This window comes from Cyanistes caeruleus, chromosome 2 (genome assembly GCF_971803275.1).
Source record: "Cyanistes caeruleus chromosome 2, bCyaCae1.hap1.1, whole genome shotgun sequence".
Lineage (NCBI taxonomy): Eukaryota > Metazoa > Chordata > Aves > Passeriformes > Paridae > Cyanistes > Cyanistes caeruleus.
In genome coordinates this window covers 7,040,707-7,269,815 of record NC_141702.1, presented here as the reverse complement: position 1 = coordinate 7,269,815, position 229,109 = coordinate 7,040,707, and the positions used below count along the sequence as shown (strand labels likewise).

The window sequence follows — 229,109 nt, the reverse complement described above, 5'->3', positions numbered from 1 at the left end:
TAACAAGAGTAATTTCCTAGTTTGTGATCTCGTGCTTGGCTTCTCAGCTGTGCTTTAGGAGACGATAAGCTGTGTAAAAGGCAAGTCACAGTTTTTCTGTGATCTGCGATTGAGTTAATAAGCAGGACATGGATGGGACAGAAGAGGGCACTCTGATCCTGAAAATACAAAACAATCGTCACCAGCACTGACCACACCACTCCTCAGGTTTAATCTATTTTAATGTTCTTATCCCTTATGTAAGCACTATTAAAAAGGTAGAATGATATTTTTCAGAGGGTGAGGAATTATCATGTAGGGCTAATTCCAATAAATTAATGATGATCGAGGAGATAATAAAATAGCTGTAAGGAGATGTGTGGGCTATGACTTGGAAAACTGCAGATTTGTAGCTCACAACTGTCTTTAAAGAAGAGAATTGGATGTTTCAGTGTCAGGGAGCCACTTTTAACTCTCTGACTGACCACTTTTGATTTCAGGCTAACAAAACCATTTTGATGGGCTGGAACTGCCCTGAGCTCAGGGTTCAAGAGAACCGTATTTCCCTTGAGGTGCCCTACAGGGCCCAGAAACTTGCCCCTGTGTATTTCCCAGTTCCTGTGGGTTCTTGAAGCACCCTGTCATCAAGACACTGGACCATGTGTTGTTTGGTCTTTTTTTCAGGAACAGCTTTCTTGAGTTTGAAATACAGTGGCAAGACACTCACCTTGAGTTTCTTCATCCTGTCTCATCAGACAGAGTAGGAGAAGGGCTGCCTCCCTGCTCTTCTTGCCTATATATCAAAATCTATGCAAACAGGGATCGCTTTACAATCACTGGAATAGGGTGAGGTTCATAAATGAAAAGCATCACTGTTCTCTGGTGGCTTAACAAAGGAGGGCAACAAAGATAGTGAAGGGCCTTGGGGAGAAGCCATATGAGGAGTGGCTGAGGGCACTTGTCTTGTGCAGCCTGGAAGAGACTGAGGGGAGACCTCATTGCAGTTACAGCATCCTGGTGAGGAGAGAGGAGAGGCAGACTTGGGTATCTTCTCTGTGGTGACCAGTGATAAGACCTGAGGGAATGGCCTGAAGTTGTGTCAGGGAAGTTTTAGGTTGGATTTGAGAAAAAGGTGTTTCACCCAGAGAGTGGCTGGGCACTGGAACAGGCTCCCCAGGGAAGTGGTCACAGCAGCAGCCTGACAGAGTTCAAGAAGTGTTTGGGCAATGCTCTCAGGCACATCTCAGACTTGATGATCCCTGAGGGTCCCTTCCAACTCAGCTTATTCTGTGAATAAACAGACTTTAGTACTTCTCTGAATTAATTCTGAGCTGAGCATATTTCTAGTCCCTCCCGTCCAATCCTGGGGAAGCTCACTTATGGTTCCTTACTACTCAAATCTGAGTTTCTTTGGGAAGAAAAGCAGGACAGGTAGAAAATAGTGCTTAGCCTGATCCTCTCATCTGTGGGAGTAGGATGGGGCCAAGGTATTCCATTAAATGTCATCCTTCATATTAGTGTCTTTGATGTCTCCTCCCTTATTTTAACACCCTTCTTGAGGAATTTGTTTCAAAACTGAACTTGGCAGCAATGTTCATAGTCACCCCAAACACCCTCAGTTATCCAGCTGGACAAACTGCCACCTCCAGCCTATTTCAAACCCAAATCTCTTTTGACATCAGCATTTCAGTGTTTTCCTCCCTTGATGTGTCCTTGCAGAGGTATCAATAATGTCAACAGATTCTCCCTCAGGTCAGAAGTAAAACTAATCCCTCTTTCACTTCCTTGCTAAAGATTTCACTGAACAATGGTCCTGCTCATTAGAGGAAAAAAGGCCAATGTTTAAGGAGGAAGGAGACCTTGTGTTTTGCTCCTTGCTTTCTCTGTCACTCTGAGCCATTCATTTTTGATTTCTGTGCTTTAACTCAGCTTTGTTGAAACAAAGCCTGAAGAATAGACCTTCTCGGACCATGGCTGCATTTGGAAGGTAAGGAAGGGGTGCACATTTCTGGTGTGGAGATGTACTGGCCTGGGCTGACCTGCTTACCTGGATTTAACCTGCTCATGTCCCCAGGAATGCAGTGCCTCAGACCCAGCACCAGCAGGACCAGGGCTGTCAGTATCACCTTCCGAAACAGTCTGTGTTGCAGTCTGAAATCCCAGAGATTGCTTCTGAGCACCTGAAGCCACGTTGCAGCAGCCCCAACACAGCTTTCTGTGGCATGCCAGAGGGTGTGAAGAAGGGAGTGAATTTTGCCCAAGGGAATATGGATTTTTTTTAATAGGAAACACAGAAAAAAGTGGTAACATCTGCTGTTATTATTACTGTGTCTCTAAACAAAAAGAGATATCTGTGAGAGGCTAAGCTGCTCTGGAGATATGGTTTGTTGCCCACTAGGGGTTGAGAAGAGGCAGATGGATGTCCCCATATTACAGAAGTAACGGGACTGGCTCTCAGAGGGCCTCTCTACCTCCTCTTATAGCTGAATTGTGCCTTTTTCAGAACACCTGTCAAGCTATTCATAGCTGCTGTAGCCCTAGAAGTGGCTGGTGGAGCTGACATAGCTCCTTCCAGAGTGTCCAGAGGTATCTGAATCCTTCAGACTCTCTTGCAAGCCTGTGTCAGCAGAGACACAAGGCTATGCCTGGATTCCTCTGTGTCCTGTTTATCCCAGGTACCAAAGCAGCTCTAAAAACTACTCTGGAAAGGTTTTATTAGAACCTTTAAACAATCTGATGTCAGTTCTAGTCTTTCTGGAAGCTTCCCTTCAATGAGACATGAGTTGTTCAACTTAAGGTGAGTTGACCTAGCTGAAAATAATCAGAGAAATCCCAAAATGTTTCTTAAAATGACCTCAGGTTCCAGACCCTTCTGGATAGAGCAGCTGATCATTAAGGTGGCTATCAAGCATCCACAATTACATTTTTTACCTTACTGTAGAGCAAGCAAAGAGGAGAGAGAGAGCTGTTCTTCAGATACAGCGTCCCAGCACTGAGCTCAGGAAAGCGATGGACTGGAAAATCTTCCTCTTGTTCTGTCAAAACAGCCCCGGGTCTCAGTTGTTTTGGAGTGTGCATCCTGCTGGAGCCACACGCAGTTAACCCTGCCAGGCCAGGGCATGTTCTCCCCTCTGTGCAGTGCTGGGAAAGTGGTCACATCTGCTCCTCTGAGCCTGGGGCTTCCAGAGGGCCTCTGGCAGTGGACATGGCTTCCGTGGCACATCACTGCTGTGTTCATGCACACCTATGCTCTTCCATTTCCTTTTCCCTTTGTTGTGTTCCAGCCCTGGAGGGTAAATTGTTACTATATAACCTGTATGGGAGAATAAAAAAACCATGTGCGAATGATTTCTGTCAGGGTGCAGGGGATATATGAAAGGTGAACTGGTCTGTTGGTGGCTTTGATGGTGCCTCAGTAGATTCTGGCTCTATGTTCAGAGTCAGAAGTGTCTTTAAATTCCTCTTGGAATTTGTGATGTTTTCAGATCATTGAGAATTTGACTTCATGGCTTTGTAGTTTTTCTTGGGTCTTTTGCTCTTGATAATGTCTCTCCACTCCTCTTGATTATGACCCCACTCAAAATTCAGTCTCCTCTGAGATGTGTGGCATCTTTACAGGTTACAGAAGGGACAACACTGGCTGATCTCAGTATTTATAAAACATTTGATTCTCCTAATTTTCTGATTTAGTAAGAAATTTTAAAGAGGAATTGTGTCTAATATGGATACCAATGTTAAAATCAATCCAATAATATGTGTAGAAGACAAGTATATAATTGCTTTAGAGGTTAAAAGAATGAGATGTTATGAGTTTGGAGAGTTATGAGGAGTGTGTAACAAAGATTAAGTTCAGCAAATGATGCCAAAGGTCTTTTCCTTAGGCAGTAAATTCTTCTTGAGTCCTGTATGGGTCTAGATGCCAAGGGGTGTCCTTGCCTCTGAGCTTCTATAGTCTGAGTGATTGAGGCTGAGTTCAGGAGCCATTTTACAAGAAGCTGCCTCAGAAACACCATTAAATAGATAACTCATTGACTAATCCAGGCAGCTCCTTCAGTACTTAAACTGACAGACATATCTTGGGTTGGGAGCATCTACCTCATTCCAGAAATTGGAGGTCTTGTGCTTCAGAAACAGTCTGGAACGCCCTGAGAGCCTAAAGAGACCACTGATGTCCCCCTCCTGTTTCCTGAGATGCTAAAAAAAGCTCCAATTGAAATTGATTATAAAAAAAATCCCATTAATCTTGAAAAGCAAGTGTAATCTAAAGACTGATGGGTGAACTCCCAGGTACCTTTACATTTCATAGAGTCAATATTTGTTCTTTCTCCATTTATAACCCCATTACTCTCTCTAGGTGGGCAGGAGATTTCAAGGGGGACCATTTGTTTTACTTGATTAATGCATTAATCCTGGTGGTTTGTCACAGTAAATTATATCTACTATCTCAACCTCCATATGCAGGAGGAAAAGCAAGTAAAAATTTATGATCAAATTGCTCGAAGTCATGGCTTCTCATTATTTTTAACAAAACCAATCAACTTCTTTTCTTTATTATTGTGTGACTAGTGACTAACCTGAAGAGAAAATGTCTCTTATATCTTTTGTTGTAAAAGCCCTTTAGAAATCATAACATCATAACCCTTTAGAAATCATTCCAGTGCACTGGGTAGGTTGTGTGAAGTACTATTGTGTGAAAATAGGTTGGAGAGAGAAACTGCTGCTTTGTGTTATGTCTCACTTTGCTTCCCTCTGGACCCACAGAAAGGCTTTCACCTGAGAACTGGTCTTTACAAGCTTCGAGTCTCTGCCTCTTCCACCACAGAAGCAGCAGCAGCAGCAGCTCTGGACACTGGCTCCCTAAGACAGCTGAAGAAGCTCTCAGCCCTCCTTTTTATTCACAGCACCATTTGTGGCAATCTTCTTTGGGTGAAAACCAAACTGCCTCAAATCAGACTCCTTTTCATGGATAAAGCTGCTTTTCCTCTACTGTCAGAAGGTACATTTTGCAGAAGGAACATTAGGTGGAGATGAGCTGGTGTGCTGGCTCAGGATAGATTCAGTGAACTGAAAAAAAGTTGTTTTACCTTTCACTGTGGGAAGGAGGAGGGAATTTGGCTACTTACGCATGTCCAAGATGGACAGTGAAAGCAAGTGAGGCAAGAAATTACCAGCAGTGTAGTAACAAATAGAAGAGATTCTCCATGGACAACAATACCTGAGATTGAGAATGAGCAGGGAAGGGCTGTGCATGAAACAGCACCCAGGGGATAAGTGCAGGGCAGGGCAGAGCACAGAACCAGTGTTGGGCAGGGAAAGGCTGGGAGGGTGGTGCTGGCTTCTCAGTCTTCACAAAGGGATAGTCCAGCAAAAATTGGGAAGGTTTTGGAATCCAAGTGGGTTCTCTTTCTGCCTCTGCTGAGGTGTTTCTGAGGCAAGTTACTTGTGTTAGAGAAGCCATTTTTTATACTTATTTTATGTAGTCTCTGGATGCATGCAACCACTAAGCTATGCCCATACCCACACAGCTCTGTACATAACACTGCTGTCAGACCAGGCAATGCCCAGCCTGAAGAACTCTGACATTTGCAAATTTCTTGTGTGATCCAGGTTCCCAGAGACAATGACTGCAGCCAAATTTCAGTATGAGCTTTCTGCAGTGGGAAGCATCTCTTGCCCTAGAGGCAAGTTAACTAGAGTTCCCTAATGATAGTGTTGTGGCTACAGAGTGTGGAGATTTGACTGTCTTGGAATTCAGTGCACTTATAAATTCCTTGGGTTGTTTTAGATGACATAGTCCAGTGCTGTCTGCACTGCTGAGCACACCTGGACTTTCTCACTGGATAGTCTTTTGGGACCACTGTGAAAAAAAATACCTGGTGATATTATTGGCCTGAGTACTAAAATGCATGTGAAAGCATATGGTTACTCTTGAAACAGCCCTCTCAAATGGAAAAGATTTAAAAGAGGAAAGGAAAATGTATGTTTAAGTACATGTGAAAGGAGAACACAAATCTGTTCTTGCAAATGGTAGATGTTGTCCACTGTTGAATTTGCACTAATGTCAGAGAAATGACACTTGGGATTAATTTTCCCCATTCAGCAGAAAAGTATTTCCTCTGACTCCCTTTGATTTTTTACCAGTTTGTGATCTGTGAGCCAAAGGTTTTTTGTATAATTTTCTGTCTGTACAAAATCAAGGGAAATACCCTCTGCTCCAAGGCAATGATGAATCTGAGGTGAAAGCTGATCTGTCCGAGTGATGTTGGAACCAGGGAAGCCAATAAGGTTTTTTCATTGACTTCTCCAGATCAAACTTAAGCACAGACTATGCTGAATGCTCCTGAAGGAATGGCCTGTCCTACTGATCACTGTAAGTAGGAACACAAACACAAACCACCTGGGCTGTAGCTGTGCTGGAGTCTGGAGACTGCAGGATGTCCTGTCATTCCGGGCAGCTCTGATCGGGCTTGCCAGGGTAGCAGAAGGAGGAGATGCTGTAGCACTGGCAGGCAGTCTGCTCTGGGCTTATTTTTTCAGTTCTCAGCCCATGCTGAGAACTGTCTATCTGTGTCTTCACCAAGGATATTACAAACTCCTGAAACACTCTTGGGTCTCTTAGAACACATCATCTAGTTGTGGTCATGCTATCAAACTCCAAACCATGATTCCCTCCTGCCTATCGGGAATGGCCAAAGTTCCTGCCAACTCCCAAGCCATGCTCTGAAATATTCTGGATGCTGGGTGGCCTGGATCAAAAGTGAATCAAGGACTAGTCCAGAATGTGAGAGGCAGTTCCTGTGTTCAGACCCTTATGTGGTTTGGCCTATTACTGTAGAGGTGGATTTTATGAAAAGGCTTTGTGACAATGCCTGGAAAAAATCCTTTTTATGGAAAAGGTCTCTGGCAAAAAAAATGGCTTTTGCAGTGTAAGTTACAACGGTAATTTCTGTAAGGATGGGCTGTGTGTAGAGGATGTGTGCCCATGAGGAACAGAAGAACCTGGGGAAATGCTGAAGGACTCTCTTGTTGTCCTGCTTGCTACTGCCTTTGCATGACCTCAGAGGTTTGAGATAGGCCCAAATTCAGGTGTCAAATTCAGCCTCTCATCTAAGAAGCACTCCCAGAGAGCTATTGAATATACTAATGGAAAGATAGTGGTGGAAAATACTAAAGCCAGTATCTACCATCATCCAATTAATGGAGAAATCTACTCAAAAAAGCTGCTAGAAGAGGACTTATGTGTCAGGTCAGGTGCAGAACAGTTTCACTTTACAGATATCAGAAGATAGTGCGGGTCCTGAAGGTCTCAGTAAACTTGTCTCTTTAAACCTTTATGTATTGCAGTGTAGTACAAAGATCAAGATGATTCCAAATTCCACTGTAGTTCTAATACAGTGATTAACACTGTATATGTATACATGTATTATGTATATAACACATGAGAACATCCTGTGCACAAGGTACCGACTAAACCCAACTGGATATTCCAATCCCAGAAAAATCACCAGGTTGCACAGTATTTTCTAACCCGGAACATGGAACCATTATAATAAAGAGAATGCCAACTGAGGGAGTTTCCAACACCAGTTACTTGGTGAGACATGAGGAGAAAGTTTTCAGCTTTGTTGTGGATCACTTTGTAGTCTCCAAATATTTTACTTCTGACATTTTCATGCATTGGAGGATTTTGCACCACTTTGTTCAGTGCTTCCCGATGTTTCAGTGGGATAAGTGCGTCACCAGGGGCTTTTACTCTACACAGAATTTGGTTGAAGCACTACCCCCACTTGAAAGCTGTCCCAGTTTGGAGTAAATCCTCCAGGTTTTCTGTTCGTTTTGTAAACTGAAGTGATTGAGTGACACAAAATGTGGAAACTTCAAAGGCTTTTCAGTTCGAATATTCTGCACAGCTGTTGTTTAGCATTGAATATGGAGAGGAGGATTTTACTTGTGAGATACTTGGTGTTGTATTGCAAAACTGCATTATGTGAAGTCCTCTGCCTTCAAATTGATGAAAGCAAACAGTGCTTACTTCCATGAGTAACCCCATCTGTTTCCATATGACACTGTTAGGGGAAAGATTAAAAAAAAGGAAACAAAGAGCTGTACTCTCTTGGGAAACTTTGCTATTTTATATTGAAGCTCTGACCACCCAGTTTACATATATTTTTGTAGGTATATATGCACATATACTTTGTTACTAATTTACATTCATTTAGAAGGAATGTGGCCAGGTGGAAAGAGCTCTGTCTGGACTTAAAAAGTATTTAATACTTTCTTATCTCTGTCATTTTCTCCTCGCTGACATTGAAAGAGTAGTGACCTCAAAATTATGACTGCTTTTTGTCCATGTGTGAAGTGGCAGAATGCAACAGGGCCTTTTGGAGAGTGCTTTGAGACCTTATGGAAAAAACAGAAGTGAATAATGTTGCTAGAGTTAGAAAGAAAGACTAGTCTTGGAAAATTTTTACTAATAAATCCACTTGTGACTGTGTAAACAAGTATGGTTTCAATCCTACAACTGGTTTTCTAGCTGAGAGTTATTCCTGGTCCAGCTCTTCTAGTGACCAGTCTTTGGCTGTTGAGGACTTAATCAGCAAGGAAGAGGTTAATGGTGCCAGGTCAGTAAAAAATAGGAAAGCATTACCAAAAATCAGTCCTGGAAGGAAGCAAGATTAACAGAGCATTAAACTGGGAATCATCCTTACTGGGTCCACTCCTGATTACCATTTATGAACTGGGTAATGTTGGGGTCACAAAATTGAATGACAAATTACTTCCTTTCTCAGTGCCTCAGTTTCCCCAGTTGCAGTGTACTTAACTGTATTTAGGAATTTGCATGGATGTTTCAGATATTATAGTTTTATGTGCAGCAGGAGGAGAGAATCTGAAAGAGAGGGGTGTGGGAGAAGAGAAAAATGCACTTAAGTGCACTGTCAAAGGGGAAGACTCAAGTACAGTTGTTAAGCACCTTAGATGTAGTGAGACTTCTCCACAGTTAATCAGTGGAGGGAAAGAGAGCAAATATCACTCCTCCAAACTAAGATGTGGTGCTGGACTGTGTCAGTACTGGCCTATTCCCACTTCTGGGTGGCTTTGGGGACAAGGGATCCAAAAGAATGTGTATCATTATATGTGTTATTACCTATCCCCAGAGATGTATTTAAAGGCATGGATGATTTCAAGGGCTGTTACTCCTAAAAATAAAGTTCCATATTGGTGTTGCCTTGATTCATGTTTACCCCATGAGACTGTGCATGACAGACATGCTTTATCTGTGCTGCGCTGGGACAGGTGGCCTCTTTGCCTTCCAAACACAGCTGATGTTCCCACAGGCCCCAGGGAATAAGAGCATTATGGAGATGGGCTTTAACTGAATTGTCTGTTTCTCAAAGGCAAATTTTTCTTTTCTTTTCTTTTCTTTTCTTTTCTTTTCTTTTCTTTTCTTTTCTTTTCTTTTCTTTTCTTTTCTTTTCTTTTCTTTTCTTTTCTTTTCTTTTCTTTTCTTTTCTTTTCTTTTCTTTTCTTTTCTTTTCTTTTCTTTTCTTTTCTTTTCTTTTCTTTTCTTTTCTTTTCTTCTTTCCTTTTGGAAGGCATCTGTACAGACTTACTTAAAAACAACGGCCTCAGAGGACAGGACACTGATGTAGACTTCCTCCCTTTTGGTTTGACTTTATTCACAATATACTAAAGGACTGCTCAAGCACGCTGCCCATGTTTAGCCTTAAACCCTTTGTCACCAGAACTTTTTTTTTTCCTTCCTCATATACTGAGTCGGCCAAACCTAATTACCCTTTAATCAGTAAAATCAACACCTGCTAACAGGGTGGGCTCTTTTCAGCAAATAGTGCTTCCCTTTTCCAGAGGCTGATAAATTTCCAGGGGTCCTATTGTTTCTTTGTCCTGCTGATAAGGAGCTTTGACTGATAATCTGGTAATGGGTATGGTTATCTCATGCCTGTAAGACAGCAGTGGTGAATCCTCCTCTTGGCAAGGGCAGCAGAACTAGGTGAGAGAAGAATTATATATAGATGCCAGGAGTCAAATCTCCTGGTATTTTCTCTTTAAAACTTTGGTCAACCTTGGTTCTGAGAGGTTTGGCAGGTGGGATTAAAGTATCAGGTGAAATAAAGAGCAAGACAGCCTTTAGAAGTTCCTGGACTTCTATCTTGCTTAAGCAGTCCTCTGCAAAGAAAGTAAGGGGGCAGAATTGTCTGCAGAGAGGAGGGACTGGGGCGGGATTGTACAGAGCCTGTTGGACCTCAGGCTGTGTCTGTGCTCTTAGGGCAGCCCAGAGTCACCACTGTCCTTGAGGAGACTCATCTGCAGCTTCACTGGAGACCCTCAGTGTGTGAAGAGATGTGGTGGGAAGGAAGTGCTTAGGTACAGGTCAGGCCAGAACAGCTCGTGGTCATGAACAGCATTTGAGCCCAAACTCCAGATTTACCACACTGCTCTCATTCTCTGTGTGGCTGTTTGGAACTTGAGCAAGTGGCCCTATGGGCAGAAGGCAACCAGGGCCATGGGACTTACACCTCCCATTGGGGTCTGCTTCTAGTACACAGACCATCCCAGGATAGACTTCTGGTGGAAAAAATTACTCTGGTATTCATGGCAGCACTCTTGAAAATGTCTTTCACATATAATCAGGCAGCCAGTCTGATATTCATCTGAGAACAGCTGAAACACTGTTGGAAATTTCAGAATAAGAAACTTTTTACAAGTTCACTCAATTCTGAAAAAAAACCCGGAGCCCTTTGGGCTGAAGTTTCTTACACTTGTTTTTAGCTCTAAGATCAATGTTTTTGGAGAGTTTCACTTAATTCCATGTGGATGAACAGGACAGAAGCATAAAAACCACTTGTGGTATTCCCTGTATGTTTCCACTGAGATTATTTTTTCTGGATAGGAGCTGCAACTTTGTTCAGCAGATGTGTGTGAGCCTGGCCCCATCTCCCCTTGGCAGCCCCACAAAGTGCAGCTCCATAGGTTTGAATATATGGATACACAGTCTGCTAAATGTCTGCTAAATGCTGGCTTTTCCTGTGAAATACATCCTCCTCACTCTGCACTAGCACTCAGCTTCTGCCCTAGACTGAATATATGGGGTATGTCCATTATTTACATGCAAACACATGTCTGAGCTGCAGCTAAGGCTGGTGACCAAAGCCCTGTACCCAGGGACAACAGAGTTCACCCATCTATCTGTGTCCCCAGTTCTCAGCCCTTTCAGATTAACATGACTGGCTTGATGCTGCCAGGATATGGATGAAAATCAGGCAGGATCAAATACTGGATGTGCTTCCATGTGAGCTGGAGCTTTCCTTTAACTCTGCAGGGTGAGCAGTGCTCAGTGAGCATCTAGGGCCATGCTAGCTGGAGGTTAAAGTAATTGCTGTGGAAGGATCCACGACTCCTGGGTCTCAAAGCCAGGCTGGATGGGGCTTGGAGCAACCTGGTCTAGTGGAAGGTGTCCCTGCCTGTGGCAGGGAGGCTGGAGTTAGATAATCCATAAAGTCCCTTTCAACTCAAACCATTCCATGATTCCATGAAAACCATAGGTCTGGATCTGCTGAAAAACCCTCTGTTGAGTTTGGTGGAGGCTAGAGGGGTCCAGTGGGCCAGAGGGAGCCTGGCATGGCTCTCTGTTGTCAAAAGAAAGGAGGGTTTTGGATATGTGGCTGATACCAGTCCCAGTCCTGCAATGAGATCCAGGAGGGTTTGGTCCCTGGGCCTGTGCAAAGTGTCCTCCACTGTAGGATCACTCTCAACAGAGGGGACACAGAATTGTCCTGTCACCAGTCTGGCAGGACACTGCTGCTCTCACTCTTTTTCAGCAGCAGCTACAAATACCCATCATACCAGAAATCCGTGTGAATTCAGGTGCTTTGTTTTGGGCTCCCTCCTTTGAAAACTCTGCTCATCCTTCTGTCTGTCTGCACCAGAGAGACAAAAGCCCTGCATATCTAATCCAACAATAGCTGGACTCCATCAACCCAGCCCCCCGGGGCACCCCTTTCCCCGACTGCCCCCAGCAGCTCGCAGTGCCACAGCTGGACAGCTGCACACCAACGGTCTGCAGCAAATTTGGGCAAAGAGGTGGCTTTTAGGACCCTGGGAACTCCGCCAAGGCTCAGGTAGGTCTGTCTCATTCGTCAGCCGGGATTGATTCACTCCCGGGGATGTGTGTGTGTGTGTGTGTGTGTGTGTGTGTGTGTGTGTGTGTGTGTGCCGAGTGCTTTTCCTTCCCCGCCGCTGGCTGCGAGCCTTCCGAGCAATGGGACTAAAGCTGTTCTCCGGGCAATGAGGAGCGCTGGGCAGGGGCAGAAACCGCTTTCCTTTCCTCTGGAAGAAAGCAAGCCGTGAGAACACCTAAGGATGTGCTGCCCAGATGTGTTTCCCACCTCCACCTTCCTCCTAGGACTCATGTGCTTGACAGCTTTCAGCAACTTTGCCAAGACTTCTGCGGACTTCTCAGGTAGGGAGAAGCGCCGATCCTTTCGTGTGCTGCTCCTGCGTGGGGGCTCTTATTCCAGTGCTCAGGAGCAGCTCAGGGAAACCGGGTGTGAGCAGATCTGGGACAGCTATGTGGGGAGTAATTTTAATCTTTTAAAAATAAGCTAAAGATAAAAAGTGTCTTCTGTAAGAGGATTCTGAGGTTCTTAAAAGCCTTTCTCAATAATTAGCAAAACTATTTCAAAAGAGTTAGTCTGACTGACTTTGGGACAAGAAAAAGAATTGTGTGAAACTTGTGGAAGTTTGTAGCAGGAATGGTATTAACCTGTGCAAGTTTAGGGCAGGTTTTGTGCTGTGTTTCTCACAGGAGTGAAAATAGGTGGATTAGGAGACTGGGAGAGTTTAGGATGTAAATTAAAGCTACCATAGAAAGCTTAAATTATTTTGTAGTGGGCCAGCTTCTGTTCGCTTAACATACAGCTCCTGGTTGTTGCAAAAGCCCCCTGAACTGAGATAAAGGAGGTGCATGCACAGAACAAATTGTATTCTGAGCCTGTGTTTTCTTAAGATAAAAGAAAAAGTGTCTCATTTATTAATATTTTCTGAATTTAAAAATGTTGATAGCACTTGTTTGGAGTTGTGCATAGCAGGAAAATACCCAGCACTTTGAAAGTCTGGAGTCCCATGTAAGTTTTATAACTCTATAGCTGCATTAGTCACTTTAGAATTATGTTTCTGCTTCTGTTCTTTCTGGATGTGCATATGGATCTGAGAAAACAAAACAGATTTCATTTTGCAACTTCAGCAGAGCAGATCAGTTTGCTTGGTAGTGTTCAGTGAGGGCCACTTTTAGGATATTGGTTCTAATTTTGGGTCTTAGTGTGAAGAACTAGCCTGACATACTCTTTAGGGGTGTTTTGTAAAACTCTTGTAGTGGATAAGAGCTGCCAATTGTAGTTTGCTGATGAAAAAGTGTCATTTGCAAGGGTTGAACCTCACTGGACTTGAGTTTCAACACATCCCAGCACTGCTGCTCACTGCCTGGGAGTACAAGTGTCTGTGTGCTGTGAGAAATTTGTGTTAGAGAGGAGGAGCTTGTGGTGGAGGACGGGGGAAAGAATATATACAGTAGCTGGAAGTCTTAATGTGAACTGGAGGGGGCTGGTTTGCCTGTGATTCAGTCTCTTTTGGGGGTACATCAGTCCTGGGGGCTCCCAGTCAAGGCAGATCTGCCTCTGAATGGAAAGGACTGAAGCATTTCCCTGTTTCTAGTGTGCTTTTATCCTTTTTTTGGCACTGAGCTTTCTCTGTGCTCATGCTTGCAAGCAAGTTGATGCAGAAGGGGTGCATGGAGTGGGCATGATGGGAGCAAAAGCTGCAATAGGAAAAGGAGTTGTCTTTCTGAAATGTAGATAAAATTTTCCCAGCTAGGCCAAATTGCCAAGCGTTAAAATGTGTACAGGTGTCCCAAGGGCAAAGGTGCTTTACATTGTGTTTGTACAACATAGCTGGAACAGGGGAAGGAAATTTGATAGGCTTCAGTGGTGCTGGCAGGGGGAACAGATGCTGTTCTTTTAAAAAATGGAAAAGAAGGTTGCTGATAACAAAATAATGTTTTCTCTAGCATCCAATTGAACTGTCATGCTTTGGGAGAAGAGGGGTGGTTTACATCCCTGTGATGTGTGTGGCAAGACTGTACTCTGCAGCAGGGTCTGTAATCCCAACAGCACAACCTCCCATTAACTTCCATAACTGTTGAAACCTTCTGCCAGGTCCAACCTGTGTTTTCTGATAGCAGGCTTGGCGAATGTCCCCAGTCTTGTTGGACTGACTGTACCTTGCAGAACAGGAAACATGATTTGCTGCAGGAAAGGGCTGTACCCAGTGTGTAACAGCTCAAATATAGTTTTGTAAGCTCAAGAGCTGAGAAACCACAAGATGAAAGGGGGTAGGAAAAGGCCCAGCATTTCCCAAATCACACCTAATGCTTTCCCAGCACATTTTGCACTGACCCCATTCACCTCCTTCCAATGCATGAGGGTTTGCACCATGTGCCTCTCTGAAGGAGCAGCAGCCCAGGTAACTCTTCCTACCTGATGGAGGATCTTGTTTGTCACTGTTATTTCTATAAGTGAATTGTCAGCTGGTTTAAGGAACAAAGAGTGAAACATTTTAATGTTATTTGTCTGTAATTGTTTCTGGCCTGTTATACATTTTTCTATACTTCAGCATGTTCTGAATTCTTCTCTGGCATGACTAGAGTTGAGCAGGTGAACATCTTTGGGGAAGACTTACAGCTTTACTGTATGCCATCCCACCTAGAAGTGGTGCATCCAAAATGTAAATTGTCTGCACCCCAGGGAGATAAGTGGATTTGTATTGGGTATTACTGCTGAGGAATGCAAGGCTTGCTGTGATCCCACAGAGGTTTCTGCAGCAGTTGGTGCTGCAGGGAGATGACACAATTCTTTAGGATGTAAAGGCTTTTCCAGCTTGCAAATGAATAGCAGTACTGTCCAGAGACAGCAGCTGATGCTCTTTGGGGAAGAATGGGGATTTAAAATTCAGTCTGTAGACCTTGTATAGCAGCAAAACCTCTCTGACTTTTTAGCTTGGTTCAACTCAGCATTACCAAGGAGGTGCTGCTGTTTGTAATAGGTCATGGCTGTGCAGCGGTGGCCAGAGTGTGTGGATCCAGCCCTGGAAGGAAAGCTCAGGCACAACCAGTCTTGAGCTCTAAGCAGGTCTTAAGTCAGCAGCACTGACATGACTCTCATGCTGCAGCTCTGCAATAAGCTGGGTAAAAGACTTACCAAGAACTTCAGACCCAATCACATCCCACTGCTCTCAGTACTCTCCCACTGGCTGGGTCTTCAAGGGATGTGTCAGCTGCAGGAAGATTTAATTTTTATGTAGGTCATGGCAAGGCACACCCTGAGAAGGTGCCCAGAGATGTGGTTAACTGAGTCTCAGCTGTCACAAGAGAGCACAAGCAGGGTTGGTGGGGATTTCTAACCTTTGAGCACACAGTCTCACGCTGGGGCTCCGTCCCTCCTGTTTGAACAGCTCAAACGCCACAACGTGAACATGAGCAGTGCGTGTCCTGCTGGGGACTGGTGCAATCTGAGATGTAAGAATTCAAATTCCTTTTAAGTGAAGTATTTGAACTATGTGAAGAGTTTTGAAGTTGTTTTCTTTCATAGTCCTTTAAACATTGTGGGGGTAGGAAGCAGATCCTGAGGGAGAGAGTAGAGTTATCAGGCACTTTGCAGCCACTTCTTAAGAAGATCTGGACTTCTTCTCTGTGGCTGCTTGTAGAATGGACTCTTGGTTTAATCTCATTCTGTGATCTATTCTTGTGCTCAGGACTGTTTGAAGGCTTAGAACCTGCTGTCTCGATGTGTCCCTTACCCCTTATTTCAAGGTGATACTTGAGGACTGTGATGGGGCGTGGAGTAAGAAACTGACCTTTTGAATCTCTGTACATTAACCATAAACCTCTAGTCCTAGTCTCAGTAACAGCATTGAATTCTCCAAAATCCTTGCTGTTTGATAAAACTTTACCTTTGCTTTAGACCCTTTCTAATTTTGGTGAGAGTCCAAGACAGCAATGCCCTTGCCCTGCCAGGGGAAGCTATGCCGTAGGCAGTGATCTGTGTGCAATGCACAGGCCTTGCTCCTCAGAGGGACTAGGTTAATGAAAATAGGGCCAAAAGTAGGCTTTGGTGCTAACTTTAAACGCAGGCATTAAAAGCTTAGTCAATAGCTATTGCTCATATCCTGTGTGTTCTCTCTGCTCAGCCAAGATGTTCCTGTCTCTGGAGCTAAATCATGCAAACACATGTTGAATTTTGCTCTGCCCACTGCTGCCAAGGTGACCATTTAACTTCCAGCTGCATACCTGCAAGGAATTAAACTTATGCTGTTATCATGCCTGCTCCAGTTCTCCTCAAGTATTTTCCCATTCATTAGCTGGTTTCAGGCATGTTGGGCAGAATGGTAGTGGCATCAGATCTATGTGATTGCCATGAGTTTCATGTTAATGGAGACAGGTCCCTCCACTCCTGCAGAAAGGGTTGTGAACTCAAGCATTTACAGACATCAGAGAACCCACTGCAAGGACCTAAGCCAAAAACTTAGTTTTCTAGGCATGGAAACAGCTTGGCTGGGAGCTTATGCCTTTTCTGACACAGGAGAACCCAGCTGAAAGAAAAACCAGCCCTGGTGGTGCTGCTCCCCTTGGGCCTGCTTTAATGTTTATGTTCTTTGCACTAGATTTTGGCAGGATGGAAGCTGGATGTGAGCAGCACCTTACTTAAGGGAGCTGATCTGGCATCCATCCAGATGAATACTGATAACTCCCATCCACACCCTGCAGGTGAGCCCTGGGTAGCTTTGGGAACCTTTCCCTGGAGGCACATCTTGGTTCTGAAAGCACTAAGATTTTTTTTTGGTTGTTTTTATTATTGTTGTTGGTGGTTGGTTGGTTCTTTTTTTTCATTTTCCTCAAGAATATCAGGTTTCAAGTGAAAGCTGCTTTTGCCACTTCCCTGCTAATTGGCTCAGTGTGTTTGTTTGAGTGATGAGGGCTGGAGTTGGGGAAGGGAAAGGCACCTCTCCCTGATTGCATTTAATCAGTCCATAATAAAGGCAATTTGTTTGACAACTCCATTCACCAAATTATCACCAAAATCTACATGCTAACAGCTTCTGAATGCCTAATAGCCCTGTCTGGGTCCATGGTGTCAAGGGGATCCAGGATTTCCATGTGTTGAAGGTTTCAGGCTGTAAAAGAAGGCATTTTCAAGAGAAAGGCAGACACACCACCACACTGGAAAAGAAATTTTAATTCAGTAATGAGGGTTGAGTTTTTGACCCCGGGGCAAACAGACATGCTTTAGACTTTGGTTAAAGATTAAATCCAAATTCAGTGGCCAAATCCAGGCCACCTCCATACCTTGTCTTGGGGGAGGGCTCTGAGTGATGAGGTAGGATGGACCTCAGGTTGCTGCTTAGAGAGGTCCCTGCCCCAGGTGATCTTTCCCTCCTCAGCTGGAGGCTGTATGTGCTACCCCATCCATCACAGCTGCCTGGGCTGCAGGCTGGCTTACTGAGGGCAACCTGCCTGTGCCAGGGTAGAGACATTCTCCTTTGCAGAGCTGACAAAATCCAAAACCTCATCAAAGGTGGTTTAAAAGCACTTGGCCTCTTCTGATAATGTTCTGGAGTTGTGGCTGCAAGGGATGGGAGCTGAAGGGGTTGCTGTGTCTGGGAGCCATGGCTGAAGGGTCCTCACAGGGGGAAGCTGCAACTGGGGTCTGTGTCACATATATCTGTTTGCCAGTGGAAAGGAGTCTAAATCCCTCAGAGAGCTGGGAGGTGTTGGAGGAGGAAATCAGTAGGAGTTTGGGTGGGTATCAAGTGCCAGATCTGCTGCTCTTGGGAGAGCAAGAAAAGAATCAGCTCAGAGATTGGGGCTATTTTGGTGCCTGAGAGAGTTGTTCTCATTTATCAGTGGGGATGAAGCTTTATGGTATCAACAAAACCATATTACCAAGACCAAATACCATGTTAAGCAAAGATACAGGTTTCTGTCCAGCTCTGGAAGCATGCTTCAGAAAACACTGTGGATTTCCCAACAGTTGTGATGAAAATGCTGTCAGGAAGGACTCTGTGCCTGTTGACTGTAAAATATTCAGCATTTACTTTTACTGACAGCTGAGGGGACCAAATTGAGCTGCAGGATGACAAGCACGTGTTTCTAATTCCTTGTGTTTGTGGTCCTGGGCAGTGACTGGGGAAATGCAGTTACTGCTGCAAAAAAGGCAGCTGTTGGTTGGTGTTTGTGGAACCAAGGAAAGGAGACACAGTCTGGGAGGGAGGGATGGGGCTGCTGTGGGTGCTAGGATGCCTCATGAGGGGTCTGTGTGAAACCTCATGTAGGCAATGACTTCAAGCTCAGGAGCCATATGTGTGCATCTGGCTCCTGTCAGATGGAAATCCAGTGGTTTAGCCATCACAGCTGCCAGCAAGAGCCAAGGGACTTCAGGGATCCCAATGTCTGTGTGATGACTGGCAATATTTGTATTGTATCTCCTAATTGCAGGGGCCCAAAAGTGATGAAGACTTTTGTAAGTACCAGGAACATTTTATTTTATTAGTAGTTTTAACAAAAAAAAGGAAAAAAAATCAACTGTGGTAATTTTAATAACTTCAAACTATCCCACTAGATGCAGAGAGAATTTGAGCAAATAGTCCTTGCAGCATTCTTCCTATGTTTGTGTGTTACCAGGGATAGAAATGCTGCAGAATTAAAGAAATCAACCGTTTATATCTTAAGGTAAATTTTTTCCCTGACTTAAGGCACTGTGAAAACAGATTTTATATGTCACAAATAGTTTTGTCATTTAAAAAAAAAAAAAGAAAAAGTGAGAATTTTGATGTATCCTTTTTTCAACTGAGATACTTAGAAGCTAACTCAGAATTTAATCTGCAGAGTGGGGAAAATAAACTTAGTCTCTGCAGGAGGAGAAAAACTGTGTATTTACTTGGCTCTCATGCTGATCCTTTTGTTGATGCTAATTTAAACATGGCCTGATCTCCCAAAGTGCTCGGTGTTCAGAGCTGGAGATTGGCCTGTGCTGTGTTTAGGTGGGTGTGCAGTGATTTATTTGGCCAACACCAGGGCTGTTTACATGTCTTATTTGAGACTGGCTGCTTATGCTTGGCATGTTTGTGCAGGTATAGATTGAATTTTCTATTTTCTGTTCTAAAATAGTAATCCCAATCCCTGGTGGGTGGGAAGGGGGACAGGGACCATTTAAAGCAACCACCCATTTTGTTTTGGATTTTTGTGTTCTTGTAGTATCATTATACAGATACCCAAGACTTTCACAGATTGTGTCCCTTGAAAGATGTGTGACTGTAGGAACAGACCCAAAGTGCTCCTCAAAGTGGTTGAGAGGATTTTTGGTCAGGTTGGTTTGGTACAATACTACAAGGCCCCTTGTGTCCTTGCCAGTGCTGTGCCTCACTGATCCAGCACTGATGTTGTCTGGGATTTTTGTGCTCTTTCCAAAAGACAGCCATGGGCCAAAATCTGCTCAGCTGAGAGGCAGCTGTGCTGATTTGCCAAAAGCTGTGCAGAATGAGCAGAAGCACAGAAGTTAATCCCAACTCATCTTCTTGCAGGTTAAAGCTAGTGTAGGAGGAATAATTTGGAACATGTTTAAGAGAGCTGCTTGGGTTGCATGTTATTATTTATTACTTAGCTGCTCCTTTTGCCTGAGGATGGATAGTGAGCTGTGACTCTTTCAGCCTGGGTTTGGGCTAATCCCAATGTTCCTGGCTCAGCTCGCTAACTGAGGGTATGAACTCATTTGTAGTAATTAAAACGATGAATGTCTCCTCTTTCAGTGTGTGCAATGCCTGGCTGCCTGGAGCCCAGTGTGTCTTCTCATGTCAGAGAGACAATGATAAGTTGGTAGTTCTGGGTTGCACAGGAAAATAAATCTTGGCTGAGTCTTTTCAGATATACTCTGTGCTCTTGAACTGTGTTGGAAGATGCTGTGGTGTCAGTGTTGATGGGGCTCCTTTGGATGCTGAGGCTTGATGTTCAAAAATCACTCTGGGATCCATTTGATCCATCTGGAATCTGTGGATTCTTGGATGAAGATGGAGCAGAGTGTGTGTGACCTGCAGTTTGGGAAAAGCCTTTGAGTGCTCAGGTGTCAGAAGTGTGTTTGAATGAGCAGATGGATGTAGGTGATCCTGAAGAATTTGCAGTAGCTGTTGTCCAAGCACTTCAGTTGTGGTGGGAAGGGGAGCTCACATCCAGCTGTTGGCAAAGTATCCCATCCTTAATAAGGAGGAAGAAAGATTCAAAAAATATATTTCCTTTTTTTAATGTTGCATTTAGAGAAGGCCTAGAGATCCAGAGGAGATTCATCAGCCATTTACAATCAAAAACCTTCACTGTGTACTTTTGTGCACCAACTTTTGACCTGATATCAATACACTATTTGCCAGGAGAGAGATTTTTCACTCCTCCAGCAGCCCATAAAAGAATCAGAATCCTCAGGGTGTGAGAGGGAGCTGACTTCAGGTGAGATACACAAAATTCTTGACAAACTGGGTACTTAATGGTGCTGCTTGTCAAAAAGGGGCCATTTAGACCACCTACTCTGAGACCCCCTCTGTGATGGTGTTACTTTATTTTCATCTGCTATCAGATGCCTGTGGTTTTGCTGCTATGATATTATCAACATGTGTTGTATCAGCCTCAAGGGTTTAAAGTGGGCTTTTACTCCCACTAGTAAGTATGATAACAAACACAGCAGTGTGGGGATTTTCTGCTAATGTTTCCTCTGTGATTTCTGTATCACACTGTGGGTTGGTGTTGATATTAAATGTGCTCTACAGCAGGTGCAATTCATGACATTAATTTCCCATGTTTGTTGTATTTTGCAAAGGCTTTTGGCTCACATGTTTTTTCTAAAAGTTGTGTTGGGCCAAGAGTGTAGACACCTAGTGCAATTAAAGTGATAGGTGGTAATTTGAGTTCCTATGGCTGGGTTATGGATTATTGTTTTGGGCCTCAGTCTTTGGGAAATCTCTTCCCTCTGTGGCCTGTGTGGGGCCTGTACATGCATTGCTGCTGTGACCCTGGCCATGTCCATAGGATGCTATTGAACAAAATTCTGCAGCTCAGTTTCGAAAAAAATTAGCTTCTGTGTGAAACATTCAAATAACAATATTATTATTCAAATCAAACACTTGGAACTTAAGAAATGTTAAAATTAAAGTAGTTTTAACTGCATGAGTTAAACACCGTTTGGGTGTTTAAACACCCTTTTGGTTACTCTTTAATGAGAACATTCTTTTTCTCTACTTCCTTGGGGATTCCTATTTGTTCAGGGCACAGAACAGTGGCCTTAAAATTGTTTTCTTCATTCTTTTGTTCTTTATGGCCCTTGGACCTTATTTCCTGTATGTTTAATGGTGTTTAAATCCTATTATGTTATTTAAACCCTATTCTGCTTGTTGTGAGGGATGCACTTACAGGGGTGTAGTTATCCTTCTGGAAGGAGTCTGGAATGTTACCTACATTGCACAGATAAGGATCCAAGGCCGAGAGATTGGCATCAGGAGCTCTAACTGCCCAATATTTCAGAGTTTGTTCAGTATCTACCTTTTTCTTCAGGAGCAGCCCCTTATCTATTCTCTTTAGCTGTGATAAGTAGGAAGAAATGTGTGGTACTTAGTACACAGTTCCTTCTCCAATATTCTAATATCTATGTGCCAATGGACTGCACAGGTTAAAATGAACATTTCAGTTGCAAAATCAAGTGCTTATAACTGAGTGTTGTAGGTTAACACCTGTAGGCAGCCAAACACTATCCAGCTGCTTGCTTGCCTCCACTTCCTACCTCCAAGTAGGATAGGGGAAGAGGGAGGGAAGGGTAAAAGCAAGAAAACTCATGGAATGACATAAAAATAGTGAAAGAGAAGTGGAAGAAATAAAAAAGAAAGCAAAATATGTGATGCAAAGGCAATCATCCGCTGCCTCCCACAGGCAGACTGATGCTCAGTCAGTTCCCAATCTGACTTGCCCCACTCCACTCTGTTTTGTTGCTGAACATGACACTTCATGGCATGGGATATCTCTTTGCTTTGCTGGGGTCACCTCCTTGGCTATATCCCTCTCAAAATCTTGCACACCCTACAATCTATTCACTGGGAGGGCAGAGTGAGGGACAGACAAAGTGCTGATGCAGTGCAAAAGCTGTTCAGTATTAGCTAAAATATTAATGTATTATCAGTACTGTTTTGGTTGTGGATCCAAAGCAAAGCACTATACAAACTGCTCCCAAAAAAGTAACTGCATCACAGCCAGACACAGTACACTGAGGAAAGGGCAACATTACACCTGTATTTTATGTGTAATATGAGCTAGAGGTTGATATCATAGGAAACCTTCAGCTGGCAGATATGATCTGAGGCATAAGGTGAAGTTGTGAGAAGGGTATTGTTTTGCCTAGTTTTTGTTGTGGTTTCAATTTTCTTTTTATTTTTTTTTTTTGTCTTTCTAGAGCAGTCATGCTCCGAGGGTTACTTTATTTGGGATGAGATAACAATTCTTAAAATTGAGTTACAAACTTGGGGTCAGTCCTTGAAACACATTTTAAGAGATCTTTTGAAATGAGTTTTGAAGACATTTCCCCATCCAAATGTTTTTTTGCTTGCTTCTGTCCCTCCATAAAAGAAGAAAAAGGAGTATGTGTGTCTATTCAAAGGCACAAATAAAGATCCTGCAGTGCAAGTGATACTGCTAAAAATAGATCCTCTGGGACTTGTTCAGTTTATTTCCCTCTGGATTTTCATTGTGTGGGTAACCCCTTGGAAACCGAGGTTGTTGATGTGACCGTTTCCAAAGCATGTCCGTCTCTTCGCGTATCCTTTGTACAGGGGCCACTTCTGTTGTGTTAACACTCTTTGCTTCCTGGTTTGTGTGCTCATCTGAATTCCAGCTCAAAGAGGTTAAACCTTGTAAAAGTGAGTCGGGCGAGGAAGTGGCTCCACAGTTGATGCAGGAGTGTGCACATCTGTGACCCACGCTGTGCTCACATGTTAGTTTATTGTTGGCCTCACAATAAAGGATAGCGCTGGGGTTTTGTTCGGCTAAGCAACTTTGATGGAATGAATTGTATAGAAAAAAGAATAGATGAAGCCTGGCTGTTATTTGCCATAATGTTCTTTGTTTTAGCTGCAGTGTGGGGGATGCAGAACACCCAGAAGAGGATGGCCTCTATAGCAGCCAAGGGGAGCTGATGGGCTGGAGAGGGATGCAGAGAGATGCTCAGCAAGAAAGGGTGAAAAAATTTTCTGATTTGGATTTGCTTGTCTTTAGCTTGTGGCCCCAGACTTTCACTCTGGCTTTACTACAGGAGCAGAGATTCTGCTGTACAAATAAGTTGCACTATAAATGTGTTTGGTTCCATTTACCCTGGGTTTGGTCCAGAGTTAATGTGCACAGATAGTAGTTAGTGCATTTGGTGATGGTACAGCTGAGTGGCTGGATTGTAAAGGTCTATCAGCAGCTGCAGGAAACTGAATGCTTGATGTCAGACAATCCATTTTTCTTTCTGGATAAATGAAAATCTCTTTATCTCTCTTTTCATAAACATTGTCCATATAATTGGAGGGCAAGGTTCAAGTTCAAATTGATAAGATTATTTTGCTTCCCTAAGCTATGTGACAATGGTCCCCTTGCCAAATTAAACCATGGATCTCCTTTTGCAGTAATGGGAACCAATCTCATTAGAAACAGAGCTGGATTAGTGATGAGTCCAGCCTCCCATACAGATACACATTCTGACCCCAGCAGGCCTGAAGTGCCTTTTGTTCCTCAGCCTACTCTGCATTTTCCCAGCGCTCCTACATCTGTGTGATGGAGCTGGGGGTGATTATTTCTGCTCAAGCAAAGCCTGCTAAGGAGTGAAAAACAAGCTGATTGGTCAGCATGGTATCAAAATAGGAATGATAAGGTGTTTTGGAAAGGTTTATCTTGATTTAAGTCATTGGAGTACAAGACTGATTAAGCTGCCTGTTACAGGGTATTGAAAAGTAAGGGCAAATTGTCACTGCTTTGACCTGTGAGGAAGGTGATCCTTTTCTGCCTCTAAGCACTGCTGTCATCTATCGATCAGAAAATCTGAATCTATTCACACCAACCTCCCCAACATCTGAACACAGGAAACTTTTGGGGACAAAGAAAGACAAACCTTTTCACCTGTGACCTGTGTTTGTTCTGTCTGTCCTTCTTCATGCCAGTTTTGGCTCCTGTGGGGTTGTTTGCAGCCATGTCCAAGCTGCTTTATCAAGCAGGTGGGACTGAGAGTCCTGAGCTGGCTCTGTGGACACCAGTGTCCACAGACACAGAGCAAGCAGCTGTGCCTACAGCATGCTCCTGGGCAGATGTGGCTCAGGAGCTGTGCTGAGCAGTGGGGGTGCTTGTTGGGATCCACTCTATCTGTCTGACTGTCTGTCTATCTATCTATCCTTCTATCTATCTATCTATCTATCTATCTATCTATCTATCTATCTATCTATCTATCTATCTAATCTATTTGTATTATCAGCACTTTTTCCTCTTGCTGAGGGTCCTTAGCTCTTGGAGATTAGAGGTGCATCCCTGGCTCATTCCAGCTGCTCCCATGATATGGAGCCTTGCTAAGGAAGCTAAGAGGGATAAACCCCACAGCTTCCTGGGTTAAAAGCCATTTCCTGATCCTCAAGGAAATCCTCGTGCCCTTGCATCTCTTGTATGTCCTGCTTGTCTATCTTGAAGGTATTGCCAGGAGCTTGACTCATGGATGGAAGTTTGTGCTTGAAGCAATCTGTCAGGGAGGACAGACTGTGGGTGTGATATTTGAAAGTGGCATCAATGGGAAAATGAGCCTGGTCTGTTATTGTAGTAGCTAGTTGCTATTGATTAGCCTGGGGGCTGATGCTGAAGTGGTGAGGAGTCCTGACTTGGTGAGTAATTCATTAAAAATCAGTGGGGCTATTCATGTGAAGGGAAGTTGGCTTCTTTATATACCCACTCCTGATGGGTACAAAGCATTTTTTAAAATTTTTATTGAATGCTATTATCAAGAACATGGGTTAACCAGGGTAACTAGCACTGCTAAGCTGTAGTCTGTGTCTCACCAGCCAGAGTGCAAATGGGCAGCCAAAGAAACAGATGTATTTTCTGTTCTTGTTACATTTCTGGAAATATTTTAAGGTTTCTCAGAAAGATCAGAACAATGAAACACCCTTTGACAATAGCAATCTCTTTTCTTCATGGTGCAGCCTGAGGAAGCATTCAGACCCTTTCCTTCTGGGATTGCTCATTTCCTCTTTTTTTTTTCCCCTCCTGAAGCAAAAACAATACTCTCCCGAAAGCACAACTTCTGCAGTGCTCTGGCAGAGCCAGCCTCTGTCACTCCATCAGGCAGGCATCAGATGGGACATTGTCTTCTGTCTCCCCCTCTAAGCTGCAACTCAGGGAAACAAATCACAGCAAGAAAACCCCACCAAAAACAAAACAACAAAAAAAACCCCAAAAACCCAACCCCCTTTTCATATATTGTTTTAGTACTGTCAAAAATAGTAACTAATGCCCACCCTGAATTTCTCTCAGTCTTTTTGCCAAGGTTTCCATCCTTTATGTGCACAGAGGGGAATGAGGCATGTGGGAAAGCAATTACATGCAGTGAAAAGAAATATCACCAAGTCAATTGGAGCCACAGTCCTTGGGTGTCCTGAAGTCTAAGGCTGTAGCCCTAAGCCTGATTCAAGTGTGAGAGGAGCCTGCAATTAAAGAGACTATCAGAAAACTCCTGTCCCTGCCTATACAGCCCTGAAGCTCACTGTGAGAGCTTGAGATCGGCTCTGCCTCTGTTTTCATGCCTGTCTCTTTTCATTGCACGATTCCTGATTGTCTCCATATGTCTTTTGCTGTAGCTTGAGTCCTTGCTGGTTTTCTTGGAGCCCAGATTCCACAGTTACCTGAATTGTGGTGACTTCTAAACAGTTTGGGGGCTGAGAAGTTGAAGGATGTGTGTACTCCCCCATGAATACTGCTGCCTCTCTGAAAACTTTCTGATGCAGAAAGGTCTCCCAAAGTAGACAGATAACTCTGAGCAGATGGTTTGATAGATAGTCCCTATCTGTCTTCTGCTTTCGAGTAAGTGATCCTGTCTGTGACTAGTTTGATAAAGTTTCTCCTGGAAAGGATGCCTTTATTTGCACTGTTGCAGTTCCAAACATTGGAGTAGGCTCAAAAGCAGCATTCAGAGGGTTGAATCTCCACATGTGTAAAGTTTTCTTGCAATGCTTTTAATAAGACATGGCTGCAGCAAATGTTGCCAGACTCTAAGACTGATGGTGGCTGCCTGCCTCTATAAGGCAGATGTGGCTGGTGGGGGCATTTTCTTTGTCAGCTTTCCCTGATGATGGGCTGTGTTACCTTTTCTATTGTCTCCAGGCCTTTCTGGTGGAGGTGGTAGAGAATTAAACACTTCTACTAGTTTTTTTCACTTCTGCAGCTGTGGTCCACCCTCTTCTGCTCCCCCAGTGCAGTATCAGAATTATCTTGGTCCAAACTTTATTTTTGTCTTATTAAGGACCAAATCAACCTGACCCACCTTAATCCCCAGGGGAGACCTTGTCACAACCTTTCAGCACATGAAAGAGACTTAAAGACAGGGTGAGACTTTTTGCCAAGGCCTGCAGTGACAGGATAGGAGGTAATGGCTTTAAATCAAAATATTTAGACTAGGCACAAGAGAGAGTTTTTTTTTATGATCAATGTAGTGAAACATTGGAACAGGTTGCCCAGAGAAGCTGTGAGTGCCATGTCCCTCTTCAAGGTTATGATGGAGAGGGCTTTAGGCAACCTGATCTGGTGAAAACTGTTTGGGGGAGTTTGACTGGGTGATCTTTGAAGATCCCTTTGAACCCAAACTATTCAGAGATTCTAAGATTTCAAAATTCTATTTGAGCTCAAGACTTGTTCCTTTTTTGCTAAACTTTTCTGTTGGTTGAAAACTACTTTTCTTCTGTAGGGTTAGAGAGGGCTGGAGGATGCTGTTAGTACCCTGAGTGAAAAGGTGTTACCCTTGTATCCATGCCTGTTGGATGTGTTGGATGTGCCTTATAAAGCCCTCCTCAGCCTTGTCAATATTGGTGAATTAGTGAAGAGCTGCATTTCTGTATCTGCTGGCCAAATCAGCCCAAGCTGGAGAGTGCTGCATGGGGAGGGAGGCTGGCCAGATGCCTGGTCCCTTGTTTCAGGGCCTTTCTGGCCCATTTCCTGGTGTAGTTTTCTGAAGAACGTCAGAGCTGCCTCCATCCCAGCTGTATGTCATCGGCATTACAGCAGCACTGATGGATGGGGAGAGAGATCAGGCCTTTTCCTGAACCCTTGGCCTGGTGGTAGTGGAGAAAGAGTGAAGTCAACACCCTCTGCTGCTCTGAAGGAGTGGCTATCAAGGGACAATCACTTCATTTAGGGTTTTTTCCCACTGGGGACAATGGGCCTGATTTGCACAGTGGGGAAGCTGACATGTAGAAAGTGTCTGGCTCATTTGATAAGAGAACTCAGCTGTGCTCCAGCCCCTGTGTGATGTGCAATGAGGGCAAGAAGTTTTCTTGGACATTAGGCATGGAGAAGGAACACTTATCACAGAAATGTGGTGGGAAGATGTAGGGAAGTATCTGTCTGATGGTGTGTTAAAACAGAGGCTGAGCATGCACAAAAATGGTGGACAGAGGTGAAAATTTACACTCCCAGACTAGTCTCCATCTTAATCTTGCCTGGCTATGTGAGGGGAGGACCCAGCCTTCCCAAAGCTCAGGCACAAGCAAAGCTTGCTGTGTTTTCACTACGCTGAGGAAGGCTGTTTTATTCTCAGTCTGATGGCTTGATCATGCTAGTAGTTCATGGATAAATAATTATTGGTTTCTAATGAGGATTTTAGGATTGCTCTGGAAACTTTGAAACTTGCAGAAATAAAAGGCAAAGCTGAAAATTAAACACCTGAGGGACTTGGTGTGCCTTCAAGGCAAGATAGGCCAGGTGCTTTTTGTTTGTGACTTTACTAAATGTTCTAGCTTTACTTCAAAGTTGTAGGTTTTCTTCCTACTTCTTCCTCTAGTCCTGAATTTCTAGCAGATCTCCAGCTAATGTGTTCAAGAACATTCAATAAATCTATGAAGAGGAGCTCACAGTTAGAGGTCATTGATCATCCATGAAGAATGAATGCAAAGAATAAATACCTATAGCACTATTTTGCAGATGAAGAAACTGAGGCACAGATTGTAGCATTGGCAGTGGAATTCTGTTTTCCTTGACTGTTCCAGAGACCTTCATCTCTGGAATGAAATCTTTGATTTTCTAGGGGATGCATCACCTGACTTGCATTGCAGCTACTTCTAGAGATCACTGGCATCCCATTCATGGTTGCTGGTTCCTTCTGACTGTCTTTTTAGGGCATATTTTTTTCAGGAAACTTCCTAAAAACTTCCTATGAGAGGTGTGAGGTGTGAAGCTGGAATACCACCCTCTGTCAGTGTCCTTACAAGGAATATCTGTGCTGGATTAGCCTTGCAGTTGCTCCCTTACCCTGAGTAACACCTGTTAAAACTCCCTGTACTACTTTGAGGGAGCTAAACAAGCCCAAGGAACCACTCTGGCCTCAGTGGTTTGAGATGAGTGCATTTGGGTTTTCTATTTTTCACTTTCCATCCTAAGGATTTTACTTGTTTTGATGTATGTGCTATCCCCTATTATTAGAAATGCTGTGCTTGTTTAAAGAACAGAATGACATTCATTCACTCACTCTGAAACAACATGGGTATTTGTTTTCTTGGGTGTTGTAAAGCAGACAAGGTGTAGCTGCTGCAATTAGGAGGTAATGGGCTAATCTCATTAGTCAGTGGGAGAAAACACTGGGGTCAGTGGGTTGGATAACAAAATGTGAAGATGAATTTTGATGTGCCAGATGGCCTGGCATAGCAGTTCCACTAATTTGGGAGGAAGGAGAGCCAATAGTAGCTTTGAAGTACAAAAGCTGTAGCAAGAGTCTGCATGTGATTTCTCTGAGAAAAAGCCCCCTGTGATTTCTCAGCTGAGTGGGGATTTGTGGGATCTGTCCAGGCCTGTTGTATTTTTTTCTTTTTTCTTTTTTTTCTTTTTTGACCAGTTTTGGGCAGTAAGAGACAGTCCTCCAGCAAAAGTTAATGAGGCATTGGCATTATATGGATGTGCTTGGGTGATTAGTGGCTGAGCAAGAAGAAATAATCCTGACATCTCATTGTTTTAGAAGAGGTTTATAATTTAAATATCACTGTGGGGAAAGTTGTGTTTATGGTGTCCCCTTACCCACAAATATGTAAAATTTTAGATTCAGAAATACTAATACTTGTTTTGAGGATGAGATTGTAGGCTCTTTCAACACAATGCTTTGGGCTCACCCTTCATTTTCTGAGATTGATCTTTTCATCCTTATGGAAGTAAGAAAGAGACAGAGGTTTGGGGGATGAAAGAATAGAGAAAAAAACTTGTAGTTTTCAAGAGTGACCTCTGAGACAGGAACATCTCTGCTTTGGCTTGGTCCAACCTGAGATACTGACACCAGATTTTGCTTTCACAAAGGACCCGATGGCTCCTTTAATTTCCACTCATTGCACACACTGATGCATCAGCACATGCTGAGGCACTTTCTGTCCTGAGTCTCTCTGCGGGGCCGTGGCTCAAGAGATACCCACAGGTAAGTGGGAAGAAGTTGGATGGAGTCCTTCTCCTTTCCACTTTGCTCCATGCTCGACACAAACACTCATTCCTTACCTCTCTTACCTACCGTCACCAATATTTTTCCAGGAAAAAACCCAATAATCAGTCTTTGCCAAGCTTGGCTGTATTGCCTAAAACAAAAGCTGAGGAAATCCAATTGCACACTCTGGCCACTTCACCTGGCAACAGTCCAGTGCTATTTTCTTTTAGTGAACATCCAGCGCAGGAAAAACTTGTTCTGGGCTCTGGGCCATTACTGTTCTCAGTTCTACTGAGGAATGTCCAAGCTTGGAACAGTCTGATAAGAGCTCTTAGTCTCTAAAGCAATGGCCAGGCTTCATCTGGCCGTGAAATAATGAAAAGTATATTTATGATAAGAAGCCCTATTGAAAAATGTACTTGTGACTGGCATACAGCCAGTCAGCACCTGTATTTCCTGGCAGAAAGGAAAGGAGGAACTTGTTCATGGTGGATTAGTGCGTTTGGTATTATGAGAGTTCTAGGGGCTGGATCTTCAGCAAGTGGACAGCCATGTGGGTCTGATGGCAGCAATGCTGCAGTGATAATGCTTTGTGTACAACCTGAGAGTGCTTCAGGTTAAACACAGCTACATCTTTTCCATCCCCAAAGAGCAATAAGGGCTGTAGTTTCTTAGCCCCCATCTTGAGTCCTATTTACATTATCATAAAAAAATCAACACATATTTTATACGTATAGATGCCATGCACACAGCAGCACTTTGACACAATACATACAGCTTAGCCATTTCCATCCTAATGCTTTCCTGAGGACAGGCCATGTAGAATTTAATGTGGAAAATGTTAATCTGGCTAGAGACTTCTTCCTTTTGCAAAGGGTGTGGGTCCTGCTGTTGTAAGGGTACATGACTGCCAGGCACTCCAGTGAGCAGCAGTGTTAGGGAAAGTCCCCATGAAGATGCAGCCATGGGGAGGGCTGCTGTAAATCAGAGTGGCCCCAGATGTCCTACAGGGCAGAGGGGAGATTGATGGGGTGGGTGGGGAAGCTGAGGCAAGAAAAGTTCAAGCATCACCCTGACCCTGGAGAAGGGAAAATAGCCCCAACCCTCTGCAAGGTTTGATTGAAGCCTGCTGTTCCCCCAAAGGGGAAAGGTCAGGCTCAGCTCTGTCAGGCACCCTCAAACAAAAATCCTGTTTATACAGGACCCGCCCCTGTACCTTGTGAGGTGGAGGGTAAATGGGCTTGGGGACATTCAGTGCTCCTCTCTCTGGTAATGCTTGTGTCAATGAGCAGTGGAAATTCAGACTGGGCTGGTAGTAAAAGCCTGGAAGGAAGTGATCAGGTTAAACCCACATAAACATTAACTGGAGGGAGCCCCCATGAGCGCTCTATTGGTGATCCTGGGATGATGCTGTTCAGCACTGTGGGTCCCTCACAGAAGGGGGTTGGGGTGTTTGGGGTGGTGGTGGTTGCCAACATGTGCCTGAAGCAGCTCATCTCCGTGCCCAGCCCTGTGCCCTCTCAGCCTGAGCATGGAGCAGCGTGATGCTCACACGGGCAGAGGAGGGTTCCCATGCTTCTCTGCCAGCCCAGTGATCTGGAGCAAAGCTTTGCCAGCCCCAGTGGTTTAGCTGGAAGGGAGATGTAAATATATTGTGTCTGGGGACCTGTGGTCAGGAGGGCAGACATTTAGATGTGTCCTGAATTTCCTGCGGTGCCGGTCTCTGCCAGGAAAATTGACCTCCTCTGCTCCCAGACATCATCTTCCCTGAATCCACTAAACTGTCCTGTGTGGACAGGGAATAGCTTTTGTCCACCTGAACTAATATTGTAACCTGTGGCAGTCTTATAGAGGGACTCTTGATCCCTTGCCACCTGATGGGCACTTGTCCAAGTGTCATTTGATACAAAATGCTTCTATCACTCGTATATACAGGACACAAATGTGGATATTGGGATTCAGATATGATTTTCATGTCCTGTCCTGCATCTGGTTTGTGTTCACACTGCAAATAAAGCTGTTTGGAATAAGCAGCCTGTTTGACTTGTCCTAGCCAAAGGTTGGGCACCTCTTCAACTAAACACAGTAAGAACTGGCAATTTGTGGACTGAATTGGGTGTTTCCATGATAGGAGAAGAAGCAGGAAAATAACTTAAACCATCTGATTTTAATGTACTACTGTACCTCTCCTGGAGCCCTCCCAGCTGCTTTCCAACCTCTCCTCTTCCTTTCTACACTTGGAAGGAGCAGAAACAAGTACAGCCCAGCCAAGCATGGGCAGTCTGGCACCTCTGCTCTGGTTTGTATGGCTTTTATCTGTTTGAAAGTTACTGGTATAGAATACATTGATTAATGGCCCAGTAAATTAATTGGCAGCCTCTGTAGCTTGATTTGCAGCTGATGGCTTGCAGAGAGCTGTTGGAGTGGAAAAACATAACAAAGTGCCAACTTACCAGGCCGTGGCAGTGCCCACTGTATGGCAGGCGTTTTCCTCACAGGAAGGAAAACAAAGGCATTTCTCTGAGGAATGTTGCAGGCAGAAACTGACTCATAAGTAGGGTGAAGGAGAAGAGTTTTAAAAAGTCTAAAACCAGGGGGAACACCTTAAACATGTAGTTCAAACACAAAGTTGGCACTTTACAGATACTGGAGTTTTTGCCACTTCAGGATTGTAGCTGAAAACTGACCTGGATTTATTATTTATGGAGTTTGATTCTATGGTGTTTCATGTGTTGAAGGAAAGATCAAATTCTGCCCAGATCTGAGGTAGTGAAGTTTTCCCTCCTGCTCTTTCTTTCCAAGGCAGCAGAGATGTAACTAAAGAGGGAAGTACAGGTTGTATCTCTGCCTGATCTCAGCTCCTGCTGAGGCACTGGCTTTGCCAAGCTCTTCAGAGTCACTTTCTGATCAGTAGGCAGAGCAGGGACTGGGAAATATAGCCTTAGAATACTGTCCATGTGATCCAAATTAACTGCTAATATTAAATATCAAAATGTTTCTGTTTTCTTGTAACAAATTGATATTCCAATCCGTGTTGGGAGCAAAAGGTACGACCAAGAAAGAAAAAAACAAGACTTGTCCACAACAAATTAAATAAAACGTATTATATAGTTTAAAAAATGTTGTGGAGAACATCCTTTTGTCTGCCTCATGCATTCATTCAGCTCTTTAATGTGAGTCCCATTGCTTTGTTTCTTCAATTTTGTATAAAAATCTATTGAGGCTTATTTGAGTTGCCTAGGTATTACAGGAAATGAAGCAAAATTGCCTTGCTCTACATTGGTCTGAGGTGGTTTCTTGTGTGAAAATACTGCTCTGCAATGATGCCTCCTTACCTGGGGGGGGCTGGACTTTCTCTTCTTCCATGTTCTGTTTTGTTATTTTTGCTTTAATGGACAACAAGGAGTGAGATGCAGCTCCAGAAACCAGTTCCTCCAAAGAGACTTTGAAGAACTGAGACTTAAGCTGGATCTTAACCAAGCAGCATCTTAGCTCCTGCTTAAACTCCTGGCTTCTTGGTTGTGTTTTGGTGGGAAGTAAGGATTCCAAGCAGGATGGGAGAGCCAAATATTGTATTGAATCTGGGTCTTAAAGTCACGGGATAGTTTGGCTTTGGAATAAGGAATGGAACAAAACTTTGCTGTGGGAGTCTAATCTTACCAAAAAGGAAATCTGAGTTTTATGGCTTTTGTGATTCAAAATGCTGAGCATTGTAATACAAGAACTTCCTCTGTGTGTTCCAAGTTGTTAAAAGTGAGTTTGATGGGTTTAATTTTATATTAATTCAGAAGTGTGGCCGTGTTCTGCAGTTGGGATAAGAGAAATGTGTATAGGACTTGTGGAAGGGATCACAGTAAAGAGCAGATTTCCAGCTGTTTCCTGGCCTCACATTTTTTTTCCCCACTATTTGGCTTGCTGTCCCTCTGCCTGCCATGTGCAAGGAGATGTAAGAATAGTCTGACCAAAATAAAATGGAGCACATGATTTGGAGATAAGAGCTAGAGATAGCAGGGCAAGTCTGTTTATGTGGAATGGGTTCCTCAAAGAATGGTGAAAGACCAGGAATACTTTGCCTGAAAGACCCTGCTGTGACTTTCTGCACACATTGTACATCCAAGGTGGTTGATCAATAGGGTTCATTATAGGAAATTAATGCCTCAGCCAGCAGATCTTTATTTAAACACAGTTGTGCCTCACACCAGTTTATATGGAGACAGACTGGCAGCCCTTGTGTTTTGCCTTGTCTTTGCATAATGAGACACCGAGATATTGCTTGTCTTGGCTAAACAACAGAAACAGGCTCTGATGAACTGCATTTATGCCTGTTCCTGGTTGTTTTAAGGTGCCTATTTCAGGTGGCCAGAAAGAAAGATGAGTGTTTACATTTCCTTTGAATGCTGACACAGGCTGTTTGCCCCTGAGTATTTCAGATTAACGCATAGCCAAGGGTTCTGGCACAGGGCCACAAGGATAGATTATTCACTGTACTTTGAAAGGGTGTTGGGTTTCTCCATCTGACCTTTTGGGTGGATAAATGGGAGGATTAGCTGCTAAGGAAGCAATTATCCACTCTCTATAATTAATATCTCCTTCTTATTCTCTGGTGTTACTTGACCTGGAACTCTGAGAACCTGTTGGTGTTGCCAGTTTTGTGTAATTACCACCTTTAGCATGAGGGCTGGAGTCCCGACCTTTCCAAGTCAATGCGATGGAAGTGGAGAGTAGGAACACAGGGGTGAAGTTATTGAATCCAGCTCCAGTGACCAAGACAATGGAGATCAGGATGATTAAAAGCTATAGTTTTGTTCCTGAGGTAACTCTCTACCCTTTAATGCCACTGTGTCTTTTGACATGAAAATGAAATATGCCTGCTATTCATCTGAAACAAAGCCCGCCCTGTCAATAAAGCAAACAGGTGCCTAATGCCTCTGCACATGCCTTTGGGAAGGTTGCCTTTCCCATCAATCCCGCCGTGTTTTCAGCTGTCACTGCTGAAAATGCTGTCTTGATCAAGTGCAGCTAGGGATTGTCATTCTGCACTGTCATTTCCCATTTGCAGATGTAGCCAGAGGCTGATACCATCTGACAGTTCTAGGAGGAGGATACGTTCTTTTTACTCTACTTTTAAAAGCAATCCTGGATTCCTCACTTGTCCCTCTCTGTTTTGAGATATTTATGCTGTCCATTGCCATTGTAATGGAGATTGAGACTCAAATAATATTTAACAATTCTCTGGAAATCTATTGATGTGTATCTGGGTTTAAAAAAATTATATGCATTTATTATATATAAATAATAAATATAATTACATATATTATAGCTAAATAATTTATATAATTTTACAAAATCAGAGCAGTGGTTCAGCCAAACCAAATTGGAACTTCCTATTTGAAAATACTACTTGTTTTCACAAAAATCCCTTTTGAAACAAAAAGCCAAAGGAGCATAAACTTTTAAAACATAATATATATAATGTTAATATTTAACTTATTTTTCAACTTCTAAAACGATTAACTGGTGCTTTTAAAATGTGCTTGTATATTAGAGATTTATGGAAGACTCTTATTTGATGCCATTGCTGAAGCAGCAGCATAAATGGAAATTATTTATTTTTCCCCTGCAGTGTATTTTGAGATAAAGAGAAATCAGAGTTAATAAATTAAATACAATTAAACTTTTCATAGATATGTGATACCTGAATACCAAGGGTTATCAAGAGGATTTCAGCTGGGTGAAGACTCAGTGGGGCAATGTTTCTGGTAATGATGAGGCTTGAGCAGGTAAGGTGTGACTTTGTACAGCTCAGAGGTAAACGGGAAAATCACATAAATACATGGTGAGATTATGTACCACATCCCAGCAGGATTATCTTCTGCCTGCCACACACACTGGAAGCAAATACAAGCAAAAGGGGTGAAGTATTTACAGAAAATCAGCATTTACTCAGAAGAGACCTCCAATGTTGTCTCCTGGGGACCACATCTAAGGAAGAGCTAATCTGTCAAATGGTCTTCTGCAGAGCTCTAATTCAGGAAATAATCTGTTTACCAAGCCTTGAGTGAATAGAATTTTTTTTTAATAGTCAAAAATAATGCAGAAATTTGCTATATATGAACTAAGATTTTTCTTCTACTGGGCAGGGGAGGCTGAATTCCCAGATAAAGCACCCTCCATGCTTACTGCAGACACTAGAAAATGTCACTTTCTTGAGAGAAGAGGGTGTCAACTGCTACTAATAGTGCAGAGTCATTCTCAGAGTAGAGGGCTCCCCCCTGCCTGGGGTGAACTGTTTGTGTGAGCTCAGCGAGAGGCTGATTGAATTGGCCTGACTTAACCCTGTGCATCAAGGGGACCCGAGGATTGCTATATTACCCTTCAGGCAAATTGAACTGGGAGACAAACATTGACAGTGCAGATTCAGAAGAAGAAAAACATGTCAGGAATGTGAAAGCTGAACATCCTGTATGCTCTTGCAGATTACTTGGTGCTGCCTTTTATTAAACCATGGAGATCACCCTGTGTTGTAAAAGATGTTTGTCTTGGTTTTCAGAATCCACATGGACCAGCCTGTATGGAAGCTTCAATCAGATCTCTGTTGTCTTCTGTTAAACTTACTAGTTCAAATCAAATAATAAATTCAAATAATATAGTAACACAAATCCTTTTCAGTTAGTGAATCATCATTAAGTAGAAGCAACAATAGTTTATAGTAGTCATCATTTCTTGTTTGCTGTGTAGAACTTGCATGTCTGTGCCAACACTTGCTTTTTAATATCAGGACTTTTTAATATGCAGGATGTGCATCTACCTTGACCTGCTCAGGTCAGGAGCATGCTGACTTTTCTGTGTCTCAGCTGATATTGCACAGAGCTACAGAATCACAGAATAGTTTGGGTGGGAAGGGACCTTAAAAATCATTTAGTTCCAAGCCCTCTGTCAAGGGCAGGGACACCTTCCACTAGATGAGGTTGCTCAGAGTCTCTTCCAGCCTGGCCCTGAGCACTGTCAGGGATGAGGTATCCACAGCTTTTCTGGGCAACCTGTGCCAGGGTCTCAACACCCCCACATAGAAGAATTTTTGTAGGTCTTCTTGGCTAGAGAAGATTTCCTTTGGCAAAGCAGTGTTTGGACATTTGCAGTGATGAGAGTTGATTCTTGATCTCCCAGAGCTACCAGCAGTACTGATGTGAGCTCCCTTGGTGCCTGTGTCATTCCTAACAGTGGTGACTGTCCAAGCCTCAACACTCACCTCCTTTATTCTCAGCCCCAGAAGAAGGGCTTGTTGGTTCTTTTGATATTTTCAGCCTTTACTTGTCTTGGGGATAACTACAGATTCCCTCCCTCCAAACATTCAACAACAGCAAATCTTGACATCTGCTATAGCAATAATAACTACTTTATTGAAAAATAAGTAAAGTTAGAATTAATTCAATCTGTTTGTGGTTGTACCCGTATATCTGCTGGGGTTACTCAAAGTACATCTAGATTTTTCCACAGTGTCTAAATTGTACTTTGAAAGTAAGTAAAATAAGAGTTCTCCCATAATCACCTGTCTCCAGGAGATGGAGCTCCAAGAAAAACACCAATTACCGCTGGGTTTGTAATTTAAATTATGAAAGTTAGCAACACTAATTCTATGTCCCTGGCTGGGAGGACTTGTCAACAGCTCAATTACCATGAGTGGATCTCATTTTGTATTCCAGAAGTGTAGGGAAAAGGACTGAGAGGAGAAAAATACACTTATTTACCTCAGCTACAGAGTGGCTGGGCCTGCATCCAGTTGTGAGTAATGCTCACTGGAAACAAGACATGAGCATTTAACAAGGAGGGTAATTAACTGTTAGTGTAGCTTATGAAGATATGCCACAGATTTTTTGCTTGTTTGGAGCTTTTCAATCTGAAGCACAAGGGTTTGCTTAGTGAATGCTTCTTTTTGAAGTTATTGAGCTTCAGTGAAAGGTTTGTCGTGTGAACACCTCAGGCCTGTGTTATGGTGGAGGTCTGGCTAAACGGCCTTAATGGCACTGCTTGGCTTTGAAACCTCCGTAATTGGGTTGCACACAGTGCTAAGATTTGCTCTTTACTGATTAAAAATGCTTATGCCAAAGAGACCCTCTGCATTTGGAGCTTGAATAGGCCACTCTCTTTTGGCTGTGACAGCTTTCAAAGGAAAGTCCTGAAAGAGGGGAACTGCCAGACCCATGGGCAGCAGAGCTCTTGTGCTCCTGCTGTTCCCTGTCCCAGCTGCTTCTCCTCCCTCCTTCCCCGCCTGGCCTGGATGTGCTTTGGTCTTTGGGAGAGCAGGGCTTTGCCTGGAAAGGCAAAGAGAGGGAGAGCTGGCTGTACACAAATGCAGCTCAGCAGATCCTGGGCAGAGGTTTGATGGAAAGAAGTCCAGCCTGTTCAGTGCTGGACTTTGCAAATGGGTTAATGGAAAATTTTGCTTCTTGCAGGGGACTATGACTTCACCTCAGCCTTAACAGACCAGCCAAATAGTTCAAAGCTGTTTAGCAAATGACTGCTCACAAATGTCAATTATTATTGTGGTGGAAAAACATCTCACTGTAAAACATAATGCCAAGGAACACAGTTTTTATTTTAAATAAAAAGGAAAACAGGTTCTACGAGTTTGTTTTTTTTTTCTACAGTTTTTTTCCCATCCCAGTTTTTGAATCTGAAAATTTTGAATAAGGTGACAAATTTAAATGAAGAAAACAAACCAAAAAACTTTTTCTCAAAAAGCTTTTTTTTTTTTAAAAAAGGAAAAGTGATAAGAAAAGAAAAATCAATAATGAAGTGCACAGTCACAGATTTTAATTTCTTTTTATTTTTAATAATCTAAGACAGATAGAGGCCTTTGGTCACAATGAATTTTTAGGTGCTTCAGGAGATTTTTAAGCAACACTAAAATCAATAATTAAGATTATAAAAAATGGGAGTTCAGCCTGAAAAATAGCTGCTGCTTGTGCAGGCAGAACTGTTCACATATATCCATCTGGAGCCCTGAATATGTTTTTATGAGTTCAGACCAAACATCTACCCCAATAATAGTCTATCCAGGGGATGAAATCAAATTAACTGACAGCTTCATGCTGTTGGAAATGTTCACAGCCATTTTTCTGAAGATGAATAATACAGAAATTAAGATGTGCCTTCAGACAATGGAACCTGCTTTTGTGAGTGCAATATCACTGTTCTTTAATGTTATTTTCTGACAATGTGGGAATGCTTCAGTGTGGACATGATATTTTGAAGTGCTGAGTTCTGTCTTTATAAGCCGTAATTCTCCCTGGATTTTATTGTTTGCCATAGACTGTGGGGATTGATATCCTCCAGCCACTTTTAGACTCTGCACAAAGTACAGTAACAACTGAAGTGTTCCTGAGAAGTTCCTGCTAAGCCATCATTTTGGTATTGGCTATATCCTCTCTCTGGCTTGTTTTCCCTTGTGATTTATAGATGAAATCATGGATTGTGACCATAGTGCCAAGGTGTTTTGATAGTCTCTCATACTGTCAGACAGGTCTCTTGGCACTTTCCTAAACAGTTTGAGTCCAGTTTCTGGAGTTAAGGATGAGCACGTAGGCTCAGAGGGCTGCTCTGAAGGTTACAAAGGTTTAACCACATACCCAAGGCCAGGCCATGCCAGTTGTCTCAGGGCAAGAGAATGGCATTCACCACTAATAATTTTTGAGGCTGTACAAGAAAAATAGGAGATTAGGACATCCTTTCTTGTCATATTGCAAATATGTGAAGCCTAAAGAGGGTGCTAAATCACCTGGGTCAGCTGAAGATTATGGAGTCTCTGGTGGGGCCCATGTGTATCCATGGTGTGCCAGCTGGAGGTGTTTCTGTGGAGGGTGTGCTGCAGTCACAGTAACTGTGGATCTCTCCAGCTCTTGCAGGAGGCTGTGAGAGCTCCCTTTTAGGAAGATCTCCAGACAACATCAATGTTACAGCATTATAGCAAAGGTGAATGGGATGGATGGGCAGAAGTGAAAACCTGTGAGATAAGCAAGGACTTGAGCGCAACTTAAAATTTAGAACATTCTTGGGGCTGCCTCTAACATCACCAGCTCCACTGATGCTGCCATTGCAGAGGGTGAAGTTCTGTGGACAGCCTCAAACAGAGCACCAAGGCTGCCCTTGGGTAAGAGAGTGCACACAGATAATACCATGTTAACAATCACTCACGTTCTCTTCAGGAACTCAGGGATTGGGCTAACTTTACACGGCCTTCAGCCCTGATGTGATTGCCCTTTCTGGTAGGAGGAACAGTTCCTCTGGTATTTGTCTCATGACCTAAGGGCAGCTTGGGGAGGAAATGTCCCAAGTGTCACATATTCATGAAGCCAGACTACTTAAGAAATAACTCGGTGTCACACAAAAGCTCAGACAAGTGTTTCCAGAGAATCAGCTGCCATTCCTAGTTGCATGGAATGTTTACAAGTACCAGCTTTACTTCAGCTGTTTTAATGGTTGGTAAGAAGTTGGTTTGCTTTGGCCCTTCTAGAGTAATAAAATTGCTAGAGGTTGGACAAGACCATTCAGATCATCAAGTCCAGCCTTCAACGCAGCAGCACCATCGTGTTCACCACTAAGCCATGTCCCCAGGTGCCACGTCCACACATTTTTTTGAATGCTTTCAGGGATGGATGGTGACTCCAGCACTTCCCTGGGCAGCCTGTTCCAATACTTTACAGCCTGTTTTGTGAAAGAAATTTTTCTAATATCCAATCTAAGCCTCCTCTGGAATAACTTGAAGCTATCCATTTCCTCTCATCCTGTCACTTGTTACCTGGTGGGACAGACCAACCCCTAACACAGCAAAAGCTCCTTCCAGGAAGGTGTACAGAGCAATAAGGACCCTCCTGAACCTCCTTTTTTTCCAGGCTGAGCCCCCAGCTCCCTCCTTATGCTGCTCCTCATAAGACTTGTAATTTAGGTGCTAGTGCTTGGCTCCTTGTGAATCACTGATCCACATTGTTTATCACTGGGGAGGGCTGTCAAAGGCTTGGAGGTCTGGAAAAGCAGTTGAAGTACATTGCCTTTCTCCCTGATTTTCCATGGCAAATTCTAGAGAAGGTCCCTCCCTGCTTGTCATTGTAGAGTCATGAACTGGGCTTTCTATGAACCCAGTGTTTCTTGGCAGCCTCCTCACATGGGCTGACTTGTCTGAGGAAATAGGAGATGTTGCTGCATGCAGATTTCCCCAGGATATTTCAGGGGTGATTCAAGGAATGATGGAGGGGTTTCATTCCTCTCCCCACCAGATCCTCTCCCCCACTTCTCCCACCAAAGCAGCGGAGCTGCCACTAATTGGCCTGACAAGTGGAACAGCTCCTTTCTGAGGGGACCCCACACTCCTTTGTTGAGAGGAATTTGCTTTGAAGTCTTCTCCCTGCCCTGTACTGTCTACACACCTTGCTTTGTGTGAGTGTGATAAATGGAAATCAAACAGTCCAGATCAAGGAAACAAGCACCAAGTCCTGCCTGTCATTCCAAAACATTTACTGTGTTTATTATAAAGCTGTCAGGATTGCACTGAGCAGCCAAATTCAAAGCAGCCAAAACTCTGGGTTGCCAAATACTCCTCTCCTCTTTTAGACTCATTTTTTGGTGTAAGAACACATCAAAGGTGATGGAAGTAGGCTGAAGTGAGTTTGTTATTACTCATGTCCGTGTGTAACACAGTGCCAGAAACACTGTGACCTGGCACAGCTACACTGTTGCAGTAAGAAGCCCAAATCAAAGTGTTATAAATGCAAAGGCAATTTCGGGTTATATAAAAGAGAAAATTTATTATCAAACAATAATAAATTCGAACAAAGAGAAAAAACCACAATAAAATAAGCAGCGCAGCGCTGGGTGGACAGGGTCTATACGCAAGGTATAGATGCTCCCAAATCCACGCCTGAGAGTCCTTTGGCCTGGGTTTTTATAGGAAGTTTGTGTCCCGAGGCCAAATTCCAAGCAGGCACCCTTTGCTAAGAGGTTCTTGATTGTTCGAAGAATAGATTTCCTGGCACTGGAGAATAGAGTCAATAGACGTTGGGCAGAGGCTCCTCATATGTAAAGAGGTCCAGGATGTCTTTTTGATATCATTTTGGTCCGGGCCTTTAGGGTGGAGTGGTGGCACCCATCCTGGAGCCGATGGCTATCTCGGCTGGCTCCTCTTCCTTTGTCTAGTTTCTCCATTTCTCTAGCACAGGTGGTCAGGGCGGAGATGCTCGGTTCGGCGATATCTCGTCCGGGCCCGTTCTTTTGTTCGTTTGATGGCCCGTGTCCTGCCCATTCTTTCTGGGCTGATGTGCCTGCTTGCGATTGTTATCTGGGTGCTTGGCTGCAATCTGTTGCTTTGGAAGAGAAATCCTGCCTCGACTTGGAGGAGGATTTCTCATTCCATATTTTCATCATTTACAATCACATATACTTTATTTAAACCTTTTCTTTCGAATTTTTATTCATCCAATTCTTTATTACAGTCCCCCACCTAATAATTTGACTACATTAAAAATTCGTATTATTTTATTCAATCTTACAGAGGGATGAGTGTGAGATTAACCACATTCACTTTTCTCTCAGTCTGATATTTTGCTTTTAGGATTTAACTCGTCTTCATCTCTGGAGAAACAGAATACTTGGTCAAATTGTAAACATACCCGGTTAACTTCACTTTTTAACAAATCTAAAATTATTGGTTCATTATTGAAGGAAGCTTTTGTTTCATGTTTTAAATTTCTATCTTCTTAATACATTTTTCCACTTATAGTACACGTTTTCAAGTTCGCTTTATTGTAACATAGGATTGATTTTGAAATATGCTACAAAGGTGGATTGTCTTTTTCTTCTGATCTAGATGGTCTTATTACATTGACTATAAATTGAAATCGGAGGAATCCCTCCCACTTCTCTCTTGTACCTGAAGTGGGTAGTTTTGATCTTTTGTCTTTCAGGAGTTTGAAACTGCCCGTCTTTAAAACTTGCCTCTGAGTGGTAACATCAGACCTCCCCCTTTAATTTACAGATCTTATACTGAGTGCTGTTGGAAAAACACATCCCCTTTTGCAGTTCTGGAGGACAGTCAATCTTTCGTCCGGTTTCTGTGGCAGTCTGACACTGCTCACACTTCTCCAGGGACTCTCCCCCTGGAGGTACCTCGGGACTCATTCCCTCGGCCAAGCACACGGCTAGACTCAGGACTATCAGGATTCCCCACCATTGCATCCCTCTGCCTTGCCCTTCGCCCGTATAGGAACATACGGCGGGGATTATCATCTTCTCGGCAGCAGGGACTGTCTTCAGGGGCCCTGGTAGTCCTTAAGGCGTGCCCTTTTTTTTTTTTTTTTTTTTGAAAGTAGCTCACCGAGACGATTTAGTTGGGTCTGTCCTACACAGTACTTTAAACTTTAATTGTTTTTCGGCCCTCGATTTCTAAAGCCTTGGCTTTGGAATCTAACTGGCCTCTTAACCCCTTTTGGAACAATAGGAACCACTCAGGAGAGTTTAGTTCCAAGGACCCCGCCCGGGTGGCAAGTGTTAAGAAACGGCTAGTCTCCTCCTGTTCTTTCTCTAGACACTTTGTGCACAATCCTTTAGGTTTGTACCCTCTTAAACAGTGGGCTACCCAAATCTGTTTACAATAAGCACACTCGAAGTGGATAAATGGAAAACAATTACAATCAGGATTAATACAACTTATCTGGTCGTCACTTGTCATTTGTGATGACGCCGGCGTTTGATTTTCAGCTCTCTCGGAGGTGTGGTGACTTTCCACTCGGAGGAGTTGTAATCTGTTACTTTTTTTCACTCGAGGTGAGTGTGTCCAGCCCCTTTCTGCAGTCCGGACAGCTGTGTCTGTGGTCAGGAGGACGAGAAACGGTCCTTCCTAGTGAGGGTTGAGGGGGAGCTCTTTCTAAGCTTTGATCAGGACTTTATCCCCAGGCTGCATTTGGTGTATGGCAAATCCCAGTGTTGTGCTTTGGGGAATCAGTCCTTTTTTCTGCAGATTGGTTAACAAAGCCGCTCGTTTTGCCTTTTTGTCTGCCAGGTTGTTACCTCGGGTGTGGAACTGCCATCCCGTTTGGTGTCCTTTTACATGGACAACTGATATTTCTTTTGGTTCTCTGACAGCCTGTAGAATTTGTCGAATGATTTCCCTATGGATTAACTCTTTTCTTTTCGTATTTATCAGACTTCTTTTTCTCAAATTTTCTTAAAAGTATGTACTACTTTAAAAGCATACCGCGAATTTGTATAGATGATCCCCCTCTTTCCTTTTAACCCCTGGAGGGCTCTCAGGAGAGCATAAAGCTCGCAAGCTTGTGCAGACCAGCTTGCTTTCAGGGGGCCTGATTTCACAATGCTTCCTGATATGCCATTCACTATAGCATATCCTGACTTTCTTTTTCTCTCAACAACTTTTGAGGATCCATCTATAAACTACTTTTCTCTTCTTTCTAACTCCTGATTTTCTAAATCTGGTCTAACTTTAGTTTGCAATTACACAGTTTCAATGCAATTGTGTAATAGTTTCTCTGTTGGTTCTCCAAACAGGAACTGCGCAGGATTCTGCACAGTAGTGGTTCTTAATTCTAAACCAGGCGAGCTGATTAAGATGGCTTTATATTTCAGAAGCCTCAAATCAGTCAACCACTTTTCTGCTTTTTGTTGTAAGATATTTCTTACATCATGTAGACTATCAAGGGAGCTCCGAAAGTTACCCTTTTTTTTTTTTTTTTTTTTTTTTTTTTTTTTTTTTTTTTTTTTTTTCTTACTAATAAATCCACTGTCACAATTGCTTGCAAACAAGTAGGCCAACCCCAACTAACCGGGTCTAAAAATTTTGAGAGAAACCTTATGGGCTTCTTTTTTCTGCCCACTCTTGGGTCAGAACTCTTTGTGCTGCTTGTCTATTCACATCTACGAATAATTGAAATTCTTATTGGTATCCGGTAAAGTTAGTACGGGGGCAGTTATGAGTGCATCCTTTAATTTCTGAAAATTAAATTCATTTTGCTCAGTCTATTTCAACTTATCAGTGTTTAACCTTTCATACAGAAATTTTACTTTTTCACTAAATCCTTCAATTCATTGTTTGCAATATCCCAGGAGCCCCAAAAATTGTCTTATCTGTCTTTTTTGTTTTTGGGGCAGGGAGTGCAAGAATCCCTGCTACTCTCTCAGGGTCTAATTTCTTTTTCCCTTGAGATATCCAATGACCAAGGTATTTTACTTCGGGCTCTGTGAATTGCAATTTGGATTTAGATACTTTTAACCCCTTCTGTCTCAAGAAATTCAGTAAAGAAATCGTGCTTTTCTTCACCTTTTCTTCCGTCGTTCCGGCAATTAACAAGTCATCTACATATTGTAACAATTTTGTCCCCTCCTCTGGAATGAATTGGGTGAGTAGTTGTTCCAGAGCCTGTCCGAACAGATTTGGGGATTCTACAAACCCCTGCGGGAGGACCGTCCATCTCAGCTGTTGCTTTCGGTTTGTGTCCGGGTCCTCCCACTGAAAGGCGAAGAAATTTCTACTCTTTTCATCTACAGGGCAAGTTCAAAAGCATCTTTTAAATCGATTACACTATACCATACATCTTTAGGTGAGAGCCTGTTCAGTAAAGTGTAAGGACTGGCCACCACCAGGAATCTGGTTCGGGTTCTAACATTTACAGCTCTGAGGTCCTGAACCAATCATAAACTGCTATCTGTTTTTCTTACAGCCAGGATGGGGGTGTTATGCTGAGACATACAGGGTTTCAGGGTACCCTCTTTAAGGAGGTCGTCAATTACTTGTTTTAATCCCCTTCTCCCTCCCATCGGGATGGGATATTGTTTGATCCTTATAGGGTCTTCAGGGTCCTCGTTTTCTATTTTAATAGGCTTGATATCTAATTTCCCTATTTCTCCTTTTGAGTGCCACACTCTAGGGTTAATTTCTTCTTCGTCTTTGGGAGTCAGTTTGAATATTTTTACTACTAATTCAGAGTTTTTAACAACGATATTAATTCTTAATGCAACAATCATGTCTCTTCTTAATAAATTATAATCTGCTTTTTCTACAAGCAATAAATTTCTTAAACAAATTTTATTTTCCGATTCTATTCTTACATCTCTATTACAGATACTTTGAAAGGATCCCCCTTGATTCTAATTACAAAAACTTTTTCCTTGCTTGTCACACACCCCTCTGGCAATTTCTGCAGAGTACCTCTCTCTGTTCCAGTGTCCACTAAAAAGCTTACTTCCTGCCATTGGGGACTCACTTTTAATTTTATCAAGGGCTCCTTGGATGTTCTTGTCCCCAAATTAAAGAGCCTCTGACAGCCCTAATCTTCTTGAAAAATCTTTTCATTTTTTTTTTTTTTTTTCTTTGCCTGCAATCCTGCTAAATGTGTCTTACTTTCTTACAGTAGTAACATTCGGGGAGCTCTCTCCGTGGGGTAGGGGCTGCCTTGTGAGTGCTTTTCTGTTTTCTAGGTAGTGTTTTAAACTTACCTTGTGTTTGTTCTTGCTTTTGGACCTCTTTGACCGCAGCTACTAAAACCTTAGCTTACAGTCTCTGTTTTTCATCCTCCCTTCTCATATATACTTTTTGAGCTTCCCTCAGAAGCTCTTGGAGGCTTTTATCTTGTTACCTGTCAATATTTTCTAATTTCCTCCTAATGTCTTCCCAGGATTTGGCAACAAATTGTGTTTTTAGTAAGACCTCCCCCACGGGAGAGTTCGGGTCAGTTCCAGAGTAGATCTGAAAACTTCGCCGTAACCTCTTTACCCATTCCGTGGGCGATTCCTCCTTCCCTTGGCATTCCCCGAACACTTATACTAATGTTTTGACCTCGGGGAACTGCCTCTCTTATTCTCTGAACAATCATGTTTCTTAAATCCATCATGCTCTGCCTGCCCTCCTCCCTGGGCATTCCAGCTCGGGCTCACGCTAGGCTATTTCTGGTCACCTGGTGTCCCCTGTGGATTGCATCGGTCCCAGTCTCTGATACCGGCTTGTTTAATCATTTCTCTTTCCTCTTGATTAAACAGGCGATCTCAGGATGGCCATAAGATCATCGTATGTGTAAATACTACTTCTTAAAAAGTTATCCAGCTTTTCAGCCACACTAAAGGATCGTCTAACAATCGCCCCATCTCCTTTTTAAACGCTCGCACATCCCCGGAGTTAAGGGGAACATTCACAAATCCAATCACTCCCGGGGCTGTCGGTACTTCCCTGAGAGGGAACAACCGGTGCTCATTCTCACTACTCTCTCCCCCCTCCTTGCCCATCATTTTTGCTTTCAAACGAGTTCTACTTGCAGGAGGGGAACTGAGGTTTGTGGGGGTTTTTCCTTTTGTTGATTGTGGGAACTCCCCTGCCACCCGGTTACCGGTAGGGACCCCTTCAGTTAAGTGTGAGGGTCCCGGCTGTGGCGGCCGGACCGGCAAGGACGGATAGAGCTGTCCCCAGCCTTGTGCCGGAGAAACCTCTGAAGAGGCTCCTGTGGCTACGGTGCTTGCAGGCGGGGAAAGGGGAAGGGCTGCCGGCCTCGCTGCCGGCACCGAGTCTCCCGCTTGAGACACATGCATCTCAGTGGGTTGGTCTCGGGGGCCCGAAGGTGCTGAAGGCACCACTTGATCTGGGGACGACGGCCCAGCCAGTCCATGGTACGGGGGAGGTAAGTGGTCAAGGGGTTCCCAAGATTCAGTTTTCGACTCACGTTTTTCTTTTTGTTTCATTGGGAACAGCTCTACCCTGGCGTTTAACCAGAGCTTAGCATATTCCTTCTCCTCGGGGTCCGAGGGGTCCTTGTTCTCCACATAGGAGAACAACTTATTACAGGTCTATTTTTTCAGATGTGCCTAACACTGGCTAAGTAAGGTGACTTCTCAACTCCTGTCTTCCCCAAACTTCTATACAATAATGTATTAATTTTTCTTTCGATTTCCCTTTCCTCAGGGGACAATCTTCCCAGTGTTTTAACATTTACTTCAAGGGACTTTCCAGCGGGATGTCTGGTGATCTCTCCTCCGGATTGGAGGGATTTTTCCCTGTGCTCTTCCTTTGTAGCTTACTTTTTCTCTGCTCTATACTTCGCAAATATACTCGTTACACGTCCACCTTTCAAATGTGCCCACCACAGGCTAAGTGAGGTGGTTTCTCAGTTCTTGCCCTCCCCAGACCTCGGCACAATACCAGATCTTTTTTGCCTTAGATTTCTTTTTTTCTCTCAGGGCAATTTTCCCAATATTTTAACATCCATCCCAAGGGACTTTCCGGTGGGATGTCTAGTGATCCCTTCTCTCTCTCAGAGGGACCCTTTTCATTACCCTTTTTCTGCATCTTACTTTTTCTTTGTCTCATATTGAAAAATATCTTACCTTTCTTGCGTTGTGTTCGTTCCGCCTTTACCAGATGAATCAAAGTCTTTGCTAATACTCACCTCGCAGTTAGCTGTACTGGAGTCTCTTGTATTCAGCACTTCGATTCTCTCTTGGACCTTTGCCTAGGCCCGCTGACTGAAAGGGTTTACTAATTCCCGAGCTCGACAGGACGTCCTCTTCCCCTTTCAGCCTCCTGTGATCGGTCCCCCAGGACCTCCTTCGTCCCAGGTTTTTACAATCGTGTAAAGAGAGACCTTTCTCACACCGAATCGCTTCCTTCTTGGCCGGCCAATTCCCTCGCGGGAGGATGGAACCGCGACCTTGAAGTCCGCACTCGCTTCGTGATCAGATCACGTCTCACACAATCGCCCAATCACCAGCTCAACCTCACAATACTTACAGCTATTTTCCTGCGAGGGTGTCTTCGTGCACAGATGACTTTTTACGAGCTACCAAGCCGCGGCTTTCTCGAAGGCTCCTTGCCTTCCCGAGCTCTCTGGATCCTTTCTCCCTTTTTATTGTGGTTTTTCCTTAGCCTAAATTTGGTTCGGATATAGGAATGTGCTGCGGAGGTTCTCGGCTCACCAGGCCGCTAAAATCAGCGGGGGTACCCGTCCTGGGTAGCGAGATTCTCCTGCAATTTCTCTTATCCGAGTCACGGCACCAATCTGTTATAAATGCAAAGGCAATTTCGGGTTATATAAAAGAGAAAATTTATTATCAAACAATAATAAATTCGAACAAAGAGAAAAAACCACAATAAAATAAGCAGCGCAGCGCTGGGTGGACAGGGTCTATACGCAAGGTATAGATGCTCCCAAATCCACGCCTGAGAGTCCTTTGGCCTGGGTTTTTATAGGAAGTTTGTGTCCCGAGGCCAAATTCCAAGCAGGCACCCTTTGCTAAGAGGTTCTTGATTGTTCGAAGAATAGATTTCCTGGCACTGGAGAATAGAGTCAATAGACGTTGGGCAGAGGCTCCTCATATGTAAAGAGGTCCAGGATGTCTTTTTGATATCATTTTGGTCCGGGCCTTTAGGGTGGAGTGGTGGCACCCATCCTGGAGCCGATGGCTATCTCGGCTGGCTCCTCTTCCTTTGTCTAGTTTCTCCATTTCTCTAGCACAGGTGGTCAGGGCGGAGATGCTCGGTTCGGCGATATCTCGTCCGGGCCCGTTCTTTTGTTCGTTTGATGGCCCGTGTCCTGCCCATTCTTTCTGGGCTGATGTGCCTGCTTGCGATTGTTATCTGGGTGCTTGGCTGCAATCTGTTGCTTTGGAAGAGAAATCCTGCCTCGACTTGGAGGAGGATTTCTCATTCCATATTTTCATCATTTACAATCACATATACTTTATTTAAACCTTTTCTTTCGAATTTTTATTCATCCAATTCTTTATTACAAAAGTTGTAATTAGGATACTCAAATGGATTATTCCTATTATTACTGCCAAGAGCCGTCAAACTCTTCTCAGCCATGAAAAAATGGAGATTTCATGGTCTAATGGTTCGATGAGTAGAGCAGTATCAGGAGGGCACTGGGCTGGGCTTCTGTTCCCTGTTACTTTCACTGAATTGCAATGTGAACTCCCTTGGTCATTTAATCTCTGTGTCTCTCCTCTTCCTCTCTGACTCTATTGTCTGTTCTGAATCAGATGGTAAGACTGAATTAACCCTGCACTTATAGGGATAATAAATTCCTCAATTTTCTTTATTTAATGTATCTGGACATGGAAAAGGAGGCAACTTTCCTTAAGAAAATAGAAGGAGAAAACTCTCATAAAAAGGGTTTTCAGCTGCTGCTCATAAGAGCTGAAGTGCCTCTGTGGTTTGAGAGGGAGCCTGGGACAGAAGGGGGAATTCACCATTTTTCAAAAGATGAGGCTTCACTACAGGCAAATTATGCATCACAAATTTGGTGACCCTCTGTGGTGGGGTTACAGCAGAGGTGGACAAGGGAAGCACAACAGATGTAATGTACCTGGTCTTGTGCAAAGCACTGAGCACTGTCCATCCTTGTGTCTAGCTGGAAAGACATGGATTTGATAGATGCACCACTGAAGGGATAAAAAATAGTCTGTATGGTCACACTCAAAGAGTTGTGGGAAATGGCTGAATATCTGAGTGGAGACCAGTGATGAGTGTGATTCCTCAGGGGTTGGTATTGGGATTGCCACTTTTTAACATTTTGTCAATGACCTGAACAGTGGTTCTGAGGCACCCTCAGCAGGTGTGCTGGTGACACTGAGCTGTGTGAGGTGCAGGTGACACGCTGGATGGAGGGGATGCCATCCTGACGGGCCTGGACAGGCTTTAGAGGTGAGCACATGTGAACCACATGAATTTCAACAGGGCCAAGTGCAAGGTCCTGCTCCTGGATCAGGGCAATCCCAAGGACAAATTCAAGCTGGGCAGTGAAGGGATTGAGAGCAGCTTTGGGGACAAGGATTTTGAATTCTGGTGGATGAAAAGCTCAAATGTGACCTGCCAAAGTGCACTCGCAGTCCAGAAAGCCAAATGTGTCCTTGGCTGCATCAGAAGCAGGGTGGGCAGCAGGTCAAGAAAGAGGTTTTTCACCCTCTGCTCTGCTCTTGTGACACTCCATGAGCAGTGCTGCTTCCAGCTCTGGGGCCACCAACACAGGAAGGATGTGGACCTGTTGGAATGAGTCCAGAGGAGGCCATGAGGGATCAGAGGGAGCAGTTCTGCTGTGGAGGCAGGCTGAGTGAGTTGGGTCTGTTGAGCATGATGGAGAGAAAGCTCAGAGGAGACCTTGTAACAGCTTTCAGTACTTAAAGGAGCTACAAAAGAGCTGGAGAGGGACTTTTGACAAGGGCATGTAGTGATTGGATGAGGTGGAATGGCCTATTGGCTCAGCAGAAATTTAGTTTCTCACCTAAGATATTTCTCTTTCCCAAAGGTGTAAACTGTACAGGGGGGAAAGTATGTGGCTGTTCAGCCTGTCCTGTCACTCTGGAAGTGTGGAAGAGGATCTCTACCAGCTGAAGAGCTGAGCTGTGTGGGGTGCAGTGGCATTGAATGCCAGCAATTCTGTAACCCAGACTTTTTGTTTCCTGAATAACCCAGTTTCTGGGCACAACTGGGCTTCAGTGATGTGGGAGGAATCTTATTAGGAGGTTCCAATGAGGGAAGACTGGCTTTTGTAAGAGGTAAATGAAGTAGTTATAAAAAAGGAATGACAAAGCTACCAAAAGCCTCATTCATGTTACAGGTTCAGACATGGGACAGAAGAGAAATCCACAAAAATCTGCCTTTCAGCTTTTTCTATTGCCTGTGTTTGAATGGGAAATTGGATATGCCAGGATCCTGGGAGACAGCACACATGAAAACAGCACTGAATTCCTTCTGAGGGATGTGAGGAGGAAGTGACATCTGTTTTGCATCCAAACATTACTTGAAGTCTAGATAAAACTCTTGTTGTGACAGGGAGGTGAAAAAACGCAGAGAAAATCCCCCTTCCCTTATGGTTGGGAATCAGTGCAGCCAGGCAGGGGGAATACTAATGGAGGTCTCTGATCTTTTTTACACTTAAAAATCAACACTGTACCATTTTAAAAGAAGCCACTTAGCCATGATCAAGTCTTCAGTAAATGTGGAACAACTTGTTAGTGATAGATGGGATCATTCATGTTGGGCTAACTTGGGCTCTCTGTATGACACAGAGAAGGGTATTAATCTAAGCAGGTATTTATTTGCTGTTCTTCAGTTAATTATCTTGACTTAATCTGATGTATGGAAAACAGTGGCTCATGTAAATTAATGCTGGTATGTCAATGGCAACATGGGGATTTGGGATGTTGAGACCTCTTGGATAGGGAGGGACAGAGAACAAATCTGCATGCCATGAAATATTTTGAGGCTTTTGGCTTTGAAGATCCTTTAACTTTTTCAGAATCAGAGATGCTAACTCTTTCCCTTTACACTTTTTCTAGAATGAACATTCTTTTTGGATGCTTGCCTTGAAGCTGGAAGTGCCATATACAAGTGCCTGAAGGCCAAATTTATAAAGTCACTTTATTTTTGAATCCCCCATTTGAAGCTCTTCTATCCTGTGAAATATTCCTTTGGTATATGAGATATTACCTGATCTTCACCATGTTCAAGGAATGACCTGGACATGGCACTTAGAGCTATGGTCTATTCGACGAGGTGGTGATTGGTCAAAGGTTGGACTTGATGGTATTGGAGGTCTTTTCCAATATAAATGACTCTGTGATAAGACTGTAGTAGTTATGGCAGTTGCCCAAGATAGAGAATTCATGGACAAGAACCTGTCCCAGTTCAGCCCAGGGACTTCCATGTCAGCTGTCCTAAGGTTGTAGCTGCCCCAGCACCTTGCTTTGGGAGTCAGGAAACATCCTCATCAAAATGAAGTAATAGTGAAAACAAGTTTAGAAGTGTGGAAATACTACATTTTTCTTTGGATCCTTACCCACAGAAATAATTTTGGTTGTTTTTTTTTTTTTTAAATGGGTTCTAATTCCTTCAGCCCACAGCTATGCAGGTAGGCACACCTAAATTCAAAATATCCCCACATTTTGCATATGTCCTCCACTCAACTGCTGTGGTGCCCACGTGGAAGGCTGTGGTGAAATGAGAAAGATGAAGGCTGCATGTGAGTGCCTCCCTCAGATCCTCTGTTTTGGGGAGGTTAGGGCAGCGCATCTCTTGCCCTGCTTGCCAGAGGCCTTTGAGCTGCTGCTTTCTGAACCAAGATGCCTCTAAGCACCTAAATCAGGCTGAAAGCTGAATTATTTCTTTTTGTTAAGCAGAAGGATCAAGCAGGCAAGTTTGGGCTAAAGATTGCTTTGCTTTATGAGACCACACAGCCAATCTCACCTGCTCTCTGCTAGACAAAACACAGAGCCTGGAGGTAGGAACAAATGCTCAAAGAGGCCAGCCTGAGGAGGGACTGATGATACTCAGTCAGGAGGATTTACCTGTGTGGTATGATAAGCAAGACAGCTGTGCTGGCTCTCCTCTTCATACATGGAAATGAATGATCAGCATATTAGCTGTCTGGCATTCTCCCTATTTCATATCCCAGTTTGGACTACACTTCTAATTAACAGAAACAACCTCATGCTCACTCTAAGTCTAATCATGGGAGCAGGGGCTTAGGATGATTTGTGGATTTGTCTGATAAAATCCTACTTTCTCCCTTCTTCCTCATTCTTGACACAGTTCCACAGTCTCCCCAGGCAGGCTTGAACTCCTCTCTGTGGAAAGCAGAGAGGGAAGATGAAACACCAGAGGTATCCTGGCATGTGTGAGATTGAGTGCCATCAGACAGATGATGTTAGTATGAAATCTGCAAGAAGATGCTGCAGTGCAGTTATATTTGGCTATGGAAAATTGCCAAAGAGCAGCTTCTGGAGCTGAGCTCCTAATCTTTGTTGCTGATGTTGTAAAATTATGAATAGTATTAGCATGAAGGAGATGATCAGAAGATTAGGCCTTTGTGTGGTGTGGGGAGCTAGTTTGACTCTTGTGGAATTAAAGTGCATGGCCTTTCTTGGACTGACACAGGTAGCAGGTACATCTGCACAGACCCCTCTTTGGGTAGCAGAAACAGAAGAGTTCACCATGCTCAGCATGGCAGAGATGGTGATTTAATGTCTCAGATCTGCATAGACCAAGGCCCTGGTCTACCAAGACATGAGTGAGTGCATGCTCACTTTTTCAAAAGCAGTTTATCTTGCCTGAGTTGACATAAAATATTTACCTAGATTTAGACCTAAATGACCTAATAGCACTAAGTTCTGGCTGAAATAGTGTCCAATGTCAAGAATTATGCCAGTTCTTGAAAATAACACTTGATCAAGCTCTGACTACTCCAGCAATCAGTATTTATAAGGCTCTGGAATGAATAATTCTGTTAAATTTTAGTTCCTCAAACTGCTCTGCTGTGGTTTTGTTGTCCCAGGGTGACTCAGGAGGCCTGATGTACTCCAGTGGCTGCTCTTGCAAAGAGCTGGATTATAAAAGTCTCTTGATTTTTCCCTTGTTAGAGGCTTGTGGTTTATGAGGCTAGAAACCTTCCTGGCTTAAGCTTTCACTTTATCATGATAAGCTGTTTTACATGAGTTGAAGTTAATTTCTCTTTGGTTAATTTCAACTAAATAGGTCCTTTTCACTGTACCTACAGCAGAAGAGTCCATCCTTGGGATTTTGAAATAAAGTCTTGCAGGTGAGAAAGTCAAAGACAAACAGTGGGCAGCAGTTAAACTTCCCCTGCACAGAAAAGCAGGGAAAGCTTATTGAAACCAGGTGACTTTTTTTTTTTTTTTTTTTTTATAACTTCAAAATTTAAATTTGAATTGACCTTCAAATTTATTTTTTTCCATTACCATGACACCTTTGCACAGAAGGCAATGTCTGACACAACCCTCCTGCAAAGAATGGATGGATTGTGAGAGACTGGATCTCTCTATGTGACTCCCTTAGCTCATGTATTATCCAAAACCTGCCTAACAGTTTTCAGAATCTAAGTGTTAGTCTTCATGGGTGTGTGTGTTCTTCATGCTGCATTCTGTAAAAGCAACTGCAGCAGAGAGTGGATTCGACAATTATTAATGTTGGTGCTGAGGTATTGGTACTCCAATCCTGGGGGCAAAACAGGACCTGTAGGAGCACCTGGTGAGACTTTCAGAGACAAAATCTGGGCCATAATGGGAGAGGACAGAATGGGAAGTTACATGAAATGAAGGAAAACTTCCAGAACATGACAAAATATTTCAGTGACATGGCCAGAGCCCCAGAAACCCAGTCTATCCCTTTATCCATTAGACAGTGGCCCATTCTTGGCACATTTTGTTTTATTAAGGTTGCATCCTCCCATTTCACTTAGCACAGCAGCAATATGTGTGATGTGGCGTGGAGTGAGCTGTGTCACAAGTGAACCTCGGACAGTGTCCCTTGTGCTCTCATGGTCTCTGTAATGACCATGTTTAAGGAACCCTGTTCAAAGAGAAGTGATGGAGGCTGATCTTCACTTCTCCCTCAAAGTGTTCGTGCCCTGGGAGTGACCCTGCCCCTTGGAATTCTTGCCTAGAGGGCTACATGGGGACATTCTCTGAGGGTTTCTTTTTCCCATCACATTATGTTCATTCAGGCAGTGTGTGGCCCTGTTGACTGCAGAAGGTCTAGCTTCCTTTCTTTGTCTCCCTAGCATGCTCTAATGTTTGGTAGTAAAAGATACAAGCAAAAGAAAGCCAAATAATTAGCTGTCCCAGCCCTAATTCCCTGGGCAGAAGTTCACTTTTCAGTAACTGATACTGTCTTAATCCTAATCCCCTGCAAATCCTCCTTCCTAAGAGTATTTAGGAGTATTGACTTTAATAACTAATAATTAATAATTAATAATTAACAATTAATTTAATAATTTATTAATGATTAAAAATAGTATTTAGAGTATTATTTTAAAGTGGGCTCCCTTATTGGTAAGAGCTTCCAGAAAGACCAGTGCTGCTTTTAGGCTGATTTTTTTTTTAAAGCCTGTAAATATTGTACCTGACATGATGTAGTACAAGGACAGTGGATTTCTGCAGCCACAAACCCCTTACTGTACGAGTAGGGTTATTAATGTAAAAAACAAACTGGAGGAAGAGCTCTGTTGTTGCAGGCACAAATCTTCTCCCCTCTGTTATTGCTATAAACCTTGTTGCTTGTCTCTCTTGCAAGCTGGCCATTTTCTAGATGATCTCTGAAATAACTCCCATTGCCTCTTCTGCTTTGTTGACTGACAGTGGTGGATATGAGGGGATGCTCTGGGATAATTTGTCATTGCTGCTTTCTTTAGCAGTAAAGAAAATTACCCATAACTGATACATTTGGCACTTGTTTCTGATCACCTGAGTGATCAGCTCTGCTTCTCTGTGTTGTCTGTGCAAGGAACCAGAGCCTGAGTGCCCAGATCAGCTCTTTGTGTTCTTGATGACCCACGAGTTAGGGCACTGAGCTGGCCTGTCTGAGTTGTAATTCATGGGCTGCGTATCTCAGGCATGTATGGGAGTTAAAAAAGGTGGAAATCTCAGCAAGGAATCCTCCTTCATCTTCACAGAGAGGAGGGGAGAGAGAGATCTGAGGGAAAATTAGATGTTCCTGTCCTTTGCCTGGAGTGGATAGTAGTTTGCTCATTGCTGATGAAACCTACATTTTTCTTTTTGCGAGCAAATGGGTCAGATTTCCGTGTCTTTTCACATCCTTCTTTTACCTCTTAGTTCTCACCTCTGCTGTTCCAGTTTTCAGTCCTGGGAAAGGACTGGATGAAAGACTCTGAATTGTACAGGTGCTGCCCACACTGCCTCTACCTTCTCCTTTCTCTGCTACAGGGATCAGGTGGGGCACACCTGGACCGAGGGGAAAAGGACAATTATTTATCATGACAACCTGATAGGTGAGCACCTTTCTTTGAATAGATATGATTGTTAAAGGCAGTGTGCTAATTACGTTTTTCTGCATTGTAACCAAGAACTCTAAGAAACTTGCTGGTCTCGGCAATAAAATGGAGAGAGGTTGGTTCTGGGAAATTTATAGTCTATTGCTGAGGGAAACTTCCCTTGTTATCTCTAGAGATTTAAGGAGTAGTCTCTTTCTGCTATCCACTTTACTTATTTCCTTCATAAACCTTAGGACTAATTAACTTGTATGACTTTTCTCCTGGAAAAGGATTAAGACTGAGAGTTAGGAGATAGATGAACATTGAATGCATTTTGACAGTGTTTCTGGTATTCTTCCCTCCCCCCACCCTTTTTCTTTTAAAATCCCAAACTGCTTTCATCTCCTTTTCACTGTGCACTTCTGATGAAGTGTCAGGGGTCTGACATAATTCTGAAGCTTTATCCAGGCCTTGTGGCAGAGTTGTTTGGTAATTGTTTCTCCTCCTCTATGAGCTTAACTCTCTCCCCTGTTCAGCACATACAGCTCTGAGGATGGTGGCTAGTCCTGAGCTAAGTCCTAGATCAGCCCTAGATCCAGCTGCTTAGGAACACTTGGGTGGGATTTAAAACAGTCATGGCTCAGATTTGTGGAGCTGTTACTCAGACATGAAAAAGATGATGTTTCCTGTCTTTAGATGAATTCACACCTGTCAAAGTTTAAACAGCACTGGCAGAAGTAACTTGCTCACTCCTATATTTAAAGACAATGTTTGTGTTAGGAATGTGTTCTGGGCATACCCTGGGATCTGTGGAGGGACAAGAGGCCAACTTGAACCCCAGGCTGGCTGAAATGCCCTGCTGAGGTGCCCTTCCATCTCCACAGATGGCAGAGGGACCCTGGGGTGATGGTACTCCTACATAGCTCAGTAGATTGGCAATATTAGATAGGTTTCCCTGAACACTGCTATGGCCTGACCAGGACTGCAGTGCTGGTTTTAGAGATGCTTTACAAATGCCTAAAAAAATGCTTCTCCCTAACCTAAAGTGAGCATGAAGTCCTAGATTTGCAATGTGTCCAGTGCAGTGCCAAGTACATTCCCCCACCTTGCTTGCAGAGGAAAAGTAATTTTCAGGCTATTTTCAGGGATAGCCACTGACACCCCTTGTTGCTGAGCTGCCTCATGGTCAATGAGTGAGCCTTATGTGTCCAGAGTCTGAACTAATCCAAATAACTCAGCTGAGGGAGAAGACAGGCACCCAAGTGACACTGGCTCAGTTATCCTAAGGACTTTCTATTTTACTGGCTTTTGCTGCTTTATCTAAATCTACCAGCCCTTACCCTTCTGCAGAGTGTGCATTGGTAGAAGTTGTTAGCTCTAAGGTGAGGGAGTCCTGGCTTTAATATGGGACCTGATTTGAATGTATTGATGTGCAAACAAAGGCTTTGTGAGAAGACCTGTGCTCCTGAATCTAATTCTGTGTGCTTCACTGCTCCAGAGACTCACTTGTCTGGAACTGGGTGAGTTGCATATTGTTCTGCTTAATTTTAGGAGCTGTCTAGGAAATGACCTTCCCAGCCTCCAGGGTGAATAGGACTTACACCAGCCTCCCCTTGTGTCCATGGGTCATTTACATTTTATGTTGAGGGATAGCATAGCTCAGCTCATAGTGCTTTTCAGAGAAAGGTGATAGTTCCACTATCAGCTGAGATTTAATACTTCCACAGCAGGCAAAACCTGTCGTATCAATTTGTTGTTCTGGCCCATTCCCAGGAAACATGCCATTCCCTGGTACAAAAGCTCCTATTGTTGCTATTGGGCTGGTTCCTAGCATACTCAATGCTTCCTCCCTCACAGAAGTTCAATGTGCAGTATGAAATACAATTTTAAGTCTTGTAGATTATAACTAATTCTCAGCAGTCCAACAGAGCAGACAGTGATAATTATGGAAATCTTAGGAGCTGCCTGAAGATGAACAGGAAATGGAGACATTAGTCTGCTATTACAAACTTTAATTCTTCCAATTATTCAAAACACATTTAATAAAACATTCTATCTTTTGGCAAGAGAAACTTTGATTAAATTTTCTGGGGAAAGAGGAGATAAAGGGACAGCCCCCTGACTCAGGAAATCATACCTGTCCTGTGGAGCTCTGCTGTACCATGTGGTTATGCCTGTATGAGAGAATTAAACACTTTTAAGGGACTGGAATTCAGAGAATAATCAATGGATTTAGGGACCATTGGTGGTCTTGTAGTTCAAGTCCCCACTTAAAGCAAGGTGGACCTCAAAGTTGTGTTAGTGTGGTGTGATCTTGCCCAATGTACCCTGAAAATATCCCAAGGATGTAGCTTCCACAGGCTCTCTGGGCAACCTGTTCCAGGACTTACCCACTCTGGTGATGAAAAATTTAGTTTGGTTAGGTTTTCCCTTGTTGCAACTTCTGACCTCTACATCTTGTCCTCTGTCTGTGCACTTCTGGGAAGGATCTGGCTTTCTCTTCCATAACCAACCGCATTAGGAAGTGCAAGTCTGCAGTCAGGTCCTGCCCTTAATCTTTCCCAGACTAAACAAACATACTTTCATTACCCTTCTGTGTTATGTGCTCCAGCCCTCTAATCATCTTGGTGGTCCTGCTGGTGAACTCTCTTCAGTTTTTCAGCATCTCTGTCTGACTGGGATTTCTGTGAGTGCTGGAGAGATAGGAATCATCAGTGCCTTGGCTGCTGAAGTGAGGAGGATTTCAGCACATGCTTAGAGTGTCTCTAAGTGCTTTCCTGGAGCTGGAACAAAGCTGTAACCACAGAGGTTTTGAAGTTGCTCAGGGTCTTGTTCAGCAGGGTTTTGAGCAACGCTAAGAATAGAGATTACATGATTTCATGGTAAAAAGTCTGGGACAGCTCACAAATTGTCCTTGTGAGTGACTGTTTTTCATTGTTGACTTTATAGAGATGCAAATATTGATAGTTCAGATTTTGCTGTAAACTTAAATGCCCTATTATGAGGTTAATGCCCTATTATGAGGTTAATGCCTGCAAGATAAGTCCTTGTGCACTCAGTCTCAGCTTCGATCTGCTTCTGTAGGGGTGGGTGGCGAGTCAGGTGTGAGTGCAGGTTTGCTCATTGGTGTAGGAGTTTGGGTTTGAATGAGGATGTTGTATGGGTATTGTGGTGGTAAATATGTTCAGTATTCCAAATAGGGAACTCAGAAGTGGGTAAACTTTGTATCACCCACATTAGAACTGGGTAAATTCCCATTTTCTGTGTTTACTCTGGAGAACACCAGTTTTCAGATGAGTGGATGTTTCATCTGGTGACTGAAACATTCTCAGACATGATTTTGAAGAGTGTGATGTGGTGCTATAATATGGGGATTTTTGTATTTTTTAAAGCTTCAAGTCACTTGAAAACATCAAACTGGGTTTGAGTCAATATTATCTGTCTTGGTGATGGGAATATTAGTTAAGCCCAGCTCACACAAGCATTCCCTCTACCTTTGGACGGATTGCCATGGATCAGCTACCTCCAGCTCTTTCTGGGAAGACTGTGCCCTTCAATCTTCCTTTGATATTTTGATTGAGAAGTAGGTGGAAGGTTGGAGTGACCATGAGAACCTGATGGCAGCAGTCCTGTCACATGAGCTATGCTGAAAACTGCTCCAGATATTAATGATCCTGTCCGCCTCTGTCTCATCTGAAAAACCTCTTGATACCCAGGCTGGGTCAAGCCTGAATAAAGAATAATTCCATTGCACTCTTGTTAGGTCTAGTGGCTTAGCAGAAAGAAACAGACTTTAAAACTTTTCCAATCAGCCCTCCTGCCTGGGTTGGACAGGTTGCTGAAAGGCTCTTTGTATTACTGTTGGTTTTGGAAATCCCTGGATCACAGAGCTGTATGTGGGGCAGATCAGTCTCTTTTAGCTATTGTTCCCAAATGGGAAGTATCCCAGGAGCCTATGATTTTTTCCTTTTCCTGTAGGGAATAAGAGTTTTTGTGAGGAATTATTTCAGTCTTATGAGATCTTAGAGTCATTAAGCTCTGAAAGCTGCTTTTTGGAGTTGTTAATTTGTTTTTGGTAGTTATTCCTTGCTGTCCTATTCTTTGCTGTCCTGAGGAAGTTTCCATCCCACCTAAATGCTCTATTTTGTTTTGGAGAATAATTCTGCTTGACCCCTATGACTTAAAAAACAATATATAGAAGGTTTTTTGTGCTTTTCCCCACAGCTGAGTCAAGATATGACAGTTCTGTTGTTCCTCAATGCACAGAAAGTAATGTCTACACTGAAATTGTATCCAAGAAGTTTCTCTCCTTGTTATGGTGGGTGTTGTGGAAACCCAAGATTTGTGCCCTTGGTTTATCCTCTGGGAGGGACAGTTCTGCTCCACAGAACCCGAGGCATTTTGCCAATTCCCCACTGCTGTTTTCATCTCCTGACCTTTCTCCTGGCTTACCCCCCTTCCATCTCAAGGGTGAGAGGCAGTGGAAGGAAGATGGAGTTACAGCTTCCTAGACATTTGGCTGTTTTTCTTTTGTACATCACTTTGTGGCTGACAGGACGTTTTTTTTTTTCTTCAGAAAATGCCTTGCATGCTAATCTCTGTGCATTAACTGATCACAACATAAATGCTTGTCCATTAATCCAGTGCCTTCCTGTGTCTTTCATCTCCATGCTTTCCAGAGTTCTCCTGTTTCACTTTTTCCCCTCTTTTGTCTTTAACTCTCCTTAATACAATCCACCTCAGTACCACAACTCCAGGCTACAGAAACAGGGACAGATACTGTAATCAGATTGATGGACTCAGTTAATAAAGCTACCACCTGATTCTGAAGTGCTCTGCAAAGTCCAGTCTTCATAGGACTGTGACAATGATATCCCTTTCCACTGTTTCTTTATCTGCTAATAAGAGGCCTGTTGACTTTCTTCTGTACTAACATGTCAACTAATATGCTCCAGCTTATTTCCAGAGAATTCAGCTATTATTATTACTATTACTATTACTATTACTATTACTATTACTATTACTATTACTATTACTATTACTATTACTATTATTATTTACTTTCTGATATTTTGAATACCTTGAGAGCAAAACTCAGTGCAAAGTAGGCTCGGGACTTCTCTGTCCTAACTTCTTCTGAGTCTACCATGCAGATTTCTATATTTGAGATCCTGGGCTCTCTGTGTAGGCACTGCAGAGATGTATGCACTCTAAACATCATGCAAGAGCAGCTGTACAGCTTGAGCCAAAGAACCATCATAACCACACTGGACAACCTGTTCGAGTGTCTGACCAGCCTCACAGCTCAAGAACTTTTAAATCAAGAGCTGTATATGAGTTCATTGGTTCTTGATGGATTTTTCTTCCATTCGTGAATGTTGTGGTGTTTTTGGTCTGCATGAATGTTTGAGACCTGCAGAAGTGCATTGGCCACAATTGCCACAGTTCAACTTTGCAGGCAAAAATCCTCCCTTGTGTTTCACCAACCTTTTTTATCTTAATTGAAAGAAACAGCACTTTTAATCTCTCCATCTCCCTTCCTCACCTCCACCTTCTGGTGGTCTCTTTCACCTCCCAGTTGCCTGTCTTCCAGGTAGAAGAGGGTTAGCTGCAATTTAACACCTTTCTCTTAATTGTCTCTGAGTTCTCTGCATGATTTCTGAGTGGGGAGAGAAGTGGGAGGTGGATCTAGTAATGTAGACACTCTTCTGGGTATGAATATTGAATGATTATACAGGGACACCATGGTGATATCTGCATAGTCTTCTATTCCTTCCTAACAATTCCTAGGTTTTTTTCCTGATTATCAGTGGGTATTGGTTTTTACATTTTCACAGAACTTCTACTGTTCCAAGAATCTTATCATGTGTTACTTTGTTTTGCTTACATTATCTTTTATTTGGGATTCTTGACCAAACTTCAGTACCTGCAGTAAACTTGGCAGAACTTTCACTGTGTGACACTTCAGACCTGGGCTGAGTGTGTGCTTTAGCATAAGACATTACAGGAATGCCTTCTTGATCTTTCTCCTTTTTGCTGAGAGATTGCTTGTGTTGATCCAGGAAGGCATTTGTTGAGATTTGGACAGAACTTCAGAAGGAGTAGTCAAGCAGGCTACAAGGGAATGCTGTTGGTTGTGAAACATCTGGACACTAAGTCATTATGTAAAATTCATAACAAATTTTTCAGATTTCGTTATCTACAACTCTGTTCCTCTAGCACTCTCCATGTTTGCATCAGAGTAAATCTAATTAGTAAACACAGAAGCGAAGACTAAACAAATCCTGAAAGGTGATATTGCAGTGCTTACTCAGCAGTCAGAGTGCCAAATGCCATTTCCATTGTCTGGAACAGCAGTTTGCTTGAATGATAACACTGTTTATAAAGGTCAGTGATGCTGCTTGTGCAGATGTACCTGGGAGGGGCTCTTCTTGCTTCCCTGAACTCTGTTGCAGGACAATTCAAGTATAATTAATAGGCATCTCTGTGTATGCAGAGCTGAGATGATGCTGAAATGCACCTGGGGAATTTCTGCTCTGAATAAAGTTTGGATTTTGTTTTTTTGTTTTGTATTTTTTTTTCCTAAGATATTTTAAAGGAGACTGGGGCTTGTCAATGCATCCTGAGAAGTGATTATATCACAGAATGACTGAGGCTGAAAAAATCACAGAATCATAAAATAATTTAGTTAAAAAAGGCCTCTAAGATCATCTTGTCCAGCCTATCTGCATAGAGCAGGGTCACCTACAGCAGTTGTTCAGGGCTCTGTCTCTTGGATTTTGAATATCTGGAAGGTTGGGGACTCCACAATGTCTGGGCAACCCACTCTGGAGTTTGATCTCTCTCACAGTTACACACACATGTTTAAATGGAATATCCTGTGCTTGATTTTGTTCCCATTGCTTCTTCTTCATTCACTGTGTACCAATGAGAAGAGTCTGGTCCTGTGTTCTTTACTCTCTGTCCCATCAGTTATTTATGCACATTGCCAAGATTCCCCTGAACCTTCTCTCATCCAGCCTAAGCAGTCCCAGCTTTCTCAGCCTCTCATTATGCAACAGATGCTCCATCCCTTGAGCTTTGTGGCTCTTTGATGGACTCATACCAGAGTCTCAGTTTCTTTTTGGCACAGGGGAAATTCAGAACTGGACACAACACTCAGCTGGGTCTCACCAGTGCTGAGGGCCAGGCTCTCCTCTTCTGAGCTGCTGCTGATGTCCCTACCAAAGGCTGGCTTTGCTGTGAGGCTGTGTGGCACATGGTCACCTTGGCATCTGCCAGGACACCCTGGTTCTTTTCTGCCAAGCTGCTTTTCAACCTGTTGTTTTCCAACATGGTGCACAGGGATATTTCTCCTTATGAGCAGTCTTGGCATTTTCTTTTAGTTAAAAATTATGAGATTCCTGTTTGCTCATTTCTACAGACTGTCAGGATTCCCTCTGAATGATGGAACAATCATCTGGTCTATCAACTGCTCCTTCCTGTTCTGTGTCATCTGCAGGCATGCAGATGCCATGCACAGCTTCAGAGGTGTTCCTTAGAGCTAGAAAACAGAACATTAGCCTCAACAGCAGAAAACCGGGGTGCAGGTCCCTGTCCTGACCCAAACCAGCGTAATGTAGGAGGGAATATTCTTCAATCTAAGGTGTATGAAGAGGAAAAAACCAACCAAAAACCAAAAACCAAATCCTCTTTTCTGGGGAGGGATGGTGTGTCTGAATCCAGCACGGAGTTGGGATACTGCTGGGACATGCATTCAGATGCAGCAACTCAGAAATGCTCCCAAGTCTTGCAGTTTAATCACAGCCTTTAGCTGTAACACTGTCCATATATGAGCACAATCCTCACTGACTTTTCCAGCGGCTGCCCCTGAAGCTGTTTGGGCCTGTGGCATGTTTCAGCCTGGAATGCAATAGGTACGAGGAAAACGTGCACGGTGGATGTAGCTGCTGTTACAGCTGTGAGGCAAAGAGCCCTTCAAAGTGTTACTCTGCTAAAGAAATCCCTTTCTCTAACCTATTAGTCAAAACAACTGCTCTGTGTCAAAGCAGCACAAATAGCTTTTAGCCAAAAAGCTTTTCTAGCTGCTGCTTCGCTGGGGCCTGTCTGCCCTGCCCGACTTCTGTCCCCATACAAGGGGTGAGTGCAGTACCCGGCTTCATAAATTCCACTGTCGGCTTTCTATTGTCCCTTTGTTCTTCGTTGCCAAGGAAGCCAAATATTATTTCTGTCCTTGAAAGAGGTTGCAAATATGGGGAATGGCTTCAGTGAGAGGTGGGGAGAAATACCTTTTGTGTTCTCTCTTATTGCCTTTATAGAGCTGATTTGGGTGATGTGGTAGAATGGGGCTGTTCTGTCTCTTCTCTACTAGTCAGATGTCTTTATTATTATTATTAACTTATATTCCAGACTAAGCAGTTCTCTCTCTTTGTGTATCCTTTCATCCCCTTTGTCACATCCTGAAGTGCTACTGAGTGGTCCTGAATAAAAATCAGTCTGCATTTATATCTCTTTATCCCCAGGCTTTTTGTGACCTCTGCTACTTCACATTCTCAGGCCCTTAATTTTTTTCCTGGTTTTCCCATGGATATAGATGTAGGACCATCCTCAGCTGATATTTGGAAAACTGAGGTGCAGGTGAAACTGATACCAGATGAAGTGTACTGGGAGCTCTATCTGGCCCTGTGGTTTCCAGCCAGAGGTGACCATTCTTGATCACAGAATCAGAGAATGGTTTGGGTTAAAAAGAACCTTAAAGACCATCTCATTCCACCCCCCTGCCACCAGCACAGACACCTTCCACTGGACCAGATTGCTCAAAGCTTTCCACTCGAGCACCAGGAAGCTATAGCACGTTTAGCAGGCAGAAAGGAAACTCCTGCATTAATACTTGATCTTCAGCCCAAGGTACAGAGACGGTCCCACCTTTACTCCCAAGTGCTAATTTCCTGTCTTTTCCAGGAGGAACATGTGGTAACTTGCGGTTAGGTGACTTCAGGCTGCCTGGGCAATGTTACAGCTTGGACTGGTGATGCTCAAGATGACTGTCTATTGATAGTATTGTTTATATCAAACAGTAAAAGAGCAATTTACCTGTGAAATCATTGTTCCTGCTATCCTGACAACATTTATCATGGCTTAAAGTTGTCTAGTTGCTGGTGAATAATAAATTCCCTCTTGGCTAAAGTCAATGGCTTAAACAGCAGATGCTGATCTGGCAGTTTTGCCTGGTTGTGGCAGATGCAACACACTGCATGTTCTGTTAAGACAATACTTGAGGTTTGTAGCCAGGTCATCAGAGATAGAGCACATCAGATATTAGGAGAGATTTATGAAAACCTACTTTTTGAAGTTCTTTTATTTTTACCCCCCTCTTTTTACAGCCTCTCTGAGCTCCCATTTTTTCCTGGATTTTTTTTTTCTTTTTCCTTTTTGCAAGCAGGTATAATTTGGAAATAATATATCACATGAAGACATGGATAGTCTTGCTCAAAATCTTTATATTTTCTTTTTTTTACTATTTTATGGCTGCTCTCTGTTCCTCCAGTTTCAAGTTACCCAGTCTACACAATCCTTCCAGCTGATTCTTGCTGTCAGGATAAGCTCCTGAGACCACACTTCTAATTGACAAATGAGAAAGCAATTTTTCTTTTTATACGTCTACTCTAAACTGTGTCTTCTTTTGTTTTCTCTTTTTAATTTCCTTATTTTTCCCTTACTCTGCTTTATCCTTTCACAATTTAGCCTTTTCTATCTTGTCTCAGTCTCTACTCATTTTCTTTCCTCTCTTGGGGTTCATAAAGCTGCCAAGGCCTGGCCAAAGCAAAGAGAAATATGCACTTCACAGGCGAAGGTCATGCAGAGGGCAGCATCACAGCTCTTACTGCAGGTCCTGGGGAAAAGGATGCAAGTTTGTTTCAGAGCTGTTGCTTTCATTAAATTTGACAAATCTACCCTCAATAAGAATAAATAAATAAAATTTGGAATGTAAAGCAGAAGGAAAAGGGAGAAGTGAAAATCCCAGTGCTGGAAGCAAGATTTTACCTAACTTTTGGACTGTCTTGGTAGGTGAGCTCTGGGAGTATTAAGCTCGAGGTCTGTAGTCTGGAGGGAAATCACAAATGTGGGCTCTCTGCAGTGTCTCAGCAGAGCTCATGCTGTATGTGAGAAGTAGCTGCCCTTCCCAACACTGTGATTTGTCATTTTCCCCCAAAATTTTCTGCTTTTTCACTGGAAAAATTGCCAGGTGGGAAAGAAATCCAGTGATTTGACCTCCTTGAGCGTGGATATTGCCAACTCTACCTATCATTGCACAGCACCAAATGAGACAGGCCTTGAATTTTAGTTTGCAAGGACAAAAATATTCTAGTAAAAATAATCATTGTCGTGCTGAACTGCTCTTTAAAATCAGTGGGGGGGGGGGGGGGGGGGGAACTACAACCTGATTAGGAAGAATTTTCCTGTAGGAAAACGCTTCCCTGCCAAGTTGGTATTTGCACATGGAAGTCACACTGCATTATTTCATGCAAGGTAACAGGATTTCAGATTTGCTCTCTGGGATCACAAGAATTGTTCAACATTTTCACCTGCCAGTTGAAATCTACATTTTCCAGGGATGTGTGGTCACTCTGAGAGCCCCTGAGCTGGCTCCTGGCACTGTGTGCAAAGCACTCACATCTGCATGTGATGGCTTTAGCAGCAGCTCCCGTGGGGTTATGCACTTTTGCCTTCCCTCCTGCCATTTGCCCCAGTCTAAATAAATCTGCCATTGCTCTGTACTCACAGTCTTGTCGGAATAATTTCTTCTGAATGGGCAGAAACCTGTTTATTCAATGTTGGAGTTTCTTAGCCCTTGTTAGGTTGTTATGGCTTAGTTCTTGATTTGCTTAAAGGATTGGTCAGTGTGCATAAAGTCTTTGTTATTTGTGTGGTCAAATAACTACTTTCTTTGTCCCAGTGTGATATTCTGTGCAAAAGTTTTCTTTTAATTTGGGTGGTGGCAGGATACTTCCCTGTCACATAAAAGGCTGATTTTAGGCACATCTTCTGCTGCAGCTCTGCTGAGGCTCACAGTTACAGAATGGCTGATTTCTAGTTGCCTTGCTGTATGTTCTGGTACAAAAACATGCACTCTGTGTTTGCAATGGTGAAAGCCTGGGTTTTGGTCAAATTGGACCATTCCCAAACTTCCCAAGTTGCAGCTCTGTCCCTCACCATCATGCTGGATGGGGACATGAAGGAGCTCTTACAGACCTTACCAGAGATAAACATAATCTGCTTTCATGAGAGATGCCAAATATTTCCTATTTCCAGAGAAGATTTGGGACTGAATTTTCTTTGATAGGGGGTGAACTGGTAAGTTCCAGGCTTTCTAAATGCTGGGGATAAAATAAAGGTGCATTGACTGGGTGTAAGAGTGCATCAGGAGGCTGCTGGCAGACACTTGCCAGCATTGACTTCTGATAAGCTGAGGGCCCAAGAAGGGATTTGATGGAGATGGAGGTGCCAAATGACACAAATTTGATTTCAGAGATTTTAGTGTCTGGACCAGAAGGTGCAGAACAGTTATCAGTCTCTTGCCCTAAGACATAGTGATGCTTCTAAGACAGGCTGAGTGTGGGGACAGATCCTATTTCAGCTCTTATACCTGGCTGCAGGAAGACACCAAACTTAGGAATTGTTTTTTTCTTAGCTAGGCTCTTTGCATTTTGATTTTCTAATGATGTTGATTTTCAAGGTTGAATTTTTCATAAGAATTTATCACCTGAAGGGGTGGGATCAAAAGGACTTTATTGTGAAAATGCAAGTCCAAATGAATACCAGTGCGATTTTTATACATGAGGAAAGGTGCACTGGTAGTATCATGAAGTGTTATACGGATATAATTATGGCAGACTACTTATATCAGTGTAGTTTTGCTGTTAAAAATCTTTTGTATATAAACCACCTAGATAAAACTGTCCTTTGAATAAAATAAATCTGTTGAAACTTAATTTAGAAGAGCTGCATGGCCACAGTTGTGTAAGTTCTTTATTGCTACTTAGAATTCAATGGCAAGGCCAGAGTGAGCAGTGCTGTGATTTATGTGTGGGATGACTCTGTTTTGGAAAGGACTTGGTTGAGAGCCAAGGAGAAAGAGCCAGCTGAAGCTGCTCAGGAAGTGTCACCCATGCAGTTCCCTCAGCTGTAAAGTGATGACCTTAAGCTTTACTGCAGCTGTATCTCTGGGATGAAATAGTGCCCAGCCTGTCACAGCGCATGGAACTGACCTTTGGGGCCTGTTGGAAGTATAGTCTAAATCTCTCTCAAAATCACAGCTCTCATTCTCTGAGTAATGAACAAACCCCACAAGGCTTCCCAGGACGAGCTGGTTATGCTACAAGATGTATTTTACAAATTTGATCGCACTATGTGCAATATACTTCATGTATTTGACACATAATACATACTACTGCAAGTTTTCCTTTTTTCAATTCAACTCACTTTCAATTAAAGCAAGACATTAATATTTATAATGCTGTAACACTACCATATTACTTATATAATATATTAATATTTATGAAGTTGTGACACTATTCTAACAAAGCATTCTAAGAAATTTAGTACCACAAAAAAATGAACTCCTCAGCTGTAGCAGGGTTCAGGTTCTCCTGCAATTTAAGGTTGGTAAAATATTCTGCAAAGTTGCCTGATTTTTTTAATACATGTGTATGTATATGCCTACATATAAATGTATTTTTTATATATACACACACATATGCACACACATGGAATTTTTAGTGGAAAGGGTTAGGAGTTGCCAAATCTGGCAGCCTGATAGAGGCAGAGAAAGAACAGCCTTGTGCCCCCAGGTGCAGGCAGCTGTGGTGCTGAGCAGGGATTCCTGACAGAGCGTGGCTGGGTCAGGCCACTCGGATCACAGGCAGAAACACTCGGTTTCCACACAAACACAAACAGCACCAGTGGCCTCATCGTGTTCCCCTCTCCAGCTGAGCAGGATGAAAGCCTGTTAGTAGGAACTATGCACATCCATTCAATGTGGATCCTCTGAAAACTGGCCCAGAGAATCTGTGTGGCACTGGGGTCTGTGATCCCCACTCACCCCACACAGATGGGCCATGCAGAGGGGTTTTGTTGGCTCCTGGTCTTCCCATAGCTGTCCTAGACCTCCTGTAACAACTCAAAGCCTCTCTGGTCTCAGCAGTATTTGTCTTGTGGCTGCCTCCCAAAACTTTTATTCTGCTTGCCAGACAGCCCAGCTTGATAGTCAGTAGTGGTCACAGATGTACCTGCACACTGAGCACGTCATCTCTTGCTCCAGTGGCTGGCAGGACACATCCATGGATACTCTGACCTGTGCTCCAGCTATGGTTGCTGTCACCTCCATACATCACATGCACACAAATCACTGGAAGAGGCTTAGATCTGAAACAGGGGAGGAGGAATAACTAGCAGGAAAGAGGGTTGCGAGCTGGAGAAGTCCTGGTACAGCTCCTTCCAACCAAATTCTCTCTACTGTCAATTTTCTTGCAAAATGGTGGCTGTCTGCAACCATACAGCTAGGCAAAAAAGAGGTTTTTTTAGAAATTCCTGAAATCCAAAGGAAGTGGATGGTAAACACCTTGAATCACTGGTCATGATACTGGTGCACAAGAAACACTGTGCAAACTGGAGGGAGTCCAGTGGAAGGCCAGGAGGATAACTTGAACCTGAAGCACCTGGCATAGGAGGGATGGTGGAGAAGAGAAAGAAACATTAGCTGTGACAGACGAAATGATGAGCACTTATTTGAGGAGGCCCTTCCTGGACAAATATTCCCTGATTCAAGCATTAAAAAAAAAATAAAATAAAAAATTAAATTTTTAGACTCTGTCCATCTGTCTTTTCAAAATGTGGGCTATCAGAAAAAGTAAATCTTCATAGCTGTAAAAAAAGTGAGCTTTTTTTTAAAAAAAGTGAGCTCTCAAGAAACTGGACTTATGAGACAGTCAAAGAAAATCATCTAAGATGATATTCAAACAGTAAAAAAGATTTTTTGTATTGAAGTTTTCAACCAATTGTTTAAAGTTCTAGTCCAAAAATACTTGCAGTTGGAGTTGTTTTTTTAATTCTCCAAAGTAATTCCAACTGTCTGTGGAAAAGCCGTAGAGTTTTATTAAATTTTGTAGGAGTTTATAGTTAGGGAATTTAAGGGAATAATTAACAATAATCCTCAATACTATCTGTATAATATTCAAGCTTGCAGAATTGAAAATGACAGTGTTCCTATTCCTGTCACCCTTAGCCCTCACCAATCTAATTTCCAGTACTTTCTCATCCCTACACAAACCTGGGAGACCTATGAAATACTGATCAGCATTTACAAAACCTTACCTTGTTTAGCCTTGAAATGCTGGCACTCAGCTGCAGTTCTAAATTCACTCTTCATTCAAAACCATTTTTCTGAGTTAACACTGGATGCTGCTTGGAGCTGTAGTTGAGGTTCAGAGGATCAGATAGTGGGCAGGGAACTGTTGACTTAAAATAAAAATATTTTCCTAAATGTGCTTACAAGATGTTCAGGTTTGTTCAGAGCTTTATGGTGTCTGAAAGGTGAAAAGCTTGGGGAGTAGCTGAACTGAAAGCAAATCTCTCTGTAGAAGGATTGTAATAGCACATTTCAATCTCCAGCATTAATAACAAAGCAAAACAAACCACACTTGTCTGTACTGGGTTGCTTTGTGATTTGAGAGAGATGCTTTTACTGCTACAAACACAGGATTATCAGTAATGCCTGGTATGAAATGCATTCATTGAGTTCCCTGCGCTGGCTTCGAGCTTTGCCTGGGGTCACCTTTCAGCCCTCTTGGCTCATCCTTGTGGCTGTCACTCGACTCCACTGGCTCTGCCCTGTTTCTGTGAGATGCTACGAGTATCAGTGCTCTGCCCATAAAGAAAACGCTGAAATTCTCCAGTCCACAGCCTACCTGAGAATCAGTGTGGTTTAGGGTTTGTCTGAACTCCAGAAAAGTATTCCATTAAGGTATCTCCTGGAAAAAAGTTCTGTTTCACATTCAGTGTCTGTATAAGGTCTGCAAGGAAGGTGAGGAAATTAGAAGAAAATGGCAGCAGATACTGGAAAAACAATATGGATTTGGAAAATAAGAGGATTAAAAATAAAAAAATCTGTGTCAACCAGCAACAAGGGAATACTTAATTCACTAGCAGTTAATTGCAGAGACTCCATGTGTTTCAGATACTGGAAAATCACTTATTTCTAAGTATAAAGTCCTTTTTTTTATGAAGTTGATTTGTCTCTATGATGTGTATGTACGTCTGTATTTGTAACCACAAGAGCTCAAAATAGGATATTTTAAGAAGACATTACAATAGCTTGGATATAGCTCCATGCAGATGTTTATGAAGCTCTGGCCTTAATTATATGTAGTAGTTCATTAACCATTAGAATCCTTTGAATTTTCTTGTAATTTATTAGAAGTTTTGGATCACATCCAAACTGTTAAAAGAGTTAGTTCTATTGTGATTGTCTCTATTCTTCCAGCACATTCCTACAGAGATATTCCCTGGTGAAAGATAAAATCTGTGTTCAGAGGATTGGCGAGCTGGTGCATTGTTGTGTGCCTTGTCAAGCAAAACTAGAACTGGTTTTAGCGGAAGCAGGAGAAGAAAAATTGCTGGTTTTAGACAGCCATGGTTAAATGGGATATAGGAATGAATGTTTGTGTGCTCTACTGTTACCATAGAATAGTCACAGGCTCCAAGACTCATGGGATCATAGAACAGTTTGGGTTGGAAGGAATCTTTAAGACCATCTCATTCCAATCCCCTGCCATGGGCAGAGACACCTTCCACTATCCCAGATTACTCCAAGCTCTGTCCAGCCTGGGCTTGGACACTTCCAGGGATGGGGCAGCTTCTCTGGGCAACCTGTGCCAGGGCTTCACCACCCTCACAGTAAAGAATTTCTTTCTAAGAGGAGACTTTTCTAGTTTAAAGCCATTCTATCTTGTCCTATCACTTTGTTGCCCCTTGAAAAGCCCTTCTCTGGACTTGTTGTAAAGCCCCTTTATGTTCTGAAGGCTGTATTTTCCTACTTCTGGATAGTGTGGAAGCTCTTATGCCATCTGTGCTTTTGTGAACTTCTCCATCAGCTGCTTTGGTTTCAAAAAGGAAGGGCTGTAGCTCCATGAGAGTAATAAAGGAGGACATTTAGATTTACAGTTCCCGTAAAAGGATGATGTTCTGTATGAAGCTGTTATGTTTCTCTTTCCTCCATATGTGTTAGGATTTAGAACTGACTGTTGGATGGGAAATGATCAACAGTTTCCTGGAGAGGCAATGGTTCAAATGATTCTTGGGAGCTGACATTGCTGGGAGGGATAAAGTTACAGTCAGCATTAAGCATTGTGTTTGGTGACTAGTGTAGAATAATTGCTGATGACTGATAGCAGGCAAACCCCACACTTTGGAAAAATAAATTGCAAGTAGTGTTTGAAGGGAAAATGTCCTTCTTTTTTGAGGGAAAAATGATCTATCATTTTTGTGATGCATTTCTTTTGGTTATTTATGCTGTCTCTAGAGTATAAATCCCTGCTTTGGCGATGACACTATTTTTTTGAATTAAGGAGACGCTTAACTCTGGAGTTCTACACATTGATTTAATTTGGGAGTATGAAAGCCCACCATCAGAGATTCCACGTCCTCGACACAATCCTTAAGAAAAGAGAAGTGCTAACCCCAAAACATTTTAAGATTGCTTTTGTTATCCCAGGTTTTCAAAACATGAAGCATTTCAAAAAGTTTTGATGGGCTTAATTCTTTAGATTTCTTTGTTGCTTTTAACATGCTTTCAATTGAAATACATGCTTTTAAAGAAAAGCTCAAATTACCATCTGCTCTAACATTGTCTTATCCTGATATAAAAGTGCCATTAAAGTCCTCAAACACCTGCCATGGGTGGAATGTTTAAGTATTTATTCAGCAAAGAGAATCCCAGTAGTTCCCTCCCTGGTACTGCATGTAAGGTATAAAAGGTTACGTGGAGACTTATTACCAAAAATTCAACAAACATCCTGAAAATAATTTAGATTTTGGGTTACTGAACCATGAATCAATGGGTAATGAAATGCCAACACTTTCAAAAGAACTACCAGTGAAATAGTCCAAATCTGCCACACTAAGGAGGAGGAGAAAAAACCCATCACAACTATAATTCTCTACAGCCACTTCCTTTTGCACTTTGAAGAACATAATCTCCTCTGTGAGCATGCCCATGCCTAATCCAGTATCTTCTCTCTGACAGTAGTCAGTGCCAGATGTTTCAGACATTGTGCTTTGTTTATTATGAGTCAGTCACCATCAAAGCATTCAATCCCTTCAATATCTTGAGCTTGAGCGAACTCAAGTTATTTTGAGATTGCTGATGGAAGATGAGAGGAGGGAGCTGTTTCAACAAGTGATCTGCACTAATTGCAGGGGCTGAAGCCTTCCCTGATCCTGAGCTGGCAACATGAAAGGCATGCTGTAGGAGGCTGTTCTGACAGAGTAGCTGAATATTCAGAGGAGACAATAGAGTCTTGACTACACTTTGGTTGTATTTCTCTGTCTCCTTAATAGGGCAGCCTCAGGGAAAAGTCCTAATGCACTGCAGTAACAGCGTGGAAAGTGCATTTCAGTATTTTGTGTTGTATTCTGATTCCATTTGTGGTTTGCTTGCCCTGATGGCTATCCTGCATAGTGTAGTGCCTTACTTTTGAGGGAGTAAGCTGAACTAATTCCAGGACTAGGTGTGCAGCACCCCCAGGGCATGTATTCTACTGACAGGGAAAGGAGGTCCACCCCAGTAGTTCATTTTGTCCCAGAGTGCTTCCTTGAACAAGTGAGATAAGGGCACCAAATCAAATAATGCTTTTTCCTGATCTGATGCAGCCCTGTCACTCACTCTGATTACTGGGGCTCAGCTTTTTCTTATGAGCAAATGCTGCCCTGGGGACTTGGAAATTAGTATGCTGATTTGACCAGATATTTATTTGGCACACACCTCGAGGCACTGCAGCAACAGAACTTTTAAGTAAGAACTACAGGCTAAAATTCAGAGAAGTCAGAGAATCCAGCCCCCACAGTGGCAGCTTGAATGGTGAAGCTAAATTACTGTGGGTTGGTTTTTTCTAAGAACAGTAATTGTGGTTATTTTGCACACCTTGAAATTTGTTGAGACTGGTGGTCTTTCACAGCACTCCTGAGCTAGGTTTTGGCATGGAAAAAGAGCTATTCCCAGTAAAAGGTCTGGATATGGGTCATCTAGAAGTAAAAAATTAGGAAAGTGGGATCTAATTACTGTTTTAAGGTACCTAAAGGCATAGACAAAATGTCTTCTCTTGGAAAGGCTTCACTGTGACAGTTCAGCTTTGGCACAGGCTGCTCAGAGAGTTTGTGGAGGCTCCACCTTGGGGATGCTCAGAACTGAGAAAGCTGGACTAAGTTGGCCCTGCTTTGAACAGAAGGCTGGACTAGATGACTTGCAAAGGTAGCAACCTAAGTCATTCTGTGATTATGGGTCACTGAGAGAATAGTCATAATTTCTGAAAAACAAGTTCCCTTTTAGGAATTTGTCCAGGGACTGTTTATTTTAAATGCTTTGTCTTTTTTCTCTATTCTATCTCTTAAGAGTATAGCAGCAACCATCCCACCATGCCCTCTCTGTCTTCCTCCACAGAGGAAGAGGAAGATAGGGACAGACATTGTGGGGTGGCTGCCTGGGGCTTGTGTTGGTGGGAAGGGGACTTTCAAACCCATTGCAGAGAGGAGATCTGTGGGGTTGAATGGAACCTTGGCTGACACTGATGTGGGATGTGCTGTAGAGTTCCCTGTATGGATGTCTCTGTATCAGCAACAGGGAGGCTTCCCTGAGTGTGGCAAAGTCAGGATTGTTTGGGAGTTCCCATGGCAACCTGGCTGTAATCAGCCCTTTTGACTCAGGGTAATTTTAATGGGACTTTGTCCCCCTGCTTTATTCTTGTCAACAACTTCATTATGGTGGATAACATAATCCTCTAAGAAACAAGGAGAGATTTTGTGCAGTGTTTTTCTTCTAAAAAGATTGTGACTGTGCAGAATTAGAGAGAAAGCAAAGCTCTGAGGAAGTGTCAAAGGCCTAGAAGAGAAGGTGCAGCCAGAAGAATTAAAATGGTATAATGTGAAAAGAGATCAAAGAGGTGACTGGTGTGCCAAGAAGGAATAGGACCTCATACAACCAATTGTACCCCAGCTTTCCCCTTAGTGACTCTGCATTTGGGCCTTTTTTGCCCATGATGATTAGTTTACAGGAAAAGTGAGGTTGGAAGGGATTTCTGGTCTCTAATCTAACCTACCGCTCTAGAATGTCAGACCAGGGGCCTCAGGGATTTATCCAGTAATGTCCTGAAAACTACCAATAATGTAAACCACACAACTTCTCTGGGCAAGCTGCTCCACTGCTTGACTGCTCTCTGAAGGCGTTGCTTCACGTATCTGGTCTAAAACCCTCTTGTTTCTTATTGTGCCTGTTATTTCTCATTCTCCTGCTGTGAAGAGCCTGGCTCCATCTTTTTGTTAACCTCATAGTAGATACTGGCAGGCTGCTGCGATTTTTCCCTCAAACATGTCTCTTCTCCAGGCTGAAGAAGACACTTCTTACAGGGAAAGTGCTCCAGCTTTGAGACTTTTTGGTGGCTTTCATTATTCACATCAGTTTATTGAAATCTGTCTTGTATTGGGGGGCAAAAATTGCATGTAGCATCCAGATTGAGTCTAAATGATTAGTCTGGCTCAGCTGCTTTTCCTGTAAACTTGACAGATATGCTGATGTAAATAAGTTGTATGATTTGAGTAAGAATTTAGAGCACTCAAATGTTGATTCCACTAAGAATATGAAACACGGCTGAAGGTCAAATCACCAAGTGTCCCTAATCTCCCTGTCATCATGTCTCTCCTTTGCACCTTTGTGAGATGAGTAATAATATCTGCATCACTCATTGCCTGTTATTTTGTATTTGTTGGCTACACTTCTGTAAATTACCTAAATGTTAACTACTTTTCACTAAGGATGATTTTTGTTGTTGTTTTTGCAGGTTACTTATCACAGGTACTAAAGAATTACACTGACCATGCATGTGATGGAGAATATGTGTCCCTGAGATGTCCCCACAGAACCACCATCAGCATCCAGTCTTCTTTTTATGGACGAATTGTACCAAGTCATCAGCTGTGTCCTTCTCGCTATCCCCACTCCTATGCAACTTTAATTAAAGAAGATGTTGCCTGTTCAGTTGGCACTTCTCTTCAGGTATTGTTGAAATGCATTTCTTAATTTTGAGCTTCACCTTTCCTTGGCCAGGCAGCAGCTCTCAGTGTTGGTGCTGCACAGACCTGTCTTAAGAAGGGTTACCCAGCACAGGAACTCTGACATCTCACACAGCCCAGTGGAGGATTCATCCTTGTAGTTTAGACAGGACTGAATTAGATTTTGATGGTGAATTTCCTAGTTTTCCTGCAGCTTTAGTCAGTAACAGTTCAGGAATGTGTTTGAAGGAGAATTACACTTCAGGACTGCATTATGTTTGACTGGGTTTGAAGAGTATTATTTTTATAGTTTTCCTTCCCAATTATTAGCTTTTTCAACACATTCAGAAATTGCTGTAGCATTCTTTTTGCTTTAGATCCTATTTCAAGAGGCTTTTACTTTGGTAACTTGAAACCCAGAGAGAATCCTTGGCTTTAATTCTTGTGACTCATTTGGCTCTTAGGCCACTGTAAGTGGTCATACATCACTTAAACTCGGAACATCCCCCAGTAGTTAATCAGCTCTGACCACTTGTGTAGGGAGAGTTGTCTCTGTGTATTGTCCCAAGAGCACATGTGACGTCAGAAAATGAAAGGATTATTTGGAAGGTGCCAAAGTTACTCAACCATCAGTAGGAACAACTAAAATTAGAAATATGAGTTGGCTGATGTTGTTGAGATGAATAGGGTCTGCTCCTGGGTGTTGAAGCAGGCACAATTTTTTCCAAGTGCTGAATTTGGGACTGTGAAAACTTTTGGGCAAAGCTCTCAGTCATCCAGTGTGTTTATGGCTTAGAATCAATAATAACTCATAATAAAAATTTATAGCAGACTAGATTAATGAACCTACAGGCTTAGTGAGTAATTTCTTTTATAATTTGGCTAAAGGCTAGAATTTTCCACATCACTTCTCGCTCTCGCATCCAGGGTTTTTAAGAGACATTTACAGCATTTTTTAAAGAGTTGATATGAGTGCTTTGGCTTCCAAATGCCAGTGTAAGTTCTCAAGAATTTGCTCAAGGTTGGTGTATGGCTGTAGTGTAACCCTTATGCTGACAGATTTGAAGTTGCCCTCATGACACTTCCACTGCACAGCAAAGGACTCAGCTGTAATATGAGAGGAAAGTTTTTCCAGATATGATAACAAAAGTTCATAGTGAAACAGATGAGAGATAGTTGTGTTGTTTAGGGTGGGAGAACATGGAGAGAAAGCTTTGGCATAGACTACCCTTCTTTTATTGATTTACTGAAAAATTTACTTGCAACCTTTCATTTACCAAGGTGATTGATAGCTATGAGCATTGCCCCAACCCTTGTGGGTGAGTTGGCATACTAAAGGCGTCTGGAAGAAATTGAGAAGAGGGAAGATATGACCCTAGGCTTTCCATTTCATGGTTTTATGTGTAGATTGAAAAGAAATCCTTACCTGCCTCTCTTAGCTTTTTATGTCCTCAGACCTGCTCCTAAAGTATTAGCTTTGCCTTCAGTACTTGGGTGGCTTGTAATTCTCAATCCCTGTTTATCAGAGTGAGAATTGTGTTTCCTGTAGGTAGATACAGGATATCCTGCAGCAGATCCCTCGTGCAATAAATTTGTTACATGACTAAGACTAAAACACTATTACTAACCCATTTTTGAGGATGCAGACGTGCTGGGAAAGAAGCTGACATTCCCTCTTTGCCACAAATTTCTTGGGACACCTTTGGCAACTTCCTGAGTCTTTTTGGAGGAGAATCACAGCCTCTTTGGTGCCCCCAGATGTGGCTTTGATCCCTCCATGCGTTGTGGTTGCCCAGTGCAGGATGAGTCCGACTGCCAGAGATGAATCTCATCTTCTCTCTCAGCTCTGGAAGGGGTGAGGCCACTCTGAGAGGTAAGCCAGGAACTCCACAGGCTGAATGGCAAGCTGCCTGCAGCTGGCTGGTAGGAAATGCATGTGTGTAGGAAAATTGGAAAGCTGTAGACAAGGAAATTGTGTGTATTTTTGTGGTTTTGCAACTCAGATATATGGCTGCTACAGGCAGGACCAATTGTGTGTGTATTCTGGTTGTCAGTAATTGAAAAAGTCAGCCAAACCAAACCCTTCAAAACTAAGTATATAAAATCACTGTGTCTAATCAAACCCATGACTGTATAAATTTGCTGCTTCTCTGGAGAGTGGCCTGGAGGGAGTGTGAAGTGCATTTATTAACTCTGTTGCCTGCAAACACTAGCTGTGATTGTAAACTCCCATTTAGAATCTCTCTCCACTGTAAATGTCCAGTTCAAACATTGTTTCTATGTTAAAAAGGTAAAAGAAAGAGTTGATTACACTGAGACAACCACTACTAATTCAGCTTTATGTGATTGGCTGCTAGGATTCCTTGCTTTAGTCACTTGTTTTTGTTTGAAATGAAATACAGACCACCTGGGAGAGTATGTATGAGGCATTGAGGCAGTGACCCAGTGACCCCAGACTAGACTTTTCTATTATTCTAACACTGTAATGTCAGATTCAATGGGAGCTTTCCAAAAGCACAAAGAATTTGGACATTCGTGGAATCATCACAGATTCATAGAATGGTTTGGGTAGGAAGAGACCTTAAAGGTCATCTTGTTCCAACCCCCTGCCATGGGCAGGGACATCATCCACTAGATCAGGTTGCCCAAAGCCTCATCCAACCTGGCCTTGAGCACTTCCAGGGATGGGACAGCCAGAACTGGGCAGTCTGTTCCAGTGCCTCACCACGCTCTGAGTGAAAAACTTCTTCCTAATATCTAATCTAAACTTACCCTTCTTCACCTCAAGGACTTTCCCCCTTGTTGTATGACTGTACACCCTTCTTGTAAGCTCCCTTTATGTACTGGAAGGCTGAATTCTGAGTCAGTGTTTCTGATGCCACTTCTTTTCAGCAGTGAACCACTCTAGGACTGTATGGAAGAATGTCTAATGATTGGCCAAAATGATTGTTTATAACCAGAAAACTACATTACACTTTACTGCTGATTACCTGCAATTTTCTTATTTTGATAAATTGGCAGAAAATAAAACCACAGCTTATTTGTAAGGAAAACAGAAAGCCCTGGAGAGCCACTTAATTTATTGTGCTTCTTCCCCCTGAAATTTATCAAAGACACCAAGGGCGAACTTCTCCCTTCATATGAACAGGTACTGAAATCAGCAGATAGATTCTCTTTCAAGGGCAATATTTTACTGTATAACTTGTTTCCCCAAGATGAGCTGTGCTTAGATGGTGCTCTGGAGCTGAATTCTGACTCTCCTTAGAAAGATTAGCTGATCTGGGGTGGGCCTGTGCATGGCCTGTGCCCTGGGTCTCTTTCAACACTCTCCAGGACAACCAGTGCTTGGTGACAAGAATCACAAGTGCTGCTGATGTGGTATTTCCTTTTGTCCTTTGGGTGAGAGACAGAACACCTCTGCTGCCACCATCTCCCCTCCAGCAGCCCTACAAAAGGGAGCAGATTGCTTGGATGCTGACCACAAGACTCCCTGAACAGTTCCTCTCCTTTTTTTTTTATTTTCACCCACCAGGAAGTTTCTGTGAAACAAACAAACAAAAAAAAGAAAAAAAAAAAAAAGAAAAAAAAAGAAAAAAAAAAGAAAAGAAAAAAAAAAGAAGCAAAAGGGAGCTGACTCCTTTGCTGATGGAAAGATGAGATAAACTTTCCAGAAATGTCACAAAAGCACAGGCCAGCTGTTGATTGCAAAAAGTGAGGGCTGGTGTTGCTCTTTCCAAAGTGGATTTTGTTTTCCTCATTTATTCTGGATTAAAAGTAAAATATCAAGTAGAAGGAAACATTCCCAACTGCTCCAGTTTTCTTGGCAGGCCAAGGACAATGGCTCCTGACATGTCCAGTCACCAGGTGGTCCCACTGATGTCACAGCCCTAAGTGGCCTCACCAGAAATGAGAAAGGGCCCTTTCTCATGACTCTGAACACCTATAAGATGATGATGGTCAAGGGGAAAGAAGGAAGAAATTGGTAGAAATTGGTAGAAATTGGTAGAAATTGGTAGAAAGGAAGAATAATGGTGATCAGTACCACTGGGAGGTGGTTATATTGCATATTAGAACTCCACAGTTTCTAGGCAGTTTGAACAAGGAAGGTTTCAGTCTCAAAAATGTCCGTGAACTAAAGAGCAGTGTGGACAACTCTTTTTCAGACCATATTAATTACTTTGCAGAGGATGGTGAGCAGTGAGCTCAGGGTCCAGAAGAGGTTCCTGCACTGCCAGAGTTGTTGTTATATGTCACAGAACCATTTCTGTTTCATTCATGAATTTTCCCCAGGCTGAAATAGAACTCTCAGGCAAGTGGCTCCCCCAGCTAACTATTTGCAAGTAGAACTGTTGGATGCAGAGGTCACAGACAATCTCCAAATTGCTGTGTCTTTGAAATCTTTGGCTTGACTGAAATAGCTCATCAGAGCAGAGGGATTATGTCCTGCAGGAGAAGAGGCACTGGAGGCAGAGGTGGCCAGTGCAGCCTGTCTCCCTGATGAGGCAGGACTGCTCCCCAGGGTGTAAGCCTCCTAATGCTTTGTTTACTCTAAATTTAAACTTTCCAAGTCATGGGGCTTCCATCATTGCCACTAAGACCCTGCCTGACAGTGTAATGGTTTGCTCCCAGGGATTTCTTTCCACTTTTGTGTTTTAAGCTTTCCCTTTCTTTAATCCTATGACTTTTGGTTATGCATCCTTTTGTATTTCTTCAGTTTAGACCTCCTCTTCCTTTGAAGTTGACCCTGCATACAGATTAAGTTTCCTACTGTTAGGAAATGTAGGTAATGTTAATTAGGTGATATTTGTAATGCAGCTTTTATCAGGTCCTTCTGTTTGGTGAACATGTTGCTGCTCTTTGTGAATTGCTGCTTCTGGGCTCTTTCAAGGTCCTGCCAGAGGAGCACTGGTGGATCCTGCTGGTGTTTTAACATCTGCTGTCTGCTCTACTGTCCTGCTGGCATTTATTACTCCCGTAGCAGAGCTGGTGACAGGGAATGCATGCCCAGTTTTTAGTTCTTTATTTCAGTCTGGTATGTTTATGTGAATCACCAAATACATGGGCATAGCTCCCTCCTGCTGACTCTGCTGTGAGCACTGCAAGGTGCATGGGAGAGTTATAAGAGATAGCAGAGCATTAAAACCTGTTATAGATCAGGATTCAGGACCTTTGATCTCTTCTCCAAGGGATGCACAGATGGAATACAGTAATTTGGGCAAAGCTGAACTAGTTTCTAGTTGAGCAGGCTGTGAAGGTATCTTGATGAAGCCATAGGCAGGTCATCTGTACCTCATCAGCATGGATTTCACTTCCTCATGTAGACTGTGCTTCTTGTTGCTGATTCTTGGAAAATCTTCTTGCTCCATGGATTTCAGTAATTTGCATGAATAAATAGAGATGGATGTTCAGTATCCAGAAACAGGAACTGTAAATAAATTTTCTACTTGAAAGCACTAAGTTTATAGCATGTTTTAAAGTATTACCAGTGTTCAAGGGTACATAAAAGAATACCAAAATTCAAATGAGATGTGACATGAAGCCATTATGAATGCACTGTGCTGTAGGGAGGCTTCCTGCTGCCTTTTTTGTTGTATTTCCCAGTACAGAAACTCTCAAGGTGAACCAATATAAGTGTTGGTGTAACTCCACCATAGTGGCCATGCCTGGACTGAATTTGACCTAAAAATGCTTAAAATTACTGATATCTTCTTGAATAAAGTTCTTAGTACAAATCTCTGTCCATCTTCATTTGACTGCACATGGCTGTGATACATTCATGCAACTTGCTCTGTGAGTTACCCTCCCCAGCAACACACAATTTGGCAATTATTTAGTAGGGCTCCTCTGTGTAATTTCATGCATGACTGACATGCCCTGCAGTCATCCTTATGGTCCTTTGAAGATGGAGGCTGTACAGGCAGCAGCCCCTTGGCAAAGTCCTCTTTTCCTTTGAGTTTCACCATTGGCTTCTATGGGTCCAAAGTTTCACCCTAAGCGTGTTGAATCTATGAACTGCTCCAAGGGACCAAGAACTGAGATAAGTTTAATTGCCTTGGGTGTTAAGCTCAGTTGTGGTTTATTTTAAACGTGCAGGGGAAACACTTCTTGAAGAGTGATTTGAAGAGACAGGCTAAAAACGAGCACACCCTTGGGAATGGCTGGGGATGGCCTCCTTGCAGAGCTCACATCCAGCTCCTCATTTAAAAGGTTGTTGTCTAATGAGCACAAGCAATTACTTAGCTAATGAGCACAACAAAATGAGCACAAGAAATGTGTTTCATCTGCAGTGGCCACTGGAAAGACATGATTTTGAGCTTGAGGCTGCCCTTGCTTTAAAACCCGGGTTACCGCAGGGAGATTAATCCAGGGCACAATTCACAGGGGTTAGATTAGTGTTTGTTTTACTTGAATTCACTTTTCTTTCCCTCTTATCTCATCTAAATTTTGCAACTTCTTATTCATGAACCAGGCAATGGAATGGGTTTAAACAGCTGCAGCTTCCCTCCTGATCACTGGCTGTCAGCCCTCAGGCCTGATTTACCACTGTAACGCAATTATAAAATGGCACAGTGCAATTAATGTGTCTTCCCTCCCCTTTCATGCCAGACAGGAATTCCTGAATTCCTCCTCCACCTTCCTCAGCTGGAATGATTTTTATAATACAATCTAAACCGAGGTGACTATATTTGGCTTTAGTCAGGGATCTACCAGACTTGGAGACACAAGGAACTGATTGTACATCCCAGTTAGGGATGTTTCTATGGGCCTATTGCTATTCCTGTGCAAGTCCAGATTGTTTGTGGGCCTCTTTCTGGTTGGTTTTGTGGTTGTGTTTTCCCACCTTTTCAGCTGACAGTGACAACCAGAACAACAAGGAAAACATAGAATGAATTGCCTACATTTTTCCATCCATTGAACAAAAACCATGTGAGCTCAAGACTTTCCCTCACTACCAAGTGAACTCCCAGCTTTCCTGGTGTCAGTCTAGCTGATCATCTGCAAATACTTCAGAAAAAAAATCTGACATCTGCCAGAGCTCTGATACTGCCTAGATGTATGATTTTTGAGAGTAAGGCCAGCAAGCCAAGGTCTTGGCTTCTTTTAAACACCAGAACCCCTGGACCTGTAGGGAACTGTACCTTTGGGGGATCATCTGGTCACACATGTCCTGCACAGTGTTTAAGAAGGTGCTGGTACATACTGATGAAAGCAGTGGGAAAGAAAATTTCTGTGCATGTAAGGATAGGTAAAAATTATATGTGCAAGTTTTTAAGTTAACATTAAAACTGGTGTAACAATTTTTTTTTTTATTTTTAATCAAGACAATACACCATCAACTACAGCTAATATTCTTTGCATTTTTTCTTGATGTATTTCACTGAGGATTGAACAGATTTTTTTATTTTACTCTTTATAGATATATTTCATTATGCATAAGACATTACTCAAACATTGTACAGGAAATCAGAAATCTTAATGATTTTTGTTTTAGATTTTCAGAAAAAATGTTGCCCTTTGGGGGAGGTAAAATGGAGTTACATGAATGAAAAGGAAATACTGATTTCTTTCCCCCCCCATGAAACTTCTCAGAGTCATGGCTATTGTCAAATTAAATTGGAACTGTAGCTAAACACTATAACAAATTAGTAAATGGCATATTGAGCCCCAAGAACACTTCATGTTTTCTTCTGTGGTCTCATAATGCAGGGATGACTTTTGCTCCTTAATTTAGTTACAAATTTCTCCCTAAGGCTTTGTATTTCGCTGCCCTGTTCCGCCCTTTGCATACCACAGGAAGTAAACTCAGGAGGTTTCACTTATGTGGAATACAAAGAATAAGCAAGAGCTGTCAAAAGTTAGAGCAGAGCCAAGACAAAGTGGCACTACCTGAAGGCTGCCCATGTCCACGGCTCTCTGAGGTCAGTGAGCTGTTGTCTTCGCTCCTGATGCTGAGCCTAAGGACAGATGAGCAAGTGCTGCTGAGATATCTCATCTGAGGTTTACAAAGTTGTTTTCTTGTTGGTCTAACTCAATCTCTGCTGAAACACAGGGAGGTTTCCCAGCTGGTTTTAACAGCACCCATGACACAACACTGAAGGTTCTTAAAATGCCCACCCGTCTGCTCTGAACAGGTTTGTAAATCAAAAACCCAAGTCTACTGCCTTTGAGGGGAGAAAGCTTCCCTAGAGGAAAAAGAAACATTTGGAGTCCTTTTTCTCTTCCTTTGCTCAATATTTTTAGTTCTAGTTGTGTGTAAGCATGGCTGTCCAGTACCAGAAAATCCTTTCAGGTGCACAATGATTTGGAGAGAATTTCTCCCCATATGTGTAGCCCTGAAGAGTTGTTTCAGTTATTCTTTGCTTTTTTGATATGAAAAGAGATATCTGTTCTGGATCCTCACTCAAATTCCTTTGCAACTCATTGGATTTTGCATTAAATTAAATTTCACATGCTGAGTGAGCAGCCAACCCTTATGAGCCTAGAGGAAAGAATATGCTGTTTCTCTGCATTTTAACGTGACGGTCAAGCTGGGGCTAATGCTCCCAGGCACCTCCTTCAGTGTTCACCTCTCAGCCTTTCCATCCTAAATCCTGTATTTTTAAACGAGATGCCTGCATTTTATTACCTTTGTAAGTGGAAAACAACAGCATATGTTTTCTGCCTGCTAGAAAAGGCCTGGATTGTTTTGGTTTGAACTTTAAAATAAAGGTCAGACTTGAGGCAGGCATGAATTCTTGCATGTGTCAGCCCAAAAGGTGAAAGCTTTAGGAAGTTATGAGCAACCGCAAATGAGGCAGCTTCAAATTGCACTTGAAACTGGAACAGCTGTTGTTCAGAGCGTGACATTCAGAGTTACAATGCTAAAGATTCTATATATTACATTCAGGGAGAACTCAAAAATAGAAAGCAGTCACTGAAGCAGAGAGAAAATTGGTTTGGGTGGCACACGGTAGAGTAGGAACAGCCTTTATGTTAATGGCACAGGGAGAAGATTGTGGGAAAGCCCAAATATCGAGGTGGGTGTAAGAAAAGTGAACAGAGAGAAGACAAAAGAGACCAGGGGAGTCTAGGGGAATTTCTGAGGAAGGATTTTCCAGTGCCTCCTTGCAAGTGAAAATTAATTGTTTTGGGGCTGGAATTCACAGCTCTGTATCACAGGGACTTAACGAGGCTGGTGGATTACCTCTCTCTGTGGTCTCAAAATGCTCTGACAGGTTCATGTGTGTCAGGCAAACATTATGGTAATTTTAGCACTTTAGGGGCTCTACAGGAGTACATAAATACCACCCTAGCCATCCAGCTGAATTTAAAACTTAATTACTGCCCCACTCAATAATATTCTCCCCCCAACCACTGCTTTAGAGGTTCAGAAGGTTAAAAGAAATCATTAATCTTCCTTAATGAAGCTATTTTCTAGCAGGAGACAGAATGTCTTGCCCCTGTGGATTCTGAGATGGAGTTTTTGTGAGTGTTATGAATGGGGGAGTGGGGAGCAAATGCTAGAGGAAAAGCAGAAAAAGGGGTAGGACTCAAAATGCCAGTAGTGAGAGAACCCCCTGACTCACGGCCCTTTCCTGAGTTTAGCTAAAAGAATGTAATAATCATGGGGGAAGAGGAATGAACCCTATTAAAGACTAAGTTGACTGTATAACAGTGTTCCCACCATAACCACTAATTATTGGAATATCAGTGATTTATATATATATATTTATATCAGATATATATATATATATATCTTTTATATAACTGAGACAAGAACTGTCTTGAAATGTGTATCTCCAGAGAAATCTAGAGCAGATTGGTGGTGGCAGAGTTTGAGTCTTTACTTTTAACTGTCAAGGTGGATCCATGTCCTTAAAGCTGCTTTTCCTGGGGTTGTACTGTCTTATATTATGATTTAATGGCATGCAAGTGTTTCAAAATGTCTGTGACCATCCCAGTACAAATCCTTCCTTTTGCACCCATGCAAGGGGTTGAAAATCTGCTCCTTAAAACAGTCTGTGGCTGCTGTGGTACCCACTGTGTTGAGCACCATCACCTGCCTCCTGCTGGGCTGGTTGTAGAGGCAAGGATGGCCTGTCCTTCCTGCAGTTTGTCTCTGTTTGACGTTTCCTTTAGTGGGGACACTCAAGTGTTTTTGTTTTTCTGTTTCTTGTGTGCATCCCTGGCTGCAGAAGATGCTGGATGAGTGCCAGGACAGGCGGAGCTGCCAGTTCCTCGTCAACAGCCGGCTGTTTGGGACGGATCCGTGCCCTGGGACCGGCAAGTACCTCCTTGTGTGGTACAAGTGCAGGCCAAGTAAGTATTTCTCTATCAAATCTGCTTGCTCTGTTGAGACCAAAGCATTTTCATACTTAATACTCACCAGAGAGGCCTTCTAGGATTTCTTGTCCCCTTCCTCTATTTTCAGTGTAAGATAACACCTGATCCCACCTGCAGCCATCCTCCTGTCCTGGTGGGGTAGAGATTTGTCCCCTCTCTGCCAGCCCCTCCAGGGGCAGCAGGAGCTCTTTGCCTGGACAAAATCTTCATTCAGAGCAAGGTGCCTCAGGCAGGCCCTGGTAATGGTGTGACAGGAACCTCACCTGCCCATGCCATGCCAGAAGCCAGCTTTTAATTGCTCCCAGATCAGCCTGGAAGATCTTATTAGCTGTGTTTAAATTAAATGGGGCTGGATACTGGGGGTGCAGTCACGTGTGCAGAGGAGTGAGCCCAGTGCAGCTTTGGCTCAGGATGACCAATATGCTCTTGGCCAATTCCTGGCCCCAGCACGGGAGTTAGCACAACCTGGACACCATTCTCCATCAGGGCTTTGGAAGCAGATATGTTAGTTTGGAGACAGATCGTGTTTGATGTGGACAAACTCTGCCCACTGATGTCAGCTGGAGAACAGGACCTGTTTCTATTTGAGCACAGGTCTGATGAGGAGCATCTAAGAGAGCTGGAGGTGTTTAACCCGGAGAAAAGGAGGCTCAGGGGGGATTTTATCACTCTACAACCACCTGAAAGAAGGTGGTACCAAGGTGGGAGTCAGTCTCTTCTTCCAAGTAACAAATGATATGACAAGAGAAAACAGCCTCAGGATGTATTAGGGGAGGTTTAGTTAGGATTTAAAAACTGGAAAAATCTCTACTGAAAGGATGGTCAAGCTGCCTTGTTCTGCCCTTCCAAAGGAAGTGGTAGAATCACTGTGGTTGGAAGTATTCAAAAATGTGTAGATGTGGTGGTGCTCAGGGCCATGGTTTAGCAGTGGACTTGGCAGTGCTGGGTTAATGGTTGTACTCAGTAATCTTAGAGAACTTTTACAACCTCAGTGATTCTATGAATTAACTGGACATGGCAATTAGTCTGAACATGGCATTTCAGACCAGCCCCAATATTTTTAAATGACATAACTAATGTGGCCCTAGCATCACATCAGCAATAATTTTGGGGAAGAAACAGAAAAAAAAAGGGGAAAGTTTTCACAGGAGACAAAACCAGATCTGACTTCAGAAAAGGTTTAAAACAAAAGCAGAAACATTCAGACTCTGCCAGCAGCAGCACAGAAGAAGACTTTTTTTCACAGCAGGCGGAGACCTGTGCTAATGAAGTGAGGTCTGGCCAGATCTGTGTGGAATTCAAATCAGAAGTAGGTAATGAAGCACCTGCATTTGTTGTGGGATTTTCACGAGTGATTGTAACATCCCTTGTTGGGTGAGAAATGCATCTCTTCCAGAGGGGTGATTAGCAGGGTGTTCTGACAAGTCCTCCTGGACCTTCAGGATTTGTATCAAAGCTCAAAAATCTGACTATTGAGGCCTGTGCTGAACTTCTGAAGGTGCTTCAGGACCCACCTATTAATTAATATTTATGGTTTGGCATTCTGTGCTAATTACAGATATGGTAGAAATGAAGGAGTTTGTCAGTGTGCAGGGTAGGTGATTTTCCTGAAAGAGAGCAGGGGAAGATGCTTGAAAACATTTCCCCTGCACTTTTCAGGCAGCTCAAAATTTGCAGAGTGAAACAGGATAATCTGACAGAAATTACTGTATCTTAGTGCTTGGGCAAACTTTTAATCAGAACCCACTAGGTTACTAACAATATTTGAAATATGTGAAAATTAGCTTTGCCCAGAGATACCAGGTCACAGTCAGCCTTTCCTTGATAATTCAAACTATTAATTTTGAGTCTCACAAACAGTGGCCTTTTTTTGGGTTATTGACTATTTGAGTATTGTTTATGGGCTGTAAGTGAATATATGCTGAAGAGCTGAACCCCAAGACTGTGGTCTTATGACGTGTTGAGCTGTTCCAGTGTGAGTGAGCACACAGAATTGTAATCAGAGTCCTCGTGAAGAGCTCACTGCTTGGCACAGGATTTGATTCATAACTTTATCAAAAGACAAATACAGTATCTTGGGTTTTATTTCTGAATTTGTCTTTCTTAACAGAAATACTTTGATAAGAAGCTATTCAAGGTCTGAATTGTCTTGAATTGACAGAGGTATCTTTTTGTTGCTTATTGAGGGAGCCTGTTATGATCATGTCACTGAAGTAGGTGTTTTGGTTAAGCACCTACATAGGTAAGATGAATGTGATTTTATTTTGCATACAGGCATTAGGGCCACTTTGGAAGGTGGCCTGCAGAGTTTGAACAAGACATCTTGAATATAAAATAAGGATACCCAAGCTCTTCCATTGTCAGAGTCATGCTGAAGCCTCAAAAGGCCCCTGAACAATAGTAGTTATCCAAAAAGAAAGACTTCCTTGAAAGAAAACAAAACTGAAGTTAGTGGCATTTGCTTGTACCTTTGCTGAAGAATAACGAGATGGTGCAGTCATCCCCTCCAGCCACTGTCACTGCAGTTATGTCTCCCTGACATTCCCCTGCATTTGAAATCGAGTGGTTTCGATGCTCGCTTGCTGAGTGGGGGTCATGCACAAGGCAGGGTGCTATTTTGGTTTCTCGTGGGCAGAATTTCAAGAAGATGGAGAACAATAAATCATGCTGAAACTCAAAGACAAAGATTTTTCAGATGGTGGGGCTCTGGGGAGCAGGGCAATGAGGGGATGTCTCCTGTACTCATCCCTCAGAGACTGTTCTTGCTTGAAGCAGGGAAAACTTGTGCAGAGGTGTTGCAGCTCACCTCCTCTAGAAATTAAAATAAATAGTTCAGGGAAGTGCATGCATAACTAGAAGCAGTGAGAAATGAATTTGCTTGTGTGTTTTTTGGAAAACCTTGTGCTGCTCATGGTCTCCTTGATCCAATAGATGGATCTGGGATCTAATGGACACTCATCTTGCATGTACAGGGTTCAGATATGTGCATGGAACTGCTTTTAAGTGTCAGGAGATTGGCAGTTCTGTGAATTTTTTTCCCTGTAAATAAATAAATACGCTATATGCTTTTAATTTTTAAATCTAGGGTGTTTAAGGATATCAGAAATGATCAATAAAATGCTCTGTTCTGTCTCAGTTTGGGGCAAGGGAGATTTACTTACAACTACCAAGTGACTTGAGGGCCAAGGTTCATCAAAGTGTACAGAAGGTCAGATTTTATTTTTAGTTGACCTGGTGGTGTTCAATCAAAGTTTGGACTTGGATGATCTTCGTCTCTTCCACCCTCAATGATTCTATGGTTTATTTTATTTTTCTATACCATGTGTGCCTTAGTTTCTAATGTGCACCACCCTTTGTGGGGCTGGTCAAAGGCACAGCACAGGCCTCAGCAGAGCACAGCTTGTGCTTCTTACCTTTGAGGTGCCTCTGCAAATCCTCCTGCTGTCCTCAGCCTCAGCAGGCTCCCTGCAGCTCAAGGTGGGGATGTGCTCCTGCAGCACTGGAGCCTGGAGCTGTTCTCTCCTAGTGTAGATGTAGTTTGGCATTTAGCACTGGTCAGAGATGGTTTCCAGTGGGAAGTCTGAGTATGGCCACCTTGTTTTAGAAGCTAAAAAAGTTGATGAAAATGGTGGTCCCACACCAGAGGGCCTCGGTGCCAGGGAATGGGCACATTATCTTTATCAGGGCCAGTGTATCCTGAGATCCACACCCAAAGCACACTGGAGCCTAGGATCAAGCCCTGAACACACAGGGGACTTAAACCTCCAGGGTGCCTTTCAGGATCATTAAAAAATTGCACATAAATCCAATTATTTCCCAGGTAACATGCTGATTTGATTTAGACCCATTAAGTGTAATTACCGGGTGGTCTGCAGGAACAGATAATTAGAGGGAATTGACATACTATTTAATTGGTCTAACATGAATTCCCTCTAACTGAAATCTGGATTCACCAATATTATTCAAACAATTCAGTGTTTGTTCATCCCACTCACTTCAGAGACAGAGAACCGTGTAAGATCCTGTGTTATTGTAAGCTAGGAAATATTTGCTCCATGTGCCAGACTTTCTGGAGGGGCTGTGTGATCTAATCCTGGCTGGGAACAGGATCTGTGGGGCTGCCCAAGTCATGCTGAAGAAATAACTTCACCTCTCTGCACCCCAGCAATACCACTGCAGCTGATTTTATTGGGTTTGGTCACTGCTTGGGGCTATTGCACCAGCAGGGATCCATCTGCCCCTGCACAGCAGCTCTTTGCCCGTTGTGGCTTTTTGGTTGTTTGATTATTTTTTTGTCTTTGTTGCTTCAAAAGTGTCAATGCTCCTGAACAAAATGGGGACATAAATATTTGCCCTGCTCTGCAGAGAGAATACTTAGGATGAGATGTGTTGTCTGAATGGCCATTTCCAGGCAGTGCTGTCGAGAAAGGAGATGGCTCCTACTTTATTTATTTTACTTACTCCATGAGACCCCCCATAGTGCCTTTCTTTCATGTCCTCCTTTGCCAGTGCCACACTGTCCTGGAAGCACTGATTCCTTCTCAGCTCTGAGGAGCCAAAAGCTGCAACTTCCCATAAAATGCTATAGTGATATTTTCCCACTTTTTTCTTGAGCAGTTGCTGGTTTAGCTTATGACTTCAAGGACTCTGGGAGGGATGATCTACATCCAATTTTTTTTTAAACAATTATTAATATTTTTATTTAATTTTAAAATGCAGAGTGAGGCAGCTGGATGTGATAATTGAAGGATGGTGAATATGTAGTCCCTCTGTACTAATCATCCCAGAGATGTAACAAAGTATAAATCCAAACTTTGCTGCTCTACCTTCTATTCACAAATATAAGTCTGAAGCCTTTGAAGTTTCAGAAAACCTGGATTGTGACCTGGGCTCCAATTTCAGCTCAAATCTCTCTATAACAATACAAAAGCTTATTTGGGAAGGGAACATCAAGGCTCTGAGAAATATATCTGGGAAGGAAACATTTGCTGGCTAAGGGTGAAGTGCCAAAAGTTTGCAAGGAATTAGGAGGAAAAAAAGGGGTGAGGAAGGTCCCTTTGTACTAGTTTGGAGCCAGTAGCTTTGATTTACTGGAAAACCTTTGGGCTGAGAATGGACTGACACATGTTTGGAGGAGAACAGGCTTTCATTCTCTCCACCATCAATTTGATAAAATGTAGGATAAAAATGTAAGAAGTCCAGTTAATTCTTGTGAAAAGTCAATGACTTTTTTCAAATGTGGGAATGACCATCCTGATGTCCTTACTGAAATCTTACTCAGTTAGCTTCATTTTTCTTAACAGCCCTAGGCAGCTTTAACTAGAAAGCAACTGAATTTAAAAATAAATTAGGAATTAATTCCAATTTGACCACCTTCAAATCTCTCCTTCTGTCATACAGTGTTAGCACTGTCATGCTGTGTCCCTGGAGTGTCTGCCTTTTGGTGAGGATGTGTAATTTATTTTTTTTTTGCTAGAGGTACTTCAAAACCTGTGCAAACAGCAGAAAACCATTAGTGCTGCCAGAACTATTCCAGCTAACAAAGAACGGTGAAGAGTCCTGCTCCACGTTGTGATTTCATGGCTTTTTGTGAAATGGTCAGGCCTGCTCATCAGATTTCAGCTAAATTGGCTGAAAAATATAGAAAAGACATTTTGGAAGGACCACCTAGGCTTGCAGTGAGTGCCTCTTGTTCAACTTTTAATCTTCCTACAACCCATTCCTTCAGTATTGAATCCTGTGTGGGCTTTGCCGCTGGCTTTGCTTGGCTGGGGATTGCATCTTCTCTGTCAAATTCAGAGAACACGGCCTGGAAAGCCACATCTCATCACACATCCTCAAGGCTTGCATTCCCCAGACAGAATCTGTAAAATGCTGTGAGCAGGAGCAGAGGGCTATACAAAGTAGAGAGCTTTTGTGGAAGTTTGAGATGAGAGCAAAGAAAGACCTAAATGTATTCCTGGTCGCTTTAATGCTGGTGATTGATTTTAGTGCTGGGATAGATCGGTAATTCAGTAGTCATCAAGCCTTTCAGAAAAGCATTAATCTCCTTCATCAGACAGGTTTATTGGTGGCAAGAGAAGTTCACTGTATTGTTTGCTGCATTGCTTTTTGGTGGGACAGGCTTCCCAAAGCAGAGAGATGGAGTTGGGGATGTTTAATGGGCACATCCCCCTGGCCCAGCCACTGAGGCAACAGAACGAGCCTTTTGCCTCCTGCATTCATCAGCATCAGCTCTCTCTTGCTTATCTGTATTATTTCAAAACTCTTAAGGTGGTGCAGGGAAGTGGAAATTTATAAGGGCAATAAAACCTCAGGCAGCAACTGCTGTGGTGATGAAAAGGTGTAAATAAAAGAACATTGTAAATAACAGAGGACAGATCTATCAGCCCACAATTGGGGCCAGAGAAATGCAAATGCTAATGATTAATATTGTTTTAAGCTGTTGATGCGCAGAGATTTTCAGAAGCGGTCAAATAGCCCTATCTCTGTAGCACATTAATCACTTGTCTGCCAGGAGGAAGGTTAACAGGAACATGTGATTCCAGTATCAGCAAATGCAGAGATTGTTGTCAGTTTAATTATAAATATGATTGCAATATTAATACAATGTGTTAGCTAATGTAATAAATGGAAATATATTATAGCTAATGTAATTATATTACACTGTTTTTAATGTAATCATAATTTCCTGCCCCTGCAGAGAAAAAAAATGCTGCTGGACCCTGGAGAGTTAAAAAAAAAATAAAAAAATCCCATTTTTCTTTCAAACATAATCAGTCCATCCTTATTGACATAATTAGGAGTCAGTGAAAACCATGGTGTTTCCTACTATGCTATATATACTATATAGATATAAAGATTCATTTTACTGGATCAGGTCTCCAGTATCCAGATGTGAACTGCTAAAAAAGACAAATTCTGAAATCTGCCTAAATTGTATAAATGCTGGAGCTGTGACTTTTACAGACCCTCTTTGTCCATTGTCATTTAAGTTTTCTGTGGGATTGGAAAAAAGCCCCCAATGAACCAGGGATAGCAATACCCATTTTTAAGCCATGTATTTTAAGTGAAGAACAAGGAAGGATTGGACCATGGTCTTTCAGCACTGGGACAGGTGAGTCAACAGCAGTGCCAGGAGGAGCTCCCCGTGTTCCTCAGGAGATCCAGCCCATCCTTGGGCACTGGGGCACCTGTGGTGCCTTTCTGTGCTGATGGCAGAGGCTGTGTGGTGGCTGCTCCTTCGGGTGTCAGAAATGCTCTGGCTGCTGGCAGAGGGAAAATGATCTGGGAGTCTTCTGAGAAGAGCAAGGAGCGTCCTTGGAGCAATTAACCGGAACACAAGGAAACCAAGCTGTGAAAAATGGAGCCCATAAGTCTAAATCCCAGCACAGTGCTACTATGGTAGAGGTTTGCGAGCTCTGAACGACAGATTTCAAGATTTTCTGGTGTACTGCTGAAGAACTGAGATGAGAAGTGTGTCCCAGAAACCATATTTTTAAAAGCAAATTGAGACGCTGCAAAGGTTAACTTGTGTGGAAGTTTGGATCTATTGTATTGACTCCACAGATTAAACTGTGAGCACAGTGCTCACAGAACAGAGAAGTAAATTTGTACAGCACTTCTGCAGAAGGTCCTATATATGGACTTATTCAAGACCAAAAATATAGACCATTTGTTCTCAAATCAAAGTCTTTTAGGGAAAGAAGAAAAAAAAAAAAAAGAAAAAAAATAGAGAGAGAAATAATAAATCTTCTCTGGGGTATTGTCATGGTAATAAACTCTTTCCATTACTGTGCATTTCCTCATTATTTTTTCAATATCTGTCCTACACTTGGTTTGCAAATTAACGACACATTTTTAAAAGAGGTATCTCCTGATATTTTCAGTGTTTTATCATACTAATGGTGTATCAAGCTCTTCTTACACACTGATTTTTCTGACTACATCAAAGGCACTGTAGGCTGTCACCTATTCATGTCTCTGCCATGGGACTGGGACTTCTAAAGCATCCATGATGAATTTTGGAAATTTGGTTACTATATTTCTCCCAGCTACATTTTTTTTTCTTCTTAGGCAAAGCCATTGAAGAAATACTGTGTATTTAATTATTTAGGACAGTAGTGAACTAGTTTTTAATCTAGTAGACCTATTTTCCCATATTGTATGCTCTAGGCAACCCAGTGGGTTATATGTAAAAATATCAATCAGCTATCCTTTTAATGTTCCTGTATCAGAATTATTATCACCATTATTTTAATGTCTGGAGAAGACTATTTAAATGATATAAGACTAAGTTCTCCCTTTCAGCTGTTTTAATAATAACTTTAGCAACATTACTCCAGATTTATGCAATCACTGGAAGAGCAGAACAAAACTGCTGTGAGCATGGTGCTAATGAAATCTTTTGCCTTACATATCTTTAAGCTACTTTTCCTTAGTGCATCTCTCCCATCTTTTCACTGGAGTACAAAAGTTTTGGCTGTGCTTCCCATGTTGCATCCTATGGTGTAGCTAGTCCAGATTTAAGTCCATGATAGCTAGCCAAGTTTACAGTTTGCAGTTTATTAGTTGGCTGCTCTACAGGTCATAAATCCATGCTGGTTGACTGGTGGGACAGTGCAACGATTACAACCAGCTTTGGCACTGGTTTGACTGCCTTCTGAAATTGGCTACCAGTTCCTAAAAAATGTACGGGGACTTCACTACATTTGTCATCTGGATGTTTCTGTCAAATTTCACTGAACTTCATCCAGCAGATCTTTGGAAGCAGGATTAAGAAATGGAGAGGGAGAGGTTTAGGCAGCAAAGTACCGGTAAGTCAAAGCTGCTTCAGAAAATCAGCCCAATTTCATTAATGGAAGAAATAGGAAGAGAATTAAATTTGTCCTGGGCTCACAGGTATTATTTTTAACTCCTATCTCATAGTCTAGGGCACATATTTTGATTTTTTCCTTTTTTTTTACTCCTTAGGTAACCATATACCTCTCTTTATCCATTAGAAAAGTGCAACTAGGTGCATCTGAACTCTACTTTGGAAATGAAATGTAGCAGTTAATTTGCAGTACTGCCAGCCTTTTCACAGTAGAATATAAAAGGACAACTACTTCATACTAATGAAAGTGACAGTGGGGAGAGGTGCCTTTTAAACACTGCAAATTGGATGGGTGCATCAGGAGTGTAATTTTAAAGGAATCTGACAAGGTCGTTTGCAAAAAACAATCTTCTTACTTGTCAAAAGGGTTTCAGACCTCCAAAACTTGGCACTCTTGAGTTTTCAGGGTACTTGTGAAGTTGGCAGACTGCCTTTTTAATGTGATTCTGGGCTGTCATCTGAATTGTATCTTTCAGGGTTTCAGATTATCTCCTGTAGAAGTAAGCAGCACATGCCAGGCTGCCAAGGGTGGCAAACTTCAGCTCTTAAAAATTAAATGAGACCATCTTCACAAAAGTTTTCTCAAGGGAAAATGGAACTGAAATAATGTTAAAAGATACTTCCATGCAAATGTATGAAATGTTAACACTCTTTTTTTTTTTTTTTAATGCTCCAAATTAAAGGTAAAATCCTTTTTAAATTCCTTTGAAATTAGGGAGTTACCAGGTAGCCCACAGTAAAATGCTTGTGGGGGAGTGATAGTGAGGGCTGTACTCGAGAGCTCTGGAGACCTTTGCTGTCCTGGAACAGTTTCCTCCACCCAACCCTCCCTAAGGAAATGCTGACTAGATTGATGTGAATCTATTCAAATCCTGATATGAACAGAAAATTCTCATTAGTAGCAGGTTCACATGGATAAGGAGGAAGCTCTGGAACTCAGGATATAAAGTGCATGTCATAAGTAAAATTACAAGAAAACAGAAAAGAAAGGAGCCATAGCAATGTGAACTGGTCTAAATAGTAGGTTTTTGTCATTGAGAGAAACTTCTGATCTTTGTTGACTTGTCCCCTGATAGGATGAGGGGTAATGGCTTTAAACCACATACCTAACCTAAATCTACTCTATAAAAAAGGATTTATTCAGCCCAGATATTAGGAAAAAAATCTTTCACACTGAGTGTGTTTAGGCCCTAGCACAGGCTGCCCAGAGAAGCTGTCCCATCCCTGGAAGTGTCCAAGGCCAGGTTGGATGGGGTTGTGAGGAGCTTGGGATAGTGGAAGGTGACATGACAGGAGTTTTGAATGGGAGGACCGTTAAGATCCCTTCCAAGCCCAACCATTTTAGAAATCTATGAATCTATGATTTACATTCAGGGACTTGAAGGCCAGAACTTGCTTATATCTTTCAAAGCACAAAAGAGGATAAAATACTGAAATAACAAACACATGCTTGAAATGAAAAATTAGTAAATAGGATATTTATTAGGATATAGGAAATATTCGTAAATAACAGGAATAGAAGCATGGGGAAAAGCTTTGAAGTGGTGCATCAACTGGAAAATAATCTTTAATACAATTGTTTTCTTCTCTGCAGGCTGTAGTAGCAGTGAATGCTGTCCAAGGCACCTTTCCTCTCACTGCTTTGAGATGCACTCCCTTATTTTAATTTTGTGATGCACTTAGTTCTACTTAACCAGAAAAATATTTTCTATATTTTACAGAAGTTCCTGGAAATTAGCTGATTGTGGAGAAAAAGAAAATATAAACCAGGGGTCACAGGTTGCTGGGAAGGGTACTGGATGGATATCTCCAAGATGAGCTGCTCAAGGCCAGTGCTATGCACAGCACTCTTATTCAAGGATGCTGCTTAGAGGTGTCTGACCTAGTGTTTAATAGGTTTTCTGTCTTGGAAACTCATTTTCCCAGTTCTCACAGAAGAGATGAAAACAGGTACTCACTATACTCATCTCTCACATGACTAACAGGATGGCTAAAACAACTTGCCCAAGGAAGTTGTGAAGTCTCAATCCTTGCAGGTGTTAAAAACTTGAAAGAATATGGCCCTCAGCCACCTGTTGACTGTGGTCTGAACATGGGGATTGGCCCAGACATTCTCCAGAGGTGCTTTCTGTCCTCAGTGACTCAGTGAATTATGGTCTGGAGTGACTACATCCACAGTAAAAAGTTCAGATTTCCATGGTTAACCCTTAATTTGGCTTCTCTCTTTAGACAGACACAAAAAATTGCCATGTGGTGGCTTTTGCAATGTAAGTATTCTGCCATGTGCTGAAATCACCAAAATCTCACCACACGCATTATCACCATCTTTATTATTTGGGGCTGGCTTTCCAGTGTCCATAAAAGTTTGTTGGATTTTAACTGGTGGTTAAAAGGTTGTGTGTTCCACTTGTGTATTTCAGCTGTTGCACTTTACAATCAGTCCATGTCTGACAGGTGCAGGAGGAGCTGGAGCAGGGAAGAGTGACACGAAGCACTGGAGGTGTAGGTTAGGTGTAACCCTAACCCCATTACTTGGGGAGAAAGTGACTGGAAGAGAGTTCTCCTTATGCTCTTTTCCACAGACCAGCACAAACCACCACCCATTAATTAAATATAGCCATTTGTCAGCTGAAGGGAATTAGGTGATGGTAGAATGGGTGGATATAATGAAGAGTTATGAGTTTCAAGGCAAGAAATGTTCTTTGTTTCGGATGGCATGAAGAGGAACATATAACAAAGCTGGGATGAATCTGAGCAAGGCAAAAATTGGGTTAAAGAGAAATTACTGACGAAGGTGGTGTCCAGTTTGGTTCTGAAGTAGCACCTTAGGTGCAGTCATCTTAATTTAACAATTATAACCTAGATAAGAAAGTCTTCTATGGGAAACTTGATAAAGAATTAGGCAAAAGCATCTCTGTTTCCTACAAATTCACTTTCTTTTCTCAGATCCTCAATTCTAAGATTTAAATCCTTTAGGATTTTGTGGAGAAAACAGATTTCTCTTTACATGTATTTCCAGCTCTTTGATCTGGAAAATGGGGTCAGCTATTATGCACTGATTTAGTGAAGTATGAAATTTCGATTAGCAAATTCCATAATTTTTTCCACAAGTTCTGTTCAAAAATATCATTTTAGGCAAGGTGAACCTCTGGCATTAATACATTTCATCATTTTGTTAGAAACAAAATATCTTTAGGGGCTTTTATGTCTAAGGTCTTGCAGAGATTGAGGCAATTGACATTTAGTTTTGATCTTCCAAATCATGATCATTCAGAAAATTCTTGTGAGCCATAAGTGAAAATGTTCTTAAGATACTGGATAAATGTAATTACTATTGGTCATACAGGTTAATATTATTGTAGACATCCAATAATTACTAAAGGTCTTCTTATTGACTTTATTGTTTGAGAGAGACCATTTTTCTATTAGAAACATTTATAATTGTTTTGCTGTAATTGTCCGAGCTAAGTTACAATTGTGTCACATAATGACCTTTAAAAATGTGTCTAGAAAAGCCTGCAGCTGTTTCTTCCTTGGGTTCTCTCTACTGAGTTATATTTAAGCCAGTGTCTCTGAAACCAGGCAGTAATAAAAGGGATATTATCCTTAGCAAATATCTTAATCATGGTAAATCTCTGTTGCCCTACAAATGACTGCATGGGGGATTAGAGTGGAGTAAGCCATTTGCTGAATATCACTGCCACCTTTCCGAGGCCATTTAAGCGTGTTTAATTTTTCAGGGTGAAACATGAAACCTACTAATACAAATGTTTGCATTTGGCCTGAATTATATCCAGACTGTAACAGTTAGAGCAGGCTTAGGACCAGATTGTGAGTGATCTGTAGGAGGCCAGTTCTGCTTGGGAGAGTGAGAGAGAAAAATGCATTTTTGTTCCCAGTCCCAGCTCTCTGATGTCACTTACGCTGCCTCGCTTCTTTTCAATATTTATGTAAGGCTATCATGGGGTGAAGTACCAGTAAATATATGGATGATGCTTAGCTCTGTATTTTTTATTATCAGTCACAGTCCTTACTGTCATCCAGTGCCTGGGGCTGTGAGTGTCTGGCTCAGGTTCATCCTGGCTAAAAAGGAAGTGACAATGCTATGGAGTACAAATTCTTTCAGTGGCTTGTGTCCTCCATAGCATCATTAGCTATCTGTTTGTTCATGCAGATTTTATTTATCAGGTTGCCCAGGAACACTGAGACTCCTTTTTTTCCAGTGGTCAAGCTTAAGAGAATGTTTTGGGAGACTGAAGTATTACAGTGCATTTCATGCTTTCTTTTTTCCTTTCTTTTAACAAAGCAGTGTCTTGTCTCTGTTCCTGCCCAGGAAACTTCAGCCATAGCCAGTTTGGACTCAGCCAGAGCCTTGGGAACTGGCAGCTCCAGGAGGTGCTTCCTGGGGCAGAATCCAGTGACTGTGAGGTGACACCTGTTTCAGGTGGCACAACCCTCTTACTCCACACTGCAGTGTGCCAGGAACACATCACCCACAAGCTCCCCTTGCTCCCGAGGAATGTGTACTCAGGTTCACCTCCCCAGCTCGATTTCTTGAGCTTTCCATCAGGCAGCTTTCCCCATAAGCCCTGAACATGACTTCCCAGAGCAGCTACGAGGGTAAGAACTGTGAGTGTGAGAGGCAGTGTTTTGTTGTTCATAGGATCATGGAATAATAAAACAGTTTGGGTTGGAAAGGACTTTAAAGACCATCTCATTCCAACCCACTTGCTATGGTCAGGGACACCTTCCACTATCCCAGGCTGCTCACAGCTCTATCCAACCTGGCCTTGAACACTTCCAGGGGTGGGGCAGCCACAGCTTCTCAGTTCCAGTCCCTCGCTACCCTCATAGTAATAATGCAATAATTTCTTCCTATCACCTAACATAAACCTGCCTTCCTCCAGCCATTCCCCCCTGTCCTTTCACTACATGTCCTTGTGAAAAGTCCCTCTCCAACTCTCTTGTAATCCCTTTTGGAGCTGGAGCAAGTTGTTGTTGATTGCCTCATTTGCATCTTCAGTGAAGGTGTGGATGTCTGTCCATCCCAGTGTTCACTGTGCTCAGTGCAATATTCTCTGTGTTTAAATCCCACACAAGTTTCCAGATGACAAGCCCTGACTTTGAATGGTCAGCAGAATTTAATATGTATTCTAAGGACCTTAAATGAGACCATAGGATGTGTGGTTAAGCAGTTATACTTGTTAATTGGGAGATGTAGCTAATAATAACCAAATTTAAAGAGGAAATTGAGTTAGTGCCTGTAAGAAATGAGACATTCACAGTGGACCCTCTCATTAGAGACTTAAAAACTATTATTTTTCTAAACTTAATCACCTATTTCATTTTTCAACCACTTCAGCCAGGCACAAGCATTCTTTTCTGTGACAGTGATTTAACATAAATTATGTGTGTAGCTTGTCCGATTGGAGAGTTTGTATCTTTGTGCTTTTAGCTTGAATGTGTGGTTTTTCCCTAAGGAAAATGTAAATTCTGTTAAGTGGATAAGGTTTTATTATACTCTGTTTTCTAGTGTATAGACAGGTTAAAGCTTTGATTTAATTTCCCTCACAGAAGAAACAAAATTCCTATGGGAGACAATTATAGGTGAAGATGAAACCCCTTGGTGTGTTCAGTGTATCTTTCAGATACTTTCATGGTGATTTTGAGTGAAATACCTACATAGATAAAATGGATAGAATAACAGAACTATTTGGATTAGAAAAGCCTTCTAAAATCATTAAGTGCAACAATTAACCTGACGTTATCAAGTCCACCATTTAGTCTTCACAGGTATACAAGGTTTCTTTCTTTTTACTTACTCTGAAGGTGTGAAGAGCTTCTATTTTCTGATTCCAGCCACTGTTTCATACACTCAGTGTTTGTGGGTTTATCCCTGTGGCTACTGCTGAGGAATGGCAGCTCTTTGCAGAGTCTCCCATGAAAGTGAGGCCTTAATTGTGTCTTCACCTAGAGAGGTGGATCAGAAAGTGTTTTCATGTTCACTAAATATTTTAGAAGGTTTTAAAGTTTCTCTGCAGCAGGATAAAAACTAGAAACATTCAGAGATTTTTGTAAAAAGGCTGCAGAATGAGAAGGAAAATGATGTACTGGAATAGGGTCCAAGGTTAAGCTTCTCAGCTGGACTGAAGGTTCAGACCAGGGTTTTCACATTCCATTTGATGCTCTCATCACCAGATAATTGCCTGTTTTGAGGAAGCTGGTTTTTTGGCTTCAAAAAATTACTGGAAATTCAAGTAGGAATTTCCAGGTTGAGTGTGAAAAGTCATTTTGTTCTCATGCTTTTAAATCAGCATGCCCCTGTTTTGGTGTAATACATGTTTTCTCCATGAAGATTCTCCTGAGAAAATCTAATCTAAGGTAGAAATTAGCCCTTCTTTGAACATGGATTAAACCAGATGACCTCCTGAGAAGTCTTCCAATCTAAATTCTTCTATGATTCAGCTTGGAAAGTTCACCCTCAATCTCTAATAAGGAAAAATGATTCTTGAACCTAGAGTTAATGTACAGTAAAAAATGTCACAATGAGTGCTGAATGCCATGGTCTAAAGACTTATGTATTATCTTATAAACTAATTGTTAGCTAGTGTTCTCAGTTGCTGAGTAGTTTTATGCATATGGACTTATTCTAAGGATATAGATATAGATTAGATATAGATATAGATATAGATATAGATGATATAGATACAGATGATATAGATATAGATATAGATATAGATATAGATATAGATATAGATATAGATATAGATATAGATATAGATATAGATAGATATATATGTGTGGTTTTGTGTGTGATATTAGGCACAGAGAACTGTGTAAGGGAAGGACAAAAATCATGTCTATGCCAGTAAGTGACACAGGGCCAGGGACAGCTCCAGGCACTGGATGACGCTCGTGTGCTCTATGGCACCACTTTGACCTGGTACAAGCAGAAGCATTCAAGAGGAAATGACTGATTGTGCTTGCAATTTTACCATGGGTCACAAACCCTTCCCATTTAGCTATCTGGATGCTGTTGTGGCTGCATTTCAAATGATAAATAACATAAGGATGTGGAAGGTCATTCTACAGGGGCCAGGGAGGTTGAGGTTGTATTCCTGGCTGTGCCCTGAGTTGCCTGGGGTGTCCACAGACATGCCACTTCAGTCTTTTTTGTCTCTTTATGCCACTTCCATTTTCTTAGTGTCTTTCTTTCACATGTGTAAATGGCTTGCTGTAAAAACTCAGCTTTTCAAAGTAGTTTTTGTTTTCTGTGGTATGTTGGCAAGCACATATGGGAAGGGCCTATTCTAGGCTGGGACCTCTAGAGGTTCCCATAATCCAAATAATAATGGTAAAGACAAGGGAGTGACATGTGATTTCTTATGAAATGACCATCCAGTCTCCTTGAGAGATGTAAGCTGAGCGATTGTTCTGTGTGTACCAGCTTTACAAGAACTAGAGTGCCCATTTCAAGAAGGATTTGGGGACAGGGTTCTGCATATCTGTGCTTGCAACAGGCAGGAGCAGCTTCCATAATTATTAAACTTAGTATAACTTCTATTGGATCTGCCATGGAAGAACTGCTGTGAAAGAAAAGCCATGGAACATGATTCTGTTTGCATTTGAGCTGCTGTGATATAGAGTAAATGCCCGACACATGAAGGACTCCTTCATGGATGAGATAGGTTCCTAAAGATGGGCTTTCACCCTCCCTTGCCATATTACCATGTAGATAAAAATAAAATACCATGCCTCCTCACTTATCTGTCTGCCAAATGAAATCTTAGGCTATTTAACAAAGCTGACGTGTGCTTGGTTAGAACACATTAATTAAATGTGTTGGTAATGCCACAGAGGGAATGTGTAATGGGAGAGATCAGTGCTCCTGTAGCAAATGCAGTGCTAAGGCTGGGGTTGTGCTGGGAGCTGAGGTGCACCCTGGGCCCAGAATCGCTGCTGCCTCTGCTGAGCTCACCCCATGGGGAGGTGGGAGGGTCCTGCCCTGCTGGGAGCCCACCTGTGGATCAGCTGAGTAATTAAGTGTTTGTTTGCTTCCAGATGAATACAAGAGTAAAGTAGCCTGTGAAGATGACAAGCTGAGGCTGAGCTGTAAGAAGAGCATGGTGATAGCCATTTACTCTGCTATCTTTGGGAGGACACAAGGAGGCAGCCTGGAGTGCCCATACCAAAACCTAGGGATGCCCATGATTGGTAAGCTGAGGAATATCTTGATGACACACTGATGTGGGCAGGGTGATTTCATTTACTGTCATCACAGCAGAGCTGGCACAGATCCTGGTCAGAAAAGCAGGACTGGGACATGTAATCTGCCATGGTGGTGCTCCTGATGTGTGGTACCTTGTCAACCAGGGATGAGCTTCAGCATGAGCAGCAAACTGAGGTGCAGCTGTATGTCCTAGCTGAGTTCCCAGGCCACAGGCTTTTCACAGATTCATCTGATTATATGATTGAAGGTGCTTGAATTTCTTGTTCAATTCTCTGTCTTCGTGGTGGTTCACCCACTGAGCCTCTGCCTGTAAAATGGAGGAACATATTATCTGGGGATGTCATGTACGTCTGCAGCACCTGAAGCCTTGACATTGCACTTAAACTTTCAGTGAAGTTAAAGCAAAGGAGCAAAGCAAGCTTAAAAAAGCAAGCTGTTAAAGTTCATCATGTTATGGCTGGCTTACAGTACCTTCAAGTATCTTCCTTACTCTCAGACTATCAGAGTCTCTTACAGTCATGAGTTAAAGATAAATAATTGAAAAACATTCACTGGAACTGTCTGTTCTTGAGCTGATGTGAAATGACTTTGAATATTTTAGGCTGTGGCAGAGAAAGCAACAGTCACAGTACAAAATCAGGTGCTCAGCATTTGTCATAATTCTCTTCAGAGCTGAGAGGGAGTTAAGTGGTTTCCCCAAAGGAATTGCCTCCAGAGAGGGAAAGGATTCAGAGGACACCTCACAAGGAACCTTTATCTGGTGCTATTGTCTGTGCTGGGACCTGCTCAGCTGTATCTGAGGATCTTTGGCTTCACAGCTGCTGATCCAGTGCCCTTAAGGAGCTAAATGCTATTAAAATGGAAGCATGTCAAGTGAGTGCTTGGAAATATGACACTCAGATGATGGGTGTCAGTAGAAACCCACAGGTGGAATGAGGCCAGTCAGGTTATTTGTGCAGCGTGGCGAGTGGCTTCTATAGCTGTGCAAATCTGAGCATTTAGAGCACAGCTGAGTTGTGCAGGGTCTTCTGAGGTGACCAGTGTTCTTGGATGTGCTCCTGGTGTCCCCCAGTTGCCAGGTAGCAGAGGCCAAAACAGACGTGTGTGGCAGGTTAGCCTTGGTGTGGTGTTTGGGATGGGCTGAGTGTGTGCACTGGGTGCTGAGGTGAGAACTTGCCAAGTCAGTGAAACAGGATGGGTTTCTGGAGCAGACATGAGCACCCCACTCTGTTGTCCTTGCTGACAGAGCAGGAGCTGGCACTTGCCAGTGACAAGGTATCAGCACAGGGACCCGCTCTTCAATGTCAGCATGAAGCAAAACTGTGAAGCCACAAAGGGTAAAGTTTTACCCTTCTTTGCCCAGCTGCAAAGTCATGAAACTTGTACTGGCTGAGAGCATGGACCAGAAAATGGGACAGGAGGCACAAATAGGGAGAACAAGCAATGGGCTCTGACAGCAGGGCTGCATGTGCCATAGGATATCCAGCACCTCTGTTCTCAAACTGGCCTTGTGAGCTCTACAAATTCGGATGTTTGCCCAAGGAAATGAGGTGTCAGATCCTAGAGTGCAGCACACAGTCTGCTGCTGGGATGAGGCAGGGCCTTGCTCAAGTGTCAGCTCCTAAATGAAACTACTTACAGGACCAGGCTCAGTATAAGACAGTGTACTGCCAAGTCAGGAGTGGGAATGCAGGGAAAACTATGCTAAAATCCAGCTCAAGGTTTTAAACTGTGAGCTGATGCTAAAAATGACTGAGTTGTTGGACAGGAGCAAATATCCACATGTTTGGAATTTCTGGGGTCTAAAAAAAATGAAGATTATCTGAAGTCAGAGTGGTGCTCCTGGGGTGCCGTGGGAGTGGGTGTGTGCAGCCTGCATAAGAGCAAAGGGAGGGTGGGAAGGGTGTCTGGAACATCTGCTGGCTGCATGCCCTGCAGGGCTGGGGAGATGTGAGGAACTGCTCCGTGGAGCAGTGATTTCCTCAGGCTTCCCCAGCCATTTGGGCACTGTGTGTGTAGGGTGAAAGACAGATTACAGCTGTTGATGTTTCCTTGCACGTTGAAATCCTGAGCGAAATGTGGGAGCGGGGGTGAGCTTACCTAAAAGAAAACTGGGGGTGAGCAGATGGTCATTGCCAATTCACCATGCTCTTAAATCCCCACTGTGTTTGGGAGGGGTTGTTCAGATGTCTTCAGGTACAGCTCACTGATCCCCTTGGCATAAGGCAGTCTCTGCTTCTCCCTTCTCTGCCAGTGTGAGCTGCCCCAGTGGGGCAGTGCTGCAGGAATGGGGAGGTGAGTTGCGGCTGAAGTTCTTCTCTTGGCTCCACAGAAGAAACTGGAGTAGGATCCTCCTCCAACACAAATCAGCAAAAAAAGCACATTCACACTGTGCTTCCCCATGGCACCCTGCAAACCTCCCACTCCTGTCTCCAGTGACAAGAGCAGGTTGTGCTCCCAGCTTCACGAGTGGTTGTGGGAGCAGCACTCGGTGCCCCAGCCCGCTTCACAAACTGCTCTTCTCACGGGCCTGCCTAGCCCAGCAGGCAGCTCTGTTCCTTCAGGAGCAGGTGGAAACATCACAATTTATAAATCAAAGTTACTGCTAGCTGGAGAACATTTCCCTGCACGTTTCCACAGCCCTGCAATGTGGGGAGGGCTCCTCTGTGGCAGCCTTTGATCCCAGACATTCACAAGCTGATCTTACAAACATGACCGTATGAGTCAGACTTTGCAGCAACATCCAGTTCCTGCAAGGCAGAACCCAGCTATGTTCTGTACATGGGAGATTTATTCTGTTTGAATTTCATGGGACTGATGATTTGTGTCAAGTCTGAGCCTTGGCAAAGGGCATTTTGCTGGGAAGTAGGCCCTGCACAAGTTCGCAGTGATTATTTATATCCATGCAGCCTGAGCTACTTGATGAGTGAAGAAGTCATACTTGCCCCAAAAGCGGTGAAGATTATCTTTTCTTCCTTTTCTAATGAAAAACAGTTCAGAAAATTTTATTTCATTTTTCTTTCTGTGGACAAAATGCACATTTGGATTGAATTTAGAGATATACAGCTTCTACAGGTGAGACTTTTAAAGAACTGAGGTCTAAGATGGGCAGGACAGGTGGCCTAATAGAACATTGAATATGTAAGGTAAATCAGTTCAATTTGTGTTGTTTCTGCCTTGAAAAACAAGACCTTGTACTCCTGTAAAAATGTTAAGGAGATAAAGCTCACTATCACTGAATTTCCTGGATTCTACTTTAGGATATCAGCTGGTTTCAGAGGTATCCTGGTGCTGCAGTCCTTTTAACCCAGATACTGCTGTGCTGCTTTTGGGTGATGAAAGATCCCAAGTCATCCTTCATGTGCCATGCCATGCCATGCCAGATACATGCTTTCTCTTTGTGCAATGTCTATGTGAACGTGTTTAGCATCTGTGAAGAGAAAGTTATGGTGGAGAACTTCATCCTGTCATTGTCATGTTAAAGTGAAAATCTGTCAGGATCCTCCTTTAACTGGAAACATGCTGAAACTTATGTCTCTGACCGTAATGGGAAACCCCTGCAAACAGCTGGAGCCTTCCTTGAATGCCTTGGGAACTCTGAAAAGCTCCTAAAAGAATTTGACCTTATTTGTAACTCTCTTAATAAAGCCTCCACTTTGCTGCCAGCATGTGCAGAGAGCATACACAGAGCATGGGGAGGTCTCTGGGGAAAGGGCTATTTACAAGCAATGAACCATTAATATCCCTCAGCCAAGTGAGCCCTTTGCCCCCTTTTTCTGCTGTTTACAGCTGCCTTTGCCTGCATCTCCCCCTGTCTTGTTTATTCCAAGAGAAGTAGTTTAAAAAATGGCCTTTTTCTATATGTGTCTGAGTGCAAGGTAACGATCTAATTAGGAGACTGAGGAGGAAGATCTTGGACATAAAATGATTACCCTGTTTATTGCTTAGTGGAGCAATATCTTTGGTCATATTCAGGACACCTGAGTTGTTTATATTATTCATTTTTACAGTAGCTCCCCCCCTGAACCACAGAGGGTGAGATGGACATGTTCAGCTGACCTCTAACGTAGGATCCAGGACTCCTTCCCAAGGACTCTGTCTTTTTCTGTCATGTATACAAAAAGCCCAAAGCAATTTAATTGCTCATCCTGGGTAGAAGGAATCTGGGCTTGGTTTTGGAGCTGGTGCAAGATCGTGGGAACCCTGGCTCCTCAGCCTTGCTCTGGGTCCTGGGGTGTGGATTAAGCTGAGTACTCTGCTGGGACTGAAATGTCCTTGTCACTTAACATACAAGTTGTCTCCTGTGCCTCTGTAAAGGGGAGAAATGAATGTGTTTACAAAGCCCTGAGGAAACTCATATGGTCAGTGGCACTCTCTGACTCATGGGATCTGATAATGGAAGAGCAGAGGAAGGAATTCAGCAGAGCCCATGCTTTAGGTGCTTATTCCCTGGCATTTTCATTCTAATGTAGGGACAGAAGGTGATCCAACCCAGTCTGTTTGGATTTCCCCCTCTTAATGCAGATGTATATAAGACTTAAAGCAGAGTCCTCATATAAATATTTATTATACCATATAAATAATGGACCCTTCTGATTTGTTTATCTGTGACCAGATCTAGCATGTGCATGAATATGAAATACATGCATTAAAAAACCCATTTTATTCCAGGGTACATGTTCCTGCCAGCACAAGAGCTGCCTTTAAGAAACTGCTGCCCCTCCAGCTGTGCATTTCTGGCTCTCTTCTGCTTCACCATCTATGACTGTTTTCCACCCTGTTTCTATCAGGACAAGGTTGTGGCTGTGCTCTAATTTTAGTCTTAAATAAAATGCTTAAAAATAAAAAGGTGTTTAAAGTGTGGAGCTGGACCAATGAGGAGTAGTAACCCCTGGCCCTGAAGGGGGAAGCAGGGGGTGGCTGGGGCTGCAGGAAGGGATGGGATATCCACAGAAATCTGTGCTGGTCAGACAATGCCATGTAGCACAGCTGACCTCTGTCAGATCCAAGTGGCTGAAAGACTCTTGTGCTTCATCCTGGTTTCTCTGTCTGGCCTTTAAAGCAGCTGCAGTGTTGGGTCTGTGGGATGAGCAGCAGTTGTGGGGGTCAGACCCTGTCATTCCTCTCCCCAGAGCACACCAGGTTTCCAAAGCACCCCTCCTGTAGGTGTGACTGTGTATGCTTCATTTACTTTCAGGACAAAAACTACTTTATTATGTGTATAGCTCATGATTAAGAACATGTTTTTAGAGGCAAATCTGTTTGTATGCAATAAACCCCACAAGTATCCAAATCTGAAGGATAAATAAATATCAGTTGCTGTTTAAATCATATATCATACCTTATTAAATTTAAATTGAAATGCAGTTCCCATTTAGAATGCTGAGTTAAAGTGGGACAAAGCCTGCTTTCAGAAACTTGTTCTTCAATTTTAGATACTTTATATGTTTCACTTTTTGTCTCAAAACACCAGGAGGTAATTAAAATCACTTTACAGCTGTTTCTAGAAAACTCCAACTATTGTTGGATTCCATAGAGCCATAAAAATGCTTTATATGAAATTGTTTTTATATGCACACAATAGCTATTAAAAAAATAATTAAAAAGTCCATTCAAATGTGAGTCTGGACAAGATCTTTCTTTAAACCAAGGTTCAAGTTGGTTTTGAAATGCTGTTTACAGTGGAGTATGACCCCACACAGTGATTGTAATTAAAAATTCTGAAACTAGTAATTTAAATGGGACTAGCCTGCTCTGTGATGTTATTGGTGTGATATTTGAAAAAGTAAAGTATTTGTATTAGTAGTATCACCTTCTTTAGTGGCTGATCTTATAAAAGATGCCTACTACCCATCTATTAGGGAAAAGCAGCCCCAAAATACAATCCTAACAATAAAAGGGCAAAGTTTAAGAGATTTAAATGTAGCATCTCAGTTTGTTTCCATGGAGTTGCTTTGAATGAAAACGAGCGTAACTTGTTCAAAACTGATAAAATTCCTCTTAAACTAATTCAGATGTCACTCAAGAATATTGCAAAATTGCCATGATGAGAGCCTGAGAAACAAAGGTAATGTGAAACCTGTGTTTGCAGGCACGCCATGCTTTATTTTAGGAACCAAGGGCAAGAAGTGACTTGCAGGCTGTGTCAGCTGGGTAATCTCTTTAGAAAATTGGTCAGTCCTGCAGCTTGTGAAGTTCAGAGCTTGCTTCAGCCTAGCTCTAGGCACATGTTGAGTATCCCCACGTTCAGGAGAAGACTTTTTTGGGCTGTAATGAATAGGAAGGAGAAATGAACTCAAGGATTTCACAGAGAAGTAGATATATTGAAAGCACTATCCCTGTCTTCTACTGAGTGATGCTAAAGCTGTTACCTTCTTTGCTTCTTTTCTTGAAACAGCCCACAAGCCACTCTGCTGCAAATTAAATAGTAAAATTTAACTGTCATTGTCACACCAAATATTTTTTATTCTTTGAGACTTCTTGGAGCCATGTTTGAAGCTGTCCTTGGATTCTCACTTCAGCCCCCAAACCCGAGAAATGTTATTAATTTGCTTAACTTTGCACACTCTGATTCAGTTCCTGCAAAACTGGAGGCTCATATATTTTATATGAGTTCTGGTTCCAGATACAAGGGTGATAAGATGATTTAAGTTCACATTAATAAACCAAGTGTTTCCAAATGTAACTATAGGATCTGTAATTAAACCTGTAATTGATCCTTCAGTTGCAGTCTCTAAATGTGATTGGCTTATTTCAAGATAATTTTCTCTTTTCTGGCCTACTGCTGAAGTTTCCAAAGTTTTATGGACTGTGTGGTGACTAATTTTTCTCTCACTTTCTGTAAAACATACTTTTTTAATGTAAATCTGGCCTTCTCTGCACATCCTTCTAATGTTCAGATACAGATTTCCTTTCTAGCCATTTATTTTCAGTGACATTGTGCAATAGATATGTTCTATATACAGCTGTATCAGTGTGAAATTCTCTGCTGCTATTTGTAATATGATGTTGACCATTTATCATTTTACAAATACCAGCAGGGATCTTCACCATTTAATTGTTTTGGGTTCCTGCTCCTGAGCTTCTTCTGTGTATGTAAATACACTTCTGTTTCTGTATCTTTTTTGTTTAAGGGCAGTCTTTGGTTTCTATTGGCTGAACTTCACACTGGTTAGTCTTAAGGATACTTAAGTGTTTGTAGTTTGGTTTTCTCCCTCTTGCCTTGTGGATCTAGATCCAACTCACTTCTTTTGTCCTCTCTCTAGGCTTGTGTGCCATGGCAGGGAAGAGAAATCCAGTGTATTTCAGTTGCCCCCAAATGAAACTGTGTGACAACTATATACTGATAAAGAAATTACCTCCCCAGGCTGCTGAATGAGAGAGAAAGTGGACAAAATCCATCTTTATTAACAGTCTTCTGCACTGGCTTTTAAAGACAACATCAAACTTAATGGGCATGGGCTAAGTTGAAAACGCCTGGTGTTTGATGTACTGCACAGCATGCAGACTGATTCATTGAAATTCTGTGAAGACATCCTTTACAGGCTGCTAGATGGCTAATTTTGTCTGAAGCTGAGGCTTAGACACCTCTAGCAGCTGCCCCTGTATGAAGGAACTGGTGTTTGTATCCACCACAGCTAATGGAACATCTTTAAAATATATGAGAAACTGCCCAAAACCAGGAGAGCTTCCTTCCCTCCTGCTTATGACAGAGGTTCTTTTTCAGATTGAAGCAGTCACTCCTAGGTAAAACATGAAGGAATTTAGGCAGTTGCCTCACCTGAAAGGTTGGAGTTACTTCCTGTTTGTGTCCTTTTTACCATTCCATTGAAATTTTGCTTTCTCTTTTGGCTGACAAGTGGATAACCACAGCACTGATTCAGACATCTGTCATCTTTCTTTGCAGGAGCCAAATTTCTCTCTTCTTAGTTAGTTGACTCCTTCCATCTTTCATTCTGTCCACTTGGATTCATAGCTCCCAGCAAGTAACTTTCCCTCTTTTGTTCTTGAGTGGGAAATCAGGCTGCGTGTTTTAGAGAAAAATCCTGTTCTGTGCTTGGGAGGAGTGTCCTCCTCAAGCTGTCAGTTGTTTGTAAATTACTTCCTTTAAGGGAAAACTTAAATTGATCCTTTCACCTGCTCCTCAAAAGATAGCAAGGAAAGCTAGGATTATGCTGATTTTTTTTTTGAGATTTGGGTCTACTCCTGATGCATTTACATGAGCCAAGGCATCCCACAGAATTTGTCTCTTGATCAGGTACCACCAGTCCTGTTCCAGCTCCTAAATGCTTACTTTGTATGTACTGCTGGAAATAGTATTTTAGGCAGTGATCCCCTTTCTGAAGGCTTTAATTGTGGCCAATCACTTGGTCCTTTTGACACCTCAAGGCTTTATATTTTCGTTGTGGAAAAAAGTAGAGTGTAAATGAGTAAATGAGTGTCCCATTTTACTTGAAAATTCACAGACTCAGTCTGACTCATCCTCCTTTGAGTGGGTGGAGTTTTTTCTCAGGTACCAGTTTTCTTTCTTTTTAAAGCGCATGCATGTTGGGTTGAGCACCATGTCCTGCTGCCTCTCCAGATCTGTGGAAAATGGACACCCTGTGGAAAACTCCTACCTGGCAGCTTCAGAGCACGCTAATCTACTCAGCTGACCAGCTGTGTGTGGTTCTGCTTGCTCTGGATAGCTGGTCTCATTTGTGCAGGAACCCACCTTTGCAGGTTCAGTATGGGTGTGCCAGGTGAGTCTGATCATGAGCAGATAAACAGATGGACAGCTGTTCTTGAACATCTGCAATATGCCCAACTTCACTGTGGGATTAGTCACCCTTCTCAAAACTCGGGGTTTAGATCTGTTTGTGGATCCATCTGTGATGGCTGCTGCCTTGGAAGAGGCTCCAATCTCCAAGAGATCATCTAAAAGCATCTAAAAGTTACCAGAGCATCTAAAATGCAAAAATTAAAGAGTTTGGAAGCATTCTTTCAAACCCAGATAGGTTTTGCAATCAAAAACAGCAATGCATGGCTCAGATTTCAGATTTGGATGTGTCACCCTTACTGGAGAAAAACAAGTAACACTGAGTAACCAAAATTAAGGATATGATTAATAGGCATTGGCTCCAGTTTCTTTTATTTTTTTTTTTCACCAGGAAGAGGTAATAAAGAAATAGTCATGCTGGGAAGCAGCCTTAGACTGACTAAAATCCATTCATTGTGGTGAGATTGATGATATGGACATTACATCACCGAGACCAATTCCAGTTTTAAAGCCAACGCGGTCTGCAAGCTGCAGCTGGTAAAATCCTCCATCATGGCTTTGTTGCCCTGGTTTGGGTTTTCATCCTGACAGAGGCTGGGCTGATGGAGTAGATCAAGGAGTCATATACTAAATGCAACTGGTTAGGTGAATTACCCACTGAGGACTTAGATTGAGGGCTGTGAATTCCAGCTTGCCAGTGGTTTGCATTTGTGATGTGATCCTGGGAAAGGGAATTCACCTTGCACCAGGAGCAAGGCTGGAGGGACATGCAACTCCTCGAAAGTGGGGCCAGAGGTAAAGAGAATAAAGTGAACTGATCCTACTCCCCCACAGCCCCTCTTTAGCTGAAAATGCCATATTTGAAAAGCACAGATGATACCTTTAAACACTTTCACATGTGAAAGTTTCACCATAGCCAGGATTCGTATATGCTCTCTGGCAGTGTACTGAAGCAATCCAATACTAATGAAAGCCAAGGGTAACTCTGGCCCAACCCCTCCAAGAGGGCTCTCTATCATCTATGAGGTCTTAAAGCAGTTTTTATTGCTGTATCATGGGATTTGAGCTTTGTGGGCTTTAAGAGGTTCTCGGCAGGGGCCTGGCTCAGCTTAGCAGTACTTACCTCAGACTTAGTGATACGGTGTTGGCATTTGTGAACATCCTTCCCACATCTCTGACACATGAGGTCACTTGTTTGTTACTGGTGCTAGGGTGGTATCTCATAAAACATTTGAAATTTACATTTAGCAAGCAAACAGGCAGCAGAAGAAAGGAGATTGTAGAATATAAAATCATTAAGGTTGGAAAAGACCTCCAAGATCATCTCCAACTGTAAAGTTGCTGTGAATGAGCATGACATCTGGTACACTTAGTGCAAGGTCTAGTCTCCCACTTCTGAAGACCTGGAAAAAAATGAATTTGGCCAGCTGAAGGGGACCACAGCCCAACTCTGCTGCACCACTTTGCTGGGCTTGGCTTCCCTGCATCTTTTTGGCAGGATAATTGCATATTTTATGGATAAAACCCCTCTGTTTTCTTGCCTCTCTGAGCTCTGAGGATGGGCACCTGGAGGTGAAGACTTCTGACCTGGAATCACCTTCTGAAGAGCCACTAATATAATTTGAGCTCTCACTTCAGTGAGCTCCCCAAGAACTTATTTACATTTGGAAGTTAAATTACCTATTTGCACTTCATAACATCCAACTGGAGTGAATTCAGTGTTTTTATAAGTCTGAGACACAGGGGTAAAATACCATATTGTTCCTTCTAGAACTCCAAATGAGACAGTGGTGGCTGTGATTTATGAAGGTGCTGTGGTCTCATCAATCACTCAGCCACCTCTCAGATGTACTATTGACATCTTCAGTGCTCGTTAGTGAGGGTATAAAGATGTTTGAATATGACATTTTGGCACCCAGCTAAATGAACTCCTTATCAGAAACCCTTTGAAGTGTCTTAGGAAGATGGTCCCATTTGGAGGTTTTGACTGCTCTTGCATTTTTCCAGTTCAATGTGTTATGTGGAGGATGAACATGTTGACAGACCAAGAAATCCAAGATGAGATACAAAGCTAATTTCAGTGTTGGTGTAGTCCTCCCTCAAAACACTGCAGGCTGCTTGCCCTGACCTTCATGGGAATGTACAAGGCACTTTTGCTTAGAAATTGTGTGGAGGCAAAATCAAGGAAAATTCCCTGTTGTGAGCAAAAGGAAGTCTTTGAAGTGAACACTTGGCCAGAATTTGTGCCTAGACTCCATTTCTTTTTTTTTCAGGGCTAGAAAAATATGATTGTTTCCAAGAGAATGGCTCAGGTCATACCATGGGGAAAATGAGAAGAGTATTTGGATTTACCATGTGGGAGACTGTTGTCAGTAGGATTTAGATGGATCTTGTAACATGGTTACCTCAGATGACTTTCTGCCACTCCTGCATTCACCAGATTCTGGTGTTCATTAGGGTCTAGAGGTCAGGGAACACAGTAAGGCTTGTAAGGTAAGAAACCTTCACTGTGTTATATTGAAGTCACTGTAGCAGCCACTTATAAGCAGCCAGAGATTGCTTGAAATCTTCAGTAATGATCTGGGACAGAGTTTGTAGGTGGTACCGAATTGGGCAGGACACTTGTTACAGCTTAACTAAAACACTGAAGCGTCCAGTTTGGGGTTCTCCAGGTAAAGAGAGATGTTGGAAGACTGGAGCAAGTCCAGTGAAGCTCTACCAAGCTGGTCAGGGGCCTGGAGAATACAGCATATGGGGGAATACTGAGGGACACAGGGCTGTTCAGTTTCCACACAAGAAAGCTCTGGGTGGGATCTTAGTTTATGTTTTTTACTAAGGAATAGGTAGTTCTACAGAAGGCTGTTTTTGGAAACACACAGAAGGAAACAGCAGATGAACACCAAAAGCAATAAACATGAGTTGCAGCAATAGAAACCTGATTACATACAAGGAAAAAATTCTTCACCTGGAGAGAGGCTTAGCTGAGGATCAAATGTCCAAGGAGTTTGGGAAATATTTCTCTGTGGAGATTTTCAAAACCTGCCTGGGCTAATTCCTGAGCAACCTGATGGTAACATCATAGCTGGCTGTTCTTTGGGCAGGAGGTTGGAGTGGATAGACTCCAGATATTGTTTTCAGCTAAATTATGGGATGGTTTATGTGCTGCAGTCCCAGCAGGCAATATTTCCCCATGGATATATTTTTTCATCCTATAGTTTGCAAAAAGTCGATGTAAAAGAGGCTTTTAAAATCTTGATGTCCTACTTTCTATGTGAGGGCCTTTCATCTTCACCTGTAATTGAAGCATAAAGAGTTCCTTCTTCTCTTCTGCTCACTTTGGCTGATGCAGGGTGAGCTGGAGCAGCAGTTGGAGAATTGAGGACTTCACTACAGCTGTTTGTGACTGTGGTGGCCTGGTCTGTGCCCAAAGAAGTTTGGTGTCTGGCCTTACAGGTATACTGGTAATTGAGTAGTATCAGGGGCACAGGTACTGGAAATAGATCTGCTCTGTGAAACTGTAGCATGGTCCATGGTGTCATGGAGTTACTTTACCTTTAAGGGAGTTGGAGTTGCTGGGAAGTGCTTGGAGTCTTTTCTCCTGACCAATTATCGGTCATTGCTGGGAATTGACAGCAGTTTAAGCCATTGAAAAGTGGGATCAACTTGTGAACCCTACCTTAAAATGTAAAAGCAGAGCTCTCTGGGCTCTCTTTGTTTTCTGGCTGTGAAGGGTGGCAGAGCTCCAGGCCTCCCGTTCCCTGCCCAGGCCATGCGGCCAGGCGGGGATGGGGCCGGGCCTGCCCCGTCTCCCGGCCGGGAGATGGGGGGGCCTGGGGAAGGTTTTCCCCGGGCCCGGGCCGAGCCGATCTCTGGCTCGGCTGCAGGTTTTGCTGTAACTAATTCACTAGAAACTGCCCAGTGAAGAAAGAGAGAAGCCCTGGACTTGCAGCGGGTTGGAGCAGAGACTACACGCTCCAGAGCAGCCATGAGGAACCTTCCGTGGCAGACGGCTCCAGCTCCTGTTCGGCAGAGATCCCCAAACCATCTACAAAAGCCTGGGCAAGATTTTAACTCTTTCATTACCCAGATGAGACTTGCGGATTAATCTTTTTATCCAGAGAGAGAGAAAGAAAGATTAACATGAAAAGAGACTTTATAAACTACCAGTGACAAGAAAGAAAAGAAGCTTCAAGAAAGGTAGAGAATTAAGAAGATGCTTTAATTAAGCTGAAATATCTCCCTGTTAAAACTATGGAGATGGACAATAAAGTCCTGAAAAGAACTCCTTTAATTCATGATATAGGATCTAGAGAAGAATAGTGTTCAAAGTGTAAATTTGAGTAAAGAGTAATTATAGTATAGTGAAGTACTAAGAGATTAAAAGCCTTGAGAGGCCATGAGAAAACTGTTGAGAGATTTGAAGCCCTGAGAGGCCATGAGAAAACTGTTTTCTAGTGAAGCTCACAGAAACAGATGAAGAAGACTTTTTTTTGCCTTTGAATAACTTATCCTTAAAAATGTTATCTCTAGACACATGGCCCATACTTACTTCAGAGTGATGTGAAAATGGGAGGAGTGAACTCTAATAATAGCAGCTCTGAGCAGCTAACATTAAGGCAATAGAAAACTATAACAAAAATAGTTTTCTTGTGAGAAACTCCATAAATTAACAGGAAGAAACTTCTGTTTCTCTATAAAGACTGGTGAACATACTAGCAAGAATTAGGACTGTTTTAACCATCAGAGTTCCAGAGTTTTTGTCTCTGTTGTCATGTGAACAAGAGAATAGTGGGTGGATAAGAGATGGAAAGGTTTTTCTGGAAGTTTATTCTGGTGTTCTTATTATTGTGGTTTGTCAATAAACTTTCTTTTTTTTCCCTTTTAAGTTGTATGCCTGTTTTGCTCTTATTCTAATCCATATCTTACAGCAAGAAGTAAATAATTTTCTTAGTTAGTAGTTTAAAACCACGACACATGGCATGTTGTCTCAGCCCAGATAACTCTCCTAGGCAGTCTGGGAGATCACAGAGTTCTGGAATGGTTTGTGTTGGAACGGTCCTTAAAGATCATCTTGTTCCAATCCCCCTACCATGGACTGGAACACCTGCCAGGTTGCTCAAAGCCCCAAAGATACAGTGGGGACCTTCTATAAAATGACTATTAGGACTAGCCCTGTTATATATCAGGCTGTATTTCCTGTTTGGAGTAATGCTAGCTGGCAAAATCATTCTGAGGTACAGGGTATCACTTAAACAAAGTGATATTAAAAAAATAGCACCCTTTGGTTTCCTGATACAAATGCTGGTGCTAAAGCAAATTTGTGTGGAGACTGTGGCCTGCTCAGAACTGTGTGGGAGGAAGGAGGCCATCAGTACCAGGCCATGACTAGTGATGGCTAGAGAAGCTGTCAGTGTGAGGGTATATGACAAACAGAACCCCAAGAAGCATTTGATGAATCTACAGATTTGGCATCTGAAGAGTGAATTCAATCTGCTAAGGTGGAGAGCAGAGTCTGTAGTTTGTTAGTGTGTACATATTCCTAAATGAGGAGTGTCCCAAAGGCTGCCCATCTCTGGGGATGTGGGATGCAAAAGCCTTGTTGTGCCTCTCACAGGACCAGCAATGTGTAATTCCCCACAATCCCATGGATACAGTACACGCCTGTGCCAGAGGGCAAGGCTCCTAAGTGGACAGCTGTGGGATCTTCTCTGTTCTGTGTGAGAACAATAACACAAAAAAAGAATAGGCACCCTCTATGAAATCCTCTGCAGCATTTGGATTTGCTGAGTTTCTCTAACTGGACATTTGCAAAAAGACAATGAATCAGGATTGCTGCATGCCAGATGTTTCCACTGAGACCTCTGACACTCATTGGATCAGAAATCCCCTTAGGAAGTTTGGGTCATTCAGTAAAGAAATGTTTGCATGGAGCCTTCTTCTTTTGTCATTTGCAGCATGTGAAATAAAATGCTGTCTTTGATTTCAGAAAAAAGACATGTTACCCTCTAGGCTAGGTTTTCTGTGGCTTTCTCATGTCTCTCATAGCTTTTACTGTTATGCTGGTTCTAGCACTCAGTACCTTTTGAGGTCCATTTTCCCCTTTTCCTTCCTCCTAATTAGTGACCAAAAGGGGTTTGTATTCCATTCTCTAGTTGTCCTATTCCTTTTAGGAACAATTTGTTGTTGAAGAAATGTCTCCTTGTGAGTTTCTCCCTGAGCTTAGTCCTGGCTGGACAATGAAAGCAAACTGTCAGTCTTGCACTTAAAAGCTCAAGACTTTGTCTGTGCAAATTGTTCTCACCTTAGGTAAGAAAACAGGCAAAACCACCTGGTAGAGAAAAATACTTGGGAAAACACTTTTGGAACTTCCCATATTCTAAATTTCTAATATGAAATGTTTCTACTTGCATGGAATGAATGTGATTAATGTGATAATGTGATTAAAACAACTTTTCTACTTATATGGTAGATGATAATAATATAATTATTACACCTCATAGTAATTTTCATTAGATTTAGAAATATAACATCTAAGAGCAGACAGAGACACTAATCACCCTTGTCTTCAACAGTGGCCAGAGAGGGGTGTTTGAGACACCTCTTGTGATTGTGGCAAAGATGAAAGGTCTTTTGTTCTCAGCCTTCTTAGTATGGATGTGTGGGGGCTTCTGATTCTTCAGCGTTCTTTCAATGTATTAGAGTTGTGCTGGAGTCAGATACACCTTCTCATGTAAACACAAAGACCTTTAAATATGAGAATCTGGTATGTATTCTCACAGTCTGCAACTGGTAAATTATTTTTAGGCAGTTTCTTTTGTGAATGGACAAATATTCACAGATGGCATTGTTTTTCCCTTTTAGAATGTCAGTCAGCTACGGCTCTCCAGCTCATGATCAAGCGCTGTCATGGGAAAAGAAGCTGCAGCATATATGCCAGCACCTATGAGTTTGGAGATCCTTGTTACCCAGGCATCCAAAAGCATCTTAATGTCATCTACACCTGTGGTAAGTTACAAAATCCTCTAACTCTCACTGGTGTCTACGTTTGTTGAACAGTGGTGTGTGGAGAATAAGATCCAAAAAGTTGTTGAACTTCTAGTTGGCTCATGGTGATTCTTATTTGGTCAACCAGGGAAAGCTTTGGATCATCAGAGTATTTTAATTCTGTCACTCTTTGTACTCATTGTCTCTATAGAAAAAGCAAAAAATGTGGAAATGATATTTATTAACCCATTCATCTTCTTCAAGGCAGAAAAATCTGACAGTGAAGTCAATCTGCTCAGTGGACATTTACACACTGAAAGTTGGCATCCTGAAGCAAAGCTGTGGTTGTCAGTAGGATCCTTATTACTTTATTCTGTATTTATTTCATTTTGTACCATAGAATCAGGTGATTTACCAAACCATACTCATCCACCGCGTTAGTAGAAAATAGCTCCCAAAATCTTCAGGTAAACATTGCAATAATTTTTTTCCAACAAAATGCTATTATTAAAAAAAAAATAAACAGTTGGTGCTCTCAGTTGGGAGCTTAAGTCATAGCATTGAGCAGACACTGTGCTCTTACCTAACTAGTCATCTTATTTTGCAACAGAGAAATATTGTTCCTGTCTGAGCCCTGAAGTATAAAAACAACATCTGTCTTCTTACTGTGACAACATTTTGGTCATTTGTAGCTGACATATTTGAAAATATTTCCTTCAGGGTTTTGCTTGCATAGTTGTTGCTAGGATCAGCTCAGTCTACCTCTCTGTGTTCCCTTCTGCATCCGTCTGGAAGCGCAAATGTTGGTGCTGTACTGAGTGTGCTGAGCAGACAGTGGGACATGCAGACATGCAGACAATGGGTCTGTGGGTCACTCTGTGTGTAACTGCAGCATGCTGAGTGAGACAGAGAGCATCTGAGATGGAGTCACTATAACATTTTGTGTAGTGGCTACAGCATGGTGGATGTGCAGCACCCCGAGGAGCAGAAGCATTGATGCAGGAGCATCAGGCTCTCAGCTCGTCTGGCTGTTGTTTCATTTGGCAGGAGTGGCAGGAAGGTTGGGTTTTGTTTGAAGTTGATGCGGCAAGAAGTAGTAAGACTATCCATGCAAAGCCCTGTGAATTTTCTAGTCAGGAAGGTGATGTTTTTGTATCACTTTTCTCATAAAAAGACTGGGGAGAAGTTTATCCTCGTGGGGATTTGACAGAAATGAAGGCAGTGCAGAAGGAAAAACAGGAGCTCCATCCCTCAAAAATCCAGGGAAAACAAACAGAGCCCCATGATGTATTTCCAAGGGGATTTCTCCATCAAAGGCCTCCAGGGCCTTATTCTAGAATTGTGGCCCTAGTCTCAAAGTCCACTACAAAAGGCACTAATGATCTCTTAATCTGGCCTTAACTCTCTAGTCCAAGCCTAACTGCATCAGGAAATGAGTCACGCTTGAGAGCACAAAATGGCATGTTTTGCTTTTCTGTGGGTAAAATCTGCCTCATCCTTTGAAGGTGGCCATGGCTCCTTTTCAAAACCATGATCTCAGACATGTCTCTGAACTGGATTTTGTGATCAACAGACACATATTTCTCTCCTCAAATAGCAAAGTCCTTCAACATGTGAAAATGAAATAAACAAGAAATCAAATTCCAGTTCCATGTACTTCTGCCAGACAGAACTAAATCCTGGAATTCTTTTAGAAGAAATGATAAAACCAAACAATTTGGTATTCTTATGACCTAGAGAATGATACCAGTGTAGAAAACCTCCTGCTGGCTGTCTCTTTGTTTCAGGTTTCCATAAAGCTGTACACATTATAGCACTCTCCTACTTTCACCAAAACTGTGGGAGTGAAAGGGGACAGTCTGGGACAAATGTGCATGACTGCACTTCCCTATTGCCTGTATCTCTGTACATATCCCTGTTTCACAACTCTTGCACTTGGAAACCCTTTTTCTCTTGCTTCTGTATCCTGGAGATCAGTGACAGATGCAGTGACCCTGGCACAGCTTAGGAAATGTGATGGGTTTACAAATGGGTTTCTCTGAGCATCGCTTCAACCCTTGTTGTTGCTGCTTCAAGTACGTGACCCCATCACTCTCTGTGATCAGTCAGTGCAGTCAGTCTGCTCCTCTCTGTCACTCCCTGCCTGCCAGACTGTGGCAGAAATGCCCTGCCATGTGTCACTTGTCCTACTTGTGGGAAGACTGCCATGTGTCCTTGGCCAGTGCTACTGACCTGCTGTGCTGCTTCAGAAGAGGTGGCAGGAGCAAGAACAGTGATGGACGTGGCTGTGGGAGGGAGAGTCTTCATGCAGACATTTCCGTAGTGAGGAACTTCAGTGACTGGGGACAGTAAAAGGGACAGAGGAGCAGAGCTCTGCTTCTGGTGCTAAAGCATGGGAAGGACTGGAAAGAGTCCTTCTGTCTTCTTCTGATAGCAGCTCATGAAAAAAAGTCTGCTGAGTAAGTAATTTATGAGGTGACAAAAGGTAATATTAACTAAAAGCTCATGAGCTGTTGGGAGAAATCACAGCTGAGATGGACCCTGTGACAGATTGGTAGTGTTTATGTAGACCAAGGCCTAGTGAAGAGCTGGTGAGGTGTCTTATCTCCCAGTCCTGGCAGGAGAACATCTGCAAGGTCTCTCACATCATCATGTCCACACTGTTCTCTAGCCTGAAAGCAGGACCTGGGCCCTATTCCAGATCTCCAAGAGGTGCATGGATGAGGCAACAGCTTTGCTTTCTTTAAGCCATATCCATATTTCTTGAGGGTTAATTCCTCTAGTTTCCATGTTTTATTGGACATTAGAATTCCTGCCAGACACACACAGTTTTGCTGGTGAATCTGTTCCTAAACTAAGGTGTCATCTAACTTTTTGCCCAATATTTTTAAAATATTGGTTGTAATTACTCCAGCCAGTGGGAATGTCTCAAGTCAGCAGTTCTCCATATCAAATTATACCCCTTTGCAGCGTGGGTTCAGGGCCTGCTGGCATCACTCAGCTGAGAGGGAAATGCCACCAATTCATGTGTATGTACGAGATGATTGAAAGGAAAAAGTACCCAGCAGCCTGGTGTGATAGAGATCTCTCATGTGCATTAGCATCCCATTAGTCCAGCCAAGGAAACAGATGAAAAATCCTCCAACGTAAAAACATTCCAAACCTGAACCTTGGCAGGAGCTGAAATACAAAAATTTGGCCCAAAGCCAGACTTAGCTAATGGAATGGTATGGAAAGTGGGATTTTCCCATATGTGGGTCCCATTACTGCACTAATAAATGCATTAATTATTTTTCAAAAGGAAAAGGCAAGTTCATTCTGGGAAGCTCATAAGGCATGGTGAGGTTGAGTTCTGAGTGTGGCAGCTGCAATAGAGTCAGATATAAAAATTTTAGCTCTGCCTTTTCTTTAAAATACCCTGAAAGTCTTAGAGAAGAAAAGAAAATAAAAAAGCATTAATGCAACTGAGAAAAAGAATGCAATAAAGACTTACTAGAAATCTTTCTCTCCTTGTTTCCTCTTCCCCCAGGCATCTTCCTTTGTCTTTGTCTTTCTCTGGTATAAAACATTGTATTTTTTTGTAATATTTGTGAGTCGCTTGATGGTGGTTTTGTACGTACTGATAAAACTTACTGTGCTCACAATCTTTTCATTTTCTTAATTGTCCAGTTATTAACTTCAAAGGTTCCCTTTAATTATCTATATCTCTTTCCTCTCTAGTTTGCAAGATTAGCTTTTTTGGCCTGTGATGAAGTCTTAACTGAGCACTGCATTAAAACCTGTGGAATTTTTTTACACACACAGTGCCACTTGGACTCAAGGAAGCGTTGAAGTGTGTGCTTTATTTTAAGACCTCTGGATAATTACCATGAAAGTTAAATATTTTCTCAAAGCCTTCCTTGAGTGAGGATGAGAGGGCTTGTCTGTGTGTAAAGTGAAACCTTTTTCTGAGCACTGAAAGTCAAGGGAGACATTCAGAGTGTCCCCACTGCCAGACCTGCCCCCCTGTGCAGTCCATGCAATCCCTCTGCTAAGGACCTGCTGTTCTTTAAATGCAGGCATCCATCAGAAATGCCTCGATAAGAATAAAAGAAAAATAAAAGGGAGATTGTAATTTTCTTTGTGTCTAGATGTGTTTCAGTGGGCTGGTTATCAGTCCTGATAACTGGTGACTTTTTAGTGCTGTGGTTGGACGTGTGCTGAACAAAATGGAGGAAATATGGTCTCAGTTGTGTTTTTGATGTGGATATCTGTCATACATTTAGATGTGTGCGTGCCTCCTGCTTGATTTATGCTCGTCAGGAAGGGGTCATTGGGCTGAGAGCTAATGAACTGCCATGGCAACTCATAAATTGCTTGGAAAACCCTGCAGTTCTGCCACATTAATAATCCTGCCATCCTGCTTTACGAGGCAATAAGCTGAGTCCCAGGGGCAAGTGCTTCACGTCCCAACGAGAGAACTGTGCAGGTAAAGAACAAAGCCTGAGCACAGGGACAGCAGCTACTGTTGCTTTGGGGGTCTGGTGCTGCTGGGAGACCAAATGGGTCAAGGAGAGGTGGTTGAGGTGCTCTGGGGTGATGGGGGTGTGCTGACTTCTGCTTTCTCTGAGTGCTTGGGAAAGCAGCCTGGCATTCTCTAAAATGTGTTTAAAGAAATGTTCTTTCAAGTTGGACTAGAGGCAGAGTCTGTGTTGAACAGGGCAGCTCTGAGGTGGTTGCCCTCATGATGATGATGAGGAGGGAGGCAAAAAAGCTGCACAAATTCTCTCCTGTCATCTCAAAGGGACTGTGCTCTGGTCCATTAGCTCCTCTGCAGTAAATCTATCAATGCCTCAGGCTGGATGAATGTAATGGTTCCTTTTGCTCTTAAAATTTATGAATTCATGAATGTAGAAAATATATTTTTATCACTGCAAAAGCGCTTTCTGTTGCTATAAAACTCAATTCCAAGACCTGCATAAAATAGAAAAGGAGAAATTTCAGAATTCCAAGAAAAAACAAAAGCCTTTGGAGCAGGGCAATGCAGGCAGGGTGAGAAAGACAGACACAGAATATTTAATGCAAACTTTCTTTCTTCAAAAGTTGAAATAAAATTTCTGTTTACAAACAAATAAACATGTTAGGCAATCTAGCTCTAGGGATGTTCCACTGAATGTATAATGTCTGATAATGTTTATTTAACTGGGATTCTTGTATAATGCTGTGAAACAGAACTTACAGGCATGTAGATTTGAAATTCATGGCTACGTGGGTTTGACCTACCAAATAAATAAACAGAATAATGATATGATATCATTCCATGTAGTTACTTTCATTGTCAAGACACTGAGTTCAGAGATAGTTTAGGATATCTTTTCAAATCCTTTGTCTTATTTTCCTAAGTTAGTAGAAATTTGTCCAGTAATTTTTGTACCAAGCCTATGCTTCTTTTCAAAGTACAGAGTATTTTTTTTAAAAAAGCAATCCAGTGCTCATGTAATGACTACAAATATTGAAAAATTCATGAAGTGGGATTCATCTGACCAAGTGTAGACATATAAGCCATAGAGATTTATAGTGTAGACATTCCCACTTGAGAAAAATTCCTTTTGCAGGTAATGTGGAGAAGCAGCTGCTTTTGAGGCACAAATCATTTCATCCTAAAGTAAGTGCCTGAAAGAGATGAACTGCATATTTGAAGTGACAGTTCTCCTGTACTGACTGTAAAGAGGTCTTCTGGTGCTTAGCTGACTTATTGTTATCTACATGTAGAGCCTCTACAATGCAGATATTTACATTTACATCCACCCATCCCTGGAAGTGTTCAAGGCCAGGTTGGTGTGGCTTTCAGCAACCTGCTCTAGGTGTCCCTGCCTGTCCCTGTGCCTGCTGAGGGTGGCTTGGGACTGGAACTTTAAGGCCCCTTCCTACCCAAACCATTCTGTGATTCCATGGTTCTATGATCTGGTTAGATGCTTTCAACGACCCTGTTCTTATGAGAATGTTTATTTTGGTCCAAATTATAATTTCTACATAATGATATCAGTGTTTTTTCTTTATATTTATTGGTTTCTGCTCCCACTGTTTGACAGATCTCCAACTCTTAAAGATTTATCCAGGTAAGAGAGGAATATAATGTTTATTTAAGTTCTTGAGAATTTACCTCTAGGCTTGAGTGTTAATACCGAAAAAGTTCTCAAATGGCAGCTTGGTGTCTTGCACCACAGCTCAAGGTTATATCAATCTCTATACTTGGGTTTGGAGGGGGGATTTCCTATTAATTGATTTTGAATGGGATTGAGGTCCATTTTCTGTATTTCATATTTATTAATCCCCTAAATGTTTCCAGGACCTAGGAAGGGGTCAATATATTTGCTGACTTCTTTGACCAACTGGTTGTTCTTTTTGACTTTTGTTCTTAAGGTTAGATTTGTTCTAAACTGTCAAGGGCTGCATCTGGTGGTATGGGAGAGGGGGCAGAGTAGATTTTCACTGGTGATGTAATGTCTGTTACCAGTTTCTGCAAGCAGGTGGACTTGTTGAACCTCCTTCCAGACTTCTGCATGTTTCCATCCAGGTGAAGAAAAAGCAAAAACCTAGACCTCACATTCAGAATTAGTTATACTTCAACAGAACCTGTTAAAAAAAATGTGGCAGTATAACTAAAAGCTGCACCAGAGATCTCAAGGCTGATGTCTTCTGACTTCTGAGGCTGTGATTTTATCGCCTTGGATGATGACTTTACAATTTTTGTGGACGCAGTTTCCTGCATCTCAGAGAGAAGGACAGAGGAAGCCCCTCAGTCAGTGCGACCCATAATGTGGATTCATGGCATGGATCTGTTGGAGTTGTTGGATTACCTGAGGGTAAAGGCAAGATGCCATCTCTTTTGCTGGCCAGTGCTGAAATGAGTGAGGCACATGCTTGTTTAGTGGGCTTATATATATACCTTATATATAGCTGCTATAAATATACAGGGTATAGCAGCTCTGCCATCCTGCGCCAAGGAGGAACATGCTACGGGGACAAAGAGCTGTTTATGTTTGACATTAGTGGTTGCACTGGGATGTCAAACGGGACACAAACAGCCTCATTAATTTTAAGATGAAGGTTGGTAAATCAGGTAATTGAAAACTGTCATTGTGCTGCTGCTGTCTGTCTTTGCTTACTGTACAGCTTGCTATAGCTTGATAGGAGTGAACTCAGGAGAGTCTGAACATGCCTGGCTTGGCTGGGCCAGACACAGCAACTCTTCATTACCAGGGCAGAATGAGCCTGTGTCTGGTACAGGTTAGGGTAAATAAATATTCTGAGGAAGCAAAGCTCTGCATCTCAAGTGGAGGAGGAACAGGTAATGCTGTCACCTCAAGGGAAAGGCTTGAAATCCCTTTGATTCCTGCAGAGAAAAAATAGAGGCTTGGAGATAAAAATCATTGCCTAGAGGATGGAGAGGAAAGAAAAAGGGGCTGGAGGAAGCAGAGACGGTGTTCAAAGGACACTTTTTATGATGATCCTAAGCAGAATGAGCTGTAAGACAAGTGCTACCTTACAATTAGGCAGCAGCCTGCTGCTGCGGTCCTTTACTCTGGGAGAGCTTCTGCTATGGAAAGAGTCCCATGAAGAATTAGCTAAAGTACTCTGCAACCCCTGACTTCCACTGTTCATAAGGTGTGTGCACCTGAGACCTCTAATCCTTTTATATCTATGTTTTGTATGTTTTTTTTGGTTTAATTTGGTAAGGACTGTGGCCTAAAAGTCACTGGGGAAGACTGCAGGGAAGATTGGTCAGTCTGTTTTAGTGGAGTGGTGATAGGAAGGAGGCAGGTGAGACTTTTGTTTTTCATTCCGGTATTATTCATATATTTTATAAATTTAGAAATATAAGAAATGTTTTATAATGGACCTGTAGTTTCTACTGTAATAATTGTAATGCTTAACTCTAATGTAACCAAGATTTGATGGTGGCTGACACAACTTTGAGGTTACTAAATAGATTTTCTCACTGAATGATTTCCTCTGGCATAAATATGCCCAAGTCCTTGAGGCTGAACAACAATCTGCCACCCACAGATTTCAGGATTTCAGGCCTGGGGTGGATCTGGAGGGCTCTGCCTGGCCGTCCTGAGACCTCCAAGCTTGAGTAGGAGTGGTTCAGTCTCAAAATCACTCATGATCCATCCATGATTTCACCCCAGAAAAGCAGATCTACCTGAGAGTGATTGTGCAGGATGACATTTGAATGTCATATGTCTAAATGAAGCTTTTCAGGAGCTCTGGAGAGAGAGAAATGGAGCAGAATCAAAATTACATGGGTTATCTCTGTAGCGATTTTTTTTTCCCTGTAAGCTTAACCCTGCTGTACAGACTTTCCATTCTTTGTCATATCGATGCCTTCAATGATGCTTTAAAAATTATGACCATGAGTAAGTGGTAGATATTTATAATTTCAATACCACAGGTTATTTTTTTACCTGGGAACCTCATTGAATAGCCTCATAAATAGGATTACTGTTGTGTCTCCATGCCTGTTAAGACCTGTGCAGATTTCAAATATAGTAATTAACAGTAATGTTGGCAGGTATGAGACTTCTTTACTGGTGAGGAGGTTGGCAGCCAGTCTGCCAGCCCTTTTCAAGCAGGAGACTGCAGGCTGCAGCTGGAGGAATGTCTCAGCAATGAGTGCTGACCCTTGATTCAGCATCACCCTAACTCCTCCTAATTGAGGTTAATGCCAGAAGCATTGACACCTTGATGCTCCGCTCATTAGTGCCTGGAGGCTACTGGAGATTGCTGACAGCTCAGTGAAACACACATTAGATTAAATTTAAAGGGAGGGTTTGACACCATGTCCAATTAAGATATTTTTGCATTAATATGTATTTGCCTTCCCTTTTTAAAAACATATCAAGACAATGGCATTTCCTTGCACCCTTTACAGAAGGATTCACGGCCCTTCTGCCAGCACACTCACATTTCTTTGCTGTGCACCTCTCACTGCCCTGCTGGTTTCTACTGCCCTCTCTCCACTTTAATGTGAAACAAATAGGAAATCCTCTGGGATCTGGAAAAATTGTTCCTGACCATGAAAAGAGAATTATAAGTCCGGGACAAAGAGAAGAAAACAAAAGTAGCAATTTTTTGAAAGTCACCAGTGCTGCAAATATACATGACCTCTTGGTACAGGTGAGGTTTTTGAGCCATTGCTGTAATAGAAAATCAGTATAATAGGCACTCAGGGGTGTCTATAGACCATTGATGAGAGCTACATGGACATGGGTATGTGGTTTACTGGTGAACTTGTCTGGGTTAATGGCTGAACTCAATCTTAGAGTCATTTCCAACCTAAATGATTCTGCGACTCTATGATCAAATGTGTAATTTAATTGCTGGGAAGTGCACTAATGAATGTTACCACACCTACAGGCATCAGCAAGGATTGTTGTGCAATGCACTCACTTGCTAAGAAGTGTTTCTTGCTATGAGTGATGTTACATAGGCAGGGGCAGCCAAACTTTGGGAGAAAATGTTGGTCTCATTTTGGGTGTGGAGACAACATTTACACAGGAGTTTGTGTCATGGCAGCTGAACCGAAGAGCTATCAATTCTCTTATCAATGAATATTCTATGCAATGTATTTTCATTATTGCATGAGTAGATATGGAATTCTCACCATGCAGTATTTCCTGCCCAGTCTTTGATTATATGAAATGAAAAGAAAGCAGTAGGATATGGCAAGTTAATTTCTAATTTACTGCTGTTTTGAACCTGAGGTGTGGCTCTCCATGGTCAAACCACTAGTCCTGTGTGGACTAGGCAGGGAGGAGGGTACTGTGCCTAATGTGAGTTATGTGATTTATAACAGCTGAATTATGACCAACCTGGGTCTCTTTAGTGTTACTAAAAAATAATTTCTCTTATTCCAGTTCAAGTTCTTGTTTGGGAGAGGCCAAAAGTAATGGCAGAGTGTAGAGGCTGGCTTTTATGTGTCTTCTCACTGCCTATGAACAAACCCAGTCCTACATCATCCTTCAGTTCTATAAGAGAATTCCAGGGAATCGATTTCCCCTCACTTTGGACATTTCCTTGCATTTCTGCTTGATCTCTGAGGCCCAAGGCATGGACATTTTATCTTCTGTTTGTATGGAAATTTTGGAATGGGCTTTTATTGTCATGCTGTCTGGCTGTCCCTGCCCTGGTGCTTAGAGATGGAGATGCCACTGAGGCATTTAAGAGAGACACCTCCCAGAAGTTCCTTAAGTCACGTCTATGCAGCACAGTTTTGGAGGGCACCCCACCTTACTGGGGGGAGGAGATTGCCATGGAAGTCTTGTTCTTTGGTTATCTTTCCTTAACATTCATCTGGCACTTGCATTTCCAACCTCCTTTTCAAGACCTCCATTTATTCAAAATATCCACACCCAAACAGTTAATGCCCCTTCAGACAGACACTTCAAATACTGTTGACAGTGGCTACTTTTCATGTCCTGTTTTAGTCACTGTTTAGCCAAGCCATTCATGTTCAGCTCCTTTAATCTTTCCTCATAAATCAACCTGCCCAGCCACTCAATTGTCTTTTTGTTGCTCTTTTCCACAATTACCTGTATCTTTTAACAAACACTGAGCAGGCTTATGATTATTTTTCCCCTGGGGGCCAAGACTTGAATCTGTAAGCAGAAACTTACAATCTCTTTGCCATAGACTAGCCATGAGTGTTTCAGCATTGGGCAGCAGCAGCACCATTACCCAGGAAAAAAAAATTACTTTCTCTCTGGAGTTTCAGTCCCAAGTATCCTGCTGCTCAGTATTTCACTTATTAACCCTCATTTAGGTGAACTGAACCAAAAAATGTAGGAACTTCTGAATGTCAGAGTAGGGCAGCATTTCTGTATGGGGAGAACAGGATCATGGGGAGCAGTATCAGGATCCTTTGCTGGCTGGATGTGTTTCCAGCTTTACTGACACACAGGCCAGGGGTCTTAAGGATGACTGGTACTGCATAAACAATGAAGAAAATCCTACTAGATCCCTTCCAAAGAGATGTTTAACTAAATTCCTAACCCATGAGCCCACCCTGGGCTATCTCTTATCTTTGAAAGCCATCTCACAGCTGCCTGCAAAGACTCTGGAGGCTGGTTAATCCCAGCAGATGGACCTTGGTGTCCCTGCCTCAAGGGGAAGCAGCAAGGGAGGGAGGGCAGAGTCTTGGAGGTCTCTTTGTTAATGGTGTCACTCCATTTAGGTTCAAGCCAAAGCCTCAGGGAGAGGCAGAAGACTGGTATGCAGCTTCATCTGGAGTCCAACAAACCTGTTTTGGGTCAAAAGTTGCCCCAGCCTGGATGTGCTCATAGCTTGCAGGGACCTAGGGAGTCTGTATCAAGGACCAGCCTGTAAATGGGGATGGTGCTATTTAGTCCCTGGATCATTTGTATTTGCCTCAAGCTTTGATGAAATTCTCAAAGTGTTTTCTTTAGAAGAAAAAAATACCTCTTGGAATGGAGAAGAAGTGCCTTTTTAAAAAGGGTCCATGGAAAATTAGAAAGAAAATAACAGCTTACAAAAGGGCAACCCCCTACTACACCTCTTCCCCAGGCATGGTAGTCAGCATGGCCCAGTGGAGGGGCACTGCCCTAAAGGCAAGAGGTTTTCTGCTTAACCCTGATCAATCATCAGCTCTCTGGGCAGTCACTGTGCTTCCTCCTGCCTGGCTGGTTGGACCCTGGGGCTGTTTGCTCAGCATCTGGCAGGAGAGAGCAGCAGCCTCCCCTCCTCCCTGGGGTTTTGGTTTATACATCGAGTGCAGACATGATCACACAGATGTGAGGAGTCTCTGCTTTCAGTGCCTACAGAACTTTATTGACATGAAGCTTCAGAATGATCAGGTATTAAGCTCCTGCCTGACATGTCCATTTCTGTCATGATAATTCACTCAGGCGTGAATTCAATGACAATCTCACATTTATCTTACTTTTTTGTTGTTGTTTCTTCTTATTATAATTTTTATTACTATGAAAAATAACCAATATTAAATTCCCTTCCTCTCTACTTTCACCCCAGTGGAAAAAAATATAATCACTAGGGATATAGCTCAGGATTACATACTAACACATGTTTTTTAACATGCTGCATGTTGATCAAAGGGTCTGACTTCTGCTGTGTGAAAACTGTATCTGATTCCCACAGGGAGGAAAGGCAAATTTTCTTCTCTGTGCTATTAGAGATGATCAAAACCTTCTGCAGATGCCTTGGGTATCAATGAAGAATGAAGTAGAGGATGTTGGTGTGATGTTGTGGCTCTCTTTTGTGAGGATTGAACCACCTAGTAAATTTAGGTTGGAACACGCGTAATGTAAATTTTCTGTCAGATATTTCTTAGCTTGTTACAGAACTAACAAACAAATGGATTTTCTTTCTTTTTTCACCTCATAATTCTTTGTCCTTTAAGTTGTGCTGATTTAGATATGAGGGTACCTCTGACAGTACAGAAAATTAAATGGGGAAGGCACAGATACTGGTTTGTACTTTCTGTTTTTCTTTACTTCCTGTTCCCATTCAGCATTGTCAGGGTAGTGATTTTCTCTTAAGCAACACTTAGGCCTATGCATATGTTTGTATTTAATTTCCAGATGGGGAGGCAGGCCTCTAATAACAGTGTGAGCTGCTGCTTTATGGATCTGGCTGGCTGAGTGACTTACCTTCCTTTTGCAGCTGGCCAAGAAACAGAGCCCCACACCCGGGATGCCGACACACTCCTGGCTGAGCCAGCCTTTTGGACTATCAAGCCAGACTGGTGCAAAAAATGATTTACCTGTCCCAGGCTGTGAAAAGGTTCACCAGCTCTTTACATACATGGGGCTCTTGAACCCAGGATCATAGAAAGTGCTTTACTTCTGTCATGACCAGTCTTTGTAAATGTGTTTTCTGAAGTCTTGGGCAGATTTTATTCAAGGAAATGTATTTAACCATTAGCATTGATATTTTGGTTATGGCAAAAATATTTTCCTATGTAAAGGGACTTGAAATGATCCCTCTGTTTCTCTGCAAGTGCTTCTCTGCAGACTTCCTGAAGGGATTTCTGTGTCTCTATGTCTCAGGGGTCTCATCCTGGCTTGGAGAGTTGTGTTTTCCTGAGAGACCTTACTGAGCAAATTGTAGGTCTCAGTGTAGCTGGATCCAACCCACTTTGAAGTTCAAGACTAAAGGTTTGGACTAGAGACCTGGAGTATAAGTAGAAGGTTGGAGTACTGAGTGCACAGACATATTGATCTGGAGAGTAATGCATTTGCAAATAGATGTGTTATTAAACATGCTCTAATGCTGACCAGATGTAGCTGTCTATGGTATAATCAGCTACATATGGACTAGATACTTTGGCCTCCCTTTGTAGTCAGTATATGAAAAGAAAAAGGCATTTCTGTGTTGCAGTTCATCTCATTTTCAAGCAGGTATCTCAGGTACCCCTTACAAGTGCTTGCTTCTCTCTTTCATTTTTAAAGGAACCCGTTGTGACTGGACCAGATGCGAATATCTGCATTGTCAACATCTGAATATCAAGATAGGCCAGATAGTTCTTATCTTCAATATGTTTTCTAGAAAATTATCTATTTTCAATAATTATGTTCCTAAGTCTTCAAACCTCATCACGTCTAAATTAACTTCAAGCACATTGTTGATTACAATTCTACTAAATTGCTTGAAATAATTTCTTTTTTAAAAAACATATTAATCTTTGACAGCTTCATGTCTTATTACCAGAAATGTAGAAAATTAATACATTGTTAAATAGTATCTGCTTTGTGTAAATAACACCTCTTGTGAAGAGTTCTCAGCCTTCAGTGGGTTTGAACCCTGTTTTGCAGGGTAGGATTTAGGTTTTGATTCTGATTCTGAATATAATTGTGCAGAGGTTTCACAGCTCTTGCTGTAGCCAAGGAGATTTGTTTTTGTACTGACAAGGTATGTAGAGCTCAGTAGCCCATATATACAAATAAAGTGATATTTTAGATAATTTGGTTTATTTATAGATTCTGCCTAATATTTGCACAATCTGTCTTTGATGTTTCAGCCTAGGGCCTTTCAAAAGTCATATTTAACTGGATCATGGGTATTTGACCAGCTGAATTATTCTTGGGTCAGTGCTGACAATAATGGGTTCTCACACATGGAATGCCCATGTGGACAGTTACATGTTGACTTCCCAGCTTCTTGTCACTGTGCAAAGATGAAACCTTGGGAAGGGTTTATCTTTGTCTGAGGGATGCAGTGGTCTTAATATAGTTTCCTTGCTGTGGCAGCTGTTCCTGTGGAGGATACAAGAATGCGGGAGAGAGGCGTGTTGCTATTTATTTCTTGTTTTTACCCATCTTTGAAAACAGCAGATCCCAAAAATTGACATGGCAATGATGTCCTTCTTACAGCACAGAAAAGCAAAGATTCTTTTCTCTATTTTGAGACATCAAAGGATTCCAAGTCCTTCTGGAGCGCACTTCCTTTTCCCAGTTAGTGAAAACAGAAAACCTTTCCCAATCTTTTGTTTCAGTGGAAGCTTACCCAACTCAGAAGCAGGGGTTTACTGTTAGGGCTAGAGTTTGTAACATTGAAAACACAACAATTCTCAACCACAAATGCCTTGAACCAACACAAGAATAACAGCATGTCCCATAGTCAAAGCTCCTGGTGGTTATGTACCTTATCAGGCAGAATGCTCCTGCAGATCCAGTTTCACAGCTCTGTGGGGTGTTTGTCCATGTGGAAGCAGCTGGGGTGTCACCAGCAGATCCATGAGCACCTCCACAATCCTCCTGCTTTCTCACTGCCCAGCCATCCTGTGTGCCCAGCTTTGCAGGGGAGGTTCTGCCTGGTTTGAAGGACATGCTGCAGCCAAGCCTGCAGGAGCTGCTTGCTTGGACCACCTGAAGAGGGGACCAGGCCCCTCCAGTGAAATGAACACCTCCAGAAACACAGGGAAACTCTCCATTTTAAGCAGAACATTAAGTGCATGCAGCTTCCAACCAGGTCCTGTGGTTTGTGAGGCTCTACCAGGAACTACCCCACCCTGATCTTGGCAAAAGCCAGCACAGCCTAATTAGAGCCTTTTCCAGCTGACCCCAAACCCATCAGCACCATCAGCCAGCCTTGCAGCAGGCCATGCTTGGCCACTCCACTGTCCCTGCCCCATGGAGGTGTCCTGGGAGTTACTAGTGCTGGTTTGGTGCCTACTGGTGGGAAATCCCTGTGCCAGGGTGAGTCCCCCCAGCTTGCAGCCCCCAACATCTTCCGTGCACTTGGAGTCTCCCAAGCAGCAGAGGGGGCAGGGAACGAGTCTGAATACATCAAGGAGGCAGCTATGATCTACCAGGCTTCCCTTTTACTGGGCAGCCAGATTGGGGATTTAACTGTGTTTTGGAGAGAGTCCCCATGGGCTACACTTGTGCAGTAAAAATGTTCCCTGGCCCTAAGGGCAAGTGGCAAGGCATGGCTCACATCTGAATAGAAGAAATCTCTATATCCAAACTAGCTGCGGTGAAAAGTCCCTGTTCTGTCCCCTGGGCCATGCCAGGGTGGAGAACAGACCAAAATATCTCTGGAAATTTTATAAATTACAATCTGTGTACAATTCCAAGCCAGTGCTTGAGCCCTTTAGTTTATTAATATAGATACATCCCACATGTGAAGTTCAAATCAAGGATTTTTATTGATCATTATTCTTCTGGTCCCTCTTTATTTGTTCTTCAGTCTTTCTGAGATAACAGGCTATGGCATTCATGAGCCTAGTATGCTAAAAAACATCCCTGCTCCAGATCAACACAGCTTTACTGTCAGAAAGGGCTATGGAGCTGAAAAAAAATATGGGGGAAGCCATATGGCCCCTGTGAGTTAGAGAATGAGTCTGGCATTGGCCAGGGAATGGCCAGTGAACCCTGAACTTGGTTCCCATCATAGTGAGAGAGCAAGAGAACATAGGTGAGGGGTATGCCCTGCCACTGCAGAGGAATCTGCCACATTTTTTGTTCTTAGGCTGTTCTCAAATATTTTTGTCCAGTTCTTTCTCTCATTTTTGTTGCTGTAAGGTTGGCAAAGCAAAACCAGCTAATGCCAGTCATTCCCTCTGTCCACAGGACATGGCCACTTGTCTGCTCAAGATTCCTCCTCTCCTTTTGCTGCTCTCTCCCTCTGAGAAAGGAGCAGCCGTTCCATGCACCTCTGTCTGGGACATTCAGAGCAGAGAATGTCTCTTCTCTCAAACTAATGACCTTGGCTGTGATATCTCAGCCTACTTGGAAGGAAAAGAGATTGGACAACATCTGTCATTATTTAGATTGGCAGTGGAAACCAAACTGGGCTAATTTGATAACTTTGAAAAATACTAACTGCTCAGATAAGTGTTTCCTTTGGACATGTACATTTAATTTATTTCTTTAATTACCCCTCCAAATCTTTATTAAATATTAACAGTTCAGTCTGAACTTTCGTTTGCTTTGAAGGTTCTTGGGATCAGATCCTATTGCCAAGAGAAGCTGGAGAATTTCTAGTCATTAACCAAGAGTGACTCTGAAAGGGGTTTTGGGATCAGAAATATGGAGATATTGAAGTAACCTTTCTAGTCTAAGTTTGAATCCCTTCTTAGATAACAGCTCTTGCTGGGAGAAAGTCCAAACTCCCTAAACACAGTGGGCAGAAAAAGTCAGTCAGAGATGATGTCTTGTCCAAGTGGCCCCTAGGATCTGCTGCAAAATTTCAAGGGAGTCAACAGGTTTTGAGTCAGGTCTCAGGTGACTCTGCTCTTCCATAAACAGAGAAGGGTAGCAGTAATTGTAGACCACGGTGCTCATTTTGGTCACCATGATATTATTAGAACAGATTTCCAGTCCACAAACACACCCTTTCCTTTGCTAGCCCAGCAGATCCCGTGAACCAAACGTGCTGTTGAAAGACAGTTGCAGATAATGTGGTTTCCCTGAGCCTTTCAAGCATGTTATAAAACCAAAGGAGCTGCAGTAATTGTCATTATTAGTAAGCAGACTTGGAGCCTGAGTCTGAATCTGCTCTGAGTATAAACAACCTGTGCTCTTGTGCATCCTCCCTGCCTTTGGTGATGAGTGTTTCACTGTGACATTAGGGGTTGAAGGCTCTGAGATAATGATTTCAGCTGTGTGCCTCTTAGTGCTGTAAAGCCCATAGAATATCAGAAAATTTATTGCCGTGACTTAGTTGCAAACTCCCTGGAGCAGACAAGGGTTGTGGACCCCATGATAAATAGCACATGCTAATATTTAGCAAATGATAATGCAGACCACAGAAAAGTGGGAATAGAGGAAAATATATTCCCAAGGCTGACAACTAATGCAAGGAGCCAAGAAATAGTTTGTGGTGGGAGGGAATTTCCCCAGCTTCCCTCCTCTATGCATAAGTCACTGCATTACGGATGTGTTGCACAGGGCCCAACATTGATCCCTCCAGCACCAAAGTTACTCCTGGCAGGAGTTCAGAACATACAAACTCACAAAGCCCTGCAGGCAGAGCAGACCTGATGTTTTCCAGCCCCAGCTGGAAGGTGGTAGAGCCCATATTTGAAGCAGATGAAAGGCTTGTGACTAAAGCTTAACCAGTTGTTTATAGGGCTTGTCTGATGCGTCTGTGCCATCTGCTTCGTGTGCAGGGCAGGTATCTCACCAGACCACTTCTCTGTCAGCCCTTCCCAGTTAGACCCTTTCCAGAGGGCTAAAAAATCCTCTGTCTTCTTCCACCCAACTGACAAGGACATATTTGTGCTGGAAATCTCCCTCTGCCTGGGATGTGCCCTCCTGGAATAGTGACATTCCTTGACAGTAAACAGAAATGTGTCATTTCAGGGGATGAGACACATACAACATGATGTCAGAGGGTGGTGGCTGAGCCCTTCTGGGATCAGGATCCCTTGGTGAGGTATTGTACATGCATGTGTACAGACAGCCCTGTTCTTGTGAGAGCAGTGCCAAATTATGTCAGTCCTTGGGACAGGAGGGTTTGTACAGCTGGTAAAGGGTTGGGGTAAGCTGGGGGCTGGGATGACCCACGGCCCCTTGTCCTTTTTATGGCCTTTAAAAGAGGCAGTTGGAAGGTGGGTGATGCCAACCAGCTGTGCCTGCCACTTCCAGTCTGGCTTGGGGAAGGGGATGGGCATGGTGAATTCCTGGTGAATGAGTAGAAAGGAAGAAGAGGGAGGAATGAGAGGGGCAAGTCACAGTCTTGAGACATGACAGGTCTGCAGTGGATGAGGCAGCTTCCCCTTGATGCCTGCAGGAAATCTGGGTCATTAGAGGGTGATGGATGCCTTAGCAGAGCTGTCTGGCCTGTGGTGATGGAAACTGTCCACCTCATGCAGCACCACTGTGCTTAGTCCACAGCTGAAATGAGCAGACTCAGAGGCAGAGGGTGGCAATTAAATTAAAACCTAAGGGCTTTAAATGTTACTTTAGGGTAGAAGGTAAAAAATTATGCAGGTAAACAGCTGATTGTGAGAGGTAAGGCTTTTATTGCAATTGAATTTGATTTTTCCTTCATTTGTGGGAAATACAGACTGTCAGTAATCAGACATTCAGTCATGACACTTCTGAGAGACAAGGATTAGATCTGCAGACTTGGGCTCATAAGATGAGAATTTAAGTTTCCTGTGTGATTATATGGAAACTGCAGTAAAACACACATAAAACCAAATTGCAAGTCATGTGTTTCAGATGCTGGAAAGGGAGGAATGATGGATAGCCTGTGGCAAAATCCAATGTATGTACGTGTGACTGCAAAAGATCAGAAGAAGGCATAAGCATCTGATTTAGAATACTTGTAGTGCAGAGGCAGATTCGTAGCATATGTCGAGAGCTTATAGGGAACAGACCATGCAATATGTGATACCACACGCAGAGAGCCAGCACTCTGGAAACTTCCTTCTCCTGGGAAAAAGATCATGGAGCAACATTTATTTTTTAAGAGGCACCCTCATGTTTTATATATTTGTGCTTTCTGTCATGATATTTGATAACATTGCATTTCATCACTTGGAGACATGCTGCTTGGGAAGGCAGGCCTGGAGAGTACCTGTGCTGTGCTCAATCCCCTTTCCCGTGGCTGCATGCCACACTAGTCCCTTTATTTGGCCATTGTATGTTCTGAGAGCAAATTGTGTGTAGTTGGGTTGAACTAATGAAGTATATCCTGGAAGAGATGCGCTGGAGGAGGGAGGACACCATGGATTAATAGACCCAAGGAGAGATCAGCGAGATGCTCACAAATAGCAAGTCCAGGCCTTCCTCCTGAGTTCAAAAATGACTTAACATGAAACCAGTACACTTTCAAATCCCTGTGTTCTCAAATCAAAGCAGCAATGCCCTAATTAAAGCCACTTCTAACCCTGATTCTTTACGCACAGCACAGGAGAGCTGGCTGTCCTGCCTGTGCCCTCCCTCTGCCCACCCTGACAGCCCTTTTTATGAGCAGACTGGAGCACAGTGCATTCACCTCTGGCTGTGGGCAAGTAGGAGCCTCTGATAGTGTCCTATCTCTTGCTGGAGTGGAGGTGACAGGTGGAGGCACATCTCTACCATCCAAAAGTCTCTTATCTGTGATGACACAAACTCTTTTGTCAACATCTCCTTCATGCTGGATGAAATATCATTTGGTTGAGGCCAGGGGGAGCAACCTTCCTCTTTCAGATCTGTTTTCCAGCTAGTAGGGGCTGCTTTCAGGTATTGAACAGGCAGCCAAGACCTCTTACTGCTCTTTGCTGACACCATCACTCAGCATCCTCCTGCAGCATAGCTGGGGGGAGTGGGGGGCCCTCTGGCTATTTTCCAGCCACCAACAGCTGCATGTTCGTCTCCAGAGAAATGACCCTGATCCCAGGAAGATGGCCCAATACAATGGCATTTGGAAAGACCTGCAGCAAAGCAGCAGAACTGGGAAGAAGGCATAATTGCTGGGATAAGAATGGTGGAAAAGAGTACAGGAAGGAAAATGGCAATGAGAGATGTGGTTTGCAATGGGAGAGAAGTGTGAGTGATGGAAAAGGAATGAAAGAGAAAACTCTGAGAGGAGCAGTTCAAACACTTTGTAGATAATACAGGATACTTGAGCCAGGATTTCAATTTTTTGGTTTCTTTTTATATTCCAGTTCTGATCTGAGTTACTGCAGAAGAATTGTTTTATTGTTTTGTGCCTGACTTTCCCCATTTATGAACCAGATAATGGCCATTAGCAAACCTATAGCAGGTGAGGGCATCTTCAGATCCAGCCCTGGAAGTGTTGACACTTGAGCATTATTGATAGACATGTGGAGACAGGCTGTCTCTGTGAATACTTCTGCAAAAATCTTCTTGAGTTTCTTTAAATTTGGCAGCTCCTAGAGCACATGCACCAAACCTGAAGCACCTTCACAAGGTCTGACACTGGTACTTATGCCCTTAACTGTTCTGCCAGCTCATGACAGGTTTTGCAGTGTCTGGTGTCATGAGGGGAAGGAGCAGCAGAGCTCCAAGCACAGCTTTAAGGACCAGTCACACATAAGATTTGTCTGCAGTTCCAAAACTGCAAGTAAAGTTTCTGTCTGACCCAGTCCTGGAAGCCTGGGCAGACCTGTGTGACCTTAGACAGGTCAATTATTCCCTCTATTTTTCACCTCTGCATTTAAAAAATGAAATATGAAGATACTTTGCAGAAGAGTGATGAAAGTAAGTAAGGTAAAGACTAGGATGTGATGAGGTGTATTGAGAATCCATGGAAGTGCTCAGATGAAAGTTCTCCGTGAAGGTGGATGCTGTTATCTGCTGTTATCTTCACACAGAGACTTGAAGTGATTTCAATAAATTGTGTGAGATGTGCTGCTTCTCATTTCAGTAGGTCTTAGGCAAGACAACAGAAGAAAGTAATGCAGTGTCACAATGCTGATAGCAAGCGAGTCACAGATGCTGATATCAAGAGACTTATTTAGTCCATTTTGATATTTTTTGTCCTGCTTTTCTCATCTCATCAAGCAAGCGTTGCTGGACTCTCTCTGAGATCCTTCCTTAGGATCCACAGCCCAAGCTTGAAGCTTCTCAAAGGGCTGCCCATTTTGAAGATCTTCACTGTGTCTTCAGCTTTGTTCACATGTCTTTTCAGAACCTGAGTAAGTGATGAGGTTTTCAGATAGCAGTATGACAGACACAGTTGTGACTGTTGTATTTGAGGTAGGCTGCTGCTTGTGCTTCACTGGCCTGTGTGTGCAGCAGACACGTGGAGCTGGTGGTACACAGTAGGGAGCCAGGAAAGTTCAATAGTCTGGTGTTCAGTTACTTGAAAGTTTCACATCTTCTGTGTGGATGCTAAATGCAAGCAGCAGGCAGGGAGCACAGTATCTGTGGAAAAGCAAGTCTCAGACTAGCCTGGGAAATCATAAGGAGGAATCAAAATAATCCTCAGAAATAGAAGACAGCCTTGCAGGTGTTTTTTGTCAATTTCTTGTTTTCTTGCAAGAGAAGGTCGAGGGGTGGTGTACCCCACTGACCAATGATAGCAATGTGTTAGTTCACTGACCAATAAGGGTTTTACCTTTCTGGACTTTCATGTACTTGTCTATAAAAGAAGATCTGGGGTAATAAATCTTGCTCTCCTGCTCAACTCACTAGAGAGTCCGTGTTGTTACTACCTCAGTGTTCCCAATACAGCGTGACACTTCTGAACCATGGCAGTATTTGGTCTTTATTTTCTCCCCACTTTGCTGTCCCAGAACTGTCCTGGCCAGTAACTTATGCCAGTCTGAGTCACACAACAGCTGGAACAAGCTTCTCTCTGCTTTAGTTTTTGGAAATGTTTGTGCTTTGAAAGGGTAGGGCCCATGCAGAGGACACTTAATTTTCTCCAATTTACATAATTTTGCTGCTCAGATGTTTGGTTGTTTCTTGGGGTGTGTATGTCTCCAAACTTCCAGAACTCTGTTGAAACAGCTATTCATGACTGGTGATGGAAATTTGTGTTTATGTGTAGTGGAATGACACAAAGAAATAAAGAGTTCTTTCTTCATGACCATGTTTCCCCCCACCTCCCCCCTTTAAATCAGAAAAAGTTGATGATTCAGAATGAAACTGATCCAGAATCCTGTTCTTGTACCAGGATGACCCCATATCCATGGTGGAAAAAGAGTTCTGATCTGTGCAAAGGGTGTCTGTAGGCACTAGAGACAGAAACTTTTTCACATGGCAATATACCTTAGTGCACTTCCTGTGGGTTAGCTGACTTTCACCAAGTTGGGAAGCATCCATAGAGCGCCGTGAGTGGAAGTGACATATTTACCTCGCCTTGTCTCCTTTCATCCCATTTTAGACCTCAAACTGTCTAACAGCATTAGGAGGCCCCACAGGATGAGAACTTGAAGTCAGTACTGCTGGATTTACTGAATTTCTGTGCTATCTCTTGACAATGACATTAACTGAATACATCAGGAATGGGGTGAATTTTTAGGGATATGGGAAACAGGAAAATCTTAGAAAGGAAACTTGGGAAACCAAATCTGCCTGCTATGTTTATCATGCAACTAGTTAAGGAGCTGCCTCACATAGTTGTCTCTGAAAACCAGAAGAATTAAATGAGAAACAGAGGACAGAGGAAAATATGTTGTATTGATCTTTACAAATGAGCAGGAGTCATTAAGAGTTAGTAACTATCTAATAAATTTGGCTTCCGTGTCTAGTGAAGGAGTATAAATAAGGGAGGAAGAAGAATTTGCTGTGCCATGCATTCACATGGAGCCATATGTATATTAGCTTACCCTCAGGAGAGTTGCCAAAATGGAATGTAAATGATGGAAAAAGGAAGGGGTGAATTTTGTTGTCATGGAATACTGGAGAAAAGACTAAACAAAGTAAATCTGTAAGCAGTTAAAACAAACCTCATCCCCGGTGAAGAAGAGTTTATTGAATTTTCTGTGTGACTCAGAGCACACTTTAGTTATTAGTTTGATTCCTTTAGTGGCATGTAGGAAGTATGCAGCCCCTCTACACATGCTGACTTCACCTTTGAAAAGGAACATGGATGACACACACATAGATTTGTAGGAAGGAAATCCAGACAAAACTTAATCACTTAGTTTGATCCAACTGCAGGCCAAGTAGATGAAAAAAATATGGTCATTTAATCTGTGTAAATAAGATGTTTATTCATGTACTGAGGCAATTATTATATTGTTTCATGAAGACTGAGCTGAAAATTTAATTTAAATTGACTAGAGATGAGGATTATAAAGCAGACTGAAAACAGGCTGGAGGCACCAGAAACACATAGTGATGAATAAATGCCAAGACTTGGTGGAAGATACCTCAGGGGAACAGAAGGGAACAATGTTAGACTGTTTTTGTTTAAGATCTTTATTAATGGTTTGGAAGGAGGGTTGTCTATGGTAGGTCATTGTGAGATGGTGCTCATCTTGGGAGGGATCACGCTTTCTGAAGCACTAGTACTAATAGCTTTTGATCTGGAAAACTTTGAATTAATCAAAATCACAGCAAATGGTACCAAAAACATTTCAGTCTGGGCACCTTACCCAGAGTCCCTGTGAATGTACCTGTCTGTAGATGCTTTCTACAGAAATCTCAGTCCATGTGGTTCATCATTTAGAGCAAACAAATTCTCTTAGTTTCCATTGGGGTTCAGCCTCTCACACTGATTTATCTAATGTTTGTCTGACTTTGCCTGCATTGGATTCTTCATACCAGAGCCTCCTGGCTGACCCCATGGACATGCTGTTTTGCTGTCCTGGTATTTGAACACATATTGTGATTCTAGCAAGAATTTTGATACTACTAAATATTTCAGCCAGAGGGCTGGTGAAGCAATAGGGACATCTAGGATCTCTGTTTCCTTACTAAATTTACTGTTCTCCAGCCTGATTCCAGAGGCCTGGAATTGCTCAGTGAAGGCTGAACTTCAGGACTGTCCTTTGGGGAATATCACCAGTGCTTTGAGATGGAGATTCAGTCCCTGGAGTCACCAGGTCACTGTTACCCCTGATTGTGGGTTGATTGTTGAGCTGAGGGGAGGAGGACATGGTGCTGGCTGAGAAAAGAGATGGGCAATGCAGCTGGCCTTGATGTGCACATCTGGACAAAGGAACTGGACAGCTAACCCTGTTCCATATCTGGAAAGAAGTGCAGGGAGGGAGTGCAGAGCAAATTTTCCTTCATTTTGCAATTCATTGGCTGGCACTGTCCAGCACTAGCTGTAAGGTTCAGTTTTTATTCATTCATAAGACACTATCTGTGCTGCCCCAGAAGTCCTACACCCCTGTTTGTGTCTTCTGCAAGGCTCAGGAAGAAATGTGGTGAGGTTGTCTTGCTGGACCAGTTCTGCAGGGCTGGTTTATATTCCAGTTCCATGCTTTGAACTCCCTGGGGCAGGAGAAGTCATAATGGGTTTCATTTACAGAGAAGGGCTGCTCAGGCAGGGGGTATAGCTCAGTGGCAGAGCATTTGACTGCAGATCAAGAGGTCCCTGGTTCAACTCCAGGTGCCCCCTCAGGTGCTGCTTTTTTTTGGTCAGATATTAGAAAAACAATTCTTTATTGTGAGGGTGGTGAGGAACTGGAACAGGTTCTCCAGAGCAGCTGTGGCTGCCCCATCTCTGGAAGTGTTCAAGGCCAAGCTGGATGGGACTGGAAGCAGCCTGGGATAGTGGAAGGTGTCCCTGCCCATGGCAGGGGGTTGGAATGAGAGGATCTTTAGGGTCTTTTCCAACCCAGACAATTCTATGATTTTTGGGGTTCTAAGGAAACATACACAGTGCTTAGACACTGAGTAGCAGGATTCAGATTATGAAGGAAATTAAAACATGAGCAACCAAAGTGACAAGTCACAGCCAAAAAACAAGTGAAGATGGAGAGAAGGAGTGAGTGTTAACCATAGGAGTACATTTATTTCAGCCCCTGCAACAATCTCCATTTTCTCTGCATAGTCTTCTGGTTTGGGTACAGATACCACAAACTGTGGCAATCTTAGGGTCACAAATGCCAAACTTCTCTCTTTTGCTCCAGTGCTTGGCTGAAGGAAACATTCCTCACATATTCCTGTGCTTAAGTGAACACTGGTTTGGGTCTTGAGTGGGAGGGATGACTAAGAACTAAGAATTAATTGCTTGATTCATTCTCTGATTATTCTATACAGGTATTAGAAAGGTGTTATTATCTGCTGAAAGATCATTATTTTAATTGTGCTTTGATGAGAAGTGAAAACAAGGGAATCAGTTACTCAGTGTGATCCATTAGTAGTGAGTGCATTAAAGGCAAATGCAGAATCCTATGGAATTTTTCCCAAAGATGACGTTTATTAGGTTGTAAAATAACCTCCCACAGAAGCATTTGAAGCCCTGTCACTTAACAGATAAATTACTGAGGCCAAGAGGTCATAAGACCTCCCTAAATTAATTGCTGTTTGAACTGGAATGGAACTTAAAAAAAGTTGGTTTGAAGATTCCCAGTGACTATAAGTATCCCAAAACCCTTGCAAAATTGCCAGAGAAATCAGATTTATATCTGCTCTGAATGTCTAGATTTAACTTCTACCTACTGGCCACTGTCAGATCTTTTAAGATTGAAGAAACTTTGTTAGGTAATTCCAGTTCTCTCTCACTGAACTTGAACACTTATAATATGTGATTAAGAAACCTCTCATCCTTTTCTTTGTAAAATTAAAGAGGTAAATCTTCTCATGTCTTTCTTCAGAACGAGGTTTCCCAATTCTTTATTCATTCTTGTGTCCTTTCCCTCAATTATTTTTAGTTCTTCAGTATCTGCAGTCTCTAGAAGAGGCTCTGAATACCAGCAGCAGTTGCACCAATGCCAGGCTGGGTTGTTATAAAATTTCTTTGCTTCTTCTACTTGGTATTAATCTCTAGTATGCATTATGCTGCTGAAGATGTCTGTGTTACACCACTTAGATTCCATCACTTTCTAGGCTTTTCCCAGTTTTCTCTGGCCTCCTTTCTCATGCCTGAGAAGCAAGTTCTCCACTGTTAAATCTTACATTCAGGACTTTACTGAAATTCATACTGTTGGCTTGTGTGCAGTTTACTGAATTCCTCTTGGGATTGTTTTGCTTCATTGTCCTCTCTATTCCATGCTGCTTCCCAAAATTCCATGAACTTACTAAACAATAGTTTAACCTTTTCTTCTGTATCAGCAATAAAAACATTAAATAGCAACTGGTAAACCAACATCTATAGGGGGTTGAAACTTCCCTTGCTGAGTGAACATTTGCCATTTACTATTTAATTTGGAAAGCTATCAGCTGGTCTCCAATTAATCTACACTGTACTGTGTTTATTTTAAACCAGCCAAGTATATTACTCAATAGTTCAAATTTGGTGCTTTTCAAAAGCCCATTACCTCAACACTATTATCAACCTCATTTGTAGACTCATCAAAATGCAAGACTGGATTAATTAATAAGACTCCCTTTCCATTACACATTGTTAATGTATATTAATTATTTATTTGTTGAGCCCTGTCACAGACGTTCTGTGACTTTGCCCGTGATTGATGTGCTGCAGACAAGCCCATGATGCCAGGCCTAATTACCCCTTTTTAATGTGTGTGGTGAAAGGAGAGCATCCACTTACTTACCTCCTCCTAAAATCTTCCTCGAGTTTCAGGAAAGCATTGCATTGCAGTGAGTTGGACACATGCGTAACAAGCAGCTACTGGATTTAATTTTTAATACTATTCTAAATGTGTCTGTTGGTTTTTATTATTGTATCATGCTCCCCTCTGAGTAGCTGTTTGCATACACAATCTCTTGGGTATGTGCTTCTTGAGAAAAGAGACAGGAGCAATCTTTGGGAAGATCACCTCACCTGGTCTGAACTCAACTATGTTATTTTCCATTCTTTTCCTGCACCCATCAAATGAGCATGGGAACATCTTCTGGTAGTGCATTAGGCAAAATAATCATGCATCTTTCAACTATTGTTTTTATAACTTCTCCTCTGGGGAAGTGTTTGAAGTGCAGCATATTATTTTCTTACACCAATTTGACTTTTGTGAAATGTGTATCCTCTTACATATTTTAGAATCACAGCATCATTAAGTTTGGAAAAGACCTTTCAGATCATTAAGTCCAGCCATTAACCCAGCACTGCCAAGCCCACCACAAAACCATGTCCCTCAAAGCCACATCTACACATCCTCTAAATATCTCCAGGGATGGAGACTCCACCGCTGCCCTGGGCAGACAATTCCAGTGCTTGACAACCCTGTCAGTGAAGACATTTTTCCTTATAGTCAGTCTAAACCTCCACTGGTGCATCTTGAACCCATTTCCTCCTGTTCTATCACTTATTACCTGGGAGAAGAGACTTATCCCCAGCCTGCAACAACCTCCTTGCAAGAACCTCTGCCTTTTCCTCACTCTTTGTCATTATGTTCTCCTGTGCTTCCAGTACAGGATGGAGATTCTCCATCCTTCTTTGGTTTGTAATATATTTATAGAAACATTTTTTATCATTCTTTACAATGCTTTTATTTCACATAACAGATGAAAGAGAATTGAGCCATGCACCTTTAGTGAAAGGGAATGGGATTTGAAGTCTGCAGTTCCTAAAGGAATGTGTTCCACCATTTTGATGAGACCATTTTTTCTTTTCCCATTGATCCAGAGGATCATAGTGGCTAACCATTGTCTTCTTCTGGCCCTTGACTATGCTTGGAGATGTTCTAAGAGCAGACAGCAAAGATACGGGCACAGAATTCCTGAGTTCTTCAGGAAGCTGAAATAGACAGTGGAGGAAATTTGCTGTGACGGGATGTTCTCAGATGAGTTTCTTGTATTAAATATCTCTGTACCCATACCTGTCCCATAGTTATATCCACCTCTCCAGCCTGACATGACAGACATTACTCAAAAGTAGCAGAGAGTGGGAGCTTAGCATCAGCATTCCCTGTCAGCTCTGCTGCTGCCTGTTGGAAGGAAACCTTCCTTCTCTGAAGCACTGGGGATTTCAGGTTGAAATGTTACAGTGGCATAAAGCAGGAATGGGGAATATTTGATTCAGGATTCTTAGCTCAGAGTCTGGAACATGCTGGAAAAGCTGAGTTCTGGGTATGCAGATGGGCCAAAGATTAATGGCAAAAACCCAAGAAGAGCTGCATTATAAATAGAGAGATTTGTGTTATTTATCACAGAATATGACTGTGCTTCTTTGCAATGGCCAGTTTTGATACTCACTGGAGTTACTAAGGAGGGTTTGCCATCTTGTAACAAGCTGGGGCAAAATTTATAGGCTTCAGGTGGGTCAGACAGGTTTTATTTTATTTGTCCTGGTGTGTTTTTTTTCTTTTTTTTTCTTTTTCATTTCTGACAGCTTGCTTACATCGTAAGCCCCTTGCTCAAATTCATCACCTTCCTGATGGTAAAAATGCAACTCTGAGATATGGAAACCAATTAAAAGTAAACATGACGTGATTATAGGCATCTAACTAAACTCCATAAGATCAGCAATTCCCAAAGTTTCCTATTTTTTAAACCATTTTTGAGACCACAGTACAGTTTTCCTTTGCACATCCAGGTCTAAGATTATTTCCAGCTCAGGACTTGGGATACATCTTGGTTTAGGAACCCCCGTTCCTGTCCTGTGGGGAATAAACACTGTTCTTGCTGAGCCCCTTGGGTCACAGTCTGCAATTTCATGGGATTCTCCGTTTCTCTGTGCTCTATAACCTCTATTAAAAATGAGAAAGCATCAGCAGTGCAATGCAAGAGAGAGGAAGGATTTAATCACTCCTCTGTCTATTCCTACCTTTTCAGTTTTCAAGGACAGGATCCTTGATCTCCTGTTTTCTTCTGTAGCACATGTGACACACTCATGGCTAAGTATTTACTGGATGGATTTGGATTTGGGAACAGATCTTTGGAATCAAGAAAATGGAGAATTTTTCAGGTTCCCCAGTGAGTTTTGCACCTTGATTTAAATAATTGTTCATTGAAAATTTATGTCACTTTCATCAACTTAGTGCAGCAAAGATGATGTTGGTATATGCTGTACAAACTGATTGAAAATCCATCCTGCTATTAATAAATGGTGTCTGCAAACACTGGCATTTTACTGTTATTAAAAATTTGCCTGCTTTTGGCTGTGCTGTGGAAAAATAATGCCTGCTGGAGTGTTTCTGCCTCTGCCTGTCTTCTGATTGTGACCTGACATGAACTTGTTTATGTAATGCTCCCTAGCAGCAGTGCTGCTGCTGGAGACAGGGCTGTTCCTGTGAGCAGAGGTAGCTCCATACCCGGTTTTAAAGGTTTTCTGAGCTATTCAATTTAACAAATGCCATGCCGGGAAGGAGAAGGTTTCTCCCTGGTCATATCACTGGCTCTGGAAGCCAGAAATGTTTTATCTCCAACTCCTGTGACAGGTGAGCTTGCTGAGAAGGGCTGTGTTTGTTCATCTTGTTCTCAGTTGCCAAAGACTCCTCATTTTCTTGTGTTTCAGTTTCTCCTCTCTAGCAGATAAGGGTGATAATATTGCAGTGACTCCTGTTTGATAGGTGTCACCATGTGGATTGAGAAGATGTGATGCCTTAGCTCAGGATGGTGGAGTTTCAATCAGTTGCCTTCACAGGAACATTGCTACAGCAGTGCAAGGCTCTGCAGCTGATGTTTCATGGCTTTGGTGACATCATCTCTGCAGGAGTCAGTCTCAGTGTGACAAAATAAACAACAATATTTAGTTTCAGGCCAGGAATTTTCTTCATCATTTATGATGTTTGTGGAAGTCATGATTTCTTCCATGGTGCACAAATCTAACAAGTACAAGGAGTAGACACCCTCCAGATGTGCTTTCAGGCCTAAATCCAGGTCTAGAAATCCATAGCATGCTTCATTCAAGAACAACAGAAGGAGGGACTGAATATCACTTTATTTCTTTGAGCTGCCTCCATATTTCAAGAGCAGAGGCTTTGCAGTATGAAACTGTAATTTAAGGATATTCCTTTGCTGATCTCAAGCACTCAGTTCTTTGAATTTTAAGAATTAAGTGTTCTCAGGGTGGAAGTGATGTGTCTCAGCTGAAGTCTATTTTTAAATAATTTGCTGGTGATCAGCAGTCTATGACCAGACATCTGGCAAGAATCATGTGGCAAGAATCAGATCTGTAAGTCCAGCATACCCCCCTGAGAGGAGCTAAACTGCTCCAGTGGAGTGTGTTCCCTGGGACAGCAATTCTGACTCATTTCCATGCCACAGGCTTAAGCATCCATTCACAGCAGACCTCAGACTGCAGCACCAGGTATTCTGCTTGGTTATTCTCAGATGCTAAAGCTTATTTATAGGTCTTTCCACCCCTCTCTCTTTCCTCATTGTCTTTTGTTCTTAATTTTCTCTCTTCTCCACTCCACTTTCTATTTCGGTAAAATGACACATCTCAGCTTAGAATTTGTGTTCACGTGTACTTGTCTCGGGTTCATGCTCATGACGGCTTAGAAAGCCTGGAGGGATATTCTGTAATTTGGTGTCCATTCATGTGTGTTTTCAGTACTTCCCATTAAACAGCAACATACAGAAATGTTGGCAAGAGCAGAGATAACAGAATTGCTGTCCTCACTATTCCATGGAGTACAAAGCAGGCATTACAGGGATAAGTTTGCCTTATTTTTTTCAGGGATATCCAATCACTTCAAAGGCTGTCCCCTTGACTGCCCAGTTTTCTGTCTCCCTGTGAGCTGCTGCAACTTGGAATTGGGAGTGTTTGGGCAGATGGTGCCAGAGACACCTCAGCTGTCATCCCAGTCAGGGAAGCTCTGAGAAGTGCCATGAAACTCAACTATATCCCTATTTTATATTCCTAGAGAATGCAGAATACAGTATGGTATGGACATGTTTGGTCTGGCTCCACACAGAGTAAGACTCACACCCATGGAACCTCCAAGCTGAAATGCCTCTGGATGGGGCCCCTCAGTTCAACAATGTCCCTGGCATAATTTCACTGGACCAAGCTGGACCAGCATCTCCCTGCCAAGTGCTGTCCTGCAGCATGACTTAGCAAAGCTTGGTTGGGCATCAGCTTGGAGATCTCTCCGTGTTGTGGCACAAACAAAAAAAAAGCTACAGCACAGCATCCAAATTTGTTTTTAATTTGGGAGCATCCTCAAAGGCATCCAGTGTACTTCTGTCCTTTCTTTCCTAGGTGTCTCTTATACCTCTGGCTCTCAAGGCTTAAGGCAAATTTTGCCTTATCAGCAAGTTACCTCATTTTAATAACCTTTTATTTTGAATTTACAGTACATAAGCATGGCTTTGGTTTGCTTCAGATGGCCAGGTCTGTATTCTGCAGCATAAAAACCACTGGTAGAAAGCAGGGAATGGAACTGATTTGTCAGTAATAGCATCTCAAATGCATTTATTTATTTCCTAAGTGTTCTGAGAAATGCTTTCCTTGAAAACCACAAATTGTGACACCTGTGGATTGATGAATGGGTGGTTTTTGCTGAATATAGAAACCAACAACTCTCTATCTAGAGTGATTGGAGGCATGGAGACCTTGCTGACACCTCTGTGACATAGGATCATTTAAGCAGGATAAGGTCATACCAGAAAACTTGCTGGAATCTCAAGCAGGATCTGACAAACCTTGCAAGATCAAAACCATCAGTGTTCTGCATATATTCTCCTTTCCAGCCTCTGGAGCCTACTTCCTCAAAGAGAGGTTAAAGGAAGAAAGGTACTTTAAAGTTCCTCTTTGTAAATGAAATCATAATTGATGGAAAATTAAAGCAATTGATGTAATATAAACCTCCTGGTAACTGGAGAAGGTGCTACAGAGGCTTCCCAGCAGTTATACATCAAGAAACATTCTTAATCTCCTAGATAATGTGGAAAAGGAATGACATTTATTATCTACAAGTCCTCACAAGCTGAGGATGCAGTTTATAAAACTGTATTTGGCTCCCCCTCCTTTTCCTCCTTTATTGTAATCCTTCACTATGGATCATTTTACATCCAAACTCACCTTCATCTGTTATCATACTTCGATGATTTATCGGCATTACAAAGTTCCGATTAATAAGGCTAGAAGGACATCCATCAGAAGAACTAAGAATGTGTGATCATTTCCTCTCAGGCTCTCATTAGCTGTGGCTGTCCTTCTGGGAGTTTTATCTTTGTCTTTCTATTTCCAGACTAAAGCACATGGGGCTTAAAAATAATATCCTATGAATAATCTTTTGTTTCTCTCAGCTTTTAAAACCTTTGGTCAAGATGGAATATGATCTCCATGTTGTCAGCTGAAATAAGGAGAAACAACCCAAAAGGTACAAATGCACTCTTAATGAATGAGCAGGTAAGTCAGAATAATAGATGGCTTGATTCATCCTCCTTCATTCAAGATAGAAACTAAAAAGCTCTACAAATAATCCTATGATCATATAAAATATTTGTGGGGTAGATAGGAATTCCACTCAACAGTGCCTCTTCCAAAAGAGCTTCCTTTTTCTTTACATTGTTTTGGTTTAAAATTAAACGAGTGGTGGTGAAACACCTCTCTGGTATTTTCAGGTTGCTGTGCTAAGTGAAGGTGAAAAGGTTTTGTTTTAGAGTTTCTATACTAAGCTCTCTTTTTAATGAGACACTCCTAGGTTAAAAATACCTCCTGAAAGCAACTTCCCACGTCTTTCCTACATTAGTGACAGATTAGAGAAGAAAACCTGGAGTACGCCTGCAAGTGATAAGTTGAGGTTAGAGGTCTAGCCAAAGTCAAGTGCTAGGGAGTTTCAGCTGTAGAGAGCTGATGCTTTGAATTATAATCAAGTGATTAATGTTTCTAATGTAAGTGGGTTTGGGAATTACGAGGACTTGCAGCAACAGCTTGGATAAGAATGGTGAAACCTGCTTTTAGAGTTATTTTATTTATAGCATATTCATTAGGTTGGGCAAAATGAACAACATGTGCTTATGTGGTTAATGATAAATCCATATGAGGACTAAACTAGTCTGCTGAGTTATGAGAAAGCCATTTGTAGGTCAGATTTTTCTGGAGAGAGAGAGAGACTTGAGAGACAATTCCTATCTATTTGGGGGCAGGGGGGAGCAGGGATAGGGGAGAAGAAACTAGCTTTTCTCCTTCTGTAAAATACATAGGATGTAAATATTACAGATCTTTGTTAATTTTTAAAGGTCATTTGCCCCTGAAATTTCTGCAGCTGCCTTCATAAATATCAAAAATAGAATGGGGAGGAGCAGACATGTATGGACAGGTATACAAAATTTTTTTGTAAAATAGCAGATAATCCAATGTTAGCGTATGAAAACTGTGAAAACCAGAAAATAATACATCTCTGAGGCATTACAGTTTTTCTTGTGGGATTCAGACAACCTATGAATGAAATTTCAGAATGAAATGGAAGGTACTGAAGGAAAAAATAAAAGCAAGACTATTCCTTCTGTTTGAATTCACCACACCTTAATCCTGCTGCTGTAAGCAGTTTAAGCTACTCTTTCAAACAGAAATGGTTTATCCAGGTGAGAGTATAGTTAATAAACCCAGTATTTTGGCACATGCTTCATGCTGTGGTTTTAGTTATAGATCTGCCAAAAGGATAAAAAAAAAGATTGGTTCCCCTCCTCTATCCTTAACCAGGGTTCTGCAGGTCTCTCAGCCACAGGTCCCTCTGGTTTCCACCAGAGACCAGGATGCCATTTGGACTGTAAAATAATAAAAAAAAAAAAGTTAAAGAAAGACAAACAAGTAAAAGAAAACTCTCATAAATTCCCTTTCTATAGCAGCCAAATGCATGTGTGTTATGTCACCCTAGAATCTCAATAGTTGCATGTTGCACATCCTCACAAATAAAAAGGCAAAATCTGTCCATTTGCAAAAAGCCATTTCCCTTCTTATACTCTAATTTCTAGGTAGGAATGGGAATGTGATGTTCATTTTCTAGGCAGGAAGCTGCCAAGTGAATACTTTCAAATGTGTTCCCCTACCTCTACTGGGTGTTGCTGCGGGTGCTGTTTGTGAATGAGCTCAGATTATCAGAACACACTTTAGAAAAGCTGACTGATTATAGTGAGTATTTTTAGCAAGAGAAAATGGCACACAGTGCAGAGATATTAAATTATATATATATGTATGTACAACAAAAACAAGTTCAGGAAGCTCTTTCAGATTAATTGCCTTTGAAAAGACATTTATCACTCTCAGGATTGTCAGTTAATAAAAGATATGGTGGCTTTCCCCCTCCCTTGAGACCCTTGACACATCCAGAGTTAATCCCTGCTAGGAAGATGTACTTTAGTAGCCACCCAGCATCTTGGGCTCCAGTGGTAACTGCATGAAAACTTAATGGCCTAATCAGAGTTTATCTCATTTAGAGGCTACACAAGATGACTTGTTCCTGACATCAAAAGTCATGAAAACATTATTATAATATATATTTTATAGATATGAAATAATCTGTGTTTAGCTCTGAGAGGTAAACACATACCTTATTTTTGTCCCCTTGTTAGACATGGAAAATTAGGTGCAGAGATTGAAATTAGCAAGGTTTATAATCCCTGGAGCAGGAGACTCAACTCAAGAGGGGATTCATCTCACCTGTGTTAAACTGTGTTTGGATAAAACAAATTATCCTCCACAAGGTCCAGTCTCTATTAACTAGAGAGGGACAGTGCAGATATTTAATTCAGATCTACCCCTGAGGTGGCTAAGCAGAGTGTAGATACATCCCACCCCAGGGATTAAAACACTTGTTTTTTGAGTGACAAGCGAGGGCTAAGATCTAGGAATATATGTGCCCCTCACCTTAGAGAGTTTACAGATAAAAAACAGTGTCTGAAGTGCAAGAAATAAGGAAATAGAAAAAAAAAAGAAATAAAAGCTGTGTGGAAAAGCTTAAGACTCACAGGACAAGCCTGTATCTACCCAAGGCTTCAGGATGAAGGAAAAGTCTTGTGGGTGTTTTGGGTAACTTATCATTCTGAAATTAACTATATTTACTTTATTGGTTAAATTAATTAAACAGCACTGGGACCCTGCCACTGGAAAACTTTTATGGTGTTCAATGTTATCATGGTCCCTGCTTATTCCAGGGTGGGGTGCCAAGTCTCTGGCATGGCTTGACCAGTAGCATGACCAGAGATTGCTCCTGATAAATGGTCTGCAAGGGGTCATTCTCTTTTAGGGGTTAAGGACATTTAGCCCCCACTGTGCATGGGGCTGTGCCTGCTGGCCCTGGCCATGTTTAGTTAATCTCTTTCTCTTCTCATTTTATTATTTGACCTCTTCACGATCAGAGCCATGGGGAAGCAGCTATGGTGTGCTGGGCTTGATACAGGGCTAGCCTTACTTTGAAATAATATGGTGCTATCTAATTCCCTTCTGCTGTTCTCTCTAATCTGTAAAGACCTCACAAATCTGATTTTGGCCTGGTTACCCTAATCTGCATCATGGGCTGCCCAATTCACTGACTTCAATGGGCCACACTCGACTGTGTCAGGATTTGGAGCTGATACTTGGTTTTTTTGAGCTGGGTGAGCAAACAGATCTGCAAGATCTCTTCTTGACAGTGCACTAGCTCTGATCTGAAAGGAGACACAGCTTTAGACATCTGTTTTAAGGACAGAACTATTCTGAGCTTATTTAAACTTGATACAAGGCTCTGTTTATATTTCTTTGATTAATTGAAAATAACCTCTCATTAAGGAAGTGACAACCGATACCATACGATTGTGCTCAAGTCATTCACAGGAGCAAAAAAAATACACCAAAGGTTAGGCAGGTCAAAACCCTTGTTTGGATCAAAGCATATGTTGAACACTGTATAAATGCCAAATCTGAAAGTGTTTTGTGTTTAAGGTTGAAGTTTGGAGTAAAATGATACTATAACAATAAATCCCTAATTCAGCTTGTTAGGTCGCTACTGCATTCACAAAGGCACAGCAAAGAGAGGGATGCATCTGATGGAGCAGCTGGATAGGAGTCCAAGTCTGTTAAAAATTTACAGTATAGCTGAGGTAATACCACATCCAGTTCTGGTAGGCACATTTGAAAAAGAACTTTAATGCAATGGAAATGGATCTTGAAAGAGTGACAAGCACGGTTTGTGGTTTGTCCATAAATCTGCCTTACCGTGAGAGACTAAAAAAGCTCAGCTATTTTTATTTATTCAGGACAAGGTTACAAGATGACTTGTCTGTGGTTTTGTAAAGTTGAGCTTGCATGGCGAGGCAGCAGCAGGCTCCAGTTTCCACTCAGAACTGCATGGCCTCTCTGCTTTCAACCAAAATATTGGAGTGTCCCCAGCTATGCCTGGGCTTGAAATATTCCTGCTATTCTGGGGGTAAACTGAGGAGGGGCTGTACCTTGGTGGGCTGCAGCCTTCTCTGCCCATGCCTGATCTGCAGCTTCCTGGAGAGACTGATGAGTGATGGCCAGGGTTGAGGGTGGAGAATGAGGCCAGACAAATGCAGATCAGAAAGGCAGTCCTTCTTCTTGATGGGGTGATAGCCACTGAAATCACTTATCTGGGGTGGATTGTCCTTCCCTCAAAGCCTCTGATTCAGGGGGGGGATGTGTCCTTGCATGATGTACTGTAATTTGTAATGATTCAGGTGTTGTTTTGGGACAGCATTCTGTAGCTTCATCTGTGCAAGTGATCAGGCCAGGTGATGGAAATTATCAAATGAGTGATCTCACCTGGCCTTAAAACATTCCTATTAGATAGGAATATTTTAAAATTCTTGTTTTAGTGGAAATATGATATACCTATAAAACTGATTGGTAAATGGAAAGGTCTCAGTGAAGCCATCTTTAGCCTAAGAAAGGTCAGTTTTCAGGAAAAAAATGACCACTTTCATATTTGTGGACAGCATGGGTAAGTTTATATTTTCTTTCCAGGAAAATCTGAGCTTAGACCTGGATTCTGACTGTCCCTACAGTTTACTGTATCTGATAGGACATCTTTCAGTAGTATGAGGAGTCATACAGCTTCTTCCAAACAACATTTGACCTTCTGTTCAATCTACAGTGACTTTATTGTGTGGTCATCTCATCCACCTTTCAGCTGTGGTGTTGGAACCAAATCAGGAGAATGAGAGGACACCATAGAAAGTCCTATGGACTCCTGTCAGAAGAGTATATGGCACTGCCTTCTGCAAGCACAGGTGGGATTTGCAGAGAGCCTAAAGTCAGGCTAGGTCTGGGCTGCCTGTGAAGGACACATTTTAAGTGTTAGGTCTAAAGGATGCTTTAAAAACTGCCACCAAGCTGGGCAGCTGTTGTGCCCTTGCACCCAGCATTAGAGAGGTGTTCAGAGGGTTTGCCTTGCTGGAAGGTTAGAGTGAATATTAGGAAAATAATCCAAATAGATTATGAATAATGCTATTAGAAAATCCATCAGATTGGATATCAGGAAATATTTCTTCACTGGAGACTGGTCAGGCACTGGAGCAGGTTGCTCAGGGACACGGTGGAGTCACTATCCTTGGAAGTGTTCCAAAAATGTGTAGGTGTGATAGTCGGGGATATGGTTTAGTGGTGAGCATGTTGTTGTTAGTTGGGCTAAGTGACGTTTGAAGTATTTTACAACTTTAATGATTTTATGACTATATGATTCTGAACTATCCATCCAACTTTATTCGATAAAGGCAGTTTCTTGCATCCGTCCAAGCAAAGGTTTGACTACACACTCAAGTGTGATTTTCTGCTTCTGTGAGTGGTGCCATTGTCACGTCCTGCGGGTGCCTGGGCTGCCACCTGCCCTGTCCCCGAGGTGTGCGGGGCCGTGTGCTCCTCTCCGTGCTGGCCACAGCACCCAGGGACTGTGTGCTCCTCTCCAGGCTGGCCACAGCACCCAGGGGCCGTGTGCTCCTCTCCAGGCTGGCCACAGCACCCAGGGACTGTGTGCTCCTCTCCAGGCTGGCCACAGCACCCAGGGACTGTGTGCTCCTCTCCAGGCTGGCCACAGCACCCAGGGACTGTGTGCTCCGGTCCAGGCTGGCCACAGCACCCAGGGACTGTGTGCTCCTCTCCGTGCTGGCCACAGCACCCAGGGACTGTGTGCTCCCTTCCAGGCTGGCCACAGCACCCAGGGACTGTGTGCCCCTCTCCAGGCTGGCCACAGCACCCAGGGACTGTGTGCTCCTCTCCGTGCTGGCCACAGCACCCAGGGACTGTGTGCTCCTCTCCGTGCTGGCCACAGCACCCAGGGGCCGTGTTCTCCTCTCCAGGCTGGCCACAGCACCCAGGGGCCGTGTTCTCCTCTCCAGGCTGGCCACAGCACCCAGGGACTGTGTGCCCCTCTCCAGGCTGGCCACAGCACCCAGGGACTGTGTGCTCCTCTCCAGGCTGGCCACAGCACCCAAGGACTGTGTGCCCCTCTCCAGGCTGGCCACAGCACCCAGGGACTGTGTGCTCCTCTCCAGGCTGGCCACAGCACCCAGGGACTGTGTGCTCCTCTCCAGGCTGGCCACAGCACCCAGGGGCCGTGTTCTCCTCTCCAGGCTGGCCACAGCACCCAGGGACTGTGTGCTCCTCTCCAGGCTGGCCACAGCACCCAGGGACTGTGTGCCCCTCTCCAGGCTGGCCACAGCACCCAGGAGCCCCGGCCATCCCCTCTGCTCCGGGAGCATTTGGGAGCGCCTGCCCCGGCAGAGCTGCCTGTGCTCCTGGGAGCAGCTGCCGCTCAGGATGCAGGAGGGACCTCGCCCCTGCCCGCTGCCCTCAGGCACACACTGGAGCATTCGAGAGCTTAGAAAAGCCAGGAAACTGCTGAAAATGCCATTTTGCTCTTAGTGTCTAACATCATCGCCCGCTCCTGCTCAAACAAATAAACTCTGATGGGAATCCCGCCCCTACCCCCCTTCGTTCCTTGCTTTAATAAAACTTGTCACAGTGATGTTTTCGGGTTTTTTTTTTTTTTTCAGTCAGCAGATTTTTACTCTGGTTAATGAGGAGGAAAAATTTCTCTTCCCCCCCAGCCGCCCCCAATTGCCTCCCCTCTCTTTCATGTCAGGGGCCAAGTTTGGATTGGAGCCTGGTGAAGTTTCTGTGTCATTTCCTGTTGCTGCCCTCCCCGGCTCTCGCTCCAGCCCTCCCGCAGCCGCGCGGGGCGTGCGCCCTCCCGGCCGCGGCTTTCGGCAGCGGTGACAGCGCTGGGTGCACCTCGCTCTGCCTCCTGCCACTCCGCATTCCTGTCCTGCTGTCCCCACGGGCTCGGCTCACAGCCCGCTGCCAGGAGCGCCAGGAAGCCGAACGCTACAACAACTTTCTTCTCTCCGCTCGGCTCTCCGAACGTCCCAGGCTGCTGGAACCTGAGGCGGTGAGAGCAAAGCCATCCCTCTGTCGCAGCCTCGGCCGCCGTGGTGCTGCTGGCCGTGCAGGTGGTCGGGAGCGGGGGATGCCGCTGCGGGGCGGGCGGGGGGCTGCGGGCACCGGGAGGGGACGGGAGCCAGGTGTGCCCCTCGCTCCGTGGGACAGCTCAGCTGCGAGGGCTGGCGTGGGAGCCGGGGGCTGGATGTGAGTGACGGAAAAAAGGGCTGGTTAACAGAGCGGACAGCAGCGCGGGGATGTTCGGAACCGGGCAGGCAGTGAGCGGAGGTGAGGCAAAGAGCAGGGGCTGCTCGGTTTTCTCTTACGCGTTTGTCTTTCAGCTTCGGTTTAGTGTTCACAGGTTTTTCTCAGGGCTGGCTTGCAGCAGCGTTCAGGGGGTTTGTGAGTGTGTCCAGTCCCGGGGATTGCTTTCCTGGGCAGAAAGAGCTGGTACATGTGGAAATCTTCTGCTACCCTCGCTTGGAGCAGCGGGCACAACTCAGCTGGCATCTGTAAAATCCTGCCCGTGTTGCCTTTCCTCTGCCATTGCCTTATTTGCTCGCCGAATGCACATATATTTGGTAGGAAAACGACACAAATGCTTGTGCTTTAAAGTGGAGCAACTGTGACTTCATGTACTATTTCTGTCATTCCTGACTCGTTCAGTCTTGACTGTTTCTTGGACAAACAAGGCGTAACAAACTGACGGATAAATCCTGAAGCATGTGCTGGAGCCGGTTCCCGGAGCTTCCAGAGTTAAAAGGCTTTCTTGAACTCACTGACACAGGGCAGTAAATCTCAATGTGTCAATAAGTGAGGGAAAAAAGCGCTTGCAGAGCATTACACGCCGGCAGATAAAGTCGGTGCTGTACAACTCTGGGTCTTCACAGGCAGGATTAGCTCCCAACACCTCCAGCTACCCAGCAGCATTTAGAAAGGTCAACTATATGTACAATATTTACCAGATAATTATAAGTGGGGCAATAAAAGTCTTGGAGTTGGCCCCAGTAAAAATGATCCCAAGGCATTGTGTACTGTATGTTTACCTCCTAGTCACTGCTTGATTCATGTTGCTTCTTCAACTCCCTCTCGTTTTATGCTGGTTTGGCAGTAGAGTTCTCTCTGTCCCCCCTTCCCTAACGAGAAAGTGGTGGGAAAAGGTAGAAGATGGGTATGTAGGAAAGGGGCTTTGGGCTCACCCTGAGCACTTCAGTCCCTCTCCCCCGCCTCCAGCCAAGGTACATCTCCTCCCATGGCTGGGGAAAGTTCAAGCTCCCTGTCCAGCCTTGGCACCCCTTGTCTTGCTGCCATAAGCAATAGGGGACCCAGGAGACATTTCCTGACAGCTTTGCCTGGAGCCAGTTTCTAGGTAAAAGCTCAAAGTTTGTTTCACAGCTCCTCTATGAAAAGCGCATTTTTTTTAAATCAAGTTCAGTGGGAAATACTTTTTCGGGTCTTACGGTCTCCCAACCTCTTTCTGAGTGTTGTGCTACTGAAGGATTTATCAAAAAGTATTCACTTTCAGTATTCTCACAGCTTGCTTACACACTACAAGTGAGCTGGTTTCAACCTCTGTGCTACCACACACTGCCTGATCTGAGACAACTTCTGGGTGTTGCTGGAGTTCAGGAAGGGCCAGGACACTCCAAAGGCAGTTTGGATGTAGTCACCTTGTTTCAGAGTGTAACAGAGTTTAGTAATATGTAGGCGTCAGGCTGTGCCAATTGGCTTCAGGGCTAAAGAATGGGCTCTGGCGGGGCTTAGTTTACTAGCAGAGACACAGCCAAGAGAGTAAGGAGCTCATGTAACAGAGGGAGGAGAGAAATTGTAGCAGAAGTTACTCCCAGCACCTCCTTGGAGCCTAAGAAACAGCATTTACCTGGAGCTGTGCTCTGTATGCTCGATGTGAAAGGGAATGGGGTGACAGACTGGCACTTTCACAGGGGTTCAGCAGGCAAGGCAGCTCGGAGGTGAATGGAATTACTGCCTGTGCAAAGTGACTGGGGGGCTAACTGAGCTTCAGGGGCTGCTTTGGGTGCTTGAAGGGGGGATAGGACCTCCAGTCCTTTGGAAATCCAGTCATATATACAGATATTGAGAGATGAACATCTATCTCAACTGCACGTTTTTGGGAGTCGGTTTCTAAACTATCTCAAAACTTGTGTGCTAGCTGGGAGGTGAACATAATTTTATCCTTAGTTTTTTTGGATTTAAATGTGAACCTACTTCATTTTAAGCTGAGATCACCCTGCTAATATCAGTGATGTTATTCTTGATTTACAGCAGTGGAAGGCAGGTAAGAAACAGTCCCTTAATATCTGCTTTTTACTGACACTTGCAAAGGAGAAAGCAAAACAAGAGAAACTCACTCAGGGTCTAAAGTACCACCAAGACCTTTCTGGCTTTTTTTTTTCTTTTTTTTTTTCTTTTTTTTTTTCTTTTTTTTCTTTTTATTCTTTCTTACTTGCCCTATATCTCAGCTTTTTCTTCTGTCAATAGAAATTTGTTCTGTGTATAAGCAAATTCTGGGTTACTGTTTTTACACAGAACTGCTGTAACAGCAGCAAGCCTGGGGTCTCTGTCCTGTCTTTCTCCTTGTGGAGCGTGTTCTCCACACCACACAGTGCTCCTGTAGCCTTGACAGATGAGCCAAGGGATGGCCATTCCAGTTCTGCTGCTTACCTTGGGAAAGTGCTCTGCAGCCCAACAGACTTCGCTGTCTGGAAATATTTCCTGTTGCACAACATAAATTGTCTCTTTCAGTTTAATCCTGTTGTCTTAGATTACCTCACTGAAGTGGTGCCTTGAGTAAAGCCTCTCTCGGCAGCCACTCCACTGCAGTGGGGGCACCAGCATTCTGAGAGGCCACAGGTTGTGAACGCTGCAAGGAGGTGGGGTGAGCACGTGTTTCCCTTCCCCCTTTCTCATCTTGCACAAGGGCAGGGCAAACAAGTTCTGATTTTTAACAGCAGGTCTCTGCTACTTCTCATCCCTGAGCCAGACCCCTGTGCAGCACCACAAACCCATGATGGCCACTGAGAGCCCCAGGAGGGATCTCCCATCACTCCTGGCTTCTCAGGGTGCTGGGGATCCTTTTCTCTGAGCTGCTTTTTCCTGCTTCAGTGCTTGAGCTTGGTGTGGTGCTCCCTGTCCTGCCCAGGGCTGCCATCTGCTTTAGTTTCTCACAGGCTTCTCTTGGGGAACAGCAGCAGCATTTGGGATAGCCTTGGCCCAGTTTGTGGGTGCTTCCCAGCTCCCTGTGCTTCCCCATCTCCTCAGGCTGAATCAGACACTCTGTGTTCAGCTGCTTTGCTCTTGCTTAGCTCCAGCTCCAGTTCTTGTCGTATTTAAATGCTGATGCACAAATTTAGGTAATATTTATACGCTCTAGTGAGTCTTCAGCTCGCCTGCACAAATTTCTTGTTTTTCTTCTTCTAATGCAGTGCCACTACCTGAGGACAGTGCTGCCTTGCTCCAGGGAGCTGCTGAACCCTGCTCTGTTTATGGGACATTGCCATAGCAATGAGGATGTGTAGTGGAAATGGTCAGGATTAACCAAACCATATCCCTGCTGCCGGCCAAACATAGCCAAAAAGGTGCTTGCCTCCTTCCCTCCCCAGACAGGATCCTGTTTGCTTTGGCTATTTTTAAACATATGGATTATTGTGGAGATGGGAAGGGCAGTTTGTGTTCTGTCCACTGGCTTGGGGCTGCCTGACATGATGGTGGTTGTGGGAGTCACTTGATTCCCAGCTAAAGGCAACAAATTTCTCAAAGTCAGAGGCTTTCTCTCCTTCCTCCTGCCTTCCAGACTCAAACTGGTGAGAAGGAGGTGAGAGGCCTCTGTATCCCATCAACAATTCCCTCAATTATCTTCTCCCTCCCTGGAAGTGTTATTTTTGGTTAATTCCTACAAGTTTGGGCCTCCTTGGTCTATCCTGTGGGAGGAAGCTCCAGGCTGGAATTTTGTAATAAAAGCCAGATTCTTCTCTGTAGGCAGAACGGAGGAGGCCACTCCTGTTGCTCCTCCAGTTCTTGTTAGTTCTTGATCAGCTTAATCTAGCAACTGTGAGAGGTTTCCTTTCTCTGCTGAGAATAAATTTGGTCTCTGAGGAAGGTCAGTGTTGTGGTGTTCACTCTGAGACACCCGATTTCCACAGAGCCACTGGTGGAAATCACAGCTGAAGCTGTTTGGACCTCATCCTCCTGATGGAAGTTCCCAGCAGTTCACTGGAGATGAGACTCTGAGGGCATCACAGGCCATAACAAGGAGTTTCCCTCCAGTGCCCTTGGCCAGAGTTAGTTTGCTCTTAACCTTAGGAGCACGGGGCAGTCTGTCCCCTCCCACACCAGCAGAGGCTGGTTTTCACTGGAGCGAATACATCTGTGCACCTGCACTTGGGAGAGTTCTCAGAGGTGTTCTGTGGTTATGAAAAGAACACAGATCTGGCCTCTGATTTCCTCTGTGACTATGATAATTCAGTGTTCTCCTCCTTCACTGACTACTGGGGATGGAAAGACCACTAATCCCTGCTCTTCTCTTCTCTTTGCCTGTCCTTGAAGGGGGCGGGGGGGAATGTTTCCATAGGGGCTGGTGCAGTGAAAAGCTGAGAACATCTGAAGCTGTCATAATTAAAATATGCAGGCCCTATCTTAAATATACCCAGGGAGCTTGCTAAGTAAAAATGAGTTTTCTTCTTGGTCATCAGACCCAGTACCAAGGATGAAGACAGCAGAAGAAGCTGTCCTATGATGCTCACTGGTACTTCTCACACTACCCATAATACAGGAACTCCTGGAGTTTCCCACCAAGACTTATTTCACTAACTTAATATAATCTACCTTGTGCTCCTTTTATTTAACTAGTCACTGTGATTTCCCTCTGACATAGCCTAAATTATGCTTAGACTACTTTTTTCCCCCTTCTTTTTTATTAATGTATCCATGGACTGTATAGTCTTCAGAGATTTATTTTTCTTTAATGAAATCAGCCTAATTTTCCTGGTTAGTGTACTGCATGAATGTCACATTTAAATATGTGCTTTCAAGTCCAGTCCTTTCCCTCAGATATATTACTTTACACTACATTTGTCTGTGTTAAACTGCAGTGTTGATTTACTACATCAGTGACCATGAAAGCCTCCAATTCCTCTGACTCGTGTTTTGTTGTTTCTCACTGTTTATTATCCACAATGATCTGATTTTTGGAATAGTTGGCACATTGTACGCTGAAGTTTCTTAATTCTTTTCCTCTGCTTGATACAATGGTTACAATTAGATTAATGTGTATTTAGTGGATTTGGATTGCAGAGCAAGTACAAAAAGCTCTCCTGGGAGCCATGAATGTCACAGCAATGTGTGGTGCCAGGTGAGCGCAGGAATGAAGGGGTAAAGATGTGCCCAAAGTGTAGGGAAGATCCCTTACCTCTCTCCCACAAGCAGAAGGTGGAAGCAGAAAGTGATCAGCTATTGGTAGCTAGTCCTTTTTTTCCTGAAGGCCTTCCTTTTTTTCTTGAGCAGCTCTGTAAGTGTTTTCTTCCTCTGCTACAATTCAGAAGTCAGAAGGGTGCTCTTCAGCCTGCTAAGGAGGCTTGAACAGCACTAAGCCTGCAAGATCTGAGATTTGGTCAGCAGGATTCTAAATAGTTTTCAGTCTTACTATTTAAACATGCAAAATTGGGAATTCCCTTCGTTCCCTTTGTTTCCTTATTTGAAGAAGCCCAAGCTAGGCAAACCTGCCAGGCATGCTAATGCTTCCTGACAAGCTGCTTCAAAACACGAGTTTCACGTAAGGACAACAGCAATGCAGCAGAAATCCTTCCCAGAGAGACAGAAATTCACCTTGGTCCTATTTAAGTCAACTTCCACCTTTGGGTTGTGCTTCCCTGCATGGGTCTGCATCACCTGTCCTTCAGGAGGATGCTGTGCCAGGTGGTGAATATCTCATGCACTACTTGTAAGAAATTCCAGCTATACAGGAAAGGCTTCTGTGCCATGTCAGCCAGCTTCTGAGAGGAGCAAGCTGGAGGCAGGTGCCTGTTCAGATACATCCCTGTGTTTCCAGCTGGCTGTCTCTCAGCAGCTCCTCACTGGACACACAAGGGAACACCTAATTGCCCTTCCCAGACACCCTGTCTCCTTGGACCCTACATGTACAGTACGGGTTCTGAGTCACTCCTGAGAAATTCAGTGCCCCTGACTCCTTTTGACTCTGCTGAATGCCTCAATGCTTAAAATAGCTCCAGGTCACGCTGCTGGTGGGATGGCTGCAGGTTCACTATTGTGACACGTGGGTAAGGCTTTTATTAAATGTGGCCTCAAGTCAACTTTCCATAACTCAGGTTTTGCAGGTGCATAGGACAGGCTACAATGTGGGGAAGTACTCTCGACCCTAATCATTATTTGCAGAGCAGTGTGTGAGGCACTGCCTGTTGTTACCGAGAGAAATGATGCATGTTGGAAGGGGATCATATGGCTATCAGGCCTTGCAATTTGGCTTGATTTTCTAACAACACTAAATACTTGCTGATTCTGTCCTGACCTTGCTTGTAGTTTTCTAGAGTTGTCTCTGAGGCAGGAGTTTTCTTGCAAGAAAGAAAAAAGTATGCATCAGGGCCGTCGTTTGCTCTCTGCACAGCTTTGACTGCGCAGCTGGCTGCCAAGCATCACACAGCAAGGCTGAGCAATGCTTGTGAATCACCATGGAACAACATCAGACAAGACAAACAGACCCATGTGATTTTAGGCAGGGCTCAAGAATTTTGTTCCTTTAGCTTCAACCCAGGGGGCAAATTTGTTCATTTTCCTGGCACTGAAACAATGATGAAGTCTCTGCACCCATTTGCCCTGAACCGGTATGGTTTGTTCTCTGAAACATTTGCTGTTCCCATTTTGTGTGATAATAGCAGTTACAGAATAGGTGGAGATTTTGTGGGACCAATTCTCAGGTACATTAAGCTGCTTTCACCCCCTCCTGAGTATATAAAATGTCTTTAAAGCAAGTGTAAATTGTCAAAGTAGTCCAAGTGGACTCCAGAATCAGACAAATAGGTTCCCAGTTCTGAAGTGAGCATGTGTTGCAAACTTTTGTGGGGAGCTGAATAACTAAATTGTCATCTCTCACTCTCAGACAGGTGCTTAGGGCAAAGTGCTGATGTCTGGTGGCCACAATGGAAGTTGGTGGAAAATTTTAGGAAGGTTGAAACACCTGTGTCTGAAGATATTGAGTGCTCCAGTGGTTCATGCACTTGACACATGCAGGTTCCTGAGCCTTATTTGCTGACTACCCTTAGGCTTGGACTAAAATCACAGAATCATGGAAATATTAGGGTTGGGAAAGACCTCTAGTTTCAAGTCCAACCATTAACCCAATACCACTGTGTTCACCACTCACCTATGCCCCTTAGTACCTCATCTATGCACTTTTTGAATACTTCCAGGGACTGGCTATTCCACCAATTCCCTCAGCAACCTGTTCTAATATTCAAGCACAAATCTTGTGAGAGAGATGTGTAATAGCATAGATAGTAAAGTTCCAGAACCTGAAATGTTCATTACTACAGAACTCACTGCTACATAAAAACTACTAGAGCTTTCTTGACCTTTGATTTTTTCCCCTCATGAAGAGATCACATAGTGTGAATCAGCTCAGAGATGAAAGCATACAGCAGCCAGCAAAAGAAAACTTGACCTAGGAAGAAGGAGGGTATTTTTTGTGAAATACAGGAAAGCAGGCAAAGATATGAGGAAAACCACCTACTAAAGAGAAGCAAGCTTGTGAAGTGGACATAAAACCTTCTATGTTGCCTATGTCTCCTGCCTACAGTTATTTCAAAAAAGCACAGCATGACCCAAGCACCCCAAGTTATATCCCTGTCTCAGGGGCTTCTTGGGATCTAATGTGCCCTACAGGACCACTGTGGATCTGAGGAGGAGACCAAGTGCAGCTGGAAGAGCAAGGAGGCTGTGAGCTCCTCTAGTCCAACATCTATGACACGAGGAAGGTCAATTTATCCAACTGCAAAGTGGAGGTGCTACCTGAAAGCCTCTGTCAGAGGCTTCATTCCCTCTTGCTTATGGTGTGCTGGAAAATTGAAAAGCTCCATGTGATTGTGTTAATTAGGAGGAAAAGGTGGGAAAAACCCCCGTGATTTTTTGTTGCATATTTTGCTTGAGAAAACACTTGCTGTCTGCAGTGAGACCTCACAGCATGCTAATTCTTAAAGTATATATGCAAATGTTTGAAACTGGAGGCTTTGTTGACCCTGGAAGAAAAAGCAGATTCCAAACAGAAGCTCAGGAAAAAAAAAATCTGCTGTTCCATCTGTATTTGCTTTTGCTTTACTGATAAATGGATGCAGCTTGCCTGTGTCATGGTTTTGTCCTGCTTATCTTCTGAATCTGCATAAACTTTATTTCTGGGCAATCATAATTTCAAGACCTGGTTGCAAGATAGGCAGCTGAGGAGCTGCATCAGTTCTTGCATCCTCTCTTTCACTAAATTCCTTAGCTTTGGGTCTTGCTTTTGAGCAGAAATTTTGTGATGGAGACTGTAGGGATTAAATGGCTACATGGAAAATGTGAACTTCCACAAGGGTTTGGACTTTGGTCTACAGAAAACAACCTGATGATTTCAATCTGCAAAGGGCCATAAGGACATTCAGATTAAAAACAGTATGGGAAAACTTAAAATAAAATCTCCATGGCTTTTAAGGGAATTAGTTCTGCCTTCATCTTTCCATTGGACTACTTGAGGCTATCCGTGGTGTTGTTTCCCCCTGGTCCATGGCTGGCTCGTTGATTCAGCTGTGGCACTGCTGTGGTGCAACACACAGTGACAAGTCATTCCTGTGAGGTTCAAAGAGGAAGCAGAGAAAGTCAGTGCTAAGGCAGGCTGCAGTGTTTGTGGGGAAACACCTGTGATCCATCATTAGTTCTTCTAAGTGTTTAATCTGTTACATCATCATGTAGAGTCTGGTCCTGTAGGATGAGATGGAATTGTTCTGTTTGACTTCAGCTTTTTTTGGCTCCTTCAGTCTGAACGTAGGCTCTTCACGGCTGCAGTTTACCAGGAGGCACTGTAGAAATGTTCTAGCATGCATTTATTTAAATAACATCTGATACATTCTGGAGGAGAAATGGTATGGAGCAGCTACAGTGCTGTTTCCAAAGACCGTTCTTGGCAGGAAAACATAGAGGAAGGAAAGATCCGTTACGTGTGCCTGTGTATCGCCCCTAGAACAGGATCAAAGTTATGAAAAGAAACTCTGGTTTTGTTTCTCCACAGTTGTTGAAGTTCACAGGCTTCCCAGGATCTACATTTCAAGGCTATCATCAACCGAATGTTGTACATTTACATTTGTTCAAAATAGTTTCCAGGCAGTGGGTAATTAGTGGTTAGAAATGGCTTGCAGTTTGGTGAAAATTTGATTAAGTGAAATCCTTAGGAAAATGAGCACTCCGAGTCTTTTGTGTTTCCCTGCTTCAACTGTGGACCACAGCTTCTTCCCCACCCAGTCTCACAGGAGGCATCTCCTTTATCTCCTGCTTTTCTGTAAGAACTAGATGGATCCTAGTCAGAAAAGACAGGAGGATGCCTCCAGCCAGAATGAGCAGCAGGAAAAAACATTAACTCCAAAAAAATGCCATTTTAACATTCTTCCCGGAGAACTTCAAATGCAGTAATTACATCCCTCTCCCCAAGAACTCCATGTACTCTGTTCTTTTGAACTAATTAATCCCTAAGTCTGAAGCATTCTGCAAACAAATGAAGAAGACCCATGCCTGTACATTTCTGTTCTGGCCAGTGAGCTAGTGAAGAAAAGGGGAGAAATAAAAATAAAGAGGGAAATATTCAAAGTTATGTATAAATAAAATAAAATAAAATAATAAAGAAAGTAAATAAATAAAATAATAAATAATAAAAAAATTTCAAATGTTATGCAAGGTGGGATATGGATTTTTAAAATAAGACAGTGAAGTGTATATAAGATTATAATTTGACCTGTCAGTCCTTGTTAATAAAAGGCCCATTTTGTGTCCTGCTCCTTCATTCAGAAGTGGGAACAGTGGAAGGGAGAGTTAAGTACTTAAGTAGGTTCTTTCATAAAAATCTTTGTTTTTCTCATTTACGCCAGGAAACTTTGATTAAAAATATTGATTTAAAAAAGGATGACGTCTTTACGCCTTCCTGTATAACTGGAGCTTTGTCAGATAGTCACTGACTCATGTATTCCCAGTTGGTGGGAATGGATTTACAAATGTTTGGACCTAGAAACCCAAAAGGATTTACAAACAGTTGCTTGAAGTGGTTTTGCAGATCTTGTTGTGACAGTGACATATCGTTCATTCTTCCAAACCATAGGCTTAGTACCAATGCAGTGCTAGCTCAGGTGGCAGAAGGAGAGAAACAGTCTCACTTTCCTGGCTCTCTACAGCTCCCTGAAAGGAGGTTGGAACCAGGTGGGGGTTGATCTCTTCTCCCAAGAAACAAGTGACAGAACAAGAGGAAAAGACCTCAAGTTGCACAAAGGGCAGTTTAGATTGGATATTAGGAAGAATTTCTTCACAGAAAGAGATGTCAATCATTGGATCAGGCTGCCCAGGGCAGTGGTAGGGTCACCATCCCTGAAGAGATTTAATAGATATGTAGATGTGGCTCTCAGAGATGTGGTTTAGTGGTAGGCTTGGCAGTGCTGGGTTAATGGACTTGATGCTCTTGGAGGTCTTTTTCAATGGTTATATGATTCCTTGCATCCTGGAGAATTTTCCAGCACGGTCCAGGGTGTAGCACCCATCACTGGCCACCATCTCACATCCTTCTGCACACTGTCTCACAAAGTAGGCAAACCCAGCTGTTTAGGTACTTAAGTAAAAGCTCAAAAAGGACTAGTGAGACCATTCAGCCAATCTTCCTGGATAACAGCAACCACAGACTTAGCTTGCTTAAATCCCATGGCAGCTACAGCAGGCATCCCACCCCTAGCTTTCAAGTGGTACCATCCTTGGCAGTGGTATTTCCAGCACTGCCAGCAGCTGACCTGGGTCAAGCTGTTACTGTCTCTCCTCCTGGCTCTGTTTTCCTCTGAAGCAGCACATGTGACATCAGTAGTCCCTGTATCTGAGCTGTAGTAGTTTCTCCCAAGGACTCCATCCAACTTCATTTGCTGGACCCAGGTATGCAGAAAACATGAGATCCCTCAGGAAGATTTTCAGTCTGAACCCATTTAAAACTTTATATGGAAAAAGAAAAGTCTGAAAGTCCACGCTCAGCAATATTGTATGCATGAGGCTCGGTTAATTCACCTTGAAAGAGGCCTTTAGGAGGACTTGCACATTCCTGGTGCATTTGGGACAGGACATGGGTGAGTGCCCAAGAGCAGCACCAGATAAACAGAAAACATTACAGCAGCCTGGCGAGGGGGTCATGGGATCTGCAGGGCTGGCGGCACTGCCAAAGCGCTGCAGCCGCTTTTTCTCACAGATGGGATAAAAATAAGATAGATTAAGTATATCCCAGAAAAAATAGTTATGCAAAGGCTTGAGAAAGCTGCCAATGTCAGCAAAGGGAGGCAGTAATGTAAGCAAACTTCAGAGGAGGGGAGCTGCAGAGCATCCTGCTGGAGCGAGCTGAGGGGACTGGCTCTGAGTGTCGGCTGGATGTGGGGTGAGGGGTTGGGCAGGCAATTTGGTTGACTTGTGTCTTCTGTGTTTACCAAGGCAAATCCCAGTGGAGAGGGAGGTTTTTCTTTTAGCTGATAAATGTGCTTGCCTGTGATTAAAGTGCTTTTCCCCCCTTCTGTGGTTCTTTGAGTCAACTTCTTCCTGGTTGAGTCACTTAGGCTGACAGGTAAGTGCTGAAGTCCCTGCTGGAACCTGAAGCTCCCTGTCAGTGCTTTTGATGTCCATTCTGCTTCTCTGGGGTTAGAGATACATTTGGGTTTGATCTTGCACCCAGCTTTCCATCAGATCTTTGGGAATGGCCAGTTCAGGCAAGGTGAGGAACTGCTGCCACAAACTGGATCTTGTATCAGTGAGCAGCAACACCTCGGCTGTCAGGGCTGTAGGATGGTCCCCAGTGAGCACAAAGCTCAGTGTGGATGGCTAATGGAGCAGAAGCAGATGGAATATCAGGGCTTTGAAGGGCTCAGACAAGCAATAGTTGTTGCTTCTCTGTGGCTCTGTAGTAACTGGCTGTGAGCTTGGTCTCAGGCAATGGCAGATTAATCTGCCTCTGTCAGCTGTGAACCTGGCTTCTTGTAGATTGCTGGATTTCTGATTTCTTCTTTTCCTTTTTTGTGTTTTTGGACAATCACTACAACTGGGTCAAGGCTCATGGTGTTAGGGTCTCCATACACTAAGTCTTCAGAGGGGCTGAGGCATAGAAAAACCTCTAACCTGGCACTAAGAAGGAAAGACTTGTAAGTGCATATAAGTATATGAAGGAAGGGTGTCAGATGATGAAACCAAACACTGCTTGGTGGTGAGAAGCAATAGACAAGAAGCAGAAGCTGATGCCCAGGAAGTTCCACCTGAATGTGAGGAAGAACTTTTCTGTGCAGTAACCAAGTATTGGAATAGATTGTCCAGAGACAGTGTGAAGTCTCCCTCACTCACTGGAGATATTCCAGACCCACCTGGACACAATCCTGTGCCCTGTGCTATGGGATGACCCTGATTATGCAGGGAGGTTGGACCAGATGAATCACTGTGGTCCCTTTGAGCCTGACTCATTCTGTGATTCTGTGATTCTGTGACCAAGTCTGAAGTGGTGCTTCTCTAATTTGTCAACATTTACTCTGCTCTGGGGAGGTGTAAACAGTGAGAGGCATGACCAGAAGGAACGAAGTCCACAAGATATCATTCTCCACTAAGGAACAGTTATTTGTTGGCCTCTGGAGTAATTATTTCAGACAGGTTTTTAAATGCACTTAATTTAGACAAGAAATAATCTCGGTGAAAGGGGGTTGAGAACATGTAGGGAACATTCTGGGGATAAACATCTGTCTCTTTCTGGTTAACAACCATATTTATTACATTAAAACAAATACCTCTATCTGACCCAGAGAGCTTGTGGAAGGAGGCCAGAAAATAAACTGTTGCTACTGATGAGATAATGGGTCAGAAAAAAAAAATTAAAAAAATTGTAGTGCTAAAAAAAATACTCAGAATCTGTTTCTCATTTCTTTTTACATTCCTCTGAAAATTAAGACAAGTGTAATTTTTCAGCTTGGCTTCACTTTGTAGTTGGTGGGTTTCACACTTGGCCAAAGAGAGCTACAACTTGTCTTTCCCACATTGTTTGAGAACCACAGCAGAAACGTGTCAGCAGCAAAGTTTGCTCCCCCCATGCATTAGGGCTGGGGAATTGATGTGCTGTACATAAGGAAGAGTAACCAGATACAAAGATTGTGTCAGGACTCTTAGATGGCCAGGAGGGAGCTGGATCTAGGCATTCCCTCTTCTCTAGAGCTGTCTGTCTGTGTCTGTGCAAGCAGTGTCACTGATGCCAACGCCATCATCCCTCGGTCTGCCTGGCCAGCCACACTGGTCTCCCATCTGGGGATGATGCAATTTCCTTTGCTGCTTTATTGGGAGATGAAAGGAGCTGCTTCTTCTCCCTCTTTCTTGTAGATAATTTATCAGCTTTGGATTTAATAACTTTTCATATTTTAAGGATTCCTGCAGATGGATTAGGAGGCAATGCAAGCAGTGTAATGACAGCATTGTCAAAGCAAGTATCTACAGTGTAGGCTATCTGTTCCCTGATCCTCCTGTTGTGTACATTGAGATTCATGTGTACATCCTGTCTGTCACTTCAAAGACAACTTTGGCTATTGGACATTGTTTATGGTAAGAAAGTTAAAAGGCAAATTGTCCTACATGTCTTTCTGGTAGCTGTTGGTAAGTTCAGTAGTGACTTCACCTGCCTGGAAGGAGGTTGTAGACAGGTGGGAGTCAGTCTCTTCTCCCATGTAATGAGGAAATGGCCTCAGGTTGCACCAGATAAGGTTTAGATTGAATATTAGGGGAAGTGTCTTCACTAAAAGTGTGGTCAGGCTGCTCAGGGAAGTGATGGAATCACTCTCTGGAAGTGTTCAAACATGTGTAGATGTGTCACTTGAGGACTGATTTAGTGGGGGGCTTGGCAGTGCTGGGTTAATTGTTGGACTCAATGATCTTGGAGGTCTTTTCCAACCTAAATGATTCTATGATTAATAATGGCTTCAAAAATTTCAGAATTCTCCTCTTGGTGTTTGGCTCATTGGTAATATATGTTCTTTTGAAACAGTCAGACATCATTCATAATCACCAAATTTTCTATCAAGGGGACCCTCCCACCAGGAGCTTCTGTTGCCTCTCTTGTGAGCAGCAAATGGCACCTGCCATAAGGAGTTAGGAGAGTTAAGCTGGGATTTGCATTCATAGGACATTGAGCTGGAGATTTGGCTGGAGGTGTTAGCTCCAGCCCACCTGCTGTAGGGGCCAGATGTAAATCCATGAGGTGCTGCAGGGGTGTGCTATCCTAGCACATGCCATCCCACCCCTGCAGCTGTGAGTGGGGCTCTGCTGAGCTGCCTGTGAGCAGGCTGGCTCTGCTGAAGCCGCTCTGTCACCGCAGCCCAGCACCAGCTCTGCCTGTGGGACTGAAAAGGACTGCTTGTTCTTCAGCCCAAGGGGTGAAGCTGTGCCCTTTTGGGTTCTCTGGAGCCCACTTTTAGTCCTGACACCTTGGGGGACTTGCCACATGATGTGACTGTTTTTTCAGGATGCAGATAACGACAGCTATGGATTTATTTTGTTGTTGAGCACAGGAGGAGCACAAGGGAATACTGATGTCTCTCACCTTTGCAGCAAGTTGCAGAGACCCCTTTGTGGCAAGCTTGGGTTGCTTCCTAATTCCAGTTGTCTCATTTTCTTTGATGTAGAAGACTCACATGAGTCTGAAATTCCTTTAGGTTTCCAAGGTCTGATTCTTTCTGCAGCAGTTCTTTGGATGTTTGCCTTTTTCCTAAGCAAAAATCTGAATGGGAATGCTGAATATATGAAGGGTTTGCAAAGGTCTTTCCTTTGAATGCATGAGCACTTTCCCCTGTGGTAGGGCAGATCAATCCTGATATGCAGGATTTAGCTCACAATAAGCCTTCATCTGGGGTGGGAAGACACTTGGACCATGTCACAGATGATTTTAGGGGGTCCCTCTGGTAGAAAGGTGGATCCATCTCTAGTGGCTGTTCACAGCCCTGCAATGAGCACATCCTTTGTAATGACACTTTTTTCTTCCTCCTCAAATACAGGAGCTGCTTTGTTTAACTTGATTTACAACTCTATTAATATATTTTCCCAGTACAGACAAAGGTAGCCTCTGATAAAAGGAAATTTCTTTCTGCATGTAGTTTAACTCTATTTCTTAGAAGGAGAGATTGAGTTGCTCTGTTTGCATTGCCCTGTCAGCTGTTTCTTCACACATCTCATGGACAAAGTGTTACTGGCAAAATATTTATGTACAGAAGGAGTCAATGTCACGTACCTTCCCAGTCCCTCTCACCCACCTTTTACTAAAAGCTTTATAGAGAGAGCTGCTGGTGGTAGATGCAGCAGAGAACAGGAGTCAAATGCCAAGTTTTGCTGCATTTTCCTCATCAGGACCATGATAAGTGGAAACACAAACTGAATAAAGGGGTCTGATGATGCTGGACTGTGAGCAGGTTTTAAACCCCCAATCTTCCCAGCACACCAGCATTTACCCCTCAGTCTCCCGAGTTACACAACATTACACAACCCTCTTAAATAGGCCAATTATTTCTCTATGCTAGAATGACTCAGAGAGATTTTCTTGCCTATTGCATATGAAATATGTATTTAATTTTCTCCAAGAAAACCCATTTTTATTTGCAATTCAAGTGAAATCAATATTCCAAAATGGCATTTCAATAAAATCAAAGTTATAAAGTAAACAAGGTAATGGGAAGAAAAGCACTGTAAATAGATTTTCAAATGTCAGACAGTTGATATATATTTTCAAAAATATAACTTGATTTCATAGTGATGAATATGGGAAAAGAGAGAAGGTGAACAAGAACTATGAAAAGAGAGAAATTATGTGAAGGTGCCTGTTTTCCCCTTAGCTGTGGCAACCTGCAGGTGTGTGGGACACCCCTGGGTGGGAGAGAACAGGTATTGCTTCTGTAACAGATTCACAGAATTATAGGATAGTTTGGATTGAAAGGGAACTTAAAGGTCACGATGTCCAAGCTCCCTGCAATAAGCAGGGACATCTTCAGCTAGACCAGGTTGTTCAGAGTCCTGTCCAACCTGATCTTGAATGTTTCTGGGTATGGGGCATCTACCACGTCTGTGGGCAACCTGTGCCAGTGTTTTACCACTCTTATATATTAAAAAAAAAAAGGCTGAAAAAAGGCAATTTGCACTCGGAGCCTCTATTGTTTCAGCAAGGCAGCTCCTGCATTTTTGTCTCAGCAGAGGAATTCATAGGGGTTAAAGAAGGAAGAGAGCATTAAGGAATAGCTGTGGGGTTCATTGCAGCAGTCAGTACTGCACTGATGCCCAAGCTGATGGTGCTGGAGCAACCATCTCTTATTCACCTGTAAATCCCCCAGCTTTCCCTAATGTTTCACATGCTGCACAAACGACACTCCCTCTTGCTTTTCCCAGGAAGGCACAGGCTGGTTGTGCTCTGCTGAGCAGTGGCCACGTCCCAAGCAGCAGCAGCTTGTCTTGTACTGGGACAGGACTTGCATAGCTCAAATTGTCACTTGTGGTCACCCACAGCAAAACCCTTGTGTTAGAAACTTGTGAGGACATCTCTGCAGCTTGAAAAACAGGTTTATCTTTCTGGGGAGAAAAACAACTGGAAGACTGAAGAAGTTTTACATCCCCAGATGTGAAAGTTGATGCAAAGAAGACATGTGGAAAAGCCACATAGTCCCAAAATGCTTTTGAGGTGCTAGAAGAATAGCAAATAATGTTACACATATTTTGTGCTTTCTTACTCACAATAGCCCTCCCTAAAATGCGATTCAGATTTACCAAATGTATTGTGAAGTCAAAGCTGGTTGGCTTGCAGGTCAGAGAGGTGTGAATGGACCTTAGTCACCTACAAATCAAGATTTCTAAATTGATTGCTGTTATTTTGATTAGAAAGTTTGGGAACTTAAAGGTTCACTTTAACATGAATGAAAGAAACAAGAAAGTAATTGAACTAATAATCTGTTTGAAGGGAGAATTGGGACATGATTTCAAATTGTTTAAAAAAAGACAAGACATGGAGACTGAGAATTAATACAACCAGTATCTCCCATCCTTGCAGAGCTGATAAGCAGGAACGGGACTTCTGGTGGAAGAAAGGACTGCTTTGGGACTGGAGTTCTCCATCCTGGTGCATTTTTCAAGCTTTTCAGGTCACAACCTGAACAGGTATTTCTGGGAGCAGGGAGTTTCCCCTCCATGGGTGAATGATTTGGGGGTTTGGTGTGTCTGTGCTGTGATGTCCAGCAATGGTCTGAGCTTGGCTGAGCTGCCACTTGTCACCCCACTGGTTTCATCTGTGTGCTCTGGAGTTCTGAGCAGTGGTGTGGTGCTGTTCACATCGCCCTAAAAGTGGGCTTGGGCATTATCTTTGATGTGGGAAGCAGATGTGGTACTGTCACACTTTGCTGCCAGGAGTCCAAGATAAGACAGACCTCCCAAGATTTCCTGTTGTTTTGTTTTAATCCAGGAAATTCTGCTGGCATCTTTCTTATTCCTGCTGGTTAGAGAGATTTAGAGCTTTCATTAGATGCTGGATCTTGATCCTTGCTAATGAAAAGCAGAGCAAAATCACACTCACAGTCTGGCAGGGAGTTTGAATACTTGTGCAATAGGAAAGGTCCTCTCAGGTGCAGTTTGCCCTGTCAGTGCTGAGGTTTACTGTTGCTCATAGAATTCCTTTACTATGACTTTTTTTTTTCTTTTCTGTTTTGCTTTGTAGAATTTGATCTCTGCTTTAAATTATTTCACTGGTAACGTGTGTGCTTTGATTATTGCAATGGGCCTTGCTGGATAGGGATCATTCCCTTCCTCAGTCTCAATTTGCTTCACCTTCACTTCTAACTTTACTTTCTGGAGAAAGGAAAGGGTTGTTTTCCTTTGGGATTGCCAGAGATGATGGTCTTTGATTCCTGTGTCCATGGCCTGAAATTGTTCTCAAATCCATCCTGTCATATTGAAATGATTTACTTCTTTCATTGTTTGAATCTCCCCATTATTCCTGCCAATTCTGTGTGTGAGAATGTTCATTCCTGCATTTACCAGGGTTTTCTGCATCTGACTGGACTGGCAGGTTCACATCTGTCTTTCATAAGGAGGGTTTTACAGACAAGAACTCCCTGGAAAGGGATTAAGCCTTTTGGCTATTGTTGTTATTGTTGCTGTTCCTGAGTTTGTCACTGCTGAGAGGATGATGAATGCTGTGCACCAGACCCACCATGAGGAGCTCGTGTCCCTGCTAGGGGATGGATGCCGTTGTCTCTTTGCCCGTCATCACCTGGATTACAATTTTTGTTAATGAAAAGCCAGCAAGTGCTCACAGTGAAACAACCTGGGCAGAGCAGAGCAGCTCTAAGGCTGTGGCTGAAGGCTGCTCAGTGATTCTGAGGCAGCATCCAAAATGGATAAAGCAGGGAGGGACTGCATAGCAATATTTTCCCCGTCTTAAGCCCATTTATTTACTAATTCCCTATGGATCAGGTATCTCCTGCTAATGGTGGATGAGAACTATCACTCTGTGCACTGAACTAGCTGTTATATTTCTGGAGGTGGGTGTAGATAATTTTTTTTAACAGATAAAATGGTAGATAGATGGAGTTTTTAATATCCAAATCTCTTCACCTGGCATGGCTGGAGTGCGTAAGCCCAGAATTCCAAGTAGTTGCCATCATTATGTGGTATCTGCAGGTAAAGTTGTGTCTGAACATCTTGAAGGGGTTTGCTGAAAGCCCTCAGAAGCAGAGAAGTCCTGTTCTCACACCTGTGACCACACATGCAGCGTGGGCAGGGTGAGGAAGCAGCTTTGCTGGCTTTTTACTCTAACACAGATTTGCCTTGGTGGCCACGGGCAAGTAAATTAAGTCCCATGGTTCAGCTTTCTAATGTGTGAGGGGTAAATGCTTTGCTGGTTTTAGAACACTGATGGTGTTTTTGAGAATTAATTAGTTGGTGTTTGAGGCACAATAGTTTTCCATAGGGGTTATTCACTGAGTTCTTGGTCCCTTTGCTCTGGAGGGTGTTAATTGCTGGATGCTTTTGGCCCTAATGAGATGAGAGTAAAGGTATATGGAGGTGAGTGTGTGATTAACAAAACAAGCCTGGGGTAGAACAGATTTCCCTAGGTGAGAAATTGAGTTGCTATTGGCCTCTGGCTTTCCTTTTGGCATGTATTCCTGAAAAGGCCCCAGTACAGAGAGCATCCCATGATAAATTCCACTGCTCATCTGTCTTGGGGCTCTCAGGGCTGCCCCTTTGCTTTCAGAAATGCTCAGCCACACAAGGGCAAGAAGGATCTGAAATTGCCTCCTCCTATCTGTGTGGCCAGGTGAGGAAGTGAGGAATGTAATTTCATGCACCATAAATACTAATAATTCCAAGTACTTAGGACTCGAGCATGCACATTACTGTGGTGTGAGCTCTCTCCCCTGGCTGCAGCTGGAGTAATCACACTTAGGACCTGTTTGTCTTGGCAGAGCTGCCCTTAGGAATGAGGTAACTTTGGAAAAGACATTCCTACACTCATGGCAAATGGATAAAAATATCTGAACTTCCACAGGCCTGGGGAGGAGAGCAGCATTCAGGGTAAAGCACAGAGCACAGACCTCTGGAGCAAGGGCTGCATGTCCCCCACACCTTGCCACAACACCTCTGCTGGACCAGGCACTACCACATGGTGTGTCATGGGCCTCAAAATGTGTTGTTCAGTTTGGCCACTCAGAGCATGCAAGCTACAGCAAATGACCTCTGTCCTTGCTAAAAATCCTGTTTTGCAGCTCAGTGGCTTACATATTGAATGTACAAGGGTGATATAGGAGCTGCTGCTCTGCCAGTATCTGTGAGAGTATCTTGGACTGTGCTTTGGGACAGAGTACACACCACTGTTGTTAACCAAAGGTGGGCTGAACATGAATGTGCTTTTCCTCCTTTAAAATAAAATTAGGCAGCCTTTCTCTTCTATGACAGAAAAGATGCTGGTAAAGGCTTAAAGTTAGGGATGTTGAACTATTTGGACGTGCAGGAATGACATAGTGTGAACTGACCAAAGGCTGATAGTTGCCCTTCTTGTGTGTGTGTGTGTGCCTTTGTATAAAAGGAGCTTTTCAGAATGAAACAAAAAAGACATAATTTCACAGCTTGAAGGAAGGTAATGAAGTGCTGCACTTATGCCTCTCCCTGAAGATCTGTCCCCAAGCCTTCACAGGCAAAGCAAAGGGCTTGCTCAGGTAGTTTATTATGCAGTGAGAGTTCCTGCTTCCGCTTTTCCTGTGCAGCTGGAACCCCAGCCCTGAGTGTTTTTATGTGTGATGCATGTGCTTACTTAAGAGACACTTCATAAATCACATTTGAAAAGTGACTTTTGTGTGTGTGTGTTTTGCTTAGTTTTGTTTTGGAATTTGGCAATAAACAACCCAACTAAAAGAAAAATCAAGCTTGGGATTGGCTCAGTCAGCAGCTCTGGGGGAAGGGGGGCTCTGGAGATCAGCATTTATATTTATAAGAGTGCAGCAGTTGGATTGGGTGTATCGGCTACTTTTTTGGCAAGACTGACATTGCTTGATTATTAAAAATGATTCTGTATTATTTATGTGATCCATCTGAGGTTGCTCTATCTTTGCAGATGTGCCCTAAAGCAGGGAAGCAGAGCACAGGCAGTGCAGCCAGACTGCTTAACTTTTATTGGAAAGCACTGCTTTCATTGTAAGAACAGCTTTTTACAGCCAGGCAGCTCCATCTGTCCTTGTTTTCCTTCCAGGAATGCAAGAGGCTGGGGGGGATGAGAAGCAGAGAAATGCAACTTTGATTGAAGCTCTGGGGGACCATGAAAAAGAACAGAAAGGAAAGCAGGAAAACCATAGAAACACTGTAGTTGGGGCCAGTGAAAGCATGACACAGTCCTGAGAGCACGATGGGGCTGTAGGAGCTGTAGCTCCCCTTTCCTCAGGATGCTTTTGGTTTCTTGCTATAAAAACTCCTCCAGCTAGAAACCTTCACTAAGGAGGCTGGAGAGCACATGGACATGGTTTAACTTATTTCCCCTTGTAGTGCTTGCAATGGGAAAGGCTTTACCTGTGTGTGAGAGCAATGTACAGGTCCCACTCAGTGTCCCTGGAACACTTGATGTCAGCCCTCAGTGCTCCACAGAGGTGCTGAATGCAGGGCTGAGGCCAGGAGAGGTGTAAATCCTGACCTGCGTGAGCTCTTAGGTGCTTGTGAGCACGAGCCAGGAATCAGGACCACACACCCGTTCTCCCAGTCCCATCTTGAAGGCTGCAGGAGCCAAATTCCGTGCTGCCAGCAATTTTTCTGCCTCCCTGATCAAGGCCCACTGGAGGCACCCAGTAGGTGTCTGCCTTGTGTGGCTGATGTTGGAAACAAGGAACAATACCTCATCTTTACCTCAATGGGATGACTGGGATGGCCTGGCTCTCGTTACTGATGCTCCTGAGAGAAGAGCAGCACTGTGGACCATCTGCTGCTGTCAGGGACACAGCCCTTCCTCACTGGGGCTGCCAAAATCAAATCCACCCATGCGGTGATGAAGCTTCACAGCAAGGCTCTGCCCTGTGCCTTTTGGGCTCAGGCCTGTGTAGGGCTGAGCCTCCTCAGGAGGAGAAGGCAACTCCTTCAGCAGGGCTCTCTGGTCCCTTCAGGATGTGGAAAAGCTGAGGCTGAGGTGAGGTTTGGAAGTGCAGCCCTTGTTCCCTGAGCTCCACTGCCAGTGTTGCAGAAGGTGGCTTTTGTGTGCACTTGTTTGATGGAGAGCGGCTGTGACTGCTGGGCTTTGCTCCGAGGCCAGGGCTGTCACTGTGACAAGATCCTGTTGGAGAAGATGAGTCCTTCAGGAGAGATTATCTGAGCCAGTGGCATTCCCAGGCATGTGCAGAGGATGCCAGCCTTAGATGTCAAAGTAAGTCTAGGTGTGAAGGAATTTAGTGAGGTGCCTGGGCAGGAAATCAGTATTTTTTTTGTGACTCATTTTGTTAGTGTTAAGCATTTACCTTCTCCCTGAAGTGAAATTCATGTGCCTGATTGCTGTGTCACGAATCCTACCTCCAGTGGTACTCCCAGGGTGAGAAATAAAATGAGGGTAAAGAAAAAGCAGGCAGAGCCCAAACTTAGGGCTTTGTCTTTGCTGGGGCTGACGTGTAACACCAACAAAATCCTTTTTGCCAGTGATCATGGCTCTGGAGCTCTCTTCTGCCTGTTGTGGTATCTGCAGAGAAAGGCCACCTTGTCTGCTTCTCTTCTTTTTCTCCTTGCTTTGCCAGGATGATGTATTTATTTGGGTTAGGTGTCAAGCAACATCCTCTGCTGGAACAACACTGCTGGCTGCCAGAATCAGGTCACTGCTGGTCACTCGCCTAATGCTCGGTTATTTCAGGCTTTGGCTCTCTGCAACACCTAGATGATGATTTTAGAGACACTGCTTTGTGGAAGTTCCCAGCCAAATCATGCTTTGGGAAGAGCTCCCAGTCAGCTGGGAACATGATGCCTCAGTGACTTACTACAGACCTCAGCACTGCCACCTGAAACTGAGGTAACCAAAACTCAGTTGTCACATCCAGCTAAAGGGATTTGATGTTCAAGCAAACAACTTTGACTGAATTAGTCTGGATTAAGTCTGGAAGGCTCTGGAGATCTGGGGGAAGTGACTGGGAAACCAAGAATGATTTTAATAGCACTGTGTCTATGACCAGCAGACAATTAAAGGCTGCTGATGCAGGTGGGCTTTGTCAGCATCTTCTAGTTCATGTGGAGAGGAAACTGCTCACTCCTGACTCATGCAACTGTGAACTCCTCTTAGAAGCTTATTAGTGACCAGGCAGGGTGGACACTGACCACTTCTGACAGACATTCAATTAGGGGAGACTCTTCTGGCACTGCACTCCAATGCTCTGCTTTCCTTTCTATTAGAAGTGTTTTCCTAGTGTCTAATCAAGGTTTTCCTGATCTAACTTCTTAGCCTGTGACTCGTCACATGTCCAAATAAGTACAGAAAACAGATTTTTTTTCTTTCTGCTGTCTAGCAACCTCTGTATTTTTGAAGGCTGTTTTCATGTCTCCCAGGTTCCTCCTCAGTCTCCTGCTGTTATAGTGACAGTATCAGTGCTGTCTAAAATTTGTGATCATTCTTTCTCTTTCCTCTGATCTCTCAAGGAGCTCCATGATTCACTTGCATTCCAAAGCACCAGACCAGGCAGAGGACTCCAGCTGAGATATTACTACTGCTGAGCAAAAGGAAAGGGTTTAGATCTTGTGATCTGAGGTCCATCAGCCACTTGACATCACTGGCTGATGTTCACTGATCTGCAGGGCTGCTATGCAGAAAGCTGATTTTCATCCTGTATCTGCCTTGTGGAACATTCCTGGCTGATTTTGGTATCTTGGACTTGCCTGTATCTCCAGTCTCTCAAGGTCATGTTTGAATTCTCTCCCTCTCATTTTACTGGAGTCCTTCTTAGTGTGGTATCATCTGCAAATGTAATAGACATTATCTATATTCCAGCATCCTGGTCATCATCCAGGTACTCTGCGCTCAGGAAAATGAAAATGTTTTCATTAGAACCAGATCTAGGACTGACCTCTGCAAAACCTTGCTTGATGTATCCTTTCACTGTGAAAAATGAATCCTTGATAACTACATACTAAACAGTTTTCCAGCTAGTTTGGTTCCTGCCTTAAGAATACACCGTGCTTCTGTAGTTTGATTATGAGAAGGTCCTGAGAGACACTGTTCCCTCCAGAACACTGCTGGTGTGGAGCCTCTGAATAGGGAAGGCTCAGATTAGCAGTAAATTAATCCTCTGGTGAAGGCAGACCATAAATGAAATGCTAGAACACACAGTGGCCACACTGAAGGCTACTGCTCATTTTTTTCCCCTCATTTTCTGAGCAGCAGCACAGACCACACAGCATTTGATGCTACAAGGCAAACAGTACATCTTTCAGAACATTTCACTGACTCTCCTACTAGAGGCACATGAATTTTTCCCTCTCCAAAACACCTTTCCCAAGACAGGGAAATACTGTCTAGAATGAGTGTTGGTGTTCCCACACTTTTCTGAAGAGCTGCGCAGTTGGAAGTCAGCAGCCAGCTTTTGCCTGGAAAAAAAAGATTTTATTTGCAAAATTGGCAAGTCCTGGTTTGCAAAGACATTTTTCTAGATTAAAATGTAAGAATCAGATACTTACCAACAACGATAAATGAGATCCAGCCAGGAAGAATATATTATGAATTCCACCCTGGAGTACTGCATCTAGGTCTAGGGTGCTTAGCAAAGAAACAGGTGGATCTGTTAGGTTGGGTCCAGAAAAGGGACACAAAGATATCACCTTCCCTATGAAGACAGGCTGAGAGATGAACATTTTGGGGAAAATTCATTGCCCTAAAACTCATTGCCTTCCAGTACCCTGTAAAGGGGGTGAAAAAGGAAAAGGAGGGAGAGGGACTTTTTATACAGGCAGACAGTGACAGGACAAAGGATAATGGTTTCAAACTGAAAGAGGGCAGGTTTAGATTAAGTGTCAGGAAGAAATTCTGTACCCATAACACAGTGAGACATTGGAACAGGATGCCCAGAGAGGCTGTGGATGCCACATCCCTGGAACTGTTCAAGTCTAGGTTTGAAGGAGCCCTGAGTGACCTGGTCTAGTGAATGGCACCTCTGCCCATGGAAAGGAGATTGGAATGAGATTAACTTTATGGTCCCTTCCAACCTAAACCATTCCATGATTCTGCAGTTCTATGACACTGCATATAAATAGGTGCTCAGTAGGAATTTGCTGTTAGGATTTTGTTATAGTGCAGGTGCATTAGCTGGAAGAGGTGAAAAAATTAATTTTCTTTCTACACATTTTTCATCACAGATTCTGACTTTAGCTCACCTTTGATCAAGCTGTTAATTTAAAATATACAGACACAGACCTTTTGCCTGTGTTTCTGACACCCTCACTGGCTGCATGCAAACTACACAGGTCCAAGGTGTGGGTTCAAGCACCATCCAATGGTTTAATTGTTTCCCTGCTCTTTGCCCTGGCTTTGCCCCCTTTCATCCACACATGGTTTGGGAGCCAGCATAGCTCTTCCCAGAGAGCAGTAAGAAGAAAGCCACACCATGTGGAGGGTGCAAGGGAGAAAGTTTAGCCATATGGACACAATCTGTGCTGTGCCTGTTGCCCTGGGGGTCAGAGAATGAGCCTTGACCTGTCTCATTTATAAGCAGAGACACAGAGGCTGCAGAACTCCTGCTTTGTAGGAAAAGGTACAGAATACTTCAATAACATTTTCATTTATTTGCAAGGTCTCCTTCCCCTTGTGCTTCTGCCAGGTTTGTTTTTAAGTCCAGATGCTAATACTTGCACACAGGTGAGTTTCAAGACCATTCACATGAATTTGTTTGGACAAAGGTTCTTTTGTGATCGAGGCTTAGCACTTTGTGAGCCATGGGTTTGTCTTCAAAATAGCTCTTTTTTGCATTGGTATCCAATTTATGGTGTGGAGGAAGAGAAAGACAAGTTTGTTGTTTGGATTTTTGACTCATTACATTTATTCTGTGAGCAGCTGAGTGTACAAGGATGCTTACACATGTGCTTCATGGCATGGCTCGAGCTAATTACAAACTCGAACACAAAAGCCAGGACAAACCTGGCTGATTGCTCCTGCCAATGGTTTGCTAAATTGGCTCATTCTATTCACTGAAATGGCAGAAAATTAAAAAGGCAAAAGAGTGACTGCTTGGATTTGCAAGTAAAACCAGCTTGCTTTCGAGTGGGCAGGGGAAGAGAACAAGTGTAGGTGTGGGGATGGCCAGAAGTAGGGAATCAGGAGAGAAAAGCAGGAAAGAGATGGGGGTAAATTAAACTTCCCCTTTCTGGCAGCAACAGACTCTTCATTGGCTTAAATCTTTTGGTGAGCACTTACTTTTCTAGGTGATGGAGAAGGGTAGGTGACTTCAAAGAATAAGTCAGTCCAAGGATCAATAGCACCTATTGCAGGATGGGCTGAATTACCTTGGGAAGGTGAATTGCCTCTATCTGTTAGTGACATAGGGGATTTCATCATCTAGTTTAAACTAATCTTTTAAATTTTAGACTGATATTGGATGAAGCCTGATATTGGACCAGTTCACATGTAATTATTATTAAAAAGTCAAGACAAAGATGAAGCCTGACATTTCTGTATGCTTACTCTTAACCCAGGTTTCTCTCTCTTCTGTAGTGGAGCTATTCAGTACTTTGAATGATGCAAATACGGATTAGCAGAAACATTTCCTGGTGCTAAAATCCATTGGTCACCACACAGTCCCACACCAGACACGTTGGATATTGTGCCTGGTTTTTGCCAGGCAGTGGATGACACCAAGATGATCAATGCAGCTGATGAGCTTGAGGGAAGGGGTGCCATCCAGAGGGACCTTGGCAGCCTCCATCAAGTTCAACAAGTGCCAGGTCCTGCACCTGGGTAATCTCCAGTATCATTACTGACTAGAGGGTGAAGGGATTGAGAGCAGCCCTGTGGAGAAGGACATAGGGATGAAAACTGGATGTGATTCAGCATTGTGAACTTGCAGCCTGAAAAACAGAGAGAGAGAGAGAGAGAAAGTTTTTTCCAAGACCCATGGACAGGACAAAGGAAATTGGTTTTAAGATGAAAGAGGGTAGATGGGGTTAGGTATAAAGAAAAATAAGAATCTCTTTATGAGGGTTAAACACTGGACCTGGTTGCCCAGAGAAGATGTGGATGCCCCATCACTGGAAGTGTTCAAGTTAAGGTTGGATAGAGCTGTGAGCAACCTGACCTCAGCCCCCATGACAGAGGGGTTGGATTTAGGTGGTCTTTAAACCATTACGTGATTCTATGATTTGGACTCTTGTTAACATACCATGAGAGATTTTCTGTTTGTTTTATACATCAGATTTCTTTGCAGTTCTCTTTTGTAGATATCACAGAATCACAGGATCAAGTAGGAAGGGACCTCAGTGGTTCATGTGCTTGAGCAGAATTACCCAGAGCACAAAGCACAAGACTGTGTCCAGATGGGTGTGGAATATCTCCAGTGAGGGAGACTCCACACTCTTTCTGAGCAACCTGTTCCAGTGCTTGGTCACTGCACAGGAAAGAAATTCTTCATATCCATGTGAAACTTCCTGGGCATCACTTTCTGCCCAGTTTCTTGCTTCTTGTTCTATTGCTTGGATTTCAGGCTTGTTGCTCTGCAGTGTATCTCTTAGGTCAGGAAGGTGGTCTGGGAAAGCATTCAAAGTCAAAATATGAAAGGGAGAATAACTCTCCCTGAGCTACAAAGGATACCTCAGTGGGAAACATTTCATCAGAGTCGTTTCTGTTTGGAGTTGAGGAGTGTTAAAGTTAATGTTAAACCCCAGTCACTGGCCTGCTGTTGTACTGGGGCTGTCAGCATTGTCTGTCTGTCCTTGCCTTGAGAGGCCATTTCAGGTCTCCAGACTAGGGGTGACACTGCTTTTCTTCTGCATTTGTGCAATAATGATCCTGAAATGGGCCCATGAACCAGCACCTGCTCTATCACAGCACCTTTAATGAGGCATGTGAACTACCATGGGAATTACATCATGGAACAGGGTGGAAGTGTATTGGGATATTTGGATTTTTCCAGATGATACTTCTAAAAGTCCACAGGCAGGTCTCTCTTAAGACCTCACTTTGATCATTGCCTATTAAAAAAACTGAAATGGTCTTAGCAGGTCCAACAGGAACTGGTCCACCCTCAAGGTTTACCAGCTCCATGGTGTCAATTAAGGGTTGATTTTTTCACACTCCTGATTGACTGGCAATTATGAGGTCTGTTTGTTACAGGTTTCCAGCACAGAATCAGTGATTATTTTTCCCTGTTAAAGATGTTATGAGCCGAGCTCTGAGCCTCTGGCAATTCTCTGAATTGCTCATCATCATCTTGAATTTAGATTTCACGATAATTAGGATGTCTGAGTTGGACAGTGCAAATGGGGATTGTGATCTAACCCTCTACCATGTAAGCTGTTATTTTCCAAGCCATCTGCATGCTGTGAAAGCAGACTGGGAAGCTCCTCAAATTTTTAAAGGTGAAGAGGATAAAAATAAGTTTTCCTTAACAAGACATTTCTGAGTGCTTTGCAAACCACATCTTAGGTGTCCACAGGACATCGAGGAGAGTCTGGTAATATAAAGCTGTAAACAAGAATTAAACAGACTGTGTTTCGTAGATGCACATTGCTGAATGTTGCTCCCCACTTGCTTTTGGGAAGACTCAAACCCTGTCCCAGCAGCGTGGGGTGATTTTCCCCTTCTCTCATCGCTGGTTCTCAGTGCTCTCAGAAAAGGAAGAGGAAGGAGGCCAGAATGGGGCACCAGTCAGAGCCAGATGTTGGGCTGCCTCTGTGCCAGGAAGTGGTGGGTGATAAATCCCAGGCAGCCCCGGGCTGGGGGGAGACGACTCCCCTCGCACATGTGATTGCCATTAACCATTCTTTGAGAGAGGGAAGGGAACAGCAGGGCTGTGAACAAGGAGGGCTCTGGGTCCACGGGACAGCTTTCACAACTGGCAGGGTGAGACTGACTTACACACTGTCTCCAAGGGACAGATGCAAGTGCAGGAGGGTTTTAAGTAGCCTTCAGGAGTCAGGAATGTGAGAAATGAGCACCAACATGAAATAAACATATGCAAAATGCATTTATTTAGGTTAGAGGGTTTTATTAGCTCATATTGGAGAGACAACTATGCATAAGAGTCTGTTGCCTACTTTAAATACTATGCCTGTTCAGGTAGACCTTCCAGCCTTTTTGCTCATTTATTTTTCCTCCCCCAAGCATGTGATCCACAGTGTTGGAACAGAAACATACCCAGAGCCAAACAGGTAAAATAAACCCTGATTCTTGCAAGTGGCTGCAGGCAGAATTCCATCACAAGCAGGCAATGAAATAGGATCATAGAATCATTTGCCATATGGTAATTCAGGTTGGGAGGGAGCCCTGAAGGGCTCAGGTCCTACCTCCTGCTCAAAGTTGGATCAGCTACAGGGAATACTGGGTTGTTCAGGGATTTGCAGCAGGTAGCACATAAGATGTTGGGAAACAGGACAAATTCTGAAATGGTTATATAGCCTTTCTCTCTGCATAGTGAAAATCTCAGCCTTTAGCTTTGGCCCAATTTGGTTTTAAATTAGATGTTTTTGTTTGAACCGCAATTAAAGAGCTTTGAACTAAAGCCTTTTACCCTACAGTCATACTCAGCTAACACTGTACACATGGACATGGATACAGGACAACTGGTGCAAAATGCCCTAAATTGTCTGTCTGGGAGGTCTGGGGTGGGAAAAGAGAGATGATTAAAAGCTAAGGAGGGGTCATCCCTAAGTGTACTGGGAGAAAGATGGTTCCTGCAGAACCGGCCCAAAGCAAGACAGAGAGTTTAAGACGTGATGTCTAATTTGGGGAATTCCTTAGAGACAGCAGGGTGGAACAGCAAGGGGGATGCCAGTTCAGGGGAACAGGAGAAGGAAGAGTCTTGGCTTCATGAGTACGTGGGGAAAAGCTGGGAGGGAACCAGACAATTCTGGCAGAAAAGGAAGGAGGACTCTGCTGGTGCTGAGATCACAGGAAGCACTACCTCTGTGTGCACATAAATAGTAACAGTAATGCAGGAGCTGAGAGTATGGGAGTATAGTTCATGTTTGGGAAAACATGAGGTTAAATGATGTTAGAAGCAGAGTTGAAGATGCATGCTTTAGCATAATGGGAAACTCATTATGCATACATTTAAATATCTTCTCCAGTACATCCAGTGCGTTATAAAGGTCATGGGCTCATTCATGGAGTTTAAAAGCCAGAAGAGATGATAGGATCATCCAACATGATGTAATACATACAAATCTAATTATATCTTATCCATGTACCTTTATACTAAGCTCAGTACAATAAACACATCCCATTTTGGGGTTTAGACCTTGTCTGGAGAACCCATAAGAAGGACAAGACACCTGGCAATGATAGTAAAGATTAGTGATCCTGGCTGTTTAAGACCTGCAGTGTTTCTATAATTTGGATAGTGTGCTATGACTGATACATTCTCTGGAAGCTGGCAGTTTCCTTCTCTTCATACATCAAGGCATCTTTCACAGTCTTCATGTCAATAAAGTAAACAGCATTCTCTTTCCATTTTTCAGCATAAAGCATTTTTTCAGGTCTTGAATCACACTGATGCCTTGGAGTGGCTATCTAGAACAGAGGCTAGACAAAGTTAAGAGAATAAAGTGGGTATTTATTAAAGGCCTTCAATAGATACACCTTGAGCAGTCAAAAGCCTTGCAGAGACTACACCCAAAATGGATGATGATCTTGAGTTTTTCAGACAGATGTAAGTTCGGTCTATTTGCATATCAAGGGTTAATTCTCTAATTACAGCTTCAGGTTATGAAGTCAAATCCCCCCTTTGTGAGTTTTCTCCTCCCCAATTCACTTTTGTTTATGCTTTTTGGGGCCTGAGGTTGTAGGATGTCCTTGGGTTCCAGGTCCAGAGGAATTGTTTTGTCTGACCAGTACTTAACACTTTATATGAAGTTTAGAGTTATGTGCTAATGCAGCATAGGATTTGAAAAATATAAAGGCTAAAATCTTAAGGCATCAACATGACAAACTCACCTCTGTGTCTTCATTCATCTTTTTTCAAGTTAAAGCAAAAGGACTGCAAGAATCATAAAATCCTTGAAATTGGGAAAGACCCCTGAGATCTCTTAACCCAGCACCACTGTGTTCACCACTAAACCATCTCCCTGAGTGCCATTTCCACACCTTTTTTAACACTTCCAGGAATGATTTTACCATCTCCATGGGTAGCCTGGCCACCCTTTCAGTGGGGCAAAACTCCATCCTTTAGATAGGATTTGGTTCTGCTGCTGTTCTGCTGCCTGGTGGTTTGTGCCGTAGCTGTGTGGGCACGAGCAGACTGAGGTCATCAACCCAAGCACGCCCTGTGGCCAATGACCAGCAACAGATTTTCTATTTGGATATTTCATATCTGAACAAGTCAAGATTTATTGCTTTCCCTGAGGTTCTTTTAGGAACAGATTTTTTCAAGTTGTTTGTCTAACTCCATCCTCACATGCAACTTCCTACCCTGCAAAATCAACTATGTGGTGTTTATATTTATTTAGAAGCATCCTGTTCCCTGTTTTTTTTGTTTTTGTTACTGGTTTGCTTTTTTTTGTTGTTGTTGTTCATTAGTATTAACTTTACATTTATTATAATACATTCAGAGTCTAATAAATTCTAATATTGCAGTTCTCCAGATTGGCATGTGGATATGCTGGAATTATGCTTGCCTCTCCTGTGAGTTATTTGAATTTAAAACCATAGCATTGAAGGGCATGTAAAATGTTGCTAAAGCATAAAATTGCAACAAGCAGGGAATTTATGTGTGTGCTAATGTCAAAAAAAAAAAATTAAAATGCTGAGTGATTGCTCAGTGAAGCAGATGGATGATAAGGAATGCACATACAAACTCTGAAGGCCTTTTCAGAAAATCCTAAATTTTACCATTCAGACAATTATTAATGGTTGTGTCTGAAGGAAATTTGTGTGTACAGTAAATTTGATATGCAGAATCCTTTCAACTTGTATTCATTGTTAGGGTTTGCCTTGCATGTAAGTGTGTCAGGCAAGTAATGATCATTTTGTCTCCAGCTCCTGTAGAAAAAATGTGATCTTTGGAGAGCTTTGAAAAATGCCATTAATCATCTGTGCTTCCCCCACAAGGAAGAATGGTTTTGAGATTAGGGCTTTGGAGGGGCACTTGGAGGATCTGGTTTGTGTTTCCCAGATCTGTTATGAACATTCATACATCTTCAGGTTGTAATTCAGAATAGTTTATCTAGAAGCTCAGTAGAGGCAGAAATAACCCCATTTTCAAATGCAATAATTTGGTTAGGTATTAAGCCCTCTGTAAACTCCTTTGCAGCTATGGGAGTTCTTGAAAAGACCAAACACGTGTCTCTCTGTACCAAGTTCCTACCTTTAAAATAAGAATAATAGATTTATTTGACTTTTTTACTTTCATCTTCCCTTGATTTTCTGTGTTGATTATAAACATTTTGGAGCAGGAACCCTCTTAAACGGTGTTTATGTGTTTCCAGGGAGGACATCAGCCTTAGTTTTTGCCTTTGGGTGCATTTATGAAATGAATCCTAATTTGCAGTCATTTAGCCTAAAATTAGAAGTCTGGAAAGAGAGTAGGTTAGGAGTTTTCAGACACATAAAGGCTGTGGCAGAGATGTGGATATTGCCTATTGATCACCTTGCATGAGAGGTGAAGAGCATAAATTGCAGTAAAGGAGTTAGATCTTTATATTCAGAAAAATGTTATAGAGCTGAAAGGAGAGATGTTCTGGAAAAGTCTGAATGATTATCACTGGGTCTGCATCATTGGGGGTCTTTAAAAGCAAGCTAGATGGGATCCTGCTATGGGTCTAGAAGGGTGGACTAGATGACCCAGCAAACTCATTTCCAGCCCTGCTTCTCTGTGGCACTCAGCTCTAATTTGCAATTGCCTCAGGCTGAACTAGTGACTTGCCTAAACCCACGTAGTGTGTTGTTCTGAGGGCCAGCATTTGCTGTGCTTCTCTGACTGCTTGCCAGTCCAGCTCCCCGTGGACTTCTCCTCAGCAGTGCCAAAGCTAATGCTGCTCTTTCACTTTGGGATGTTTTTTCCTGAAGCACAAAACTCTGCCTTGAAATATGAGTTTTCCAACCGTGAAGGCGGACGTTTCTTTTCACACAGAACTTGAGGCAGGACAGGAGAAGGTGTTTGGATTTCAGTGACGCTACCCACATGTGATTTTTGGCTGGGTACACAGAGTGTGGAGTGGAAAGCCTTACGTTCCAGCTGGCTTCACTCTACAGCACAGGAGTCCCTGCCAGATTTCTCAGGACAATTTAAATCAGCTCAGACTCTGGTGTGCTCTCTCTTGTGCAAATGGGAAGGTATGAGCATCTGTGCTGGGGGTCTTACTCCTTACCAAAACTCGTCAAGTCAGGTGTTAATGAATGGTGATGAATGGACACTGCTCAGAGAACAGGGACTGCACTTGTTCTGTGAAATAAAACGTAGCAAAGCTTCTCTTGTCCTAGGGATGAGTGGCACAGCAGAACTTGCATCTAGCCAGATGTTTTTCCTTCAAAACAGGGCAGTCACACGTATCCCAACTACCCGAGGGCAGCGATCCAGTCTACGGCCGGCTGTGACTGGGGAGAGCACTAGCTGGCATGGGCCAAGTTGCTGTCGAGCACTGTTTGAACATTTAAAGAGTACAAATGATCATTTGCTAGTGCTTGGACCAATGCCCTGGGCCTCCTCAGTTTGCAAGGAGGACCTACAGCAGCCGTGCCAGCACACCAGGGAGCTCCGTGCTGGGAGCTCTGAGCTCTGTAGGATGCGCTGGAGTTCCATCCTGCTGAAACAGCATGTCACTCAGCTGAAGCCTGTACTGATGCAGCAATGAGTGATTCACACCAGAAACTCGGTGTTTAAACCTTCTTCTAAACTCCTGACAAAGCTCTGTGCTGTGTTCCTGGTGCTTTGGCCAGGCATCCAGATGCTCAGCTGGGAGCACCCAGACAGGTGGGGTGCCAGCTCTAACCCCATCTTTTGTGTTTGCTCTGAGAACTGACAGCACTTGTGGTGTGAGCCAGTGCACCTCGAAGACCTGGTGGCTGGGGGGAACATGCCTGTAGACTCAGTGTACCATGTATTTGGGAGATGTTTTGGTTGGGTTAATTTCTGAGGAGAAAAGTTGGTAATTGTCAGCTATGGACCAAGACTGTCTGAAGACTTTAAAAGGAAATGTTTTCTTCTTGATAAAGGATACATTCAGTCAGATTTGGTGGTAGCACACATATGGCACTAGAATGAATCTTCTAATCTAATATGCAAATCAAATTTACCTTGGTTTTTTTTGGTCACTGTCTTGTATTCTTTGCTACAGTCTCTGGGTCTGTTGTATGCAGACACACAGGACCAATTTAGAACATTCAGCATTTGACTTACAAATGGGGACTAGTGAAGGCTGTGGAGCTGACAGTCCTGTAGCCTGGGGTGGATATGCACTGGTTGTCAGCAGAAATCACACAATCTCAGCTTCATACATCACCTCCCTGTCACAAGCTTGTTTTGGAAGGACCATGTCTGGATTTGAGAGCCATGCTGTCCCAGGGGAGATGGGACATTCATTAGGTGTTTGGCATTCAAACCATGACAGCCAACAAGTCTTCCTTTTAGAGTTGTTGGTAATTGTGATTTTTCCTGCTGACTGCTGAAACAAGGATAGCACATTCATTTCACTTAATTCACCACTCAGACGTAAACTTTTGTCTTTTTGACATATTTTTTGACTGACATCTGTGTAGTGCTTGGATCCTAATCTGTTGATGCCTGACTGGTTGTGTCCACCTGGGGAAAAGAGCAATTCCTGTATCCAGACATTCCTTCCAAGAGACCAGGATGTGGTCTAGCTCACTCTGGCCTGGTGATGCCTTTCCTGGTCTTAGAAAATTGAGAGGCAGACACAGTTAAGGGATAAGGGGTTTTTAGCTTGGTATTTTAATAAGGATCATTATTAAGTGGTGCACCACTTCACCAAGGTGAGATGTGCCATGATAGATCACCTGTACAATTTATAGACCTTACAAATTAACATATCTAACAAGGATGCCCCAATGGGAGGCCTGGATGAATGGTGTTCTATTCCCCATAGGTGGAATTCCCCCCTGGATGGGCCATTTATCTAGTTTACAGGATATGTTCTAGAGAGGACCTTGCTTTCCCAAGATAGGGTAGCGTTTTCCAGCCTCGACTACGAGGCCTTTAGGAGGTTTGGTCTCCTGGCCTAACAAAATACTGGGGCTATGCTAAGTTATCAGAATTAAGGAATTACAAGTATGCATGCTAAGAATACTGAGGATACATAGAAGTTATGTAAAAGAAAAGGCAAAAATTCATCTTGGCATCACAGGCAGTCAGAAACCTCAGCAAAGTCTGTTCAAATTCCACAGTGGTCACTTCCACCCTATGGATGTAGAAAGGCTCAACTGTTTTGAATTTTCCCTGTATTTGTTAAAAACAAAATGATTCCTAATCAAATAATTAAAAGTGTTTTGTTTGATTAAGACTCACATTTATCAGAAGCGTTTTTACAGTTCTTTGCTGCCATTAGTGCTACGGCTGGAGCACAGAACAGAGGAGATAGAAGGCTGGGTCAGGACTAATGGCATGGCCAGCTTTTAACCCCTCTCCTGACAGTCCATCTTTCATGGTGGCTTGTGTCCATCTGCCAACAGTAGCAGAAGCCAGTGTAAGAGATCCTACTGAGCTCTTTGTAAAGGTGTCTTGGGGCAAGTCTTCCATTAATAATTATTTCTAAGAGGAGTTTATGCTCTCCAGCGTTGGAGCCAGGCCTGGGAGCACAGCCATGGTAAACTGTACCTGTATTTAGCTTGGGTGGAAGGTTTCTGTCTCAGGAGAGCTGCAGTTCTTGTAATCTCTGCCTGTTTTGGAAGTAAGAGGATGCAGTTTGTTGTGTCTGTGTGTGATCACCTTGCTCACACACACAGAGATACAGGAGCTGTATCTCTGCTCCACATGCTCAGTACTGATGGGGACTATTTTTTTCAAGGACTGTTTCCTATCTTGTTTTTTATTGAGAGTACAAATAGGGTCTTCTGTGCTGAAAAACACCTGATGAATACCAGTAAAAGCACAAGAAAATAAATAAATGTGAAACATACCTATAAGAGATCAAAGCATCATAGAGCCCCAGAGCAGTTTGTATTGGAAGAATCCTTAAAGATCATTTTGTTCCAAACCCCTGCCATGGGCAGGGACAACTTCCACTATCCCAGGTTGCTCCAAACCCTGTCCAACCTGGCCTTGAACACTTCCAGGGATAGGGCATCAAAACCTTCTCAGGGCAACCTGAGCCAGGACTTCATTACCCTCAGAGTCAAGAATTTCTTCCTAGTATCCAATCTAAATCTACTCTCTTTAGGTAGGGCACTCTTCTTTCAAGAGCTGGAGGTGCTGGCCTCAGGGAGCTCCATCAGAAAATAGACTTTTGTTTTCACTCAGTCAAGCTGAGAGTGAAAAGGATTTTTAATATCTGACTATAACATCATATTTTTGCAAAAATGCAGTCATGGTTAATTGTGTCCAAGTGTGGCTCTGAAGCCTTGTCTAGATGTAAATATTTGTGGGCTGAGAGTATGAACATAGGAAGTTATATTTTATCTCTACAGCTGGTTCTTTCACAGGAAAAAACACTGATGGGAAGAAATCTTTGCTCATTAAATCAAATCATTGATACAAGCATGGCTTAAGAGTAAGTTCTACTGTAGTTTTAAGGAGTGGTTGCAGTGGCATTTGCAAGAAAAATCTTGGGAACCCAAGAACATGGGGGAGGTTTAGCTGTGCATCTATCATATATTTTAGTTCTCTGTCATTTGCATCATTTAAATGAAACATGGAAAGATTAAAAGTCAAAGACTTCCCTTTGACATAAAAAGGAACAACATTTATGACTTGAATTTGACCCAAGAGACTATTTTATCCCACCGTCTCTCCCTTAAACCCTGCTGGTGTCCTTGATGGATGAGGTGTCCAGTATGAAATCCTTTCACAATCACATGAACCTGCTGGACTCTCTAACACAACCTTTGTGTTCCCTGTGTTTGACAGGACAAGAGGACATTAGGGAAAGATGTGCTAATGCATTTCCTTCCTGTTTCTGGACAGTGGCAGCTCTATGCTGAGCTAATAAAGTAGTTTGATAAAACTTTGATGAAACTCTTTGATAAGAGTGCTCAGCTTGGGTTGCCTGAGTTCAATCCTTTCATCCTCAGAGGAGGCTGAGAGCTGCTCTCCATGGAGCTCTGACAAGTTGAAGGGATGTGTCCTGCTCCATGAGGGCAGGTGGTGCAGCACAGATGGGCTGTTGGAGCAGGTACCTCTGTATACAATCAGTATTTTTGCCACAGACGTGGCTGGAACATGTGCAGGGACAGTTCAGAGGAATCCAGGCAAATTTTTTCAGCCATCTTCTTTGCCTGTGGAGCATTTTAACATTCAGTGTTTCTAAAGGACTGTCCATTTGGATAACACACAGCTGATAATGTCCTGAGCTGAATATATGTCATGGCCTTGTGTCTGGGTACAGTCCCACAGGGCTTTCTTTGCTCTGGACAGGCAGAAAATTCAGCTCTTTGCTTGGCCTGACACATCTCCAGGTCATCACTGGGTTCTCTGTCTGTTGTGCTGCCACAGACCTGTGATGTGATGTCCCATATGCTCTGAGCCCTGAGGAGCAGCAGTGACCTTCTAAGCTCGAACAGCTGCTTAGTTTTAGTGTTTAACCTCTGGATTTCACTGAGCACTTCTGTACTGTTGTGCAAAATAGTGCCAAAGCCCAGCTCTTGACACCTTGGCCAGGCTGGTGGTGCCCTGGGCAACCTGATCTAATGGGTGGCATCCCTGCCATGGCAGTGGGCTTGGAACTAGGTGATCTTTAGGGTTTGTTTCAGCCCAAGCCGTTTATGATTCCATAATTCTATGACCCATGACACTGGAACTCCGTGGACCATCCGCTAAATTGCAGAGGATGACGTTTTATGTTGCATGGTCTGAACATGGCTTAGAAGTCAGCCTGGACCACATGGTATTCCCAGCAGGAATTTTAGATGGACACACCTTGTTTTGAGTGTGAAGAGAGTTTAACAACACAAAGGTCGTGCTGTACCAGGTGAATGGTATGTTTAATTTTCTTGCATCACAGCAACCACAGTTTACTTCTTCCAGAACATGTGAGAGTGGAGGTTAATGCTCTTTGTGTCATTGTAAACAGTTTCAAGGATCAGGTGATCTTTATTTTATCTATCACAAAATCTTCACAGGTCTAAACAGAACACTGGAAGGACCACACACATTTTCCTTCCCAGGTTTCCTCATTGTTTATGGCGATGAAACTGGTGAAGGGTATAGAAAATGTCTTATGAGGAGCTGCTGAAGGAGATGGGGGTGTTTAGTGTGAAGGCTCAGGGTGGACCTCACTGCTCTCTACAACTCCCTGAAAGGAGGCTGTAGCCAGGTGAGAGACAATCTTTTCTGCCATGTCTCATGTGAAAGAACGAGAAAAAAATGGCCTTCAGTTGCACCAGGGGAGGCTCAGACTAGATATTAGAAAAAAAAAATAAATTCACTGAAAGACCAGTTGGGCATTGGAATAAGTTGCCCAGGGAGGTGGTGGAATCACTCTCTGGAAGTGTTCAAGAGGTGTCTGGATGTGGATATGTTTTAGGGGTGATTATGATGGGGCTGGGTTGATGGTTGGACTAACTGATCTCCAAAGTCTCTTCCAATCTTGATGCTTTTGTGATTGTGGGATGATTTCAGGCACCTTTTGCTTGAAGGTCAGGGTCTGCTGATGCAGTCAGCAGGGTCATCCATTCCTATGTGTAGGCTCCTTTTCAGATCACAGCATCCCTCTTCCTCCTCAGCCAGGTGCTTGATGAGTGCAGATAGATGTAGATATTGGGTAGTTAGTCTCTGACCTTTCAGGAGAAACTAATAAAATACATCTTCAGATGACATCAAGATACCATGGAGGAAGAATATTTTCTGCCTCTGAGGATGATCTGGGGAAATACAAAATCTGAGTTTGGACATTGTCCTCATGCATAACAAGTAGCACCAAACCCTTCACTGCCTGCTTGGCCTGCAGGGAAACAGGTGGGCTGGGTCTCTGAGGACAAGCACATGTCCCTGCTCATTGCAGGGATTTGCATTAGGTGACCTTTAAAGGTCCTTTCCAACCCAAACCATTTTATGATTATTTGAAGAGTCATCTGACCATTTGTCTCATCTCTGTCCTTTCAGTCCTGTGGCAGCAGATTTACAGGGTGGTACGAGCTGCATGAGGCTTGCTGCAAGACCCAGCTGTGCAAACTGCTGTGATTCCCCTTGGAAGAGCCTGGGAAACAAATGAGAGATCAGAGTTACTGCTCATCTGTCCCATAGATGCCTGAGTCTGAATAATGTCCCAGGCATTTCACTCCTTTTATCAGCCTGCTGTAGGGAGACCAGCCTGAAGATGGGTTTCGATTTCCAGCTCTGTGAAACTTGGCTGCAAACTGGTACTTGGGTGACTCTGGAGCTTGTGTTGGGAAACTGGGCATGCAGTTCCTTGTGCCAGCTGCTGTACAAGCACAAAGATGCCATTTATTTCTTCTCCATACAGTGTTTGTAATTAGTGTGCCTCTTTTCACCTCACTTTGAACTCTATTTGTCTTAGACTTCACATTACCTGGAACATAATTGGAAGTGAGTTATTTGCTCAAGGGTGAAAAAAATAGCTTTGATGCAAGATTTTTTTAAGAATACTGATTTTTAAGATAGGTCCTTTATTTTTCACAGAGAAAAGCCTGAAACAGCTCAAAGGTAGAAAGCTGAGACTAGACAGAACAGTGATCCAGTCCTCACCCTCCACTGTAACATTGATTTTAACAGAATGGTAGAGGTCTAAACAAGGCAGTGATGGAACAGATTTGTACAGTGGACTTGCTGCTGTTCTTGCTGAACTGGGAGAAAGTTAGGAAGGAGGTTTACCTGAGTGTAAATGAGATTAATGTCTTGTCTTATTCCACTGAAACAGCCAATGCTTTGATCTTTGTTCAATTATTTTTGTATTCCCCTTGTGCCCAGGAGTTATGGGCATGAATCACAGCCTTCTCCTGCCAAGCTGAGGTCAGTTTTAATACTTTAATATTTGATATATCTCCTATCAGCAGTCTGCATCTGGCAGTCAACAAGTTAACAACTATTTTTCTCCTCTAGCTGTTATGATCCCATGAAGTTATTAGAGTTAAGGCAATTAAGGTGGATTACTTCAGATTTTAGGTAACGTGGATGGTTATTGGAATTGCAATTAATAACATCTTGTCACTATAACCCAAGCAGGTTGTGAGGTAGATCTTATCCTGTGCAGCTCCATTGATAGGGATTAATTTTCCTCTGACAGCTCCAATTTGTGAGCTGAGCAAATCCTGCAGCATGTGTCTTTACAGAGATGGGCAGTGGCTCCCTTGGTATGAGGTGGGGTCATCCACCCAGCATGGGACAGAAGTACTTTGAAGGACTGTATTTATGAGTTTCTCTGCTGTTTGCAAGGTCTCATAAACCATCCCTGTCTATCCCCTCATCCAGGAAATTTGTTTGTTAAAGGTTTACCTGTTCAAAAGGTGTTCACAGCCTCTCTGTGCTGGATTAATCCTTTTATCTGATGATAAGGTATCAGGCTTGGTGGGCTCAAGATATCCAGTGGAGAGAACAAATACTGCAGTACAGAGCATTATATTCCACTTGAAAGAAGTGGGATCTTAAACTGAGTGCATGCCAGATAAAGGCTCTGCCCTTTATCAAGTTGCTAGCAGCAAAGGTATGTGTTAAAGTCTTCATGGTTTTTTTTTAAGAGTCCCAAAAAGGAAGCTTAAAAATAGAGGTCCTACAGTATGGAGTTCCTTGGCTGTGAGTTAGCAACCTGCACTTCCTTTGGAATATGTGATAACAAACACTTTCAAACACATGGCAGGATAAGACAGGTCTCCATTTACATGTTTTAACTGATTGAATTCAGTAATTTTGAAAGGGGAGCAGTGCCAGTGGATGGGCCTTGCTACCCAAACAGGCAGAAACTGGGCTGTGCATAGCAAAGGCCACCAGAGGAAGAGCATTGCTGACCTTCCCAGAATGATCCCCTGGGGCTTGGCTGGGGTAGCAACCTGGTGAATGCAAGTAGTCAGGATCTTCAGAGACTTTCCAGCCTGCTAGAGAGGTCTCAAAGGAGCCCCAAGTAGTCCTGGCATAATTTCTGTACTAACTGCTGGGTGGGTAGGATTTGATTCAGGATTGTTTACCTCTGTTAACTTTGGAATAAATGAGAGAAACTTTTTGCCCAGCAGTGTCCTACACCTGAATGTATATCCATACATAATGTGCAAGCTTGCAGCTCAGTCCTGCAAAGTTTTACATGCACTAATGCAAGTATTTAACTGAAGGGGTCAAACTGAGGGATTGGTCAGCCTATCTGTATACCTGATGGAGGGACAAATTAACCACCTCCCATCCCAGTAAAGTGCCTTCAATTAGGTGGCATGAATCCAGATATCATTTGAGATATTCATATAAATAAATCTAAGTAACACGTGTGGAGAGTGGAAAAGAACAGGCTGCTGCACATGAAATGTCCCTGCTGAACATCTCATGAAGCCTAATAGAAACAAACACTTAGCTTTAAAAAACCTTGTGTTCTCTTAAAAAAAAAAAAAAAAAGAAAAAGAAAAAAGAAAAAAGAAGCACTATTAAGTACTGGAAAGCTGCCACATGAATCCAGCACTGAGTATTCCCACAGTTTCTTCCCAGTGCTCCCAGACTGTAGCTGCAGGGTAAGTTGTATAAGAGCGTGGGGTAGGTGCTCAGGAACATCCTCACTGGGCTATAACAAAACCCTGGCATTGTTTTCCATGGTGTGTATCTGCTTTTATGTGGCGTCAGGAAAGTGACTGTAATTTGCTGTTTCACAAAACTGGCAGTTACTCACAGTAGCAATTGTAGTAAGATTTGGGCTTGCAGTCCTTACTGCTCCCTCGGGGTATGCATGGAAGCAAGATGATGCACGCTACGTGTTTTTCTACCAGAAAAATAAATAAAATGAAATCCATAAACCATGCAAAGAACTTTTCACAGTCTCCAAGCCAGATTATTTAAAGCTGATGCTGTGTGTTAGAAAGGTTCTGCCTGTAAATGTACTTCTTTGAAAAAAAAAGGAAGGCTTAATACTCATAATTAAAAAACATCTATAGGGTTTTTCCCTCAAACTTTCCACTGTGCTCAGGAAATCTCAGCCCCAAAGGAGGATGTCTCACAGGTTATGACCATGTGAATGGAAGGATTTATATTGAAAACAGTTTTGCCACTTTGTTCACAGATCCTTGGATTTCAAGTTTGTTAGTGTAGCCTGGCTTCTATAAACCAAGTGCTGAACCACTGAGGAGCCAGTGATCCCCACTCTGAGTTTTGGGTCTCAAACTAAACTGTGTTTTTGTTCAGTAAATACTGATCTGCATTCATCTGTGTATAATTTAAGGGCTCTTAGCACTGTAGCTGCCTTACACAGTTTTGTCCACTCCTAATCTTTATTACAATGCAATTGATAACCTTTCCCTGTTCAGGGTTTCCAGTTTGGGCATCTCATGGGGCCCTGGGAATTGCCACACTAAGTCAAACATGTGACCTGAAAAAGTCACTGCCTTTAATGGCAGAGGTTACCAGCTGCTTTCTGACAACATTCCTCATCTCCTGCTATCAAGACACTACCATCTTTTTGGGAAAAACTTCTAGCCCCTTGCCTAGTTCTCTGCTGTTTTTTTGCAGAAGAAAAGTTGATGAACTGATAAAGAACTAGCACACAGTTTTGGATAAGTAGCACTTGGATAAGAAGAAAATATTTTTGTACAGAGCATAGTTTTGCTGCTGTAATTACAAACACTTTAATTAGGCAAGGAGAGCAGATGGGAAGAATCTCCAAGCTGTGCCTGCTAGCAGACACAGAGACAAAACACAGGGGAACATCCAGAGGTATGCTGGTTATGGTTTCTCTTTGAATTGGGTTTTTTTCTGGATTGCTATTCTGGTGTCTCAGAGGTCATCAGTGGTCAGTGGGTCCACAGGGTCCACAGGGTGGGTGACATTGCTTCAGAGATAGGCACAGAAAATCACCTAAATATCAGTAGTCTTGGAGGAGAAATTATATTCCTAACTCTTGGAATAAAATGATTGAACTGTACCAGTCTAGTTGGCTCAGATGCTGAAGCATGAGGCTTCTTACCCTTTATTAAAATATTTGGGCAGTGCAATGTTGCTGCAGATGTTATTTTCCATGGTACCTTTCTTTCCTACTTGGGCTTCTGCTGTTCCTCTCCTGTGCTTGGAGGCTGGCATGGCTTCCCATCAGCTGTAGAGGTTTCAGGACCCTTTACTCCATCTTTTTCTCCCTACTTTATCTTGCATATCCTTGCCCTGACTCTCATTTAAGTGTCTCACAGTGATGGGTAATGCTCATCCAAACACTGCTTTTGGGTGCACAGTCCTGAAGCTCTCCAAGGGCCACTTTCCCTGGCAGTGTTTGTATATACCTTTCCTTGAAATTTAAGGGAGTGTCTTTTGGCCCAGGTTTTACAGAATTGGTTGCTGTGACTCAGCTGATTCCTGATAACTTGCAGGGCTGGAACCACTTGGGTGTGTGCTGGCATCCTGAGCACAGAGACTCTCCCTTGCTGGTGAGCAATTCCTCGCATGAGCAATGCCCTGTCTCTGGATCAGCCACACTTGAACACACAATGCTCACTGCTCTGTCAGCATCCTCCTGGGAGCCACACATTGTGCCACATACTTTCCTGAAAAATAGATAAGTGGCACAAAAGAATTTCTGCCAAGCCCTGTAGTCTGAATGTCAAAACAGTTACGTATTTTAAGAGTAATCACAGTACTCTGGGCTGGAAGGGACCCACAAGGATCACCAATCCAGCTCTTAAGTGAATGGCACAACTTTGGCATTTTTACCACCAGGCTCTAACCAACTGAGTTAAAGTCTTGAAGTGTTAAATGTTTGACTAAAATGAGTGAAGATAATGATAAGAAATAGGAGTTGCGTCAAAGTCCAAAAATCAGTGTAACTCTGCTTTGATCCAAAGTGGAATGGATGTATACAGACCATTGCATAAAATTCCAGTTTGTAATAAGTCTCTCTGAAGAAACCAACAAAGTATTCCCTAAATGTCTAAGAAAGAGCCAGGGCTGGTTTGCAAAGTACAAGTATGTGACAAATGCAGCCCAAATAGGGGAAATAGGGAAGACTGGCAGAACGAAAAGACTGGATTTGGCACTCGGTGCCATGATCTAGTTGAGGTGTTAGGGCATGGGTTGGATTCGATCTTGAAGGTCTCTTCCAACCTAGTCATTCTATGAATTCTGTGAATGAGCCTGACTTCCTTGTTAATCTGATTCTTCTGGGCCTGGTGGAGATGAGATGCAGCCATACTACCAGCAAGTGTATGGTGGCAAGGGTCCCATGGTGGGATGTAGCTGAGCATGCTGGAATTTGGACACGAATCAGCTTGAGCCTCATCCTCCTCAAGATGCGTTATCTTGTGAAAATGCAGAACTCCTCTGACTTTGGGAGCAAGCAGAAATTTACCAGATGAAAGTAACCCTTTATATCTGCAAGTATCTCTTACAAGGCTTGCTTCCTTTTGATCCATTTTTATTTCCAAATGGAACATGTAGGGAGCAGACTGGTGCATGTGATGCTTTCCCCTGTGCCCTTTGGAGACTGAAAGCCACATCAAGCAGGAGATTTATGAGTTGCTGGCAATAGATGCTTCGTATTCTGTTATTACATTTCAGATGATGAAAGAAGAACAACTGACTTTCATGGCTATGAAAGCAGTAGGAAAACTGCCTGTGGATAGATCGAGCACAAGCATCACTGGATAGAAATTAAGGTGTTTATAGCTTCAAATTCAGATTTGGAAAGTTCAAGATAGCAGAGAAATATCTGAGTAAAAGATGTGAGGCAGTTTGTAAGATTTCAACTCAGATACACTCAGGAGAATAAATGCAAAGGTAGCATTATGATTCATTAACTATCCCTAATTAGGCTCCTAAATTTAAGTAGACAGAATCTTCCCTGGAGGCTTTCAAAGGCACCCACCTTTCCCTGTTGATGATACAGAGAGTTTGGGAACATAACTTACTTAAGGAGGACTTCTTCCTACAGGGCATGCATGGGTTGAGTTCCCAGATTAGGTGAATTAGATCTTCTAATAAGGTTATTGCATTTCTGGGCAGGCAGAAATCAGAGGAAAGGTGTTGTGTTGTGTTGACCTGTGCAGGAGGAGTAGGAGAGCGTGGGAGGGAATGGTGCTCCTGTTTGTCTCTTCCCTGTGGAGTCTCAGTTGGAGGTGCAGTGTTTCCTAAATCTCCCTCATCTCCCAAAGCCTCTCACATCACTGGGCCTTTTACCTGTGAGAGATTACACTGGGAGGAGCGGTGAGACTGAGCTAATCTGTGTTCCACAGGCTTTGTTTCTGCACTGGAATTTCTTTCTCTTCTGCAATTGCTTCTCTGATTGCAGCTGCATGAGGAAAGAATAAGCGTGTCCTTTTCTGTGGAGGGCAAGCAAGAGAAAGGGTTGTCTGTATTATATTTATATTCTTATTGCACAACACTTCTGTAGTTGGCTGCTGCCAGGAGATACAGTAAAAGGCAAAGCATCTGGGCTGTCTCAGGAGGAGTCTTGGCAGAGCGATCTGAAAGTTTTTTATGGGTTGTGTCAGACATCGCAGCTTGTACCACTTCCCACCACCCCGAAATCACCAGCAGAACAGACATTCCTGCTTTGGGCAGAGTCTGGAGGGAGGGCTCTGGTGCAGGCTGTGGGCTCAGGGAGGTGTAGGTGGCTTTGGTTGTGACAGGGCTCTTTTCCCAGACAGTCTCACTTGCTTTCTGCATGGTGCTTGGAAGTGGCCTTACTGTAATTGGCATGAGTCACTTCCTTGTTATTGGTGGTTTGGAACACCATGCATGGAAAACACGCCTGCAGCAGGCTGAGGAACTCCCTCTTGCTCTTGGGCTTTGCATTCAGTTTCAGGATTTCAGCCTATATGGATATGCTGGGTGAAAAAATGCTTTTTTTCAAAATAACTGAAGGAGATGGAATCTGAGGTCTGGACCACTCGCACTTGTTAAATCTCTGATCTAGTGTTTGGTGTTTTTTTGTGAGAGTGAAGGTTTTTCATGGTAATTTGTTGATCAAATCCCAACTTTCAGACCTATGATCTGTTGCAGAAAATCCCTTCATGTCTCCTGGTGTCTCCTGGGACAATATACACTTCCCATTTAAATGCTATTGTAGCTTCACTCTAAATAAGATACAGGATGGTATGACATGCCTTTGCAGCCAGGGTACAGGGCTGAAGTCAAGTGCACTCAGCCTTTTCCAAGGCTCATGGAGGCATTTGAGAGCTGTAGGATCTGGTGATCTCCTGTCAGATGATTATACTCCTACCTGACCAAAAATCCCCCCTGCTGGAATGTCTGGTGGCAGGGCAGGACTTGATGGTAGGTTTTGGATGTCTGACAACACATGTGATCATGAGAAGGGGCAAAACCTCTTTCTACTTGTGGTCCTGAGCTACATGGGGCATGAATAGCTGTAAAAGGTTTCAACTTGTTCCTTGGCCATGTCTGAGACCCTTGGGATAAGGCCAAGGGGGTAGGGTGTGTCTCAATTTACTTTTGTTAATCAAATTACCATCTTCCACCCCCATGTTTCCAGCTACACAGTGGTGTTACTGTTGTCACCAGGTGCAGTCTTCTTTTGTATAGGATTTTTCCTTCTTGCTCTCTGACTGTACTGTGATATTTTGTGGTCTGGCACAGCCAAAATCCATTATTTTAATAGGTATTGTTGACTGATTGCTTAGTGAATTTAGGTTTTACTGAACAAAACCCACTTTAAGTTCTGCAGTTTGAGAGAACCATATACATGTGTACTAAGAAATTTCTGTCTTGTAACAGCTTGGAATGATGAATGATCTTGTTTCAGGCTGAATGATGTGCATTTTCAAATCTCAAACAAGAATCCTTCAGAGATGCTACCTCTAAAAACATGCAGTAGTTTATATTGGGTGTTTACTCACAGAAGGATTTTATATTTTTTTATTATTATTTTAAAAATATGTTGAGCACTAACAGTTCCTGGCCCCAACCTGCCCAGATAAAAGTCTTGGTTGTAATTTTCCTTGGTTAGGGAGTGATGTTTTTGTTCAAATTGCACTCTGCTTCGAACATGCTCAGGAGAGTTTGCTGAAGATCCTGCAGATCTGCCTTAATCATGCTGAGCTTTGGGAGCAAACCTTATGGGCTGGAAATGCACAGGAGAATACAGAGCAGAGGACTGGAGAATGACAAGACCCTTGTCTGTATGTTTTTAACACTGAGCTTTCATTGATCCCCTCCAGCTGACTGATGTGTATATCCAGTGAAGATGGAGGTCAGGGGATAATTGCTTCCTGGGAGTGGAAGTCTTTAAGCCTGTATAGGACAGAGCAAGCATCAGAAAACACCAAATGATCAAATTAGCAGAGAGAGGGAATGGTTTGAGTGCAGAGCTGAGCTTGTTTCCTTTCTTTGGCACAGACTCCCTCTGTGAAGTTGGACAATCATGTTGGTATTTAAACACTTTCAAAACTCTGTCCCTGGGCTATTTCCCCATCTATAAAATAGGGGAACTATAGCATCAAATGTTTTGATTAGAGGAATAATATATGTGCTTAAATTGAAACACTCAGCAATGCTGGAAAGTAATTACACAGAAAGAGCAGTATTCCTCTGAAAATAATGTATTGTGGCAATTGGTTGAACCCCCAGGACTGGAGTGTTTAAAACTAGATAGATCAACATAAGGAACACAGCAAATTAGCTCATTATGGTCTTTTTATACCTGAAGAGGGCCTGCAAGAGACCTGTGGAGGAACATGGACATGTAATGACAGGCCAAGGAGGAATGGCTTTAAACTGAAAAAGAGTAGGTTTAGATGGGGTATCAGGAAGAAATGCTTGACTGTGAGGGTGGTGAGGTGCTGGCACAGGTTGTCCAGCGATGCTGTGGCTGCCCCTGGATCCCTGGAAGTGTCCAAGGCCAGGCTGGATGGGGCTTGGAACAACCTGGTCTGCTGGAAGGAGTCCCTGCCCATGGCAGGGGGCTTGGAACAAGATAGTCTTTAAGGTCCCTCCCAACCCAAACCAGCCTGAGACTCTCTGCCCTTAATGAACAGAGGTGAGGTATTGACTGGCCTTTTCCATCTCTTAGCACTGCAATTTGGAATGTTCCTGCTTGTAGACACAGTAACTTTTTCTTTTCATCAGCCCTGGGTTTTCTGGCCACACAAGAAACTGCTTGTGTAAAAATTCCAGCAGAAGGCGTCTCCACACAGTACAAATAAGGATACTGTCAGCAGCACCAGCATGTGCCTTTTCACACTGTCCTGCTGGCTGATCCTACTGACTCTGATGGATCTGCTCTGGCCATGAGAGCACACTCTGGCTTTGATTTTCCTTCACCCCTGTTTCTGCAGTGGGGAGAGGCTGCCAGGCAGTGGAGAAGAGGTTTTGTTGTGATATTGATGCCATTAATTTATTGCAAATGGGTATTGCAGCTCTTGGGTTGGGAACTGGTATAAATTATTGCTAGCATGATGTTGAATTGGACAGATGAGCAGTGGGAGCTGGGATTGCTTTTAAAGCAGACACAGAGGGATTATGTAAAACTTGAAAGCCTGTAATGGCAGGGGAATGGACCTGCTAATCCAAAAGCTCCCTTGCAGATTTGTAGCCTAGAACCAACTTCTGCAGGTACCTTCATGGAGTGTCACAGTAATGGTGACACTTTGTCTCCAGATAAGCCATGGAATCCATGTGGTGATGTTTGAGTTGAGCCTCAGGGTGAGTGGCTGAGCAGGGCCTGCCATCTGAAAAGTTACACCTCTGCCTGTGCTTCTGTGCCTGTGCACAGCCCAAGTCACTGTAGAATTTTATCATTTGGATAAATACCCACATCTCAATGCTGACTGCTACCCCCTGAGAGGCTGAAAGTCCCTAGAGGTCCTCATAAAAACTCATCTCCTCTCTCTTCCAGATGATCCCAGCTCATTTCTCATGTGCATTTTTAGGTGCAGGGCTCCCAGCTATGAGGTGTGTTAACATTTTGATTGAAGCTGTTTCTTCCCCTCTTGTCCACATCCATCACTTGTTCTGCTGACTGAGTTGCTTTAACTTCTCTGCTTGATTGCACAGAGCAGGACAAGTGCCAACCCTTCCTTGCCAGGATTTCTGTGCTTAATACTGAGATAAGACGAAAATCCTCGGTACTTTTTTTCTGGTGGTTTTAATAATAAATAACTTTCCTTGACACTTTGCTTCAACTCATGCCATGCTTTGTGTCAGATGCACTCCTCTCCAGAGAATTTAAGGAGGGCATTTCAAAGGAACCAGATGTTTAATCTTTCTTGTGGAGTTGGCTGCCACACAGGAGCTAAGTGGAAATTATGAGGTATTTTACACTTGAGAAAGGCTTTCCATTTCACAGTCTTTCTAAATCAAAAGAAAGCTGTGTATCAACTGAGCATCATATAAACTAGAAAAAGGGCAGACTTGCTGCGTGCCGTCTCTCTGCATACTCTTTGCAAAGATGGGCTTTTCCTGGCAAAATGTACTCAAGATGTTTATGGAGTCCACATAGAAAAATGATTCCTTGAAATGGAAAAGTCCAAGTTTATGTGCTGTAGACATCCTATGCTGCACTTAGTTGCTTCCAGAGTTTTAAAGGGATCTACTTGCTGAAATGAAGAAAAGCACCTCTTGGAACTTTTGAAAGCACCAAAGTCTGTGCTAACCACAGATGTTAAGGACGTGCCTGGTTTTGGGAATCCTTGGGGAGTCCTCAGCCACCTCTGCTTTAAGGCACCAAATGATTACTTGATGCCTTAGATTCTTACTTCCTCAGCCCAAAGAGATAACAGCACAGCCCTGCTCCATAAGGTGCTGGGACAGTAACACTCGCTGTCCGTGTTTCTCCTTGAATAATTCCCATCTCTGATCTTCCTTGGGATACTGCTGACCAGTTGTTGACTGATTTAGCAATGTTTTGCTTTATCTGATTCCTCCCCTGATCCTGTGGGTGGCATTCAAGTGGTGGTGGCACAGATGCCAAGATAGAAAAGCCATATCTCAGTTCTCTGCGTGTGCTTAGGAAATTATGGTGTTTCTTTCCCCTACTTCACTCAAATGTTTAAGTGTTGGGTCGTGTCACTTTTCCTAAGAAAGTTGCAGGTCCACCCAGCCTGTCTTGTGCCCTGGTGATGGTCATGAATGCTGAGATGTAAATGAGGTGTTTATGAAGAAGAGTAAGTCTGAAACATGGAAGCCTTTTGTTTAATTCTCTTTACTGGATGCCTATCAACAGGTTACTGGGATGCAGTTTGGGTGAAAAATCTTTAAAGGAAAGTGTCTCATGTCTTTTAAATGGTTATCAGGTCCTCAGTCTGAGATACAGCAATAAGACTATTTTTGGAGGGTGCTGAGCCCTGCGCCCTCTGCATCCTTTTGGGTGCCTCAAGTTGGGCACCCAGAGCTGCAGTTCTCCCTGGCTGTGGTTTGTAGGATAATTTCTGTTCTACCCACCCCCTCTCCAGACTTTCTGATACTTCCCTGGCACAGGTATCCCCCTCATTCCCGTCTGGTTCCTACCAGGGGATGTGTTTTTTTTGTTGCCTTCCAACTGTTGCCAATTCAGGTTTCACTAGAAATCTCTGTGCCAGCTCTTTGATATTCAGAGGCTGTGGGGTTTTCTGTCTGTTTTCTGACCTAGCATGACTCCATTAATAATGCAAGAACTTCAGTGCTGATGTCCTGGCAGCCTAATACAGGAGGTCAGTCTGTAAATCTAGTCACAATTTTCTTTGCCTCAGCAAAGACAGTAAGTCAAACATCATGTAAACAAAGTGGTTGGATCACTTCAGCCCCTAGTAATGTGGTGGGTGATGCAGGCAAATTTAATAGATGTGATTAAATCTCCTGTTCCAGTCTGGCAGCTGATTAGCTGCAGGGGGCAGGCAGGAATTTCCTTTCTGATCCAGAGTTAACCTTTCTCCAAGTCCTCCTTCAAGATTCTGCCAAGCATCTCAAAGTGCTTTGCATTTTTAATTGCGCTTCTTCACGCCCCTGTAAAGGGTGGAGATGAGAGATAGCATGATCCCAAGTGGAGCCCTGGGGAAACTGAGGCACTGGGAGGTGGCAGCCTGGTTGGATTGAGAGGGGAAGGTGGTGTTAGAGTTGGAGAAAGGGGAAATGGGCATCCCAGAAATCTCCTCTTGAAGCTCATGTTGGTCGACTGAACTTGTGCCTAGTGCTCAGCAGTCTGTGTCTTAAGCACACCAAAGTCTTGGTTGTTTGCTATGCATTAATGCATAGCCACTGACAGGAAAAATAAATCTTTCTCCTGTGGAAATTTTAATTAATTTTTGTCTTTCATCACACGATTCCTCTACTTTCTGACAAGAATGACCTGTATATTTGTTTCTTTTTGTATGGAGAAGCACTTTGCTCTGAAATAGCCTCAGATGTTTGCTGTGGCTGAGGAGGAGAACTGGTTCAGCTCCACAGATGACTCCAGTCTTTGTCCCTACAGGGCAAATTAGTGAATTTACTGTGTGGATTCACCTTCAGTGGGTGTACACTGAGGTAGCTACACCAGCTTTGATTTCTTTACCTGGTTGTACAGCTAAAGAACTGGCCTTGTATGGAGGAGAAAACATTCCTGTGTTATTAGGGCATGCTTTGGTCCAAAGAAGAGACCAGAGATGTCCTAAATATCTGTCACATATTAACCCATCATTTTGCCTGCATATGATGTGGCTGATAAAACACAGAGCAGTAGGGATTAGCTGAATCTTCATGTTCCTCAGGATGGTGGGAATGGAGAATGGGCCTTTCCCATCTTACAGCCTAAAACTCAATGGGAAACAGTGTATTTTGGATCTCACAGGGTGGAGAGGGTTTCTTGCAGCAGGAATTTATTTTAGTGGTGGATTATTTAAGTTTTATGATTACACATGAACAGCATCCTCTAGAGTCTGGTTTTGTGAATCTGGAGTGGACAGAAACTTCTGATGTTCAGTTTTGAGCCAGCAGCTTGATGGCTGGAGGGAGGCAGGATTTCAGACATAGCTATAGCCCCCATTGCTATGGGGCATCCTGTACAGCTTGCTGTCATGGTAGGAACAGAGAGCTCTAACTGGAGTGCTCTGAAGCCTAGAACTGAGGACAAAGCCTGGCTTGCTAAAGTCTATTTCAGTTTCTGAGATGAGTGTTTAAATAGAACATGTGAATCTGATCCTTAGCCTAGTCTCAAGGCTTAATTGTAAATAAACAGTGTCTTAATCACTTTATGGTTTCCAGCATTCTCTCATTGAATGTCTCTGTGCTGGCATTTGGAGAACATTCCTCATAGTGGAAAATGAGTGTCTGTTTGGGTTGCACATGGTACAATTAGCTATCAGCTGAGCCCATAGCATGACGTGACAGCTCTCATTCTGGCCAGCTGAAATAACTCACTCTAACAACTGTGCTCTTTTTGCTCCTGTCTTTCAGTTCCCAAGAAGCTTCTGCATGAAACTCAGGCAAGACCAACCAATCAACAAGGGTACCAGAAGCCTCATTTTCCACTGCAGCCAAGAGTGTTTGACCCCAATGTTATAGGGGACGGCGTGCTCCTTTCGGATGTCTCTCCTTCCAACATAGAGCGAGCTCTCCCAGGTAGCCATGACCATTGTGATATTGGCCCAAACCTGATGGTGTTGTGTCTTTCCCCTTTTCTGGATTTCTGTATTGCTCTTAAATCCTGCCCACGTCACAGTCAGAAAGGGCTGTGACAGCTTCAAGATGTGACCAGTGTCGGGCTAAAGCAAACTGTGAAACTGTTCAAGAAACACTGGATTCCTTGGAATAGCAGTCATGGCCATGCATGTCCAAACTCATCACAGAAATACTTTCCAGACCTGTCTAGTGGCAAAGAAAAAAAAACCAGGGCAGAGACAGTAGATTTGTCTCATGGGATAGCGAAGGTTTCAACTGAGCTTTGAAATACAATGCTATTTTCATAAAATGCAAAATGAAGAGATATGAATGAAGTCAGATCTTAGCCATCTCTAGGGATAGGTGAGTAGGAGGAAGGGGTGGTGTATGAATAAAGGAAAAGCACAGGTGAGCACGTGTTGGGTTCCTCAGTGGTTTTGTGTTGTTTCCCAATATGCAGGAGGTGGTTTATGGCACTACTGAAAATCCCAGTCTGTGCTTCCAGAGATTCAGCTTGAGGGTGGGTATGGGCAAAGCTTGTCTCTGTCTACATTCTTGGTAAAGTTAATCCACAGCTTAGATAGTCAATTCACAAATAAATAAGAACTGGTAGTAACAGGTTTGTCAGTTTGGAGGCCTTACTGAAAAGCTGTCAAGAGTTTTAAGTTAGCCCCAAATAAACATTGGGATATGATCCTGGAGATTCTTTCAAGCAAGGAAAAATATCCTGAACTCATTCTAAACATTTTACTTCTACGAATGACACCTTTTGTTTAGTTTCACATAGTTTATTCATTCACTTTCAAAATATGCACCACTTTTCAAACAAAGATGTCATTTTGAAATTAAATCCTAGAGGAATGTTTCAAATATAACAAAATACTTGAAAATTTCTGTAATCTCCCTTCCTGTTTTGTTTCTTTTATTAAAACTATTTGCTAACATCAGCCTGGTATCAGGAATAACCTCTCCTGTGCTTATACTGTGGTGTTGTGCAAATTCACTGCTGGCTGAAAGAATTTTGTTCAGCTTTGCTGTAAACTCACAGAGAATCTGTTCAAGTGACTGGCAACAGCTGAGAAAGGATGATGAGGAGAAAACCAGTAATAGTGAGCTGATTAGGCACTGACAAGTCTTCAAAGCTATCAAGGAAGAAGGAATATCTTTTAGTGTGATCCTGAAAGGAATGGCAGACCAGGGAACCACACAGTGTAGCAACACATGGCCCTTGTGAAATTGTTGTGTTTTTTCCCCTCCTGCATAAGTCCAGTCATTTTCTGTCTTCCGTGTCTGTGCTTGTACAATCCTGCCAATGATAAAACCAGTCTTGTGGTTTTGTGGTGCTCTTTGCTGGAGTTTAGTTTATGCAGGCCAGTATTCATTTAAAAACATGTTTGATTGCATCTGTTCATTTGACAAGTTAGAAGTGAAAAAAAAAGGGATTTTTCTTACGTCTCACATGTCGAGAGGAGTTATCCCTTACTCTGCCTCCTGAAGTTGTGAAGATGTGAGCTGTTACTGCATGTGGTTTACAAGGGCTGCTCCACACCCAACAGAGGTGGTGTCTGTCTGACATAGGAATTATATCTAAGATTATATCCTGGAGGTGCCCTTCATTTTCCTCGACCATGAAGGGATTTTACATTAACTAGTTCAGAGCCAGACCTCAGTCAGGACACATCTCAGGCAGGATTCAGTTACCCCCATTTAAATGTGTCATTTGTGATGACCTGGAGTGTTCACCTGCTTCTAGAAGGGAAAGCATTTCCCCTGCATCCCTCATCATACCTGCCATCTCTGCATGGATGCCCTCCTGACCCTGGGGTGCCTTAGAGGTCTGTGTATGAGCAAATACACAGAGCTTTAAATGTCTGCTGTGGGGAGAGCTGAATGACTCTCTGCTATCCATCAACTAATAGCAACATTCTCTTGCCTTAGTTTAGATATATGGTATTACTTGAGATGCTCTGAAATATCCAAGTTTTAAATTGAGTTTTTAGAAGTTAAATATTTACCCCGCTTTCTTGGAATAGTGGAAGGGAAAAAATTCAAACACTTGTACAGGCAGATTTACCAGACAAGGAGGATAAAGGAGATATTAGATGGCATGTTAATCTGAATTAATGAAAAAAAAAAAAAAAAGTGAAATGTTGCTATTGATTTCCTGCTGAATGTGCCCTTGGACCTTCTGTGTCTTTTGCACAAGAGGTCTGCAGTAACCTCTGTTCTCCTAAAGCAAGAGGCCCTTGGGATATTTTACACTTTGGGATGTGACACCCAAGCACTCATGTTTAAACACTTTGCTTGAAGTCCAGTTATTAACACCGTGGCAACCTTGAACGTGTGGCTTTCCCAAGGCCATGCAGCTATTCAGTGGCAGAGGTACAGCTGTGCCCACATCCCTGGGGGCTGATCCCTCACAGTGACACCTGGACATCCATCCCCGCTGGCTCTCCTCGAGGCAGACGAGGAGTCAGCATCACTGCACACACATTCCTGCCTCTCCATCCAGTATTACCTGTTCTCTTTGACACCCCTCACTTTCTGTTACTGCTTGCTTGGGCTGAGCTGCTTGCTGGCACCCATAGCAGGAAGCTGAACGTGGTGTCTCATGCTGCTGGGTTGGCAGGGAGAGGAGATGGATCAGGCAGCCAAGGAACAAAGACCATCTCATATCACAGCTCCTGACAGAATGCCTTTGCCTGCACGGCAGTGATGGCATCATTGGAGATGGAGCTGGCAGTGCCCTGAATTTAATACCTGCAGAGAAGTGGAAGCCAGGTGCAAGTCTGTGATTTTACAGAGTGATGCTTGCCTTCGGCCAGAACTAGACACCCAGAGAAGGGAGCCTGAAAATTTGTAATGGCTACAGTTAAAAATTCACATGCATGATGGAACTGGATCCTGTGCACTGACTTTTTCCTGTGTTGAAAACAATTACTGTTTTGTGAGTAGTGGGGGTGTCTGCCTGCAGATCAAGGTGTGGGGAGCCCTCAACAGAGAGCTGATAAGGTCTGAAAGGGTCTCTTTGAACCTCCTGGAATGAACTGCCTCCTTAGCTCCAGTCTTCAACAAATAAAATCAAATCATTAATCCATGTTCACTCCTCTCCAGAGGGGAAATAGTGTCTGGGTGAAACACAATACGAACAGGCTTCTGAAGGAAGCCATAAACTCAGGTCTGCCCTTCCCAGGAAGGCTGGAGAGAAATCACGTCTGTTTGCCAGGTGTGGATGGATCTCTACAGCACCACATCAGCAGAGGGTTGTGGGCTCTTCCTGTGTTTTCCAGTCCTCCTTATAAGCTTAGCTGAACCCGCTGTTGATAAAGGCTCCTTTGATTTACATAAGAGAAAATAAACCTGATTATATGTTTGCTGTAGCATAGGTGGGTGTGTCTAAGTGGTGACATGAAAGAGCAGAGGATGGGGGAGAGATGATGATGCCTGGATGCAGATGGGGTGTGTGCTCAGCTGAAGCTGCTTGAGAAGGTTCAGTTACCCTGCAAAAAGGGGCAAATTTTTGTGGCTCCCTGTCGAGCAGCTCCAGATCTCTGAACACAGATGCTGACCTGGTGGGAATAAGGCAGGGTAGGGCTGGGTCACATTCTACATTCCTCATTCCCTTTCTGTGTCAAAGCAGAGAAGAAGAAAGGGAGGTCAGCCACCTTCTACCCTGTAGACAACACCCCCCTCCTGCTCCCCGTGGATGAGACACAACCGCCGGCGCTCAGCAGCAGCATGGAGCCCGTGGGCGTCGGCACGGAGATGGCCCTGCTCAGCAACATCCTGGCAGCCTATGCCTTCATCACAGGTATGTCTGGTGCCTCACATCTCCCTGGGCTCCTCAAAGCTTTGTGTGGACCCTCCTTTCAAACTCACCTGGGGCTAAATCTGCCTCTCTGAACTGTTTGTGTACTTCATTCTTCTCTCAGTGAATTCTCCCTTGAAAAGCCTGACCGGGGCAGCTCCAGCAGGCAGTGTATAACTGAGTTTATTGTGCACTGCTTTCCACCGGGTCTGCGCTCATCTGGAGTTAAATACAATGTAATCTTACATGTGGAATTATTCCTAGTGCTTCATTTTTCTGGAGATCAAAGCCTGGCTCATTAGGGAGGCAGGTTTGTTGTCCTGTAATTTGAAAAACAAGCAGCACTCAAATCTTTACACTGCTTAAGAGAATTTGGCTTATCTTCAGTAGAAGTGTGAAGATGAAGTAACTTGAGAGTCTACTTAATTGTATATTTAAATCTAGTTTGGAGTAAGATTTCCTTGGATCACAGTTTATCTTTCACCCACCTGTATCTTTCAAGTAACGGGGGAGCAGTCTTCTAAAAAAATTCACTTTAAAAGGCGAAAGAAATCTGACAGAACCAGGGGGGATGCCTTTAAACTGAAAGACAGTGGGTTTAGATTAGACACTAGGAAGAAATTCTTTACTGTAAGGATGGTGAGACACTGGCACAGGTGGCCCAGAGAGGTTGTGGCTGCCCCATTCCTGGAAGTGTTCAAGGATATATTAACTAAAAGCCCAGTATTTGTGAGCTACTTTTTCATGTCTGCCTGCTAATTCAGTCTTGCTAATTCATTAAACAGTAGTGCATTCTTTCTGCCATGCTCTTGCTCTTGCTGAGATGCTACCATGCTGCTGATCCAATGCTTTGGATTTGATGCCTTGGATTTGAAGCAGCTAACTTGGGCTTTGCACTTTGGAACCACTGAGGAGATTAGTGAGAGTGTTCCTGCATATCATTTAGTGAAGGGTCCTTCTAAAAGGACCATGAAAGGTTATACAAAGTCCTGCTCTTCCACACATCCAGTGCTGCTATCAGGATCCATCTTTCCATGACAGCCCTGAGAGTCAGGCAGATTAAATGGAATTAGTAGTGCCCTTCACAGAAGATAGCTGGGTAGGATAGATTTGTTTTCTTGCATGGGTATCTCCAAAGAAAAATTAGAAAAACAGCTTTAAAGGAGTCTTCTGTCTGTCCCACTTCTCCCCCTTTACATACAGCTACCATTTTTTTTTCCATGAGAATACCTACCTTCCCATCCTAACTATAAAACAAAATGTTGTTAATATTGTGCTCCCCATCTGAACAGTAATGAGCAGAGAAAGTTGTAGGATTAATGGTCCAGGATAGTTGGGAGTGTGATTCAGGGCTGCTGACAATGCTCCACAGACTTCCATTGACTGCAGCAGAGCTCTTTGACTCTATGTTGTTTTTAGGGCACAAGGTCTTGATTCATCCCCATCACAAGGTGTCAGCCTTGGCAGGAGCCTCCAGAGTTTACTGCAGCACGAACAACTTTAACTGTCCTGTTGATGTGGGATTTGTCTGCCCTGTCCTGTGGTTTTCTTGTGTTGTGTTCACATCCTCTGGATGTCAAATAGGTAAACTCAGACCTCAAAACTTTGATTTCAAGTGCTGCATTCAGGACTTGGTTGTTTATGGTTTTCCAATGCACCATGGAACCATAGAATGTTTTGGGTTGGAAGAGACTTTAAAGATCAGCTGGTTCCCATGTTCCTCAACCATGGCTGTTCAATGGGTTTCAGTCTCAGTGACATATATGTCCAGTTTGTTATTTATTATAAAAATAATTGATGACTGACCCATGGATTGAAACAGCAGATGTCCTAAACCATCTTTATTTGCTGCATGTAATTTAGCCTCTGCTTTTAGTGGAAATGATGGATTTGTCATGATTTATTTTGTTATATGTGAGTACGGAGACGTTTTAGCTTATGACTTCAAAGATAAACTGTGTCACAGGGCACAAATATAATTCACATCAAACTAGAGCCCTGCCAAGCCATCCCTCTTCATATTGCAAATTTTGAACAGCAGAGCAGTTGGATTTTTTTATGCCTGCCTGAGTGGGGCCCTGAAGGAAGCTCAAGGCACAGCTGATGTCCACAGAGGATCCATTATAGTGGCTCAGGAGAGGCAGGGTATTGAGCAGCCAGGGAGGGCTGGTTCTGGGTCACACATCTTCCCACTGCTCCTGACCACAGCTGTGGTGCCAAAGAGAAACAGTAGTGCAAGAACTGCTCTGTTCCATGACACTGAAAACATCCCTCAGGTGCTCTCTGCAGACTGAAAGGGATGCATTCAGGGCTTCCCCGTGCTGATGAGTTGTCTCAGAGCAGGAGTTTGCAAAAGAAAATTGTAAATAGGCAGGGGCAATATAAAAAAGTGGTTTTTTCTCTTGGGGCAGAGGGTGGTGGATACCCTCAGATCCACTGCAGGGAAATGAAGCTATGTGTTTTTGCTATTTCATGGGTAAAGTGCAGGCTTGAAAGGATGATCCTCTCTACTGCCTTTCCTCTCTCCTGGCAGTGGGGTGTTTTATAGCCTGGGGAGAGCATCCACAAATACTTGAATCTCTTCTATGCTCAATGGCGTTCACATTTTCTGCACAAAATGGCAGTTTTGGGTGGGCAGGTGAAGCCTGCAGGCTCAGTCACTCACACATGCAGAGTCTTGCAGTGCACAGAGAAGTGCCATTCTTAGCAAAAGCCTCTGTGATCATTTCCACCATCTTTTTGACTGATATTCCCATATAAGAGCTGGGAATCTTCCTGTGGACAACTGAATAGAAATCATCACAGCACAGCAGGATGCAAGAGCCCTGATTTGCAGCTATCATAGTCAGATATCAGAGACAGTTGGGTGTCAGTCTCATCCCAGATTCCAGAACCTATTTCTTCAAAAACAGGGAAAAAGTGTGAGTAATGTCAATGAGGAATGAAATTAGTAGCTGATCCAACAGATAAATATTATTTAGAATTCAGTCTTGCAACAGTCTCAGAGACACCCTTTCTTTGAAAGTTGATTTTCTTTATAGAATTAGGTTTTTAATTAGAGGCAATCTCTGTCTACAAGCCTCAGACCTGTTATTTGTCGTGGACCTGTTCCAAAACCTGCCTGAGTGTTTTGAAAGACTTCACCAGTCTCAGTGACAGCTGGAACTGTCTTTGCAGTCACAAACTATCAGCAACACCAGAAATGTCCCTCATGGTTATATAAATATTAAACATTCAAAATATATCAGAGCTCTTCCAGTGCCTCCTTTTGGACAGGAGACTTATCCCAGTTTTGTCACTGCATTCAGGATGAAGCACTTGGAGGGAAACCTCCACAAATTCCTGTTTTATTCTTCTTTCATAAGCAAAGCTTTGCTGCCAAGTTATTAACAAGGGGCTTCCAAAATATAGCCCAGGGGAGATCATTCCAAATTTTAGACTTCTTGGACTTAGCCTTATTAATAAGGGGCTCCTGGAGAGCTTCCCCTGTTCTATCAGGGGATTTCAGCAGCCTGTGGGCTGACTGTAAATTCCCTAGAAGATATTGCTCCTACTGTTGTTCTGGCCATGCCTAATGCTGAACCTTTTACTGGGGGCCCTCTGAAATTTTTCTCCCCACTGAGGTTTTGGAATGCATGAAACCATTACAGGAAGCCAGCAGTGTTAATGCCTAGATTGTTTTTTATTTATTGAAACAATTTATTATAATAGCAATAACAGCCTTGGCCTGGGGCATTTCCTGGGGAATTAATGGCAGTCTGAGCTGATGCTCCCAGCAGATTGTTAGCCCTCAGGAAACAAGCTCTGTAATTGCTGCTGGTTTGGTTGGATAAATAAAATAAAATGTGTTTCTAATTTTTTTTGGCCAGTTTGAATGCCTAGAAAATGGTGGCTTTTGTGTAGAGAGTTGTGTAGAGCATATATCTTTTGTCTGCATGGCCTAATTTCAGATTTGAATCTGTGATGTCTTTATCAATGCTTTCAGTCCAGAGAGAAATACAAGGAAGGAGAAAGGTAGCCCCAGCCAAAGAGATTGGTAGAAACAGGGTCCTGCTGGAAGCTCTGAGCTGTCATCCACAGCATTGGAAGAATGCTTCAGTGCTCAAAATCTATGTTTTAATGAATGAATACACACATACACACACAAGAATGCATATCAAAATTGTACTAACTCCTGCTACTCGTGTCCATATGTTTTTGAAGAACTTTTTTTCAAGTATAATGAGAGTTTTAAGGAGCTTCACTGTTGGTGTGATGAATCTGAGCCACCTTTGAGCTTTTGGAAGGTGCTGAGCATCCATTTGCTGAAGAAGGTGCCTGGCTTTGGTCTTTACAAGTAGAACATGCTATGGGGTAGGCTCTCAAAATCACTAATCAGCCATAAAATCCCCAAATCTAGGCTATTGCTGACTTGGCTACTTCAAGTGAGAAAAAGCAGAGCTCATGGTTTTTAGCTTAGGTTGCTCTTTCTGCTGTGAAAAAAAAAGAGATGCTGCTGTGCAAGTGGATTGTACATATGATAAATGCCAAGACTGCAGTTGAACACAGGGTTACATCTCCGTGAGGAAGTCCAGACAGTGTCTCAGATGTTGACAGAGTAGCTGTAGGAGCTCATAAATGCCACTGGAGCCCAAAAATTCAATTACAGCTCTTGCACTGCATGAAGAGCTGTACGGACGAGCACAAGCAAGGGAAGAAAAATGGTTGCTTAAGTAGCAATAGAGGTAAAATTGCTCATGAACTGGATACAGTAGCATGGAAAAAGGAGTGTGGAGGAGAAAGGAAAAGCAGGACACAGGCAAAATCGGGGGCAGAGAATCTACATGTGTCTGTGTCTCAGGCTCCAATTTATGTTTTTTTTATGAGCTGCTCTGAAGGAGCAAGCAGTGGAACTAATGCAACCAAATCAAGCCCATGTGTGTGCAGAATGTGGTGCTCAGGGAAGTGTGCATGGCATCCTCCCAGCCAGGCAGAGCCAAGGCACTGCCCCCAGTGCCTTCCCAGTACAACACCCCAGTTCTGCTCATCTGCTCACACTCCCATGATCCAGAGACCTTCTCAGGGCTACCTGCAAAAGGAGCTGGGTGATTACTGTCCTCAGTTAAATTGCACATGGAGGTAAAAGTGTTATCACCTAGGGACTCTGGTTTCCCTCGTGTTTTTTTTCCTTTACTGTTCACAAAGGACTGGATGGGCAGCAGCTGCTTTTGCTTTTTCCTCCTACTGCACAAAGGGCACTGCAGTGTTAACTTGAGTCCTGACCCTTGAATTCAGAGTAGTCTTTGCCTTCAGTGGAAGCAGGATTTCATTCAGGCTGCTGCAGGGGCCATTGGCACACTCTCCTTGCCTGCTCTGGTATCTTCTCTTTGACCTTTGGAATTGTGGTGTTTTGCTTTTGTCAAAATAACTTAGTTTAGAGCCTTTGGTCTCACTTGACCTTCCAACTACTGCTGCATTTCATAGAGATACTTGGTTGGAAGACACCTTACAGACCATCTGAAGACCATCAGTTCTAACCCCCCTGTCATGGGTGCTCTGACACGCTCAGTTTAGTGCCCTGCTTGTTCTTTGCATTACAGTCGAGTTTGCAGGAGGCTGGTCCACCTCTTTCTTTTTTTGGACTTATCTGCTGCACTCCCCTCATCTTTCTTTGTCCTATCTTCAGCCTGATTTTTCCCCATGTTATCCACACTAACCACTCTTGGATCAGTCTAAGGATTTATTGGACAATTTTCAGACTATCTTGACATCTTCTTCTACCTTGGCTCATCAGTCAGCTTTGAGATTTGGGAGAGAAGTGAAGAGCACAAAGGCATTTCATCTTTGTAGCTGTTCCATGAGCACCTCCAGGCACTGAACTACACACTGCCTAGGACAGCACAAGCCAGTGTTTGGGCTCTGACCACAGACTCCAAGAATAATTTAGGTTGGAAGAGGCCTCTGCACGTCACCAGGTCCAACCCTCTGCTCAGAACATGGCTAACTTCAAATTTAGAGCCAGCTTTGAAATTAGAACAGGTCTTGCCCTGTTGAGTTTTGAACATCTCCAAATAGTTTCCAGTTCACCTTTTACAAACTTTGCTTTAGGAGATTGGCTGAAAAGGGCACTTCTAAAAGGACTGTGCAGAGAAGTGAGTCCTTTTAGCTACAGAGATCTTTTGGGGCTGAATGTCAGAGTTTCAGCTGGTGGAAGCTGTTATGGATCCATCACTGGGTTCAAGGGAATAAAACTCATCTGAGGAACAGACTCCATCCTTGAGCTCAAGACACCTTGCAGACACTGCAGAGTAGAGCTGGCCTTGACACTTCTGGCAGCTCACCTTTACCCATTTAGTGTACCAAAAACCAGGATGAATCGGCACAGGGGAACGTCAGCAACAACAGTTATCATAATTACACTTCTTAATAGTCCCATGAACTAAAAAAAAAGAAAAGGAAAAAAAAGGAGGTGGTAAATAAACAAGACCTAATTTGAAAGGCATTGTGGATCCTTTGGAGTCTTGTTTTATCACCTCAGAAATGTGGCTGTGCAGGACTCATCCTGTTGGTGCACTGACTCCAGCTCTGCCTGTGGAGCACAGGTAGATATTTTGGTGGTCTGGGCAGGGAGCCAGCACTCTTGCCTTAGATAAGCAAATGAAGTCTATGAATAAATAATGTGCATTTTTGCCATGCTGCCAAGCCTCCCGTTTCAGCTGGGCCACAGCACAGGGCATATAAAGTTTTGTAATCATCTTTATGCCTGGTTTGAAGGCGGTGGATGCACTTACCTGCAGCTGGCTGTGCAGCACCCTGGTGTCAGCCCCGTGGGAATCAGATTTAATTCTGTGGGCTGCTCCCTTCTTTTCCAGACGACTCCAAAACACAACTGCAGCAAACCCGCATTCTGCACGTGGCCAAATGCCTCGGCAGCAAATGCGGTTTAAATTCCTGATTGCCCTGGCGGGAGGAGGCAGAGGAGGGCACGGAGGTAAAAGCTGTCTCTGGAAACTCGGCTCTGCTGTGTGCACGGAGGGGCCGGGTGTGTTCTGCTCTTTGAAGGGTTCTTCTCCTCCAGCATTTCCTTTGTCCTTGCAGAAAACCCCGAGCGGGCTGCCCTGTATTTCGTGTCCGGAGTGTGCATTGGACTGGTGCTGACCCTGCTGGCCCTGGTGCTCAGGGTGTCCTGCCGGACGGACTGCAAGCGCTCCTCCTCCAAAAAACCTCCTCGGGAGCGGGAGAGCGACAGCGACAGCAGCGACAGCGACGACGACTCGGACACCACGTCGGAGCTGTCTGCCCGCAGGCACCGCAGGTTCGAGAGGACTTTGAACATGAACGTGTTCACCTCGGCGGAGGAGCTGGAGCGGGCGCAGCGGCTGGAGGAGCGGGAGCGCATCATCCGCGAGATCTGGATGAACGGGCAGCCCGACATCCCGGGCACCCGCAGCCTCAATCGCTACTACTGAGCCCTGGGACCCCGGCACCCTGCCCCGCTCCCCGCGCCTGGGGACAGGGAGGGAACGATACCAGATGGGTGTATCTCCCCTGTTCCTGCCAGGTGTGCCGCCCGGAGCCGTGAGGATGGGCAGCGATGATGCTTTCCCCTGACATTGATATCACCCCTCTTCCCGGACACTTTCTGGTTTCAAAGAAGGGACTGCCGAGTTCATCTCTGGGGACCATGGCAGTTCCCGCGTGGGGTTTGGCACTGGGCACACCGTGCTCCTTCCTTGGCTGGAGAGGGAGGCTGCCCAGGATTTGGTCTCCATTTAGGATTTTTTGGTTTCCCTTTCCTGAGGACTGTGGGAGAATTGTGAACAAAATGACAACTCTGGAAAGATGATTTGGGGAGGGAGGGGGAGGTGCATCCTGACCAATTGTCTTGTGACTTCAGAAGCCATGAGATTAACCTAATTAAAACCCAACAGCAAATAGGACTTGTTAAGAACTGGGGGACGGGAGGGAGGGGGATTCTTCCATCGTGAAATCATCTCGGTGCTTGGATGTTTGCCATAGTGTATTCAGTTATTTATGGCTGTCTTTTCATCTTCCTTTTCAATGGGAACATTTAGTTTTTTTACTGACACCTCAGGGATAAAATCCTATTATTTTTTTTTGAGTCTGCTCTCCCTGCTGGCCCCTGTCAAACACAACCCAACCCATCTCCAACAGTGAAATTCTGGTAATATAAGAGACGTGTCAGTGACTAGTGAGAAGTTAACAACCTCAAAGAGGTTGAAAAAGGTTTTCTTTTTGTTTTAAATATATATATATATATATATTTGAAGATGCTGCACAGGAATGTGCCTTATTCTTTTTTTTGTTGTTGTTGTTGTTGTTAAACTACAGTTTTCCTATGGATAGCAATGCACAATGTTTTATATATTTTATTAAAAAAATAAAATTATAAAAAAGTCTGTGTTTACCAGAGGAAAACCAACACAGAAGAAGCCATGTCTGACAACAAAATGGGTACTAAATGCTAAATAAACTCTGGTTTGCTTCAATATGGTTCGATTTGCATCCTCACTTTTGGCATATGTGTTGCTTAAGGGAGATCTTTGGAAGAGTAGCACACCTCTGCAAGTAATCAAGGCATGTTTTCTGCATGCAGGAAACTGGCAGCACCTTTTTTTTTTGGCTGCAGCCCATCTATCTCATGGGCAGGAGAGCTGAGCAATGGGTTGGTTACTCAAGGGGCCACCTCAAAGTGATTTCATGATGCTGTGAGTCTGTCTGCCATACTCACCATCATACCTGGGCCAAAGCAAATGTTAAATAAACTAAAAAAATAATAAAAAAAAAAACTATGGAAGAAAGAATGCAATGTTTTAATGCTTCTTCAGGTGTCCCCTGGAGTTTTCAGTGGGATATCAGCACCCTCTTCACTCCCCAGGCAGCAGTTCACATCACCTCACTTGAAGAACTCGGTGTTTCTCACATCTGCATGGCACTGCTGTAGCCTGCATGGCTTTGGGGTCTGCTCCTGTCGTTTAGGCATGGAAATATTATTGCCAGAATCTTAAGGGTTTGCAAGGAAAACAAAGATCAAAAGCTCTGACTACCCAGAGGTTTTCCCAAGTTCTAAGGAGAGATGGAAATGGGTGGACCTGCCCACAAGATGACTCGGGATGCTATAAGGGATCGTGTGCTGTGCCAAGCAGCTGCATGGTGGGACAGACCCCTGGCACTTGGGACCTTCTTGGCACTCCTTGGGATCACTGGGGCTTTTCCCTAGGTGAGGAAAGCTGCACTGGAAGTGCCCACAAATACTTCTCGTGGCTCTTGCAGGGTGAGAGCAAAGCTGAGTGCCTGCAGCTGGTGGCACTGGCAGTGTCCGAGCTCAGGCTGGCTGGTGAGAGGTGGCTTCTCCTGGGAAGGCAATTTGAGCACTGTGGAGCCATTCTGGGTCTGGTCCTGTGAAGATTTGAATGGAATATTGAACTGGAATGTAATTTTTGCATCTAATATGTAGAAATAAAGCAGGAGGCAGGTCCCAAGCCCTGATGCATTGCCAGGTGCTTTAGCTGGAATGTCGAGCACACTCTGCTGAGGGTGTTGAGGAGCAAAGACAGGGTGAGGTCAGTGGGGTCAGTTCTGTTGGCCATGTGTTTTCCCCTACAATGATACAGTCCCTCAGCCTTGGTGAATAAAGGACAACATGTTTTCAGATTTAGAATGCTGTGCCCTGGGAGATAGCTTGCAAAACTGATTTTGAAAATGTTATATATGAATGGATTTATGTGCATGATTTTCCCAAATGACTTTTTTTTGACCAGAGAAAAGAACAACTGTGGTAAATCTATGTATACCTGATATGCAACTGTGGGATTAAAATATCGGCTTCAAATGTAAATCACAGCCAAACTCAAGTTACAAATGGATGAACAGTTCCCCCTTAGCATTGCCAGTTCTGCTGTAAATCTTCCAGATGAAGTTTGAAATAAAAAAGAGCAGGGTTGAGCAGACAAGCCCATCACAGCCTTGCCCTAGGTAAAATGATGTAACATAAGAGCAATACCTTCACATACTTTCTAGCTCCTATTTTGTCTCAGGGACTTGCATTTCTAAGACAACTTTGACTAAAGAAAAAGAAAAATTGCAATCCTTTGGGCTATGGAAAAGACTAAGTAATTTGGTAACTATTTCTCGATTTGTCTCAAAAGTGCTCAATAGTTTGTCTGAGGGACAAAACAGTCAAAATTCATAGGGTAGAAGTTTGATGGTTTGCCTTTAGCTCTTGCAGTGGAGCAAAACCAGTCACCCAGAGTATGGAAGAGCTGGATTCACTGGGGGTGGGGTCAAATCTGTATTTCGTACCCTGCAAAAGAATATTTTAAGCATACAGAGGTTTGGACTTGTCTGGTTTCCACTTTCTGTGTTATGCTCAAGGTGTCATTTGAAATATTAAAACACTTTCAGAGCCAGGGAGCAGAGAACAATTGTTCTACCAGCCTACTATGAATCCCTCTTGTAGGAGGTTATGCCTAGCTCTGCTCTCCTACTTCCATGCTTAATTAATTTTTTACATTAAAATGAAATATTATTTCCAGAATAACACTCTTACATTCCCCAGGACAGATAAAGGAGTTGGAACCAAATTTTCCTTTTTCCTGAATGAAATTCCAAATCACTGACCTTTAGGGTAAAGTGATGCTGAATTCATTTTCCACGTGAATCTGTTTTTTGTGCCTCAGTTTAACTTTAGAATTTTATAGTATTTATGACATTAACTTTAGAATTTTAGAATTTTATAACAGGGGTAGCAGAGCAATCCTGGACTTGGAGTTGATCACAGGGGAAGCAATGACATTATATTTAAAGGAGCAGCATTGCAGTTGCCAGGTGCAACTTGGGGTAGGTGAACCTTGAGCAGTGCCTTTGCTGGACACCTTCACACCTCTTACAGCTGCAGGATACTTGGGTTAGGAGCCACAGAGCCGTGCAGTTGTGCCATGTCAGCTTAGTAAATGAGTGTGATGGGTTGGGAATCTGAGGGTTGCACTCCTGGGAGGAGATGAACACATGGGAGCGATGGATCAGGTTTTCAGAGGGTCGGCTGCACGTTCTTTTTCCTCCTGTCTGGTGGGGCAGATGGGGCTGGTTACAGAAGCCATGGCTGTGCATGGAGAGGTGGCAGAGAGGAAGGTTGCTCCAGTCAGACCTCCACCCTGCTCTCCTAATCTCTCTCCATGGCCCCTGAGTTCTCAGGGCTGTTCTCCCCTCCTGCCACCATCCGGCCATCGGCACTGACCTCCTTTGCAGACCTGTGTTCAATGTACCCTGAAAATCTCAGTAATATGGTGTTTGCTGCCTTTCCTGTGTCCACCCTGGTGTTCATATCCTCAGTGAATTCCAGCTGGTTAATGAGGCATTCCTTTCCCTTCCAGAAGCCACGGTGCCACGACTTAACCCCTTGCTTGCCATCCTTCCCAGCACCCCAGGGGCTACACAAATAAAATGAGCTCCCTGAGCCATGGTACTGCCAGGATGTGCAGCATATGGCTGTGGTGCTGCAGGGAATCTGAATTTCCTTTTCTGCTGCATGGAGCGTCTCAAGTTTCTGGAGGTGTCACAAGCAATTAATCATCTTAGACTGGCCCAGAAATCTTTCTGCTCAGAATCATTGTGGAGGTTTCTTCATAGTGAAGTTTTAATAATCTGATCTGAGTTTCTAGTGTCCTTAGATAGCCCCAAAAAATAATTCCCAGCATTGCTTGCCTTCGCTTGTACACTCATTAGAAGTGGTGCAGCTTGGTCCTTCACAAAATTTCCTCTACTTTTTGTGGTTGTCTCAAGGACTCTCAATTAAACACAACCAATCAATAAAGCAGAAATGGTTTTGGCTCCTCTCAGGGAGCTCACCGTTGTGTGTGCTTTCCTACACCCCTGAGCTGAAGGCACTCTTACTCTGAGTGATGTGGTGGTTTAGTAGTATTTAAACAAATATTTAAGCAAACCAGTTGCTTTGGGGGTTTTCAGTTGCTGGGCACTGGGTGGATCTGTCCCAGTGACACCGATGTAGGGTCACCATTTGGATTATTGCAGCAGGGAGCCCTGGGGCACTGGGAATGATGTGGGGGCTGAACCGTGACCATGGAAGCTGCTTGGAGTGCCACAGGTGCTCTGGGAAGCGTGCTCTAGGGGCACACTTGCTCCTGTCATGGGAGCCAGTCATCCATCTCCAGAAGGATGGGTGGCTTTGTCCTCAAGGGCAACTGGCCCATGATTTCCCATGGGAGGTCTTTGCTTGCTGAGGGGAGGGACAAGATAGGTTCCTTGTTCAGAGTCCTGGAAATATGGACAGAACACCACCTTTAATGGATGTCAACACTGATTCTCTTTTCCCTCTGTCTGATCACCAGTGGGGAGCTCAGGAAGGTCCCCAGAAGGAGAGGAGGTGCTGCAGCGATGTGCTCCACACTGAACCTCTGATCAGATGGTTGGGAATGAGGGACAGGGGACTCCTGCTGCCACATCTCTAACCACCAAATAAGGCTCCCTCAGCTGGTGCTGAGGCTTCAACAGGAGCCAGGGGAAAGGGACCTTTGGTGACCAAAGGCTGCTGACACAGTACTGGGGCACTGAGGTCAGGACCATGAACGCACCCAGGCAAATGTGATACCCACCACACCTACTGCAACCTGACAAAAATAGCAGAGTTTCCTGTCCTGCTCCTCTGGAGTCAGTTCCTGAGGGACATGAGGGACAGTCTGAATTTTTGGTGCTGGAGAAGACACTAATTTGGGGGGTGGGAGTAGACTGGTGGTAAGTTGCCCACCTACATGTATGTCAGTGATGGCTTCACACTGCACTTGTGCACTTGCAAATATGTGGCTGCTCCCCAAACCACATAGGAGTGTCAGAATCATCCAGAAAACATTTCAAATTCATAGAATGATAGAAGATTTTGAGTTGCAAGGAGTTCAAGGATCATTGAAGTCCCACTCCTGGCTCTGCACAGGACGCCCCAAGAGCCACACCCTGTGCACAAGAGCATTGTCCAAACACGAACTCTGTCAGGCTGCTGCTGTGAACACTTCCCTGGGCAGCCTGTTCCAGTGCCCAGCCACTCTCTGGGGGAGGAAACCTTTCCTTTTTCCATCCTAAACCTCCCCTGACACAACTTCAGATCATACCCTTGGGTCCTGTCTCTGGTCACCCCAGAGCAGAGATCAGTGCTGCCCCTGCTCTTCCCCTCATGAGGAACTTGTAGTGAGGTCTTGCCTCAGTCTCCTCCAGGCTG

General features: G+C 43.2%; 1 protein-coding gene, 3 long non-coding RNA genes and 1 other non-coding gene across 11 annotated transcripts; 3 read left to right on the top strand and 2 right to left on the bottom strand.

Moving 5' to 3' along the window:
- Positions 1–12,146: 12,146 nt before the first annotated feature.
- On the top strand, positions 12,147–224,370 carry EVA1A (eva-1 homolog A, regulator of programmed cell death). 6 transcript variants are annotated; one of them, XM_023924302.2, is made up of 8 exons: positions 12,147–12,457; positions 76,639–76,853; positions 87,025–87,148; positions 104,109–104,261; positions 119,897–120,040; positions 211,870–212,034; positions 215,714–215,884; positions 222,959–224,370. In XM_023924302.2, exons 1-8 carry the CDS (start codon positions 12,358–12,360, stop codon positions 223,327–223,329), a joined length of 1,443 nt encoding a protein of 480 aa, XP_023780070.1. In that variant the 5' UTR covers positions 12,147–12,357; the 3' UTR covers positions 223,330–224,370. The 6 variants fall into 6 exon arrangements, with proteins under 6 accessions (XP_023780070.1, XP_023780071.1, XP_086731779.1 ...); XM_023924303.2 differs by lacking the exons at positions 12,147–12,457; positions 76,639–76,853; positions 87,025–87,148 and adding an exon at positions 94,520–100,667; XM_086875653.1 differs by lacking the exons at positions 12,147–12,457; positions 76,639–76,853; positions 87,025–87,148; positions 104,109–104,261 and adding an exon at positions 117,077–117,232.
- On the bottom strand, positions 17,263–117,031 carry LOC147654583 (uncharacterized). The gene is made up of 2 exons (XR_015282694.1): positions 116,712–117,031; positions 17,263–20,293 (listed from the first exon to the last, which is right to left on the bottom strand). It is a non-coding gene; the product is annotated as an uncharacterized LOC147654583 (long non-coding RNA).
- On the bottom strand, positions 94,491–105,305 carry LOC111927435 (uncharacterized). Of its 2 annotated transcripts, none has more exons than XR_002863583.2 (4): positions 105,203–105,305; positions 104,409–104,584; positions 101,870–102,017; positions 94,491–94,526 (listed from the first exon to the last, which is right to left on the bottom strand). It is a non-coding gene; the product is annotated as an uncharacterized LOC111927435 (long non-coding RNA). The 2 variants fall into 2 exon arrangements; XR_002863582.2 differs by lacking the exon at positions 105,203–105,305 and adding an exon at positions 104,749–105,016.
- Positions 144,443–144,514, top strand: TRNAC-GCA (transfer RNA cysteine (anticodon GCA)). The gene has a single exon. It is a non-coding gene; the product is annotated as a tRNA-Cys (tRNA).
- LOC111927434 (uncharacterized) lies at positions 144,448–158,939 on the top strand. The gene is made up of 5 exons (XR_002863581.2): positions 144,448–144,517; positions 152,218–152,320; positions 155,883–155,991; positions 157,005–157,140; positions 158,557–158,939. It is a non-coding gene; the product is annotated as an uncharacterized LOC111927434 (long non-coding RNA).
- Positions 224,371–229,109: the final 4,739 nt, after the last annotated feature.

Excerpts from the sequence above, each read along its gene's own strand:
- EVA1A (XM_023924302.2), top strand. The coding sequence starts at position 12,358 with ATGTGCTGCCCAGATGTGTTTCCCACCTCCACCTTCCTCCTAGGACTC. Across the intron at positions 87,149-104,108 it reads GTGGTACAAGTGCAGGCCAA|ATGAATACAAGAGTAAAGTA; the intron begins GTAAGTATTTCT and ends GTTTGCTTCCAG. Across the intron at positions 120,041-211,869 it reads TAATGTCATCTACACCTGTG|TTCCCAAGAAGCTTCTGCAT; the intron begins GTAAGTTACAAA and ends CCTGTCTTTCAG.